This window comes from Nomascus leucogenys, chromosome 23, assembly GCF_006542625.1.
Source record: "Nomascus leucogenys isolate Asia chromosome 23, Asia_NLE_v1, whole genome shotgun sequence".
Taxonomy (NCBI): domain Eukaryota; kingdom Metazoa; phylum Chordata; class Mammalia; order Primates; family Hylobatidae; genus Nomascus; species Nomascus leucogenys.
The window spans coordinates 9,164,471-9,452,828 of NC_044403.1; the positions used below are offsets into that span (position 1 = coordinate 9,164,471).

The 288,358-nt window shown below is 39.5% G+C and overlaps 1 protein-coding gene and 1 pseudogene across 3 annotated transcripts; both read left to right on the forward strand.

The window, feature by feature from the left end:
- The first annotated feature begins 878 nt into the window (after nt 1-878).
- BCAT1 (branched chain amino acid transaminase 1) lies at nt 879-133,861 on the forward strand. Of its 3 annotated transcripts, none has more exons than XM_012502471.2 (11): nt 879-1,408; nt 46,522-46,593; nt 54,977-55,177; nt 68,528-68,638; nt 71,273-71,392; nt 99,204-99,367; nt 107,218-107,360; nt 112,699-112,784; nt 116,415-116,555; nt 119,682-119,756; nt 130,642-133,861. In XM_012502471.2, exons 1-11 carry the CDS (start codon nt 1,403-1,405, stop codon nt 130,681-130,683), a joined length of 1,161 nt encoding a protein of 386 aa, XP_012357925.1. In that variant the 5' UTR covers nt 879-1,402; the 3' UTR covers nt 130,684-133,861. The 3 variants fall into 3 exon arrangements, with proteins under 3 accessions (XP_012357925.1, XP_003265648.2, XP_030660473.1); XM_003265600.4 differs by lacking the exon at nt 879-1,408 and adding an exon at nt 45,165-45,462; XM_030804613.1 differs by lacking the exon at nt 879-1,408 and adding an exon at nt 46,111-46,444.
- LOC115832897 lies at nt 30,691-31,031 on the forward strand (annotated as a pseudogene).
- Nucleotides 133,862-288,358: the final 154,497 nt, after the last annotated feature.

Sequence of the window (288,358 nt, forward strand, 5' to 3'; positions counted from 1 at the left end):
TCAGTACATTTACTGAACACGTAATTTAACCATTCATTCACCTGACCAACAGTCATTAAGCACTGACACATTTGTTTTCAACACTCCCTCTCTTCCAAGGCAGGCCACTTGGTATGGGAGATAAATATGACAAAGGATCTGCCCTTAAGAATCTCATAATCCACTGAAGTGACAACTGTGCAAACAAACAAAGTAAAATTAAGAAGCTGGGCACAGTGGCTCACATCTGTAATCCCAGCAATTTGGGAGGCGGAGGCGAGGGGATTGCTGAGGCCAGGAGTTCAAGAGCAGCTTGGCCAATTTAGTGAGACCCCCATCTCCATTAAAAAATAATAAAATAAAATAATTGATTTTGAGAAAGGATATGGACAAAGTGCAGCACATACACCAAGGGCCCAATTCTGTTTGAGGGCATTGGAGGCAACTTCCACAGCAAAGACTTGGGTTGAAATTTACAAAAATAGGAGTTTGCCAGCTTGACAGAGAGGGAGCGGAGGTCAACCAGCAGCACACTTAAGCAGTCATGGAGGCTGGCCTAGGAGCTGGACATGGAAAAGTGGCATTCCTGGAGCTTTGTATAGCTGTGGGGAGGGAACTTACAGGGGACCAACTAGGCTACTGGGCAATTTCACATTATAAAGAATTTTATATGCTCAAATTAAAGGATTAAAAATTTCCCCCCATGTACATAATAAATTGGCAAAAATGGTTATATTTGAGGGTGGACTAAGGAACTCCGGGAAAGAGATTGGCAAACCAGGCACATGTTCTTGACTATTGCAAAAGTACATTTAAAGTAGCCGCGGGGGATGCACGTATACTTTTGGGCAGGATTGTGCCGCGGTCCTCTCAGCATGCAGCAAAGTTACTTTGGGGACAGTAGGGAGGCGGGCAGGAGCCAGTGATGAGGGAATGGCAATCACATTTGACCTCTGATCTGTTTCTTTCCTCCTCCTTGACGTCCCCATATAAATGTTACACGGGCATCCCCACACTCGGGTACGCACCCACAGTGACTGATTCGGGGGTAACCGTGTCACTTGCTTGCAACACTGGCACCTCCGCCCTGCACCCCAGAAATGAGCAGTGAGTGAGGCCCGGGTCTGGGCGCTGGCTCCGAATCTTCGGGCTGGAGAGACTCCACCATCTGGGGCGGCCTGGGGGAGCAGCCTTAGTGTCTTCCTGCTGATGCAATCCGCTAGGTCGCGAGTCTCCGCCGCGAGAGGGCGGGTTGCAATCCAGCCCGCCACGTGTACTCGCTGCCGCCTCGGGCAGTGCCCCAGGTCTTGCCGCAGCCGGGACCGCGCTCTGCAGCCGCAGACCCGGCCCACAGGGTCAGGGGCTGCGACCCTTGGGATCTGCCCTCCGCTCAGCTCGAGCTTCCCTCGTGGCCGACGGAACAATGAAGGTAACTATTTATGGTTTTGTCTGTGTTTTACAAAAATGTGTGCTTGAATTGAACCGGCGATTTCTCCAAGAAACACAGTTGGCAGGGAGGGGAGGAAGGCGGGACAACCATGGCTTTTATCCCCCGCAAACGTCTGCAGTATCTTCTTTATCAATCGTAGTTTGCGGGGACCGTGCGTTCTGTTCAGATTTCGGTTTAACCTCCACTCGCAGGACGTGCCTTCTCGGACTTTTTCACATTCGCTTTTGGGAACGGAGGTGAAAGGCTGCTACAGCTCCCTCCCCTGCTTGTGAAGTTTGGAAAGGAAGTGAGGGCTTCTCTCAGTTTCTTCTATGCACAGGAGGTGGGGAATTTTGGAGAGGAGGTCTGGGGATGTCCCGGGCTGTAAATGCGCTTTCCTGCAGCGTGTGTGTGATGCGGGAGGGAGCGGCTGGAAGAGTTGACCCGGGTGGAGAGGGGAGGGAGAATGATCTTTTCTCTGTTAAAAGCAGAAGGCCCCTCTTATTTTGTTTCTTGTGGAAATTAAAGCTTCTAGGAGTTACAAATGATAGACGCCTAAGGGCATTCATTTGTTAAACCAGTGAGCACCCTAATGGCTCTGATCTTGCTAATCAAGGATAATTAGCCTAGCTGCCTATTATTTCTGACGATTTAGGTGTAGGGATGTACACCGTTGAGTGTTTTGTTTTCCTGGTTTCATACGCTGGAAAACTGCAATCGCATATAAAACCCGAAGAGCAACTTTTTCCAAGGAAAGTGAAGGATGGGCAGATATTCTTGACATCTAACATTTTGGAATTGAGATGACCACAATGCAGCCTGAACTTCTGGTAGGAATAAAGCCACGTTTCAGAGTTTCGAAGGAGGGAGATGAAGCGTGGTTCTCAACTGCTCTTATCTACAACCCATCCCAGACCATAGTTTCACTTAGAAGAAATAATATGTAAATAGCGCCTTTGATGCCAAACAAAAACTTTCACTACAATTAAACAGTAACCGAGTGGAAACTATGCGTTTTTGTATTTAACAGAGATCACACAACCTTTCTTCTATAGTTAGAGGTTCTATTTCTGGCTTCCTCATGCTCGTTTCATTTTAGATGAAAAACACACTTTAGTTGATTATAGCTTTAGTAAGTAAAAGGAGAAAACTGTAAGAATGAACAGTCTTGCTTTTCCAGCTTTTTCCTGTCCATGTGGAGTTGTGGTTGTTACACATTTTTGTAGATCCAAAAACCCCTGTCCCTTCCACAAGGTACTTTTATAACATGGGAAACTAGGTAAGATATCTACAAGTAGTCTCTTTTCTGTTTCCTGATATTTCCTAAGATTAAGAAAGAAATGATTGTATTCTTGGTGTGATCGAAGAAGTATGGGAGGTTCCATTAAGTTAGTTTTATCACAATAGTTCAAACATCTTTCCACTTATCTCTTAAATATGTATTGCTATCACAAGCTTGAGTTTTTAAAAAAATGTTATTTGCACATGGCATCTTGATTGCCTTTGTCCTCAGCAAATTCTCCAGGCTTAAGACATGCATGAGCTTGTATTTTAAGATGGACACATGCAGAATGGGCAACCGGATAAGAAACATAGTATATACAATATACACTGAGTAGCATGTGTACAAAAATGGTAAGTGCGTATTATGACTTAATAGATTTATGGAGATTTAAAAATGATACACATGTGAATGGGATGGAGGCAAGGGAAGTCCGTGTGTGTGTGTGTGTGTGTGTGTGTGTGTGTGTGTGTGTGTGTAGGGAAGACCGGAGGCCTAGTGGGGAGAGAGGTTTTACATTCCAGACACAGGATGTGGCCCCTCAGGCTAGGCTCAGAGATGTAAAGCTAGTTAAGCTGGCCTAACAAAAGGGTGGTGGTTAGAAAAAGGAAAAAAAAGATGGGGGTTGGGAAGGAAAAGAATGTAATGCTGGCCAATATTTTCATCTGATAAGTTTCAGTAATGAGTAATTTCACTTGATTTCAGAACTACAGAGAGAAAAGGGGAAAAATATTTTTCCTTTTGTACGCAAGAATTTCTCTTGCTTTTCAGCCCATTAGAACCAGATCTTATTATTTGAAATCAGTTTAAAACCTTATTATGAAAGGAAGTTGAAAACATTTGATCACAACTGAGGTTTGTACTATGGACTAAAACCAAGATGTGCTTTCTGTCAGTAGCTGTGCAACTCCCTGAAAAAAGAAAAATAGCTCAGAGCTATCTGAGCTTTGTGAAGGCTACACAATTTATCAGGTCCAGAGAGATAGGAGTGTGAGACTTCAGCCACGCCCCCCGTACCCATGCGCAGGAGTAGTTATTTTTTTATTTTTTTATTTTTATTTTTATTTTTTTTTTGAGACAGAGTCTCGCTCTGTCACCCAGGCTGGAGTGCAGTGGCGCGATCTCGGCTCACTGCAAGCTCCGCCTCCCGGGTTCACGCCATTCTCCTGCCTCAGCCTCTCCGAGTAGCTGGGACTACAGGCGCCCGCCACCACGCCCGGCTAATTAGGAGTAGTTATTTAAAGACATTTTGTTCCTGACTAACTGCCTCACTCATTATGTTCCTGGAATTTGTGATACAAAAAAAACAATGTTTAGCCTATCAATAGTTTATATAGTTTATGTTATTTTAATATAAATTCTTCTCAAACAACTTAGAAACTGCCTCTTTTTTCTTTTAAAAACCCACTTGTAACTGCTGTATATATTCAGGGCAACTTGATTTGGTGTTTCCTTGGTTGAAGTCCTCAAATTTGACCTCAATATACTCTCTACTTATATAAATCTTGTCTCAGTTTTGTCCATAGGCTGACATTTCAATTGTTTTCCTAATTATATATTTTGTTCCTTTTTTCTCATGTCTAGAAATAAAGCAAGGGAAGTGAACAGCTGGAAAGCTGATAGTGGTGTTATTAACCTAACCGAGAGGGCTGGGCTTATGAGTAAATTATTTCTGTGCATAAATGAAAGATTGTTTCTAAATGGTGGCTATCTTGAGCCTTTGGATTGGTTATATCTTTTGGGGTTTCAGGTTGCCGGCTTCTTTACATGGCCTCTTCTCAATTGGTATAGGAAGTTGGAAGATAAAGAACTTTCTCTATTTCCTTTTAGTGTTGGTAACCACAGTTTCTTTAAATAACAGTCACCCCAGGGAAACCCAGTGGCATGATCAGCTTTATGCTCAGGAAGGTTTGATTACTGTATTGGAGAGTGAGAATCCGGGACCTTCCATGATATACATAATTGTCCCAGGTATCCTCTACTTTCTATATGATGCTATCATTCTTTTTTCTTTTCTTTTCTTTTTTTTCTTTCTTTTTTTTTTTTTTTTGACAGAATCTCACTGTGTTGTTCAGGCTGGAGTGCCGCAGAGTGATCTCTACTCACCGCAACCTGTACCTCCTAGGTTCAAGCAATTCTTGGGCCTCAGCCTCCTGAGAAGCTGGGATTACCACCACGCCCAGCTAATTTTCGTATTTTTTTTTTGTAAAGATGGAGTTTTGCCATGTTGGCCAGGCTGGTCTGGAACTCCTGGCCTCAAGCAATCCGCCCATCTCGGCCTCCCAAAGTGCTGGGATTACAGGCATGTGCTATCATTCTTTTTGAGCACAGGAGGAAACTATGGCTGATCTGCTCATTTTACGGTCAAAAATATAGGCAGCTTTTGTATTGTAACATTATCCCCTTAACAGCTGTCCAAATGGTCTATACATTTCACCTAACATATGGTAAATGTTCCTCCTGATGGCCTTTCCTGAGCCTCTGTCCATTCAACTAAGGCCACTGCAATGGGATTGTATGCAGTTCAGCCAAGACATAAATGTGAGGTGCAACTCACATTTTTTAAATGTTTCAAAATTAAGCATTTAGGTGCTTTTATTCATAAACACGACTTTGCAAATATTGGTAAACAGTTTCATCATAAGACCTTGTCAGTGACTCACAATGTCAATGGTGAAGGCAAAGGAGAATCTATCTTTTCTGGAACATCAGGTTCAGGTATCAGTTTCAACTATGCTTATAATTTGTGCTCTGAAGTCCACAAAGCTAAATTATCTTTCCCCTAAAAATTGAGTACTCATATCCTTAAAATAGCTTGGAAATCAGATTACCTTATGAATACAGCATAGCATGTCACATAAACATTTTTCTACTGTCATATTATACCTTTTTGGTGGGAAAGACTATTTTGCAAAACATTTTTCTTGTGTTCAGTAATTAATGGGAAAAAGAAAATCTAAAAGAAAGAGACAGTTATGTCCCAAAAATACAGGAAAATGGAGGAATGGAAACAGGGAAGACCAATAAAGAAAAAAATAGAGGAAATTACATTACAAGGAATAAACTGAAGTCATACTGAAAAACATGTGGCTCTTTCTTATTGAAAGTTGTGAAATACTTGTAAAACTCCGCTAGTTCCATTAAGAATAGTCTTTAATCTAAAAAGAACCAATTCATTTGTCAGTTCTTTATTCTGATGTGTAGATTTGAATGTTTCATCAATTGCATTTACAGTTTATCCCTCAGTGCGAGAACTGTTTTTGCTGTTTTGACTATAAATGGATATCTGCTTTAGGAAGACTTAGGAAGCCTGGGACATAGGATTACAGATCAAATTCTATTTGACTCCATAGAAATCGAGACGGAAGGAGCACCTGTTGGGATATTCTAGACCAAACATTCCACAGCTGTCTCTTAACGTGACTGACAAAGAGACACAGTTGAGACGAAGTTTGGGTATATCCTGGGATGAAGCCAAGGGTGGACTTGCACAGGATGGTCCCAGGGCAGTTGTTAGCATTCCACCACTACATAAAAGGGTGATTTTGCCAAGTGCATTTCATTTCATTTCAGTTGATTTAGGTACCAAGTTATATTGTTTTGACTTTAGGACTAGATGTGAGTTCAGGAATTTGAAATCATAATAAATGTTTCCTTGAACTTTGAAGATAAAAGGTAGAGTTAAAAGACAGCTGCAAAGTCTACATGGGGAAGCATAATACATGACTCAGGGTTCCATGGTTTTCAGTGTCAGTGAGTGCTCTGTATACTTATAAGAATAGTGCTGGTGTTTATAGAAGAAACACATGCGGGTTTGAGGCAGGACTTCCTTGCTTAATTGGTGCTTTTGCTTTCCATTTTCTAAATGCCATGCAAACTACCTTTTTTTTTTTTTTTGAGACGGAGTCTTGCTCTGTCACCCAGGCTGGAGTACAGTGGTGCGATCTCGGGTCACTGCAAGCTCTGCCTCCTGGGTTCACACCATTCTCCTGCTTCAGCTTCCCGAGTAGCTGGGACTACAGGCACCCACCACCACGCCCGGCTAATTTTTTGTAATTTTAGTAGAGACGGGGTTTCACCGTGTTAGCCAGGATGGTCTCGATCTCCTGACCTAGTGATCCGCCCGCCTCAGCCTCCCAAAGTGCTGGGATTATAGGCATCAGCCACCGCGCCCGGCCTCAAACTGCTTTAACTGAAAACATTCTTCTAAGGAAAGCATCAGAAAACTTACTAGAATTGCTTAATAATAAATAAATAATACAAATAAAAGAGCAAAATGAGAAAGTAGACAGACTCCTAGTCTATTGTGCTATTGATCTCTCCAGGTTCTAGGCTTTCTTGGGTCTGACACCAGTTTGTAAATATATATATATATATTTTTTCCAGATAGGGTCTCATTCTGTCACCTAGGCTGGAGTGCAGTGGTACAACCATGGCTCACTTCAGCTTCAACCTCCTGGGCTCAAGTGATCTTCCTGCCTCAGTCCCCTGAGTAGCTGGGACCACAGGCACATGCCACCACACCCGGCGAACTTTTGTATTTTTTGTAGAGATGGGGTTTCTCCATGTTGCACTGGCTGGTCTTGAACTCCTGGGCTCCAGTGATCCACCCACCTTGGCCTCCAAAGTGCTGGGATTACAGGTATCCATCACTGCACCGGGCCAGTTTGCAAATCTTATGAAAAGTATGGCCAATCTTTTGCAAAATGTGCAAACACATATAGACACAAAGTTTTATATCTAAGTTATTGGTTATTAAAGCCAGGACAATAGAGTGCATATAGCATGGAAGACAGGTAGAAAAGACTGAAATGGTTTAGTTATTCAGAGCAGTGGAGAGCTATTGGCTCTTGCCTTTGCAATCAGCTGAGATATGAACCTATATAAGCAGAAGCTTCACGCTGCCATTTGAATATTGAAAATCTCTACTTGCCTTTTAGTTCAAGAGATAAACAACCAATGGTTTGTTTGTTCACAGCACATAAGTTATCACTTTCTTCTTTGTTTCATCTCATCAAGATCTAAGGTGTATAGTTACAGAATAGAACTCGGTTCATACCATCTGCACCCCAATTTCTTTGATCTTCAACTAGTTTGGAAGTGTGCGTGGGTGTTTTCTTAGCCAAGGTTAATATGCAATTTCTCAGTGGAGTGTAGGAGTTTGGGGTGCCTAGCTTTCCTACTTCCCACTTAGATAATTTCCCCTACCTGTTGTACCTGTCAAAGGAGAAGGCCAGTATGGCCATGTTCTTTACAGGTGACCCCACCTTAACCACAGCTGATTGTAGCAAGGGTGTATATTTGGCCCAAGTCCAGCCATCTTTTTTTTTTTTTTTTTTTTGAGGTGGAGTCTTGCTCTGTCACCCAGGCTGGAGTGCAGTGGTGTGATTTTGGCTCACTGCAACCTCCGCCTCCCGGGTTCAAGCAATTCTCCTGCCTCAGCCTCCTGAGTAGCTGGGATTACAGGCGCCCATGACCACACTTGGCTTTGTATTTTTGTATTTTTAGTAGAGACGGGGTTTCACCATGTTGGCCAGGCTGGTCTAGAATTCTTGACCTCAAGTCATCCGCCCGCCTTGGCCTCCCAAACTGCTGGGATTACATGCCCAGCCAGCCATCTTTTACTTCCTTCTTATTCTCTTATTCCACATATTCAATCAGGTACCATGTCCTGTGGACTCTGTCTTCTCTGAATCTGTAGGTTCTGTCTTTCCCATTACCCTGCATACTGGTTTATGCCCTCGTTACTTCTCACTTGAATTATTCCAAAAGTCTCCCAACTGGTCTGAAGCTTAATTTTCATTACATGCTGTTCGATGTCATTCCACCACTCAAAATCTATGGCTTCCCTATTGTCTCCTAAGTTGAGTTTAGTGCATGAGACCTTTTAAAATCTACCTATACCTCTTCTATGTGCATGCATTTCTCTGGTCATAAGAGAGGATTTGATCTATCTCAAAATGAGTTCTTATGTTTGCACTTACTGGTTTTTAACTCCCTCCATCCTATCTATAATTTGCACCACGTTGCTCACCATGCAGCCCACTCCCCAGAAAACTTGTGAGAACAGTGATCATGTTTTTGCAGTGGAATGAACATGGGCGAAAGGTGGGAAGGTATGCATAGATTTACATTTTGAAGTCAGGAAATAAGATACTGATCAATGCTTTAATTCGACTGTGCTTATTACCTTTTCCTCTGTTGTAGCATGAACCTTGCCCCAATAAGATATTGATCATATGCTGCAACTCCTCTGCACTTACCTTTTCTTCTACCATGGCATGAACCTTGCACCATTGTTGGTGCTTTACAGATATTAGTTGAGTTAAATCGAGCGCCTATTTCTGGATTTTCAAGATTCAGATTAATTGATTCTGTTTTATACTTCTCTGTTTTTGAACGGTACATACATCTGTCCACGCTTGGATTTCTTTGGAATTAAAGCTTTAATTGACTTCCAAAAGACAGAGGATTGTAAAAACACAGAGAACAGTAAAGTATTTACATGGTCTTAATGACTATTGCCAAACTCATATAGCTGCTATTAATGCCTATTGCCAAACTAACATAGCTGCAAACTCATGTAGCTTAATGCCTATTGCCAAACTCATATAGCTGCTATATATGTCTACTGGCAAACTCACATAGCTGGTTAATTTTAAATTGATTGCAGGAAAAGTCATGCAAAATGATGCTACATAGGAATATAAACTGAACACCACAAAAATCGTAATGAATAAACTCAGTAATGCCAGCCTGTTAAATCACTAGTTTTCAGATTAAGGCAGTATGTAAAGGGAAACATCCTTGGAATGGTCTTAGAATATAGAACAAAGTCATGTGTTTGGGAATCTTAACCAATTCCGATACTGTTCAACATGTTTTTCTTTGTTGCAAACAATGCAGTTTTTAAGCAAACTAATGAATGCATACCCTGACAAACAAATCCAACAAAAGAGGCACTTAGAGCAGTGTTCATTGAATCCTAGAATTTTGAAAGAAAAAATCTATTAGGTCATTTTGGGCTTTTACTTCTGCTGAAGAAGGATTGTTCTTTTGAGTTTATTTTTCTAGCTTTCAGTTCTATTCCATTTAAATGCCTCGAGAAATAGGACTTCTCAAATTCCCTGTGGAGAGTTCTGGCACCTACTGTATTCACTTTCGAAGGTCTCCTGATAACTGATTTCCTTTTTCTTTTGGTTATACACATCAACTATTCATGGTTGGCTCTGCTGATAGTTTTCCATGAGTCTTTTTATTTTTATTTTTATTTTTATTTTTTGAGACGGAGTCTTGCTCTGTCGCCCAGGCTGGAGTGCAGTGGCGCAATCTCGGCTCACTGCAAGCTCCGCCTCCCGGGTTCACGCCATTCTCCTGTCTCAGCCTCTCCGAGTAGCTGGGACTACAGGCGCCCGCCACCACGCCCGGCTAATTTTTTGTATTTTTAGTAGAGACGGGGTTTCACCGTGGTCTCGATCTCCTGACTTCGTGATCCGCCCGCCTCGGCCTCCCAAAGTGCTGGGATTACAAGCGTGAGCCACCGCGCCCGGCCCAATAGTTTTCCATGAGTCTTTATGCTTATTTAAAAGAAATCATATAACATTAATCATATAACATGTAATCATTACTTGGTTATAAAGCATGATATTAACTAAACTGGCTTTTAAAAATTCAATAACATTAGAGCAAATATTTTATTAATATTGTCAGTAGTTCCATGAATATATAGATGTAGGATGTCAATAAAGTTTATGCCCCTTAATAACTGAGTGTGTTAATGTTGCATTTGCTGGTTAACTGGCACCTTCCCACCTCTTGATCAACGTTCTTAGAACAGTATGTGAGGGAGTACTTTAGTCTACCACTTGATATTCAAGGACAACACTTTGAAGCTTGAAATGAGGGATTGTTTTAACCATATTAATGTAACTGCCTAGTTTACAATAGATTTAATGATTCAACATCATTGTTAATATTTAGTTTAATTAAAAGTGCCTTATATTAACTCGTACACATGTGAAATGACTTATCAACAAGATTATTTATTGCAGCATTCTTTGTGATTACAAAGATTGGAAGTCATTTGCATAGTCATTAGGTGTAAAAAATAATGACATTAAAAGAAAACAATTGAGGAAAGAACCAGTAAGCTCTCAGGTAGAGACAAAAAGAAAGTTACCGTGAGCCTTTTCACTGTATATATTTATATATTTGATGTTTGACACGTGAGTTTATTATAATCAAAATTGAATTAAAAAAAATTGAAGCCTTATAATGAAATTAGCTTGACACCAGAGTCATTATCAAGAAAATCTGAAATACTGGTACCTATGCACATTTTATTTTATTATTTTTAGTTTTATTATTTTTTTGAGTCAGAGTCTTGCTCTGTCGCCCAGGCTGGAGTGCAGTGGTGTGATCTCAGCTCACTGCAATCTCCAGCCTCCCAGGTTCAAGCGATTCTCCTCAGCCTCCCTAGTAGCTGGGATTACAGATGCCTGCCACCATGCTTGGCTAATTTTTGTATTTTTAGTAGTGACAGAGTTTTGCCATGCTGGCCAGGCTGATCTCAAACTCCTGACCTCAGGTGGTCCACCTGCGTCAGCCTCCCAGAGTGTTGGGATTACAGGCATGAGCCACTGCACCCGGCCACCTTTGCTTTTTATATATATCTCCCTAAATAGAATTGGCCGAGGCAGGCAGATCACTTGAGGCCAGGAGTTCGAGACTAGCCTGACCAACATGGCGAAACCCTGTTTCTACTAAACATACAAAAATTAGCTGGGTGTGGTGGCATGCACCTGCAATCGCAGCTACTCGGCAGGCTGAGGCAGAGAATTGCTTGAACCTGGGAGGTGGAGGCTGCAGTAAGCCGAGATTGCACCACTGTACTCCAGCCTGGGTGACAGAGCAAGACTCCATCTCAATAAATAAATAAATAAATAACAAAGGCCATAAAGTGCATATAGTAGGTGCTACAGTAGAAGTCTGCACAAGGTTCTGTGTATGTGGAAAAGACAAGTCAGAAAAATTAGGAAAGGCTTTATTGGGAGGCGACATTTAAGCAGAACCATGAAAGAAGACCAGATGAACACAGTCGTAAGAGCACTTGTACACAACCCCATACTCCTGGGCCCAGACTCACTTGCTCATTCCCTAATCGTAGAAGACCTTGAGGAAAAGCATACTGGGCTTCCCTTCCAGCCCACTAGTAAATACAGAGAGGCCTAAGCACCCAGCATCACCCAGGGAATGCACCATTGGGACTTAAAGCATTGGCAACCCAGCACCCAGTTAAATTCCCCATGTCACTGTTTCCACATTGTCCCCATCACCTTCACTCTCTTGATGCTCTGCATTTTCTCTCTTAACTTGACCCGCAGTAGGCCCTCCCACTCAAATCTGCCCACAATACCCTTTGCAACCAATATTACCACACTCCACTTCATCTTCCCTAAGGGTTTCCTGCTCCTCCTGGTCTTAGGTGAGGTCATTTCTCTGCCAACCTTTAAAGTGGAGGCTGCTCATTTTCTCTGCCCCTCATCCAGGGCTGGAGTGGGGCTGATGCCCTTCACCCTGCCCAGTACTGTTTCCACATGAGACTCCTTGCATAGCATCTGCTCTCTGCTACTCAGATCAGCAGTCTGTGCTCTCTCTTCCTCTAACCATCACTGGAAGACATCCCAGTCCCTCTGGCCCCATTATCCACTGTAGATTTTAGCACTTACCTCTTCTCTTCCCTCCCATATGCTGTTTTCCCATTTATTTTAAGGTGCATGTGGATGGCCCATTCCCCTTCCTGGCATCTTAGTCCCTTTAATTTCTCATTTCCATTAGTTTGCTACATTCCTCATATGCAAGCTATGCCTATGGCCATATCGCAGACCTTTGAATCACACACCAAATTCCATCAAGTCCTATGAGTCACTTTTTCTCATCCCCATTTGTTTCTCAGACACAATTTGTTCTGCAGAGCAGAGTGATCACATCAGTCACCTGCTTGAAAAACTCCTCAACCCGGTGGGGCATGGTGACTCACAGCCCCAGCACTGTAATCCCAGAACTTTGGGAGGCTGAGGTGGGAGGATCACTTGAGCCCAGGAGGAGCTGAAGTGATCTGTGATCACATCACTGCACTCCAGCCTGGGCTACAGAGTGACACCCTATCTCAAAAACAAGCAAACAAACAAACAAAAAATTTTTATTAAGCAAAAAACCTCTTCAACCTCTTCCTGTTATGTTTTGAATAAAACCCAAAGTCCCCACCAGAAGTTCCCAAGGGATCTGGTCCTTCTCATCTTTACAGCCTCATCTTGTTTTGCCGTTTCCACCTCCCTCATCCCCCACACTCTTTTTCTTCAGGGCCTTTGCACTTGCTGATGCCTCTGCCTGGAAGGTCTACTTCCGATTCCCCATCCAGCGGTGCCTTATCACCCTGCCCTTTCAACCTCAGATTGGATGCTACTTCCTCAAAGAGACCCTTGGGACTCCCGTGTTTCCCAGGCTTTCAGCGCCCTCATCTCAACTTGCAATGATTGTATTGGGGTGATTATTTGTATGATTTTGGGATTGATATCTAACTCTTCCACTAGACCATACATTTCTTGAGAGCAGAGAGCATATCCAGTTTTTTACCACTGTGCAACCATATGTCGTCCAATGCTTGGCCCATAATAGGGGGTTGGTGAATGTGGTAGGCTGAATCATAGCCACCAAGGATGCCCATAGCCTAATCCCCAGAAGCTTTCACGGTAAAAGGGATTTTGCAGATCGTGATTAAGTTATGGATCTTGAGATGGAGAGATTATCCTCGATTATCTAAATGGGTCCAGTATAATCAGTAGGGTCTTTATAAGAGGGAGGCAGAGGGTCAAAAGCAGAATCAGAGAAGGAGATGCCACAGTGGAAGCAAAGGGGTGTGTGTGTGTGTGTGTGTGTGTGTGTGTGTGAGAGAGACAGAGAGTGAGATTGAGATTTAAAGAGCTCCATTACTTGATCTGAGGATGAGGATGAGCCAAAGAATGCAGGTGGCTTGTAGAAGCTGGAAAAGCCAAGAAAACAGATTCTCACTCTAGAGCCTCCAGAAGGAATGCAGCTCTGCTGACACCTTGATTTGGAACTTCCAGAACCATAAGATAATAATTTTATGTAGTTTCAAGGCTGGGCGCAGTGGCTCATGCCTGTAATTCCAGCGGTTTGGGAGGCCGAGGTGGGTGGATCACTTGAGGTCAGGAGTTTGAGACTAGCCTGGCCAACATGGTGAAACCCTGTCTGTACTAAATATACAAAAATTAGCCAGGTGTGGTGGTGCACGCCTATAGACCCAGCTACTTGGGAAGCTGGGGCAGGAGAATCACTTCAACCCGGGAGGTAGAGATTGCAGTAAGCTGAGATTGTGCCACTGCACTTGAGCCTGGGCTACAGAGTGAGACTTCGTCAAAGAAAAAAAAAAAAAAGAATAATTTTGTGTAATTTCAGGCCACAAAGTCTGCAGTCGTATGTTACAACAGCAGTAGTAAATGAATACAGATTTCGGTACCTGGAAATGGTGTGCTACTGTAACAAATACCTAAACAATGTGGAAGTGGCTTTTGAATTGGGTGTTGGGCAGCATACGGAAGAATTTTGAGGAGCATGATAGGAAAAGCCTAGCTTGCCTTAGAAAGACTGTTAGTAGAAGTAGCGATGTTAAAGGCGCTGCTGGTCAGGACTTGGAAGTGAGGAGCGTGGTAAAGAAAATGTGTTTCATTTTAGTGAATATCAAAGTCATTGTAGAAGGTTGGCAGAAGTGTAGATTTTCATAATGTGTTGTTGGTGAGGGCTGAGAAAGAAATGAGGACCATGTTTAGGGAAACTGGAGGAAAAAGGATCCTTGTTATACAGTGGAATGAAACTGTGGAATTGTGTCTTACAGTTATATGGAAAACAGAATTTGTTTGAACTTGGATATTTGGCTTAGCTTTCCAAGTAAAGTATTGAAGGTGTAGCCTGGTTTCCTCTTGCTGTTTTATAGGAAAATACCAGAGAAAAAGGGATAAATTGAGGTAGGAACTGTTAAGAAAAAGGAACAAAGACATGATGACTTGGGAAATTCTCAGGATACCTGGTTTGTAAAAGATGCTAAAATTAGAAGATTCACTGTCAGGAAAGTGTGCTCCGGAGAGGAAGCCAAGGGTGAGTTCCTTGTGGCGTAGGTTAGGGGCTGTGGCAGGGATGCAGGGAACAGATGATGGTGACTTGGACTGGGGGTCTGACAGGGTATGGGAAAATAGAGAGGAATGAGTTCATTCTGTTGGGACTTTGTATTGAGTTCCTTGATTCTATGAGTGGAAACACATGTAGAGCTCTCTTTCCTGGCCACCTAAGCTCTCTGACCATATCCCTGACTCTCTCCAGAATGCCCTGCCTTCATGTCCACTTGAGGACAAGTCATCTTTTTCTGCATTTTGTCTGCTGGATTCCTCTCTGGACTAAAGATCCAATGAGGGGTGGTTTCTAGCTTTCTGCTCCTTCCCACAACACTCCGTCAGTGAGTCTTCCGGATGTCCTATAGGCAACTCACTGGATCCACTTGGTCCATGGAAGAATCACTACCACATCCATTTCACCTTGGGCACAGACCAGAGGGTGAGGCAGTCATGTCCTGCAGTCACCGGGTAGCTTACAAGTGCTAATACAGCAATAGCTTAATTAGAGAGAGAGAGAAGAAGAAGAATGTTATGGAGCCTGTTTCTATAGAGGAAACCACAATATCTTGATCAACAGACCCTAAAACGGGAAGAACCAGAGCAGCTGGTGCCAAAATGTAGAAAAAACTGAGATGTGGCAAGTGGTACAACTGATAGCCAAGGACCAAAAATTTGTATCCCCCTGTAATCCCAGCACTTTGGGAGGCCGAGACAGGTGGATCACCTGAGGTCAGGAGTTTGAGACCAGCCTGGCCAATATGGTGAAACCCTGTCTCTACTAAAAATACAAAAATTAGCTGGGCGTGGTGGTGTGCACCTATAGTCTCAGCTACTTGGGAGGCTGAGGCAGGAAAATTGCTTGAACCTGGGAGGCAGAGGTTGCAGTGAGCCAAGATCGCACCACTGCACTCCAGCCTGGGTGACAAGAGTTAAACTCTGTCTCAAAAAAATAAAAGGAAAAATTTGTACCCTCTTCTTTTCTCTTGCCTCAGGATAACTGAGATTCTTATAATGCATTTATTGAACAAATATTTGAGGAGTACCCATTATGTAAGCATCAGACACTGCTCAAGGTCTTGAGGCTGTGAGGGTGTATTAGTCCATTTTCACACTGCTATAAAGAACTTCCTGAGACTGGGTGATTTATAAAGAAAAGAGGTTTAATTGAATTACAGTTCATCATGGCTAGAAAGGCCTCAGGAAACTTACAATCATGGCGGAAGCTGAAGGGGAAGCAAGGCACATCTTACATGGTGGCAGGAGACAGACAGAGAGAAGGGGGAAGTGCCACACTTTTAAACCATCAGATCTTGTGATGATACAGAAGTTAAGAAGAAATCACTTAGGCAGATAGGGTATAGGAGTCCTTGGTAAGGCTTTTCTTTTTAATGAAAAGCAGTTCCAAATTATTTTCTAACAAAGAGCAGCCTGTAAAGTCGCGCTGCAGACATAGACAAGCAAGCTGGGAGCTTGCACAGGTGAATGCCGGCAGAAACTAGGAACCAGACATGTTCAAGGTGGCGGCTCCATCTTCCCTTCTCTGCCAGCCAAGTGTACAGTAAGGAGCAGACAAGCTGGTGCCGGCCAAGAGGAGAATTCATGTGCATAATAAGATTAGGGTGGGGCGACCAGCCTTCCCAGTGTGCTATGTAAACATCATACCTGATTGAACCAATCTGTGAGCCCTATGTAAATCAGACACCACCTCCTCAAGCCTGACTATAAAATCAGGCACATTCACCACCTGCCAGTCTTTCCTCTCAGAAGTCCCCTCTCTCTCACTAGAGAGAGAGCTGTTTTCCTTTCTCCTTCTGCCTATTAACCTGTGCTCCTAAACTCGCTGTGTGTGTCCGTGTCCTGAATTTTTCTGGCGTGAGAGGATGAACCCCAGGTATACACCCCAGAAAACACAGCCATTTCAGTGAGAACTCACTCACTATTGACCCCCATGATCCAATCACCTTCAACCAGGTTCCTCCCCTGACACCAGGGGATTAAAATTCCACATGAGGTTTGAGTAGGGACACAGAGCCAAACCATATCAGAGGGTGAAGAGTAGGTAAAGTTGCTGTTCTTCTGCACCCTGCAGGGAAAGGCCATATAACACATGGTTATGAGCACAAACTGGGACTGGACTGCGGGTGTGTGAGCCCCAGCTTTGCTATTGAGTGACTCCCAGCAAGTTATTAAACTGTGCCTAAGTTTTTTTATTTATGAAATGGTGGTAATAGTATAACCCACTTCTCATGGATGATGTGAGGATTAAATAAAATAACAAACGTTGCCGGGTACAGTGGTGCACACCTGTAATCCCAACACATTAGGAGGCTGAGGCCCAAGGATTACTTGAGGTTAGAAGCTTGAGACCAGCCTGGCCAACATAGTGAAACCCCATCTCTGCTAAAAATACAACAACAACAAAAAAGGCCAGGCTTGGTGGCTCACACTTGTAATCCCAGCACTTTGGGAGGCCGAGGCGGGCAGATCACAAGGTCAGGAGTTTGAGACCAGACTGGCCAATATCGTGAATCTCCGTGTCTACTAAAAATATAAAAATTAGTCGAGTGTGGTGGTGGGCACCTGTAGTCCCAGCTACTCGGGAGGCTGAGGCAGGAGAATCACTTGAACCTGGGAGGCAGAAGTTGCAGTGAGCCGAGGTTGCGCCACTGCACTCCAGCCTGGGCGATGGAGCGAGACTGCATCTCAAAACAAAACAAAACAAACAAACAAAAAAATTAAGCAGGCGTGGTGGCATACACTTGTAATCCCAGCTACTCAGGAGGCTGAGGCACAAGAATCACTTGAACCCAGGAGGTGGAGGTTGCAGTGAGCCAAGATTGTGCCACTGCACTCCAGTCTGTGGGATAGAAGGAGACTCTGTCTGCAACAAAGAACCAAAAACAAATATAAAGCACTTGTAACAGGGTCTAGTCTGAAAAAGTACTATGTAAGTACTGTAAGTATTAACTAATATTATTATAATTTATCCTTATATAGTAACATATCAAATATTTTCAATCAGTGGTACAATATGAATAAAATGAAATGATGCAGTAGTGACAGAACTGAGAGAAAGCTGGTATGAATTTATACTGACTGGTCAGGGAAAGCTTCACAGAAAAGGTGAACTTTCAGCTGACACCTGAGTACCATGATCTGGAGGTAAGAGTGTCCCATGCATATGGAACAGCAAATGAAACTTCCCAGAGCATAATCTGAGAGGGGGGATTTCAGGAGTGGAGCCACATCACTGAAGTTCCTTAGTCCTGGTAAGTGTGGATTTTATTCTAAGTGTGGTGAAATGCCCCTGAGAGGTTTTGAGTAGTAGATGGAATTCCATTTTTAAAAGTCACTGGTGAGTCAAGTAGTGTACTATGGTTACATTTTTTTCCCCTTATACCTCATTTTGTTTTTCCTGCAGTTAATTCCTGTGTTATTTCCTTTTATTTACTTACCTTACTGTATATTTGTTATGAATTCTTTCCAGTTCCCAACTTCCTGACAGCCTCTCAACGTAATTTTGCTTAGGTTAAATGTATCTGACAGTTCATTTTCTTTTTTTTCTCTGTACTCTTTCTGCTACCATTCTCATTCTTGCACTAATTTGTGCTGGTTTCTCTCTGAGCCAGCTGCACAGCTGCCTGCCTAAGACTTCCTCTTGGCATCTTTTACCGTCTCTCTGTGTTACATCCCCGGTTTTCTGAATCTTGTGGCATTCTCCTTTTTACTTTACTTCCTCATTTGTGTTGCACATATGCTCCAGTTGTTTTTAGATAAAGAGTGCATCAAAGGTAGATGTTTTGATTCCTTACATGCCTGACTTTTTGTTCTACTTTTGCTCTAGGTTAATACTTGATTTTGAATAATATCCTGGGTTAGAAATGATTTTTCATCAGAATTTTAAGGGAATTGCTTTATTGTTTTCTAGTTTCCTGTGTTACTGAAAAGAAGTCCAAAGGGGCTTGTATTTCAGGTCCTTTTTATGTGTAACCTATTTTTGTTCCTTGAAGTATTCAGGGTCTCTTTTTATTGCTAATTTGGGGAGCTTTATCATAACATGGGTCCTTAGTCATTCATCCTAGAAAATTTTCTTGTCCTATGTCTTTGGTGATTTCTTCTCCTCTGCTTTCCCTCTTTCCTCATTCTTAAACTTCTATTTGTTTGATATTAGACCTCCTTGTTTGATCTTCTAATTTAATTTTTCTCTCCTAGTGTCCAATTTTTGAGGTGGGAGAAAGACTTCATCAATGTTATCTTTCAACCTTTCCCTTGAATTTTAAAATTTTACACTTCATATTTCTTCTGATTAATCCTTTAAAAAAATAGCATCCTGGGCCGGGCGCAGTGGCTCACACCTGTAATCTCAACGCTTTGGGAGGCTGAGGGGGGAGCGGATCACCTGAGGTCAGGAGCTCAAGACCAGTCTGGCCAACATGATGAAACCCTGTCTCTACTAAAAATACAAAAACTTAGCCAGGTGTGGTGGTGGGCTCCTGTAGTCCCAGCTACTTGGGAGGCTGAGGCAGGAGAATCATCAGAACCTGGGAGGAGGAGATTGTAGTGAGCTGAGATTGTGCCATTGTACTCCAACCTGGGTGACAGAGCAAGACTCCATCTCAAAAAAAAAAAAAAAGGGCCCTGTTCCACTGAGGCTTCAGTGCTGAGCACAGAGGGATACTACCTCCAAATTCCAAACACATTTGACACATCTAAAGAACTTTCTAAAGGATGACTAAACTAATTCTGCAAGCTTTAGCCTACAACTTTTCTCCAATTTATATTTAATAGAAGGCTGGAGATTGAACAGAAAGGAAATAAGATTATTTGGAAATAAAAAATTGTCAGCCAAGCAAGGAGAGCTTGGCATTTCTGGAAACTTCTTTACCCTGGAAGAGGTAGAAAAGTGATTCTCCCATTTCCCCAACATAGCAGTCACTAAAAATTAAGCGAGAAATGCTTTGCCTAGAGGAACTGTAGCTTGTGAACACTTGACTTGTGCCTCTGGTGTATGGGACATAGCAGTGTCAGCTCTGCCCCGGGACAGTCAAGGCTGGCTGGTGCTGCCTGTGGTTAGAGTCAAGAGAGGGGTCTTTGGTGGGCGCAGTTTGCAGTTCCAGAATTTAGTAGAGCAAAGATTTCATGAACTATGTGAACTCTGAGGAAAGGTGTCATAGAAACACCTCAAAAGGACGCTGTCTAAGAAGGCTACTTGCTGGGGCAAGGAGACCCCAGGGTTCAGGCTGTGTAGGGAATAATGCCAGAGCTGGGGTTGAAGGAGAATCCTTAGAGGTGAGACAGAATGTGCATCATTGCAGTGGGGCTGTGCAAGGCAGCGGTCTCCGCTGGAGGTGAGGACAAGGGGGAGGGGAGGTTGTGAACAATCCGTAAATGACCATGATGCAATAGAAAGCCAGAATTTGGGCATTTGCCATAGGAGAGGGCCCCCAGTGCCAGATTGTAATGGTCACAGACAAACGAGATTTTAAACCATTTCCTCTAATTCATGGTCCACACTTAACCCCGTGGGTCCTGGAAACAGCAGCTGGAGAGTGGAGAGGAAAGTGATGTGGGAGAGAGAAAACTTTCTTTACCCTTTTCATAACTGAGTTTATGAAGTAAACTGACAGTAGAAAGATAAATAGGAGAAACGACATAAATTTATTTTGTGCATACACATGGGAGTCCCGTAAAATATGAGACTCAAAGAAAGGCCAGATGATTGAAGTTTATGTAGTATTCCTGAGCTACAAAAAAGGAATCAGGGCTTGAGGCTTATTGAGGGGAGGTGGTGACAGGTTGTAGGAGGGTGAGGAGAGGAAGTGTATAGCGAGCATAGTTTGTCTTGTTATGCAGATAAAAAGTCTCTCAGGTGATAAAAGTTGTCTCAGAGTCCCCTATCAGAAGAATAGGTAATAGCCTGTGACAAGGTCTACCTGGGCAAGGTGTCCAGTCTTCTCCCTGGTGATAAAATCTTCCCAGGTTGATGAGATTTTTATCAAAGTTTTTTCTTTATAGATACAAATTTTGTTTACAAAAAGACAGTTTTTCAGAGCTACTCCTGTGTCTACAGTGTCTCAGAATAACTAACTGGAAATACATCAAATAAGCATGTCCTGATGTGACATATTCTGGTCATATTTTGGGATGAGCTCCAATGCTGAAAAAACAGGAACTCCATTTCTGTTGGATGTGCCAACCTAAAATAATCAAAAGGGTCAGAATCTAGTGTAAAGAGAGTTTATTCAAGTGCAAAATTTAAGGACAGTGCTAGGGAAACATGGATCCCAAAGAATGGAAGTCAGTGTTCTGAACTGTAGAAGTTTGGGAATGTTTATATAGAGAGAGTTTAGGGAAGCTTAACAGAATTTCAGCATCTTTCTGTGTGAGGCTTAATGCCTAGTTACAATGATCTGATTAGTCAAGGTGGTCTCTTTCATTTGGGAAAGGCATATTTAACATTTCACAGGCTGGGAGCAGTGGCTCATGCCTGTAATCTCAGCAGTTTGGGAGGCCAAGGCGGGTAGACCATCTGAGGTCAGGAGTTCGAGACCAGCCTGGCCAATATGGTGAAATCCCTTCTCTACTAAAAATACAAAAAATAGAAAATAAAAAAATAAAAAAAAATTTGCCGGGCATGGTGGCGCATGCCTGTAATCCCAGCTACTCGGGAAGCTGAGGCAGGAGAATTGCTTGAACCTGGGAGGCAGAGGTTGTGGTGAGCCAAGATGGCACCATTGCACTCCAGTCTGGGCAATAAGAGTGAAACTCCATCTCAAACAACAACAACAACAACAACAAAACATTTCACACTGAAGGTGTAACAGTCATGGGTTTGTATTTTCGTTTTTTCTTTTTCTTTTTTTTTTTTTTGAGACTGTATCGCTCTGTGTTGCAGGCTGGCATGGCACAATCACAGCTCGCTGCAGCTTCAATCTTGTGGGCTCAAGCGATCCTACCACCTCAGTCTCCCAACTAGCTGGGACCACAGTCATGTGCCACCACGCCCGGCTAATTTATTTTTTATTTTTTGTAGAGACCGGATCCACCTTTTGCCCAGGCTGGTCTGAAACTCCTGGACTCAAACAGTTCTCCTGCCTCAGCCTCCCAAAGTGCCTGGATTACAGGCATGGGCTACTGTGCTCATCCCATGGGGTCTTTTGTGAGTTTTGTGTGGGGTCTCTGGTGTGAGTTAGGTACAGGACAATAAAGGAGGCAGTTAATCCATTAATCTATAACAAAGATCAGTGAAGGAGGAAGGTCTGGTCTCTGGTCTCTCCCAGTCATTTTCAGAACTAGAACGATGAGAAGAGAGTGAATCTATAACCTAAGAAGCAGAATTGCAAACATGCTATGTGACTCAGTTTCCAGGACTTAACTTCTCCCTTGGCATAATAAATAATTTTAGAGAGTTTTGAAATTTTGTTTTCTTTTACAGATGTTACCAGCCTCAGCTTGCTGGGTGGTGGTGGCTGCTCAGACAATAAAGCATTGAATGCAATGTGAGGTCAAAGTTTTATTACAGATCATACTGGTCTTTTAAGTACTTGCAGCAAGATTTTCCTAATACTTAAAAGTGGCTGGAAACTCAATAGGATCGTGTGATCATCTCCAGATGGGGATGGTAGATTTTTGAAAGTGGGTGTGAAGGGCAGTAATGAGAGAAAAATAAAACTATTCCTGGTTGTACTCTCCCAAGTCAAGGTCATTCAATGAATGGTTATATAGATTTGCAGCAAAAGTCCCTCTTTTCAGCCTCATCTTTGGAAGCACCTGGATTCTCTATTCCGAGCCTTTCTGAGATGAGGGAAAGGTGGCTTCTCACCAGTATCTCCTTTGTGCAATACAGTTTCAGTTCTTTCTAATCTACAGAGTTAGTTCCTTCTCTACTATCAGCTTTCTACCTTCCAAAATGTGTTAATGTCACTCATTATCATGTTTCCCATTCTCTTTCCCTTATGGATTAAACTTTAAAAGACAACGGTATTTGTTTAAGTGAATATCTAAAAAGATGTGGAGAAAGGTTCATGTGTTCAGTCTACCATGTTTAATTGGAGTCACTGGTAGATTTTTAAGGAAAAATAACATTCTAGGTTTTTCCAGTATTGCTATGTAGCTTGTCTATTTAGATCACCTTGCATTCTTCTCTTTCTCTCTTGTAACTTGATTTGTTTCTTCCCTTTTTTTTTTTTTCGAGACAGTCTCACTTTGTTGCCCAGGCTGGAGTACAGTGGCACGACCTCGTCTCATTGCTACCTCCGTCTCCCGGGTTCAAGTGATTCTCCCACTTCACCTTCCCAAGTAGCCGGGATTACAGGCGTCTTATAACTTGATTTTTACTCATTTCATTATCATCCAAGAGATGGAATTTAGCTCAAAGCAAATGACTATTGTTTCAAATACAAATCTTAATCAGGGAGAAAATATTATAACTTAGAGTTGAACTGGGGTTTGGAGATTATATATGTTTTTTCAAATTATTCTGTCCCACATTTAACAGACAAGTGAAGATTTTTAAAATAATTTCTCTGCAATTTTTTATTTAGCAATTTCCAAACCTATTGTGTTAGGCAGGGTTCTCCAGGGAAACAGAACCAACAGGGCATATCTATATCTACATTTATATCTTTATCTATATCTATGTCTATAATCTTTCTATCTCTCTATCAAGAGATCGAGAGAGAGAGAGAGATTTATTTTAAGGAATTGGTTCACGTGATTGTGGGAGCCGGCAAGATTGAAATCCATAGGGCAAGTTGGTCAGCTGGAAATTCTGGTAAGAGTTGATGTTGCAGTCGTGAGTCTGAAATTTGCAGGGCAGGTCAGGTACAGTATCTATTGCAATTGCAGTCCTGAGGCCAAATGCCTTCTTCAGGAAACCTCCATCTTTTTTGCTCTTAAGGCCTTCAACTAATTGGATGAGGCCCTCCCACATTGAGGGCAATCTCCTTTCTCAAAGTCTGCTGATTTAAATGGTAATCACATCTAAAAAATACTTTCACAGCAACATTTGAACTTGTGTTGTCTAAGCAATTGGGCACCATAGCTTAGCCAAGTAGACACGTGAAATTAACCATCACATTGTAGAGATGAAAGAACTACTGTTTCAAAAAACAACTATTTTTGAATCCGTCATTTATCAACGGATTCACCAATGGTTAACCTTTCTATATGCTTTCTCTTTCTCCCAAGTACTGAATCATATGAAAATAAATTATGGTTGTGATATTTCCGATCTAAATACTTCATATGGGACATTCTCCTACATAACACACCTAAGAAGATTAATATTAATTCAGTGAGATCACGTCATAATCTGGTTCATATATAACTTTCCCTAGTTGACCTCAAAATATGTTTGTTTTGTTTACACATTACTCTTTATAGTTATGTCTCTTTTAATATGGATCAATATGTGTGTGTTTTTGCTGCTATTGTTTTTTAATGGCATTGTCTGTTTTGAATAATTCAGGCTCATGGGCTATTTCGCATCCTGAATTTCTCTAATTTTATCTTTATGATTAGAGCCAGGCTCTAATTCTTGGCAAGAATACCACTGAAGTGAGGTTGTGTACTCCTAATTGCCTTGCATCAGGAGACGCATGATATGCATTGGTTCCTGCATTAGTCATGTTAAGTTTGACCACTTGGTGAAGGTGGTGGCCACCATTTTTCGCCCTTGTAAAGGGACATATTCTCCTTTTAAATTAATATGTAATTTGTGGCACAAGACTTTGAGACTGTGTAAATAGCCCATTCTCTGACAACCTTTCTTCTGATGACTTTAGCATTAATGGATCTAATTATATCATTCTTGGCACTGAGTAGCATTCTTGTGTAAAGAAGGGGTTCCCTTTCTCTCCCTCCTCTCATTATAATTTGTTACTGTTATTTTCTTACAAGTTACTAAGAATTTCTCAAAGGCAGTATTTTTCAATAAATCATTGGTAATTTATGGTCTTCTCACTCTAGAAAAGGGAGGATGGGTCAGAAAGCTGAGGGGAAAAAAAGGGAGGAAATGAGAATGTATATTATCGACATAATTGGTTGAAAATGTCTAGTGCTGTAATTATGCCATCATGCAGATTAAAAAGCCACCTGTGAAAAATCAACTTGTATTGTTTTGTTTTGTTTGATTTTTAGTAAATCCTTATAGTGTATGAATAAAAATTAAATTAATTGATCAGTATCTTCACTAATGGCAGAGAAGGGGATGGACTGAGCAGATTCTCCTTTTACTCTGATATTTGTTAAGTGCCCCGTGTGGTCTGAAGACCTGGGTTCTAGTACCAGCTCTCTCTCTGTAGGTGTGTTACTTTGGTCAAGGCAATCAATTTTCTTGATACACAGTTTGGTTCTCTCTGATATGAACATAAGAAATATACTTCAAGGCCAGGTGTGGTGGCTTATGCCTGTAATTCCAGCATTATGGGAAGCCGAGGTGGGAGGATCGCTTGGGCTCAGGAGTTTGAGACCAGGCTGGGCAACATGGCAAAACCCCAACTCTACAAAAAAACAAACAAAAAAATTAGCCAGGCATGGTGGTGCACGCCTGTAGTCCCAGCTACTCAGGAGGCTGAGGCAGGAGAATCGCTTGAACCCGGGAAGTGGAGGTTGCAGTGATCTGAGATTGCGCCACTGCACTCCAGCCTGGGTGACAGAGAGAGACCCTGTCTAAAAAAAAAAAAAAATATATATATATATATATATATATATATACACACACACACACACACACACACACACTTGAATGCTTCATGTCCCTTGCTCAGTGACAGCCCCATCCTCTGCTTCTGCACAGTTGACCAATGCTTCTCAGTCTACTCCTGTGTAGAAAAGAATTAAAGTAGGCCTGAGGCTGCTAGTCTTAGAAAGGCTTGCGAAGTTGGCCCTTGTCTGGTGTCTGGGAACTTGAATTTCTGGAGGGTTCTCACCATTCCCTGAAAAGAATGACTCATGATGGCTAAAATATTTGTACAAACAATGAAGTTTCTGCTGAACATCTGCTTCCTTCTGAGAGTCTGGAATTTTAGGATGTGCTAGGTAGGGGTGTTTACATGACAGCCCCACATAAAAACCTTGGGCACTGAGTGTCTAATGAGATTCCCTAGTAAGTAATATTTTACACATATTATCACAACTCGTTGCTGGAGGAGTTAAGTGCATCCTGTGTGACTCCACTGGGAGAGGACTCTGGGAAGCCCATGTCTGATTTCCTTTGTCTCATGTACCTTTTCCTTTTGCTGATTTTTGCCTTGTAAATTTTTTTTTTTTTTTGATAGATGGAGTCTTACTCTGTCGCCCAGACTGGAGTGCAGTGGTCTCATGTCGGCTCACTGCAGCCTCTGCCTCCTGGGTTCAAGCAATTCTCCTGTCTCAGCCTCCCGAGTAGCTGGGACTACAGGTGCGCGCTGCCACACCCTGCCAATTTTTGTATTTTTAGTAGAGACGGGGTTTCACCATGTTGGCCAGGATGGTCTTGATCTCCTGACCTCGTGATCGGCCTGCCTCAGCCTCCCAAAGTGCTGGAATTACCAGCGTGGGCCACCGTGCCTGGCCATAATTTTTATCCTGTAATAAATTATAGTCGAACGTATTGAGTCCTGTGAATCAACTTAGAGAATCACCAAACTGCTTCCAATTTTCTCATCTGTAAAATGGGTTGCTATAATAATAATGATATCTACCTTATAGGGTTGTTTCAAGTATGAAAAATATGGCGAAATATGTGTGAAACTAAGGGCCTGATGTCGGATGAGTCATACAGAGGGTGGTTGTTATTATTATGGATCATATTAACTCTTCAGGTGAAAAACGTCTTGTAGCTGGGCAAGGTGGCACATGCCTATAGTCCCAGCTACTTGGGGGACTGAGGCAGGTGGATCGCTTGGGCCTAGGAGTTCAAGGCTGTAGTATGCTATGATCATGTCTATCATAGCCGCTGGACTCCAGCTTGGACAATGTAATGAGATTCTGTCTCAAAAAAAAGGAAAAATCTTGTGTTTGCCTGTGTGCTCATGTCTTTGTTGGAATAATACTGACACTTTCACTCAAATTAACTCTCAAATCTTTGATTATTCATTTGATGGGAACAACAGGTTTATGTGCCAGCTTATCAGGACCCCTAGTTCTTTCATTAAAGTGTGTATGTGTGTGTGTATGTGTGCACACGTGTGCTAGTTTTCTTATCTAACAAGGAAGTCCTTTGGGAGGTTTACTTTTTCTTTACTATTTTTTTCATGCTTTCCTTTGATGTGCACCTGGCAATTTATAGAGCCAATATGTACTACATATTCTGCTGCAGAAAATTACAGAGGTGAGGAAGGAGCAGGAAGCAGATTTAGAAAGGAATGTTACAGTTTATCAAGTTGTGACTAATGGAAGCTATTAAAACAAAAGGTACCAACCCATCTTAAATATTCACTGCCTCTACAACTATTTTTCTGTAACTGTTGTTCTTTGTCAGCTCTGGGGTGGAGGGAATATTCCTGAATGTTTTATTAAGTAATTCAAAGATCTTCCTAGGTATGTGTATCAAAGATCCTATGATGTGTCTGTCTTGTAAATTGAGACTGGCATATATTGGGCTTACATTATTGGGAAAAATGTATGTCATCATCATTGGTGAAAAAGAGTTTCCACACCAGTTTTTTCTAAGTAGAGAGATAAGTGAATCAGACTTTTGGAGGAGGTACGTTTTAACTCACTGGAGGATCACACCAAGTCTGAATATCTAAGGAACCCTAGTGGAAAATTGGTTTTCCTGTATGCTGTTCTAGCGATCTGAGAAAAGGCCTAAAAAAAAGCCAGTGTCCCTGTGATATTGTGAAATACATGTATTTGGTCTTTGTTCCTGTTTCCTGGCATGCAATTACTAAAAATCCTTGGAATCTCCAAAGTGCTGTCTTTTTGTATAGTAGTGTTGACTGATAGCTTCAGAGTGGGGCTGGTCAAGTTGATCACCAATGGCCAGTGGTTTAATCAGTCATGCCTATGTAATGAAGCCTCCATGAAAACCCAAAGGGAATGGACTGGGGAGCTTCTAAGAAGTGTTTTTTACCTTCCCATGAGCCTCCTGTGCTAAACACGTGGAGGCTCACGGGAAGGTAAGCAAAAACTCATTCACATGCTGGGAGGGTGGCACATCCCAACTCCACGAGGACAAAAGCTCCTGTGCTCAGGACCCTTCCAGACTTGGACCTTGTATCTCTTCATTGGCTTTTATTTGTATTTTAAAAAATATCCTGAGTGATAAACTGGTAAATGTAAGTGTCTTCCTCAGTTCTGTGAACCACGCTAGCAAATTAATCAAACCCGAAGAGGGGGTCATGGCAACCCCTACTTGAAGCCTGTTGGTCAGCAGTTCCAGAGACCTGAACTTATGACTGGTTGGAAGGACGGGGTGCTCTTGTGGGACTGAGCCCTCAACTTGTGGGATCTGATGCTATCTCTGGTAGACAGTGTTGGAGCTGAATTGGAGGACACCTAGCTTGTGTCCACTGCAGAATTGATTGCTTGCTTCCTACTGGGGAGAAATCCCTATATATTTTGGGGTCCAGAAGTCTTCTGTGTTGATTGTTTTTGTGCGAGAGCAGAGGAAAAATGGTTTGAGAGTTTTTCTGGAAACAGCCTCTCTTAGTATAGTGGTAGAAGCACTCCAAAAAAAAATACGCTACTCCAAAAATAAAAAATGAAAATAAAAATAAAAATCTGGAGTGGTCACTTTGCCAAGAGGATTTATGGAGCATCTAAGGCCAAGCATTACTTCCCAGCCCTGCAGCAGGCCTCTAATTAAGCCATGCCACAGAGTGCAGTTTATAGAGAGGTGGAGTTCCTGTGGATTCATTCTTCTTTCTAAAATTATAAATAACTCAGCTTCCAAACATGCCATATTGCCTCACAAGGCCTAAAGACTCAGTATGAATCTTCAACTTTACAATTATAACCGACATAGATTGAGATCTTCCTGGATGCTAAAATAGGCTTTACATGATTTATCTCATTAGTCCTATTTAGTCTATTATTAATATTATTTTACAGATAGAGAAATGGAAGCACAGAGAGGGTATTAGTCCATTTTCATGCTGCTAATAAAGACATACCCAAGACAGGGTAATTTATAAAGAAAAAGAGATTTAATGGACTCACATTTCCACATGGCTGGGAGGCCTCATGATCATGGCAGAAGGCAAAATGCACTTCTTACCTGGTGGTGGCAAGACAGAACATGAGAACCAAGCGAAAGGGGTTTCCCCTTATAAAACCATCAGATAACGTGAGACTTATTCACTACCACAGAAACTATATGGGGGAAACTGCCCCCATGATTCAATTATCTTCCACTGGGTCCCTCCCACAACACATGGAGCTACAATTCAAGATGAGATTTGTGTGGAGACATAGCTAACCCATATCAGTAAGTAATTAGACAAACCTTGCAAAGCTAGTAAGTGGTATTGCTGGAATTAAATCTGCCAGTGTCATTCCAGAGTCTATGTGATTTACTGGTGTGTTATAGGGTCCACCTATAAGCTTGATAACCTTATGTTAGAACAAATAACCACGACATATTCTGTTCAGCAGTTTGCACTTCATTTTGACTTCTATAGGGGAGGAAGCTGAGGTTCGGGGACATTAAAGTGGGGTTTAGAGACATTAGGTGGTTTACCCAAGCTTTATCTACTAGATACTAGATAATTGTCTATCTTATAATAAAGCTAGAACTTAAACCCAGCTGGACGATGGAGCTAGAGCTTAAAACAAAATCTTCTAATGAGCTCAGAACTCATGGCTTAATAAGATTTGGGAAAAGTCCTGGGAACATTTCACTGTCTGTCCAGAAATGTGAGGAAGTTAGGAGAAAAGGCAAAGTATCTCATAAATAGACAAAGGCAGTTCAGTAAGTAGCTTGAATAAATAGCCATATTTAAAATCTAATTTGGTTCTTTTGTGCCTAACACAATTGACTTTATGCTGGTATCTATTTTCTGCTCTGTCTCTCTTTCTGTCTCTCCACATGTGTGTATGCATGTGTTATAAAATATATCAGCCCATTGATCAATTTTTAATTTAAGCAAAAACATGGTAGATTAATATATTCAATCAATATATTGAGTAGACATTTATCGAGGCTCACACATTTATCTGACTGTCTACTAATACTGGAAACCCAAAGAGAAAGAAATCACCGCCTAGACAGGTGGAGGCTGATACATAAACGAGCAGGGTAATAATCAAGTGTCATAACTAGTCTATTACATGCAATGTTAAACCATCATCTCTACCATGCAAAACTCATACTCTTGGGGATACAGGAAGACTTTCCGGAGAAGTACACAGGACAGGAAGGTGTTAGGAAACCAGTCAGTTCCCAGGTCCTCGATCAGGTCACAGTGACTTGTGATTCTATTTTGAACATGGATCTTCAATCTTTATTTTGATAGCAAGGGTTTTAAACTTTTGATATTTGATATACTTCTGAAAATCAAATTTCATATTCTAAAATTAAGTATTTTTGCCCTTAACTAACTTGAACATAATATTATAATACATTAACATATATTATTAATAATAAATAGGACCCCTGGAAGTCCAAGAGAGACATGAGGCTTATTTGGTATGTTAAAATCAGACAGGAAGTGTTGTTAAATAAGAAATGGTGTTACACTTTCTTTGAGTTATATTTGTATGGATATGTTGTTAATATGTGTTCCAAGATGGTATAAGATTCCTAAAAATCTGATATGGATATCAGTGTGGTTGTTGGCTCCTCTATGAGCCTAGGGAGCACTGGCCGGTGTACCTTGCATCCATTCATGTCAGCGCTGGTAGTGTCAGGCGCCTGATGGTTCTTTTAAGAGTACTTGAGCTCTACTCTGCAGTGTCTGAAGTTGCTGGGTATATACCTGCTGTATATACTGCTGACTAGGGCACTGCAATTCACTTACTGTCTTCTCATGGAGACCTTCCCCTTCAACTCTTTCCTCTTGGGTTTCACATCTTGGGTGGGGAGTTTCATCCTAGTAGTTTGCCTGAGAATACAGGTGAACCCACAGAACGAAGGGGACTTCGAAGTCATCTCCTTGGAGTGAGACTTTGCTTCTTTCTCTTTGCTAGCACCATCTTGCACCTTATCGTCATGAACTTTGTTGGCTGAATCATTCCCATTTACTTAATTGAAGAGTAAGAGACTGGAACAATGTTCACTTTGATTTTCCTGGATAAGAGTTCTTGAGATGGCAGCTTGTTTGACACATGGATTTTCTTCAGATTTGTACTTACTACCAACTGTGATTTGGTGTGCAGGAGGAGAGCCCAGAGAAGTTCCCTCTTTCTGTGTCAGAACAACTTTGTAACGAACATTTATTAACCTGACCTCTGCCTTCCATTAAGTGTAACCTTTTGCCTTCCAAATTTAAAAGTTCCACATTACTCCAAAAATAAAAAATGAAAATAAAAATAAAAGGCTGATATGTCAGGGTATATGCAGTACATTGCTTTATTCTGATTTTTTTTTTTCTAAAAGCCTTTTGCAAATGCCAAAATGCTGTGTCTTCAAGGAAATTCATGAAAAGGACCTTGACAGGTATTCTTAAACACAGGTTTCTGATAACTTTGGAGATCACACCTGTGGACTAGGTAAAAGTGTCCAAAGCTCTGATGAAAAATTGATGCATTCATGCAGATTGCTAACCCAACACCAAGGAGCACGAGAATTAATTACATGGGACTGAGTGGATGAAGGACTGAAATTACTTTTTAAATGGCTTTTTGTTTGAAACATTAATTTTTTAATGTTTTGTTTTCCAGACTCAAGGACATTTTTTTTTTCTTTTGAGCTATTTATAGCTTACAGCATTGGGGTAAAGTATATTTCTGTGAGCAAAATGGAAACCTTTACTTTTCTTTCTACCTGAATTCTTCAGAATTTGGAAACTATTCATCAGTGTTCTTATTTTCTGGCAATATAGTTATTTGCATAAGTTCAATAAGAACCTATTTTTGGCCAGGTGGCTCACGCCTGTAATCCCAGCACCTTGGGAGGCCGAGGCCGGTGGATCACAAGGTCAGGAGTTTGAGACCAGCCTGGCCAAGATGGTGAAACACTGTCTCTACTAAAACTACAAAAATTAGCCAGGCACGGTGGCAGGCGCCTGTAATCCCAGCTACTCGGGAGGCTGAGGCAGGAGAATCGTTTGAACCTTGGGTGGCAGAGGTTGCAGTGAGCCGAGATCACACCACTGCTCCAGCCTGGGGGACAAAAGCCAGACTCTATCTCAAAACAAGCAAACAAACAAACAAACAAACAAAAAACCAAAAAGCAAACAAATATAAAAAAGAGCTTATTTTCTTTTGTAACTGGACACATTGGAAACAGTGGTTATTTTACCACGGCTTTCACTGGAATGTCATTTTTTGAATGCAACCAGACTGCTTCGAGGCATTGATGTTGACTTTTTAAAGCCAATATATTGACTTGGAAAAAGACACACCTGGTACCTTACCCACACAATTCCTTTATAGGGTTTCTAACTTTGCAGTAAGTAAAGAATGTCACTTTCTGACAGGCCCAGGAACCTCAAGATACTTTGGAGACGTTGAAAAGAGAGAAATTCACACAATTCATACAGGTTTTACAGGCACAGTCTGATGGCGAATCCTTGGCTTGGCTTCATTGCCTCAAGAGTTTATTTTTTTGACACAGAATCTCACTATGTCACCCATTCTGGAGTGCGGTGGTACCATCTTGGCTCACTGAAACCTCTGCTTCCTGGATTCAAGTGATTCTCCTGCTTCAGCCTCCCAAGTAGCTGGGATTACAGGCACGTGTTGCTGCACCCAGCTAATTTTTTGTATTTTTTGTAGAGATGAGGTTTCACCATGTTGCCCAGGCTGGTCTTGAACTCCTGACCTCAGGTGATCCACCCACCTCGGCCTCTCAAAGTGCTGGGATTACAGGCGTGAGCCACTGCGCCCAGCCCTTGAGAGGTTTCAAAAGTCTTAATCTGAGATTCCTTATGAAAAAGTTCCAACAAAGACAACTTAAGAGCCATCCCTGTAGAAAATATATCTATTTAAATATCATCTGTTTGATCCCACACTGTTTGTTTTGCGTTGCAAGCCATTATCTCCCAGGCATGGGTAATCCACTTTGAGAGGAAAATCCACACATCATTTTGCCTAATTTGCTGCCACCTGTGTTTGTGCTGGATCTTGCCAGGGTTAGCTTTATTTTCTTTCGACTGGCAAAATTCTGAAAAGGCATGTAGCTTCACAGTAAAGCAAAAAGAGTAACTTAATTGAAAGTCATGACTTTCAGGAGTCTAATGATGCTAATATTATATTTTCTTCTAGAGAGGTGTCTTTATTATATGTAATTCCCTGAAGAAATGTAAAGATTTATCTAATTCCTATTTCTCTGACAGTTGTGCTTAATAGAAGCATTGAAGTAAAATAAAAATAACCTTTTTAATCAATCTGTGTATTTCTGTTGCCCACCAAGATATTTAATTTTTTTCTTGATCTTTGCTTTTGTTTATGTGAAAATATTTATGTCTATATCATTTCTGTATATAGCACAGAAAAGTTTTCACTTGCTTGACATTTTATTCTACAATGATTTTTAGTTTAAGTTTAAAGAATGGCTACATTCAGATTTATTTTCACAGCTATAGTCCTGCTAAACTGCCTTTGTTGAAAACTCAGTTTTTATAATAAATAAAAAATATCAAAGCAATAAAAAAAAAGAGCCTTTATGATGAATCACCATTCTTACTGCACTTTAAGCAGATAATCACGCCAGAGACTAAACTGACTTTGCAAATAAATTAGTTTTATTATTATTATCTTTGTGGTAAGAATTGGGATAACTGTAGAAGAGAAAATCATATTTCAGAAGAAAATTATACCGTACTTGTTATTAGATTCTAGTCTTGACCATTGTTTTTTTTTGAGTTTTGATTATTTGCCTACAATTTGGGCTGAATCCTGAATTCCTTCCTGGGTACAAGTGTCCAAACTAATGTTTCCCAATTTTTCTACCATGTTTCTGACTTGGAATCACCAAGCCCTGCAGGCTTTAGCTAGACAACTTGATATAAACTTTGGAAGAAGTAATGACAGCAACTTAATATATGAGCAGCGTTCATGTCAGCTGATGTATGGATTACTCAGAAGGTTTACTTGAACACCTGATTCAAACTATAATCCAGAAACATCTGTAAGATTGCCACTGCAATCTGAAGCTACGTCAGAGACTCTAGGAAAACTAGTTTATAGACAACTCCAGATGCTAATCTTTTTCTTTTGTTTTCATAGAAATGCCTTTTATTAAATATCTGATTGCTCGATTCATAGAGAGGCCTGACTTTGGTGGAAGCAACACCACTGCCTGAAATGAGATATAACTGTTAACCATTTAATTGGACTGGCCTATTCTCACGATTGCAAGACTAGTTCAATGGCTTATAAAATAATCCACCCGCTGGGTGCAGTAGTTCACACCAGTAATCTCAGCACTTTGGGAGGCTGAGGTGGGCAAATTGCTTGAGCTCAGGAGTTCGAGACCAGCCAGAGCAACATGGTGAAACCCTGTCTCTACCAAAAATACAAAAAATTAGCCGGGCATAGTAGCGTGTGCCTGTGGTCCCAGCTCCTCTGGAGGTGGATGTGGGAGGATTGCCTGAGCCTGGGAGGCAGAGCTTGCAGTGAGCTGAGATTATGACACTGCACTGTAGCCTGGGCAATACAGTGAGACGCCGTCTCAAAAAAAAAAAAAAAAGATAATCTAACAACCCAATGAACAAATCTTCCCATCTGTCACATAAATGCCCCCAAGCAATGTTGAAGCACATGCCAGGATCGGCCCTGCTAGGTCCTGCTTGGTAGATAAGCAAATGGCTTCCTTGTGATGTTTTTATTCTGTTTTGTCTCATTAACACTACAGCTTTGTGTTATCTACTTGATAATCTGTAATTGTAAATACATACAGGATTATGTAATTTGTGTAAATACATAATAACAGACTTCTGAAAACTGGTATTTTTTACTTGGTGTCCATTTGAAGCTGCTTTAGGTTCTGTGGCACATGAACCAATGGCATTTAAAAAGCATACTCTCCTTGCTCTTAAAAAAACAAACAAAACAAAACAAAAACTGTCCATAAAAATTTTTGTATTTTTAGTAAAGACAGGGTTTCACCATAAAAATGGACAGTTTCCCCTGTATCTTTGGGTCTTCGTTCTGAAGGCTCTCATGTCACATAAAATTATGATCAAATAAATTTGTATGACTTTTCTCCTATGAATCCGCCCCTTGTCAATGATTTTGAGCAACCTTCTGAAGAAGGTGATAGGGAAGTATTCCCTTTGCTGCCACAAAGGATATATCGGATAAGTCAGTATTTTCTTGAACATATGTCAAATTCATAGGAAAAACACTTTTTCCAAAAGATTACTGTCTTCCCAAATACCCACGTTCTCCTTTTTTTTTTTTTTTTTTAGAGATGAGGTCTCACTATGTTGCCCAGGCTAGTCTCAAGCTTCTGGACTCAAGCAATGCTCTCACCTCAGCCTCCCAAAGTATTGTGATTACAGACATAAGCCATCATGCCTGGCCCCATTTTCTCCTTTTGGTGTATGTATATGGCTCATTGTCAGTCATCAACCATTTCTCTTCTCTCTCTTTTTTTTTTTTTTTTTTTTGAGACAGAGTCTCGCTCTGTCGCCCAGGCTGGAGTGCAGCAGCGCGATCTTGGCTCACTGCAAGCTCTGCCTCCTGGGTTCATGCCATTCTCCTGCCTCAGCCTCCTGAGTAGCTAGGACAACAGGTGCCCACCACCAAGCCCGGCTAATTTTTTTGTATTACTTTTTTAGTAGAGACGGGGTTTCACCGTGTTAGCCAGGATAGTCTCGATCTCCTGACCACGTGAGCCACCCACCTTGGCCTCCAAAGTGCTGGGGTTACAGGTATGGGCCACTGCGCCTGGCTCTCTTCTCATTTTTTATATTTACCATGTGTTTACTAGAATTGGTTTATTTTCATGGGCATATGTTGTGGATTCTACTATAAATAATGCACTTAATAATCATTAATAAAACTTAAATCCTTTCTGTCTTGATTGTGGCCTTTTCTTTTTGCTATTAATTTCCTCAGCATGGATTAACCTGAACTCTTAAAAGCTACTTAGGTATTGGTATAAAACAAAATGTTTTCCAAAGCAATCCAGTATATAATATCTGGATTTTAAAAAACCAGTCTCATTTAATTAGGATTAATTTCTCCTTTCAGAAGTTAAGTGATTCTGTTTTTGTAAAATGCAAAATTATAAGCTTAATTGTTTTCCACACAGGAAATGAAATTCCTAATGTTTTTATCCAGAATCTTCAGGTGTTCCTCTCTCTGTCCATCTGTCACTCCTTTTTAAAGTACCTGGAGATGACCTAGAGGCTTGCCACGCTTAGGGTTTCCTCCCTGTGCAGAAGAAAATGGGAAGTGCAAATGAGGACGAGGGGTGGGGAGGGAGGGAGGAGTCAGGTGATTCAGAAAGTGCAGGAGCCCACAGACTAAGCTCAGGAATTTGCACTTTGTCTGCTCGCAGCGTGGGTTTCATCGTGGTGTGTATATATTGAGATATGCAACAGACTCCACTGGAATGTCAGAAGAACTTATGTTTATTTTTCCTCTAACATGTGGGAAAAATTAAATTGTATTTGTATTTAACTCACATAGATTGGCATGTGCTCATTCTGCGTGTCACCCTGCCACACTGTCACAAACTTCGAGCAGGGTTCTGAGGGGAGAGGAGGGCACAGCTCCTGCTCCCAGGGGGTTGCCTGTGCAGCCCTGCGCATTCATTCTCTTCCAGAGGGTTGTGATTTGTGGTGGTTTGTGTAAGCCTGGTTAAGGAGAGTTACAGATTATGTCATCTAGTGTTAATTGATAATCTTTGCAAAAGGAACATTTGGCTTTAAGAGATTTCTGCAAAAAAACCTCTAAACAAACATAAATAAAAATTTAAAAGGATAAAGCCAGAATAATAATGAAAGTATTAGTAATGTAAAACGAGGAAATGTGTCATGTTTTTCATGATAACTAACATTTTTTCAGTTTTTTTTTTTTTTTTTTTTTTTTTTAAGACAGTCTCACTCTGTCACCAGGCTGGAGTGCAGTAGTGTGATCTCGGCTCACTGCAACCTCCACCTCCCGGTTCACGCAATTCTCATGCCTCAGCCTCCTGAGTAGCTGGGTTTACAGGCACTTGCCACCACGCCCAGCTAATTTTTGTATTTTTAGTAAAGACAGGGTTTTACCATGTTGGCCAGGCTGGTCTCAAACTCCTGACCTCAGGTGATCGGCCGCCTTGGCCTCCCAAAGTGCTGGGATTACAGGCATGTGCCACTGTGCCTGGCCCCAGTTCTTATTATAAGTTCTCCATTAACCGTATCATGAGATAAAAAAAAAACAATGATTTAATTAGAACTGACAAACCATGGGTGACACAATTTTGATCATCAAGAAGACTTTAAAACAAGGATTTGTATCACTGTCATTACTGATTACTTGGCTCTTGTGTATACTGGGCCTTTGGCTAGAGCTAGTACAATAAAATAACCATAGTTAGAAAGATATTTTAAAGGACTACTTATTTCATGTTTATCTCACCTTTTTATCCCTGTTTTTGGGCGTGATTTATTATTATTAGGTTTTTAAATAAATAATAAAATAAGCATGTTAGGTTTGCATGCTGCTTTGGTTAACATTGCAATAAAACCAACCACCCCAAACAATTATTTATTTATTTATTTATTTTTGAGACAGAGTCTCGCTATGTCACCTAGGCTGGAGTGCAGTGGCATGATCTTGGCTCACTGCAACCTCCACCTGCTGGGTTCAAGTCATCTCCTGCCTCAGCCTCCCGGAGAGCTGGGATTACAGGCACTTGCCATCAAGCCTGGCTAATTTTTTCTTTATTTTTAGTAGAGACGGGGTTTCACCATGTTGGCCAGGTTGGTCTCGAACTCCTGACCTCAGGTGATATGCCTGCTTTGGCCTCCCAAAGTGCTGGGATTACAGGCGTGAGCCACTGCGCATGGCCAACAATAATTTATTTTTATCTCTCATGGTCTCTAGATTGCCTGGGCCCAGCTGGGCCATCTGAGTAAGCCTTATGGTCTCTCATGTGTTTTTAATCAGTCATGAGGGGCTGGCACCATCTGAAGGCTTGGCTGGGCTGGATGTTTAAGACAGCCACTCACAGGGCTGACAGTGATGCTGGATGTTGGACTGTTGACTAATGAGCCTGTACATGGCTTCTCCATGTGATTTGGGCTATTTATAGCTGGGGTGACTGGGTTCTAGGTGGGGTAGTTCTAAGAGCCTTCCAGGAGGAAGAAAGCAGAAACTGCCTGGCCAGTTAGTGTATATGCTTAGTCTTAGAACAGCGTCACTTCCATATTTCTCCATAGTCCATTAATCAAAGCAGTTACAGGAAGCAGACAGACAGGAAGGGAAAACACAATGCAACAGAAGGAGAGATTGAAGTGTTGGCAGCTGCAAGCCAAGAAACAGCTGGGTTACCAGAAGCTGGAAGAAGAAAGGTAGGATTCTCCTCTACAGGTTCCAAAGGAAGCCTGGGCCTGTCCGCATCTCACCTCTGGAACTATGAGACAATCACTTTCTGTGGGTTTAAACTACCCAGTTTGTGGCACTTTGTTACGACCGTCCTAGGCAAATGATACAGTAACTACATACACAGTACATAGAATTGCTCATTTTACTTCGTTGAATGGGACTTGGCATTGAATAAGCCCAAATGAGAATTTTTTTGTCAAGATTTCTTTACGGTTCACTTTTCCAGAGACATGACATTGCAGGAGTGGGGGGAGGGTTTGGCAGGTAGGAATTATACTCATCTGTCGTTGTCTTCCCAATAGCAACCAGGAAGCATGTAAATAATAGCTGTGCGGTTTGTTTTCTGAACCAAACTGGGCCTTATTTTTTTTAAACAAACTTTATTAAACAAACAAAAACCTAGAAATACTAGATGTATATTTTCAAGGTTTCTCTCACATAATATCCTAATCATCAATATACCGTAATCCAAGGGCTACATATAACTGAAAAATAATTGGGTCTTAAAAAAATTAAAACATGGTATATAACACTAGCTAACATGTACTGAGCAGTTACTAAGTGCTAAGTACTGCTAAGTCCTTTATAGATATCTTCATGTTGAGTGTCGTCACTGCCCATGACTTACTCTGCGTTTAAATGTGAGACTCAAAAGAGGTTAGTAATTTGCCAAAAGTCATAGGGCTTAAAGTGATAGAACCAGGATACCGAATCTCAACCAAGTGATCTCAGCGCCCAAACTTGTGCTCAGACTGTAGCCCCATGTAGCTAGCTGTTTACATTTTTAAAAATTTTTAATGTTTATTTTTTTTTAAGACAGGGTCTTGCTCTGTCACCTAGGCTGGAGTGGAGTGGTGTGATCTTGGCTCACTACAACCTCCACCTCCCAGGCTCAAGTGATCCTCTCATCTCAGCCTCCCAAGTAGCTGGGACCACAGGTGTATGTCACCATACCCAACTAATCTGTTGTATTCTTGGTAGAGGTGGGTTTCACCAGGTTGCCCAGGCTGGTCTTGAACTCCTGAGCTCAAGTGACCTGCCCACTCGCCTCACTCTCCTAAAGTGGGGGGATTACAGGTGTGTGCGACCATGCCTGGCCTAGCTATTTACATTTAAATGTAAATTAAAATGAGGCAAGATTAAAAATTCAGTCCCTCAATCACACTAACCACATTTGAAGGGCTCAATAGCTACGTGTGGCTTAGTGGCTACCTGGCAGATATACAACATTTCCATCAGCACAGAAAGTTCTACTGGAAAGCATTGATCCAATCTCTTTGAACAGTCACAATGCATATAAAGTCCTTATTATGACTGTACAAGGGAAGACAATGAGTACAGGAAGGCAGAAAATAGAAAAAAAGGAAGGAGAAAGATTTAGGGTGAGGGAGAGCAGTTCGATGAAGGAAAGAAGCTCATATCTAGGAGTGGAGTGGACCCTGAGAACATGTTAGTCTATTATATTCTAAACTTTGGCAGTTAAAATTCCTAAGTATATTAAGTACATACTTTCTAAAATATTAGAGAGCTGCAGTTCAACAGATTTTTAACTCTCCACAGCATGTCTGGCATTGGGTGAGGCGGGATGGCTAGGTGAATAATATAGGTATTGTCATGCGCGTCCATGTGAAGAGACCACCAAACATGCTTTGTGTGAGCAATAAAGCTTTTTAATCACCTGGGTGCAGGCGGGCTGAGTCTGAAAAGAGTCAGCAAAGGGTGGTAGGATTATCATTAGTTCTTAGAGGTTTGGGATAGGTGGTGGAGTAGGAGCAATTTTTTGTGGGCAGGGGATGGATCTTACAAAATGCATTCTCAAGGGCGGGGGAGAATATTACAAAGTACCTTCTTAAGGGCGGGGAAGGATGTTACAAAGTACCTTCTCAAGGGTGGGGAGGATGTATCGTACAAAGTACATTCACAAGGGTGGGGAAATATCACAAAGTACATTATCGCAAGGGCAGGGAGGGTGTATTGTCACAAAGTCAATTGATCGGTTAGGGTGGGGCAGGAACAAATCACAATGGTGGAATGTCATCAGTTAAGGCAGGAAGGGGCTATTTTCACTTTCTTTGTGGATCTTCAGTTGCTTCAGGCCATCTGGATGTATACGTGCAGGTCACAGGGGATATGATGGATTAGCTTGGGCTCAGAGGCCTGACAGACATGAATTTCCCATCATAAAATTAGAAGAGCATTAATCAAATGATTAGAATAAAATATTACCATTATTTTGAAATGGCAAGCATTGGCCGGGCGCGGTGGCTCAAGACTGTAATCCCAGCACTTTGGGAGGCCGAGGCGGGCGGATCACGAGGTCAGGAGATCGAGACCATCCTGGCTAACATAGTGAAAACCCGTCTCTACTAAAAATACAAAAAATTAGCCGGGTGTGTTGGCGGGCGCCTGTAGTCCCAGCTACTCGGGAGGCTGAGGCAGGAGAATGGCGTGAACCCGGGAGGCGGAGCTTGCAGTGAGCCGAGATCGCGCCACTGCACTCCAGCCTGGGGCACAGAGCAAGACTCCGTCTCAAAAAAAAAAAAAAAAAAAAAGAATAAAATATTACCATTATTTTGAAATGGCAAGCATTGCATGTAAATAAACAGCAGAGGGACCCACTGCAGCCTAGACAGGTTTCGGAGATATTCCTGCCAAGGACATGGCACAGGAACTGAACAAGGAAGGATGACAGTGCCCGGCAAAGGCAGGGGAATGTTACAGGTATTTGGGCATCTGTGAGAAGGCCTGATGTCTGAAAGGACTGAAATAAATTAAATGTGTGGGGAGAAGAGAGAGAGAGAGCATAGCAAAAGGTGAGCTGGGGAGTCAGAGGCAGAAGGCAAAATCTGGGATGGGTTGGGAGCTTGCCAATTATTTTGTCAAATGGGTGATGTGAAATCTTGAAGGTTTTTTGACCAAGAGGAGATGTCTTCAGATTTGCATTTTGAGACATTTTCACCGATTGTCATGCTAAGAATGGCTTAAAGAGAAGCAAGGCTGGAGTCAGAGGAGCTACTTGGAAGCTGTTTGGTACTAGGATGGGGATAATGTGGTTGGAGAAATGGCAACTGTCAGGGTATTTGGAGCAAGAATGGATAAACATTGGTGATCATCACTTGGACGCATTTGAGGGACAACCCCTATGTTTCTACTAGAGCAACTACCTAGAGCGGGAGTAAGCAACTTACAGCCCACAGACCGCATTTGCTCTGTCCCCTGTTTTTCAAATACAGTTTAACGGAAACAGAGCCATGCCCATTCTTTCACCTACTCTCCATGGCTGACATCAGGCATGGTTCTAAGCAATATACATATGTTTCATATATTAATGCTCATCTATCCCAGTTGACAAACATGAAGTGTTGCTATTGTCTCATTTTACAGAGGAGAGAACTGACATACAGACATTCTCATTCGCACCCATAGCTTCAGTTACCACCTCTATGCCAATGATTCAATAATACCTCTAATCCAGACCTCTTCTCTGAGCTTCAGACAGGCAGATCTCTCACAGCCCGTCTTGGAGACACTTCAGAACTCATAGGTCCCAAACCAGACTCCTCCTCATCCCCTCAAACCACATTCTCTTTCAACATTCATTTTTTCTTAGTGAATATCACCAAATAGATGAGCAAGTCAGATCCAAGGAGGCCTCCTTGGTACTTCTCTCATCCTTGTCCCACCTTATATCATCTATTTTTCTTTTTCTTTTTTTTTGGGATGGTGTCTCACTGTGTCACCCAGGCAAGTGCAGTGGTGTGATCCTGGCCTACTGCAGCCTCAACCTCACCAAGTTCAGGTAATCCTCTCACCTTAATCCCACGAGTAGCTGGGACTACAGGCACACACCACCATGCCCGGCTAATTTTTGTATTTTTACCAGAGACAGGGTTTTGTCATGTTGCCCAGGCTGCCACCTTATCTCCATTCTTGTTGAAATCTGGTTGTTTCTCTCCACTTCTACTACCAACCACCAGCCAAGTCTGACTTATTAAAAGGATCATCTCGTATGTGGGTTCTGTAATAGCTTCTTCAAAATCCATTCCTCTCCACCCAGACCCTCTTCCAATCTGCAAACTGCAGCCAATACCTTCAATTCTGTCACCGCTCCCGCGTGCTCCACCTAATCCTTAACCTTTCAATGGTTTCTCTTGCCCCTAGGTTAAGCTAAATTGAAAACTGCTAAAGCTACAGCTTCTTAACGAAACTAGTAAGTACAGTGACTACTATGTCTGGTTTACTTCAGCTGTTGCTGACTAATAGCACTTCTTGAATGAAGAAATTATATTACCCTACTGTAGGGAAAAATTTGTACTTCAATGGAAAACTGAATTGTTTAGAGCAAACCTTTAAGGTTATCTGATTCTGATTCCATGCGCCCTTTCATTGGGTCTTACATTGTTTCATTGTTTTTAAGTTATTTTACAGAGGACTGATAGAAATGCAAAATAATTATTGCATGTAGTCATGCAAGTAAATTCTGAAGGTCAGGGTTCAATTAACTTCTCTCCCCTACTGTGGAAGAAGCCAATTTCATTTGTATATTCATTTCAATATTTCTGACCTATAAACATGCCTGTTCTTTGAACCAGTTTTTGTATCTGCCTGGTAACTTCATTAAATGATTTAAATAAACTCTATAATTTAGTTTATTGTATACCTGTATGACAGTCAGGCTTTTACCTTATTTTTGCTTTTCAAAATTATTCTTTAGCTCTCCCTAAGGCACTACTTGGCTGACCCTTTGGCTACTCACTAGCCCAAGCTCCATCCTCTTCTGTCTACCGCAGCCCCAGCCTCTCTTTTGGCCCTTTGTTCCAGCCCTCCTCAGAGAAGTTCTTGTGTCCTGGAACTCACTATCATACCAGGTGCTCTTCGTCCCTTCTTCCTTTAGTGAATTTCTTTAATCTTTCAGATTTCTGCTCAGGGATCTCTTGCTGAAAGCCCTTCCAGGCTTTTCTGAGTCAATACAATCCATTATTAGAGGCTCTTAGAGCACAGGCAGCACTTGTTATAATTTTACATCTGTCTGTGGGATTCCTTAACACTTTCTAACACAATTAACATTTTTCTCTCTGGCTGGGGGCAATGCATGATAACAGGAGGATGGTATGCTCTCAACCCTCCCCCAGCAACTAGCCCAGTGCTTCGAACATGGTGGATAGATACACCGTTTTTATTTTAGACAGATTTTTGAGTAGCAAGTACCTACTGCTCAGGAGACAGGTGGACTGAAAAAATATATTTGGGAATCATCAGCACACAGGTGCAGCCATGAAAATGCACAAGCAGCAAAACCATTGGCAGGAACAAAATGAAGGCTATTAGAGACCTTATTTGGGTAGAATAATTGGACGGAAGCCCTTGATGGGGAGGAAATAGAAGCAATTAATACAGATGGAGGCCGGGCGCCGTGGCTCACGCCTGTAATCCTAGCACTTTGGGAGGCTGAGATGGGTGGGTGGCTTGAGTCCACGAGTTTGAGACCAGCCTGGGCAACATAGCAAAACTCGGTCTCTACAAAAAATACAAAAATTAGCCCGGCGTGGTGGCGCGCCTGTAGTCCCAGCTACTCGGGAGGCTGAGGTGGGAGAATTGCTTGAACCGGGGAGGCGGACGTTGCAGTGAGCCGAGATCGCGCCACTGCACTCCAGCCTGGGCGACAGAGCGAGACTCCGTCTCAAAACAACAACGACAAAATTTATTTTATAAGCGACCCTGGACTTCCAGGGACACTCGCCACTCTATCGTGTCACGTGACCTCCCTGGACTGTGTGGTCTTTGGAGCTTGGGACCCCAACCCAGCGTAAGAGGCCTTTCTGTGCATTGTATAAAGGAGAGGAAAAGTGTAGGTTTTCTGAGTTGATAAGATTAGAGCTACAGTATATTGTCAGTAGTGTTGTATGAAACCATTTCAAAAACCAGACCGGATTTAACCGCTTTCACCCAGAATAAACTGCCCTCCCCCTCTTTCCAAGATCGAGTCAGCCCCAGTTACCACTTCCTATTCATTTAAAAACCAGGAAGCCTCGTAATTTAGGCTGACGTTGCCCCAGGAGAACACTGCATATTAGACAATAGCTATTCCAATCCTCCTTTCCCTCTCTAAACCGAGTAGTATTTCTAACATCACTTTTCCAGTCCTCTTTCTAAGTACTGCGATCACGAGCCTACATCGGAAAACTATGAAAACAGTATGATTGGAGCAGTTGATGGTCTGCTTTGCCTGAAAACGATGAAAGGCATTGAGACCTTTGGGCAGAAATGGCCCTTAGGGAATGCGAGCCTGGTAGCCCCGTAACACTCCGAGTTACAAATTCGGTTTGGGTAGGTGGCGCAGGGAAATCTAAAAACTGGATTCACGTTCTCCCCCTTCAGTTTGCATATAGGGGTCAGTGGCAGACAAGAGCAGACGCACAAATGTCAATCCCCGCCCGCAAACTCTCGAGGGCAGAAACTGCTTTTTGTCAGTTGGATTTGGAGTCGATGGAAAAGCTGCCCTAATGTAGTTTCTCCGAGGTTTCCTTAGCCTTGACCAAGGGGCGCTTCCCGGCCATTCACCTAGAGGTTGTTTAATAAACAAGGATGCTCGCGAAGTACCTGCGCTTGGAAAGGCGCTCGTTCGCGGCGCGCAATCTCGGGCCACCGCAAGCGACCCCGGTGACAGGGACAACCGCTTTGGTTTTCGCGACTGCAGACAGACTGGGACGAGACGGTTGAAGGCTCCTCCCCAAGGGATGCTGGAGGGGTTGCGTCGTACCTTGCGCCTGGCCCTGGCGCGCGGCCCCGGGTCGTGGTACCCAGCGCCCTACGGGCCGTGCGCCGGAGCTTGGCCACACCGCCTGCTTTCGCTTCCAGCCGCGAGCTCCGTGCCACCGCCGCTCTCTGCAGCCCCGCGTCCCCGCAGCCTCCCTATGGCCAGCCCGCTTCGCTCCGCTGCGGCCCTTGCCCGCCAGGTACCTCGAACCCGGGCGTTTGCGGAAGGGGGGAGGATTGGAACCCGGGTCTCGGTAGCTTGCGGGCCTGGCCGGGCGCCTTGTCGCCGTTTCCTGCACCATCCTCCTTCGCCTTGCCCTCCATTCCGCCTCCAGCGAGGCGTCTCCTCTTCCCCCCATCCCTGCCCGAAATCTGGAGTCCCAGCCTGCAATCTCCGCCTCTTGGAGGTTCCCGCTGTTCAGGTCTAACACCCCTGTGGGTGACCCGCTCCGGAGCGCGGCGAGGACCGCCAGGGGGGACGTGAGGGTAGCCATGGACTCGCTCTGAGGGAGGAGGCGAGAGCTGAATCTCTGGGCTGCCAGAACCCAGAGCCACATCCTACGTGCCTTTGCCACCCCAAAATATTTTGACCGCAGCCTTCTGCCGCCTTGGATCTTTCTTCCCCACCCCCACCCCCGTAGTTATTTAGCAGATTAGGCATTAAAACAAATGTCGGCAGGTTTTCCCAATTAGTCCCGCTTCCTTGTGTCTTTATCTTTTAAATTGCCCCCTAATACCATGAGGTTTAAGGTGTGGGGTGGATGCTGAGGCATCGGAGGACCCTGCTGGTGGAGAAAATGGTTCACGCCCGTCCCCGTCCCCTGTGCAGGCTTGCTATTGTGCGTCTGTGATTGACAAGACCACGAGGCTGAGCGCGCCCTGGAGATTTTTCTATAAATGGCTTAACACCCCAGTCTAGACTATTTGCTCGGATATAAGGGAGACAATTGTTTTTTTGTTCTTTGCCGGCGAACCCTGGCTCTGTAGGGCTGACCTGGAATTTAACCAGTCTTCCCTGAGCCGACAGAGGAGGACAAAAACGGCCGCGATCCCGGCAGGGTGGGAAGTGCAGGGCAGCGCTCCCAAGACGCGCTCGTTGGAGGTTCGGGCCTGGGTGCTTGGTTGTCTGAGCCCCTTTTTTTGTGTTTGCCTGGGTCCTGGAGAGGAGCGCACGGTATCATGGTGAGTGTCATGTAGGTTACCCCGGGCCCCGCTCACCCACCTGCATTTACTTAATGGTGGTTTAATTCTTCTTTAAGGATTGCAGTAACGGATGCTCCGCTGAATGTACGGGAGAAGGAGAATCAAAAGAGGTGGTGGGGACTTTTAAGGTAAGTTGCTTGCCAGGGGCTAAGTGTCTAAAGCAACATTCAACTGAATAAATCCATTTCTTGTGGAGATTCGGGTAAATTTTCACTGTGTGGGTTATCCAGTTCCTAGGTTGTGTTGCCAGACGTTTAAAATTCTACTCTTAGAGGAAAAAAAGCCATTTAGAGAGTGACAGTACATTCATCACAACAAAAATTATCTAGCAGCTAATTGCTGATTTTATTTTGAGTCATACATTTTTCTTGAAAAATAGTCAATTCGTAAATATTAACCTAGTTGTTTATCTGATTCCATAATAAGTACAAACCTTCACTCTACTTGTAGAAAAAGTTAAACTGTGATTTTTCTCTTTCAGCAGCACATAACACTCTACAGTGAAAGTGTTGCATTTTCTTCTTTTCTATCTGAATTGTGGGGTTTATATAGTAATTAGCTCATACTTCAAATAGTGACAAACAAATAAAGCACGTTGAAAATTGTACAAATACAAATGTAAGATGTAATTTTTTTTTTCTATAAGTCATTATCTCCTACCCTCTCTCCTCGTGGAGGTTTTAGCTTCTTCTTTTTATGCCTAGTGCTGCTCTTCTGCCTGTTTGAGTCACTGTCAATTGTCATCCATAGCACAGAGTGTCCTAATGATCTCACATCCTGGTGGTTCAGAGAGGGAAGGAAACTTGACTCATCAATTTCTCACACATTCAGCTCTCATAGTGTGCTAGAGACTGTGCCATGCATTGGACATCCAAAGGTGAATTCAAGATTAGGTCTCTACTTGCAAGGAATTTTTATTTTATTTTTCTTTTTCCTTCTCTTGCTGTCACCTTAGCAAGGATTTTTTAAAAAGCAAAATTAGAATATTGCAATTTCTTTTCTGTTTTTTGAGACAGGGTCTCGCTCTGTCACCCAGGCTGGAGTGCAGTGGCACGATCTCTGCTCTCTGCAATCTCTGCCTCCCAGGTTCAAGTGATTCTCCTGCCTCAGCCTCCTGAGTAGCTGAGATTACAGGTGTGTGCCACCATGCCCAGCTAATTTTGTATTTTTAGTAGAGATGGAGTTTCACCATGTTAGCCAGGCTGGTCTCGAACTCCTGGCCTAATGCAATCCACCTACCTCAGCCTCCCAAAGTGCTGGGATTACAGGCATGAGCCACCAAGCCCAGCCTGAAGAATTCTTTGCAAAGAAAAATATCAACTCAAATTTAAATAATCTTTTTCTTTCTTTTTCTTTTTTTTTGAGACACAGTCTTGTTCTGTTGCCCAGACTGGAGTGCAGTGGCACCATCAATTAGGGATCACTTTCGCCCTTGATCTCTCAGACTCAAGTGATCCTCTTAGCCTCTCAAGTACCTGAGACTATCGGCTTGCATGCCACCAGGCCCAACTAATTTTGTCATTTTTTCTAGAGATGGGATCTCCCTGTGTTGCTTAGAGTGGTCTCCAACTTCTGGGCTTATGCAGCCCTCCCGCCTTGGCCTCCCAAAATGCTGGGTCACAGGCATAAGCCACCATGCCTGGCCATAAATAATCTTTTTATTTGTTAATTTAGATGTCTGTATATTAGGTTTTAGTTAGGGGAATTGCCTGTTGACACTCATGTATTTACACATCAAAACATGAGTTGTGGATGTATTCACAGCACATATGTAATAAGGCATGTGTAAAAATGATACTGATAATTTAGGGAAGAAAAATCATAGATTTTATAGACCATCTTGGCTTTTGATACACTTTTCTCTTTTTTTTTAATTGATACATAATATGTGTACATACTTATGGGTTGCATGTGATATTTTGTTATATGCATAGACTGTGTAATGATCAACTCAGGGTCTTTGTGGTGTCCATCACCTTGAGTATTTAGCATTTCTATGTGTTGGGAACATTTCAAATTCTCTCTTCCAGCTATTTAAAAATATGTAAGTACAGGCGCGGTGGCACGCGCCTGTAATCCCAGCACTTTGGGAGGCCAAGGCGGGTGTATCACTTGACGTCAGGAGTTTGCGACCAGCCTGACTAACATGGCGAAACCCCATCTCTACTAAAAATGCAAAATTAGCCAGGTGTGGTGGTGTGCATCTGTCATCCCAGCTACTCAGGAGGCTGAGGCAGGAGAATCACTTGATTCTGGGAGGCAGAGTTTGCGGTGAGCCAAGATCGCGCCACTGCCTCCAGCCTGGGTGACAGAGCGAGACTCTGTCTCAAAAAACAAAACAAAAACAAAAACAAACAAACAAAATATATATATATAGCCTACATTGTTGTTAACTATAGTCACCCTATTCTGTTATGAACAGTAGAATTTATTGCTTCTATCTAACTGTATGTTGGTACTCATTAACCAACCTCTCTTCCTCCACCTACACCCTCCCCACCCCCTGCCATCTTCTGATATCTATCATTCTATTAATACTCTCTTCTTCCATGAGATCAACTTTTTTTTAGCTCTCACACATGAGTGAGAACATGCAATATTTGTTTTTCTGGGTTTTTTTTTGTGTGTTTGGCTTATTTCTCTATTTCTGTTTCTGTAATAAAACAACAGGCCGGGCGTGGTGACTCACCCCTGTAATCCCAGCACTTTGGGAGGCCGAGGCGGGTGGATCATTTGAGGTCAGGAGTTTGAGACTAGCCTGGCCAACATGGTGAAACCCTGTCTCTATTAAAAATACAAAAATTAGCCAGGTGTGATGACACATGCCTGTAATCCCAGCTACTTGGGAGGCTGAGGCATGAGAATTGCTTGAACCGGGGAGGTGGAGGTTGCAGTGAGCCGAGATTGTGCCACTGCACTCCAGCCTGGGCAACAGAGCAAAAAAAAAAGGTGTTGACTGAACCCTGGCTGAAACAGTTTTCAGGTGCTTTCAACAAATTTACACTTCCCTGCCCTGAGCCTCCCTATTTCAGAACAAATAATTACCCAACTGCAAACTTTGAATTAGGAAGTTGTTTTTAATATGCCCTGTTTTTGTCAATATTTCTTGCCATTTCACAATCAGTTATTGTGGCATTCCAAATTCTTCCACAAACATATGGTGTGAAACATCCTGACTTCGATGTCATCAGGGAATGTGGAGCATTGGAAAGAGACAGATTAATTATGCAGAAGAAAGTATCATTTGACAAAATATTATTTTTATTTATCTTTGGAAAGGAAATCTAGAAAAAGAAAATACTTTTTAAAGAACACTGATAAAAATTGTTTATAAAATTTGTTTCCTATAGGAAAGGAATTCTGGCCTGGCGCGGTGGCTCATGCCTGTAATTCCAGCACTATGGGAGGCTGAGGCAGGCGGATCATGAGGTCAGGAGATCGAGACCATCCTGGCCAACATAGTGAAACCCCATCCCTACTAAAAAAATACAAAAATTAGTTGGGCGTGGTGGCGCATGCCTGTAATTCCAGTTACTCAGGAGGCAGAGGCAGGAGAATCCCTTGAAGGTGGGAGTTGGAGGTTGCAGTGAGCCGAGATTGTGCGACAGCACTCTAGCCTGGAGATAGAGCGAGACTGTCTCAAAAAAAAAAAAAAAGGAAAGGAATTGTTCCCTTAAAACTGCATTTCATATCTGCCCCAAACGAGTCACACGTCTTCAGCTAATATTGCTTGTTTACGTTTGAACTTTATTCAACTCTATCACCTAATTTCAACTCTATTACCTAATTTAGTATTCTTAGGTAATTTCTCTTTGAGCTCAGGTTAAAAGTTGTTATTTTTGGTTTTCAGAGTTGCAGAATTTTTTTTTCAAATAGAGGAAAGTTCATGATGAGATTCTGAAGCCATCTAATCGTATATTACTTTGAAAAACTTGATATAGGCCGGGTGCGGTAGCTCACACCTGTAATCCCAGCACTTTCGGAGGCCGAGGTGGGTGGGTCACCTGAGGTCAGGAGTTCGAGACCAGCCTGGTCAACATGGTGAAACTGCATCTCTACCAAAAATACAAAACTTAGCTGGGTGTTGTGGCACATGCCTGTAGTCCCAGCTACTCGAGAGGCGGAAGCAGGAGAATCACTTGAACCTGGGAGGCAGAGGTTGCAGTGAGCCCAGATCACATCACTGCCCTTCAGCCTGGGTGACAGAGTGAGACTCCATCTAAAAGAAAAACAAAACAAAACAAAACTGGATATAGGGCACTGCTTAGGTACAAATCAGAAAGTTAGAGGTTGCTATTCATATCATTAAGAAATAACGTGTCTTACAAAAGAATGTAGCAGTTTACTGAAATAGAAGTCATACCTAGAAATGTAATAATTTATCTTTAATTGTTGGAAATTTAACTGATATTATGAAGTTCTAATTATAAGAACACTTATTTGAGGTTAAAAATGATCTTATTTTATCCCTGCTTTGCCACTAATTTGATCTCTCTGGAATAGTGGGTTATTGTGGGTCCTATGGGTATTTTAAGGAGAGGTCTCAGAAAACTAAAAATTATATATACTGGACCATAATCATTCTTGTCATTCACTCTCATCTTTCTGTTTTTGTTTTGTGTTTTACTACCTGCCCCCCTTTTACTAAGTAGTCTTAGTAAAAGAAAATTTGCATTAAGTTTGTCTTACTGTATTAATATGGCTCCAAATGTTTCTTAGCCCAGGGTCCTCCCCATTCACTGATAAAAGCTAACCCAAGGCAAATCACAGGTGTTATTGTGCAAGAATACTGTGAAACTATTCATGTAATAAAAAGTTTGTGTTAGAATTTCACTCTCTTTAAATCCTGGACATCTTCTATGAGTGTATCTGAAAGCAGCCAGACATCTTCAGTATTTAAGAAACCCTTTACTATTCTGTGTGCTAGGCACTGTGTTAGCTTTGGAATTCAACTGTAAATCTCTAGCCAGACTTCTTGTCTAAATAGTCCAGAATAGGGGTTGCTAAACTTTCTTTCTTTTTTTTTTTGAGATGGAGTTTCACTCTTATTGCCCAGGCTGGAGTGCATCGGTGTGTCTCTGCTGACTGCAACTTCTGCCTCCCAGGTTCAAGCAATTCTCCTGCCTCAGCCTCCCAAGTAGCTGGGATTACAGGCGTCCACCACCACACTCAGTTAATTTTTGTATTTTTAGTAGAGACAGGGTTTTGCTGTGTTTGCCAGGCTGATCTCAAACTCCTGACCTTTGGTGATCCACCTGCCTCTGCCTCCCAAAGTGTTGGGATTACAGGGTGAGCCACTGTGCCCGGCCTGCTAAACTTTCTTAAATGGCTAGATGATAAATATTTTAGGCTTGAGGGCCATCAGGTTTCTGTTACAACTAGTTGGCTGTGCTGCCACCGAAGATACAAGAATGGTGTGACTATGTTCCAATAACATTTTAATTCCAAAACAGGCCAGCTGGCTGCATTTGGTCTGCAAGTAAAGTCTGCCTGACCCCCTACCTAGTCCAGAGGATAACGGGAGAGAAAAGGGATTCAAAGCTAAAAATAATTTAGCTGGAATATATTTCTTTAAATAAACTTATTATACTTAGTAAAAAGTCTTTAATTAACATTTTTACTTGAATTAAATAGTGGTAAAACAGGCTGGGCGCAGTGACTCATGCCTGTAATCTTAGCACTTTGGGAGGTTGAGGCAGGCAGATTGCTTAAGCCCAGGAGTTCAAGACCAGCCTGGGCAACATAGTGAGTCCCTGTCTCTAAAAAAAATACAAAATAATAATAATAATGGTAGAACAAAGTCAATTTTTTTATCGAAACTTGGCATTTTATTGGCATATTACAAAGTAGCATTACTAGACTAGCCTGAACATTACAGTAATAGTCTATCCTTAATGCCTTTTGTGTCATTGTGATATGAGCTTTCTGATTGTTTTAGAATATGTTTTCAGCCTGAATATTATTCTAAAAATATAATTTACTATCATTCATAAGATATTAAATGACTCAGGTAGCTGCAAGGTAGTGAATTAAACAGAATTAGATCATTAAATCATTTTAAAATTAATGATAAGAGCAGATGATATAAAGTGAAGGTCTGTATTCAATTTGGGAGGGAAATGACTATTTTTGTATATTCAGAGAGATGGAGTTTGACATCCCTTCACAACCTGTTACAGGTTGAACTTGCCCCTGTTTTTTTAACTGATCAAAAAGTTCCTTCCCTTGTGTTTCTTTTTTCCTTTTTTCTTTTCTTTTCTCTTTTCTTTGCTTTCTTTTTTTTTTCTTCTGAGACAGAGTCTTGCTTTGTCACCCAGGCTGGAGTGCAGTGGTGCGATCTTGACTCACTGCAACCTCCGCCTCCTGGGTTCAAGCGATTCTCCTGCCTCAGCCTCCTGAGTAGCTGGGACTACAGGTGCATGCCACCACGCCTGGCTAATTTTTTGTATTTTTAGTAGAGACGAGGTTTCACCATGTTAGCCAGGATGGTCTCAATCTCCTGACCTTGTGATCCACGTGCCTCGACTTCCCAAAGTGCTAGTCTCCTGTGTTTTTGCCAGCATTCCACAGCTGCTATAAAGTTAGTGGTGGTATCACATGCAATTTGTATGCTTAATGTTTGGCCATTTGCAGTGGGCAAACTGGTTATGTCAGGAGCTGGTGAGATGCTGCTTGTGGGGAGTTGTTTCCTATTACTCTGATTTATCTTTGTTTAAATAACAGTTCCTTTGTTCACTGTTTCCTCCACACAGAACAGAGGATTTATATCTTAGTGTTCATTCTCAACTTTCCTGTTTTCAAAGAGGAAAACATTTGCTTCACTTTGCTCACTTCTTCTCCAGTGCACCCAGAGGATTTTGAAGGCTTATGCCAACAATTCTTCGGGGCAGTTGGAGTGTAACCATTGCTAAATAGCAGTTCAGTACTTAATGACATTCATTTTAGTTTAACAAATCGTTGTGAGTGTTGACATTTTTTATTAGGGAAAACATCTCTTTCCTCTTTCCCAATACTCAACATGAGTCCTATGATGAGAGTGAAAAAGGGTTGTATTCTTTTTTTGCATCATTTTACCCCATCTGCTATTTTGTCCCTCTTCTATATATCACTGAGATTTGGTTCTGATATTCTATTAGGCAGTGTACCTTGCAGAGATTATGAATAACTGGCCGAATTCTGAATGCAGGCATGATTTGTTCAGCTCAGAGTGTTAAATTTCTGTGTCAGCTGCCAACCTTTAAAAGTCATTTGATTTCCCTTTTTGCCCTCTGTATCATCCAGCCAGCGAATGCTCAGTAACTTTTCTTTTTTTTTTTTATTAATTTTTTTTTTGCACACAAAAACAATAAACATTTTCTAAAAATACATACAAACAAAAAGATGCGTATCAAACATATTAGGAAGGTTACACATGGGAAGTCGGGGAATAGAAATGGGGGGTGGGAGTTAAAATAAGGTAGAGAGGGACTTTATGTGGATCAGTGATAATAACTCAATCTTCTATTTGACAAAGAAGAGGGAGAAGGAAGAGGAAGAAAAAGAAAGTGGGATAAAGGATCAGAAAGGGAGGAAAACAGAAAAAATTAGAGTATGACTCCAGGGTAGACCTGTTTTGTTGTCACTGAGTTGGTTGGTTGGTTTGTCTGTTGTATTTTTCATGTTTCGCCAAGTTGGCCAGACTGGTCTCGAACTCCTAGCCCGAAGTGATCAACCCGCCTCGCCCCCCAGAGTGCCGGGACCACAGGCGTGAGCCACCACGTCCAGCCCCCACATTGCTTCTGGCCTCCATGGTAGACCTCCCAGACGGAGCGGCCGGGCAGAGGCGCTCCTCACTTCTTCCCAGACAATGGGTGGCCGGGCAGAGGCGCTCCTCACTTCCCAGACTGGGCGGCCAGGCAGAGACGCTCCTCACTTCTTCCCAGACGATAGGTGGCCGGGCAGAGGCGCCCCTCACTTCCCAGACAATGGGTGGCCGGGCAGAGGCGCCCCTCACTTACCAGACGATGGGTGGCCGGGCAGAGGTGCTCCTCACTTCCCAGACGGGGCGGCCGGGCCGAGGCGCTCCTCACTTCCCAGATGGGGCGGCCGGGCCGAGGCGCTCCTCACTTCTTCCCGGACGGGGCGGCCGGGCAGAGGCGCTCCCCACCTCCCAGACGGGGCGGTGGCCGGGCAGGGGCTCGGGAGGCTGAGGCGGGCAGAGCACTCGGCGTCAGGAGCTGGTGAGCAGCGTGGCCAACATGGCGACCGCGCGCCTGCAGCCAAACGAGAAAAAGCAGGCAGCGGTGGCGCGCGGCGGCAGTCCCAGGCAGTCCGCGGCGCGGGCAGCAGCGCGCTGAGTAGATTGCAGCCTGGGCCACAGAGGGAAAGAAGAAAGAAAGAAAGAGAGAGAGAGAAAGAGAGAGAGAGAGGGAGGGAGGAAGGAAGGAAGGAAGGAAGGAAGGAAGGAGAGAGAGAGAGAGAGGCGAATGCTCAGTAACTTTTCTATAAATAGTGATGATTTTTCTTCCCCAGGCTAAAGACTTAATAGTCACACCAGCTACCATTTTAAAGGAAAAACCAGACCCCAATAATCTGGTTTTTGGAACTGTGTTCACGGATCACATGCTGACGGTGGAGTGGTCCTCAGAGTTTGGATGGGAGAAACCTCATATCAAGCCTCTTCAGAACCTGTCATTGCACCCTGGCTCATCGGCTTTGCACTATGCAGTGGAAGTAAGTACATGGGAATTAAAGAGAGTGACATGCTTGCACTTCACTGTGGGTACTAAGTAGCTCCTCCTGCTAAAATACCTCTTGGGCAGTACGGGCTTTATCATATTTACCAGAGGAAGCCGAAAATGTCTTTAAAAATTTTCCTGTAGACAGTTGGATTGAAGATAAATCTTAGCAGCTAATTTTTCAGATAATCTTATATTTTCTGTGATGTCAATAAAAAATCATTTAGAGCAAATAGAAAGGATAGCTGGTGGGAAAATTGGCAATTAAAAAGCCAGCCCTGTTGATATTTTAATAAGTCACCTTTCTTCTTAGATCTTCTAATAATTGAGAAAGGGTCATTGAGAACAATATTATGATTCAATTTTAATGCTAACTCCATGTTTTTATGACCAGTAATAATGTCTAGTTATGCATGTTAAGGGACATGTAATTAAATGTCCTCCTTCAGCCATGAGTTGAAATAATTATAAGCATAAAATGTTTAGAGAATTCTTTCCCTGGTCCTTTTCAGGGTACACAATTAACCAGATGCACAATATACTTCCCATTGTCTTGATTCTCATTGCACTTTACTTTTGAATGATTTGGACATCTTTCCCAGAATAATAGGGGTGCTGGAAATAATAATAGTCTTCCTATTAAGTGCTAAAATATGGCAATAGTAAAATATTAATAGATATAATGATAAAATAACAACTTTTGTTTATTGAATTCCTGCAATACATTCTGTATTATGTTCCATATATGAATCATCTCATTTAATTACCTTAAGTGAGAAGGCACGTGATTAAGCATTCAGGTTCTGAAGTCAGACTTCCTGGGCTCAAATTCGATCTTAGGAACCTTTATGACTTGGAGAATTTAATCATTTGTGCTTTAATTTCTTTATCTATAAAATTGGGATAGTTATAATACCTATCTTATAGTGATCTCATAAGTATAAAACGAAGTAATTTCTCTAAGCATATAGAGTCATGTCTGGCGCATAGTGAGAGCCCAGTTGTTAGCAATAATAATTAACCTTTGAAGCAGTGGTCTCATCCATTATAAAAGGAGGCTCAGAAGAGTTGTTTCTTAACTAATATTACACAGCAGTAAGGGTGGAGCTAAGGTTCCAATGAGAAGCTTCTTTCTGTTACATAACCCCTAAATGTATACACCAAAATTACTAGGATGCTTTTGCAATTAACTCCTTCAAAATTATAAATTCATATAATTTTGGAAGGATATTCACTGTCCATATGTATCCACAAAATGTTGAATTTAGGAATCTAAGTTTCTGTCCCCAGCTCTTCCTCTTATGTCAATTTGAATGAGTTCTTTCATTATTTGCCACAAGCCCTCACCATGTCATAAGGTATAATAAAGAACACATGAAATGAAGTGCTTTTATTTATTTATTTTTTTTTCAGACAGAGTCTTGCTCTGTCATCCAGGCTGGAGTGCAGTGGCACGATCATGGCTCACTGCAGCCTCAATCTCCTGGGCTCAAGCAATCCTCATACCTCAGCCTCCTGAGTAGCTGGGACCACAGACACACGTCACCATGTCTGGCTAATTTTTACATATTTTGTTGAGACTGGGTTTTGCCATGTTGCCCAGGCTGGTCTCAAACTCCTGGGCTCAAGCGATCCTCTTGCCTTGGCTTCTTCAAGTGCTGGGATTACAGCCATGAGCCACTGCGCCTGGCGATGTGCTTTTAAATTTGAAAGAAATAATATGCCCAAGCCCAGGTCACTGGTTCTCAAACTTAATGTGCATCAGAATCAGCTGGCTACACCTCCAGAGTTTCCCATTTCTAACAAGTGTCCAGATCATGTTAATTTTGTTGCTCCAGGGACCACATTTTGGGAATTGCTGGCCTATGGGAAATAAATGAGAAATGATTTAATGTCATTTTTGGAAGTTAAAAAAGATTTTGGTGGTCACTGGTTTTTGAAAACTCTTTGAAGACTGGGTGGGGTGGTACACACCTGTAATTTCAGCAGTTTCGGGGAGGTGGGGTTCTTGGGAAATGAGCTCTCCACCCATGGGATCTGATGCTATTTCCACGTAGGTAATATCAGAGTTGTTCAAACTAGAGTGACTCCATCCTGAATAGGGGCTGGGTAAAATAAGGCTGAGACCTACTGGGCTGCAACATGATGAGACCCTGACTCTATTAAAAAAAAAAACAAAAAACAAAAAATGGCCGGGCGAGGTGGCTCACGCCTGTAATCCCAGCACTTTGGGAGGCCAAGGCGGGTGGATCACGAGGTCAGGAGATCGAGACCATCCTGGCTAACATAGTGAAACCCTGTCTCTACTAAAAATACAAAAAAAAAAAAAAAAAATTAGCTGGGCATGGTGGCAGGCGCCTACAGTCCAAGCTACTCGGGAGGCTGAGGCAGGAGAATGGCGTGAACCCAGGAGGCAGAGCTTGCAGTCAGCCGAGATCACGCCACTGCACTGCACACTGGGCGACAGAACGAGACTCTGTCTCAAAAAAAGAAAAAAAAAACAGCAACAACTCTTTGGCCATCTATTTAGATGAGTTGGAATGCTACTTTGATTAGTTTTGCCTATTTAGAATTTTGTAATTAGGGTAGTTTAAAAAAAAAACTCTCAAATTACTGTTATCCTTTGTTAAAAACCAAAATCTTTTATTATTAGTCTTCTGCTTACAATATAAGTAAAATAAATGTTCTGTATTAATAACTGGATTGTATATTGCATGGTTACCACTATGTAACAAAATCAATAGCTTAAAATTACAAGCATCGTTTTAAAATTATTTTTCATGTTTCTGGGGTTGACTAGGATGGCTAAGTGGTTTTTGCTTGGGATCTGTCACACGGTTGCTGTCAGTGGCTGGGGTTAGAGTCAGCTCACAGGCTTCCTAACTTGTATGGTGATGGTGGGAGTGTCCCTTAGCATGCTAATGCTTCACAGTTTGTGTATAATGAACAGTGAGGATGACCAGAGGTCACTTTCATTGCCATCTGGGCTGCAAAACTCAAGGAGTTGAAGGCTCTTCCGGCATTATTTGTTCTCCATGTGGTCTCCACAGGATGGCGGTCACAGAGTAGGCAGCCTTCTTATGTGCTAACCTAGGGCCCAAGATCTGTATGTCTCAGCTGACTGAGCCCAGATGGAAGCTCTATTGCTGTTTATGCCCTAGCCTCAAAACTACTCTTTCAGGAAAAATTCTCCAACCGAGTTTTTCCTCTACTCTCACACCACCACCACAATAGTCAACATAGGAGACTTCTGTGATCAAAGGTTTGGGGATTTCTCCCCACCACCAAGCAGTGAACCCCAGCTAGGTGTCCTCCAATTCAATTGCCACACTGTTATTACGGGAAAGGGGTCCCAATCCAGACCCGAAGAGAACGTTCCTGGATGTTGCACGAGAAAGAATTCGGGGCGAGTCCATAAAGTAAAAGAAAATTTATTAAGAAAGTAAAGGAAAAAAAGAATGGCTACTCCATAGACAGAGTAGCTCTGAGGGCTGCTGGTTGGCTATTTTAATGGTTATTTCTTGATCATTTGCTAAAGAAGGGGTAGATTATTCATAAATTTTCCGGAAAAGGGATGGGCAATTCCTGGAACTGAGGGTTCCTCCCCTTTTTAGACCTTGTAGGGTAACTTCTCATCATTGCCATGGCCTCTGTAAATTGTCATGACACTGGTAGGAGTGTCTGTTAGCATGCTAATGCATTATAATTAGCTTATAATGAGCAGCAAAGACGGCCAGACATCACTTTCATTGCCATATGGGATTTGGCCGCTTTTGGCTGGCTTCTTTACCACATCCTGTTTTACCAGTGGGGTCTTTGTGACCTGTATCTTGTGCCGACCTCCTATCTCATCCTGTGACCTGGAATACTAATCTCCTGAGAATGTGGCCCAGTAGGTTTCAGCCTTATTTTACCCAGCCCCTAATCAGGATGGAGTCGCTCTGGTCCAAACACCTCTGACATTATCCACCTGGAAATAGTGTCAGATCCCATGGGTTAAGGGTTCATTCCCCAAGACCCTAACCACCCCACCTGGCCCAGACACTTGGACAGGCCTTTGTAACCACCGTCATGACTCATAAGAGTAAGGCAGAAATAATACTGTGTGATTTACGGTTCCTGGCTGGTAACTTCCATAGCCCTGTTACAGTCTTTTGTTATAATACTGGGTGTGTTAGGCCTCAGGGGCAGGAAGCAGAATCTCTCTGACCTGGCCTCTGGAATGTCTAACTGAGTGGCATCAAGTTGGAGTTCTCATGACCCCCTCTTCTGGTTTGATTAATTTACTGGAGCAGCTCACAAAACTCAGGGAAACACTTAGGTTTAGTGGTTTATTATAAAGGACATTGCAAAGTGTATAGATGAAGCGATGTGTAGGGTGAGGTATCGGGGGACAGAGTGCAGGGCTTCCATGCCCTCCCTGGGTGTGCCACCCTTTAGGAACCTCCATATGTTCTGCTATCCGGAAGCTCACTGAACTCATTCTTTTGGGTTTTTATGGAAGCTTCACGTCACTATTCCTTCCCCTGGGGTATGAGGCAGGACCCTCACTGGAGAGGGCCTTTTGTTTTATTTCATTATTTTTAAAATATAAGACGGGGTCTTGCTATGTTGCCTAGGGTGGTATTGAATTCCTGGGCCCAAGTGAGCCTCCCGCCTCTGCCTCCCAAAGTGCTGGGACCATAGGCATGAGCCACCCAGTGCCTTTGGAGAGGATCTTAAGACTCACAGTCAGAAAGGACGGCAGGAGAAGGTCAGAGAGATTCTGCTTCCTGCCCCTGAGGCCTAACACACCCAGTATTATAACAAAAGACTGTAACAGGGCTATGGAAGTTACCAGCCAGGAACCGTAAATCACACAGTATTATTTCTGCCTTACTCTTATGAGTCATGACGGTGGTTACAAAGGCCTGTCCAAGTTCAAAAGGAGAAAAAAAGCACTCCACTTCTTGATGAGGAAGGTCAGGGTTCTGGAAGAGCATGGGGGACTGGAAATATTGTTTGGCCATTTCATGGAACATACAGTCTGCGATAGACATCAGTGATAAATGGGGAGATATGGTGGATGTGTTGTTTTCCTCTGAGTGCCAGATCGGTTCTAGGATTTCACAGGCCAGATATTATTGAAGTGGCTACGTTGTCTGCAGTATATACCCTGGGGTTCGTCATTTCGTGCCAGGAAAATTTAGGACAAGGACTCACAAGAGGAGTTTAGGAGTGCAGGTTTAATAGGCAGAAGAGAAAGAGAAACAGCTCATTCTGTAGAGAGAGAGGGATCTTCGAGTGGAAAAGACTATCCAGCAGCGGATGAGCTGGAATTTTTTTTTTTTTTTTTTTTTTTTTTTTTTTTTTTTTTTTTTGAGACGGAGTCTCGCTGTCGCCCAGGCTGGAGTGCAGTGGCGCGATCTCAGCTCACTGCAAGCTCCGCCTCCCGGGTTCACGCCATTCTCCTGCCTCAGCCTCTCCGAGTAGCTGGGACTACAGGCGCCCGCTACTGTGCCCAGCTAATTTTTTGTATTTTTAGTAGAGATGGGGTTTCACCGTGGTCTCGATCTGCTGACCTCGTGATACACCCGCCTCGGCCTCCCAAAGTGCTGGGATTACAGGCCCGAGCCACTGCGCCCCGCCTGGATTTTATAGTCAGGTTTAAGGAGGAAGTGTCTGATTTACTTAGGGCTAACAGATTGGTTTGATCAGGTATGACGTTTACATAGCACACCGTAAGTCTGGTTTCCCCACCCTAATCCTTTTATGCAAATAGGCTTTCCTAGTTGATTGGAGCCATCTTGTCTGCTCCTTACTGTACAGGTGGCTGACAAAGAGAAGGGAAGATGGAGCCGCCATCTTGAACATGATTGACACAGCTGCGGGTATTATGTCTGCAGCTCGATTTTACAGGCTTTCGTTAGAAAGGGGCTGCTTTTCATTAAAACGAAAACCTTACTGAGGACTCTCCTATTCTCACTATCTGCAGGTGATTTCTTCTTAACTCGTATATCATTATTATAGTGTCATAGAAATCTAGGAAGTGTGATTGCCTTGTGGAGAGAACTTAAGGGTCCCTGTATTTTCTCACTAATCATATTCATTTCATTCCCTGTTTACTTGTTTAATAAATGTTGAGTTTATCTGTTTAATAAATATATATATATATACTATGTGCTGAGGACTCTGCAAGGTGCCTGGAATAGGATATAGGATGGCAAGCAAACCAGCCATGACCTTGCTCTCAAAGAATTGCTTTCTTTCTTTTTTTTCTGAGACAAGGTCTTGCTCTGTCGCCCAGGCTGGAGTGCAGTGGCTCGATCTCAGCTCACTGCAATTTCCACCTCCTGGCTTCAAGAGATTTTCCTCCCTTAGCCTCCCAAGTAGCTGGGACTACAGGTGCCCACCACCACACCCGGCTAATTTTTGTATTTTTAGTAGAGACAGGGTTTCATCATGTTGGCCAGGCTAACTTCTGACCTCAGGTGATCCGCCTGCCTCAGTGCTGAGATTACAGGCGTGAGCCACCGCACCTGGCCTGTTTTCTTTCTATCTGTTTTTTAACCCCCACATGGAAAGTTAGGCAGGGATTTTATTTCAAAGAGTTTCTTCCTAAATATTGTGGTGAAACGTCTAGTCCATTTATGTTTCAGGCTTTTTCATAGATATTACTGTTTCTCTTAGACTGATAGACTTAGGACATCACATGATTGAATGTCAACCTGACTTTTAAGTTCAATAATAGTTTCATTTTTTAAATGTAAAATTAAATAGGAGTAATATCGTTGATCATGTTTCTTCTCCACTCATCGGATCTATTGAGTCCAGAACCCATTTTATTTTGAGAGCTGCAACTACATGTGGTTTCTGTTAATATCTGAAAGTAATTTTTAATACCTGAAGGTTTCAAATAGTGATAATATGTGACGGTTTCAAATAGTGGAGGAGAGATGCGAACTGTGAGTAGGGAACATGGATTAAAGGAAATGAAAAGTTGATAATAGGCACTTCATTTTCAGGTTGAAATAAATATTTAGTGAAATAAAGTATAATTTTAAAAAATGGATAAGACATGTATGTACTATTTAATGTGTACTAATAAATGAATGCTTATAGTTGCCATACAGATAAAGAAATAGAACAGTTGAACATCACAGAAGCCCTCGCGTGTCCCATTCAGATCACAAACTCTGTATCTTTCTACTGGTAACCATTATCCTTACTTTTGTGATAATCTTTCTTTGCTTTCCTTTATGGAGTGTGTGGATTTTTAACACTATAGTTTTGCCTCTTTTTGAACTTAATGTAAATGAAAATATATATATATATATATTGTGTGTGTGCGTGTGTGTGTGTGCTTGCGCATATGTGAATACCCCTTATTGTTTGAGCTTAGTATTATGTAAGATCTAACCAGGAAGGACCAACCTAACATTTGTGGATCCTGGGACCTAAGTATAGACAGAGACGACATGGTCCACTCCATATCTGTTCCTATCCCAGTTCTGCCCTGTGCTACAAGGGGTCTTCCAGACACTGCATAGGCACCCTTACCACCTGCAGGCATATGACCTTTGCCTGTCCTTTGGACTTAGGCCTACTAGTGGTGTCTGCTCTTGGGATGATAAACCTGAGGGGTCCATCAGCTTTATATATATATTTATTTTTATTTTTTTTTGAGCTAGAGTCTCTCTCGTTCACCCAGGCTGGAGAGCAGTGGTGTGATCTTGGCTCACTGTAATCTCCACCTCCTGGGTTCAAGTGATTCTCCTGCCTCAGCCTCCCCAGTAGCTGAGATTACAGGCACATGCCACCATGCCTGGCTAATTTTTGTATTTTTAGTAGAGACTGGGTTTCACCATGTTGGCATGTGAGCCATTATGCCCGGCCTCTTTTTTTTTTTTTTTTTTTTTAAGAGACAGAGTCTCACTACGTTTCCCAGGCTGGTCTTGAACTCCTGGCCTTAATAGATCCTCCGTCCTTGGTCTCCCAAAGTGCTGGCTCAGTCATTATGTTCTTTACTGCCATCCATTGCAGTATAAAAAGAATAACAGTTTTCCCTCAGAATGTTCTTGGTGAAACAGTAACAATTATTAATTTTATTAAATCTTGGCTCTTGAGCAAATGTCATCTTAATATTCTGTGTGATAAAATAGCAATGTCACATAAAGTACTTTTACATACTTAAGTACTATGGTTGTCTCAAGAAAAAGCAGTTGTGTGATTGTCTTGAGTTTGTAAGTGGAACTACTTTTTTCATCAAGCACTGTTTTTACTTGAAATAACAAAGTATGAATATGAATGCAGATTTGGCCATTTGGCAGATTTTTATTTATTTATTTATTTATTTGAGACAAGGTCTTGCTGTGTCACCCAGACTGGGGTGCAGCTCACTGCAGCCTTTACCTCCTGGGCTCAAGTGATCCTCCTGCCTCAGCCTCCTTAGTTGCTGGGACCACAGGTGTGCACCACCATGCCCAGCTAATTTTTAAATTTTTTGTGAAGACGAGGTCTCACCATGTTGCCCAGGCTGGTCTCGAACTCCTGGGCTCCAGCAATCCTCTCGCTTCAGCCTCTCAAAGTGCTGGAATTACAGGCGTGAGCCACAGTTCCCAGCTCGCCTTTTCATATGTTTATTGGGTTGCTAAATATGTTCTTATTTGAAGCGCCCACTTGTTCAAGTTTTTTGTTCGCTTTTTTATTGCCGTCTTTATAAGTTTTTGATGACAAGAAACACGTTTAAATTAAAGGCAGTTTTGTCAATCTGCCTTATGTTTGGAATTTGTTGTGTCTTTAAAGACTCTTTTCCTGCCCTTATGTTATAAAGACACCCTATAGTATTGATTTGGTCATTCACAGTTAGGTCTTTAATCCTAGAAGTTGATTTTTGTATGAAGTAGGGGCCCAATTTATTTTTTTCCATCTATGTATACCCAGCTTTCCCAGCACCATTTAAAAAGACGGTTCTTTCCCCTCCGATATGTCATGATGACACCTTTGTCATGTACATGAGTTTGCTTCTGGATCTCTATTTGTGTTCAGTTGTTTTACTTGTCTGCATAAATACCACAGTCTTGGTCTCTCAGTCATTATAATGAGCCTTGCCTGCTAGGAAAGGTCCTTCTACTTTGCTCTCCAAGAGTGCCTTAGATATTCTTGGTCATTTTCTTTCCATATAATTTTTAGATTTGGTTTATCAAGTTGATGAACTTTTGTCATGCAGTTTGTTAAAAGAAAAGAAAATGCCCTAATATGACTTTTTTTTCATTTGGATTACATTGAATACATAAATCAATTTGGGGAAAATCAACATCTTTATAATATTGCGGCTTTTTATCCATGAGCATGAAATTGCTTTCTACATTAATAACTTGGTAAAGTTTTATATTTTCCTTATGGATCTTTCACCTCTTTTGTTAGATTTTTCTCCACCTAAGTATTCTATCTTTTAATTCTACTGTAAATAGTGTTTTTATTTTCTAACTGCTGCTATTACATAGGAATATAATTAATTTTGCATCTGGCCAGCTTGCCTAAACAGATGATTTCAAAATAGTATCTGTCAGATTTTCTGGGTTCTCTATCTCTATAATCATATCATCTATGTTTTATGATCTATGACAGTTATATTTTTTCATCTCCAAGCTGATATTTTAAATTTTATTATTCTTGCTTTATACTGGTTGTACATATTCAGTTAAAGTGGTTGCAGCAGGCAATTTGCGATGTTCTCAATTTGATAAGGAAATCTTTTACATTTTACCATTAAGTGTAACGTTTGTTGCGAGCTTATTATAGCTATCCTTTGTCACTTAGGGAAGTTATCTTTGTTTTTTAGTTATCTAGGAAACTTTAAAAAATCAGAAAAGTTAGTTTAATTTTATCAGATGCATTTGCTACATCTAATGAGATGATCATATAGTTTTTTTTCTCCCATAAACTGTTAATATAATGAATCACGTTAATTGATTTTTTTAAATGTTAAACCAATCTCCATTTCTGGGATAAATTCAACTTAGCCATGTTGTATTAGCTTTTTGTATATCTTATATCTATATTACTGAATGAGATTATCATAATCTTTACATGTATTTGAAGCCATATCATTAAGTGAATACAATTTTTATTAAATTTTTAATTGACAAATAATTGTATTTATTTATGGAGTAAGACGTAGTGTTTTGATATATGTTTACATTGTAGAGTGACTAAATTAAGCTAATTAACATACTCATCACCGCACATATCATTTCTTGTGGTGAGAACAATTGAAATTTAATCTCTTAGCAATTTTGAAATATATGATACATTATTATTAACTATAGTCACCATGCTGTCCAATAGGTCTCAAAAACTTATTCCTCCTGTCTAATTGAAATTTTGTTCCCTTTGACAAACATCTCTGAATTCCCCAACCCCTAGCCTCCTCTGGTAACCACCATTCTACTCTCTACTTCCATTAGTTTGACTTTTTCAGTCCGCATATAAGAGAGATCGTGCAGTATTTGTCTTTCCGTACTTGTCTTGTTTCACTTCGTGTAATGTCCAACAGTTTCCCCGTGTTATTGTAAATGAAAGAATTTTCTTTTTTGTAGCTAAATAACATTCCATCGTGTATACATACCACATTTTCTTTATCGATTCATCTGTTGATGGACAGTTAGGTCGCTTCTGTATCTTGGCTATTGTGAATAATGCTACAATAAACATGAGGGCACAGATACCTCATACTGATTTCAATTCCTCTGGATAAGGGTCCCCAAACCCCGGGCTATGGACCAGCAGTGGTATGTGTGGCCTGTTAGGAACTGGACCGCACTGTAGGAGGTGAGCAGCTGCGAGTGAGCATTACCACCTGCGCTCCATCTCATCGCAGATCAGTGGCAGCATTAGGTTCTCATAGGAGTGTGAAGCCTATTGTGAACTGTGCATTGCAGGGATCTAGGCTGTGCAGTTTTTATGAGAATCTAATGCTTGATGATCTGAGGTAGAATGATTTCACTCTGCAAGCCTCCCCACGCTCATCCCTGTGGAAAAATTATCTTCCACAAAACTAGTCCCTGGTGCCAAAAAGGTTGGGGACTGCTGATTTTGGATATATACCCAGAAGTGGGATCGCTGAAGCATATGGTAGTTTAATTTTAATTTTAATTTAATTTAGTTTGATTAATTTATTTTTTGCGCCTAGGCTGGGGTGCAGTAGTGCAATCATAGCTCACTGCAGCTTCCAATTCCTGACCTCAAGCCATCCTCCCAACTCAGCCTCCCAAAGTTCTGGAATTACAGGAATAAGCCATCTCACCCAGCCCTATTTTTAGTATTGGGAAGAATCTCAAAAAGTTTTCCATGACTGTACTAATTTACACCACTACCCTCGGTGCACAAGGGTTCCCATATCCTCACTAATACTTATCTTTTATCTTTTTGATAATAGCCATTCTAAGTATGTATAGTTTTAAAATTATGAAGTTTAAATTGAACCCTAGGAAGTTGCCACTCTGTCACCAGGCTGGAGTGCAGTAGCGTGATCTTGGCTCACCGCAATCTCTGCCTGCCGGGTTCAAGCAATTCTCCTAGCTCAGCCTCCCAAGTAGCTGGGGCTACAGGCACATGCTACCATGCCTAGCTAATTTTTATATTTTTGGTAGAGATGGGTTTCACCATGTTGGCCAGGCTGGTCTCGAACTCCTGACCTCAAGTGATCCAACAGCCTTGGCCTTCCAAAGTGTCGGGATTACAGATGTGAGCCATCGCACCTAGCCTTGAAGTTGCCTTTTTTTATCTTCAGTAGTGCTTCTTGGCTTAAAGTCTTTTGTTTTATAAATAGTAATGGAACCTTGCCAGTTTTATTTTAGAAAGTATTTGCAGGCCAGGTGCAGTGGCTCATGCCTGTAATCCCAGCACTTTAGGAGGCCGAGGCAGGCAGATCACTTGAGCCCAGGAGTTCGAGACCAGCCAGCCTAGGCAACATGGCAAAACCTCGTCTCTACAAAAAATTAACTTGGGCGTGGTGTTGCCTGCCTGTAGTCCCAGCTACTCTGGAGGCTGAGGTGGGAGGATTGCTTGAACCCAGGGGGTAGAGGTTGCAGTGAGCCAAGATCTTGCCACTGAATTTCATTCAGCCTGGGTGACAGAGAAAAACTCTCTCTCTCAAGAAAAAATAAATAAATAATACATAAAAAATAAAGTATTTGCATGATATATCTTTTTCTGTCTTTTTGATTCAGATTTTGTCAGCTGAGTCCAATCTAACAAACTTGTCTTTTAACTGAAGCTTTAGTCCTGTTATATTTAATAAACTAATAATATATTTGCACTTAAATACAACATCTAATTTTGTCCTTTTTAATTATACATGATTTGTATTTCTTTTTTTCCTCATGTAAGTTTTTAGGGTATACATCTTTAAAGGCCTTACTTTTCATTATCGTTCAGTTTAACTTATTTTCTAATTTCCATTTTTCTTCTGTGACCTATGGTTTAGTTAGTGGTGGATTTATTTTCCAAAATATGGATGGTGTCCAGTCAAATTTTTGGTATTGATTTCTGGCTTATCTTGTGGTTGGAAAATACGTGAATTCTACAGGTGGTCTGTGTAAGAGTTCTCTGTGTCAGTTAGGGAAGTTAGTTGTTCCTGTTGTTCATATCTTGCATATCTTTACTAAGGTTTAGCCTGTTTGTTCTATAAATTACTTAGAGAACCTGTGTTAAATTTTCCCAGTAAAATTATTGATTTTTCTCTTTTCTCTGTATTTATCAGTACGTATCTACTGAAGCCTTTCCAAATCCCTGCACAGTGGTTTGCTTGGGACAGCACTTTGTTTGAGGGAGGTGACATGGCCTAGCATAGTATGGTCTTGAGCTGCCTGGTTTCTGTGATTTAGGGACTGAACCAGCTCTGGTCACATCTGGATTATCTACTATCCAGCATTCAAATGAACCAGATTACATGAAAGGATATGGGGGTACTCTTTGGGGGCCACGGTGCCACAAGGCCTTTGGTTTCAATCCCCATTGCCTAGGGAATTAACCTGTGCTGTGTGATTCTAGATGTTTTCTTCCTGCTCCCTTAAATAACACCTAAATGTGTTATTCAGCAGTGTGGCTCCTGCTAAACAGAGGAGAACTCGGACTTCCTACCAAATTCTGATAATAAAATAACTTTCCCCCACCTCAACCATTGTTTTTACCAGCCCTGTCAACTGTTAGCTTTCCTGGATTTAATGATCTCAAGTTGAGGTCAATGTCAACAGCTTTATGGGATGAATAAGATGAACGCCCATAGGACGGTCAGTCTCTTGAACACAGGGGTTGTTTTCTTTTAGTTACCCTCTTAAGATTTTTTCTCTTTTATCTCCAGTTATTTGAAGGATTGAAGGCATTTCGAGGAGTAGATAATAAAATTCGACTATTTCGGCCAAACCTCAACATGGATAGAATGCATCGATCTGCTGTGAGGGCAACTCTGCCGGTATGTAAATGTGGGAGTTTCTTTTGTGTTTCTTTTAATGTAACGGGTCATGGTGTTGACCACCAAATAAATAATTTCTGAATAGTTAGATAAATGTTCAGTACAAACCGTGTGAACATTAACATTATTTCCGATCTACTTTAGTTAGGTAAAAATACAAGAAAATGGCTGGGCACGGTGGTTCACTCCTATAATCCCAGCACTCTGGGAGACTGAGGTGGGCGGATCACTTGAAACCAGGAGTTCGAGATGAGCCTGGCCAACATGGTGAAACCCCATCTCTGCAAAAAATACAAAAATTAGCCGGGTTTGGTGGCACATGCCTGTGTTTCCGTCTACTTGGGTGGCTGAGGCATGAGAATTGCTTGAACCTGGGAGGTGGAGGCTGCAGTGAGCCAATATAATCACGTCACTGCCCTCCAGCCTGAGCCGCAAAGCGAGACTATAAAAAACAAACAAACAAACAAAAAAACCCAAGAAAATAATATCATTTGACAATTCCACAATTTTTTTAAATCAGTGTCTGTGGGGGATTCACATGCAAGTGAAAGATGAAAGAGTAAGGAAATAAAATGTATCTCAAACTAAAATAGTATTTGAAGACTACATGAAATTAATATTAAAAATGGAAAATATGGTGTGCAGCACAGGTATTTAGGGGATATTTTGCTGAATTGCTTTAGATGCTAGCAAGATATAGTAACTTAATTATTTCGATATTTTATTTTAAGTATTGTTTTCAGATAAAAAGATATCAAAACTGGTTCTCATGGCCGTTGAATTGTGGCTGTCACAATGTTTGTTGTGGAGCAGAACCCTTTGTAAGATGGGTTAGATGCTTTTTTTTTTGAGGCAGTCTCACTCTGTCACCCAAACTGTAGTGCAGTGGCACAATCTCCACCTCCTGGGTTCAAGTGATTCTTGTGCCTCAGCCTCCTTAATATCTGGGATTACAAGTGCATGCAGCCATGCCCAGCTAATTTTTTTAAAAATTATTTTTAGTGGAGACATGATTTCACCATGTTAGCCAGGCTGGACTTGAACTTCTGGCCTCAAGTGATCTGCCTGCCTCAGCCTCCCAAAGTGCTGGGATTACAGGCATGAGACACTGTACCCAGCTTCAGGGATTTAGCCCAAGCTATGCATTCAGGAAGACTGAGGACAGCTAAATCCAAGTGCTCTTCATTCCTCTGCCTATTTTTGTAACCCACATTTCATCCACCTCCTTCGGAGGCCATAATATAGTAGCAGAGGGGAAATTAAGGTAAATTCTTTGGACTAGGTCATAGTTTCACTCTTCTACCCATTACAGCTAGATCACTGGGGAAAAATCTTTAAAATGGGGCCGGAAGGAAAGGGAAGTCATATTTGTTAGACATCAATTTTGCTACTAAACTGTTATGTGGTTTCACATTCCTTATCTGTGTAATCACAGCAGTAAGGCATTGCTAAGAAGATTATTTGTTGTACAGTTTATTAGTGCCTTTGTACAGAGAAGAAAACTTGAGTCCAGAGAGATTAAATGACTTGTCTGAAGTCACACAGAGCAAAAGGACAGGGCAAGAAATTAGATCCAGGTGTTTTTATTCCTGGTCAAGTTCTCTTCTCACTGAATTCTGTCTCTAGACAGCAATACCAGGGGCTGAGGCAGGTGCTACAGGGTTCACCTGTATGATTGGCAGTCCCAGTTTCTATAACATTACTACATTATTATTACTGTTACAGGTTAATATTTAAATAGACAAATTCTGACATCATGAGCTTTACTCAGATGCTTATAACTGACTCATTTCTACCTTAGGTAACCCATCACATCTCTGAAAGTATGTTTCTCTGCCATGCAAGTGAGCAGAGACTAAATTATTTTATAAAGTATCACCCATCTAGTAGATGTAATTTTTTGTTTTCTTTAGAAATAAAGTGCTCTTTGCTTTTGCCCATTTTCCTATTGGGTTGTCTCTCTCTTCACTGACTTTGGGGACATCCAAATATATATCCCAGTTAAAATCCTTTGTTGGTCATGCTACCAATAACTTCACCCAGTTTGTTGCTTTACATCTTTTGAAGAACAGAAGTCCTTAGGTTTCAAATAGTCACATTTTATCCATTTTTTTTCCTTTATGATTTGTGTTTTATATCTCCTACTTAAGAATCCTTTCCTACCTTAAGGTCACAGAGACATTTTGTACTTTTTAATAAAGTCTTAGTATTTTGTCACATTTGAGTATATCATCTAATTAGAATTGATTTGGGGGTATGGTAAGAGGTAGGGATCTAATCTTATCTTTCACATATGGATAGCTCATCATCCCATCACAATTTTAGGGGGGAAAATCAGAAAAAATTGTTTGGTTTTATTATTACTTTAATTTTTTTATTGGTACCATAAATTTTGCATATTTATGAGGTACATCGATGTTTTCATGCATGCATATAATGTGTAATGATCAGGATAAATAAGAAATAAATAAATAAAAATTAGGATAATTAGGATATCCATCACCTCAAACATTTCTTATTTCTTTGTGTTGGGATTATTACTTTTTTAACAGTTTAAATGCTTCAGTGAGGATCATTTATTATTGCCACATTGTGAGAAAATTCTGTCATTTATTATATTTTTCATTCTTTCAGGTATTTGACAAAGAAGAGCTCTTAGAGTGTATTCAACAGCTTGTGAAATTGGATCAAGAATGGGTCCCATATTCAACATCTGCTAGTCTGTATATTCGTCCTACATTCATTGGAACTGAGGTGCAAACTGACTTCTTATTTTGGAGTACTTTGCTGGACAAGTTATTATTGTTTATTGTTGTTTGAAACTTCTAGCATATAGTTTGCAGTAGCCCCCCAGTAGCATCATTAATGACTTTTTCCTTCTGATTGTCAAGATTAGAGGTAGCAAACATTTTCTGTAAAGCGCCAAACAGTAAATATTTTTTGGCTTTGTGGCCATATAGTTTCTAGTAGGAAATTAGATCCCTACCTCTTACCATACCCCAAAATCAATTATAATTCGATTATATACTTAAATGTGACAAAATACTAAGACATTTATTAAGAAATACAAAATATCTCTGTGACCTTAGGTAGAAAATGATTTCTTTTTTTTTTGAGGTCTCTGTTTTTTTATTTTTCTTTCCCCACGTTGTTGCTTAGGCTGGGGTGTAGTGATGCGATCACGGCTGATTACAGCCTTGACCTCCTGGGCTCAAGTGATCCTCCTGCCTCAGCTTCCCAAGTAGCTAGTACTACAGGCATGTGCTACCACGCCTAGCTAATTCGTAAGTTTTTTGTAGAGATGATGTCTCACTCTGTTGTCCTGGATGGTCTCAAACTCCTGGCCTCTAGCAATCCTCCCACCTTGGCCTCCCAAAGTGCTGGGATTACAGGCGTGAGCCACTTCACCTGACCAGAAAGGATTCTTAAACTCTGCCATTTTAGTACTAAAGCCGCCACAGACAGCACATAAATGAGTAAATGCAGTGCTGTTTGCCTTGCCCAATTAAGACTAGTCATTATTTTCTAAGTTTACAAGTGCAGTGCCTCCCATTGTGGCAGCACTTCTCTGAGGTAGAAATGGTTTTAAAATTTGGGGGAGGGAGAGCTGCTACTTTTCATTTTCCTGAGGTCTTGGGATTACTTGGCATGGAGTGAAAATGGAGGGACCCCTTCCCACATAGAAAAATGGTGAAAATAAAGTTCACAGTGGGAGTTAAGGAAGGAAATTGAAGAGCTGGGATGGTAAGTTTAAATAACATGACCTTACTATTTCCTGGTGGGTCACAGTCTCTTGGTTGGGTGCCCTTGTGAACAAAGGCATGGATTGGGCATGCCTGGAGGGGCCAAGGCCTTTTGAGCAGATGAGTGTGTTTATATGAAGACCCTGTCACTTGTCTCTGGTATCTGCTAGGCAGCTGTGGCTTGAGAGTGGGTGATATTGAGGGATAGTTGATGGAAGGAGATTGAATGTGGCTGGCAGGTGAAAAGATAGGGAACATATGGAGATATTTGGAATAAGAGAGTGAGATAGAGCGCTTTTGCTATAGCCTAGCCATTCTGTTCCCTACTAAGTGTTGTGGGGTTACCAGGTTTTCTACTAGGCTGTATGAATGCAAAAGGTAGAGAGATATATAGGGCCATGGAATAAATACTGAAGTGTTTTCTTTGGTATCCTTGATACCTTTCGAAAGCCTTTTAAGGATCTAGATAATGAATTTCGTGAATTACAGTCTCTCTGACAAGTTTTAAAGAATAGGAACAATTTAAAAAAGTCATCTACTTCCATAAGTTTTTTGACATTTTAAGATAATTGAATTTTTTTTCAACTTTTAAGTTCCAGGGTACATGTGCAGGTGTGTTATATAGGTAAATGTAAGCCATGGTGGTTTGCTGTACAAATCAACCCATCACCTAGGTATTAAGCCCAGCATCCATTAGCTGTTCTTCCTGATGCTCTCCCTCCTCCCACCCCTCCCGACAGACCCTAGTGTGTGCTGCTCCCTGCATGTGTCCATGTGTTCTCATTGTTCAGCTCCCACTTATAAGTGAGAACATGCAGTGTTTGGTTTTCTTTTAATATTATTTTTAACTTTTTGATAGAAAGAAGTACTTTTTAAAGTTGGTTGAAACATTGTTACTGATCTCAAAGCACTACCTTCCAGTTATTCTGAGATACTTTTTCAGTCTAAGATCTGATAACTCCTATTCCTGGTTTGTTGAGAGTTTTTGTGATGAATGGATGTTGGATTTTGTCAGTTGCTTTTTCTGAATCTCTTGACACGATTATGTGGTTTCATACTTTATTACATTATTAATGAATGAATTATATCAATTTATTTTTGGATGTTAAATCAACCTTATTTTCCTAAGCTAAATCCCACTTCATCATTATGAATAATCCATTTTTTTATCTTGCTGTATTCAGTTTGCTAATATTTTAAGAATTTTTGTGTCACTGTTCATGAAATATATTGATCTAGTTTTCATTTTTCTTTTCTTTTCTTTTTTTTTTTACATCTCCCTCCTCTTCCTCTTGATCTAGTTTTCTAATACAGCTGCACTCCAACTTACAATGGTCCTACTTAGGAGTTTTTGACTGTATGATGGTGTGAAAACAATGAGTTCAGTAGAACTTTGAGTACACATACCATTCTGTTTTTTTACTTTTAGTACAGTATTCAATAAATTATGTGAGATAATCAATACTTTATTATAAAATAATACACTTTTAGATGATTCTGCCCTACCATAGGCTAATGTAACTGTTCTGGGCACATTTAAGATAGGATAAGCTAAGCTATGATGGATGTTTGGTAGGTTAGGTATATTAAATGCATTTTCACCTTAAGGATATTTTCAACTTAGGATGAGTTTATTGAGTTGTAACCCCATCACAAGTTGAGGAACATCTATGTATCTAATTCTGTGATTTAGTAAATTCTTTAGACTGCCAAAATCCTATAATCTAGAGTTAGACAAGATCTTAAATCAGGTTTTGTGGTCCATCTTGTAGTCATGATCATTCTCACTATTAGGGAATTCTTAACTTTTTGCTTTTGAATCACCGAGGTGTTATTTAAAATACACATATGGAATCTAATCCCCAGAGACTCTGAGTAGATCTGGTGAGTGATTCTGATGCCTGCCCACATTCAAGAACCTTAGCACAAAAGCCCTGCCAAGTCGTTCTCTTTCACTATACACTCTATCAACTTATGTACTTGATCATACTTCGGACCTCAAAATCAATAATTTTTAAAAATCTACTTCCTAAGTTGTGAGGTAAGAATTGAAGGAAATAATGAATACCATTTGGGGAGTCAACATTATTTATTAACGAATACCATTTGGGGAGTCAACATTATTTATATTTGGTTGGTATATTTATATCAACTATCATTTTCTAATTAATGGTATAGGCAGAATAAACGATCACTTGTGATTCAGAAAGGAACATGATACAAATAACATCCAATAACGTATATGGATTTAAATAGTTCTGCCCCCCACAGATGTTACGCAATTCATGTTGGTAATGATCATTCATTAGGTTTTTGTGGTGGCTACATTTGATATGTGAAGTACTGGCTGGAAGACTGGTGCCAGTAGCTTCAGGTTTGCTGGGATTCTTTCATCAGAGATGACTAGCTTTTGCTTATCTTTTTATGTTGCTTGTTTCTATGATGGGCCTATCCTGTCATTGTCTTTATAGAATAATTGCAAGCTCAACTCTGTGTCAGTTACGTGATTTTTTTTTTTTTTTTGGTCCTGTCTTCCTTTTGGCTGACTTCTATATGTTTTTCTTTCATGTCCTTTTCATAGTTAGATTAACTGGGTCTTATGTCCGAAAGATATTTTGATTTCTTTGAATGAATAAATCTATGTTAGGCTACTGTATTAGGTTTTATAAACACCTAGTTGATCACTTGTGTCCGGTCTCTATTCCCTGGTATGGTAGTCGCTGTGTGTGTAGTACATTGAGGATTCTACAATGGACACATTTGTGTTGGGCCCCAGCCCAGATTCAAATCTAAATTTGTAGAGCCAGGATCAGAGACTCTGCCTCCAACAAACTCTCCAGAGGTTTCATAACCACTTTTAAAGGAATCACCATCCCAAACCTTGTTAAGGAATGAAATATGTATCTGCCAGTAATTTCAGTGCTTTAAGTCATTGAAAGCTGAACTTTTAATGGCACTAAAGTGGAAATATTTATATAATTGGAAGCTAAACTTCATCCTAATGGCAGTGTTGAGTTCACTTCCACAGGCCCTACGATAGTCTAACATCTATTTTCACATGAAATAGATTCAGTCACTGCCATATAATTAGGGAGTGGCTCTGCTACTGGACTTAAAATATTTCATTATGTTTGCCAAGCTCTGCCTCTTTACATGTTTTATAATTAACTGATCCTTCATTTTTATTTTGTTTTATGTTATTTTTGAGACAGAGTCTCGCTTGGTTGCCCAGGCTGGAGTGCAATGGTGCAATCTTGGCTCATTGCAACCTCTGCTTCCCAGGTTGAAGCGATTCTCCTGCCTCAGCCTCCTGAGTAGCTGGGACTACAGACGCGTGCCACCACGCCCAGCTAATTTTTGTACTTTTAGCAGAGATGGGGTTTCACCATGTTGGCCAGGCTGGTCCTGAACTCCTGACCTCAGGTGATCTGCCCACCTCGGCCTCCCAAAGTGCTGGATTACAGGCATGAGCCACCGTGCCCAGCCTCCTTCATTTTTAATACTCTTCATAGATACATACTTGTTGTACCAATGTTTTTGTGTGGCTCCTCATGATCAATAATTAAATCTATTACTAAAATCCTTATAGATTTATGATGATAATAAACGGAAGTGTGTATTATTGAAACATGTTTAATTAACTGTTCATATATAACTAGTGAGTAGGGATTGCCAATTAAAAATACCAGGCTACCAGTGCATGGAAATTTGAAGAAAAAAACAACCTGAAATTCAGAATACTCCAAAATCTGAAACTTTTTGAGCACTGACATGACTAAAAATGCTCATTGGAGCATTTCAGATTTCATTTTTTCAGATTAGGGATGCTGAATTGGTAAGCGTAATGCAGATTAATCCAAAATCTGAAACAATCCTAAATCAAAAAGAGTTTTGGTCAGAAGCTTTTTGGATAAGGGATAGTCCAAGCTTTTTGGACTGAAGCTTTTTGGATAAGGTATAGCCTACAATACATAAACACATAATACACGATAATAACTGACCTGAACGTATAGCATCAGTATGGTAGATAAATATTTAAATCCATGTACTTTCATGGATATTATGTTATATAAACTTCTTGTAAAAAGTTAGAGAGTAAAATCATTCACATTACCAAAAGATTTCTCATATTTATAAAGAGGATTATAGTAGCATTTTAATCAGTATCTCCTAAAGTATTTATTTATGGGTTGTTAAATCTAAAAGAGAAACTACAGGCTGGAGAGCTCCAAACTACTGCTGATTACATATCAGTTGGGAATTAAGAGAAAATCTCAGATCATAATATTTAAATAAAAACATTTACATGAATGATTTCTAAATTTTCACTTTACTAGACAAGAAACTAAAATTATATGACTGTCATGTTCAATATTGGATACTAACAACACTACATCCAAGGAAGCCAGGTTTTGCTGATTTTAACCTCGTCCTGTTTAGTAACTCCATGCAGGTACAGTGGTACGAACACATGTGGACACACAGACCCAGACCTTTATTTCCTTGGGGATTCTGGTAAGTGTAGAGGTGTCTTGACCATAGTCAATAGCAGAAATATGCACAACCACAAGCTCTGAAATTCCATTTGATCGTTGCTCTTAGCTTTCCACTTTTTAGGCATATGTCAGTCCCATTTCATCCCATTCTCTCCATTTGGGAGGTGGTAGAGTGAGACAATACTAAACTATACCAGGGCTGAGAATAAGTGTCTTTGAAAAGGGTAAAATCTGATGCTAGAGACAGCCCTGGAAACTGTCAGGAGTTAGCCCAACCAGGACCTGTGACCAGATCCCAGGCTGTCCACCACAGATTTGCAGGCTACCTGCAGATTTGACTTTTTCAAATGTACTCAAAGACAAGCTGACTTTGGCTATTGCAGAAGTTGATTAATTCCTCATATTCAATAAGCTTTATGCTTCTACACTTAGATTGTCCGTAAGTACATCTCTGGAGTTGAGCTCAACTAGAAAGAAGCTGTCTGCATTTAGTTAATACCAGCATTGGATGCACACAGTACAATTTAAATAATGTAGAGCAACATTTTAATCATCTCTCATAAGCAGTTTCCCCATTTGCAACTTCCTGGGAAATCTTTCATTATGAAATGTTCATTAGAACTCCCATTTTAAAATCCTGCTGCCATTTTGTGAGGGGGCAGAAGAAAGGCTGGAGATCAGATTTGTCAGTCTCAAATGGTTCACTCCTTCATTTCTGGTTCACTCCACAGGGAGCTTAAGGACATGTGCATTTCATAGACATGCCTTTCTTTTCCTTTTATCACCTTGTTTTAAATCTTAAGATTGCACATAAAATTCAGCCTGTGATTACCAATTCCCATGAAAAATATTTTCTTTATTCACTGCCTCTATTTGTGCTTATACATCTAATCATGTTTTTCCTTTAAAATTAGTTTCTGTGAACAGAAGAATCTGAAAGATTTAAAGACTAGTTAGCACAGCAGCAATTTATAAATCATTAATTTGGGTACTGTCCATACATTTAACGTGTTCTTTTTCATTGTCCTATTTGATATACATATACACACACATATATATATATATATTCCATTGTTTATAAACAATATTCAGTTTTATTTGCATAACTCAATGTATTTTATATTAACAGCTCTCTTGTTAGTGTCTTAAGACATCGAGTCTGTTTTTAGAGATACAGCCTATTTGCCTTGATTTTAGCCTGTTATAATCAGCTTATTATTATCTGGCCACTCTTACCAGTGAGTATCATCTTGAGGCTGTTCTTGCTCATTTCAACTTGTCATGGGGGATATTTTTTACTCTTTGGAGTTTTGGTACACCAGGTTATTAATTATGCTCCTCATTCATGGTACTTCCATCATGGGGCATATAATGTCCCTGTCTGTGTTTTATTCCCTCTATCTTCATTCACCACTCTCATTTCCTCTCTCTCCACTAGAAATCATTCTCATGTATCAAATTAATATTATTTTGGCTTATATGTGTTTTTAAAAATCTCATCTTTTTTTATATGTGTAATTTTAATTTATGTAAATGACTTTGTCCTGCAGATTTCATTGTGTTTCTTCTCTTTTTCGCCCAGCACTGCGTGTTCCATTTCTATCCAGTCTACTATGTGTACATCAAGTCCATCATTTCTAACTGCTGCAGAGTTCATGATGCCAGGCATCTTCCACATGGTATCCCAATTCCCTAACTGGAATCCCAATTCCCTGCTACCTCACACAATGCTCCAGTGAACAGCTGGAAAATCATACAACCCAAGGCATTATTGAAAGTGATTATATCCCAGCAAAAGGCCCAGGAACGCTACTTTTCAGGAATGGCCTGGTCTCCTTGGCGAAATTGGCATTCGGTCTGTTCTCATCACCGTCCTCTGGCATCAGAAGTGACCCCACTTGTCAGGCACTGTATTCAGTGCTTTCCATGCACTAAATCTGATAACAATCTTTTCTTTCTTTTTTTGAGACAGAGTCTTGCTTTGTTGCCCAGGCTGGAGTGCAGTTGCATGATCTCAGCTCACTGCAACCTCTGCCTCCCGAATTCAAGGGATTCTCCTGCCTCAGCCTCCCCAGTAGCTGGGACTACAAGTGCGCACCACCACCCCTGGCTAATTTTTGTATTTTTAGTAGAGATGGGGTTTCACCATGTTGGCCAGGCTGGTCTTGAACTCCTGACCTCAGGTGATCCACTTGACCTCCCAAAGTGCTGGAATTGCAGGCATGAGCCACTGAGCCCGGCCTGATAACAATCTTGTGAGCAGGTGCTGCTGCAGTATTTTAGGCATGTGAAAGTAGGTCCAAACAGGTGAAATAAGAGCCTGTATGCTCTTTTTTTTTTTGAGAAGGAGTCTCGCTGTTGCCCAGGCTGGAGTGCAGTGGTGCGATCTCGGCTCACTGCAGGCTCTGCCCCCCGGGGTTCACACCATTCTCCTGCCTCAGCCTCCCAAGTAGCTGGGACTACAGGCGCCCGCCACCTCGCCCGGCTAATTTTTTGTATTTTTAGTAGAGACGGGGTTTCACCGTGTTAGCCAGAATGGTCTCGATCTCCTGACCTTGTGATCTGCCTGCCTCGGCCTCCCAAAGTGCTGGGATTACAGGCGTAAGCCACCGCACCCGGTCGAGCCTGTATGCTCTTAACCTCCATCCTGCAACATCTTTTATGTGTCAGTCCCTGCACTAAGTCTAGGGATACTGTGCTGAGCAAAAGCTATCTTCTTGCTTTCACAGAGCTGGGTGTCTGGCAGGGGGTCAGATTTTCGTAATATAAACCCACTAAATGAGTGCATATTGATGGCGGTCACTGCTGTGAAGAAGTGGGAGTGGTTAGCATGGAAACATAGCCCCGATGGGGGCCACTAAGTTCTTTCCCATCTTATTCTACTCTATCTACTTTCATCTCTACTTTTTTCTTTTCTGAGCTGTCAGCTTTCTTGCTCTCAACTATTTTTGATGTATTTAACCAGATTTTATATATTGTATTATGTATTTTATAACATGTATATATATCATATAACATACACATATACATACATACACATAGCCAATTAAGTCTCAAGTTCAATTATAATGCTTCTAAGTTTAGGACTGTCCATTTTCATTTTGGCAGAGAAAATATCTGGTAAAAAATTCAAGTAGAACCAAAGGTATATAATAGATGGGAAGTTTCCTTTTCACTCTCACACTCTCATTTCAATCCAGGGTTCTAGAATTCACCTCCTTCCAAGAAATTCCTATTGCTAGCTTTTCTTATAACCTTTCAGAAATACACATACAGACACACACACACACACCCTTACATGTGTTTGTACATTATTATCTCTCTTTCTACAAAATTGGCAGTGATTTTTTGTCCTGTTTTTGCCACTACTCAAAAAGTTTAAAACAGATACACACCCATAAACATACAATTTAAAGAAAAGAATGAAAGTGAAAATCAATGGACCCAGCCCATGGTTAAGATGAGAGCATGATGGAAAGCCTTTGTGTACCTTCTGCTTTGCCTCCCTTCCCTCTCCAATAGAGTCAACCACTTTGGGGGTTATAGCAGTTCCTTCTTTATGTCCCCCCATCCCCCATCTGGTATGGCATACTCATTTATTACAGATGGACATTTTGGCAGACATATGTAGTGCTTCTCTTTGGTATTTACCTAGGAGTTGAATTGCTGGGTCACAGGGTGTATGTATGTTTCACTTTAGTAGATACTGCTGTTGTAGGACTTTCTCCTTAGTTTAGCTAAAGATGGGGTCCTTGTCCCACGGCCATGAAAAATTAGGCTTGCAGACAATTTGAAAGGTGAGAATAATGGAATTTATTGGGAAAAAAGGGAAACAGGGACTCTCCACAAAGCCAGGGTCCTGCTAGTGTGCTTCTTGCCTTGCAGATTGAATCCCAGGTACCACCCAGGAAGAGGAGGGGCCAGGCTCCTCCCCACTGCGAAAGGTGTGAACGTCTGTGGCTCCCCAGTGTGCACTCCTCCCAGTGTGCAGGCCGGTTGGAGTTTCTCTGGGGTCTCCTTCCCACTTGGCTGTCTCACTGCCAAACTCCCAAAGTGCTTATACATAACAGTTTACTCTCCCATCAGTGGTGTATGTATTTGCTTCATTTCTTTGCCAATACTGATACTTACTAACTTTCCTCATTCTAATGTATACAGTCTTGTGTTATTTGTGGTTTAATTTCCCTGAGAACCAATTATGTTGAGTACCTTTTCATAGGTTGACCAGCTACAGAAGTCCTCTTGTGAAGTGCCTTTGCAAGTCTTTTGTCTTTTTAATTTTTTGCATCTTTGTATATTCTAGATATAAATCCTTTGTCTGATATATGTATCACAAATAACTTCCTAGTCTGTGGCAAATCCTATGTTGGATAAACGTACTGCAAATAGTTTTCCAGTCTGTGGCTAGCTTCTGTGTCTGTGTCTTGCTTTGTCACTTTCTTACTGATATCTTTTGATGAACAGAAGTACTTAATTTTAATGTAGTTAAATTTTTCTTTATGTTTTATAATTTTTATGCATTTTAAAGAAATTTTTTGTTACTTCAAGGTCATACAGGTTAAAGAAATTCTTACTCCAAGAACATTCTTTTAAAGTTTGCTTTTTTTCATTTAAATGAAATCCATATGAAAGTGAACTTTGTATCAATTAACAGATTCGATTTCTTTTTTTTTTTCTACACGGAGACCAAGTTGTCCCATCACCATTTATTGAGTGGTCTATCCTTTCCTCACTGATTACAGTGCCACTTTTGATATGTCAAGTTTCCATAGATGAAGAATATTTCGGGGCTCTCTGTCTGTACCTTCGTTCTTAAAAAATATAAATAGTGGTGATACTATGAACAATTTTGTTTGCATTATTGTTTTTTGCACTTAAAATTTGTCTTGGAGATCTTTCCATTTTGGTACATATGGACATACCCCTATTTTTTTTTCCATTTTCCTAGATGTGGGGTATCCATTGGACATATGTACCATACTGAATTTAATATAGAATGTCATAAATTACAAGATGTAACATTATTATTATTATTATTTTTTTTTTTTTTTTTTTTTTTTTTTTTTTTTTTTTTTTTTTTTTTTTGAGACGGAGTCTCGCTCTGTCACCCAGGCTGGAGTGCAGTGGCGCAATCTCGGCTCACTGCAAGCTCCGCCTCCCGGGTTCACGCCATTCTCCTGCCTCAGCCTCTCCGAGTAGCTGGGACTACAGGCGCCCGCCACCACGCCCGGCTAATTTTTTTTTTTGTATTTTTAGTAGAGACGGGGTTTCACCGTGGTCTCGATCTCCTGACCTCATGATCCGCCCGCCTCGGCCTCCCAAAGTGCTGGGATTACAAGCGTGAGCCACCGCGCCCGGCCTAGGATGTAACATTATTTTATACACTGAGATGAGAATCAAACTGCAACACAGTACTTTCCTGATCATCCTGAGTGATTCATGAGTTAGTTATACTAGCCTTCTTATTTCTTTGAGGTGTACGTTTTCTGAGGGAATCTGCCATTTCTCCTGCCATGAGTTGCATTGCTTGGCTCATGATAGGCATTTTTATTTTTGCATGTAATTTTGTAACAAATGCTAACACGGCTTTATCTTCTTTTTGTTTTTGTTTTTCAAGACGGAGTCTTGCTCTGTTTCCCAGGCTGGAGTGCAGTGGTGCGATCTTGGCTCACTGCAACCTCTGTCTCCCAGGTTCAAGCAATTCTCCTGCCTCAGCCTCCTGAGTAGCTGGGATTACAGGCATGTGCCACCATGCTCGGCTACTTTTTGTATTTTTTTGTAGAGATGGGGTTTCACCATGTTGGTCAGGCTTGTCTTGAACTCCTGACCTCAAGTAATCTGCCCCACTCAGCCTCCCAAAGTGCTGGGATTACAGGCGTGAGCCACTTTCTTCCTATTGTGGGTTTCATTAGAGGGCTTGTTTGTTGCTTTGCAAGAAAACATTGACTTGCTTTTGTTTAACAGTCTTATAAATATTTGTTTCACTAATATCAAATACGTGCCATGCTCCTGCTTTTGTGATGTTCTGTGCAGTAACTTTTCTTCTCAGTGCCAAATCATAAGTTTTTAAAGACATTTAACATGGCACACTCAACATGTGTCACCAATGCCCATAGCCACTGGAAGTATCATCAGTATCAACAGCTATGACTACGTTTGGCAATGACAGCTTTGCCATAACTGCTGCTTAGCCAATAACAATTGTGGAATGCTGAGTCCAGATTTCAAACATGTTAAAGGTAAAAAAAAAAAAAAGATATTTTCGACTCTGTAAAACATGGTAGCATAATTTATATAACCAGTCTCTTGTTGATCAACCATTATATTATTGATACAACAAATACAAGAACTGTTACTAGTAAATTGAGTAAAGCAGGAAAATTAAATTTGGTCTCTTGTTGATCAACCATTAGATTGTTGATACAACCATTATAATGTTGATCAACCATTATGTTGTCGATACAATTATATTTGATGTATTTAACCAGATTTTATATATTATATTCTATTTTATAACATGTATATGTATCATATAACATACACATATACATACATACACACAGCCAATATAATTTCACTCTCAGTCTCTTGTTAATCAACTATTATATTGTTGATACAACAAATATAGTAACTGTTACTAGTAAATTGAGTAAAGCAGGAAAATTTAGAATTTGGGAGCCTTAAAGATGTAGGTTTTGTTATGTTATAGTTATATCCCCTGTTGCACATGAAGACATATATTCAAGGATACTTATTGCAGCTCACACAATTTGCTGATAGGTTGGATGTGGGTGTGAGAGGAGAGATACTGTTTTCCTTTTGGGTGATGGCAACTAGATTGTAATCAGTTACTAAGATGGAGAAGAATGAGGAAGAAGGCTTTTTTTGTTTGTTTGTTGGAGCGATATGGGTAGAATAAAGAGTTAAAACAGTCATGTCATGTAGGTACTATAGTTAGATGTGAAAGTCTATTATTCAGGGGAGAGTTTGGAATTTAAGGGATAGATTCTCGTCTTTAAGCAAAAAAATGCCTTTGAAGGTGAGAAACTAGATTAAGTCTTTAAGGGGGAGAACTGTAGATACAGATTAAAAGAAGTCAAGGACTAACCCCTGGGGCAGGTCAGCATTTAGAAGAAAGGGAGTTTGTAAAATGCCAAGCTGTCTGAGAAGTAGCAGCCTGCAAGGTAGAAAGAAAAACAAGAGAGGTTTAGTGGACTGGAAACCAAGTGAACCTGGAAACCACAAGCAACTGTGGCAAATCCTGCTCATAGGACCAGTGAGATGAGGCCTGAGAATTGAGTATTGGATTTGTCAGTGTGGAAGGTCTTGGTGATCTTGATAAGCATGTGTTAGTAGGGTGGTGGGGTTGCAGTGTTTGGGATTTGAGAGAGAATGAGAGGTTGGGTAGCTATGATGCTGAATATGTACAAATGTCAGGAGGAATTATGCTGCACAGTGGGACAGAGAACGGATGCCTCCCTGGAATGGGACATATGCTAAAGGAAGTATGTGTCTTAGATGGGAGATATTATGGCATATCTCTAAGCTAATAGTAATTAGCCAGAAGGAAGGGAAAACTGGTTGTTAAAATGTTCAAAAGATTTCTCACACTCCTATCATAGTTCTCCTTCTGAGGGTGACCATGTAAGCAGGCAGGGACATGTGACTAAGTAGAGCAGCATCCAACCCCCACCTTGCACAGTCACACATATACTGCTCCATGGACACCATAGTGTCTTGGTGCGAGCTCTTCATTACCTGACTCAATATCTTCTTCCTCATCTTCTCAGCTGGGGTTGTTGGGTACATCTTCATTGCAGATATTAGTATCCTTTGTGGTCTTATTTGTCTTTCTATTCTAGGGACAGCACAGTGGGAGGCCTAGTCAACTAAACCAAACTGGGTATAACCACAAGGTCAAAGTCAGGAGCCAGTGAGGAGATCTCGGTTTTGAGGTCATTCCTGGTGCAATAATAACCATCCTGTAGCATTTTCTTGTCACCTAGAGAAGGCATCAGCAAACTTTTTTTGTAATGGTCTTATAGTAAATATTTTTGACTTTGTAGGCCATATAGCTACTCACCTCTGCTTTTATAGTACAAAAGCAGCCATAGACAATTCATAAATAAATGAACATGTTCCAATAAAACCAATAAAAACAGGCAGCAGGCTGAAGTTTGCTGACTCCTGATTTGGAATCATTCCAGAAAGCGAAATAAAAGCATGGCTTTTTTTTTTTTTTTTTTTTTTTTTTTTGAGACAAGGTCCTGCTCTGTCACCCAGGCTGGAGTACAGTGGTATCGTCATAGCTCACTACAACTTTGACCTGCTGGGCTTTAGCAATCCTCTCAGCTCAGCCTCCTGAGTGTCTAGGATTACAGGCATGTGACATCACACCTGGCTAATTTTTAAATTTTTTGTATCGATGGGGTCTTGCTATGTTGCCAAGGCTCATCTCAAACTCCTGGCCTCAAGTGATCCTCCTATCTCAGGACTCCCAAAGGGCTGGAATTAAAGGTGTGAGCCACTGTGCCCGGCCAAAGCATGGCCTTTCTAAGGGTGACTCATTGTGACACCTCCTGAGTACTTTCATATCAAGTATGCTTGACCACTTTTTAAATAATTCATTCTAAAATCCATATTTAGGATTGATTCCAAATTTGCCAACCTGTATTTCCCAGATAACTGGCATGATAATTCTTGTCTTTTTCCCAAATGCTCATTTTCCACTCTTCAAACATTGAGTATTGACTGAAGTTCTGTGGTCATGTTTACAGTCATTTTTATGCTCTTTGTATTGTACATATGGAATTTATTTACCATTTCTGTTAGCAATGATTTCTTGCAAAAACAGTAACACTTGCTACTTTTACATGCTTAAAAAAATCAAGCCCTGGCACTCTCTACATATTGTCTAATGTAATCCTTATATTAACGCTGTGAGTAGTCATTATCACTTCTTTTACACAGGAGGAAGTTAGAGAAGAGTGTTAAGTGTTCTTTTAGTCTTTTCCACTTTGTCTTTAGTTTTCTCTTAGCTGTTCTTTTAAATTCTAAGGTCATTCTTATCTAAAAACTAAAAAGAATTGATCAGCCTTTTTATCAAGTGTTAAATTTATGCCATCTTTTTTCTTTGAACAGGGCTGGCAAATAAACCTGGATTTATCCCTTAGCCCTGTTATAACAAGTCTCAGAAAATTTGGACTTCGGCTTTCCCAGTGATACATTTTCAAATGCCTATGTATGGATTGCCTGTTAGTTTATTGGCTAGCACTAAAGGAAAACAGGCAAGAGACAAAGGACATTTTCTTTAGGGTGTCAGTCAATGCAACATGTTAGGACTGGCATCAGATTATTTTTTTTAAATGAAAATAATCGAAGTGTGGTAGAAGGTCCTCTAGGTTGTTCTAGCAGTCCTAAATATTGTTAACTGAAGAATGATGGGGCTCATAAATTTGGAAAGGAGAGAGAGGGGTAAAGAGAACAGGAATTTCTGCTGAGCAGGGTGGCTAAGTATATATATATTCAACAGGTTATAGGAGGAGCTGTTAGTATTCATGAAGGGGTGGCACACACATACATAGTAGGCTAACGTGCATGCAACATGCATCACAAGTCACTTTGGGGTGGAGTTTTACATTTAAATGTATTACAGTTAGGTCCTACACATCAAAAGGTGAAGCAGAGGACACAAAGGCCCTCTGTGTTCAGCCTCTGTAGACTGGCCAGAACCACTCTATGGTCAGAGGTCTCTTATCAGGAAAGAATTCTTGTTGTTGTGTTGAAACTGCAAAAGGGAGGGGCAGTGTCAGGCAGGTGGTTGATACCAGTCTTTCAGAAGCACTGATTTCTGTTTAACTTTTAGAGAAGAAAGCTTAATTGGAATGTTACTGGAAAGGGATCCCAGTCTAGACCCCAAGAGAGGATTCTTGAATCTCACACAAGAGAGAATTCAGGATGAGTCCACAGAGTAAGATAAAATCAAGTTTATTAGAGAAGTAAAGAAAGAAAAGAATGGCTACTCTATAAGCAGAGCAGCACTGAAGGCTTCTGGTTGGCTATTTTTACGGTTATTTTTTGATTATATGCTAAACAAGGGTGGATTATTCATGAGTTTTCCTGGAAAGTGGTGGGGAATTCCCAGAACTGAGGGCTTCTCTTTCTTTTAGACCATATAGGGTAGGTTCTGGATGTTGCCATGGCATTTGTAAACTGTCATGGCACTGGTGGGAATGTCTTTTAGCATGCTAATGCATTATAAATAGCCTAAGATAAGCTGTGAGGATGATGAGAGGTCACTTTCCTCACCATCTTGGTTTTGGGGGGTTTTGGCTGGCTTATTTACTGCTTCCTGTTTTTTCAGTGGGTTCTTTGTGACCTGTATCTATCTTGTGTTGTCCTGTCTCATCCTGTAACTACGAATGCCTGACCTCTTAGGAATGGAGCACAGGTGGTCTCAGCTCATTTTATCCATCCCGTATTCAAGATGGAGTTGCTCTGGTTTAAATAGTTCTGACATAGTTCCCCCAATACCCCCAAAGGGACCCTTAATCCTAAAATTTGCAGACGGATGAAGATCCATCTTCTGTAGCTTCTTCTGGCTGAATACAGGTGATGATATTTTTGCCTAACTATTCAGGATAGAGAGGAGCTCAGTCAGAAAGCATCAGTATGGTGAAGGCCCTTCCTAACTCTCGAGTTCTCACAAAAGGTGATATCTGCAAGATTAATAAGTGTTCAATTTAAGAAAATGTTGAGTAATCTTATCCTGCATTGCTGCACAAAGAGTACCACAGCAATATATTCTACAACAGTAAAGCAAAATAAGTATAATTATCCCAACTAAGCTAAATAATAAGCCTTTCCATGAACTAGGCAGTTGTTGGAACCAAGCTGATATGGGGTTGCTAGCCAATTCCAATACATGTTCAGAATTAAAATACTGATCCAGATATTTATGTTATCCTTCTGTTTCTTCTGAGCAGCAGCTAGAGATCACTGGTTGGCTCATAGGAACAAACAGGGTCAATGTAAATGGCAGAAAAAGCTCGAAACAATGAATGGGACTAGAATCGAATAACAAGTATACCACAGTTTCTGAAACATAATTTTTCTCTCTCCAGTCTCCCATTTCTATTGAAAACAAATCATGGTAGGACTGATTTGTTTGCACAGTAAGCTTTAGTCTTATTATGCTTTGCCTGGTTATTTGTATAAAGCATAGCAATAATAATTATTTGCCATATAGGCTTTTTAAAAATTGACTTGGATGTAACTTTGTTCCATAAGAAATCTCAGATTTTCTAAAGCCTTGAGCTGAGACACAGATTTATCTGTGCCTGCAGATACTTGTATGAGTTGTGTGAATTCTCCTCTTGAGATCCCAAGATAACTGGAGCTCCTAGGCCTGTCAGAAAGTGACATTCTTTACTTACTACAGGTCAGGAACCCTGTAAAGGAATTGAATAGGCAAGGTATGAGGCCAGCTTTCCCCAGAGGCTTTTGTCAGCTCTGTAAGTCAACTCTGATTCCTTAAAGCAATCTGTTTATATTTGAAAGAATGCCATTCCAGTCAAAGCCCTGGTAAAACAGACAGTGTCTCTAATTGTGTCCTGTTACAAAGGAAAACCGATTTTTATTGCGCATATGCAAACTACTATGCTGCCATAAGTTAAGAATACTCACAAATAGTTTTCAAATTCTTGAGAAATCAGGTAGAAAGAAATATGCTCCAAAGTTTGCTCATAGGAGTATAATCTACTCAATTTTTAAAAACTGTAAATAGCTCAAAAAAAGGTTTCTTGACTCTGAAAAATGAAACAAAGGATCAGCAACATTTTAAGCAAAAAGTCACTAGAAGGTTAGTTTGTTCTTTTATTAGTTTAGTCCATGCTCTTAATTCCTGTTTGCTCAATATTTATGAACATATTAGTTTCCCAAGGGAGACTCTTGGAAGTTTTTTTCCTCTCTATTTTAATGGCACACTTTCCGAAATTTTCAGAAACCTGCATTTAAGAGCCCTCTATCTGATTATAAACCATCTTTTAAAGAGGATCAAAACAAGACAACAATTTTTTGTGGATAACATAAAGTTTTAGGGAAGCCATAGTTAAAGACACAATTGACTAGAAATTTTGGTTACTTCTGTGGCATACAACAATTTTACATAACAATTACAATTATTACTGATAACATACACTAAGTCATATCAGAATTTAAGAGTTTCCCATAATTTTAGAGCACATACCAATAACATATTTATACAAATACAGCCCAAAGAAAGCTAAACACCATTTCATATTTGACAATGCTTCCTGTATGATTTTAATATACCAAGTAAGCCAAATATGTCATTTTTGGACTTTAGGGGACCTCATATCTAAAGTATTGACCGGATCAGAAAAAGGCATAATATAGAATTTGATTTAGAAAGTTTGTCAAATATCAAAGATTTAAAACACTTGATATTATAAAATCGAATCCCAGGTCACTGTAAAGTCATCTATTTAGCCAAAATGATAACACAAAGATTTTCCAAAAGCAAAGTCCTTTACTCATTGATAGAGGGAAGACAACTTTCCAAACAATGTCTCACTTTTTCTTCTTTATCTTGTTGTTTATTCAAAAGGCAAACAAAAATCTTCCATTATCTTTTAATATTACATGAAAATTTGGTTCGAGAGAAAGCCAAATTTCATCTTTGCATTAATAAATGTCAAATCCAATTCTTAAGAAATCTCGTAGACAAATCTATTCAATCTTAATCAATTTTACCATGAGATAAGATTCTCATAAACCTTTTGTAGTCCTTTACAATTTTTTGTTGTTGTTGTTAAAGAGCAGATTAATGCTCTAAGAAAACCCTGTTGTGCTTTTATTCCAATGTTCTATTTATGGAAAAACTGAATAATACCCTGTAACTTTAGCTAATAGTTTCACACACAGAATTTCTTTTACAAGATTAATTTTCACTGACCTCCCACAACTTGCTCAAACCTTTAGCTTTATCCTATGTAACTTAAAACAATCCTTTAACTCTGTAAACTAGGCAATAAGACCACATTCCCATGCCTTCTTATAATCTTTTACCAAAAACACATTCCATTTTCCTTACAGGCCTTGTAGGTAACACTGTTTCTCTGGTAGCCTCAATTACATAAGCTACAATGTTAACTCTTAGCAACTTTTATATTTGGTGAAAAGTCTGATAAGTAAGTGGTTTTAATTATGAACCAGGTGTGGAGCCTAGGACACCAGATAGAAGTGCAAATAAGGTCCGACTCTTTCCAGCATAGCTAGGGGGCATGGCCAACTCCACATGTCCCCAGGCCCTATGTAGAATCTAATGGCTCCAAAGCAGGTAAGTTGAACAATTATCAAGTTAAAGAAGCAGTTTATGGCATTGAAGCATTTAGCAAATCTAATTTAATCTGACCTAATTTAGACCAGATGTCTAAATTTTGAAGACATTTTTATTTTATCAATAATATTTGACTCTCTTTATTTCCCGAAGATTATTAAAGTCCCATGAATTAAAAGGTGTTAAGGTTTTTATTTTTCTGACAAAATTTTCAATTTAAATGCTTATATTTTAAGCCAATTAATTAGAGCTCTTTTATATACATATCACACATAGAACATATATAAATACACAGACAAACAGAAGACCTAGTAGTCGTTAATTTTTTCATTTGCCAGCTTTTAAGTATCTTAGTTGGATTTCTGGCTTCAGGGTGGAGCAACGTGGGGACAGAGCCAGGAAAACATGCAGTTCCTAGAGCCTAATAAACAGGCACAGTTAGAAGGCAAAACAGATTCCCCAAAATTACAGATCCCATTTTTATATTGGATTCTGGATCCCAAAAAGAGGGAATCAGCCCATCCCCTCTGGGAGTTTTGGAAAGTACAGAAGGACGTTTCCATACCTTCTAGGTGGCCAAGAGCATGCTTCTCTGATTCAAATGTGCACAGAGTGGGGTAGTCCCCTATAACTGCTATTAGCCTTCCCTTAAAGTGTATTTCCTACCTAGTTATTACACACCAAGCTTAAAAACTCTCCTATAATGCAAAGCAATTTCTGATACCCCTACAAGTAAAAAACATTAGGTAACACAATGCAAATCAGAGCAATGCCTTGGATTTTGAGAGGGATCTGTTCGCCTCCAATTCCTGGGGTTCCTTGAGGAAAACAGAGATTTTTCCCAAAAGAGAACGTGTGGTGCTTCCTCAGTTTTTTCTAAGGAGGCCCAGACTGTTAGAAATGATCTTAGGTCCTCTCAATGTGGGCATCAAGAGTGGCAAGAAAACAAAATGAGAAAAACAATTCAGTTGACTGAGAAGAAAAAAGTTATTTTTTCTAGAAAAAGATCCAAGAAGAGAAAAAAATATATAAAAGCCTGCCAGATAGATGATAGATAGATAGATAGATAGATAGATAGATAGATAGATAGATAGATAGATAAATCTTGGACATCACTTTTTTAATTAAGCTGACTTTTAACCAAATCTCTTATTACCAGACTCTAGCCGGGACAAACAGCTAATATTTCTGGCTTTTGAACTTTACCAGAAGGAACCTCCCAGGTGAAACCAATAAGCCTTAACTAAGGTTCTGATTTGACCACAGGTGTGGGAGGTATTTTCAAAGAGGTGGTAAGTAGTTTTTACAAGATCTAGAACCGCCAAACATAGCTCAGAGAAAGGAAAATTCAAGACAGGGAGTCAGAAGTTGTTCATGAAGGGAAGAGAATTAATAAATGGCAAAGGACACACAGATATCAAACCAGAAAGGACTCATTCCCGAAGCTAGGAATTGAACCCAGGCCACCACTAGGAAATAGCAAAGCCTTAGCTACTGAGCCGCAATACTGCACAGTCTCCATTTCTCCTCCGAGAAGGAGCCTAGAGCAGCCAATTTTGAGCTTGCAAAGGCTTTTAACTGCTCAACATAATTTTTAGGACTAACTGACAGGAACCCCAACATTCACACCCTCTGGATGGCAGAGATCAGGAGAAAGTACCACCATATGGTTACAAGGTCAAGCTTTCAAGGACATAAAACAAGACGAGAAGGAAACTTCATCCAGTTTTTGTTTCAGGGACCTGCAGAAAAGTTTGTAACTGACCAGTTTGCTGGCCAGCTTGAGGAGCAGATTTGTAGGATTCCTAGGCCCGCATTCTATCCTGTGGCTAATGCCGTAATAGAATATAATAGAATATTATAATAGAATAGAATATTACAGACTAGGCAGCTTCAACCACAGGTGTTTATTTTCTCACTGCTCCAGAGTCTAGAAGTCCAAGATGAGGGTGCCCGCAAAGCTGATTTCTGGTAAGAGCTCTCCTCCTGGCTTGTAGATGGCCACCTTCTCCCTATGTCCTCTCTGGGCCTTTCCTCTGTCTGGCCAAGGGAGCTATCTCTGGTGTCTTTTCCTCTTCTTTTTTTTTTTTTTTTTTTTTTTTGAGACGGAGTCTCGCTCTGTCACCCAGGCTGGAGTGCAGTGGCGCAAATCTTGGCTCACTGCAAGCTCCGCCTCCCGGGTTCACGCCATTCTCCTGCCTCAGCCTCTCCGAGTAGCTGGGACTACAGGTGCCCGCCACCACACCCGGCTAATTTTTTTTGTATTTTTATTAGAGACGGGGTTTCACCGTGGTCTCGATCTCCTGACCTCGTGATCCACCCGCCTCGGCCTCCCAAAGTGCTGGGATTACAAGCGTAAGCCACCGCGCCCGGCCTCCTTATAAGGACAGCAGGCCTATGGATTAAGGCCTCACTTTCATGACTTCATTTAAGTTTAATTACCTCTTTAAAGGCCCGATGTCCAAATACAGTCACATCGTGGGTTAGGATTTCAACATAGGAATTTTAGGGACACAATTCAACCCATAACAGGAGGGCATTGGAAGGAGAGCGTTCCAGGCAGAGGGAGTAGTGCAGTAGAGCATACGGAAGTAGGAAAGTGAGGAGCAATGGAAGGGGTTCATTATGGTTTGAGCGTGGGGTGTGTAGAGGGTGAAGGCTATTGTTTCACCCAGTGCAGTGAGGTCTGTCATCCACACCGGGGTTTTACAGTGGGAGAAAGGAGGATGTTTATTTGCAGGCCAACAAGCAAACAGAATCAGGGAGCTCATGCTTAAGACCTAAACTCCCCAGTGGCTTACATGTAAGGTGCAGAGGTTACAGGCAAAGGCATCAGTCAACACATGGAAGTCATATATTGGTTTGGCCTAAAAAGGTGGGATATCTTGAAGTAGGGACTTACAGGTTACAGGTAAATCCAAATATTTTCTGATTTGCATATTGATTAAGGAAGGGGATATTTGTCTAAAGATGGGATCAGCAGGCCAGGCATGGTGGCTCATGCCTGTAATCTCAGCACTTTGAAAGGCTGAAGAAGGAGGGTAACTTGAGGCCAGGATTTCAAGACCAGCCTAGTCAACATGGCAAGACTCTGTCTCTAAAAAAAATAAAAAAGAAAAAAAATAGAGATGAAATCAGCAGAAAGGAATATTAGGTCTGGCCCATGGGCGGACTTCCTCCAGGCCTCTCAGAAAGAAATTTAAGACAAAGAATGGTGCCAGGCATGGTAGTTCACGCCTGTAATCCCAGCACTTTGGGAGGCTGAGGCGGGCAGATCACTTGAGATCAGGGATTTGAGACCAGCCTGGCCAGCATGGGGAAACTCCATCTCTACTAAAAATACAAAAACTAGCCAAGTGTGGTGGTGCACGCCTGTAATCCCAGCTCCTCAGGAGGCTGAGGCAGGAGAATCGCCTGAACCTGGGAGGCGGAGGTTGCAGTGAGCCAAGATTGCACCACTGCACTCCAGCCTGCGCAAGAGAGCGAGACTCAAGACTCCATCTAAAAAAAACAAAATGAAAAACAAAGAATGGTGATAATTCAGTCCTCAATTCCTTTTCTTTTTCTTTCTTTCTTTTTTTTTTTTTTTGTTTTTTGTTTTTACTGCTCCCGCGGAGCAGGGCTACCTCATAGCCAGTGTGCCCAGAGTTGTCTCAGTTCCCTCGTATCTGGGGTCTGGAAGATCCATTTGATGGGGATCCAGGTTCTGAAAAACAACTCTGGGACATCAGTTAAGATGTTATCTTTAGTTTCTATAGGAAACCAAACATCTTCTGACTCTGACTTCCTTGGTGATTGTTTTAAGCTACTGTTTCCCTTTTTTGCTTATCAAGTTGCTCATTTACTTCTCAAGGCTAGCCATATGACTGGACTTTCTCTTGAAGGAACTCAGGGGCGGGAGGCACCCAGCAGGCCCCTAAGAGGTATCCCTGCTGTGTCTCACTATGGGTGAAGGCTCAGCTGGAAGAAAGCTAGACACCAGTTTGAACTCTCTTAAAGTAAGGAGATCTTGGGTACTTTATTAATATTTTTTTCAAGCTTTGGTAAAGTATGAAATAACTCTGGATTAAGAGGAGAAGAACTACAACTTAATAACCATGAAATTTGGGCAAATTGTTTGTTTGAAGCCTCAGTTTCCTCAACCTAAAAATAGGAATTATAACTTTTTGAATTGTTCTGTTATATGAGATAATGACAGTGAAGTATTTTGGAGCCAAAAAGCAATGCATACTATTGAGGGTTATTATTATTTTTTAATCTTTCAGCAAGCCAGTTATAGTAGCTTTTCCTATATAAACACAGTATGAATTCAGTGCCCTCGCTTTCCTGACCCTCACAGCATTCAAGCCCTGTATGGACTGCTGAGTTCTCTCCCTTGCAGCACCCCTTAGTCCAGTATTCTTTACTATTTTCCACTCTAACAATTAAACTTCTTTCAAAAGAACTGGCAGTAGTTTTTTAAAAAAGAAAACATGCTACTCTTCGAATTAAAAAAAATTGTGTTGCTTTAGGAAAAATGTTCTTCTGTCTTTTCCAATTATCTTATTTCTTCTGCCTCTCATCTGCCTTGCCTAGGCAGAATTATTCTCAAGCCTGCACATGCTGCTGTGCCTCTCTGCCTTCTAGGCCAAAACATAGGCTAACAGTACTCTTCTCAGCTCACTGAGCTCTTTCCTGCTGTCATTCAAATCACCTCTAAAATCCTGCCTTTCGATAAAGTAATTTCTGACTGACCCAGAGGAAAGTGATGATTTTCTCTGTGACATGTCTTTTTATTTTCCATCACACTCAGTGTCTTGTCCTTCTATGCAAAATATCCATGTATTTCAAAACCCTTGTATATGTATTTGCCATTTATTTGTGAGGTATAGCTCGTGAAGTAAAAAAAGTCTTTATTTTTTTAACACATCAGCATTTCGGCTTCAAAGTCAATGTGGTCTCTTGAGAAGTTAAATACGCTGCATTTGAAATTTTATATTTCTCATTTTTCATGTTTTTTTTTAAAGCCCCTTTTAATTCCTCATGTATTTGAATATTCCAGGAAGCTAGTAGAGTAAAAAGCCAAAGTGTTAAAGTGTTTATAAGGAAATATGACTCATTGAAACTGACTTAGACAATTCATCAGCTATTGTCATCCATATGTTCTCATTATTTATGTGGCTTTTGCTTTATTTAATCAGATGACTGAACTTATCATCGTGGAATTTTGCTTATAGTTGTTTAATATTATATAATAAAATACTCTTGTGTGAAACAAGTTAATTGACTTTTTTTAATTAAAAAAAATTTATGTGAGAGTCAGGAGTTACATATGCAAGTTTGTTACATGGGTATATGTTGTGATACTAAGGTTTTAGCTTCTAAGGATCTCATTGCCCAAGTAGTGAACCTAGTACACTATAGGTAGTTTTTCTAAACACTTTTCCCCTCCCCCTCTTTCGGAATCCCCAGTGTTTACTGTTTCCATCTTTGTGTCTATATGTACCTAATGCTTAGCTCTCACTTATAAGTGAGGACATGTGATATTTTGGTTTTCTGTGTCTGTGTTAATTCATTTAGGATAGAGAGACTCCAGCTGCATCTGTGTTGCTACAAATGACATGAGTTCATTCTTTTATGTGGCTGCATAGTATTCCATGGTTTATATGTATTACATTTTCTTTATTCAGTCCACCATCGATGGTCACCTGGGTTGATTCCATGTCTTTGTTATGGTGGACAGGGCTGTGAGAAACATATGAGTACAGTTATCTTTTTTTGTATAACAGTTCATAATGAAATACTCTTAACAGCAGCACAGAATTTAGATTGCTTTTCAGGCTAGAAAGGATAATTGAAACATAGAAACAAATAATGACTCCTAAGCATAGAAACAGACCTAATCATAAAGCTCTCTTCCTCTCTTTCTGCCTAGTGTTAGATCTTATTTATTCTGTCTTAAAGCACTGTGACCATTTTCAGTGAAATCACAGTTTTATGCATGACAAGACAGTGAATTGGTGTAAGTAATCATTTGAGGATGAAGATGACTAGTCTGTGATCACCACCAGTACTTGAAGTACTTGTAAAACATGAATTGACCTTGGTTAAATTGCAGAAAATAAAGTATTAGTACACATAAACACATTTTCTCTCAGCATTGAAAAGTTATAGTCTATAATTTACCTGCTTGCTAAGAATGAAAATATTACTTAGAGGTTTATCAAGACCTTTTTTCTAGAAATGGATTTAATGTACAGAATTATTCCATTTTCTATCTGTGCTCTGTGTACTACCACCAAGTGGAATAAAATGCAAATTTACCTGTTAAAATCAGGAGAAGAAAATGACCCAGGTGAAATTTATTTCAGGAAAAAATTTTCATAACACGTTGTTGTTACTTCTTTTAGTATAATGTAGTTTGCATAAAATACATTAGTTTGGAGTGAAAAAAGTCCCAGCCATTTTTGTGATAGCTATTAAAATGCTATTAGCTTGTCCACAAATAAGCTATTCTATTCAGAAACTTAGAAGCTAGGTAAATTATTGAGACGATGCCAGCATATTATATCTCTAAATTATGTTGAGAAGCTTCTCTTAATTCCTCATCACTAGGGTGTATTAGTCCATTTTCAAACTGCTATAAAGAACTACCTGAGACTGGGTAATTTATGAAGAAAAGAGGTTTAATTGACTCACAGTTCTGCAGGCTTAACAGGAAGCATGACTGGGAGACCTCAGGAAACTTACAGTGGTAGAAGGTGAAAGAGAAGCAAGGACCTTCTCATGGCAGCAGGAGAGAGAGAGAGAGCACAGGGGAAGTGCCACACACTTTTAAACCATCAGATCTCATGAGAACTCACTCACTCTCACAAGTACAGCAAGGAGGAAATTCACCCCCATGATCCTATCACCTCACACTGGGCCCCTCCTCCAATTTGACATGAGATTTGGGCAGGGACACAAATCCAAACCATATCATAGGATTCGTTAAAAAATCTAACATATTCTGCTTCAAGGCACCCACGAAATGAAGGTGTCATTTCTTAACTGAGAGGTTAAATAAAAGTGCAGAGATAAGATGGTTAAGTTTTATTGTAGCTGGGAAGAAAAGCAGGTGTGTGTATTATGCTTAGGTTTTTCCTCCCAGACAATGAAACCAAAAAAGGCAAATGAAGCTTTAAGGTGCTTTATCCTTTACTGGTAGGATGGTCCTCCTTTAATCTTCAGTCTCCGTTAAAGAACACACACAAGCTAACAATCAAAACCTGTTGTTGCTTGCTGACGGATTTCTCTAACATAGTCTTCCATCAACCATCATAGGTTTGTTGTGGCCACCCAGGCCCTTTGGTCGTCATGTTCCCATGGAATGCTAATGAAATTACCTTCCCATTTCCTATGGTGGCATGCCTTTCAGATGGCATTGGTGTGTGCTTGTGCAAACGCTTTTTTTTGTGCTCCTGAATATTTTACCTGCCTGACTTTGGTGATTTAAGTGTTGAGCAGTGGGTGAGGGATAGTGGGGCAATGGGTAGTAAGGGGAAGTTTAATTGAAGTTCAGATAAAAATATCCCTCAAAAAACATTACAAAGCCACAAAATCAGCTGAAGTTGAGTCTTTTCTATTGTAAAGATTCTCTTTATTTTCCTGACAGATCCCCATTCCTATCCAGGTAGACCAGGCTCTAGTGAAGATTGGACACAAGTGGTTTACTTAACCTAAACTCTTTACTTAACCGAAACTCTTAACCTAAATTAGTCCTGGCTTGTTTTTTTACTTCGTGTGGCCTTGAATTGCTGAGGATAGTCCAGTGATCATTTCTACCTTAATATGTAGCCTTCAAAACTTTGGGTCTCTCAGTTTTCTTCCTTAATAAACAATGAACCCTAATTATTTATAACTGCTCTTGTGCTGGAGGAATTGGCAGGATTTTGCACTGTGGGCTTCTGGCTTTACAGTGTGGGAAAGATGGCCTTCTATATTTGTTATTTATAAGTCATTCATTCCCTGTTTTTTTTTTTGATGATATTGTTAAATAAAAAAAACTTCAGCCGAATTAAATTTAAAAGGGTTTAACTGAGCAAAGAACCATTCTCAACTCGGTCAGCCTTCCCAGCCAGAGTAGTCCCTGTGACTTCAGCGCAGCCACATGGTGGAAGAGGATTTATGGACAGAGAAAGGAAAGTGACATACAGGAAACAGAAATGAGGTTCAGAAACAGCTGGCTTGGTTATAACTCAGCGTTTGCCTTATTTGAACATGGTTTGAACAGTTGGCCACGTTTGATTGGCCAAAACTCAGTAATTGGCACAAGAGTAGGCTACCGTCTGTTTATAATATCCATTTAAGTTATAGTTCATGATGTACAAAGAAATCTTTAGGCTGAGCTTAAAATGTAATGAGGCAGCTGTAGGCTAAACTTGATTTAACAGTACTTATCCCGCTATTGAAATTGCACTCTTGCTACCTGCTAGTTGATGTGGGCAGGCGTGCTAATGATACATTCCCCTGCACCTACCACCTGCTGAAGACCCTGCCATATCCTGAAGCAGTCACTTAGGCTACGAAACAGAAGGATAAGTTAGAGAAGTAAATATTATATTTTACCCCCCAAAGACTAAAACCATGTCTGGGTTCTCCCCTTTCTCAATTCCCAATCATGCAGCCTTGAAAGGTGTTATATAGATATTTGTTAGAAATATGTCTCTCCTCCAAAACCCTACTAACACACAGAAATGGACAAATCTAGCTTTTTTGCTAAAATCATAACAACTCAGAAAGAAAAGCAAAATGAAATGTATGTGCTCCATTCTCAGGATTTCCTTCTTAAAAACCATTAGACTTTGTGTAACTCAATTTTAAAAGTATGGTAATAGCTATTGTCATTCGATGGCTCCTTCTGGGAGACAGATATAAATCTATTCTAGACTTTAAGACTGGTGTCCACATTTTAAGTTATGGTTGTATGTACTTCTACTTTGTTGCAGCCTTCTCTTGGAGTCAAGAAGCCTACCAAAGCCCTGCTCTTTGTACTCTTGAGCCCAGTGGGACCTTATTTTTCAAGTGGAACCTTTAATCCAGTGTCCCTGTGGGCCAATCCCAAGTATGTAAGAGCCTGGAAAGGTGGAACTGGGGACTGCAAGATGGGAGGGTAAGTAAATCTGTATCTCTGTCTAAAGGAAAGAGCCCTTCATGACCATTTAGTTAGTGCCATTTCACTTCAGTATGAATACATACAATACTTTTCAAACTTTAATACTCATTGTGTTTCATGGTTAATTTTCAGTTTAATCTTTCAGCAAGCCAGCTATAGTAGCTTTTCCTATACAAACACAGTATGAATTCAGCGCCCTCGCTTTGAGATGTGCTAGTTTAAAGGATAGCCCATGGCCCTTCGTAAGGGAGAAACACTGGATATGATATCTAGGCAAGAACTGAAGTAAGAAACTAAAACAAGCATCACATCAGTGCTTTGGATAAACTTCCCCTGGGCGCTGGTCTCTGGCTGCAGGCTGATGGCTGGCATTAAAGAGCATCTGGTCCTGGGACCCAGGCTCTCAGTTGGCTCCAGGGAGTCCTGTCTGGGGAAGGTGCCCGCTTCACTGAAGTGCTGTCTTCATTGCCACAGATTGTGGCCACACCTGCTGCCAACTGGCTGTGGGACAGCCTTGCTTTGGCTCTGTCAGGCCAGTCTCATAGGCCATATGTAGCTGGCAGGAAATAAAAGAGCATTTGAAAAGCTTTGGACGATTTCGGGGGTGGACTTGGCCATGAGTTGGGAATGCCCCTATGGGTGAACGAGAATAACTGGATTAAGCAGCATGGGTTCTTGCTTTGCATGTATCAAATGGTGCTGTTCGTATACCCAGGGCAGCAGCTGTCCTAGAAGGTGACTGCATGGCAGTCTTGTGGGCCCTGGTAGGACATTTAGGTTCAGGAGGCAGGGGAGAGTCACATGATGTGCTGCTGGGGTATGAGAGGCAATGACCACTGGCTTTGACCCTTCTGTAGTCTTGCTGTATTTCCTTTTTCTTTTCTCTCCTCACCTACTCAAAGAAAAAAAGAATGGTTATAAAAGTCATCCCCACTGGCAACTTTAGCAACTGCAGTCCCTTAATGGGTAGAGAAATCCAAATAGAGTGCATTAAAACTAGGAAGTCTATTCTCCTTCTGGTTTAGAGCACACCTTCCTGTGTCCTAGGCTAGCCAGGTTGAAAACTCCTTTTGTTCACTCTTGATTTCTTTTTTTACTGGTTCATACTTCTTCGCAGAGCATGTGCCTATGTACCACTGCATACCATATATATATACCATATATAGAGAGTAAATAAACAGTCTTGATGAGAAGTAATAAGGAAAAAGTTTCCCTTTTTAAAATATTGCTTTCTAGCTCCCCCACCTGTCTAGGAAAAAGATAACATGGGGACACAGAAATTGCAGGGCAATCTTTATTAACCGGTATTTGGGCAGGTTGTAATTTATTTTGTAAATGGTGATTTAATGCATTATCGCAGAATACGTGATCACTGTAGGCCTGTTAAAAATTAATGTTTTCAGTACAACACAGAGTGAACCCTAATGTAAACTATGGTCTTGTGGACCACACTAATGTAAGATGATAATAAGAAAAACTGAGAGGGTAGTCGGGAAGGGGTATAATAGGGGAATTCTGTTACTTTTTGCTCAATTTCTCTGTGAATCTAAAAGTGCAAAAAAAAATAAAATCTATTATAAAAAATATTTGATTCATTAGTCTCAGGTGGATGTTGATCAATGGAAATTGACTTGAAATCTCTTAGGAAAGGAAGAGACCGGAGAAGAAAGTGTTGAACTCATAAATTAAAAATGGCAAGAGGGAAGGTGGTAACCAAATGGATGGCATTTAACCTATATGCCTATCACTTCCAAAAAGTTCTAGGGCTGTCTCCTCCTGTGCTTCCGACCTGGAGAAGTACAAGGGGAACAAAATATTCCGCATTTAGTATTATCCTGTTGAGTTGGTAAAGATATTTGGAGTCAACTTTAGCTTTGTGTATTATTACATCTGTAAACCTAATTAAGTCAACAGTTACCCTTGAGCATTTTTTATGACACCTGCAGTCAACTGGTATTATTAAATAACTATTGAGTCTCATAAGCTCAAGAACTTTCTGCTTTCTATCTAAGTGAATCTGATGAAAAGAGAGAAGCATTTTTTTTTTAAATTCTGAGATTATGCCACTATTTTGAAGGTTTGGAGGTAGCATTATCCTTCTATTTCTAAATATATTACAAATGAGAAAAGTAATACAGTTGCACACATCTAAAGGAGAGGCCCAGTATAGTGGGCCTCACCTTGGTTACAAATTAAGATCACCTGGGAGTGTTACCAAATACTGATGCCTGTTTCCTTCCTCCAGAGATTCTGGTTTATTTTTCTAGGGCAGAGACTGAGCGTCAGGATTCTTTAGCATGCAGCCAAACTTGAGAAGCACTGAGCTAGAGAAAGGTCTTGCACTGTGGAAGCATCTTTAGTTCCAGGTGATTCCTTAGTTAATTTGGGAGGAATAAGGCTTTCTGTTGCTCTCTCTCTCTTTCTCTCTTTTTCTCTCTCTCTTGCACATGCACACGTGCACACACACACACAAAAATTCTCTCTCTCTCTTAGTTTTTTCTTTTTTCCTTGCATTCTGATTCTGCATTTAAGAGTACAAGCTTTGAAGTCAGAAAGACCTGGCTTAAAAACCTAACTGTCATAATGGTGCGTAAATGTCATTATAGATTTGTCCAAACCCATAGCATGTACACCAGGAATGAACACTAATGGAAACTGTAGACTTCAGGTGATAATGGTATGTCAGTGTGGTTCATTAATTGCAGCAAATATACCACTCTGGTGTGAGGCATTGGTAATGGTAGAAACTACTCATTTGGATGGGGAGAAGGGGATATGGGAAATCTTTGTACTTTCCTTTCAGTTTTGATGGGAACCTAAAACTGCTCTGAAAAAACCTGAAGTCTTTAAAAACAAACCAACCTAATTGCCTTGGGCATGTTACTTAACTGCTCTATGTATCAGTTTCCTCATTTATAAAGTTGAGGCAATAATACCTTGCACAGATTAAGTGAGATAATAGAAAGGGCCTAGGACAGTACTTGGCATATAGAAAGCTCTCAGCAAATGCAGTATGATAACCTAATGGTTCAAAGCTTGGGTTTAGGAGCCAAGTGTCTGGGAGTTACACACTTAACTATCTGTGAGATCTTCTACAACTGAGTCCTCTCTCCAAGTCTTCCAAAGAACAATAAAGTCTAGGGTTGTTTTTAGATGACTCAATGAAATAATGTGGTTTACTACTTAGTACCCAGTCTGGCAGGTATGTGTTGCATATCTCTTATCTGAAATACTTGGGACCAGATGTGTTTTGGATTTCAGATTTTGGAGTATTTCTCTTTGAGCATCCCTAATCCGAAAAATTCGAAATCCAAATTGAGCATCATGTTGGCACCGAAAAAGTTTCAGATTTTAGAGCATTTCAAAGTTTTGAATTAGGGATCCTCAACCTGTGGATCCTCACAGTCACTGATGTTGTGAGGTTTTCTTACTTTCTCATTTCATTCCCTGGACTCTCTTTATCTTAGAAGAAATCAGTTAAATTTTACATAATAGAATTTATTCTTTTGGAGGGATGTATTTAATATGTCTATCCTCCCAGATATCTATTCTATTTAAAACTATCTTGAAATGTTTCTATGTCAACAGCTTTCTTACTTTTTCATTTTTCTGTTTCCTCCAAGAACATGTTTCTCTTATGAATATTGGCAGCACACTGGCGGGAACCCAACTATATTACCATGGTATCAGTTATCCTGTGGACATTAATAATATAGCTTACACCTGTGAGAGAACTTTGAGAAAATTAAAATTTGTTTGGGGGAATAAAGACCATCTACAGAATATAATAATACATCAATCAATCAATTCAAACTTAAACATAAAAAACCCTTTTCTTTTCAGTGCATTGAAATAGTCACTGTCTTTAATCTTCTTTCCTTCCCAGTGCTTCATGAAGCTAAGGAGCCATGGTTTTAATTCAGCTACACTTTCAGAAATGTGTATGCACTTGTATTTAGAAGCTTCTTTGAAAGGCTAAATAGTCATCCTGTAAGAATTCCCTATGTGTTTTTAAATACAGTCTAAAGGGCATTTTGTATATGAAAAAATAATGTATTTTCAGGTATGGTAAAACTTCACTACTTCACTACTTCGTAGTTGTGTCTACGAATGAGAAAAAATTCAAGTAAAATAGTTATTATTATTATTAGTTTTTAGAGAAGTAGTCTTGCTGTGTTGCCCAGGCTGGTCTGGAACTTCTGGCCTCAAGCTATCCTCCTGCCTCGGTTTCCTGAGTCACTGGGATTATAGGCATGAGCCATCACACCCCACCAAAATAGTTATTTTTTTTTAAACTTAATTTCATTAGGATGTAACAGTCTCTTGTAACTCATTTTTTGGCTTTTATTGTTATTATTTATTTTTTCCAAGCAACCCAATGAGATATATAAAGTAGATATTTTTATTTGCCAGATGAATTAAGTGAGGCAAAAATAAGGACTAACTTGCTTAAGTTCACATATACCAAATAGTAGAAATGCAAGAGCTGTCCCCAGGTCTGTTAACGACAAGCCCATGGTCTTTCTACCAGACGTCCCCTGCAATCTGGTTTATACTCATTATTAAAAAGCATTTATAATTTAACTCAGTTATCTATTTACTATCAGTTATGAATAAGGATTATTTGACTTTTTATGGTCATTAAACAATAGCTTCCTATCTGTTGTCTTTGTCATTTTAATTTTTATGTATTTTATTGTTTTTTTAATAGCTTCCTATCCGTATACCAGACTTGCTTCATCTCCACATTGACCAAGAATTTATATTTTGTCATCTGTATTTAGAAGTATATGTTTTAAGGGTCTTTTAATGGCTCTTTTTTTTTTTTTTGCTGGGAGGGGACAGAGTCTCACTCTGTCTCCTAGGCTGGAGTGCAGTGGCACCATCTCAGCTCACTGCAACCTCTGCCTCCTTGGTGCCAGTGGTGCTCCTGCCTCAGCCTCCCGAGTAGCTGGGATTACAGGCGTGGTCCACCAAACCCAGCAAATTTTTTATATTTTTGGTAGAGACAGGGTTTCACCATGTTGGCCAGGCTGGTCTCGAACTCCTGACCTCAAGTAATCCGCCTGCCTCGGCCTCCCAAAGTGCTGAGATTACAGGTATAAGCCACTGCGCCTGGCCCTTTTAAGGACTTTTTTTTTTTTTTTTTTTTTTTTTTTTTGAGATGGAGTCTCACTCTGTCGCTCAGACTGGAGTGCAGTGGTGCGATCTCGGCTCACTGCAAGCTCCACCTCCCGGGTTCACACCATTCTCCTGCCTCAGCCTCCCAAGTAGCTGGGACTACAGGCGCCTGCCACCATGCCTGGCTAATTTTTTGTATTTTTAGTAGAGACGAGGTTTCACCATGTTAGCCAGGGTGGTCTGGATCTCCTGACCTCATGATCCGGCTGTCTTGGCCTCCCAAAGTGCTGGGATTACAGGCGTGAGCCACTGCGCCCAGCCCTTTTAAGGACTCTTAACATTACCTTGGTGTGAGTCAACCTCATCATGCTCCAATTGCAATCACCATAGTATGATGTCTATTTTCCACAGCATACTGGAATATTTCAGCTATTAGTCAATATTCTTTCAGTTGCAAGTCAGAAAACTAACTCGAAATTATTATTTATTTGTTTATTTATTTATTTATTTGAGACGGAATTTCGCTTTTGTTGCCCAGGCTGGAGTGTGATGGCGCAATCTCGGCTCACTGCAACCTCCACCTCCCGAGTTCAAGCAATTCTCCTGCCTCAGCCTCCAGAGTAGCTGGGATTACAGGCATGGGCCACCACTCCCGGCTAATTTTTTTGGTATTTCTAGTAGAGACAGGGTTTCTCCATGTTGATCAGGATGGTCTCAAACTCCCAACTTCAGGTGATCTGCCCACCTCGGCCTCCCAAAGTGCTGGGATTACAGGCGTCAGCCACCGTGCCCGGCCTGGAAATGATCTTAAGCAGACATGGGCTTATGAAACTAGGATGCTAGCAGTGGACTTGCTAGGGGCTAAAGCAATTATTTCCAAGTTTCTTGTGTCTTTTGCACATCCCGCTTTTTCTTCCTTTCTTCCTCTACCTCTGGTCAGAGCTTCTGGCTCCATGTTGGCCTAGGGCTCTCCCACTTCAGATGCTTTCTTCTGTGAAGTGTGGTGATCATGGACACAGCCAACCCCAGGTTTACAGCGTACCTAGCAAGCAACCCCAGAAGGGGGAAAATGCCTGTATTTCACATTATAGACATTAAAATGAGTGAATGCACCCAAAGAAGGAATCATGTGACTATCTTAGGTTATATGCCCACCCTTTAATTCAGCTGCAGCAGGGCAAGATGCTATATTGTCATCAGTTGTGGTAGGGCAAGATGCTATATTATCAGTCTAAGCAGAATGACATAGCTCTATAGAAAGACTATGTTTTTATAAGAGTATGGAATATAGTGCAGATGAAAACAGTAGATATACACTAACATGTGGCTCTAATGTTTAATTTTTATTTTTTTTGAGACAGAGTCTCACTGTGTCACCTAGGCTGGAGTGCAGTGGTGCAATCTTGGCTCACTGCAACCTTTGCCTCCCGGGTTAAAATGATTCTCCTCCCTCAGCCTCCCTAGCAGCTGAGATTATAGGCACCTGCCACCACACCCAGCTAATTCTTGTATTTTCAGTAGAGACATGGTTTCACCATGTTGGCCAGGCTGGTCTCGAACTCCTGACCTCAGTGATCCGCCCATCTCGGGCTCCCAAAGTGCTGGGATTACAGACATGAGCCACTACGCCTGGCCTCATGCTCAACTTTTATTTAGACAACAGTACAAATTGTAATTTTACCCAGATGTAAAAGAGTCTAAGAGACCTAAACAGATATTTTGTGGTAGATTACATTAATGTAATGTAATGTAGGAGTTTTACATTACTACATTTGTAGTCGTTTTAGTTGTTTTTTATTGTTTCTGTGTATTTCTGGGGATTTCATGGTGCAACAGGAGGTCTAGAATTTATTCCCGACCCCTGACTGTCTTATGGCAGTACTTCTCAGACTTAGTGAGTTATACAACCAGGGGTGTAGGGAGGCAAGCAGTCATCACATTTATTTGAGGACTCTCATGTTTTGTCTAAAATATTCATCCCTATTTTATAATACACTCCATAATTTTTCCATGTAAGTTTAGATAAAAGATGATACCTTAAAAGTATTATAACACTAAATTGTCATTCCAGGAAAATGTGCTGTGTTCCTTTCATTTTAAATAATCTGAGATGAATGGTGCAGGCTGAGAAAAATAGGCTTTTGAAATACTTTTTGGTCAACATCGAGACTTTTAACATTTGTCCTATCTTTTAGGGGAATTTAGACATTGGGCATTATGTGTTCCTTGGATACATTAAAAGGTGTTAGATAAGAGTGCTCACACTTGCTGCTCTTCTACTGCAGCTTGACAGAAGTTACTTCTCTAAACCTTAGTTTCTCATCTGAACAGTGGAAATAATGATAGTGTCTACCTCATAGTATTGGTGTGAGATTTAAATGAAATAATTCATGTAAAATTGCTTTGTGTGTGGAAACATACTCAGTAATTTTAACTGTTCTCATTAACTTGGCTATTTACCTGTGTTCTTCTATCATTACATTTCAAGTTAAAATTTCAAGGTTTCACGTTGTTCTGTCTCCGATGAATGCAGTTAAATCACTTAGATTTTCTAATGAGTTTTCCTTTAATGTTATGCAGTTGACTTCAGAGTGTATGTATATTAAGAACATAATACCTTCACTACGACCACATGTGAATTAAGAGCTTGAGGCTATCAGAGGGTAGAAGATGAGGGAGTGGGGATGAAGTATGTTCGTAACCTGTGTATTTTCTCTTTCTTAAAGGAATTACGGCTCATCTCTTTTTGCCCAGTGTGAAGCAGTAGATAATGGGTGTCAGCAGGTCCTGTGGCTCTATGGAGAGGACCATCAGATCACTGAAGTGGGAACTATGAATCTTTTTCTTTACTGGATAAATGAAGATGGAGGTAATCCACTCAGATTTCACTCTGTGCATTTCTCAGTCATTTTCAACAGGACCAGAAAGAAAAGAGCCAGAAACTTAGTACAAGGGAGTAAGTAGCACAGTTCCAAAGGCTAAGTAAGGACTACTGTGCTTTTGCTGCCCAAATAGACGTGAGTTTCTTTTTTTTCTTCTTTCTTTCTTTCTTTTTTTTTTAAAGAGGTGGAGTCTCACTATGTCGCCCAGGCTGCAGTGCAATGGCGTGATCTCAGCTCACTGCACCCTGGTTCAAGCAATTCTCCTGCCTCAGCCTCCCGAGTAGCTGGGATTACAGGCACCTGCCACCACGCCCAGCTAATTTTTGTACTTTTTAGTAGAGATGGGGTTTCGCCATGTTGGTCAGGCTGTTCTTGAACTCCTGACCTCAGGTGATCCACCCACCTTGGCCTCCCAAAGTGCTGGGATTACAAGTGTGAGCCACTGCACCCGGCCGAGTTTCGATTTAAAGAAGCTCTGGAGGTTTTCTGTTTTTCGTTTTTTTGTTTTTTTGGCTCAGATGTACTGATTATTGAGATATTGAGATGTCACATTAAGGGATTTAAGTTATCATGATTGGAAGATTTGCTTCCTTATCCCTTCTGCAGTTCCCCGATGATCTTCCTATCTGAACACCTTGCATTGGGACATAGGTCTCAGATCAGGTCAATGGTCATTCACCATATACCGTATATAAAATGCTATAGTAATAAATGCAGTGTACTGCTTCTACTGGAAGGATTTTGTGTACTCTCTGGCTGTAATTCTTTTAACAATTGTTGCCCTTTCTACATATTTTGAAAATGTATCACAATCTCTCCAAATTTACTCTAGAACTCAATTTGATTAAAGAGCACCATTTTAAAAGACAAATCAATGTATCTTGGGACTGTATCTAGATCCTGGTTCATTCAAGACAATTTCATATATCCACTATAGATATCAATATTTCTCTATTATCTTTAATATCCTGACTACTCATTACTTTTCTTTGCTGTTTTTTTTAAATTAGTTGTCAGACCATAGGGGTTCAGTGAAGTGTTGGCAGTGTGTATGATATTGAATTAAATGGCCAATGGCATTTATTTCTATTAGAATTTTGATAATCATACCAAATTTAGAAACACATTTTTAGACTTGTTTACATTCTTAGGTTGTTCATTTCACAGTAGTAATTATAGAGACTAGAAATGTAAATGATGTTTCCAAATACTTATGAAGTCTCAGTGTTAGTAGTTTCAATTAAATTTTTTAAAATGCAACTTATATTTGAAAGTAGCTACAGTAGCCTCTCTTGCTCTAATGTTATTTGGCTACAAAAAGAGGAAAATGGTAATTTAGATGTGGCTGAATTCAGAGCTAAGTACTAATTTTAGTGTTAGTTGCAGAAACTAACAAAATGAGTCTTATATTGCAGTCAGAGGTAGAATAAACAGAAGGGATGATGAGTACGCCTTGTCCTGGGCTTGGCCATTGGTAATCCTTGGCATACGAAAAACAGATACAGATCATTCTCATCCTTCCATTCCTGCTGTTTGTACTTGGCACTGTTTGAAAATAAAATTTTTACTGGAATATTTATGATTTATAAATTTGAGTTGCTATATGTGACATATAACAAAAGCTATGCTTGGAAGATTGTAGCCAGTGTTGACCTCTGCAGTTAGAAGATAGTAGGCCGATTCTACTCTTCTTCCCATCTGCCCACTCTTACCCCCACCCCAAACTCCACCAAAAAACCACACAGCTCAAAACAAAAACAGTTAGGTCATTCAGAGGTGGTACCATCATTATTTTTATGGATGGGAGATGTCAGAATTTGAGTACACTCTGAATCAGAGCTACATGATTTAACCAGAAACACCAGAAATGTCCTGGTGGAAAATTGTTCTTTTTCCAAACAATAATCATGAAACATTTCCACCATGGCTTTTAAAGGTCAGAATAGAAATGAGTGAATTTGTCTTCTGCCTCTTGCAAAATATACAAGACCTTAAGAATGTTAGTTACTATTCAGATTATGGTTGCCTGGGATAACTTTAGTTTTAATATACTCCTTCACTTTGGGGATGTTCATCTAACAGAATAAATAAAATTCAGAATAAGGAGAAAGGAAATAGAATAAATATTTGAAGTAAATAGAATGTTAGGAAAAACCTTTGGGCTAAAAAAAAGACATGCAATTCTGAAGTAACTTTGATTTATATCATATGATTTTAGGAAAATACAATGAACAAACGAGTTGAAAATCAGCACGATATTGATTTTCACAAACGTTACCGATAGGAGGTATAAACAGAGTTCATTTGGTAATAGCCTGCCATCTTTTCATGAGCGCCCACACGCACTGCTCCTGTTGGTTGAGATGGCTGGTGCAGGAAGGTGGATGGGGTGGTGGGTAGTGTGTGTTCAAAGCACAGTGCTGCGCAGTCACTATGTGTGGCACTCAGCTTGTAACTCATGGGAGTTTTGATTTCAGTAACAGCACCCATGGTGGTAAGATCACACATCGTCACTCTGTTGATGAGTAATTTAACCCATACACTTGCTATTCACCATTCGAACAAAGCATTGTATCATATCCTGGACCCTGGAGATACCCTGAAAAATAAGACCCAGCCCTTGCGGTTGAGTTCACAGTCACTTTGGGAAAACAGGCACAGCAGTGAGTCTCGGTTTTGCTCAGGCCACATCACGAGTCTTCTCGGACACGTCAGGCGTGTATACGGACTCGACTTGGAGCACTCTTCCTGAGATGTCTGCACTGCCTGCTCTTTGACATCCTCCAAATCTTTGCTTACAAATCACGTTCTCAGTCTGGCTTTCCTTGAGATCTTAATCAAAATCATAAACTCCCTTTCCCATTTCTCCCCAGCATTCCAGCATTCTTCATTGCTTTTCCTTCTTTATTTCCCCCCGTGTAGTCTAACATACTATCAACACAATAAATGTTTACCTGTGTCTATTAGAAAGTAAGCAGGGAGATATGTCAGTTTTGTTCACTGCTGTATTCGTAGAGCTTAAAACAGTAAACAGCACTCAATATGTATTTGTAGAATAAATGGCTAATTGTGCTGATGGTGTTTAGGGCACTTATGCAGACCTACGTTCCTGGTTTCCATTAGTGTTTGACTTTGGGAAGTCACAGATGAATCCTGCTGTTATTGCTTCTAAATTCCTCATCTCCTAAAAATGATTTCTTTGTCAAAAACAAGCTGCATTTGTAGGTTCTGTTTTCCTCATGTTGGGCAATCTGGAGTGATTTCTGGCTCTTGTAAGTATGTTTGTGGTTGCAGAGGAAAATGAATATTTCTCACCCAAATGTTGTCGTGTCATCATCTCTGTCTGGCAACCAGAGAAGCAGATGTTCTGTTCCTTGACCTCAGGCTAGTGGTTACAGTTCTGGGTGTTAAATATGTTTCACAAAACAGCACTCGCACATGCGGGGCTGCTGTTTTCATTTAACTTCATGTAGTCTCAGCGCTCAGCAAGCTTTAGGAAAGGTCCGGTTTGGGGGCACTGGAAGTGTGTGTGTGTGCGTACATATATATACACACACAAATAGATCCATACATTTATGTATCTAGTTGGCTAGCTATTGCAAAACACATGTTTATTTTGAGATCATCAACACTTCTAAACATGACAAAGAGTAGCCCTAAGAACATTGCCAAGAACAAATTTTCTCCTTTCCAGAAAGCAATTTTCAGCAGATGATTTTCAGAAACAAAATTCAAAAAAGCCATACTGCTGTATCCTAGCAAAGATAACTTATTCATTTATTTTTTACTCAAAAACATTTATTATATACACTCTGAGCTAGGCACAATGCCCAGTTTTGAGGATAGAAGGATGAAGATAGAGTTTGGTATTCCAGATAGAGCTTGATTATTGGGCATGTCTGATGTAACCCCAGTGGAGTGGGCGAGCCTAGAACCACCGTGCATTGAGGGAGAGGGTGGTGGCCTCAGTGTCAAGACTCACTAGATTCAGACTCCTGAGTGTCAGAGGTGGGGAGGAAAGGGAGATGCTGAGTGCCAGAGGGTACTGTAAAGAGAGCTTGTGCAGCTGATGGATCACACATGATGCCTGTGAACAGTTGTCCTACTAGACCTCACAGTAGTTAGGGATGTCTGCAGTCATCTCACAGTAGACCAGTAGCTCAGCTTTGGAGTTTTGTTTCTTGAATGTCTTCTTTTTTAGCCATATACGTGCTTGAGCTCACTCTGATAAGCCCTTTACATTTGAATCTCAGAGGGTGAAGGCAGCATCTCCATACTTGTTGCTGATGCTCCACCAGGTTTGAAAATCACTAAAGATAGACTCTCAGGCTGGACACGGTGGCTCACGCCTGTAATCCCAGCACTTTGGGAGGCCAAGGTGGGCGGATCATCTGAGGTCAGGAGATCGAGACCAGCCTGACCAACATGGTAAAACCCCATCTCTACTAAAAATACAAAAACAAGCCGGACGTGGTGGCATGCACCTGTAGTCCCAGCTACTCAGGAGGTTGAGGCAGGAGAATCACTTGAACCCAGGAGGCAAAGGTTGCAGTGAGCTGAGATGCCACCACTGCACTCCAGCCTGGGTAATAAAAGCAAAACTCTGCCTCAAAAAAAAAGAAAAAAAAAGACTCTCCAACGGCAGCGTGGAAGCAGTGAGCAGCCTCAGTAGGCACACACCCTTCTTGGGGATAGCCTCCTCCATAGCATTCTTAGAAGGTTTGGTAATGACCAGTTTTTCTGAGTAGGATCCTGTCTACATTATTCTAATTACTAATCACCTTTCATCTACTAAGGTAAATTTTCACTTCAGAATGTTCCTCTTAAGACCATGCAATAACTCTGTTTGTTGGTGGAAAACCATCTCATTATTTTACCGGCTAAGGGTAAACTGAAGATGATTAGATAAGTTCCTTCCTTCCTTCCTTCCTTCCTTCCTTCCTTCCTTCCTTCCTTCCTTCCTTCCTTCCTTCCTCTCTTTCTTTCTCTTTCTCTCTTTCTTTCTTTCTTTTCCTTCTTTCTTTCTTTCTTTCCTCTTTCTTTCTTTCTTTCTTTTCCTTCCTTCCTTTCTTTCTTTCTTTCTTTTTCTTTTTCTCTCTTTCTTTCCCTTTCTTTCTTTCTTTTCTTTTCTTTTCTCTTTTTTTTAATAAGGGTCTACCTGAAGTGTGAACTGATTTGTGAAATTTGACCATGCAGAGCAGTAACATTTTCTTTATGTTTGTTAATAGCAACATTGTGATGGTTTATTTTAAAAAAATGGCTATTGATAATAAGGCATACCTAATGCACTGAAAGTTTGAAAACATCCCAATTTTTGATTGACAGAAGAAGAACTGGCAACTCCTCCGCTAGATGGCATCATTCTTCCAGGAGTGACAAGGCAGTGCATTCTGGACCTGGCACATCAGTGGGTGGGTGCATTTGATATGAACAACTTTTGTAAGCCTGAAATAAAAAATAATCAAAATAAGCCCAGCCTAGTGTTGAAATAATATCCTGTGGTTCCAACCAATGTTATCTAATCTTTAAATTCTAACATGAATGAAAAGTATTCTTCTAGAAGGGCTTTCTTGGCAAGACTATTAAAATAAGTATTGTTGATAGCAAGGGCAGAGACAAACCAGTTTAGCAAGATGTCGTAGTGGAGAAGTATTCTAGTAGTAGTCTCAATCTACCAGGTATCTCCCACCAACTTTTGTCCGGTTCATACTTGCGTGCTTCCATCCAGCCAGTCCTTAACTTCCCAAGTCTGTGTTGCTGCCAAATGGCAATGATACGTCTTCCTTTCCTTTATTTATACCAGTGTAACCATGCTTGTCATAGAAATGAAATAATTTCACTGACATATAAATGTTTACTAATATAACATTATTGGTTTGACTGCCTTCTTTTTCTCTCTGTCCTACCCCCATTCTCCAAAATTCATATACTTGCCTATTTTAAAATTAGAACATGCAAGCAAATGTAAAGTTGTTTTCAGTAGACTTTCAAATTTGTGTGACACAGGCAAGCATATTAAACAATTTGGTGGACTGGGTGCAGTGGTTCATGCGTATAGTTCTAGCACTTTGGGAGGCCAAGGCAGGAGGATCACTTGAGCCCAGGAATTGGAGACCAGCCTGGGCAACATAGTGAGACCCCGAATCTACAAAAAAAATAAAAAAAATTAGCTGAACATGGTGGTACATGCCTGTAGTCCCAGCTACTTGGAGGGGCTGAGGTGGGAAGATGGCATAAGATCAGGAGGTCAAGGTCACAGTGAGCTCTGATCAAGCCACTGCACTACAGCCTGAATACAGGGTGAGACTATGTCTCTAAAAATAAATAAATAAATAAAATAAAATTTAAAAAGGTTTGGTTTTTGAAATGACATAACGTATTCAAGACAAATTATTGAATGAATTGGGTGTCTGGTAAAGGTTCTTGGATGGAACTTTTGACCCAGGTGTTAAAATGGTCTCCAAAGAACGTGAAAAGGCTTTGAGCTTACTGTGGTCAAAGAGTACTACTAGTAATAGGACAAATGTTTAGAAACACACACGTTATCTAGGAGCATACTAGCATGGTTTCTCTGGAAAAGACTTTGAAAATAGATGAAATGTGCTATAAATAATTCTACAAAACCCTGAAGTAGACAAGACCCAACTGCTACATGCTGTCTGGCACATTGGGCATGACATTTACAAACTGTTGGTATAATTTCAAACAGCTTGCCCTGTCCTAAATATGTTTGCAATTGGAAAGATGTTTTTGAAGCTCAGTAATTTTTGTTTTATTAAAGAAAAATATCAACCAAGTACAGAAGATTTGATGACAAGTTGCAAGTGGAAATACTTTCCCCCACTAATGATTTGCTAGCATGAAAAATAGGTTATTAAGGAGGAAATTTTTTCTTGACTTCATAGCTGTAATTTATTTTAAAAGCTATTTTAAAACATGAGACATGAAATGCCAAGAGGCATGTAGGGGGTCACCACTGCTTGCCAGATAGGGGAAATTGTCCAAAGATAAGTAAGGGTGAGCAGAGTAAAAACAATTCTGCTTATTTACAAAAGAGTTTTCTTTTCTTTTCTTTTCTTTTTCAGGACACAAAACTCAGCTTGTTTTCAATTAATTTGGCTGATTTTCTGCAGTTTGTTTACCTTTGAACAACATAATTGCAATTGTAGACTGAGAGAAATTGAAACTTTCAAAGGGCCATATTTCTATTGTAGATGTATTTTCCTGCCCTTCCAAATTTACCTGCAGCATGATGAGTTCTTCTTTTAAATATTCAAATATTTTGAATATGTTCAAAATATTTTGAAAATTGCCAAGAGCTTTGATTTCCATTTTTATCTCTTGTGGGTTTATAAATTAAAAAAATACTTTTATCTTATTTTTTTTAAACCTCTCTATTTTTGTTGCCCTTTATTCAAATAACTTGTTGACAAACTTTGAACTTGAACCACTGATGTAAAAGAATGAGAATTAAACAGTTAGTTTAAACAAATAGCTTAAAAGGATCAAGATTTTTCTTTTTCCCATTTCCTATCCTTGAGCAAAGAATATATTCAAACACTTTGGCAGAAGTCAATGAGGTTATACCACTCATTCCATGATGAAAATCAACCGAATGTGATGCTGAAAGCGAAGGAAGAGAATTGTCACTGCAAAGTCAACTGTTAGTCATATTAGGAAAAAAATACATGCAATACAATTTCTCAAATAAAGTCCAAATATACATTCAATGTTTAAAAATAATGAGTATTTCAGATATTTGAATTCAGTCTGTTCTTTATTCCATAAAAGATATAGGTAAGCCGTGCACAGTGGCTCACAACTATAATCCCAGCACTTTGGGAGGCTGAGGTGGGAGGATCACATGAGCCCAGCCTGGGCAACATAGGGAGACCCCCATCTCTGCAAAATAAAATATAAAATATAAAACATAGTTGGGCATGGCAGCACACACCTGTAGTCCCAGTTGCTCAGGAGACTGAGACAGGAGGATCACTTGGGCCTGTGAGGTCGAGGCTGCAATGAGCCAAGATTATGCCACTGCATTCCAGCCTGGGTGACAGGGCAAGACCCTGTCTCAAAAAAAAAAAGACAAAGGTAGAAAGAGTACCAAATTTGGAGCCAATCAGATCTGACCTGGATTCAATTTGAGTTTCTGTCATTTACTTCCTTTGTGGCCATGGAGATGCCCTTCAACCTCCTTGAACCTTAGTTTCCTCATCCGTAAAATGGGGATGATAGTACTCACCCTTAAAATTACAGAACTTGGCATAATAACAGGTGCTTGATAAATGGTAGCTATAATTATTAATATTATATAATACATTGTTCTTTATGGTAAAGTAGGGTTTAAGACACTGATCTTTTTGTTTTGTTTTGTTTTTTGAGACAGAGTCTCGCTCTGTCACCCAGGCTGGAGTCCAGTGACGTGATCTTGGTTCACTGCAACCTCTGCCTCGTGGGTTCAAGCGATTCTCCTGCCTCAGCCTCCTGAGTAGCTGGGATTACAGGCACCCGCCACCACACCTGGCTAATTTTTGTATTTTTAGTAGAGACAGGTTTTTACCAGGTTGGCCAGGCTTGTCTCAAACTCGTGACCTCGAGTAATCTGCCTGCCTCAGCTTCCCCAAATGCAGAGATTACAGGCATGAGCCACCGCACCCGGCCTAAGACACTGTTACCATGGAGCACGTATCAAGCAGCATTTGGGATGCATCAATTTTGTGAGACTTTATACAAGTTAACAAATAAGAAGGCAAAAAAAGAAGGCATATGTTAAAGTATACCATGTGTCTTGTGGTGATCATCTTATATTTTATATTCTGATAATCTCATATATAAATCTGTGACCTTGAAGTAGGTTACTTAACACCTCAGTGTGTTCACCAATAAGATGGTGTGCCCCTTCCAGGTTTCCCTTGAAGGATGATTATGACCTTGTCTAAGTGCAATCAGAATGTTAAGCAGACCAATAAGTATTGCAATTGTTTTGCACGCCTTTTCCTTTAAAATACACTTGTTATTTTTTATATTCCATGCAGGGTGAATTTAAGGTGTCAGAGAGATACCTCACCATGGATGACTTGACAACAGCCCTGGAGGGGAACAGAGTGAGAGAGATATTTGGTTCTGGTACAGCCTGTGTTGTTTGCCCAGTTTCTGATATACTGTACAAAGGCGAGGTACGACAAGTATTTTCTCATTTCCTATCATTTCCAATCACATTAAATTACATTTAATTGAAGTGTATGAATAAAATTGTATTTGGACCCAGACCCAAGATGCAAAAGTTTTGTTGTTGTTGTTGTTGTTGTTTTTCTTTATTTTAAAGAGATGGAGTCTCGCTATGTTGCCCAGGCTGGAGTGCAGTGGTTATTCACTGGTGTGATCATAGTTCACTGCAGCCTCAAACTCCTGGGCTCAAGCAATCCTTCTGCTTCAGCCTCCTGAGTTGCTGGGATTACAGGAGTGCACCACTGCACCATGCTAGGTTTTTTTAATTGTTGTTGTTGTTTTAACTTGGCATTACAAAAAAAAACTGGGACAGTTTATCCAGATGAAACTGTATTAGCATATATCTACTATGTTTCCAGTGATTTCATGTAAGCTTAAACATGGTGGGAAGTTAGTTTTGTCCTTGGACACGTGTAAGATCTGTCTTACCTACATGTCAGGATTGGAGCTATGCTGATAGTCTTCTACTCTTCTCTCTTCCTTCCTACCAGCGCACTAAGGAAGGCTGTATAGGTAGTTACATTTCAGTTTCTGGTTAACAGAAGTACTTCCAAACTACTGGATTAGGAATGGCAAATAGTTATGGAAAATGCATTTGAATGGTCAATTCCTTGATTTTTTACTATTAATGCTGTTATTAATAGTAAGTGGACCACTTTACAAGAATTATTCATTGGCAAACCCGGTGCATTTACTAAAATCTTACAAAAGGAATTTGAGGATTTGGTTGGAAGAAATGTTCTCCTCTTAGTAAATTAGTCTGATTTTATATGTGCCATACTTTTGTTTTCTTGTCAAATTGTTTTGCTTTTCACTTTATAACAAAGCTCCAATACTTATTTTATTTTATTTTTTTTTTGAGGCAGAGTCTTGCTCTGTCACCCAGGCTAGAGTGCGGTGGTGCGATCTCGGCTCACTGCAAACTCCGCCTCCCAGGTTCAAGCAATTCTCCTGCCTCAGCCTCTCAAGTAGCTGGGATTATAGGCACCCACCACCACACCCAGCTAATTTTTGTATTTTTTAGTAGGGACTGGGTTTCACTGTCTTTGCCAGGCTGGTCTTGAACTCCTGACCTCATGATCCACCTGCCTCGGCCTCCCGAAGTGCTGGGATTACAGGTGTGAGCCACCGTGCCCGGCCCAAAGCTCCAATACTTATGATTAACGTTGGCATCTAACTTTATAACTTAAAGGCATGTAAGTATTATTCTTATAACGTGAACTGGCTCAAGTTATTCATATTACAGCAGATCGTTGAACAACACAGGGATTAGGGGTGTCAACCCCCATGCAGTTGAAAAATCCACATATAACTTTTTTTTTTTTTTTTTGAGATGGGGTCTTTCTCTGTCACCCATGCTCGAGTGCAGGGGCACAATCTTGGCTCACTGCAACCTCCACTTCCCAAGCTCAAGCGATCCTCCCACCTCAGCCTCCCAAGTAGCTGGGGCCACAGGTGTGCACCACCACACCCGGCTAATTTTAGTATTTTTTTAGAGACGGGGTTTCAAGATGTTGCACAGGCTGGTCTCAAACTCTTGAGTTCAAGTGATTCACCTGCCTTGACCTCCCAAAGTGCTGTCATTACAGGCATGAATCACCATGCCCTGCCCACATATAACTTTTGACTCCCCAAAAACTTTACTAGTAGCCCACTGTTGACCAGAAGCCTTATCAATAACAAAAACAGTCGATTGGCGCATATTTTGTATGTTATATATGATATGTATGTATTCTTACAATCAAGTAAGTTAAGAAAATCATGGGGAAGGAAAAATGTATCTACTATTCATTGCATGGAAGTAGATCATCATAAAGGTCTTCATCCTCATTGTCCATCATGTTGAGTAGGCTGAGGAGGAGGAGGAGGAGGAGGAGGGATTGGTCTTGCTGTTTTAGGAGTGACAGAGGCAGAAGAAAGTCCACGTGTAAGTGAACTTGTGTAGTTCAAACCCATGTTGTTCAAGGGTCAAACGTAAATGCAAATTCTACTGGTTTTCAAATTTTACTTTCCAGTTATTTTTCCTTAGCTGACTGGAATTTTGCTCAACTCCTCTGACTTTAATAGTGGCTGCTTCATTTGTTGAGGTTTTAGAACTTGTTTTTTAAGGGATTGCTCTTAACATAATTGCATCTACAGATTGACTGTTTCATGGGAGAAGAATTATTCTGTTTCATGTCAATACTTACATTGATAATAATGCATCAAGGTAATGTGATCAATCCACTGAAGTTGTCGTTAGGCCAGATTTTTTTTTAAGTTTAATTATTATTTCACTTCTAGAAGTAAGAAGCTTATAAAGTTTAGCATAATTTTAATGATCCTGGCTTAGGAAGCATTTACAGCCAAAAAGTATCTCTAATTACCCTATTATACTAAAGGGTATAATATGAAAAGTGTTTAAGAGCACAGACTATCTCCTAAAATCAAACTATCAAAACCTGCAAGCCAGCAAGGCATGAGTAGGCATGACTCAGATAAAAATTAAAAGCATGAAATCTCTTTCAGCCATGCATTTAATCATGCTATCCAATATTGTGGAGGTAGTGGCCCCTGGAAGTTTAGCTTGGGCCAGAGATAGGTATAGAAGCCCCTTTTATGAAGTCATAAACTTGCTTCAATGTATGCTCCCAGAATGACTTGCATTAAATTGTGGCAAAATATCTTTGAGTTCTCATTTCTGCCAGAGGGTTAATACGTAGAAGACAATCTTTCATCCTTACAGAGTCTCAGAATCTTGGAAGAGGTAGGGTTCTTTAAGTTTAGCCACTATTTTAGGTATCTGTAGCTTCTCCTTGGTTCTTCAAATGATTCTGAAGGCTGGTACACAAACCAGTTATGCCCTAAAACTAAGTGGTAGGCAATGTATAACCTATCATTGGCTAGTTTTTGTTCAAATTTTGAATATGAAAGTCTTTGGCATAAGCAGCTAGCACTCAGAGTCAGTAGGTTTTAGTGCTGTTCCTTAACTTCAGTGGAATTGCCTTAGTATAGCAGAATTGCTTGAGTGTCTTATCTGTTATCACCATATACATGAATACCCTCAAATTATCTTATTTCCCCTTCTTTTGTAGACAATACACATTCCAACTATGGAGAATGGTCCTAAGCTGGCAAGCCGCATCTTGAGCAAATTAACTGATATCCAGGTAAAGATTTTCTTTTCTTTTCTTTCCTTTTCTTTTCTTTTTTTTTCATGTCACCTTATTTCTGTCAGAGCTTACAACTAAATTGTATTTCAGTGAAGAGGAGTAAATAATACAATTTGAGATCAATAAGTTAAATTTAAGAGAGATATTCCCAACACAATGTGTGGGCATGAGCAAAGCAGAAATGGGAAACAAGATGTATGTTTTAAAAAAAGAAAGAAAATATTGTTCAGGACTCCACATTACTTAACATTAAAAAATAGATGTAATTTTTGGTAACATTTAAAAATCTCATTGAGAAGCATAACATAACTTTTGTGAAAAAAAAAAGGAAGAAAAAATTTGAAAGTAGAAGCAACTTCAGGAAGAAAATTACAGTGCATGTGATTCCAACACTGAGATATAATCACTGTTAATTTTTGATGTCTTTTTATTTTTGAGATGGAGTTTCACTCTTGTTGCCCAGGCTGGAGTACAATGGCACGATCTTGGCTCACTGCAACCTCTGCCTCCTGGGTTCAAGCAATTTTCCTGCCTCAGCCTCCTGAGTAGCTGAGATTATAGGTGTGCGCCACCATGCCCAGCTAATTTTTGTGTTTTTAGTAGAGACGGGATTTCACTACGTTGGCCAGGCTGGTCTCGAACTCCTGACCTAAGGTAATCCATCTGCCTTGGCCTCCTAAAGTGTTGGGATTACAGGCGTGAGCCACTGTGCCCTGCCAATTTTTGATGTCTTAACCTTCAATATTTTGTAACCATTTATATACTTTATGTATTTATGTATTTATTTATTTATTTATTTTTAAACTTGAGAGTTTAAAAGGCAGTTTTAAAAGAGACTTACTCAGCAAGTTTTCTGCCAAATTTACAGTATTAAAAAAAAGAATGATTGTGTGTTTTTGTTTCTGTTTGTTTTTTTGAGACAGAATCTTACTCTGTTACTCAGGCTGGGGTGCAATGGCGCAATCTCAGCTCACTGCAACCCCTGCCTCCTGGGTTCAAGTGATTCTCATGCCTCAGCCTCCCATGTAGCTGGGATTACAGGTGTGCACCATCATGCCTGGCTAATTTTTGTATTTTTAGTAGAGTCGAGGTTTCACCATGTTGGCCAGGCTGGTCTCAAAACTCCTAGCCTCAAGTGATTTGCCCACCTTGGCCTCCCAAAGTGCTGAGATTACAGGCATGAGCCACGCACCTGGCCTTGATTGTGGTTTTTTAATCAATGAGCTGCCATACTTCTGCTCTCCAGCAAAGGTTTTCTATGTGAATTTTCTGTAAGCTAAGTAAAGGAATATCTTAATATTGGAAGAAATAAAATTTAGTCAGAGTTGTTTTCTACCTTTTTACACAGCAACACTTAAAAGTAATTTGAAGAGTAGCTAATAAAAATTTCTGCATGGATGGCTTAGGCATTTTAATTTTTTTAAGGTTGCCTGAGTAAATCTGAAAATAATAAATTATTACAGTTTTGCTCAAATAAAGAACATGAATAGAACAAAAAATACATAACTGGCTAGATTACATGAAAGCCTTTTTCCAAATAGGAGTTTAGAGGCCAGGACAAATAGGCAGGAAAAATAAAGGGCATCCAAATTGGAAAAGAAGAAGTTAAATTAGCCTTCTTAGCAGATGACATTATCTTACACCTAGAAAAACCTAAAGACTCCCCCAAAAAACTTGTAGAACTGATAAATGAATTCAGTAAAATTGCAGGATATAAAATCAACATACAAAAATCAGTAGAATTTATGTATGCTAACAGTGAACAATCTGAAAAAGAAATCAAGAAAGCAATCCCATTTATAATAGCTACAAAAAGTATAAAATACCTAGGAATCAATCTAACCAAAGACATGAGAGATCTACACAAGGAAAAGTATAAAACTATGATTTAAAAAATTGAAGAAAACACACAAAAGTGGAAAGATATTCCATATTCATGGATTGGAGGAATTAATTTTGTTAAAATGACAATACTGCCCAAAGCAATTTACAGATTCAGTGCAATCCCTATTAAAATACTGATAACTTTCTTCACAGAAATAGAAAAAACAATCCTAAAATGTATACGGAACTACAAAAGACTCCAAATAGCCAAAGCAATCTTGAGCAAAAGGAACAAAGTTAGAATCACCACACTACCTTACTTCAAAATGTATTATAAAACTATAATAACCAAAACAGCATAGTACTGATATAAAAATAGACATAGTAGACCAATGGGACAGAATAGAGAACCAAGATACCTAAGTCCACATGTTTACAACCAACTCATCTTTGACAAAGTTGACAAGAACTGTATTGGGGAAGACAGTCTTTTCAATAAATGGTGCTGGGAAAATTGGATAATTATATGCAGAAGAATGAAACTAGATTCCCTTCTCTTACCATACACAGAAATCAAATGAAAGTATATTAACAACTTGAATCTTAGACCTGAAACTATGAAATTACTTGAAGAAAACATTAAGGAAATGCTTTAGGACATTGGTCTGAGCAAAGATCTCATTCTGTCACTCAGGCTGGGGTGTAGTGGCATGAACCTGGCTCATTGTGGCCTTGACCTCCTGGGCTCAAGCAATTCTCCCACCTTGGCTTTCCATGTAGCTAGAACCACAGGTGCATGCCACCACATTCCACTAATTTTTAAATTTTTTGTAGAGATGGAGTCTCACCATCTTGCCCAGGCTGGTCTCGAACTCCTGAACTCAAGGGATCCCCCCGTCTCAGCCTCCCAAAGTGCTGAGATTACTAGCATGAGCCACTCTCCCTGGCCAGCAAAGATTTCTTATGTAAGACCTGAAAAAGCATAGGCTATCAAAGCAAAAATAGGCAATTGGGATTATATCAAGCTGAAAAGCTTCTGCACAGCAAAGAAAACAATCAACAAAGGGAATAGACTACCCAAAGAATGGGTGCAAATATTTGCAAACTATCTATCTGACAAGGGATTAATAACCAGAATCTATAAGGAGCTCAAACAACTGTATAGGAAAAATCTAGTAATCTGGTTTTCAAGTGGGCATGAGACCTGAATAGACAACTCAATAGAAAAAAAAAATTGATTAAAAATGGATAAAAGATCTGAATGGACATTTCTCAAAAGAAGACATACAAATGGCCAGGAGGTACATGAAAAAATGCGCAACATCACTAATCATCAGAGAAATGCAAAGCAAAACCACAATGTAAAATCCACTTGCCCCAGTTAAAATGGCTTGTATTAAAAAAAAAACAGGCAATAACAGATGCTGGGAGGTTGTGGAGAAAGGGAACCGTCATATATTGTTGGTTGAAATGTAAATAGTACAGCCACTATGGAGAACAGTATGGAAGGTCCTCAAAAACTAAAAGTAGAACTAGAACTTCCATGTGATCCAGCAATTCTACCACTGGGTATATATCCAAAAGAAAAAAAAAATTAGTATATCAAAGAGATATCTGCACTCCCATGTTTATTGCAACAGTATTCACAATAGCCAAGATATGGAATTAACCTAAATGTCTATCAACAGATGAATGGATAAAGAGAATGTGGCATACACACACACACACACACACACACACACACACACACACACACAATGGAGTACTATTCAGCCATAAAAAGAATGAAATCCTGTCATTTGCAGCAACAGGTATGGAGCTGGAGGCCATTTTGTTAAGCGAAATAAGCCAGGGACCGAAAGACAAATATCACATGTTCTCATGCAGGTGCTAAAAAAGTAGATCCTATGAAGACAGAGAGTAGATTAGAGGTTACCAGAGGCCGAGAAGGGGAGTAGGAAGGAGAGGATAAAGGAACAAAACAAGAATATAAATGTATTTATTACCATTAAACTGAACATTTAAAAATTGTAAAGATGGTAAATTATATGTGTGTATTTTATCTTAATTAAAATTTTAAAAATTAGGAGTTTAGAAATTTTTAAGAGAAGTGTGCCCATAGTGATAAGAAAGAAAGACCCTTTTGGAAAGTTTTCTTGAACAAATTGTACAGTATTTTCTTAAACAAAATGTACATTCTGTAGCAGTTAATACACCAAATAAGATTTCAGGGTTACCTCTTGGAGATTTTATGAAATAAGAACATTTAGGTGGGCATGATGGCTCATTCCTGTAATCCCAAAATTTTGGGAGGCTGATGCAGGAACATTACTTGAGGCTAGTACTTCAAGACCAGCCTAGGCAACATATTAAGACCCAGTATCCACAAAAAAACCAAAAAAATTAGCAAGTGTGGTGGCACACACCTGTAGTTCCAGCTACTCGGGAGGCTGAGGCAGGAGGAACACTTGAGGCCAGGAATGTGAGGCTGCCATGAGCTATGATTGTGCCACAGCACTCCACTCCAGCCTTCACTGTAGAAAGAGACCCTGTCTTGAAAGGAAGGAGGGAGGGAGGGAAAGAAGGAAGGAAGGAAGGAAGGAAAGAAGGAAGGAAGGAAGGAAGGAAGGAAGGAAGGAAGGAAGGAAGGAAGGAAGGAAGGAAGGAAATGTAAACTTATTTGATTTGGCTGTAAAGGATTAATAAAAAAAGAAAATGTCACTAGGCTGAGAAAAATTGAACTCTACTGAATTACAATTGGAATAAAGATCTAAGTGGAGGTGTTTGGCAGACATAATCATGAAGCTTTCACTGAAGAAGGAAACTCTAGGAGGCAAAAGCAGAAATGCAACTCATCAAAATTGAAATGGTGACAAAGTATGTGCATTCAAACCTGAAAGTGACTGAAAGAGAAGCCCAAACACACAATTTTGGGGTAAGATGGGAAACTATTACCAAAGTTCTCAGAAAGAGCATTTTTAAATTAAGATTATAGAAGCCAAAAGGATGTGTATTAGTGTGTTCTCACATTGCTATAACGAACTACCTGAGACTGGGTAGTTTGTAAAGAAAAGAGGTTTTCTTGACGCTCAGTTCTGCAGGCCATACAGGAGACATGGCTGGGGAGGCCTCAGGAAACTTACAGTCATGGTGGAAGGCAAAGGGGAAGCCAGTACATATTGCATGGTGGGAACAGGCGGAGGAGAGTGAGGGTGGGAGGTGCCACTCACTTTTTAAAACAAGCAGATCTCCTTAGAACTCACTCACTATCATGAGAACAGCAAGGGAAGGTTTGCTCCCATAATCCGATTACCTGACACCAGGCCCTTCCTCCAACATGGGGGATTACAATTCCACATGAGATTTGGGTGGGGACACAAATTCAAATCATATCAGAATGTTAGTGACTAAAGTAAATGTTCTTGATTAACTCTTTAATGTATATATTGAGTGCAAGCCATATGCAGAGGCTATTCTAGGTACTGGTGGTTTACTCAAGAAAAAGGGGGCAAAAAAATGAAGAAGGCGGCCAGGTATGGTGGCTTATGCCTGTAATCCCAACATTTTGGGAGACTGAGACGTGAGAATTGCTTGAGCCCAGGAGTTTGAGATCAGCCTGGTAACATGGCAAATCCCTGTCTCTACAAAAAATGCAAAAAAAACCAAACAAGTTAATCGGGCATGGTGTCACATGTCTATAGTCCCAGCTACAGGCTGAGGTGGGAAGATACCTTGAGCCTAGGGGGGTTGAGGTTGCAGTTAGCCATGATGGCACCACTGCACTCCAGCCTGGGCAACAGAGTGAGACCCCACCTGAAAAAAAAAAGTCAAAACAAATATTCAGTGTAAATGTGAGACCACGTAAAAAAGTTTAAAAGTAAAATATATAATTTAAGCAGAGGATGGGAGACGGGGAAAAAAAAACTTTTCTCCCTAACTTTATATACTCCCTCTATAAATTAGTGCTTATGGCCAATAAGAAATGAGTAATTTCTCTTTTCACTGTTGGTAGTAAAGTATAATGGTAGTTAACACAGCAAACTAAATGGTCCTCATACTGAACAAAGAAACAAGGCATGCAATCACAGGACAGGTGGAAACAGTGGTTCTGAACTAACCACAAACCAGAACTACCAAATGTGCTACAAATTGTTTAGTAACAAAGGACCATCCCTTCAGAATCGAAGAGCACGTCTCAGTTATCTTATGCCTATGTGCATGGAACTTAAAGTCTCAAAATTACTCTCCAACAAGATGGCAAATTGAGGCTGTCAGCCAAGCTACTAGATTGTCTGTTTTTTCCGAGAAAAATAAATTTCAGTAATTATTAAGGAAAAAGCATAGAATTGCATCATGTTTTACATTTCATTACTTTTGGCATTACGTGGGAGCATGCATGTTTTCTACAAAGTACTCTGATAAATTGAAGAAGAGGCCAACAACAGCCACCAAAAAAACCTTCCAGATTCTTGCCAGTATGGCCCAGGGGAAAAAGTCCCTCATAACCACAGATTTGACTTTTCAACTTCTGTACTTCTGCATATGAGTAATAATCTCTGAGGTGAAGTATTCATCCCATTTAGCTAATTGTCCACATAGCTCCCTGGGTCTTAGATTGCTCTATAAATACCTCCTAAGAGAAGAATTTTTCAAATGAAAGTTTCGTTTTTCCTTTTTCTTCTTTTAAAGCAACAAAGAAAAGCACGTCTGTGTTTATATTTAACCAAACTTAAACTTGGAGAGCATTGGCCATGTTGTCGACATGTTTCTTTTCTCCACTGTTAAATTCCTTACTGTTCCAGTTACTCACCACCATACTCACCTTTGCCTCTGCCACTTGGGGTCCTCTGTTCTGCAGTTGTGTTCTGCTCTCTGATGCCTCCGGGTTTTGCTGCACCTTATAGAAATTGCTCACCTGGATAAGGCCTTGGCTATCCTTTATGACTCCTCTCCTTCAGGAGCCTTTTGAATCTCTCTTGAAGAATATTCCCTTCGCTCAGTCCAAATACACATTCGCTCACTTGAATGCTGCTTCTTCCTCCAGTTTCACAGTGCTGGGGATGATCCCGTAAGGCCTTTAAATTACATTATAATTAGTCATGCACTTGTCTCTGCTCCAGGGCTGTTTGAATTGTTCACTCTCTTTATACCTCCAGTGTTCAGCACAGAGCCTAGGGTATAATGCATACGCAGTAATGTTTCTTGAAGGAGTGAGTGGGCAAGTGAAACACCAAACAAATACTAAAGAGCAAAACAGGTATTGTTCTTGTATATTAACACATTCCGAGAAGAGATGGGAGGAAGGTCTTGAAGAATGTCAAATAATTCTTAAGAGATCTTGATTTAGATTTCTTTCAAAATGAGATACATGTTGACACTACTGTCAACAAATAATCAAATAAAAGCTAGAGCCTGGGTTTTAAGTATCAGGGGGAGCATGTGAATAACCAGCATTGCTGCTGTTGAAGCTCCATAAAGTGGGAAGCAGTGACTGCAAAGATCCAGAGATGGACATCTGAAGCATGGGAAAGGGGCAGCTTGAATGAGGTAGGGGCAGGATCTGTGTTGATTGCAGGTCACCAGATAGAATTAAAAAAATCTATGTTCTCACTAGTGGCTACAGTTTTCTAAGCACAAATGACTATTAGTGGTTATTGTATTTTTCTTGTTTTCAATGAAGCAGTTCCATGACTTAGTTACATAAGAAGTTAACGGCTCCACCCCCTTCCCTATCAATGTCCTAAGCTGTCCTCCATGTGCATACAAACTTTGTTTTCAGACTGCCCTGGTGTGACTCAGTCCCTGCACCAGCTTCCCAGCCCCTTCTGTTTCCAGCACATCCTCCTCCACGTGTTACAGGATTACAAAGCTTTGCACGGCCTTTCAATGGGGTTTAGAGCAAGAATGACAGATTGCTACCTGGTAGGCAGCACTGACTATATTTTTATTGGCGTTGCATAGAGTGACTGCATGACACGCAGTTGTGTTTTTGTTTTGCCAGGAATTTAAAGGCATTTAGCAAAGGCCATATGAAATTATCTGCCTTATGTACCTTGAATGTGAGGTAATGAACTTGTCATTAGTTGTGTTTTAGTTTAGCGCTCTTGCTGGAATTTGCAAAAGATTAAAATTCTGCACATTTCATTAAGTCTTCCACATGGTCTCAAAATACTATCCTGCAGGCTCGACCTGACGTGCCAAGTTGCTTTGACACCATCTCTGATTCCAGTGAACAAAACTAAGTGTGACTTACCTACCCTACCAAACATTGAGGGTGTGAGCCTGCGCTGTTGTTTCGTAATGACGATGACAAGAGTATAATGACATCCTAGTCCATGAAGACATGTTTTCCCTTTTCCCTCCCTCTGTATATACTTACTTACTCTTAAGGAAATAATATAATTTCTATTTCTGCTTAAATCTGCCATCTCTACTTAGAATTATTTTCCCTTGAAAAATTAAATTGCATTATCCATCAGCCAAATGGAAAATTTGATTCCTAAATGCCTCCTTCTAGACATTATGAATTACCTGTAATATCACATTTCTTGGGCACTTCTCAGAATGCTATGATTTTACATAAAAGCATAAATTACAGAATGAGAGGAGTAAAGCTTAGTGCGTATTTGCAGGTTCACAGAGTGATATGTGGCCTACGACTGTCATTGTAATCAAAATTGATTTTTGATCATTTATAAAACTAAAACAACTAATTGAAAGCAAATTTACTTTAACTGATGAAATTCAAGATGAAGTGACAGTAGTCATGAATCACAGTTCTGTAGATCTGCTAAAATGCCAATACACTGTTATTAATTGCGAAAGTGTTTAATATATTAATGGGAATCCAAGTAAGGAAAATAAAACACGTATTTTGCCCTTACCTTAAGTCATGTTGACATCATACATAAATCAGGTAGAATTTGAAGATGTTTCATCCAGCATTCATCATGAAGCAACAGAGTCAATAGTGGGCAGTTACAGTCTGTAGGCAATGCTTTCTGGTGTGGATTATTCAAGAAACTTACAGTCATTTGGCTTCCTTTATTCCCCTTTGCATGTAAACTACCAGGTGGCAGGTAGACCCATTCTTGGCTGCCACTATTTTTACCACTTGGATCGATTCTGCTCTCTGAGGTCTTTAAGAGAAACACAGCACATGTACATTGTGATATAGGAGAAAGAACATCAGACAGAGGCAGAGAACTGGGCTTGTCAAAATTAAGGGTGACCTAGAGCCTTAGTGTCCTTATATGTAAGATGAGAAGCTTGGATTAAAATTCATTGCTCTTTACACTTGATTTTTATGCAGCAGAACTTTCTTCAAAAGAGATCATTCCTGGAATCCCAGTATACAAAATGGATAAAAGTAGGATTGTTCTGAAGTAAAGAAGTAAAATCCAGACCCCACTTATTTGAGTCATCTCCTACCTTTTAGATGGTCATTAACATTGTTTATAGTTCAGAAATTCTGATGTTTTATATTAATTTAAACTAAAGTTAAATTAGGACTAGAAGAGCCATTTCATGTGAAAATAGGCATAGTCTGAGTGATTTAGGCAAACCCATAGTGACAGATTTAGTGGCCTGATATACTGGCTTGGAAAGATCTGTTCCAAGTCAGTCTCAATACACAAGGCTCGGTGAACATGTGGAGAGCAGTCTTGGTGGTGATCAAGAACGTGGAATTTGCTGTGAGAGAGACCTTGGTTAGGGTCTGGGCTCTTCCATTTGTTAACTGAAAACTTGAGCAAGTTATTCAGTCTCCCTAATATTCAGTTTTCTCATCCATAAAATGGATTGATAATGGTACCTGCGGTGTACAGTTACTATGAGTATTAAATGAGGTAATAGGCCTGTAAAACTCCTGGCATGATGACATTGGCCTTCAGTCACTGCTCATAGAGTGAGAGCTTATTATAAACACAGGCATTTTTGTTGAACGACTGACTGACTGATTGAATGAATGAATATAGAACTGGCTTTCTCAGCACTTTGGGAGGCCGAGGCGGGCGGATCACGAGGTCAGGAGATCGAGACCATGGTGAAACCCCGTCTCTACTAAAAATACAAAAAATTAGCCGGGCGTGGTGGCGGGCGCCTGTAGTCCCAGCTACTCGGAGAGGCTGAGGCAGGAGAATGGCGTGAACCCGGGAGGCGGAGCTTGCAGTGAGCCGAGATTGCGCCATTGCACTCCAGCCTGGGCGATAGAGCGAGACTCTGTCTCAAAAAAAAAAAAAAAAAAAAAAAAGAACTGGCTTTCTATTTGTGATGTATGGAATATCTCTATTTAATTTAATTTAATTTTAAATATTAAAATTCAGGCTTGCTTTTAAACCAAAGTATTTGCTGATGCAAAGAATCAAATTCTGACTATGATACAGTTACATAACTTTTGAAGGAATAAGAAAAATGCTAACATAGCATGAACAACTTTGATTTAGAGAGCAGAGTCTCTTAAAATCCATGGGACTTGTCGACTTCATATTTTTGTTTATGAACATAAAACAGTCTTTAGTGCACATCAGAATCATTTGATGCTGCTGAATCACAGGTTGCTGGAACCCATCCCCAGATTCTGATGCAGTCTGAGATGAGGTCTGGGAATTTGCATTTTTAACTTGTTGTCAGATGATGCTGATGCTAGTGGTCTGGGAATACACTTTGAGGATCACTTTTTCACGGTAAAAGTCACAGTCATTAAACAAGTTAACTCAATGAGAAATGACAATGAAAAGGCACGTACCTAAATAGATAAAGGACCTATACCAGCTATGAATTTGAGTTCCACAATAATTGTAAAATTTGTAATTCTTTTCAGGTATTTGGTTGTTTAAAAACTCCCTATGTATGCTTTTATCTTATGTTTTATATGTTGTCTCTCTTTTCCTCTCTTTCTCTCTAATCCAGTTTTTAATGTGAACATGTTTAATGTGAAAATGTTGTTCAAAGCAGAAGCGAACCTTTTGTGTAACCTTGGTGGTATTAAGTTTGTTTATAAGCTATTTCTGCACTGTTAGCTTTTGTACTGAAACATGTTTTTTTGCTTTTGTTGCAGTATGGAAGAGAAGAGAGCGACTGGACAATTGTGCTATCCTGAATGGAAAATAGAGGATACGATGGAAAATAGAGGGTTCCAACTGTATGCTACTGGGACAGACTGTTGCATTTGAATTGTGATAGATTTCTTTGGCTGCCTGTGCATAATGTAGTTTGTAGTATCAGTGTGTTACAAGAGTGATTGTTTCTTCATGCCAGAGAAAATGAATTGCAACCATCAAATGGTGTTTCGTAACTTGGTAGTAGTAGCTTACCTTACCTAGAAAAATATTAATATAAGCCACATAACCTGGGATTTTCCTCAGTGATTTTAGTGCCTCCCTTTGTACCTCACTCAGATACTAAATAGTAGTTTATTCTTTAATATAAGTTACATTCTGCTCCTCAACCAAATGCAAATTTTTTGGTGTATTTGAAAGCTAATTTGAGAAAATTTCGTAGGTTACATTTCCTGCAGCCTATCTTTATCCACAGAAAGTGTTTTCTTTTTTTTAAATCAAGACTTTTAAAACTGGATTTCCTCCCATCACTGTTTTTTGCAGGCCCTCCAAGTCCATCTTAAGGTAAATATCTCTCCTCTTCCTGATGTCACAGCCTGAGCATACCCTGTGCATTAGGAAGACCTGAGTGCATTTCCTACCATTATCCTTTCCACATTATATTGTAGCTGGCTGGCTGTCAGGTGACCACAAGACTGAGGGTCTTGTGCCTTATAGATCTTTGTATCCCCATTGGCTGACACATAGTAGGTACTCAGTAAATGGTTTTATAATGAATCAATGAACATTTTGCTTCTATAGAAGTGTACCTTCTTTGTTTCTATATTATGAAACCTCTTTATTAGAATTTGTGATTGATTCTGACACTGTATAGATTTACCTTATATTGTCTTTATTTTCCATGAGCTACGAAGTCATTAGAGATACTCTGAAGCATAGTTAGTTTAGGAAATCATTTCATATTGACTGTGTTGGAATTGTCTTGGAATTGAAGACATATCCTTAGAGCAGGGGACCCCAACCTCCAGGCTACAGGCCACACAGCAGGAGGAGGTGAGTGCTGGGCCATCAAGAAGCTTCATCTGTATTTATGGCTACTTCCCATCACTCGAATTACCACCTGAACTCCACCTCTTGCCAGGTCAGTGACAGCATTAGATTCTCATAGGAGCACAAATCCTATTGTGAACTCTGCATGCAAGGGATCTAGGCTATGCGCTCCTTATGAGAATCTAATGCCTGATGATCTGAGGTGGAACAGTTTCATCCTGAAACCACCCTCCACCCCGCAGTCTGTGGAAAAATTGTCTTCCACAAAACTGGTCCCTGGTGCCAAAAAGGTTGGGGACCACTGCTCTAGAGAGAGGTCATGATATCATACCAACCAAATGGAAATGACAAATGTTTTATGTTAAGTGTTAATTGCAGAAATAAATCTTTTTTTTTTTTTTTGGTAGAAAACAAAGAGGCATACTCTGATTTTTATACTCTGTTTTTGCAGGTGCTCTTTTCTTTGAATGGAGATTTGATGAGCAAGTGGTTAGGATACAGGGAGAGCTATTATGGGTGATATTTTCCTTGTTTAGGAGCTGTGAGTTAAAATTGTATCCTTTCTGGTTTATCTAAGGAAAGCCAAATCTTGACAGAAAACATTTTTCCCTGGAAGGTCAACTCTCAGACATTGTATTTTGGTTTCCCTCAGTCCTCATAACTTCCTTCTTGCTGAACATATTTTATTCTCTTTTCAGAGAAGGAAAGAAAAAAGGATTCTAAAAGTTTGATATGTTGGAAAAATTTCCTTGAGGCATTTAGCAACACATAGCAAATGGGCTTTGATTCTTTTCCAAAACTTTTAGCCATAGGGTCTTTTATAGACAGGGATAGTAAAATGAAAACTGAGAAATATAAGATGAAAAGGAATGGTAAAAATATCTTTTGGGGGTTTTTAATTGGTGATCTGAAATCTTGGGAGAAGCTGTTCTTTTCAGGCCTGAGGTGCTCTTGACTGTCTCCTGCACACTGTGTACCCCAAGCAGCATTCTAAGGGTGTGCTTTCGCCTTGGCTAACTCCTTTGACCTCATTCTTCATATAGTAGTCTAGGAAAAAGTTGCAGGTAATTTAAACCGTCTAGTGGTACATAGTAACTAAATTTCTATTCCTATGAGAAATGAGAATTATTTATTTGCCGTCAATACATTTTATACTTTGCATCTCTAAATTTATTGTGGCAAGATTTGTCCATTGTGAAAGTTAGAGAACATTATGTTTGTATCATTTCTTTCATAAAACCTTAAGAGCATTTTTAAGCCCTTTTCATCAGACCCAGTGAAAACTAAGGATAGATGTTTAAAAACTGGAGGTCTCCTGATAAGGAGAACACAATCCACCATTGTCATTTAAGTAATGAGACAGGAAATTGACCTTGACGCTTTCTTGTTAAATAAATTTAACAGGAACATCTGCACATCTTTTTCCTTGTGCACTATTTGTTTAATTGCAGTGGATTAATACAGCAAGAGTGCCACATTATAACTAGGCAATTATCCATTCTTCAAGACTTAGTTATTGTCACACTAATTGATCATTTAAGGCATAAGATGGTCTAGCATTAGGAACATGTGAAGCTAATCCGCTCAAAAAGATCAACAAATTAATATTGTTGCTGATATTTGCATAATTGGCTGCAATTATTTAATGTTTAATTGGGTTGATCAAATGAGATTCAGCAATTCACAAGTGCATTAATATAAACAGAACTGGTGGCACTTAAAATGATAATGATTAACTTATATTGCATGTTCTCTTCCTTTCACTTTTTTCAGTTTTTACATTTCAGACCGACTTTGTCAGCTTTTTTGAAAACACATCAGTAGAAACCAAGATTTTAAAATGAAGTTTCAAGACAAAGGCAAAACCTGAGCAGTTCCTAAAAAGATTTGCTGTTAGAAATTTTCTTTGTGGCAGTCATTTATTAAGGATTCAACTCGTGATACACCAAAAGGAGAGTTGACTTCAGAGATGTGTTCCATGCTCTCTAGTACAGGAATGAATAAATTTAAAACACCTGCTTTAGCCTTTGTTTTCAAAAGCACAAAGGAAAAGTAAAAGGGAAAGAGAAACAAGTGACTGAGAAGTCTTGTTAAGGAATCAGGTGTTTTTCTACCTGGTAAACATCCTCTATTCTTTTCTCAAAAGATTGTTGTAAGAAAAAATGTAAGGAAAAAAAAAACAGAGGCAGAGGCAGGCAGTAGCAAGAAGGCAGAGCGTAACATCAGCTAGATGGTGACATGCAATGTCAGCTCTCTTGAAGACATGGGAAACCTACGTTATACACCTTGGGTTAAAATTCTTCACCATATTAGTTTTGTTGCTTCATAAAATTGTACCTAAGCAAGTGGTCTTGCATGTCTCAAATCCAAGCAGTCTTGAACACTTGAAGGCAATTAATGAGTATATCTTAATCAAAAGAATTGTTGGAGCTTTTTATTAAAGCTGCAGTTTCAGTTCTGCTTTTGGGGAATTGTGCTATGAAAGCAGCTGCCAAAATAAGCTCATTTATTTTCTCCAGTCCCACTCAGTGCTCAGTCACTGTATTCTGTTTCCTTTTTTTTTTTTTTTTTCAGGTTGCATGTTTGGTTTCCCCTTATGATTGGGAAAGATGAATTTTCAGCAGAAAACAGTGTTTGTTCACTTTCAAAGAGTGATAGTTTCTAAAACATTTAGAGCAATAAATATTCATCAGAGGTACCAAGTAAGCCAGCAGAAGACTTAAGGGTTAGAGAAACCCCTTATTTCATGTCTTGATTCTAAAATGATCAAAATACTTTTCCTTGTAATGTGGATTTCTTCTTATAAGGATATGCAAAAACTTCAGTTATAAGTAGTAATGCTAGCAGGTAATTTTAGTGGACATTTTATAACAACTGTCACTTTGTTCTGCCACATATAGAGTTTGTTCAGCTATTTTCCAGATATTTCCCCCAAAAAGGAGGCAAAGGGTACCAGCTTTTCAATGAGCATTACCTATTCCTTGGCAAAGATGATGAAGACTCTATTAATAGTTCATCTGATAAATGTTGACATAACCAACAATAGAGATTAGGAAGTTAGTTTTTTTCTTTTTTCTTTTTTTTTTTTTTTTGAGGCTGAGTCTTGCTCTGTCGCCCAGGCTGGAGTGCAGTGGTGCAATCTTGGCTCACTGCAAGCTCTGCCTCCCGGGTTCACACCATTCTCCTACCTCAGCCTCCCGAGTAGCTGGGACTACAGGAGCCCACCACCGCGCCCGGCTAATTTTTTGTATTTTTAGTAGAGACAGGGTTTCACCGTATTAGCCAGGATGGTCTGGATCTCCTGACTTCATGATCTGCCCGCCTCGGCCTCCCAAAGTGCTGGGATTACAGGCATGAGCCACCGCGCCCGGCCAGGAAGTTAGTTTTAAGAAATCAATGGCATATAGACACTACCCTCATGGAGTTTGTATTCTACTACTCGAACTGATTGTAGCTATAAAAGCAATAGTTAGCTGAATCGTTAGATCATAAGCAAGGAAGGCCAGAGCACATCTCTTATCAAGAAATCAATGAATAGTTTATCTCATTTTTAAAGCAACTTTATCCTTCTTTAATTCCTTCCTTTCTTCTAGTGCAAAACTACTTAATAAGCTTGGTGTTTAGGTTAGGGTTCACACCACTCCTCATCTGGTGTGAATTACCTTCGCTTTCTTTACTGTTTACCACCAACCAAGTACATGTGTTGACTGCATTCTTTTCAGACAATGTTGAGTTATCATGGTGCATCTAATAAATTAACACTACAGATTACAGCATCCTTGCTGATTTTCTTAGCAAAGCCAGATTATATGGAAATAAACAAAGAAAATGATCCTAGAGTGAATTTTTCTAGAAAATATATATTATGAACTATTATGAACCGTGCTGTTTAAAGTATTAGCTTGAAAGTGATGGATCTAGCTATTCAGAAAATAACTTTCATATAACCATAATTTTGCACAGTATGAGGTCTTAAATGTGTTGAAAGAGATAAATTTTTATCATTACCACAAACTCCTTTTAAAGATTCAAAGGTGGAAGAGAGTGATTTATTTTTTCTCTTCAGCATACATATATAAAAGGCTTCTCAGGTGTTTAATTTGGGGAGGTTCATAATGAAACATATCAACAGAGTATAGTAGTTATAGTAGTGTTTGTGGGTAAATAATTTCTTGGGGTCAGACATATATAAACATATTTGCTTCAAAATGATAAAGTCATGAAATCAGTCTTAAAAATTGAAATGGGGGGTGATGGGGGAGAAAAAGAAGAACAAATTTGAAGTGCCCTTTCAAATCTGCTGGATACAAGTATTGAAGTTTTACGTCATCTTATTCTGTCTGAAATTGTATTTTTCATTCTACAATAGACCCAATCAACAAGACCTATAACTTGAGTTGCATGATGTTCAGTTTATATAATCTACTGTTGGGATGGTAAGAATTGATGTAGGCTGTGGTGTAGGAATGAATTAAAATACAGTTTCACTGGCTTTTCTTACATATCCACTGTCACAATGGCTAGGTTTCCTGTTGCTCACTATTGGATTCTGGAGAAAAATTTAATGAAAGGTGATATCAGAGGAAGAATGAGTGGAGGTAGAGAAGAAAGGAATGATAGAGGAGGGGAAAAAAAAACATATTTTTGTGTTATCCAAAGTAGCTTTTTCCTTATTCTGTCAAGCATTGAGATCTTCAGCTTTCAATGTAGTTGCTAAATACAAATAATGCTGCTAGGTAGTGACTAAATATAGTCAACACTTCATCAGATATTAGAATTAGGTCACACTATTGAGGTTATAATCTGAAGGTTGTGTTAGATAGAAACCACTTTAGATTATTATCAACTTGGACTAGACTTCATTTTATAATTGCATAGTCAGTAATATCTATTGTGTCATTTCTTCAACCATTTTATTCTAAGATCCATGAAGCTTCTTGAGGCCAAATAAAATAATAAGTTTAGGCAAGAAGTAGATTGTGACTTTTTTCCCTTAGAGATACCATTTACCACTATCCCCCATCCTGATAGGTGGAAGGTTTACTGAATTGGAAATTGGTTGACTATTAGTTTTTAACTAAAATGTGCAATAACACATTGCAGTTTCCTCAAACTAGTTTCCTATGATCATTAAAGTAATTCTCAGGGCTAAGAAAGGAATGTAAATATCTGCCTCAATTTGTACTTCACCAATAAGTTTTTGAAGAGTGCAGATTTTGAGTCAGGTCTTAAAAATAAACTCACAAATCTGGATGCATTTCTAAATTCTGCAAATGTTTCCTGGGGTGACTTAACAACAATGAATAATCCCACAATATACCTAGCTACCTAATACATGGAGCTGGGGCTCAACCCGCCGTTTTCAGGAATTTGTGCTTACTTGTGGCTGAGGAAAAATAAGTAGTTCGAGGAAGTAGTTTTTTAATTCGAGCTTATAGATAGAAACAGAATATCAACTTAATTATGAAATTGTTAGAACCTGTTCTTTTGTATCTGAATCTGATTGCAATTACTATTGTAATGATAAACTCCAGCCATTGCAAGTCTCAAATATCTTAGCTGTGTAGTGATTCTTGAAATTCTTTTTAAGAAAAATTGAGTAGAAGGAAATAAACCCTTTGTAAATGAGGCTTGGCTTTTATGAAAGATCATCCACAGGCTATGTTAAAGGATTTTAGCTCACTAAAAGTGTAATAATGGAAATGTGGAAAATATCGTAGGTAAAGGAAACTACCTCATTCTCTGAAGGTTTTGTAAAAGCACAATTAAACATTCTAAAATGGCTTTGTTACGCCAGAGCCATCTGGTGTGAAGACTCTATATTTGTATGTTGAGAGGGCATGGAATAATTGTATTTTCTGGCAATAGACACATTCTTTATTATTTGCAGGTTCCTCATCAAATCTGTAATTATGCACAGTTTCTGTTATCAATAAAACAAACGAATCCTGTTTGCGTGGTTTCATGAAATCAACATTGTTGAATGCATGAAGTAATAATGCTAAATTAACATTTTTATGATGTCCTAAGGTTTCTGGTCAAGGGAAGTAAATGTAGGATAGTATTTTTACACCAAAATGACACAGAGAGAATTGAGCACACCAGAAAGACCAGAAACCACACCACTGGATAGAGATTAAATATGTTTCTTTTTCAAACATTTGGACAAGAAAAAAAATGGGCATTTAAAAATTCTTCCTTCCCCTGATTATGGATTTATCTGTAGTAAAACTTAGCTTTGCTGTTTGAGATTTGCACAGAATGGGGGGAATAGATTACCTCTTCCCGTTCATTGTCATAATGGATCTACCTCACTGATAAACACCATATGTGTTTAACTAGCTTTAGAATAAAAGAAACTTTAAAAAGTAAAAGGCCTAGAGATCTTCAATGATGTGTCCCTTTTAGCCAAACTAGGCCTTGTAGAAATTGTCCTCAAAAGCACCAACGGAGAATAAAGCCAAGTGCAGAATTACCCAAGGGTAACACATTTTGTATTCATTTTCTTATAATTTGCCCAAATGATTTGAAGTGAAGCAAAACCTGAAGTTTTGCAAAGAGTTACTGTAAACTCAACTTAAAAATGTCAGAGTGCTCAGTGACCCTCTTCTCCAGACCCTGTCAACCTGTGAAAATATTGGCCTTTATTCAGATCTCTCAAGAAGTTACGTGCAGAGTTTGGAAGGTCTAGGCAAAGGTTATTAGTCAAGTGCTCTTACAGTGTCAACGCTCAACTCCCACAAGCGTGAGAAAGAGAGACCTGTCATTCCTCAGGGTGATGACATACATTTACTGGAGCTTATATAATTTATCAGATAAGACAGCAGTCTCCTTCAGGGTAGAAAGTATGTTTTCTACATTGATTTAGTACAAAACAAAAAGAAAAAGGGGGATATTTCAAATTTTATAATTATTTTTCTGCTAAGCTGATTCAGTGTGATTTAAGCATATTTTTCAAATCATGAATCTGATTCCATATACACCTGTGCCTTACACTGTGATAATTTATTTTTAAGTGAAATATGCTATCAGAGCCTGACTTTATGTATAGTGGTGACAACTTGCAGGATCGCATTTCTGTAAACGAACGGCCCACAGCTGAGATGTAGATGCTTCTTATGTCTGTCGAATAATCACTGGGCTTGTTCTCTAGCTATATCTGTATGCACTAGCGACAGTGTTGATCAAAACCCATGATCATTTTCTCCAAAGGTCTTTGTCACTAAGCCACTAGGGATTCTGATAAGTTCACGAGCTGAAACAAATAGAGTTGGAAGGTTCATGTTGATTGTTTGTATCCTAAATGCAGTACACCAGTTTTTGAAGCTGAACTGATTACATTAAAAAGAGATTAAGCTGCATTTGTTTTAAAGATCATTACATGACCAAAAGGTGCTCAACATCATTGATCATTAGATATGTGCAATCAAGTCTGCAATGAGATGTCATTTGACCCCAGTTAAAATGACTTATATCCAAAATACAGGCAATAACAAATGCTGGTGAGGGTGCAGAGAAAAGGGAACCCTCTTACACTGTTGGTAGGAATGTAAATTCATACAACCACTATGGAGAACAGTTTGGAGGTTCCTCAAAGAACTAAACATTGAGCTACGATATGATTCATCAATCCCACTGCTAGGTATGCATCCAAAAGAAAGGAACTCATTACATCAAAAAGATATCTGCAATTCTGTTTTTGTTACAGCACTGTTTACAATAGCTATGATTTGGAAGCAACCTGAGTGTCCATCAAAAGATGAATGGATGAAGAAAATGTGGTACATATACACAAGGGAGTACTATTCAGCCAGAAAAAAGAGTGAGATCCTGTCATTTGCAACAACTTGAATGGAACTGGAGGTCATTATGTTAAGTGAAATAAGCCAGGCACAGAAAGACAAACTTTGCATGTTCTCACTTATTTGTGGGATCCAAAAGAACAATTGAACTCATGGAGACAGAGAGTAGAAGAATGGTTACCAGAGGCTGGGAAGTGTAGTGGTGGTGGGGAGGACAGAGGAAGTGGGGATCGTTAATGAGTACAAAAAAATAGAAAGAATGAATAAAACCTCCTATTGATACCACAACAGAGTTACTATAGTCAATAATAACCTATTTGTACATTTTGAAATAACTTAGAGAATAATTGGATTATTTGTAACTCAAAGGATAAACACATGAGGGGATGCATACCCCATTCTCCATGATGTGCTTATTTCACATTTCGTGCCTGTGTCAAAACATCTCATGTACACCATAAATATGTACACCTACTATGTACCCACAGAAATTAAAAATATAAAAAGATAGTTACATAATCTAGTAAACACTTCTTATGAAAAATTTATTTGTGATAATGATAAGCAAAGGTGATGCATACTTTAATCTCTGGCTTCTTCCAAGCCATTGTAGGATGTCACAAAACGGCTTTCTTAACATGCAAGTAGCCTAATAATTAACAGGATGGTTAAGGGCCATTGGCTGATCCTGTGATCTTGAGTAAGTTTCTTACACTGGCAAAAAAAAAAAAAAGGAGATCGTAATAGTACCAGTCTTGGCCGGGCGTGGTGGCTCATGCCTGTAATCCCAGCACTTTGGGAGGCCGAGGTGGGCGGATCACCTGAGGTCTGGAGTTCAAGACCAGCCTGACCAACATGGAGAAACCCCGTCTCTACTAAAAATACAAAGTTAGCTGGATGTGGTGGCACATGCCTGTAATGCCAGCTACTAGGGAGGCTGTGGCAGAAGAATCACTTAAACCCGGGAGGCGGAGGTTGTGGTGAGCCAAGATCACGGCATTGCACTCCAGCTTGGGCAACAAGAGCGAAACTCCGTCTCAAAAAAAAAAAAAAAAAAAAAGTAGTACCAATCTTACGGTTATAAGGATTAGTGAGAATATAAATACCTCACAACAGTTCAAGTGTAAAATGTTTGTAAAATGTAAACTGATGGAATTTTATTAAAAATAAATGAATGAACCCAAAGACAGAAAGGGGCTAATAGCTCACAAAAGTTCTGTGTGAAGAAGCTGTGGTGACAACTTGCAGGATCGCATTTCTGTAACCGAACAGCCCACAGCCGAGATGTAGATGCTTCTTATGTCTATAGAACAATCACTGGGCTTGTTCTCTAGCTATGTATGTATGCAACAGGGACAGTGTTGATCGAAACCCGTGATCATTCCTCTCCACCCAGTGGAGGTGGTAAATGTTCCTAGGTTCAGAGCACAGCTACTTGGGACGGGGATAATCTAGCATTCCCAGACTGCTTAGAGTGAGTTAAAAATGTGTGATTTACTCAAGCCTGGAAGTAAAAACCAGGGCTGGATTAAACAATGATGATTGATTATTGAAAAATAGACATTTTTCGTTTTTACAAATATGAGTTCTATGTTCCCCAGGAATACAACAGTGATGATTCATTTCATTTGTCAACTAGGCTATGGGGCCCTCTTGATTGGTAAAACACTAACCTAGATGTTGCTGCGAAGTTATCTTTTAGATGTGATTAATATTTAAATCAGTAGACTGAGAAAAGCAGATCACCCTCCATAATGTGAGTGGGCCTCATCCGATCCACTGAAGGCCTTAAGAGCAAAGACAGGTTTTCCAAAGAAGAAGGAATTTGGCCTTAAAACTGCGACATGGAAATTCTGCCTGAATTTCCAACCTGCTTGGCCTGCCCTGCAGATTTCAGACTCAAGATCACAACGTTAACTCTTACCTGCATTTCCAACCGGTTGCCTTGCTGTACAGAATGTGGACTCGCCAGCCTCCACAATTTTATGAGACAGTTGAATTCCTTAGAAAAAATTAATCTCTCTCTTCATGTATATATGTAGATAGATAGATATAGATAGTGGTATAGTTCCTATTTATTCTTTATAGAATCCTGACAAATACAACAACAAACAGCATTTTTACTTACAGTTTCCTCTACTAAGTAAAAAAATCATGTACTGTATTGTTCTCTTTTGACTCAGGCAAGCCTATTCGTTCAGAAAATTGTTCATCACATAAGGCACTAGCGATAGTGTACCCTAATCATAAACATAGTACCTAAGAAAAAAATAAGAATTCCAGGACTGGCAACATTGCACAACCCAAAGTAACTAAATGAGGGCAGATACCAAAAGTGTATTTTCAGGCTTCAATGGGAGAAATAGTTCTGAGGGTTAGGCCATGAAATGCCTTAAATTATTGTTATTATTATTGTGTTTAGGGCCTGAATCTATGCTCCGAGAATGCAACATGGCCAAAAGTAGACAGAAAAACTTTTGTGGTATAATTGAGGGATGGGATGATTTTTGTCAAGTAAGAGCCGCTCTAGTGAAAAAAGTCAGCTTCATAGTTTTACTAAAACGTGTGGCTGCAGTGATCGTCATGGGTGTCACCCACCGAGACCTCCTGTCTACACAGTATGACAACCAGGTTCAACCCCAGACTTACTGGTGCTCCCACTACCAGGTTCAAGTTAGGAAACAGCTTTGTAGTCATTTCGACTTTTATATCTCTGTATTCCACATGTATTAAAGTTATCTTTTGCAAGTCAGTTTTTGTAAAGTCCTGAATAAAGAGAACAAATTGATCTGTATCTGCAGTGAGATTTGACAAGGCTACTTAAAAGGCAGTAAGCAGCCAAACAAAGTTAAGTGATGGAGACAGGGATTATCCACAGCAGCTCCTCACCAGTTTGGTTCTCACAAAAGGAGAAAATGATCTCATATTTTGCATGAAGGAAAGGAAGAGAATTTTCTTTGGATTTGCTTGTTTCATAGTCACGTGGTTAGTGGTTGCATTTTCTGCAAGAGCATTTTCCACCCAGTTTAATGCAAACTTTCTTTAACAGCAATCATCCTCCTCCTGATACTATTCAATAATTATTATTCTTGCTAATCATCGATTTGAATGGCTAGATTTCACAGTCAAGTGTACAAAGTCTGGTAGCTAATTTTGTTTTTATATTTCCCTTTTATTCATAATCATTCAATTTCCCCATAGCTATCTAGGAGACTATGAGAACTTGTAATTATTTATGTCAATGTTTGCCTCTCCCACTAGACTAGTAATTCTTCGAGAGATTACATCTAACACATTTTCCTATATTCTCAGAACAAAATTCTTTAATCACATATGAATAGTGTGCATTGAGCCTCCAGCCTAGTGTCTGACATCTAGTAATCGCAAAATATTTGGCAGACCTATCTGGGCACCATTTAGCTCCAAGGATTGAAGACTTCCGGTTTCCAGGCTCAATCTCATCCAATGCATGAGTTAATTGGCAATAGGCCTGATAGTGCATTAACAGCTGAGTTTCAGGGGCATGAGCTTAGCTTTGCTGCCCTAATCCCAGCATCTGGTGTCTCTTGGATGAGTCCATGGGTTTCACCAAGCTAGAGCTTTCTCCCTAACCCACAAGATGTGTGTCTATCCATCCTGATTGACTGGATTTCTGCCCTAATATAGTTCTCTGTAACAGGCAGTGTGCTCAGAGTCTCAGCCTGCTTGATCAGGGCCCAACCACCTTCTCAAGCCTGGACTTCATCTCTTCCCACCCAGATATAGATGGGTCCAGTTTCCATCTAGATGGACATGTTTGAAACATAACCATGACCTCTTGCTCAATTATGGTTATTGCTAAACCCCTTCAACCAGTCTGTAACTCTTCAATACTAAGAATGGCTTTCATTAGACCCGAGTTTGCCATAACCCCTTGGATATGGTAATTTGAACTGATCCCTACCTCCTTCAGCTTGCCTGGCTCTGGTCTGTAATGCTTTGTCTGCCAGTTTGCTCTCTAGGTCTCAACTTATAAGAACGCCCTCTTGGTCCAAAGAGACAACCATTTAACTTGGAAAATCATGTTAGCTTCTTGCTTTCTGGATTTTCTCTCATTTAATTAATTTTTTTTCTTTAGAGAGTAATGTCTTTTAAAACCCAACACTGCATCTACTGGATGAGTTTTGAATGCTTTGCACTCAAAGGATTGTTACCATACCAGCGGTATCAGCAACTGCTGGTCTGGGTGCTTTTTAGAAATGCAGAATCTCAAGCCCTCCCCCAAACTACTGAATCAGAATCTGCATTTTAACAAGATGATTTATCTGCACATTCACTTTTTTTTTGAGACAGGGATCTTGCTATGTTGCCCAGGATGGAGTGCAGTGGCTATTCACAGGTGTGTTCATAGCATGTGATATGGTTTGGCTGTGTCCTCACCCAAATCTCATCTTGAATTGTAGCACCCATAATCCCCACATGTCATGGGAGGGACCCAGTGGGAGATAATTGAATCATAGGGGCAGGTTTTTCTTATGGTGTTCTTATGATAGTGAATACGTCTCATGAGATCTGATGGTTTTATAAAGGGCAGTTTCCCTGCACATGCTCTCTTGCCTGCCACCTTGTAAGACATGCCATTGCTCCTCCTTTGCCTTCTGCCATGATTGTGAGGCCTCCCCAGTCATGTGGAACTGTGTGTCCATTAAAACTCTTTTTCTTTATAAATTACCAAGTCTCCAGTATTTCTTCAAAGCAGTATAAAAATGGACTAATACAGTATGCTACACCCTGAAATTCCTGGCATCAAGTGATCCTCCTGCCTCAGCCTCCTGAGTAGCTGTGACTGCACTTAAGCACATTCAAATTTGAAAGTGCTGATCTAAAAAATCTCTCAGCATCACATCAGATACAGGGGCTAAGGAGAAATTATTGTGAAGTTAGAAATAAGATTCATTTGGCTGGGTGCAGTGGCTCACGCCTGTAATCCCAACACTTTGGGAGGCCAAGACAGGTGGATCACGAGGTCAGGAGTTCAAGACCAGCCTGACCAACATGGTGAAACTGCATCTCTACTAAAAATATAAAAATTAGCCAGGCGTGGTGGTGCATGCCTGTAATCCCAGCTACTCAGGAGGCCGAGGCGGGAGAACTGCTTGAACCCAGGAGGTGGAGGTTGCAGTGAGCTGAGATCATGCCACTGCACTCCAGCCTGAGTGACAGAGCGAGACTCTGTCTCAAAAAAAAAAAAAAAGAAAAAAAGAAAGAAAGAAATAAGATCCAGTTGAAAAACAGCATTAATTTTATAAATAAAAGAATTCAGTCTGAAGCTGAAGTGATTTTACATCATCATACTCATGTAGCCTTGTGTTTGCTCGGAACCCAACATATGCAGGTTTGATTCTGAAATATTCCTAACCTGCCAATGCCTTCTTGAGCTTTCTCCTGGAACTTCCTTTCTGTCTTGAGTTTCGTGTAAGTAAATTATCATGGTGGTCTTTGAAAATTACCACACAGGAAATAACAGGAAACTGTTAATTACTGAATTCCTGCACACTATTTATTCTTTATATTTAGAGCTACTGTAGAGCCTCTGGGCATATATGCACAATTAAAAAGATGAGAGTCTCAGCCAAGTTGCAGCTGTTCTGAAGTTTCTTGGAACACTAACCTAAATAAGTGCTTCCTTTTGTGTTAACCTATGTTCTCTGCCAATGACAGCTGGTTGGCTGATAACCTGAGGGATGTGAGCCCGTTAATGAGGTATCACAGGTGCAGCTCTCAGCCCAAGTGATTCCAATGAGTTATCCTTCCCTAGTTATGAGTGTAGTAGTGACATATGATTCTTTTGGTGCCACTTTGCCAGCCGGAAACCTCTGTGGCCAGCAGTACCTCTGCCCAGGCTTTGCGTGGGCAGGCTGCACTTGGCTCACTCCCTGGCCCAGATCCCACAACCACTGTGTGTGTATCCTCAGCCCAGGGAGGGACCATGTGTGCTGCAAGCAGCTTCCATAAATGGGTGCCCACATTCTGATGAGGGGGATGCAGTGGCGCTCAAAAACTCAGAGATGCTAGCAACTGTGGAGCTCCAAGAGGGCATCACAGCTTCTGCTCAGGAAGTCCCAAGGTTGGGGCCCCCAAGAAGCACTACAGCTCTCTCTTGTTCCTGCCTTTGCAGCCCAGTGAACAGGGACGCGTCACAACTCATTCAGTCCCAACGCCTGCAGCTTGGCGAAGCATGTTACAGCCCTTTTTGCTCCCACTGTTTGGAGGGTTCCCAGTTTCCAGTTCTTGTCCCACAACAAAGAAGAATGAGGTATACAGACACCAGAGAGTGAGCAAGGCAGAGAAGAATTTTATTGAGCAACAGAAAAGCTCTTGACAACAAGAGGGGACCCGAAATGGGTAGCCCTATGTGTGAGAGGGGGCCCAAAAGTGGATAGCTGTCTGTGAGGCTGAGTCCGGGGTTTTTATGGGTTCAGAATGGGGGAGTGTGTGTTGAGTGGTCCATAGGTGGTCCTGGAAAAAGCACCATTTGATTGGTCAAAAGGCATCATGGAAGTTCTCACTCTGATCATAGATTCTATATCGAACTGGCAGCACAGTTTTCAGGCTTTAAACTGTCTTTAGTTTGAAGGTCGGGTCTCACCAGGACTCATCCCTGTCTGCCTAGGAATTTGTCTCCTGCTGTTATCAGTAGGTTTCCTAGAACCTGAAATTAAGGTGCTGAGAGTCAAGTCAGTTGGGTTTAGCTCCTACCAGAATCATAGTTCCTTGTTCTATTGTAGACCAGAAGTAATTCTTACATCGGGCTGGACTGTGTCTAAACCAGCACATATATGAGGAATTTTTTCTGTTTTAACTATCCCCAGAGGAGAAACTGTAACTAACCCTTTCAGGAGATCTTTTCTCTCAAGTCTAAATTCTTTTTGCTCTTAAGGAAAAATATTTTCAGACAAGACTCTGGGGCTCATGCCTATAATCCCAGCACTTTGAAAGGCTTGAGGCCAGGAGTTTGAGGCTAGACTGCGTAACATGATGAGACACTGTCTCTACAAAAAATAAAAAAAACTAGCTATGCAGGGTGGCATGTGCCTGTGATCCCAGCTATTTGGGAGGCTGAGGTGGGAGGATCATTCAAGCACAGGAGTTCAAGGCTGCAGTGAGCTATGATTGTGCCACTACACTCCAGCCTGGATGATAGAACAAGACCCTGTTTCTAAACAAACAAACAAACAAACAAAAAAACAAAATTATATTGTATCTATAGACAGGCTTGAAGAAAATCTGATTTCCATACAATAAAATGTTATTATTTTGTTGTCGATAATTTTGCTTCTCTAGGTGTAATTGCAAGGTTTCCTCTCTGTGTCCCATTTTTTCTTGTCAACCTTTGTACCTATCTGAAGACTCTCAGGCTCTGGGCTTTTCTCACCCTTCAGTCTGTGGACCTGGACAATGTGCCTTGGTAGCATCCTAGTCAGTAGAGAGGCCACAGTCCTTTCAGTTGGTACTGCTGTGATACTTCTGGGTATGAAGCTCATTCTGCTCATTTGCTTTACTCCTCCTGGATAATCAATTCCAGTGATTTCTTCAGTGTCCTCTTCTTTTCAGCCATGATGGTTCTCTCTATGACCTCTCATTAGCTTGTTTAAGATACTTTCTCCAGGCCAGGCATGGTGGCTCATGGCACTCACTTTGGGAGGCCTAGGCAGCTGGGTCACAAAGTCAGGAGATCAAGACCATCTTGGCCAACATGGTGAAACCCCGTTTCTAGTAAAAATATAAAAATTAGCTGGGCATGGTGGCGTGTGCCTGTAGTCCCAGCTACCCCGGAGGCTGAGGCAGGAGAATCGCTTGGACCTGGGAGGCGGAGGTTGCAGTGAGCCAAGATTGCACCACTGTACTCCAGCCTGGGCAACAGAGAGAGACTCTTTCTCAAAAAAAAAAAAAAGTTTCTCCAGTTTACCAATAAATATTTTGAAGTCTACTTCTTTTTTTTAACTTTTTTGTTTTTTTAATAGGGTATTGTTCTGTTGTTCAGGTTGGAGCGCAATTTTGTATCATGGCTCACTGCAGTCTTAACCTCCCAGGCTCAAGTGATCCTCCCTCCTCAGCCTCCCAAGTGGCTGGGACTACAGGAGTGTGCCACCATGCCTGGATAATTTTTTTAAGGTTTTTTGTAGAGACAGGGTCTCACTATATTATCCAGGCTACTTGAGGTCTACTTCTAATTCCCAGGTGTTCCCTTAGTCACAAAAGTAAAATTCGGTGTTACCAGTGACTAAACGAAAAGGAGATTCAAGGCAGTTGTATTACAATGCTGAGCATCAGACTGGAGTCAGGAGTTGAGACTGTTCCCTTCTCTGTTCCTGCCAACTTTACTCACTGGCTGCATAGCTTTGACAGATTGACTGCTGTAAAAAGAAAGGTTTCAATTAGTGACCTCTGAAGTCCCTTCCAATTCTAAGCTTTCTCAACTCTAGAAATCTATCATTAATGGACTCAGATGGTCTTCTCCATCCCTCTCTTCCTCCGTGATTCCCGGTTCTAAGAGGTGGCTTGCTTAACAATTACTCTTAGGAAAGAGTTATTAGCAAAGTTAAGAAGTGAGTAATCTACTTCTTAAAAAGAAACTATTAGGAAATATATACAAAATCCAAAACACTGTAAAGATCAATACCTTCATCATCCAGGCAGACCCACCTAACAATTTTAATAAATGTTGCCATTAAAGTTTAATCCTCTGGGTATCCTGTCATCTATTGCAATCCCCCCTCTACTCTTAGCAGATAACCTCTCTCCAGGATAGTTATTTAATCTTTAATGTAAATTTAAGTCATAGTGTTACCCCTGCAAGGACTATTGTACTCAAGCCTCATCTCTATTAATAAAATAAATAGGTTTTATATACCTTTAGTAGAATTTTTGGCAGATGGAGAAGACGTGGGGAGCAGAGAGTCCTTCCCAGTGGTAATAGCTGGCTGTGAGAATCATAATATACTTACATTCCATCCCATGTATCTCAACCAAATGCATTTCCCCTGTTGCTGATGCTTTGTTTACTTTTGTACGGCTCTAACAACAGGCTTTAATTCGGACTTTTGTTTCCAATTTTTTATCTGCTTAATCTTGTTCATCAGCTTTCTCACTAGAAACTGAATTTGGAAGGATATGGGAACAGTAATGACATATAAGGCAGAGAGAACTACTCTAAATTCCATTAGTTCGATAATGAATTTGTTCAATTTAGAACAAATATTAGTAATCATGTCAACCTTAGCTGCCATTCACCTGTAACAAAACGTGGAGTTACTGTGCTGCACTTCTGCCCACAATGTTTCCAATGTCCTCTCTTGCCTTTCCTTGCTAACCACTTACCAGCCATACTGGCCAACTTCCAGCTTCTCAAATATACTCAGATCCACCTCCTCCAAATCCATTTGCATATTCTTCCTTCTGCTTGGAATGATCCCAACCTGATTTTTAGGACACTAGTCATTTCTCCTACTCCATTTCCTCAGAGAGCTCTTCTTGACCACCTTGGCTAGAGTGGCTCCTCACCTACGTCATTCTCATCTTAGCAGTCTCTTAGTTTTCATCATGGCGTGCAATTGCAATTGTTTTATTGATTTACTTGTTTACCCTCTCCTCCATTAAAATATAAGCGCTATGCAGACAGACACCTTTTCTGTTTTATTTATCAATTGCCTACCATAGTCTTTAGCAATAGGAGATGTTTAGTGAATTTTTTTTTTCAAAAAAAAAGAAGGAAGGAAGGAAAAAAGAAAGAAAAAGGGAAGCAACTAGCTTTCTTTTTTAAAAAAATTTATATTTATTTAGAGATGGGGTTTGGCCATGTTGCCCACGCTGGTCTTGAACTCCTGAGCTCAAGTGATCCACCAGCCTTGGTTTCCCAAAATGCTGACATTACAGGCATAAGCCACCACCATGTCAACCTAGCTTTCTTTACATATTAATCTTGTGCCTTTTTTTTTTTTTTTGCTAATCCATAAAAATATCTATTGACTATAGTTCCAAGTGTTTTTTTTTTCCCAATGATTTCTATTGCCTGGTAAATTGAAATTTTCTTCATTAGGTAATTGGCTTGAAAGAGAATCTTGGAATTTTTTAAATATTTTGAAGAGACTTCTATCTCCTGTAGTAGTAGTTAACCCTCTTTGGAGGGTTATTGTAGATTAAAAAACACACATACACCTTTTTATCTTGAGATAATTAGATTCACATGCATTGTAAGAAATAATTCATAACGATTCCATGTATCCTTCCCTCAGTTTCCCCAAGTGGTACTATCTTGCATTACTATAGCATATCACAACTAGGAAAACTATTGTCTTTAATAAAGTGAGGTTGTTTTTTTTTTTCAATTCTAATTCTTTATCACTTTCCACTTCTTTCACTAAAGGGCTTGAAGTCATTTATAAAAAGGACAAATATAATTCATAAAATTAATGTAATTAATTTTAAAATTAATTATAAAGGAGAAATCAAGGTGAAAAAGTAAAATAAATACGTTAACACTTGGGGCTAATTCAAAGTTTATAACTTGGTTCTCTGCAAAGTCAATGGATTATAATTAATTTAGACGTGGAAATATGCCAACTCTTCAGAGAGAGAGAGAGAGACAAAGACTTTCTTACTTCCTAAAACAATAAAAAGTTTTAATAAGAGACAACAAATTATGTTTCTTAAAAAAATACTTTCCTTGAGTTGCAGTGAATGTGACAAGTAGAGAACCACAACGCTACATATCTACCTCCAACATGACATTAGACTTTATTATAGATCTTCCAGGCCCTATGAAACACTCAATGCTAAATTATCAAACTTCACTAAATGACATTATATTATTAAACTACTACCACAGGAAGCAGGCAATTATTGAGTCATTTACAAATATTCTCATTCTCCTCCTTCTGGGCCCTTGTTAAGATTGTGATTTCCTGGCCCCTTGAAGATAGGCCCGGCCAGTGACTTGCTCTGACCAATAAGATATAAGCAGGGGTGACATGTGCCACTTCTAAGTGGAAGCATTTGATTGCTGGTGCTCAACTGCAAACTTCCTTTTCCCTACTTCAGTGGTCACAGAATCACAAGTTTCGTGAAACATCTGTCATCTTGGGTCTGCGAGTGACTAAATTAGGCAGAGATCTCTGCTGATCTATGTTAGACATGTTGCATAAATAAGAAAAAGAACCTGGCTGGAATCATTGAAGTTTGAGGGTTGCTCATATTACAAATGTTAAAATGGCCTATCTTATTTGGTATTGAAAAGAAATCCCTTAAAATGTATTTATTTGACTATTCTATCAAATCAGGTTCTGATTCTTGGGGCTAAGTATTGCCCATTTCTTCCCCTTACTGAGTATGGAAAAGACTGGTCCCAGTATCTATAAATGGATCTCTCTGCCAATTTAGTCATAAGTAAGATTTACTCTTTGTGCTAAAAAGTAATCCACTCATGACAATCCACATGCAAATGACTCTAGTAACACGTTGAAACTTTGGGAACATGACTAGCCCAATAACAACTCATTAACTAGTTAAAGGAGAATAGCAGATTATTAAAACCCAAACCTAGAAGGTCAAGTTACAAAGTGATTGAGACTTAGTGAAATGGAAGGTAGGCTGCGTTTGTTTTTGATACTCCTGAGACCTGCCATTGACGTGGCCTGCATCTAGCACTTCATCCTTAAAGCACTGTGCTATCTTTGGTGATGAAAGGGAGAAAAGGTACTCATAGGCAGCATTTTTAATTATCTGTTAATTGGATGAAATGGCAACTAAAGTGCCTAAAGGCCATATGCATATTCATAGATTGTCTTCAAAGGGTACAATTACCAAAGCCAATGAAAAAGATTGAGTTAATATTGTATTATGATTTGGGGCAGAGCAGGGCGAGGCATATTTAGATATCTTTCTCCAAATAGTTACTAGGATTAATTTGTCTCCCTGGTTTTATATGAGGATGGTGGTGCTACAATTTGCCTGGAAGCACAGCATGTTTGTCAAAGTAGCAAGTCCCACAGCGGGTAGCTGTTGGCAATTTTCCTGATTGCTCTGGGTGTACGATACTCTTGAGGTGCAGGATGAATTTTTTACCCAAAATAAAAGTTTAGACAATATTTTTCACGATATTCATGTCTAATATGATTTCCATCAGAAACAATTATTTCTGCTTGTGGTAGAAAGCAAATACAATATTCTCTTTGTGAATTTCCATGGGAACATGAAAATAATTTTTTTTTAAGCAGTAGCAATTTTTTTTATTTTGACAGAGCTTCCAAGAAGAGTATGGAAAAGAGATTTTGGGATACCATGTTGAAATTCTTTCTCTGCTTTGCAGAATATTTTGACATTTAAGATTTAATGTTCAAGTGACAATGCAGTAAGCATAAGTTCCAATTCCACAGGGCCCAGAATGGATGAGAATTACACACACTTTACTCTGTCCTGGTTCTGCCCCGCTGCTGAGGTCACTGCAGGGGAAGATGTGGAAGGAGAAAAAGCCACACACATCCCCAGGGCACCCTCTAAGTGCCTGAGTTTTTTTTGTCACTATTTTCCTGACACTTCAGATAATGCAAGGCAGCTGGCAAAATACAAATGCTCAGTGACCAAAGTTTGGAGATTTCCAAGACGAAAATATTTTCACCTTGTTAATTTCATCTTTGTTAGTTGGGTCTATCTGAATGAGTTATTGACTTAAAAGAACTTTTTTTTTTAAATTAATAGACTTTCTTTTTTAGAGCTGTTTTACATTTATAGAAAAATTGAGCAGAAGGTACAGAGCCTCCCTATCTATTCTGCTTTCACCCCAACCTTCTTGCCAGATTCCTTAATTATTAATGTATCACAATGGCATAGTACATTTGTTACCATTGATAAACTAATATTGATACATGATTATTAACTAAAGTCCACTATAACTTAATTTACATGAGGGCTCACTTTTTTTTTTTTTTGGTGACAGAGTCTCACTCTGTCGCCCAGGCTGGAGTGCAATGGCGCGATCTTGGCTCACTGCAAGCTCCGCCTCCGGGATTCATGCCATTCTCCTGCCTCAGCCTCCCTAGTAGCTGGGACTGCAGGTGCCCGCCACCACGCCTGGCTAATTTTTTGTATTTTTAGTAGAGACGGGGTTTCACCTTGTTAGCCAGCAGTGGGTTCACTTTTTGTGCCGTATGGTTGTATGGGTTTTGAGAAATGTGTAATGTCCTATCTCCATCATTACAGTATCATGCAGAATAATTTCACCACACTAAAAATACCCTATAAAAGACATTGAATTTTATAGCTATTTTAGAAGTGTGTTACCAGTCTCATTCCCCTGAGGATACAGTCTAGCTCCACAAGGCTGTGTCATGTACCATCAGGTGCTCTGAAATAATGAGCAATGTGTGGCATGGTGGTGGCAGTTCCAGGAATTGGCTCTGCAGCAGGAATGCTCTGCCACTCCCAAGTCATTTAGCCTCTCTCATCTGTAAAATAACGATAGGAATATCACTTAATACATGAGATGTTAAATGAGATACTGCATAAAAGGGACTTAGGGCAATGCAAGGCAGAGAGCAGATAATCAATACATTTTAGCTGTCATTGTTATTAGCTGCAATTGTTATTAATCAAAATGAATATATAGATATAGAACTAAACACACACACACACATGCACACACAAGTGAAAGTGAAACTAGAAAAATCTGAATATGATGGGTCGGTTGTAGCAGTTGTCAATGTACTCCTTGTGATAGTATGTAAAAATGTGAACCCTGGGGGAAACTAAGTACATGTAGGATCTCTGTATTATTTCTTCCTTTTTTGTTTTTTCAGAGATAGGATGTCATTCTGTTGCCTAGGCTGGAGAGCAGTAGTGCAATCGTAGCCCACTGCAGCCTTGAACTCCTGGGTTTAAGTGATCCTGTGCTTCAACCTCCCAAGTAGCTGGGACTACAGGCATGCGCCACCACACCCTCCTCACTTTTACTTTTTTATTTTCGTACAGACAAGGTCTAACTATGTTGTCCAGGCTTCTCTGTATTATTTCTTCCAATTGCATGTGAATCTATGTTATCTCAATAAACATTTCCATTTAAAATGATTAAAGTTGTCGTGTGGGCAAGGTGCTGGAGGAATTGCCTAAGATTTACAGGAAAGTTAGTGATGAGCAATGGTCATGTGGAATCATCCATCAGTCCTAGCTAGGAACCAAAGCAGGCTGTGAACAGCCTTTAGGAAAAGTTGGAGAAAATTGAATATGGAATGGGGATTGATAGGAAAGTTCTCAGGAAATTTTCTTCTTCGTTTTTTTTGGGGAGTGATCCAGGTATTATGGTTACAAAAGGGGGAAAGTGAATTTAGTGCCTCAACTCTCCCTGCAACCCCATGACAAGCTGATTATTAGAAAATCTCTTTATACAACGCATCACTTTAGATTTATAATCACCCCCAGACTCTCAACGTCCACTCGAAATTTCTAGAAGTGAGACTCAATAACCCAAAGCAGGCCATTATTTTGCCCAAGATCTAAGCCTTTAGACACAGCAAAGAAAAAAAAATCTCTCTATAAGAGGGTCAGCAGCACCATGGGACACATTGTCAACAAGGAATTAATTAATCATACATAATGTGCAGTCTTTCTCCCAAAATGGACTACCCAGATGTAAAATGGAGCAACAGGCTCTACTGAGGATTTGGTTTCCTTGAATTTAAGTGCTACAGAGGTAGTTCCAGCAAGAAAAATGAATGAGTAATTATCACTCAGCCCAGTGATGGCCTGTATGTTTTAGATGCTTCCTTTTCATTTACTTTGACAGAGGTATTTAATGTCCTGGTTTGTTAAACACTTTGTTCACATAAACCGCTGTATCTTGGGAATTTTCTTATTGTCCACTTTCTAGTTCTCGCAAATGATGACTGCATTTCTTAGTAGGAACGTTTGTGGGGAATGCCTTTTCACCTACGAAGATATTCAGATTGCTTAGATGTTTTATATAAGAACTGCTCTATTTTGGCTTCAAAGAGTTGTAATAACATATGCATTTTTTTTTTGTTTTCTCTCAAGAGCTTTTGTCAACCCAGCTTCTCTCTCCTTGATCATTTCTGACAGAAACGTTACCAGCATGAACATGCTTGTGGTATTCCTGGAACTGTCCTGTTAAACCAAATTTTTAAAGGTATTTTGAATTCAAATAGCATGAGAATAAGCTCCTGTGGGGAATTTTCACTGAATATAAATATATGTTATTTCTAGTCCTATTCTTAAAGTTATAGAATTTGTTTAAAAATGTGTACTTCACAGATCAGATATTTATGACATATATTATCCACACCTCCCCACAGTAGTGGCTCCGAACTTTTGTGAAGTGTTTCCAATAGGCTAAACAGTTACAATCACATACAAGTTGCCAAGGCCGTTGAATTTAGTTTTTTTCTGGCTTAGGATTATTTCTTTCAACAACTTTATTCATATATTCTGGATTACTTCTCATTTGTTCTCAAAGAAAATATTGTCTTGCAAATCAAAGGGTTTTGTTGTTTGTTTGTTTGTTTTGCCTGAGAATGGAAAGATGTTTGTTTAGCTGATGATTTAGCCATCACAATATCCCCAGTTGTGAAGAAAAAAAAAAAGGGAGAGGCAGGGAAGTCTTGTTAACAATTAATCTCTGGGTCTCCTTCAGATTCCATATTCTGTGGATCAACTCATTGTTAGTTCAGAAGAACACCCAGGGGACTAATGGCATCCAAACATCTAACATCTGTTTTTAAATGATAATTTCTATCTCTCCAGCTACTCTTCTCAACTTGAAATGTCCCATTTGGTTTAGCTTTCCCCAGATTTAAACTTTCCCTGGCACAAAATTAAAGCTATTTTGGTAAATATTAGCTTGCTTGAAACCCACTGAAGCTTGAAGGCAGTTATTTTCAGATAAGTAAAATTTATCATTTTATCTGTGAGTAAACAGACATGAAATATTACTCTGAGAGATGAAAAAGGAGGACCTTATAAGTACATTAAGTCAAGCCTTTTTGATACATTTTCAAACAATTTTACCGGCATTAGTTATGCCAAGAAAAATATGGGTCTTTAAGGTAGATCTCTTATCTTTGAAAGTTGAAAGTAAGGAGGATAACTCTATAACTTTCTCTCATTTAGGGCATTCAATTTGAATGCCTCCTCTACACACACACACACACACACACACGCACCTTCCTGAGTATTAATTTGAAATTAAATACCTGGATTAAAGTGTATTTCTAGATAGACAGATAAAACCTAGTAGAGTGTCATTTATAGTTTTTAACATGTGGAACAGTTTTTCTCTCTGTGTTCAATATTGACCCTTCTATGGCTTTAATTGAACTGTTTGGTCGCATTCAGCCCTTGTTTGTTATAACTATATGACAGTCATAGATGAGCGTTATTAGGTAAGTTGCCTGTCCCCATTAAGTGTCACTTGTGCTTGATTAGTTTAGTTTGATTTTGGATGTAAGCACCTAAAAGCTGAAGTCCCTGTTTAGTACTACTGTAGTTTATCTCACAGCTCAATATTTGGGAGTTTTTAAAGGTGAAAGAGTTATTTTGATCTCTTCAAAGAGCAAAACCTGTTCTCAGACAAAATCAGTCTTTAGTGGAGTACTGCCTACTTTAATGTCTGATGAACACTTTTCTGGAATATAATTTTTGTACCTTCCTCCGTAAGAGTTTAAGTTAATATTTTATTCTTTAGCCTTTCCAAGCAACTCCTGTTATTTTCACTTTGATCTTGTCCTTATTTTAGCTTTTCTAAAATACTCGAATTTTCATTGCTTGAGTTGAGTAGCAGGAGCATACATTCCCAGATAACATGAGCTTTCCAACCCTTCCTCATTTATACTAAACATCTCAAAGTTGTCTTGTCTTCAGTAATTAGAGATGTCTTCATTGATTTTGGCTGCCAGAATCAATCCAGGCTATTTTTTGCATCAGACTTTGCTTGGGTTTTGTTTTTTGAGGTAGACACAATTACTTTTTACCTTTAAAAAGCCATGTAGGCCTTTCCTTCCGATCTTAAATTAGCTTTGAGTCTGCCTTGTTTCCACTCAATACAAAGGAGTGTTGTTCCTGCTGTGTTTTCATGCCTTCTGATCGGCGACTTCCCTCAATGTCCTTTTTCTGTCTTTACAGTTCTAGTGCTTGACAGCCAGTCTCTAGGAATCCTTACAGTCTACTAAGCAGAAAATGGTATTCTTTCCTCAAGGAAGTTATAATTTTGTGCAGGAAAGAAGGGTAGGATAAAGCCAAATATTGCCATAGTTAGTTATGAATGGCTAGGATTAATTTGGAAATGCTTCCTAGATTATGTGGATTTACAGCTGTAATTTAGGAGTACAACTGTACGGAAAATCTTCAGAGATTTCTGACTTCCTCGGTAACACTAGAAGACTTGTTGAGTAGATTTCCTATATTTATCAATACTCACTTTACAACCCTAATAGAGGACTGCAGGTGGCAGATATGATGGTATTCGGTGGGTTGAATATGGGTAACTTCTAGTTTAATGTAAATGCATACTTTTTTCCTCCTTTGGGAAATGCAGATAAGTTCAGAAGATCCTCTTATTAACGGGATTATGAAAGGTCATGTTAGTTGAAATTAATTCCATTCATTTTGGGTTTGAATGAGAGGCGATTAAGACAGAAAGGAATGGAACATCTGACTAACAATTGTTGTTCCATGTGAAATTCTCAGCAGTAAACCAGGGAGCACAGGAAGCTGCCACATGCAACCCATGTAGGTGATGTGAAGGAAATGGGTGTCGGTGTGGGCAGAGGAAAAAATGAAAGCCTTGGCAATGAAGAGGTGGGTCAAGAGTGTGAAAGAACAGTCCAGAAGAGGGGTTGATGGGTTTTGAAGAGAAGAGACTTTCATTTCTTCTTAGTTCAGGCTATGTTTAGGTGTTAACCTAATTACTATTTACTTCCCTGCAAAATGAGAGAGTAAGTCCTTGCACAGAATGTTTGGCTAATGCCTGTGGCCAAAAGTTTTATAAAGTTTTGTAGTAATACTTCAAAAAGAAAGTATTTTCTCTAGCTCTACGGCAGTGTTTGAGATATATGGGAATCTAGTTTTAGAAATTAAAATATTCTCTTTTTGGCATTCTTCTCTCTCTGCATCTTGTAAGGCTCATACTATTTTCTTAACTCACTTTTGAGTAGCCTTTGCATACCACGTATTGAACAAGCTCCAGGCTCAGAAATACATGATCTCTGTCCTCAAACAAACTTACTTTTGCTTAATGTTTAAAAATGAGTAATTAGGTCATGAAAGAGTTTTATGAATATTTCAACTAAAACCCAGCAGCATTGATTAATTTCTAGAGGCAGCTAAATAAGACCCATTTGATTTTTGTTAAGGAAAAATCAGGGATTCTTCTTTGGTTATACCTGGAAGTGTTCATTTTTTTCATTGCTATATAATAGTTATTGCCCCAATTAATGTGGAAACAAGTGAAGATTTGCTTAGAATTAAAATGCTGTGTCATGTAAGTGATTCTACTGATGAGTCAATATTTGATTGTTTTTGAACTGAATTTTTAATAATTTTTGAATTTTTTTCAAAATTTTTATTATTTCAATAATTTTATTTTATTTATTTACTTATTTATTTTTTTGAGACGGAGTCTCGCTCTGTCGCCCAGGCTGGAGTGCAGTGGCGCGATCTCGGCTCACTGCAAGCTCCGCCTCCCGGGTTCACGCCATTCTCCTGCCTCAGCCTCTCCGAGTAGCTGGGACTACAGGCGCCCGCCACCACGCCCGGCTAATTTTTTTGTATTTTTAGTAGAGACGGGGTTTCACCGTGGTCTCTATCTCCTGACCTCGTGATCTGCCCGCCTCGGCCTCCCAAAGTGCTGGGACTACAAGCGTGAGCCACCGTGCCTGGCCAATAATTTTATTATTTTTGAACTGAATCGTATAGATACTAACTTCTATGACATCTACTTCACTTGTAGAAAAAGAAGGGGGAAGAAAGCAAGTTCTAAAAGTGTCTAATCATAGCTCAACTGATTTAATAATGCTTAACCTTTTAGGATGGAAACAAGCAAGACTTAACCAAAGAAAATGCCATTACTAAAATGCATTATCAATCTCCTGTGTAGCAAACAGTGATGAAATGCAAAGGAGCAGTATTTTTTATGTTTGATGGAAAGATGCTGCAATGTTTCTTGTTGTAAGAAGCGAAATATTTAAAAATGAACATACACTCTCTGTTGCTCAATAGATAAGAATTATATTCTTTGAATGCCCCTCACTGCAGCTGGTTTACCAGACAGGTGTGTTCTCTCCTATTGTTTAGCCATGCAGCATGTAAGACATTTTAAAGTTGTTATTGGCTGGGCACGGTGGCTCATGCCTGTAATCCCAGCATTTTGGGAGGCTGAGGTGGGCGGATCACCAGAGATTAGGAGTTCAAGACCAGCCTGGCCAACACGGTGAAACCCCATCTCTACTAAAAAAATACAAAAATTAGCCGGGCATGGTGGCAGGCGCCTCTAATCCCAGCTACTAGGGAGGCTGAGGCAGGAGAATCTCTTGAACCCAGGAGGCGGAGGTTGCAGTGATCTGAGATCGCACCATTGCAATACAGCCTGGACAACAAGAGTGAAACTCAGTCTCAAAAAAAAAATAAAAAGTTGTTATTAAATCTTTTTAATTAGATGTAGTAATTTGAAACATCACATAGAACATTGCAGTTTTTGGTGGTGGTTTTAGTTTCCATGCTTCATGTGTACATGTTTTTAGAAGTGCCTTCTATTTTTGAAGTATTTAGGGAAAAAAGTTGAGAAAGCAATACATCTTGCAAATTTTTTATATAGACACTGTACATTTAGGTTCATAAGTATATTTGAAATTGTTTTAAATACTAAAATTGTTTACCTTAATACTGAAATGATTTACTGTCTTTTACGGTTTCATTATTTATGTTTATACTGTAAAATATCTGTAGGAAATCTGACATTTCCTAAGAGGATTTTTTGGCCAAGTACCCACCTAAGTAGAAATTTATCTTGGCTTTGTGAAGTCCTGGATATATTTCTAAAATGAGCATAGTACTATGTGTCAGTTAGTACAGAAGTCTTCTTCCAGAAGGACGTGGGATATCAGCTTGATCCTAACTCATTTTGTTTTAGAAAATGAAGCCAAGGCTGGATAAAGTTCTAGACTTGCTTTAAAAACCTTAAAGTAGGTGGACATGGTGGCACCTGTCTATAGTCCCAGCTACTCTGGAGGCTGAGCTAGGAGGATCACTTAAGGCCAAGAGTTCCAGGCTGTAGTGTGATATGATAGCTGCTGTGAATAGCCCCTGCACTTCATTCAGCCTGGGCAACATAGCAAGACCCTGTCCCACAAACAAACGAACAAACAAACACGTATGGAATAATAATGTCTCTCTCATTTCCAAAAAGACTGTGTTGGTGCATATTTGTGCAATGATGGGAAGGATGGGTAGGGAATAGAGTGAGTTCTGTTAGCAGGAATTACACGTGGTCAAGGAACTATCAACTCATATCTCCAAGGGCCCAAGGCAATGTTGCTACAACATTTTTTTGAATGGACTTCTCTTTACGTGAGAAGAGTAAAATCATATCGTGTACATTAGCTGAGGAAATTATTATTTGCCTATGAGCCCTGAGAGTAATCAGGTAATTATCACAGAAATCAGATAGTAAGCCCTTATGAAACAACACATTTTTTGCTTTCCCATTATATTCTTGCCAGACCTTTGTGGCATTCAGATTTGAGGTAGGCAAAGTGCAAACATTTGGCTATGGCAAAATGTTGGATTCTTAACAGCCTGGCAAGAACCAGTAGCAGGAGAGAATACAGTGAGTGAGGGAGCAGAGTCAGAAGATGTGGGCAACAGATACTGGTACCCTGGATTGCCTGTTAGCAGCCCAGCATCCCTCCTGCCCCTGCTACATTTACCTCCTGCATGGGAAAACTCTGGAAATACACTTCTCAAAATCTCTTTCCAATATGTTTGTGGGCTAGAGCCTGCCCAGTTACAGACCTTTGATTGATGCCCAGTGCAGAATGGAGGAGCCATTACTCTCCAGCGGCCACTGAGATCATTGATAGCGACTTCCTTTGGCTTCTGGGGTCCTCCTGGGAGTTGCCCACTGTGGTGCCACAGGTGGCTGATGATTACTGGAGCATCCTTTCCTGTAATCTTTGTCCTTCCTTGTGTGCTGAAAGCTGGAGTCCTGACCTTTACTTCTCAGCCCTTCCAGGGGTTTTTGTAAGCCTCCAACGGACTGTATCAGCTATCTTTCTGTTTGAAACAACAGGGAGTGGCTTCCATTTTCTTAACTAAATCCTGACTTACCTCAACTGGTAGACCAACTTTTGTATCTACATAATGTGTTCCTTCCACCGTCATGTGGCTATTTTTGTAGGTTCAAGGAAGCTGCTGATATTTGTGACCAAATCCATCCCCAGATAATTTGTACGAATCAGTGGTTGAAATGGAGAGATGGACCTTGCTATCATAAATTTTACTTTGTATCTACAGACACAAATTGGGCATCTCCTATCCTGAATTTACAACAGATTTCAGAGCACTGATTTATGTGCCAATTGTAGAATCTGAGAAGTAAGAAATGATCTGTAAGGCAATCACTTACATTCAAACGTCGAGGAAGGTAAATGATCACATTGAATTGGTTTATTTCACTTATAAGTACCTAATTTGATCAGTAGCTCCAGTCCTAATTTCTGTCTGTTAATAAAGAAGACTGCAAAATGATCTACATGGGTCTTCCAGGAAACAGATGCTGAGATGGATTTAGGAATATGAGTAGTTTATGGAGAATAGTGCCTGTGAAAAGAGGAGGGATAGAAATTGGACAAGCAGAGCTTCAGAGCATTATGTTGTCTTACAGAGCCTTGGCCAGCACAATGGGGTGCGCTGGCGCCAAGATCTCCCATGAGAAGAGCCTTATATTGGGCGGAAATGGTCAAGCCCTAGTACCCCAGCTGTGCTCAGTCTTTTCTTGGGGGTTGTCCAGGAAGAGAATGGCTTGGACTCAAAAGCTGAATGTGACCCTGAAGGTGCTGGAGCTGAAGGCAGTCAGCTAAATGTGCTGTTTGCAGCTGAATGGCAAATTCTTGAATGGAGAGCCAAGCAGTACACCTTCATGACTGTCATGGTTCTCAAAAGCATTTTAAGCCTTCAGCTATGCAGCAGTTTTTCCCTCTTTATTCCCATATGTTATTTTAATTTATTATAGGCCCTTAAAGATTTGGGGTGAGAGTCCCTACTCACTTAGCACCTGCAGCAACGTGGAACTGACATGATAAAATTTTCAACCAGAACATTCCCTGTCACCTTATCATGACCCATGTTGTTTTTGATTGACAACACCAACAGCTACTCAAATTTAACACAATGAAGACAAATCTCAACTTCTAGAATCATGATACTACTCCCTATCTACTTCTTAAGCAAGACGCTGAGAATCATCTTTAGTTTCCCACAATTTATATTCTGCAAAAATAAGCAGAGTAGATATCAGACATTTACTGAGGGCAGATTGTGTGCTAGGTACTTTTGGGGGTACTTTTATAGTTTATTATGTATCCTTATTTTACAGATGAAGAAACTGAAACACTGAAACATTATAACTTATTCACAGTTTTTACAGCCTATAAGTAAAGTTGCTGAGATTCAAATTCAGACATTTTGACTCTGACCAGGTAGGAATAGTCAGTTGAGAGTTTGTTGAGAGCTATTTATGTGCCTGGTAACAGTTTAACTCAAAACAATCTAACAAAGCAAGTACTATTATTTACCTCCTTTTATAGAGGAGGAAAGTACACTAAATGATTGAAGAACCTAGCCAAGGTCAAACAGCTACATGGAAGAGCATGAATTCAAGCTTAGGACTCTAACCTGGGAGCCCTTGCTCTTTTAGGCATTTTTTTTGTAGTGACAGCTGTGCAGTGGAGAGCTGATGCCAGCCTGCTATCTTCAGGTACACTTGTATTTTTTTTTTTAGCGCCAAATTCTCAGGCTAAGCTTTGGTCACCTTTTAATTGTATAACTTGAACGTTTTCCACTGCCTCCATTACTCTGTTAAGGCTAGAACAATAAATCCATCTTTTTTGTTACCCACATCAACCTATAACATGGCTGTGCCTTGTTAAATACCCGGAGAGGCACATTATCTGTAGGATTCATTCAACTGCCTTAGCTTAACAGGTTGTACTAGGTTGTCTTATGAGCACTGCCCAAACCTCATTGTACATTGTACATCCCAATCTCTAGGAGGGCATTTCAGTAATAAACATCTCCATACCCCACATCAGAGCTACTGAACTGAAATCTTTGGAGTTGGAACCCAGGCATCCACATTTTTATCACACATCTCCAGTTGGTTATTATGTATTCAAGTAGGCACTGATCTCCAAACTGTGTTCTGAAGAGGCTCAGATGTTAGCAGAAAGGAGATTTATTAGAGGAGATCCGACATACCCTACCTCAAGCAGAATAACTCCACTTTCAGCTTATTTATACATTGGGGTTCCACTAGATATTATTTGATAAAAGTGTTCCATTGCTTTTTTTTTTTAACCACTACCGTTCTGTAATCGGAAAGATTAGAGAAATATGTAGAGATCAACTCTATGTATTGTCTTGTCTAATACCTCAGCAGCATCACAATGCTCCTAATGCTTTTTTTTCCTAGTTGGCCAGGATACTTCTTTTCATTGTGAACAACTATTGCATCCTGTCTCTTCTTGATTGTCATAGACAACTGGAATTGAGCTGGAAATACCCCCAATATACCATTTTTTAATTTTTTTCTCAGCATGAAATAATTGCATGTATATAATTACAAAATGGAAACACTGAAAAAAAAAACCTCAGTTTTTCTCTTTTTTTTTTTTTTTGTGTGAGACAAGGTCTGGTTCTGTCACCCAAGCTGGAGTGCAGTGGCACGATCAGGGCTCACCGCAACCTCTGCCTCCTGAGTTCAAGCGATCCTCCCACCTCAGCCTCTCAAGCAGCTGAGACTACAGGCACCCACCACCATCATACCTAGCTAACTTTTGTATAAAAAAAAACTTAGTTTTTCATTGAATATATTTTTATATATCTATATTACCTTGTTTATGTATGCCCATTTATATATCAACATGTTTTGGGAAAAAGGAGTACTTAATTTGCTTACTATAATATTCAAAATCTGAGTCAGGTGTATTTGGAAGCTGCAATCACTATGCTAAAATAATGTTTCTGCCACTTAATGGAATATCAGGTATTTGTTTGCTGTATTGTAATGATTATAGACTATAATCATTCACTGAATTATTATAATTATATTATAATTTTATTATAATTATAATTATTCACTGAAGTTTATTTGGGTAATTTCTCTATCATTGGACATTTAAATTTTGTATTAGGGTTTACTTTATTTGCTGTACTTGGTAAAGACCACAATCTCAGTGTTTTAAAACAGTATAAGTTTATCTCTTGTTCACACAAAGCATAATGTGTATGTTTCTGGTCAGAGATTATCTTCCATGTGGTCATTCCAGGGAAGGACCCAGGGTCCTTTGATCTAGTTTTGTCATCATCTAGAGCTCTAGGTTTCTTTACTGTGTTCTTTCTTTACTGTATTTCACCAACCTGAAGAGAGCAAGGAGGATCACTCAGGAGATATTTATGGACTAGTACATGAAGTTGTATCACTTCTGCTCACATTCTGTCACCCAGAATACAGCCCCATGAGCATCTCTAACAGCAGAAGAGGCTGGAAAATGTAGCCCAGTGGTGTGTCCAGGAGGAAGGGGAAACAGACTTTGCTGAATACCAGCAGTTTCTGCCATAGGTTATTTTTTGCTATTATAAAGAGTGCTGAGATGAACACCATTTTATACATTTCTTTCTTTTTTTAATTTAAATTCTGGGATACATGTGCAGAACGTGCAGGTTTGTTACACAGGTATACCTGTGCCATGGTGGTTTGCTGCACCTATTGACCTGTCCTCTAGGTTCCCTCCCCTCACCCCCCACCACCCCCCAATAGGCCTTGGCGTGTGATGTTCCCCTCCCTGTGTCCATGTGTTCTCCATGTTCGGCTCCCACTTATGAGTGATAACATGCAGTGCTGCTTTTCTGTTCCTGTGTTAGTTTGCTGAGGATGATGGCTTCCAGCTTCATCCATAGTTCCTGCAAAGGACATGATCTTATTTCTTTTTATGGCTGTATGGTATTCCATGGAACACCATTTTATTTCAATCTTTGCTCACATTATTAAACTTTTACTTATTTAAAGTGAGAAATTTGGTTCCAAGACTTACTTTAAGACATATGTTAGCATTTTAATACTGCCCTTCCGAAAACTTGGATTAATTTTTTTCTGCCACCAACATTATGTAATAGTGACTACTTCCACATATCCTTATCAACAAGCATGTTCTTGCAGAATCCTAGTCAATTCGATATGAACATTAGTTTCTTCAGCTGCAAAGTAATATCTATGTCACAGGGATAGTGTTGTTATCAAGTTACATGGTTGCGAATGTGACTTATACATTACATTTGTGTACATTTTTGTTTTGATTTTGAGAGGGAAGTTTGGATAGACCAGGAAGAGCTGATATTCATCTTCAAGTCCTTTCAAAAACTCAGTACCTTTATTTTGTTACCAAATTTGAAAAATTATGAAAAGGGGCTTTTATTTTCCAAAATGTCCTCTCTTCTCTTTCCTCAGTGAGAAACATCAAACACATCACAAAGTGACAAACTATTCTCTAGAGATTTCTTCTCCTCCAGAAAATTTAAGGTGATGGGCATAGGTTACAGATAATTGAAGACTAAGAGCAATATTGTCAACCAAGGGCTGCCTCTATTTTCAGTTGTCACGAGCATCTCCTGGTCAGAAGACGAAATGATTTTAACATGGGGCAAGTCGTTGGGCATTTCTTTAGCAGCTATCCTTTTCCTCTTCTAGATTAGTCAGGAAATGCTAATGGCATCCCCAGAGCCCAGCAGCTCATGTATCTCTGTTACTGTTACAAACGCAATAAAACTGGACGCTGAGATCAGGACTTACCATCAAAGTTGTCTATCACTAACATACAAACGGCATTACTGTAGAAAAAAATAGGAATAATCACAGAGTATTTCAGTGCTGAAAGGAAGGTGAGAAGGTTATCTATATGTTCCTAAAGACATTCAAAGCTGAACCCCTCAGTAAAACAGAAATTAAATGTTAGAAAATAATAACATTTATTGAATGTATAAATATGTATAGATGTCTGTATGGGCACGTGTGTGTGTGTGTGTGTGTGTGTGTGAACATGCACACTGCTGACCAGGTTGAAGGGTGGGGCAGGGTGAGGGGCAGAGGTTGAGTGTTGGAAGAAAGAAGGACTGACTCATCGCCTAAGGAATATTGAATTTAGTAGGGAGATTCTTAAGAAATGGTCATTTTAAGAATACTTACCTAATATGTATTAGCGAGAGAAAATTAACAAATGGTAGCGTAAGTTCATAAGCACTAAAATAGCAAATCTTCTCTGTCTCCAACATAATGATAATCTACCATAGCCAACATACTGACTCCACCAAAAGTCAAGAGATTAACTTTTGGATATTTAGATATGGTTTTTAATTAGTGCTCTCTCGTATCCTTTGGTAGGCAGAAAAATGGCCTCCCAAAAGATGTCTGTGTCTTAATCTCTGGAACCTGTGAATATGTCACATGATGTGGACAAAGGGACTTTGCAGATATCATTAAGATTAAGGACCTCGAGATGAGGAAATTAATCTGCATAGGTTGTATGGATGGACTCAACCTAATCACTCGAGTCTTCTCCTTAAGAGCAGAGACACTTTCCCAGCTGAGGTCAGAATCAGTGGGCAATGTGACTATGGATGAATGGTTCAAGAGATGCAATATGGCTGGCTTTGAAGATGAAGGAAGATGGCTATAAGCCAAGGAATATTGGTGGCCTCTCAAACTGTGTCTTCTATAGACTAAAAACGGCAAGGAAACAGATTCTCCCCTAAGTGCCCGGCTGACACCTTAATTTTAGCACAGTGAGACCCATTGCAAACTTCTAACCTATAAGCAATATTGAGAACCCAAAGATAATAAATTTGCATTGTTTAAGTTCGTGATACTTCGTTACAGCCGCAGTAGAAAACTAATGCAAACCCTCTCTGAAAGTCCTACCTGGGTAAGGACTTTCCCCTTTATTTACCATACAGTTGTTTAGTTCATGAACAATAGATGGTGCTAGGCATCCATGTTTCTACTGTTGTCCGCCAGATCCTCTAATTTAACATAATTAAGACCATATGACAACAGTTGAAACGTTTATTCATGAGTCTATAAATCACATTGTTACAGATTCTGAAAAACTGCATCAGAATAGTGATGAATGCAAGAAGTTGGAGATTTGCTTGCTGTAATTTAACAGTAACTACTTATTTAAAACAGAAGAACAATGAAACCTATTTTCTCTTTGCTACATTGAATCATTTACCTCTCTTAAAAATATTAAAATGTAAACTACAACTCTCCTTCAAAACACTGAACGCCCTGAAGCAGCACAGAGTATGAAAGTGAATTGGAGATTAGAAACTATGAGGAAAAAAATGTCTGCAACAGAAGTAATGCTGCTGTTGTTTGTTTTTTCATCTGTTGTGCGATGCAACTCTTAAGCAGCAAAAGATGACATTCTTTTTTTATTGCAAATTATTCACTATATGTTTTCTTTAATTAATGTCGACTTTCAAAAAATGCAACGTTATTTATGTTTTGTTCCTAGTGGACAAGGTGATATCTATTTGACTATTTTCTGAATAGTATAAAGTATGTGTATATGTAGATTTTTTATATTTGGTTGTTATAACTCTTAAAAGCATGATCTGTGCTGTGGTATTATGATGATTATTTAGAGACAGGGTCTCGCTCTGTCACCCGGGCTGGAATACAGAGGTGCAATCAATCATAGCTCACTGAAACCCCAAACTCCTGGGCTCAAGTCATCCTCCAGCCTCAACCTCCCGAGTAGCTGAGGTGTATACCAACATAATGGGTTAATTTAATTTTTTTTTTTTTTTTGTAGAGACAGGATTTCACTATATTGCCCAGGCCTGTGATGAACACCCGGCCTCAAGAGATCCTCCTGCCTCAGCTTCCAAAAGCTCTGGGATTACAGGTGTGAGCCACCACGCCCAGCATTAATGTTTTTTTTTGTTGTTGTTTTTTGTTTTTTTTGCCTCTGTTCTGTACTAAATTCTCTTACTCTAATTTAATAAAACACGTGATTGAAATCTTTGGTGTGATGATTCGTGTTGTATAATGCAGCATTTTGATACTCAAGCAAACCGATCATATTAAGAGGAAAAGATGGTGCCTTCTGGGCATGTAGGGAGCAATGTGTTTGGAGAGATTTAGAAACACTTGATGATCTCAATATCAGCTCAACCACTGTTTTCATTCCTTTTTCGAAAACAGTACATTAAATATACTTATTTTCTGAATAAAAGCAAACACAGACCTGAAGGATGAATATCTTTCAACTGAAAGTGAAGGCAGGCAAATACATATCCACTCAGAAAAACCACAAACTCATGGGAACTGAACATTTAATGCTCTGAAATTCTAAGACCACAGACTGGAAATATAGATAATGACAGGACTATCAAGGGGACGAAATGTAATGTCAAGGAGACATCTCACTTCCGTCTAGGTAAGTGACTTCTTAATCTCTTCTAAGCACAATTCAAGACTTTTCCAGAAAGCCTCCTCCACCACTCAAGGGCCAGTCCAGGAAGACATTGCTCCTCTACAGGTAAAAAGAAGGAATCACGGGAAAGACAATATATTTGCACAGTGACTATCCCAAATCACTTTATTCTGAGCACAACTGTTTTCTACTTGGGCTCTTAAATTAGTGAAATTAAGGAAATGTTCAAAGAGACTAAATCCTGTGACTAAAAAGAAATACAAGTCATTAAGGGCCACACACACATATGAAGAAAGATATGCTTTAAAAATTACAATTAATTTGTAAAATCTACTTAAGGAAAGGAGAAACCAAAGCTATGATTTCCTATTGAAGAATCAGGGAACTGGCAATAGTTTTAATATTCAGCAGCGTCATAAAACAGGAGACCATTTTATTGTAAATCCAATGTTGTGGGCAAAATGTTCCCACAAGCAAATATTAGAAATTTATAGAAATTATTTACATTGTATTTGTGCGCTTCATAGGAGCAGGGTGAGGAATTGTGTGTGACGAGTGGTAAAAGTGAAGAATGGTGGGAGGGGGTAGGGGTGCAGAGATAAGATGGCCAATGGATGAGGCTGGTGTCTAAGGGCTTATAGGAAATCGGTTTCATTTAAAACTGACTCAAATGACCACCAGAGGGACTCCAAAGTTCACTCATTGATTCTATACTTCAGGCAAGAACTGTTTTAGAAGATTCATACATGGCGTTCTCATACACCATGCTAAATAGTTAAAATATAGATAAAATACAGCAATAGGTGTTAACCATCAATTCAGAGAAAGAAACTCAGTTGCTTAAAATTGAGAGCTTTCAAAGATCAACAATGAGGGTAAGAAAAAACCTTAATAATCAACAATGAGAGATGTGTTAAATAGCTAAATTTGGTCTGTGTTCCCTGCTAACGATCTAAGACACTGTTAGGCAGGCAGGGTTTTATTTCTCTGGATTTTCAGTGTCTCTGTTCTGCCAGAAGATGTTGCTCCAATATAGCTAGGCTTTGGAGGACAAAAGTAATGTGGCATGAAACGTGGGCAGACTGGGTAAAAATGTAAACTGTGCAAGTGTGTAGAATTAAGGCACAAAGAGATCCATTATATGGGGAAAAGAGGGCCTTACTGTAGTATGTGTCCTCACTATAAATAGTTTAGCAAAATGTAAACATGAAATATTTCCCCAGTGATATTTGCAGCCACACAAACAGTAGCCCTACTTTTCTTTTCATTAAATCTCATTTCTTAATAAAGGGACTTCTGTAGGGTAAAATCTGGGCAAAACCAAATGATCTGTAACTTTTTTATAACCAAGTATAGTATACATAGAATAAAAACTGGAATTTAAAATCAGCAGTTTTCTTTTTTCTTTTCTTTCTTTCCTTTTTTACAAACACAGCTTTGCTTTAATGTATAAAATCCCATATGTTATAGAAACAACCACAGTGGGTACATTAAGGAAGACAAACTAACAAAGGATTAAAGAAAATGGAATACAGTTCTCTTTTCCATAGAAGTAGGGTTTCTTCTGATATTAGTAAGCAAAATTCAAACTGAATACTTCTTTTAAAAATCTCACATATAGTCATTCAAAATTTTAAACCTGATTATTAAAAAGAACGTCTTTTAACTGGGTTAAAATGAGATTTGACTCAGACTTAATCCAGAATATATTAATTTTACTTTCAAAATTCAGACCAGGGCAACTATTTTTTTAATGATGTTTACACCACAGCAAGCAAAATAAATCAAGCATTTTCAATATGGCACTGCAGCTTACCCAGAGTGAGCCCAGCAAAGGTAAACGAACCAAGATATACTAAGACTTAGAGATAATCCAGTCTCCTTTTAGATACTGGGTTTCAACCTTCCTCCTCTTCATTTAAAAAAAAAAAAAATTGGTAAAAACGAATCAATGGAATTTGTGAATGTCCTTTCCAGTTAGTTTTGCCCAGTTTACACTTACTTTGAAATTTTGGCCCAGGCATGATTTTGTCTAGGAAGTTTTCTCTGACTCCTAGGAAAAGAGACACTGAAAACACAACAGAAACCCTAAAAATCTATAGAAATAGGTGGAGCCAAGATGGCCGAATAGGAACAGCTCCGGTATCCAGCTCCCAGCCTGAGCGACACAGAAGACGGGTGATTTCTGCATTTCTGCTTGAGGTACCGGTTTCATCTCACTAGGGAGTGCCTAACAGTGGGTGCAGGACAGTCGGTGAAGTGCACCGTGCGCGAGCCGAAGCAGGGCGAGGCATTGCCTCACTCGGGAAGCGCAAGGGGTCAGGGAGTTCCCTTTCCTAGTCAAAGAAAGGGGTAACAGACGGCACCTGGAATATCGGGTCAGTCCCACCCTAATGTTGCGCTTTTCCAACGGGCCTGGAAAACGGCACACTAGGAGATTGTGTCCTGCACCTGGCTCGGAGGGTCCTATGCCCACGGAGTCTCGCTGATTGCTAGCACAGCAGTCTGAGATCAAGCTGCGAGGCGGCAGCGAGGCTGGGGGAGGGGCGCCCGCCATTGCCCAGGCTTGCTTAGGTAAACAAAGCAGCCAGGAAGCTCGAACTGGGTGGAGCCCACCACAGCTCAAGGAGGCCTGCCTGCCTCTGTAGGCTCCACCTCTGGGGGCAGGGCACAGACAGACAAAAAGTCAGCAGGAATTTCCTCAGAATTAAATGTCCCTGTCTGACTGACAGCTTTGAAGAGAGTAGTGGTTCTCCCAGCACGCAGCTGGAGATCTGAGAACGGTCAGACTGCCTCCTAAAGTGGGTCCCTCACCCCTGAGCAGCCTAACTGGGAGGCACCCCCCAGTAGGGGCAGACTGACACCTCACTCGGCCGGGAACTCCTCTGAGACAAAACTTCCAGAGGAACTATCAGACAGCTGAATTTGTGGTCTCACGAAAATCCGCTGTTCTGCAGCCACCGCTGCTGACACCCAGCCAAACAGGGTCTGGAGTGGACCTTTGGTAAACTCCAACAGACCTGCAGCTGAGGGTCCTGTCTGGTAGAAGGAAAACTAACAAACAGAAAGGACATCCACACCAAAAACCCATCTGTACATCACCATCATCAAAGACCAAAAGTAGATAAAACCACAAAGATGGGGAAAAAACAGAGCAGAAAAACTGGAAACTCTAAAAAGCAGAGCACCTCTCCTCCTCCAAAGGAAAGCAGTTCCTCACCAGCAACGGAACAAAGCTGGATGGAGGATGACTTTGACGAGTTGAGAGAAGAAGGCTTCAGACGATCAAACTACTCTGAGCTACGGGAGGAAATTCAAAACAATAACAAAGAAGTTAAAAACTTTGAAAAAAAATTAGAAGAATGGATAACTAGAATAACCAATGGAGAGAAGGGCTTAAAGGAGCTGATGGAGCTGAAAGCCAAGTTTCGAGAACTATGCGAAGATTGCAGAAGCCTCAGTAGCAGACGCGATCAACTGGAAGAAAGGGTATCGCTGATGGAAGATGAAATGAATGAAATGAAGCGAGAAGGGAAGTTTAGAGAAAAAAGAATAAAAAGAAATGAACAAAGCCTCCAATAAATTTGGGACTATGTGAAAAGACCAAACCTACGTCTGATTGGTGTACCTGAAAATGACGGGGAGAATGGAACCAAGTTGGAAAACACTCTGCAAGATATTATCCAGGAGAACTTCCCCAATCTAGCAAGGCAGGCCAACATTCAGATTCAGGAAATACAGAGAACGCCACAAAGATACTCCTCGAGAAGAGCAACTCCAAGACACATAATTGTCAGATTCACCAAAGTTGAAATGAAGGAAAAAATGTTAAGGGCAGCCAGAGAGAAAGGTCGGGTTACCCACAAAGGGAAGCCCATCAGACTAACAGCTGATCTCTCGGCAGAAACTCTACAAGCCAGGAGAGAGTGGGGGGCGATATTCAACATTCTTAAAGAAAAGAATTTTCAACCCAGAATTTCATATCCAGCCAAACTAAGCTTCATAAGTGAAGGAGAAATAAAATACTTTACAGACAAGCAAACGCTGAGTGATTTTGTCACCACCAGGCCTGCCCTAAAAGAGCTCCTGAAGGAAGCACTAAACATGGAAAGGAACAACTGGTACCAGCCACTGCAAAAACAGGCCAAATTGTAAAGACCATCAAGGCTAGGAGGAAACTGCATCAACTAATGAGCAAAATAACCAAGTAACATCATAATGACAGGATCAGATTCACACATAACAATATTAACGTTAAATGTAAATGGGCTAAATGCTCCAATTAAAAGACACAGACTGGCAAACTGGATAAGGAGTCAGGACCCATCAGTGTGCTGTATTCAGGAAACCCATCTCATGTGCAGAGACACACATAGACTCAAAATAAAGGGATGGAGGAAGATCTATCAAGCAAATGGAAAACAAAAAAGGCAGGGGTTGCAATCCTAGTCTCTGATAAAATAGACTTTAAACCAACAAAGATCAAAAGAGACAAAGAAGGCCATTACATATTGGAAAAGGGATCAATTCAACAAGAAGAGCTAACTGTCCTAAATATATATGCACCCAACACAGGAGCACCCAGATTCATAAAGCAAGTCCTGAGTGACCTACAAAGGGACTTAAACTCCCACACAATAATAATGGGAGATTTTAACACCCCACTGTCAACATTAGACAGATCAACGAGACAGAAAGTTAACAAGGATATCCAGGACTTGAACTCAGCTCTACACAAAGTGGACCTAATAGACATGTACAGAACTCTCCACCCCAAATCAACAGAATATACATTTTTTTCAGCACCACACCACACCTATTCCAAAATTGACCACATAGTTGGAAGTAAAGCTCTCCTCAGCAAATGTAAAAGAACAGAAATTATAACAAACTGTCTCTCAGACCACAGTGCAATCAAACTAGAACTCAGGATTAAGAAACTCACTCAAAACCGCTCAACTACATGGAAACGGAACAACCTGCTCCTGAATGACTATTGGGTACATAATGAAATGAAGGCAGAAATAAAGATGTTCTTTGAAACCAACGAGAACAAAGACACAACATACCAGAATCTCTGGGACACGTTCAAAGCAGTGTGTAGAGGGAAATTTATAGCACTAAATGCCCACAAGAGAAAGCAGGAAAGATCCAAAATTGACACCCTAACATCACAATTAAAAGAACTAGAAAAGCAAGAGCAAACACATTCAAAAGCTAGCAGAAGGCTAGAAATAACTAAAATCAGAGCAGAACTGAAGGAAATAGAGACACAAAAAACCCTTCAAAAAATTAATGAATCCAGGAGCTGGTTTTTTTAAAAGATCAACAAAATTGATAGACCACTAGCAAGACTAATAAAGAAGAAAAGAGAGAAGAATCAAATAGTTGCAATAAAAAATGAAAAAGGGGATATCACCACCGATCCCACAGAAATACAATCTACCATCAGAGAATACTACAAACACCTCTATGCAAATAAACTAGAAAATCTAGAAGAAATGGATAAATTCCTCGACAAATACACCCTCCCAAGACTAAATCAGGAAGAAGTTGAATCTCTGAATAGACCAATAACAGGTTCTGAAATTGTGGCAATAATCAATAGCTTACCAACCAAAAAGAGTCCAGGACCTGATGGATTCACAGCCGAATTCTACCAGAGGTACAAGGAGGAACTGGTACTATTCCTTCTGAAACTATTCCAATCGATAGAAAAAGAGGGAATCCTCCCTAACACATTTTATGAAGCCAGCATTGTCCTGATACCAAAGCCTGGCAGAGACATAACCAAAAAAGAGAATTTCAGACCAATATCCTTGATGAACATTGATGCAAAAATCCTCAATAAAATACTGGCAAACCGAATCCAGCAGCACATCAAAAAGCTTATCCACCATAATCAAGTGGGCTTCATCCCTGGGATGCAAGGCTGGTTCAACATACGCAAATCAATAAATGTAATCCAGCATATAAACAGAACCAAAGACAAAAACCACATGATTATCTCAATAGATGCAGAAAAGGCCTTTGACAAAATTCAACAACTCTTCATGCTAAAAACTCTCAATAAATTAGGTATTGATGGGACGTATCTCAAAATAAGAAGAGCTATCTATGACAAACCCACAGCCAATATCATACTGAATGGGCAAAAACTGGAAGCATTCCCTCTGAAAACTGGCACAAGACAGGGATGCCCTCTCTCACCGCTCCTATTCAACATAGTGCTGGAAGTTCTGGCCAGAGCAATCAGGTAGGAGAAGGAAATAAAGGGTATTCAATTAGGAAAAGAGGAAGTCAAACTGTCCCTGTTTGCAGATGACATGATTTTATATCTAGAAAACCCCATTGTCTCAGCCCAAAATCTCCTTAAGCTGATTAGCAACTTCAGCAAAGTCTCAGATACAAAATCAATGTACAAAAATCACAAGCATTCTTGTACACCAATAACAGACAAACAGAGAGCCAAATCATGAGTGAACTCCCATTCACAATTGCTTCAAAGAGAATAAAATGCCTAGGAATCCAACTTACAAGGGATGTGAATGACCTCTTCAAGGAGAACTACAAACCACTGCTCAATGAAATAAAAGAGGATACAAACAAGTGGAAGAACATTCCAAGCTCATGGGTTGGAAGAATCAACATTGTGAAAATGGCCATACTGCCCGAGGTAATTTATAGATTCAATGCCATCCCCATGAAGCTACCAATGACTTTCTTCACAGAATTGGAAAAAACTACTTTAAAGTTCATATGGAACCAAAAAAGAGCCCACATCGCCAAGTCAATCCTAAGCCAAAAGAACAAAGCTGGAGGCATCACGCCACCTGACTTCAAACTATACTACAAGGCTACAGTAACCAAAACAGCATGGTACTGGTACCACAACAGAGACATAGATCAATGGAACAGAACAGAGCCCTCAGAAGTGATGCCACATATCTACAACTATCTGATCTTTGACAAACCTGACAAAAACAAGAAATGGGGAAAGGATTCCCTATTTAATAAATGGTGCTGGGAAAACTGGCTAGCCATATGTAGAAAGCTGAAACTGGATCCCTTCCTTACACCTTATACAAAAATTAATTCAAGATGGATTAAAGACTTACATGTTAGACCTAAAACCATTAAAATCCTACAAGAAAACCTAGGCAATACCACTCAGGACATAGGCGTGGGCAAGGACTTCATGTCTAAAACACCAAAAGCAATGGCAACAAAAGCCAAAATTGACACATGGGATCTAATTCAACTAAAGAGCTTCTGCACAGCAAAAGAAACTACCATCAGAGTGAACAGGCAACCTACAGAATGGGAGAAAATTTTTGCAACCTACTCATCTGACAAAGGGCTAATATCCAGAATCTACAATGAACTCAAACAAATTTACAAGAAAAAAACAAAGAACCCCATCAAAAAGTGGGCAAAGGACATGAACAGACACTTCTCAAAAGAAGACATTTATGCAGCCAAAAAACACATGAAAAAATGCTCATCATCACTGGCCGTCAGAGAAATGCAAATCAAAACCACAGTGAGATACCATCTCACACCAGTTAGAATGGCCATCATTAAAAAGTCAGGAAACAACAGGTGCTGGAGAGGATGTGGAGAAATAGGAACACTTTTACACTGTTGGTGGGACTGTAAACTAGTTCAACCATTGTGGAAGTCAGTATGGCGATTCCTCAGGGATCTAGAACTAGAAATACCATTTGACCCAGCCATCCCATTACTGGGTATATACCCAAAGGACTATAAATCATGCTGCTATAAAGACACATGCACATGTATGTTTATTGCGGCACTATTCACAATAGCAAAGAGTTGGAACCAACCCAAATGTCCAACAACGACAGACTGGACTAAGAAAATGTGGCACATATACACCATGGAATACTATGCAGCCATAAAAAATGATGAGTTCATGTCCTTTGTAGGGACATGGACGAAACTGGAAAACATCACTCTCAGTAAACTATCGCAAGGACAAAAAACCAAACTCTGCATGTTCTCACTCATAGGTGGGAATTGAACAGTGAGAACTCATGGACACAGGCAGGGGAACATCACACTCCGGGGACTGTTGTGGGGTTGGGGGAGGGAGGAGGGACAGCATTAGGAGATATACCTAATGCTAAATGACGAGTTAATGGGTGCAGGAAATCAACATGGCACATGGATACATATGTAACAAACCTGCACATTGTGCACATGTACCCTAAAACCTAAAGTATAATAAAAAAAATCTATAGAAATAAAACAATGCCTGCCTAACAGTGTGACACCCCATTGGTATTATAGAGTACCCTGTACCTGTTTCCGCCATAGCATTTATTCTATGATAAAGAAGGCCATGTCTTATTTGTCTAGTGCTTGGCACCAGGCCTGCAAGGTAGACAGATGTTGACTAAATGTTTGTATGACTGAGCTAAAATGAAATTAATGAAGACTCCAAAAATAGGTCAATTAGTTCTTTGGCAATCAGTTTTCGGTTTCTTTCAGTCGCAGATTGTAACAACCTTTGCAGAGCTTTGTAGAAAATCAAGACTCCTACTTGTTAAAACAAAGCAAACCAAACTCTGCAGGGACAGATCTGATTAAGGAAGGCTGCCCCTAGTTGTGTTTGAATATTGTGTTGGGAATCAAAATAGCTGCAGAAGAGGTCAGTGGGATTGTGCCTAGGGTTTGGAAGATGAAAAGGGAGAAAGTATCAGCACTAATAGCCAGATTTAAAAGCACTGAGAATTCCATGGAAAAAAAAACAAAAATCTTTGGAAGAGTGTGAAACACAGTCTGAGAATACATTTATTTTATTCTATCTGAGATATGTGACTGGCAGGAGATATGGGGAAATACTTAATACTTGAACTCAGTTCAAGAATGTTAGGCAAGAAAAAAAAAAGGAAGAAAAAAGAAAAACCACATAAAATTGCTCTAATAGGTTTTGATTGTAGAACTGAAAAAAGTAATTACAAGACTTCAGTACAGTAACTTTTCAGGTCCAACTCAGAGATGTTATTTATTGTTTTAAATGTTTTTTTTGTCTCATTTTTTTTTCATTTTTCTAAGGTGAATTATTTTTTCCTCTATTGAAGCTCTATACAATCACCCTTACCTCTGTCATCAACTCTGATATGTGTAGAAAAATTCTTGATTAATCCAGAGAAAATTCTGGTCCAATGATTAAGCCACAAAGCATTTTAAAAAGAAATGTTTGTGTTTATTTTGTAAGTAACCATTTTCTATTTTATACGAAGGAGTTAAAAACGTATATAATCTCATGACAGCTTTCATTGATCCAAAAAGAAACTCAATAACAGATTTGATTCTGTTTGGGAAGGAGTAAATTGCTTATTTTAAGGTTATTTCCTAACTATTTCTAGGCCCTTAAATTGTAGTGAACCAATAATCTGAACGATAAGCAAGCAATATTTCCTCAACATGGAGACTGGATCCTTAAACTAAGATAGCAGCCAGTGGAGTTGCCTTTTCCGTAGGGGAGAGATGTTAATAAATGGCTAAGTCTATGCAATACGTCGTGAAAGGGAGTTTTACACTTCATATCTTTATTTAAGGGAAAACTATTTTTAGTAATTAAGATTGTGATGTGATCTGGTAGAAAATTTTACACACTAATTAGATTAAGTGAAAAGCATGCAAATCTGTGTTAACTTTATGTTAAGTAGGCACAGACTATTCATTCAACAAATACATATTGAATGCCTGCTATGCGCTATGCATGTTCCAGGTACACTTGTCCCTCGGTGATATGGTTTGGCTGTGTCCTCACACAAATCTGATGTTGAATTGTAGCCCCCATAATTCCCACGTGTTGTGGGAGGGACCCAGTGGGAGATAATTGAATCATGGAGCTGGTTTACCCCATACTGTTCTCATGATAGTGAATCAGTCTCGTGAGATCTGATGTTTTTATAAGGGGCTTCCCCGTTCCCTTGGGTCTCATTCTCTCTCTTACCTGCCACCATGTAAGATGTTCCTTTCATCTTCTGCCGTGATTGTGAGGCCTCCCCAGCCATGTGGAACTGTGAGTCGGTTAAACCTCTTTTTCTTTATAAATCACCCAGTCTTGGGTATGTCTTTATCAGGGGCATGAAAACGGACTAATACGCTTGGTATCTGTTGATCAGTTCCAGAACCTCCTTTGGATACCAACATTCAAAGATGTTCAAGTCCCTGACATAAAATGTGGTAGTATTTGCATATAAGTTATATAATCCTCTCCTTTACTTTAATCATTGCTATATTACTTATAATACCTAACACAATGCAATGCTTTGTAAATAATTGCTATACTGTATTGTTAAGGGAGTAAGGACAAGAAAAGTCTGTATATATCCAGTACAGATGCAATATAAATTTTTTTTAATTTTATTTTTAATTTAAATTCAGATGGTACATGTATAGATTTGTTACATGGGTATATTCTGTGATGCTGAGGTTTGGGCTTCTAATGAGCCCATTGCTCAAGTGGTAAACATGGTACCCAATAGGTAGTTATTCAACCCTTGCCTTCCTTCTCAGATGCATTTTTTCTTCCAAATATTTTCAGTCCACCGTTCCATCTCCACGGATGTGGAACCATGGATACTGAGGACTAACTGTACTTGGGATACATGAGTGAACCAGACAGACAAAGGTCCCTGTCTTTGTGAAGCTTGCATTCCAGCAAAGGGGTCACAGGATAAAAGCCATGTAGCTGGAGCTGAGTGAGTGAGGGGGAGGGAAGTAGAAAACAGGTCAAAGGAGTCTGAGGGGTCAGAACATGTGGGCTTCACAGGACACTGTTAAGGACTTTGATTAAACTCTCAGCAAGATGAGGGCTGCAACCTCGCTTACTTTGGAAAAGGATCCTTCTGGCTGCTGTTTTGAGCACAGACTGTACCAGCAGATAGGCCTGTTAGTCGGTAATTGAGTTATCCAGATGAGAGATGACGGTAGCTTGGACCAGGGTGGTAGACACAGAGATGGTAAGAAGTATTGAACTCCGGCTATATTTTGAAGGTAGAGTCAACAGGATTTTCTGCCAGATTAGATAGGGGCTGTGTGTGAGAGAGGTAAGGATAATTGGAAATACTGACAATATGCAGAATTGGAAGAAATGGGTTGGTGCAATAGGTATAGACAACTCTTCTGGGAAGAATTCACAGAGAGAAGAGCAAAGAAATGGCATTTTAATCATAGGAAATATGGGATCAGGAGAAAGTAATTTTATTTTTAATTAATTATTTATTTATTTTGAGACAGTGTCTTGCTCTGTCGCCAAGCTGGAGTGCAGCACACCCAGCTAATTTTTGTATTTTTAGTAGAGATGGGGTTTTGCCATGTTGGCCAGGCTGGTCTCGAACTCCTAGCCTCAAGTGATCTGCCCGCCTTGGCCTCCCAAAGTGATAGGATTACAGGCATGAGCCACAGTGCCCAGTCAATTTTAGATGGGAGAAATAACAGCATGTGAATATGTGAATGAGATGATCCAGGAGAGAGGCAAAATTTAATGATGCTGTAGAAAGGGGAGAATTATTGCACTGATGTCCCTGTGTGGTCTAGAGGGGTCCAAGTGCCAAAAGTCCAAGTGGAGAGTTCAGCTCTAACAGGAAACTGAGTCTGGATGATTCATCTATGAGAACTGGCAGGGAGAGAGCATATGTAACTGTGGTGGGACTGGAATTCTAATAAAGATCTGCTGGACACAGAGCTCAAGCTTTATGCACTTTGCTATGCTGCAGGAAGAGAAAATGGAGCTAATCATGACATTAAACCACCCACTTTGATGACTGATACACTTGTCATAGTCCATGGAATGTAGAGAAGCATCATATTGTCTTGGAAAGCAGGGGCATCAGAAGACTTCCCGGGTCTTCCACGGGGTGTGTGAGTTATCATTTGTAAAGTGAGAATGTGGCTACCTGTAGTGCCCTGATTCCAGGATTGCTGTGAGGATCAAAAGAAACAATATACATGGAAGTGCTTTAAGTTCTGAAAAGATGTCCGAAACATGCTCTAATACTCAAGGGTAAACTGCCCCAGTCCTTTGTACTTCTTATTTCCTGTGTAGACTACTTCTCCCCTAGTTCTTTGCACATCTCCCTCCTTTTTATCATTCCTGCCTCAGCTCAGCGAGGTCCTCTTTGACCACACTGAAGTGATCCCCAATCCCCACTGCCGCAATCATTCTCTATCCCATTACTGTATCTTATTATCTTTTTAGCACTTATACATATTTAAAATGATCTTGCATGATTATTTTCCTGTTTATAAATTGATTGTCTCTCTTCCCCTGCTGAAATGTACACATATAGGAGGGCAGGAATTTTGTTTTTTCTTCCCAGAGTCTAGAATAGTGCCTCGCGCATAATAAGTCTTCAAGAAATATCTATTGAAAGAATGACTGAATACTAGTATTATCCAAATTAGAGATTACTTTCCAAAATAAAATAACAATTTAAAGAAAATACTAAGAAACTGTTAGTTTCATTACTTAACTCTGCACAGCAATAACGAATGACTTTAATTCAGTGTAAGCTTCCAAAATAGTTCACCAACCATTCTCCTCTTCTGTGATTTCCCTCCAGGAGAAAAATCTTATTTGATGTGCTTAACAACTGTATTAATTCATCACCGTGACAAACATGAGAGAGTTGTAGCAAATTGCATATGTTTAGAAACATTCAATAAATATTAAGTAAAGAAAGGAGACCTCTCTCTTATTTTAATAGAGTTAGTGTCTCCCTTCTTAGAAAATGTTAATGTTCCTTTCTTATTTTGCTTGATTACAATAAAGAAATACTGTGACTTAAGAGAATGTCTAGGAAGGGAAGTGTACTCACAGTCTGGGCCCAAGGCCCAGCAGGCTGTTCTCCCTTCTAAAAAGGCTTTCAAGAGACAGTCTTTGCTCCTCTTTAATCCTCACCAAGAGTTCATATGATTGTGCATGACTCCTTTCACGTCATATGAACTGAGCTCTCAAAAATGCAAAAATCATATGTGGTGGTCATTAGGCCTCTGCTTCCAAAAATCCAGTTATTTTCCAATGAGGTTACCAGGTTTCACACACCAGAACCTGTCACAGAAAAATTAACACACAGCTTTTGCTAATGGGTAGACAGGGAAGCAAAGTGAGAATTGACCCACTACATTTAATAATAGATGACTATAAAGTGATAAAATAGATTTATGGAAGGACTGTGGGCTAACTTTCCCCCTATGCCCCCATAACATTTCTTTACTTCCTATGTTAATAGATGTGGTGTGACTTGCAGGATTTTTTTGCAGCAGAAAATAAAATTTCTCTTATTTCAAATACTATAGCTATCTTGCATTCCTTCTTTCTTTTCTTCCTTTTCCCTTCCTTTCTCATTTCCTTCCTTCTTTCCTTTCTTCATCTTTCTGTCCTTCATTCCCTTCCTTCTATTCTTTCTCAGATGCTGCCTTTCTACATAAAGAGACCTCTCAAGGAGACTGTAGTCCATCCTTCTTAGAACTTGCCAAGAAAGTAGAATAATTCTAAAGTAATAGAAAGTCTATCTTCCTTGCATTTCTGTTAGAAAGAGATTTCCATCATCTGTTTGCTTCCCTGTGTGAGCATTCAGAGTCCTGTGTGCAGCTGCAGAGATAAGAACTGTGAGTTATGCCGTAGACTTGACTCTGACCATGATGATGGCCCAACAAGCAACAATGGGAAAGAAAGTCTATAATTTTCCTTTTCTTCCCTATACTGGGGCACCAAAGTCTAAAACGGTAGAAATTCTTATTGAATTCTCTTAATTACTGAGAAGATGTTTCCAAGGAAGGCCACGTGGATTAGAAGCAATGAAAATCAAGTTCATTTTCTCATGGAACTGTAAAATGCAGCTGCTCATCATTTATTATCCATATTTCTAGCCTTTTGTACAGGCTATATCAGCCCTTATCTCTTTGATTATAACTGTTTACCTGCCTTCCTCACTAGACTATGAGTCCTACAGAGTAAGTTGTCTTAGTTACTTTGAATTCCCAGGGCTTACATAGTATGGATCACATAATAGATGGTGAGTAAATGTTTTGGCAATGAATGAATCAATAAATGAGTTACATTCAAGCATATTTCTTACTGAATTCTGTGTGAAATTTATGCCACACAATCTGTCACGGTGCCCCAGGACTGCCCATCCTCGGTCCTCACTCAGTGGATTGTCCTGGAAAACTCCGTACTGCCTTTAGCAGATGGTGATATGTGAAAGGTACGAACTACAGACTAATTCACATCAAGTAGGTTTGCAAGAAACTTCAGTGCATGACCACCAACAGGCAGAGAAAAATTCCAGAAACAAAATTGCAAATACATTTATGTGGAACATTACCGTTTTCAAACTGCTTTCACTCCCAAAGAAGTGATTCTGTCCAGATGTTTTTCAATATGAATGACATATTTCTGCAGAAGTATCAATATTTTGATCTCTTCTCCTTCATTAAAAAAAGTAAAGCCAAAATTATTTATATAATTCTTCTTGGACCAGTCAGTTGTAGTTGATACCAAGGACACATAGTTTCTGATGATGGAGTCCAACTAGTAGAACATAGGACAGGTGTGGTTCAGTAGAACTTACCCTGTCAACATTTCAATTACATCCTCCAGGTTGGAAAAGAGTCATTATTTGGACACCTTATGAAATCAGGGCATGATGGAAGAAACGGATGGATGAGTAGCAATAGTATGGCTGTGCTTTTTCTTGTCCTCAAACAGCAGTGTTTGGGTCCAGACTCTATTTTAAAAAAAGGAGGGGACAAAAACAATCTAGCAGTAATTTACAACAAACTCACAGAGCACACACGATATGCTCATAAACTGGCCTGTTAGTTTGTTGCTTGACCTCAGCAACAGGAGGTCAATGTGATTTCATCACCCAGACCTCCACATTCAGAAGATCCGGGGGTGGATACATTGCTGGCCATATAAGGAATAAAAGTAATGATGTTAAGTTTTTAAAAGCGAATCTATTGTAAACTGTTATTTCCTCATTGCTTTTGATAGAGGTTTTTGTTTATTTGTCACCCCTCTCCAAACAAAACAAAATCCAAGCCATTGAGGATGAGGATGGAAATCTTGTACAAACAGTACAGCTTTTCTTGAACTTCAATAGAGCCGAAGCAACCTAGATCTTCATGCAAAAATCTGTGCTCATATCTGTCTCATAAAGTTTAGAGAAGACTGTAACTTATGCAATGTAGATTATAAGATGAATTGAAGAATGATGAATCAGACAATCTGGCACAGGGCATCCTGGGGAACAGGTTAATAGGTATACACTGAAATTCTATCACGTGACTGAAAGCTAAAAATTCCAGTTAGATAGGAGAAATAAGGTCAAGAAATGTATTGTACAACATGGCGACTGTAGTGAGTAATATACTGTGTTCTTGAAAAATGCTAAGAGAGCGGATGTAGTGTTCTCACCATACAAATGATAACTACATGAAGTAGCGCATATGTTAATTGGATAGATTTAGTCATTCCACAATTTATATATACTTCAGAGCATCATGTTGCACACAGTAAATACATATTATTTTATCTGTCAATTCTTTTTTTAGGAAAGTTAAAAATCAGCCATTAATTTCCTTTGATTTACCTCTTTTCTTCAGTTTCAGTTTGAAATAGCAGCAACAATGTATAAACTCGTCTTTCCCAAGGACAAATGGTCAGTAAGGGAGGGTCCACATACATACATTTATCCAATTTGGATGGCAATTCATTTTTTTTTTTATTGTTAGGAAGAATCTTCATTGTGAAGGTGGTTTTTAAAGCAATGGCTCCTGAAATCCTCCAGAATAAAGCAGTAACATACTGTTACATATATAGATTTTTAAAAATCAGATTTGCAGGGTCAAATGATCCTTTGAAAAAAAGTTAATTTTAGGTTAATATGATTCATGTAGTCACAGTTATCCAGGTTACTGAATCAGGCTTCCATTTTCCTTTGCCTGAGAAGTAGGGTGGCCTCTTTTTATGATAAATTTCCCCTTGAGCCTCCTAGTAGGTGAGTTATCAAAGTGAACAAACACTTAAACCTTTTCCAAGCCTCACCTGCTGAAATGGAGTTTTGTTGAACTTGGCATTGGCATTCAGTTATAGTCAATTCCTGATTGGTAAAGTGGGTGGATAATATCGATTATTAAGATTAAGCTGGGCTGGGTGTGGTGGCTCACACTTGTAATCCCAGCACTTTGGGAGGCTGAGGCTGGAGGATCACTTGAGCCCAGGAGTTTGAGATCAGCCTGGGCAATACAGTGAGACCCCTGACCCCCAACCCTACACACATAAAAAAAAATTAGCCAGGCATGGTGGTGCACACCTGTAGTACCAGCTACTTAGGAGGCTGAGGTGGGAGGATCACTTGAGCCTAGGAGGTTGAGGCTGCCATGAGCTGTAATTGCACCACTGCACTCCAGCCTGGGTAGCAGAGTGAAATCCTTTCAAAAAAAAGAAAAAAAAAAGAAAAAGAAGAAAAAAGAAATAAAAAGAAAAAAAAGATTAGAGTGATATTTTTTCACTCAGGAACCTTAATCACAGAGAATAGACTGGAGGTTAGACATTGGCCAACATAACACCAAGAGAGAAGTTTCTTGATATCTTTTTATTCTTTTTTTTTTGAGACGGAGTCTCGCTCTGTCGCCCAGGCTGGAGTGCAGTGGCGCAATCTTGGCTCACTGCGAGCTCTGCCTCCCGGGTTCACGCCATTCTCCTGCCTCAGCCTCTCCGAGTAGCTGGGACTACAGGCGCCCACCACCACGCCTGGCTAATTTTTTGTATTTTTAGTAGAGACAGGGTTTCACTGTGGTCTCGATCTTCTGACCTCGTGATCCACCCGCCTCGGCCTCCTAAAGTGCTGGGATTACAAGCGTGAGCCACCGCGCCCGGCCGATATCTTTTTATTCTTAACGCACGAGAATTGTGCTTTCAAGTTTGTCGTGTATCTGTGAGCAGTTTGGTGTGTCTTTAAACAGACAATTGGATTTCTTTAATTTTTTTTTTTTTTTTATGGAGTCTTGCTCTGTCCCCCCGGCTGGAGTGCAGTGGCATGATCTCGGCTCACTGTAACCTCTGCCTCCCAGGTCCAAGTGATTCTCCTGCCCCAGCCTCCCGATAGCTGGGATTACAGGTGCATGCCACCATGCCTGGCTAATTTTTGTATTTTTAGTAGAGACAGGGTTTCACCATGGATTTCTTTAATCTCATGTAAAGTGCTGTGCAAATGCAGCTCAAGTCCATTTTTCTAACCAAATAGCTCCTTCTAATTCCAAAAGCAGAACCTGAGACAAGGACTTGGGTACAGGTAGCATTTTGGAAGTTGAGAGATTAGGGAGAGTGAGACAAGAAAGACAGAAATTCAGTAAAGTATGTGTCTCTGAGCTGCTTGCTGTTGTGGACAATAGGGGCTTAAGCTTTTCAAGAACCATGTACATTGCTTCTCAGAATTGTTCCTCCGAAGGACATGGAGGTGAGGCCCTTAGCTCACATTACTATGAATTCTCCCCGTGGACATTCTTTCCTGCACTTCTGGGTTTGCCCTCTGGGCAGCTTGAGCAAGCTCCAGAGGCCTTGGGAAAGAGCTTGAGACTAGAAAGCTGAGAGACAGTGGGCACTCAGGCTGGGAGGCTCTTGGTTTACATGAGAACTGCACTGCCCTCCCTGTTGCAGGTACAACCCAAGGTGAATTGAGAGGAGATACTAAGGAACACCAAAAGCATGCACTTCATCCTCCTGTGTAGACTTTTTAAGCCATAGCTGAATAAATTTTATTTTAGTATATGTTTTCCTTAATGAATGTTCTAGTAAAACGGATGCTCCAGGAAACATGTTGATCCTGGGGTGTTGAGTAGGCCTGGCATACCCATTTAGAAGGCCAGAAATAAACTTGGATTTGGAAATCATAGTGGGATATGCAACTTGCCCAGGAGTTCTCCAGGGATGGTGGGCACAAGCAGTACTCAATGGTGCCAGGAGGGAAGGTAGCTTCAAATTTGTTTTTCATCTGTCCCCTTAAGCCTTCCCTTAGCTTCTCCAGATTATATTCATCTCTCTCTTTTAGTTTTTAACCATAGAACTTAGAGTTTTCTTACATTTTATTTTATTGCTGAGAACTCCTCGGGGCTTGAGACATGACTGTGGATCACACAACTCATAAGATCAGAAGCCTGACCCAGCCTCTCTAATTCCAAGCCCAGTGCAATTTCTGTTAACCAAGGTTACCCCAGAGAAACAAAAACTGGCTGAAAGATGCAAAATATGTCCAGATGAAGGTCTGTTTGATCAAATAGTGTGTTACACACATTACAATGTATTCACAGGCTGGGGGGCTTTCTCAAGCATAAAGAGTCCAGAAAATTAGTCTGCAGAAGGCAGTTTGGGGTTTGGTCTCTATCACTTCAGGGAAGAGGTAAAAACATTTGTTGAGTGCTTGCTCTAAGGATGGTGTTAGCCTAAGCCATTTCTGTATAGTTGATTATTGTTACTTACAGTAGTTAAATTTTATAAAGTTGCTGCGAACCCTGAAATAGCAAATACTGAACCACTGCTCCTAGGGGAAATACAGGGTTAGGTTCCTGCAAGCCTCTGGTCACAGTATTGTTGTTAATTGGTCAATACATAACCATGTTTTATGTATGTTTCTGTTTAAGGACAGAAATCAACCTATATTGTTGATTCATTACATTGAATTCTTCGCCAACAGCACTACAGCTTCATGCCTGAACATAGCTTATCTAACATGCACATTTTCTCTAGAAGGCATGTCGCAGCCTTCTTGCACTTAGGAACACTAGATAGCACTTCAGCACTATGTTCGTGGAGGCATTACGAGCAAAGAAATTACAACAAAACCCACAAAATGCAAAAAACGTGGCACTAAATAGACCATGAAAAGGACACTTGTTTACAGTATGAGAGCTGAAACAAGAGGCTCACCTGGTTCAACCTCAGCTGAACGTGGGTTCCAGGTGACTCAATGTTTTTTGCCACTCTGTGCATGTCTGAGAATGACCACAAAGGCCCCACAAGCATTGCTTTTGAGATTACAAATAAATGTTAGCAAGTAGGGGAATTTGCAAATAGGGAATACGCAAATCATGTAGATTGACTATATGTATCTCATTTAATCTCCATAAAAACCTCTGAGCAATATATTGCATTTCCCTCCATTTATAGGAGAAAAAAGTGAGATAACTGGCCCAAAGTCACAAAGCTAATGTGAGGGCAACAGGAATTTCATAGTTATTGTTGTTTTCTTTTTTCAATTTAACTGTAAATAATTCAATATGTATCTTAAAGATAATGTCTCTTTTAAAGACATAAACACAATGCCATTATCACACCTAAAATAGCAGCTTCTTAATATGAAAAAGTCACTGTTAAGAGTTCTCCAATTTCTTCCTAAGTCATTGTTTTACAGTTGGTTTGGGGGATATGTCTCTTAATTCTCTTTTAACCGATAAGTTCTACTGCTTTCTCCCTTCCCCCACCCCTTGGAATTTATTCATTGAACAACAAGGCATATTGGGAGGCCAAGGTAGGAGGATTGCTTGGCCTGAGGAGTCTGAGACCAGCTTAGGCAACATGGCAAGACCCCATCTCTACAAAAAAATTTAAAAATGAAAAATTAGCCAGGCATAGTGGTGAGCACTTGTAGTCCCAGCTACTCAGGAGGCTGAGGTGGGAGGATCACTGGAGCCCAGGCTGCAGTGAGCTATCATTGAGCCACTGCACTCCAGCCTGGGTGGGAAGGCATGCAGGAAGGAAGGAAGGAAGGAAGGAAGGAAGGAAGGAAGGAAGGAAGGAAGGAAGGAAGGAAAGAAAGAAGGAAGGAAGGGAGAAAGAGAGATAAAGGAAGGAAGGAAGGAAGGATGGAAGGAAGGAAGCAAGGAAGGAAGGAAGGAAGGAAGGAAGTAAGGAAGGAAAACACAATCATTATCTTTTCTGTGTTTCCGTTTTCTCCCCAATAGCAACAAAGCTCATAAAAAACTTAAGGCTCAACTTTAGTAATCATGAAAGATCTTGTACATAGCTAACACAATACCTGTTTTCTTATTTGCTGTCTGTTCTCATCTTTCCATTCTACTCCTATTGTCTCATCATTAAGTTTCTTTCAATCCATTTATATTTTTTCCATGATTCTATTGCATGCATTATTATAAGCCATCTCAAAAAATTTTTCTTTTCATATGCAAGAATATTCCTATAGACACATATATGGAAACAAACTCGAGTCCACTTGGCTCTAAAGCCGAGTTTTTTCTATTCTCCTTGTTGTCAACCTCTGGGCTTTATTTTCTCACCAACCTCATCTGGTAAATGGGTATGCTAACAATATTTACTCTCTTGCTAGAGTTGCATTTGGAAGAAAGAAGGTGGTCTAGAGCCTGACACACATACTTAAATACTAAATATTTGCTGAATGAGAGACTAAATGAATGATTAAATGGAAATGCATCCTAAACCATAATAATGCTATATAAATGTTGTTAAAAATTACAAATGATTGAATAAAACAGTCTGAACAGAGAAAACAGAATTCTCTCTCAGGATAAAATTGTTATTGCTCACTTGTAAAGCTAACTTCATTAAGGAAGCAGATGATTTAAGGCTATGGGTTCTTCCTTTTCTCCTCTTTCTCTGGTCATTTTCTTGCCCATGAACACTACCAGGATAGAGGAGTAGAGAAAGGAGGTAAAAGGTCAGCTGATCTTGCCTTTCTGTTGAGGATCTGGAAGGCAGTTTTTGCCAGGGAAAATGTATAAAGTTATTGAGATTGTTGTTGTTTTCTGTGAATTTCAATTATCTGTCTTTTTTTCTGTCCTTCACACTAAAATGTAAATTTCATGAGGGTAGGAGTTTGTCATTTTGTTTGTTGTCTATTTCCTTTCCTAAAACGGATCCTGATTAATAGGTGCTCAATAAATATTTGTTGAATTGATTCCTAGATGTTACTGATGCCTTGATTATAGTTAGACCTGGTTTATGAATGCAATGGACAGGCTAGTCACGGTGCTGGCCAAAGTTGACTCTTCCTTCTAAGAGAAGTTGTCATGCTCCTAGTTTTCTCTACTAAGAAAGATGTCTTAAGCTTTTTCCTAAGCAGGGGTGGCCATTTTTATAAATCTCCTCCATCTTCCCTCTAAATATATGCACCTGAACCAAAATTAGTCAAATCCATAGTACTGCCAGTGACATATGAGCAGTACTCAAAACCTCACCTGAAGCAGCTCGATGATGGGAAAACCATGAAGGGCCAAGAGAAAACTAAAGCTGTGAGTAAGCCAAAGTTATGGTATGCAGAAGCTATAAAAATAGAAGCCAGGAGATAGTAAAGAAAAGGCATTTGGTCAAGGGTGACAAATTTGGTTGATAATGACAAGAATGGGTAAACCAAAGACAGAGACGGGTTGAGTGACTTATGGCAAAGCTTTGATAAGTTTCTATGACTTAGGAGGTGTCTTAGGTCAGGTTTTCTGGAAACAGATTTGAGGTGGGAGACTTGTGTGCAGAAAGAGAAAGGGAAACAGAATTAGGCAAAGGGAGAGACTGAGTTCTGATGCAACAGAGCTATACCTGATCTAATGGGAGTTCTTGAGCTGGGATGGCCATCAAAGTTGTGTCTGAGTGAAGCAAGGGGCATAGACCAGTCCTTGTACATGGGCTGCTTCCTATGGAGGCTCATAACCTTGGGAACTGGTGGCTCGCTTTGGCCAAGGGTGATTTGTGGAGAGAGTCTCCACAATTAGGCATCACTCACAGTAGTGGGGAGGGGAGGTAAGAACCTTAGTCTTGAAAGGGAGATCCGAGCATTGGACCCTGGTATCCACAATATGAAAGTGTCAAAATAACCCAATTTCCAGCACTGTCTTAGATCCCTCTTGTTTTTTTTTTTTGTTTTTTTTTTTTCATGGAGTCTCACTCTGTCACCCAGGCTGGAGTGCAATGGTGCAATCTCGGCTCACTGCAACCTCCATCTCCCAGGTTCAAGTGATTCTCCTGCCTCAGCCTCCTGAGTAGCTGGGATTACAGGGGCCTGCCATCACACCCAACTAATTTTTGTATTTTTAGTAAAGATGGGGTTTCACCATGTTTGTCAGGCTGGTCTCGAACTCCTGACCGCAGGTGATCCACCCGCCTTGGCCTCTCAAAGTGCTGTGGTTACAGGCATGAGCCACCACGCTTGGCCCCCTCTTGGTTTTAAACTATACTTTTATCTCTGTGAAGCCCAGATGCATTGCTGTTCTTAGCTCCCCCAAATATTCCTGTCTCCGTGTTGTGTATATACATATCTGCATATAATTACCTCTCCTCCCATTTCTTCAAGTTGCTTACCTAACATAAGAAGCGAATCCTTTCTATCAAGCACTAAGGAGACAGGCATGAACATTAAAGGATGAATGATGGCTGGAAGAACACAATTAATATAATCAGCTTTAATATTAATAGACCCACTAACATTAAATCAATAGTGAACCTTCCTATTTATGAATGAATTCACTGAAATCTATGAATCCTGTACCTACATAATGGATATTGATTCTTTCTTTATGAGAATTTCAGACTGTGGAATAGCCATAAGGGCTAGGTTTGGATTGATTTCTATAAGTAAGGGAGACAATTCTAAGAAAGTTGCTAAGGCCCTGAAATACACAGGCTGAGAGATGACAGAACAGTTTTAGGGAAAGTCTGTCTGCATGGCCTATTGGCTTCAGGATGACCTTTGGGGCCAGAAAGGCCCAGACATGATGCCACCACTGTATTACCTTGGGCAAGTCCCTAAACCACTCTGAATTTCTGCCCTTCATTTCTAAAATCAAGATTGCAATACTTTACCCAAAGGGTTGTTGTGAGAACTAAGTGAAGCAATGCATGTCTCCCATGATAGTGCTTGGTATGTAGTAGCCATCCTTTTACCATTATCGCAGCAAGTTCTACTGACTGCCTGGACTCCTGATTCATCTTGCCCTGCAATTGAATGTAATGAATACCCCTGGGTGTGGTTCTTCCTTATCCTTCAGCCAGATTCCAGGGGCTAGAGTTGCTCTGGGAATATACAGGCGGAAAAGAATCCAAGGACCTAAATAGAACCCTTAACTTAGCCAAGCCTTCCTAGTAAATTAAAATGGGCCCAAGAATTTCCTTGCCTGCCTCAACCCCTTACATATGGCTCAGGGCCTCCGCCAATGGCTCAGCTCTGTGAGGATCTGGTTAATTCAGCAACACTCCTGGGTTATAGTATGCTGGGTCTCCTTTTCCTCCTTTGGTCTAGGTGCATCTCTTGAACTCTTCAGAATACCAGGAAGATTCCTTGAACTGTTACTGAACTTGCTGGAGTTTGTCAAATCACCGTATCCATGACGGGTGGAAGTTCCATAAACTGTCGGCTTCTAGTTTCCTTGCTGGACCCTTCAGGTGCTAAATTGTTACAGTTCCATAGCCAGGGCTGGATCTCTAGGACGGTGAACTTCGGTCAGAACGTTAGCTCCAGGGAATAATACTTCTGGTTTTAGGCCAGTCCTGTGACAAAAACTGTAAAACCCCCAGGAGAATCAGGTGGTGAACACCGACGCTCTGGGGGACCATTCCAACGGCCTGCATTCAGTTCCGTGGTCTCCAGGCACAGACAGTAATCCTGATACGATGCGTTCTTGTAATCTAGGGAAGCCCTTTAAAAAATGTTGGAACAAATAGTGTCCCAAATTGGTTCCGTAATTAAGGTATGCAGAGCTCGGCTTCAAAGATCCCTTCTGCCTGTTTTAAGGGATGCTGTTAGTGAGTACATAATTGCATATAGTAGCTGTAGAGCCATTACAGGAGCTTAATCTATACAGAAAGCTTTAGATATTAGGTGCTTCTGGGACACTGCTTCTACGGTAATGTCTCATCTGCAGATATTACCCCAAATGTGCACTTTTCCCCATTATATTTTATTTTTTGAAAGCCAGAGAGTTTGCATTTGGGTACAGTTTTGTAACAGGATGAATAGGTACCCAAAAGATACTTTGATAGCTATGAAAGGTAAAAACATAATGAGAAAACTAATAAAGATTTCAAGGATACAATTCTCATGACCTGTTACAGTTGCGTGTGGGGTAGAAAAAGAGCACTAGGATGGCCCCGGAGAGGGAACATTCTATTTTGTTTAGAGTGAGCCCCATGCCAGACGCTGTTTTAGGCGCTTTATCTTATCCTGACCAGGTCAGGATAGTAGAAGACTGGAAATTCAAAACAAGCTGGGGAGTTTTGTTTTCCCTAAAGGTTTTGGTGGAAAACAGATTAAACATGGGACCATGATTAAGAGAAAACCGTTGAGGACAATGATTCGATTCCTTCTGGACAGTCGCTGTCCAGCCCATATTAGTTGAAAATCTTTCTTCCTGTTTTGTAACGAATATGCTCTTAATATGTAAAAATTCTTAAACGGTCGAAGAGTAAAACCAAATAACCCCAAGCAGTGGCAGGGTTAATGAGAAAAATAATCCAAATTCCTTGCTTAGCCATTTTAAGTAGTAAAGGGATTATTATTATTATTCTTATTTTAGTGTCTACTCATGTTCAAGTCCCCCACCCCCAGCCCCCTAACACACACACTTTTAACTTTTATAGTCTAATCTCTTGCGTAACGGACCACATACAAAGACTTGGTTAAGAAAAGCCCCTCCCAGCCTGTTGCAATATTTATAAAGCCCTTGCTTTTTAACACACTGTGAGAAGGGCTTAATAAAACAAAGGGCATCATAATTTATTGTTTTAAGATTATTGATTCAATAAATTAACAATAATTTCCATGAAGGGTAGGAACCCTGGTGCCATAAAAGTTTATTTATTCCTCCTTTAACTAGCATTGATTAGAGTATTCAAATTGTCCCAGTACTCTGCAATCACTCTTTAGAGGTGAAATGCCCTCCGCTGTGCAGGAGATAGTAAAATAAACATTCAGCCAGAAGTGACAATGGTGCCTTTAAAAACAAGAAAAACTTGATTTTTTTTTTTTTTCCTTCAAAAGGGAAGGAATAGTTCAGATAGTGCTTTTAATACAGGCTGTGTGCCTATTGGATGCTGCTCCCTGATATATTGCAATCACAAATTTTAAGAGGCTATTGCAATTGTTAGCAAACAGGTAGGATCTAAATGGTGATATTTATACCCCATAACTCCAACTAAGAGATCTTTTTGCTGTTGTGGTTTGGGTTTAAAGTATCACTCCACGTTGCATTTAAGAACTAGGTGGATTTTTTCCCCCACACATACATTGTTTCAGTGCTTTTGTTTCTCAAGTGGTGACTGAACCTTCAAGGTGAGGTGGTGAGGGCATTGTAAAGCTGTTAATAACTTGAACAAACAGGTGCTGCTTTTTATTCCACAGCCACAGTGCGGATTCACTGGAAGTAACTATCTGAAGGAATGAGAACAATGGACACTGAAGGCCTGCACCTGGGTTTCCCCTGTCCTCAGGATCAATACTTACTTCATAGCATACTAATATGATAGGGTCATCTTTTGCTTTCACATATTCACCCACGCTGTGTCTCTTCTCTCTTTGGCATCTGGATACCGTGTTTTTATTTTTGAGCTTCGATGCTGTATTTTTCAGTGTGATTTCTTTTCTTTTCCAACCAACAAGAAGTCTGTGTCCTGAAATACGACTTAGAACCAGGCATTTGCGGTAATTAATAAAGTGAAATGAAATAAAATACAATAAACCTCTTAAGTAACCAAAGGCTTATGATTTACATAGGCTTTAAATGATTGTTGGTGTTAAATTGTTTCTCAGAATGCAACTCAGGAATTTGAAGTTGTCAGATTAACTGCTGTATTTACTGGTCTGTTTGATTAGGTGAGCATAGTTTATATTCCCTCTTGGAGACCTAAATAGCAACCATTTCCTACCAAAACAGCGCTGAGAACAAAAGCCCCATTCACAGGGCAGTGGGCATTGCTCTGTAGGTCTTTGTATCTGAAACAACATGGTTACTAAGTACCTCTAAAAGGAAAAGGTGCAACTAATTTTTAAAATGTACACGTTAACAGGCAGAAAAGAATCACGTTGCATACCAAACAAATGCCAAACAAATGTATTCCATCAAAAATCAATGGAGTGTTTTTTCTACTGCAGGCCTTCTTTCCAAGGCTGTAATTAAAAAAAAAAAAAATGATGGTCATTTTTGAAGGACAAAGGACAACAGAAAACCAACATTGGCAGGCATACTCTGGTCTCCTCATTTTCACTATTTGCAAACACCCTCAGGATGGATTCACATATTTTTAGTCAATAACCGTCCTTTTGAGAACTTCCTTAGGCTGGGGTCCGTACTAGGCATTGGAGGCATAAAGGCCAATAAGCCCTCTCCTTCCTTTTCTCCTTAGTCTTATTACTTACGTTTCAGAGTTCGAATGATGCCATGGCATTGGTTGTTTCAATGACAAAGATAGAGTACAGGGGAGGGACAGCTTCTTGGAGAAGATGACTGCTAAGCTGAGTCCTAGAGGCAAAGGCTGGGGCAGGAATACCTGGTAGAGGGAATCACACCGGCAAAGGTTGGGAAATGCTAGGGTCTGTACAGGAAGCGACAAAAAGCTTTTTCTTCTTCTTCTTCTTCTTTTTTTTTTTTTCTTTTTTTTATATGGAGTCTTGCTCTGTCACCCAGGCTGGAGTGCAGCATGATCTCAGCTCACGGCAACCTCCGCCTCCCGGGTTCAAGAGATTCTCTTGCTTCAGCCTCCTGAGCAGCTGGGAGTACAGGCACACACCAACCTGCTGGGCTAATTTTTGTATTTTTAGAAGAGATGGGGTTTCGCCATGTTGGCCAGACTGGTCTGGAACTCCTGACCTCAAGTGATCCTCCCACCTTGGCCTCCCAAAGCGCTGGGATTATAGGCATGAGTCACCACACCCAGCTGAGGAAGCTATAAGAGGCTTCTGTTGCTGAATCATGAAGCGGACTGCAAGCAGATAAGGAGGAAGGAGATAGCTGGATCCAGAGTCCCTCTTGTACCATGGTAAGTAATTTGGACTTGATCCTGTAGGAGACTCTGTGATACTTGGAAGGGTTTTGAGGGGTACAGAGACAGATAAAGCCGGCCAGTCTGCACAGTCCAAACTCCCAAGAGATGAATTGGTCAGCTGTTCATTTAGGGTCCCAAAGCAAATCTCATCACACTGCTCATATGTATTTTCTGGACCTTTCTTTTCTCACTTCATTGTCTACACTGTTTGAATTCACCAGAGAGCCACTCAATATTCCACTTTTCTTGGAAAGTTACTGCATCAATCATTAAGAGAAGTCATTTGTCACCTACGAAGACACACAGCCATCATATTATTGAGGGATTTCTGAAAGGATAATATGTGATAACTCCAGATCCTTAGTGTCCTTAGAGCCTTAGGAGTTTAAAGGAAACTCAAAAGCATTCTCCTGAGGAATAGGGGTAATGAAAAATTATGCACGGAAAGTTTTTGAAACTAAATAAACACAACCTGGCCTCTCTCACCTTAGCTGCCATATCCTGACAGTTATTCTCCCTTTACAATGCAATAACAGTAAGGGGATATTTCATTGAATCAAATGCTCTTTCAGTTACATATATTGGAAAAACACACTCTGTTAACATAACTGGTATGTCATTCAGAATTAAAATATTTAATTTCTGATCCCAAACTGATCACTTCAGCTAGGCATGTGGGTTGGCAAGACAGCTGTGTATATTTGCCAAGATTCCAACTTTTTAACCTCTGCAGTGGAATCATCATTCTACGATGAGAACTACATATAGGGTAGAACAGGAAATTGGCATATCAATTGAGTCTGGACTCGATTTTCCTCTACCCCATTGTTTTCACCACTTCTATGAGGATAAATATCATCTTGTGTGCTTGCTAGGTATGCAGATTACCAGACTTGTCCCCTGTAAATTTTGGTGCAGTGAGTCTTTTTCGCGGCCCAGGAATCCACTTTTACTAAGCACTCCAGGTGTTCATGATCTTTAGGGAACTTTGGGAAACATTGCAAAAATGATTAAGTAAATTGAGTAAAACAGCATTCTTCGACTCACCATATGTTATTAAGCTTGAAGTGGAACACTGTAATATAGGGCTTACTGAGCATCAAAATAATGAGGAAATGGTTGGGGTTATACATTTTATAATTTTGCAAGCCATTTTAGTAGAAGGAATGATGGCAATATAAAAGCAACTATGCCAAATTTTTTTATTGGGTCTCCAGGTTATTTTACTAAAGTAAGTCCTGCCAATTAGGTTGGATTAAAAAAATGTGGATCAGGCTATAGTATTTTCCTTTCATTACAAAGTGAAATAGATTTATTGGCACTTTGGTTAAGAAAAATAAATTATTTGTTTATTCCAAAGACACCTACTGCCTGCTTATGACAATAAAAGTCTTCGTTTGGGTCTATGGCACCTGCTATGTAATCTTTCTCATTGACACTATGTCTCCATATAAGCCATTAAAAATTGAAACTCATTTAAGGTACAAAAATATGCTTTCCAGCAATAGTTTTTAAGCTTTTTTTTTGTAGCAGCTGAACACTTTTTTTCCAAAACCTGATATAGTTTCCAATATAGAAACAAGTTAGGAGCAGCTATGTTTTCAGCAGCGGCTGCGGAGTAGGGGGAGGGTTGTCTACCGGGTTTTCCCACCTCTGACCAGATCCATCAGCTAAATCAGCACCTTCCTAATTTATCAGCATCTCTGTGGTAGAAGAGGAGAGTTCAAGGCCTTAGGATAACAAAAAAGTTGACGTTATATGACAAACGATGTTATAGTAACTCCTGCGACACCTCCAGTAAATGAGCAGGACAGAGTTTGAAAACCTTTGCTTGAGTTTTTCTTCAGAGATGATAGCCTTGGTTCATTCAGCAAGCACGGTGCCTACCACATGCTAGATACCAATGAAAGTTTTACTGCAAGTATTTTAACAGTATGTTAACACAGTGTCATAGATTTTTCAGAGTTTCTGTTCTTTCACAGAGAACTATTATTATCTTAATAAAGCACAGAGGACCTGTGGAGGAAATTGAAGAAAATGTTTCTGCCCAACTGATAAACATGTGCATGCACTTTCAGAATAACATCCCACCAGTAACAGTGATATCCTAACTTTGTGTGTGGGCAGCCTCTGGTGTGCAGCAAGATGGACTGGGATTAGAAGGCACGACTGTTTCTGTTTAACTTGCTTTGCACAGTGCCGTCTGCAGGTGGGCACTCAACAAAAGCTGCCAGTCTTAGCATCCAGAGATGTGGTTGTGATCAGTCATCATATTATTAAATTATTCATCTCATATTAAGTGACCACAATTTCAACACTGGCTTCTCTTGACAGATGTACAATTCATGTAGACGATTGGAACTATATTCGGTGCGTGCTGTGATTTCATTTGCAATGCCACTCATAGTGGAAGAAATATGCCACACTTTTTTAAGCAAACAGGCTTCTTTTCACAGTGGACAGAGAATACTGTTAAACAGAAGAAACACAATATCTCTTTTCATAGCAAGAGATCAAATGTCTGCAGAAGAGTTTAATTTATACTTCTCCGTGTGCCAGAGCCCGGTCTGAGACATAGCAGCATTTAAGTCCTTTCAATCAGGGCATAGTTTCCACCCTGGATGACTTCATCTCTTTAAAAATAGAATAAATGGAATTCCACATTATACTATGGGTAGGGATTATAGGAAATTAGAAGACATATAGTGCTCAACACACTAAATAATTGTGACATTGAGCTGGGAAAATAGTACTTCTACAGAAAGTCTTTTTTGGGTATTATTTGTTAAAAAGGTTTTCTCTAGCTTTCTGGGAGAGTAGGAGAAAAGTATTGCAGTGTGGACCAGGAAGTAACTTTTATACTATGTGTGCTCAAAGTTTTTCCTTTTGAAAATATATGTAAGCATTAAGTTAGATCAGAGGGGCAACTTGAGTTCATGGTCCACCAGTCCTGCTGTCCGAGTCTTTCTGGATTCTCTGGTTTTGAAAGATTGTATTGGAGAATCTTTGTTTTTGCTGTGTTGATGATGATATGCTGAAAGTCAGCAGCCTGCAGACTGTGCTCATCTGAAGTTTGTTTAGATACAGTTAGAGAGGTTAGGAGGAATCCCGTTTGGCTCAAAGAAGGCTCTGAGGCTAAAATATGACAGCATACTCTATGAACATTCTGAAATGTAAGCATGCAACATGCCCTGAGTTGTTTTTATAAAAACCAGAGTTTGTTTGTTGGTTTACATAGAAATTACCAAGAAGAGGCAAAGCTATGATGGTGAAAAGTAAAAGGGAAGCAAATTGTTCTCTGGAGGATCTTTTCATCACAGCTTACTTGCTGGCTGACTTTTGACATGATTTAAATGGTTATGTATGTGAGGTAATGTGATGTGTGATCCTAATAAATGAATATACACACCAGACCCGCCTGCAATGGGTATATTACACATAAGTCTTCTGTTGATGAATGATGGAAATACAATATCTTCATTTTGTTGTGCTCTCTTTACAATCATGTCTGTGGCATTAAATGGTTGCAGTGTTGAGATTTGCTCGCCTTTTAACAAGAGCCCAGTGAGTAGGCTTTCCCGTTAGGAAGATTACTGCGGGAAAAATGGGGGCTCTGAGAGAGAGCAAGTACAAATCCATTGCAGGTGAGCCAGCACAATTTAATCACATAGTATATATTATAATACATCCCTAGGAATTCATGTTTGCTTTGAATCTGCCTGCCCAATTGGCCATAAGGAGATAGAAATGGCTTACAGTGGTTTCTAGTGCCTAGAGCTGAGTGTATGCTACTTTTCTGTTCACACATACTCAACAAAGGAGGCGGCAGCAGCTGCACAAAAGAGTTCTAGGGAGAGAGATGTACAGGTGGGAGTTTTTAAATCTTGACATCCTGATAAGATTTCAGCATGGCTTCAAAGCTCGTTCCAAAAAAAAAAAAATGACCTATATTGCCAGTTTTTCTTTTGAAAATCCTAATCTGTTGCTAAAACAGAGCAAACCAAGTTCTCTTTTGTGAACTTGAGTAAACACATTCTTCATCACCATCAAAGATTGTGGCAAGACGAGGGAAGGACTTGCCTTTGTGATTCAAGAGTCCTTGATGAGTATTCTGTGCATATTTGTGGCTACAGTCATATCTTTCAAAGAACAACCCAAACCAAATACTTCTGGTAATCTGCAGGCTTTTAATGTGTGACAAAGCAGGGTAACGGGTTCAGGCATGTGAACTGGAGCCTTCCTGCGCATGTAGCACCAGATCAATAGCCCCACTTGCTCTTCTGAGGCACCTGCTTATGGAAGGAGTTCAAAATATCAGAGAAATAAGCATTACACAAACAGATGGGGAAAGTAAAGCAATGAAAAGCTCTTGACCTGGCCAAAGTCAATAAGACTGGTCAATAAAGGAGTGGAGGGCAGAGAACTTAAATTGCCAAGCTCTTTGTTACAATATCATTTACAGAATCTGATGCCTTTGAGTTGGTGCAAAGGGTGACTAGGGTGAGGCCTGAGGTCATAGAGACTAATGTGTTCCACCACAGAGAACGGAGTCCTTCCATTTACCCAAATTACAGTTATTCTTATTCTTTGTGAATGTTTCAAGGAGGAAAAATGAGACTCCGTCTTGTTGGTGGCTTCTATGGTACTCTTAAAATGGGAAGCAAATTGAAAATGGGTTGGTGATGGAAATGGTATTAGTCAGAGTTCCCCAGAGAAACAGAACCAATAGGATACACACACACACACACACACACACACACACACACACACACACACACACACGTATATGGAGAGAGAGAGAGAGAGACAGAAACGTATTTTAAGAAATTGGCTCACACTATTGTGGAGGCTTGGCAAGTCCAAAATCTGCAGTGTAGATCATCAAGCTGGAGACCTAGGGAAGAACTGATGCAGTTTAAGTGATGAAGGGAGGCAGCTGGCTGAATTTCCTCTTCTTTAGGGGAGGTCAGTCTTTTTCTATTAAGGCCCCCAATGGATTGAATGAGGCCAACTCACATTATGGAGGGTGATCTGCTTTACTGAAAGTCTACTGATTTAAATATTAATCTCATGTAAACAACACTTTCACAGAAACATGTAGAATAATGTTTGGCCAAATACCTGAGTACCATGAATCAGTCAAATTGATACATAAAATTAACTGTCACAGAACTCTAACAGGGTAAGTATTGAGATGGGAGACCCTCTGGGGATGCTGGGTGCTGGAGACCTGGCCATGCAGGACATAAGAAAATATGTTTTCTGGTGGCAACAGATAATTTTCTTTTTCACTGGTTACGGTGAGAAGTGGTCTGAAAGTCATTTAGAATAAATTTCATACTCACAAGAAACTAGCATCATGGAGAAAAAGATGCGCTGGGAAATTTTATCATCAGAGAATGATCACATACTCTCATACAGCACACAAACGCAATACGGAAACCTCTAAGCACTGGCCCAAAACTTGAAGTAAGCCATTTTCAAATGAAAAAAGAAAATTCAAATGAACATTCAAAACAAGATCCATAAAGATCTATTAACAAATATATAATTCGCTTGTACTGTAATATGGCACATTATCAGTTCCTGATTAATTATTCCCTTTGATAAGGTTGGCAAGGTTTTAAACACTTCTTCAGTCTTATAGATACAAAGGTCAACTTTGGAGATCGTCCCTTAACAAATCCCATAGGTAGATAAGTGAGCGTATCTCTGTATATATGTTATCTCTGTATTATTTTTACATGAAAATTACTTCTGCCAAGCCACTAACTCATTGGGTGTGAGTGTAGATAATTACATGTTAATGTACTTTCCTCTTTTGCCCTTACAGGCACATATACATATACATGTACAAAGGCATGAGGATAAAAACTCTACTTCTATTGTGATAATATTAGTCAATCAATATTTACTTTTGGGTACCTACTATGCGCTGGGCCCTGTGCTAAACTTCAGGAATATAATGAGAAACATGACGTTCACAGTTTATCTTCTATACAACTTGGAACTTATATTCTGGTGAAGGAGAGAGATACCAAAAATTAACAGACAAACAAATAAAATAGTTATAATCAGTGTAAGTGTTATGAAGTTAAGGGATAGAAGCTTAATAAAGAAAATAAAGAGGCCTACTTTAAATAGAGAGATAGGCAAGGAAATCGCTAAGTAGTTAATATTTAGCCTGAAGCTCAGAGGATGAGAGCATTCTAGGCAGAGGAAGCAGTCATTTGACAAATTCGCAGGAAGAGGAAAAAACTGGGATACTAGAGTGGTTGGTGCAGAGCCCAGGGGTCGTATGAGTTGAAACTGGGAAGGTAAACAGGACCTCACAGATCATTATAAGGGCTTTAGATTTTATTCTCAGAGCTACAGGAAGACACCAAAGTGGCAGAGTGACATTAGACAAAATTTACATTTTAATAAGATAATTATTGCTGCTATATTGAACATGTCTTGGTGAGAGGTAAAAATGGAAGCTGTGAGATCAACTGAACTTAAAATAGTCCGTGTAATGAGATGAAGGTGAACTAGTGTAAGGTAGTGATGGCAGAAGAGATGAAGGAAAACAATCTCATTCAGATATATCTGGAGGCCAGGCATGATGCCTCATATCTGTAATCCCAGCACTTTTGGAGGCCGAGGCAGGCAGATTGCTTGTACTCAGGAGTCTGAGACCAGTCTGGGCAAGATATCAAAACCATGTCTCTACAAAAAAAAAAAAAAAAAAAAAGAAAAAGAAAAATTAGCTGGACATGGTGGCACACACCTGTGGTCCCTGCTACTCAGGAGTCTGAGGTGAGAGGATTACTTGAACCCAGCAGGTTGAGGCTGCAGTGAGCCAAGATCAGACCACTGCACTCTAGCCTGGGTGACAAGAGTGAGACCCTGTTCTCAAAAACAAGACAAAACAAAACAAGCAAAAGATATATTTGGAGCTAGATTTGACAATACTTTCTATCGTATGGATATGGGGCAGGAGGAAACAAACAAACAAAAAACCGGAATGACACCTCTATTTCTCATTTGAGCAACTGAGTGGTTGGTGGTGCCATTTACTGAGAAGAAGTCTGAGCTTCTGATGGGGAAACAGTTTTGAGGAAAAAAATCAGGAATTTCATGTTGAATTTGTTAAGTTGCAAATGTCTGCAAGATATCTGATTTAAATAAGCAATATTGTGTGTGAGTATGGAGCTTGGAAGTAAGGTCTAGAATGGGGAGAAACATTTAGGGTTATCAGAATTCAAATGGTATTTAAACCCATGGGAATGGTGAGATATCTGAGTAGGTGATGCAGAGAAGGTAAGAGCCTTTTCATTTCAGCCCTGAGTTAGATTTCAGCTCTAATCTGAATAGATTTGGAGATTCATTACAGGAGAAGCAACTGGCAAAAGAGAATGGGAAGGAGCAGCTAGTAAAGTTCAAGGAAAATCAAAGTGATGTCTCAAATGCCAAGAAAAGAGGTAATGCCAAGATAATATACAACAAATACTGAGGATAGAGAAATGTCCATTGAATTGACATGGACATCATCACAGGAATAGTGCCCTTCCGTTGAAAGTGCTTAGAGCAGAAATCAGATTGCCGAAAATTAAAGTATAAATGGGAGGTGAGCAAATGGAGAGAAATGTACGTAAATCATTCTTTTGAGAGATATAGGTATGGAGGAGAGTAGAAAAATGGAGTGATTGCAGAAAAGAAATGTGATTTCATTTTTAATGGTAAGTCTCAAGTATGTATGTTTTCTGATAACATTGACTTCTGATGCATAAGAAAGTACAACTGAAGGAACCAAGAAGCAACTCTCGAGGTTGAAGTGGAGATAGAATAAGAGCACACATGGATAAATTGAATGGCAGTTTTAGTATGACTCATACGGAAAATATCTATAAAAAACATTCTAATATACTTTTCCCTTTCTAACTCAAATCTATTCTAAACAGATTATTCAAGGTTTAATAGAATACCTTAACCTGTGAAATAACTTGCTGTCATTGTGGCATAACCTTTCAGAGAAGGAGAGATCATTATTGAGAAAGTAATTCAAACTACAGTATTTCTTTAAAAGAAAATGTAAATGTCTCTTTAATTTCCTGATTCTTTCCCACTAAATCTGCAATGTCCAGTTGATCTGCCTCAAGAGGCTCAGATGGCAGAAAAATCTCTCTCACTCTTTGTAAAAATCATCCCAGTAAAGCTTGTGGCATTCGGGATCTGAGGTTCTCATGATTTCCTGTGCTGATTTTAAAATAACTCTATATTAGACAAAATTTCAATCTCTAAACTCAGCCTCAATTAATGTAACTTTCTTCATTTATTTAAAATTGAATTTGAGTCTTCATTTGGACAAAAGGCAAAAGCATATTTTCAGTCAATTCAGGGTCACTTTTACTTGCCTTGGACAGTTGTTATGATCTGGAGGAATCGTGTGGTGCCAGGATGTGTGGATGAAAGTGGCACGTGCTCGTCTTCTTTGCAGTTTATTCATGTCGTCATCTGCTGAGGTGCCCTTATTATCTGGTCTCCAGTCATTGGTCCACATAGATTGCTCTATCAGTTTTTCATCCCTTCCAGTCTCTGGGCTTTTGTGTCATGCCTGACCTCCTCTTGGATACCCAGGAAACACTCCACGGATAGCCTACAACTCTGGGCTGCAACAAACTCTGTGAGGCTGCTTCAGGCACAGCTTCCTGGACACCTGCATGGGCCCTTTCTGCTCGGGACTCTTGAGCTACAGAAAAGCAGAAGGCAGATTTCTCTCTGTTCTCACATTCCACAAATCTATCCAGGAATTTCTACCCACCCACTCCTAAGAGTTGGCCTGTGGTCAGGAAGATGTACAAACCAGGGAGCCCGTTTCTTTAGCGCTCTGCCATCAAAAGCCCTCGACCTTGAACTCCTCTCTTTCCTGAAGCAGAAGAATATTTATTTAGTTTGAGAGCAGGGTCACCTGGTACTATATATTCCAAATCTGCAATTTGTGGCCTGACCTAAACTTTATAACTTTTAAAAAACAACTTTATTGAGGTATAATTCTGATATCATACAGCTCACCCATTTTCACTGTACAATTCAAAGGTTTTTGTGATTCATAGTTATACAGTCATTACCGCAATTTCTAACCTAAACTTTTTTGAAACTTTACAAAGCCAAGGGTTTGATTTTTTTTTTTTTTTTTTTTTTTTTTGCGCATTACCTTTCCAGGAGCACTGAAAAGGTACCTGAAGGGAAGGAATGGACAAACATAAAGGAAAAAGCATACAGGGAAATCTTGACGAGATATGAAAACATTAGCCTGCCACAGTGCACAGTTCCCAGTGGCCCCCAGCCAGACCTTGTGGCGCTCTTGAGTGCAGTGTTAAGTACCTGTGCCATGTGGATCTGGCCTACTGCATAAAGCATGGTTGAGTTTGTTTGCGGAAGGTCTTCATCTATCTCTACTGTTCCTCATTTCATCTCGTTTAAACTTATAAACTTCTCTTTTACATGATTCATCTAAATTCTGAGAATGAAGCTGCCAAGGAGCCTGCTATTAGGTTGTTTATTCCATCTGCATATTTATGTCGTGTTAGCCTGAGCTTTGTTTCATGTGGAACTTGTTCCAAATTCAAATTTTAACCTGTGTCTTCTTGTACATCCAAGTATTGCCATCATACTGGAAGAGAATTTCGGCTTAGGACATGCTTCATTTCTGTGGTCAGGATTTGTGGGGTCTCCACTGGATCAAGGCACTCCCCATAGGGCTGTGATAGCAATGGTCACTGCCATTTGTTGGGAGCTTACAAACTGTCAGGCACTGTCAAGTTCCTAACATACATTATCTTGCTCACAGTGAGACTGCAGAAGCCCATGAGCCACAAACTCATCACTTGCATGTAAAAGGTATGCCTGAAGATGCAACATGGTGTTGTTCAGCTAAGTAATTTCATGCGATGGCTCAATTATGTTGAGTCATAACAGGAAATCTTGACCCTTCCCCTACAATTTGTTAATTTTCACAGATCTGGGCAAATCTGAGTATAGATCCAAATTATCTTAATTTCTTAATGACCTAAAGCCAATGAACCAAAATCTTGTCACAATACCTCCCTTACCTGGTCTCACGTTTCTCTAATTTCCATCAATATGTGGCAAAAAAAAAGAAGAAAATAAAAAGAAACAAAGAAAGCAAAGAGATTTCTTTTTATAGAGTTCTGGCATTTATGTTTTTTATTTGCTTGAGAAAGGGAAATGGACAAAGAAGTAAAAAGAACTATGGGAAAAACTGCCAGCCTAGCGATTAGCATTTTCTTGGATCCTAAGGCAACCCCTGGCCATATTCAGTGTTTTGTTTTTGTTTGTTTTGCTTTTGCCAAAGGTGAAGGCCAGTGTTGCAGGTAAAATATTTTACTCTTTGTTTTGCCAATATTTATTCCTTATGGCTGTTGTGCCTCTCTGTCATATCTCAGGGCAGAAATTCCCTTATGAGCTACATGATTAGGAATGCGATGAGGACTATTAAATATATTTGAATACAGGCAGCAAAACTGCCATGCGACCCATCTCAGGAGACCATCCAAAAGTATTATGTGTGCGCACGAATGAATCCTGCCGATACAGTCCCCTCATTTAGTCCTCGATTTCATTCTTCCTTTCACGACGATCTCCTTTAGTTTAAGTTCAGCCTCTTAGTCCCCCAGCAACCAGACTCCTAAACTTATGCTAATATCAGGAAGCAATCACAGATGTGAAAAACGAAGGGGTGAGGGGGGAGAGTGGAAGAGACCAAAAAGAGCAAAATCAGAAACAAAGGGAGAGCTGAGGTTTGCAAGGCTTCTTTGCTGTGGTCTTTTTGGAGACAGGCCTTCTACACACATCGCTGTTCTGTCACAATGGTTCTGTGCCTGAGTGTTCAACTTTCAGCCATGAAAATAATTGCCAGAGTACCTGTGGTTATTTCAAGATTAGACATAATGTTTGGTGACTTTCAAATGCGGGCAGCCAGGATTCCATTTATATAAGCCCTATGCGATGGAAAAATCTAGATAAGAAGTTGAAAACATTTCAAGAGCAATAATATAATAGCAATAATAGCTAATGTTTATTGCATGTTTGGTGTGCTTTGTGCCAGAAGATAATGACCTGCGGACTCTACTATTATCTCATTTAATCCTTATACCAGTCACATGAGGAATGCTCCCAGCTAAGAAGCTAAGGTTCTTGGAGATGCAGGATGATGCCTGAGGTCACACAGTCACTTAGGGAAAGAGGCTCTAGTGATGCCACTCTTTCCTCACTATTTCCTCACTGCCTTGTCCTCATAGCTAGCTCTTCTTCTGAAGAATTTTTTTAAATAACGAAAATAAAAAGATTGGTCTTCTCAGTCAAAAGCCTTACAGAATGAGCAGTACAAAGTCCTGGAATGGAATGTTGTTAAAAGTTCCCACTTAATTTTTTTACTTATCTGACACTTGAGTGCCACATGGAAACCCCGGAAAATGACAGACCAAAGCCTTCTGCCGGGGGATTCAGGGAACCCATTGTCCTGCCTCCACCTGGCAATGTCTCAGAGCCCCAGCCCGGTCCCATTAGCGCCTGTGGGCGCTGCAGGCAGCCTTTTTGAAATGGAAGCACTCTCTCCTGCCTGCCTTCCACTCTCTTGTGAGGTGTTAACACAAACACCACGTAGTCCAGGATCGGTTCAATATTTATTTTAAAATTGCTTTTCTTTCTTTTCCAGCAAGGTCCCAGACTTTGGTGGCTTTGGGGCAGCTGAACAACTGAATATGTGCCTCCAAAGATGCCATAAAAATGTAAGTAACTGGGAGTGAAGTGTGCATGCATACACACGTGCATTTGCCTTATGAAAGTGATCTCTTAGGAGTGTCAAATGTTCACTGGCCAAGAGAAACAGAAATGAGGAGATATTTAGGACGGATAAAGCTGAGCTGATTACAATGGAAACATTTATATATATTTATTGAAAAACAGAGCACCTCAACGTTGTATTTTTTCCTTTTTATTAAAGTATGATATACATGCAAAAAAGTGCGTAAATCATGAAGGTACAGTTTGAGAAGTTTTTGCAAAGTGAACACATTACTGTAACCAGTACCCAGATTAAAAAAGAAAATACGGGCCCCAGAAACCTCTGTTTTTCCCCTCCCAGCTGCTACCTTCCCTCCAGGCAATCACTCTATTGACTTCTAACCCATAGATCAGTTTTGCGCATTTTTGAGTTCTACGTAAATAGAATCATATAGTTAAGTTCTCCTCCATGTGCCTGCTTTCTTTGGTTCAATACTATGTCTGTGTATCTGCATATAGCAATAGTTTATTCATGCTTGTTTTATGGTATTTCGTTCATAAATATACCGCAAAATATCTAATCTGTTGGTAAACTTTCAATAGTTTCCAGTTTGAGGCTATTATGAATAGGACTGCTACGAACATTCCTCGTGCATGTTTTTTAGTGAAGATATGTTTCTATTTCTGTTAGGATAGTCATAAATGTTAAAAACAGAATTCTGACCTGTTTTATACTGTCTTACATGTAACATTTATTTCATGAATTTTTGACTCTATTATTAAAGCGTTACTGTTGTATTCTTTTCTTTTTAATCTTGCCTCCTTCTGAACTTTGTTTTCGTTCTTCCTGAACTTTCTTGCTTCCTAAAACAAAACTGACCTCAGACACTGGGAAAAATATAAAATGCGTAGCTCCAAGCTCATCATCTGAGGATGTAATAATGAGTGTGTTGTTGTAAATTACTTTTCATCATGGTCCGTGCTGCCTTCAAAGGTCAGGCCTTCATCCCTTGTGTGTTCTGTGGGAGTACACGGTGCATGTGACCAAAAGCAGAGCTGTTTCCAGCAAAATTCAGTAAGGTTTTTGCCCTTCTCACAAAAGTTGTGCTTTTTTAAGGTAAAAGAATCTACATTTGATTCTCTGAATCTAGCTCATTTTAATATGAGCCATTTTTGTATGCAAAGGAGTGCTGACACCAGCAAGTTTTATAGTACTGATTACTATGGAAACATTTATCTATAAATATAAAATCCTTTAAAGCTTAGCCTTTTATCTTTATAGAAAAAGGCCTGTTTATGTCATTTCTAAGATTCCAGCTTTAATGTAGACATGAGCTATTCTAATGCCAAACAAGATAACCTTAGTGTTGGAGCTGTGTGAGTTTTGAAAAGTGGAATTTGTGCCAGAACTATTATTTTTTGATAAAATATTAATAATGAAACAAATTTTATTTTATTTTATTTTTTTTGAGACGGAGTTTTGCTCTTGTTGCCCGGGCTGGAGTGCAATGGCGCGATCTCGGCTCACCACAACCTCTGTCTCCCGGGTTCAAGAGATTCTCCTGAAACAAAAATATTTTTAAAAGCTCCCTTAAGCCGAAAGCTCTGGTTTGTTGAATTCCTTTCATAGAATTTATATTGTGAATATGTCTCACATTTGCTTCCTCTCTAACTCATTGTTTCCTCCATTCTTTGTGCATGTGTATGTGGGTTTGTGCGTGTGTTTGTAAGCTGTGATGGTGGCCAAAGTGGAGATGATTGGTTTGTTAACATTTTCCGTTGGCACATTTATGGATTTTTCTTCTTTAAAGTTCACGTAAAATCAGAAATGATGTTGTAATATGTGTGTTATTATCACTTCTTTTTCCTCTTTTATTAAAACATAGCACTTTAGTTATTTTTTAGGCTATTTATTTTTTATATAAAAAATTAGATGTATATATTTTGGGGGTACCTGTGATAATCTGATACATTCATATAATCAGATCAGAGTAATTGGGATGTCCATCACCTTAAATATTTATCTTTTCTTTATGCTACAGACATTCGAATTATTCTCTTCCAGCTATTTTGAAATGTACGATCGACTGATGTTAACTATAGTCACCCTACTGATCTATCAAACACCAGGTCTTAAATAACTAGAGGTTTATAAGAGAAAAATACTGCAAAATAAAAGGGGAGAGGATGCCAGTTGGCTCACAGCAGAGCATCTGTTGCTTCCTGCTTCTCAGTGGTGATGGGCGAATGAATTTAGATTAAACGATGGGAATTTAATCCTGCCTTCAAAGGTCAGGTCTTCATCCCTTGTGTGTTCTGTGGGAGTACACGGAGCATGTGACCAAAAGCAGAGCTGTTTCCAACAAAATTCGTGGGAAAGGCTCTCTTTCCTTCCAGGCACATCTTCACCTGAACAAGGTAACTTTTATCCTCATTTTTTTTCCATCCAAATTGGAGTTGTATGTTGCCCAAAGAGAACATCTCTCTCTACTTCCACGCAAACATAAAAGTTTACCATTATTTTTCTTCAAATGTCTTCATACCTCAACTCTGTCTCTAACTGAACACCTGCAAGTTACACCAAACTAACTACAGTCCCCTTAGTCAAAACCCTCTGAGACTCTTCTAAATATCAAGAGGAGGATAACTAGCAGCATCCTCTTCTTAAAAAATTACACTACAACAAAATATATAATTGGCAGCTTTAAAGCAGCACCTTATCAATGCAGTTTTACAGAACCCTACAAATGACTAACAAGGAGAAAGGGAGGAGAGTGATGCCTTGGCATGGGAGGAAGGCGTATTCTGCAATCTTCTGTGCATACCAGTTGTCGTGGAAGAGCTGAAGTGCTACATGACGAATTCCAGAGGAGCTGCTTCCCATCATTGCTTCAAGAATGGGAATGAGACGTCAAAAAACAGTAGCTGTCACAATGGTGGAAATTAACTTTCTGATTGCCGAATTCCTACATATTTGTCTTGACGGTATATAAATAGGGGTTAGAAAAATCTTTGAGACACCATCAGTTTAGGCATTTTAAAATGTTGTCAGGACCAACTTCAGTTGCCAGATAAATCCTGTCTGAAGGGAAGTGAGAGCACATTGACAGAATATAGTGGAAATTATTATGGCAACATAGAATTATAGAATCACAGGATTGGAAGAGGGCCAGAGGCTTATCTATTCTGGCCACCCATATCTTAGCTCCAGTGTTATAGACACAGAAGAAAAAAAACAAATTTAAAAGATGTTAAACAATAAAGGCCACAGAGTCAAATCTCTTTTCAGCATTCTCCTTTGATCTGCTATTTTCTCTTTCCTTTGAGCACCAGGAAAAGGGATTCAACTATGGAATATATGTTTAATGCTGCAGACAGCAGCAACACATATGGTATATGCATTGCTCTTAAGTGGTATAGACGGGGCTGACTGGGGGGATTATGACATAAGGAATGTTCGTTGGCACACTCCTACCTTCACCGTCTCCATGCTCCTCACCAACCCTTCTTTCTCTCTTCCACGCCAAGCGGTACTTCCCCTCTAGGCTTAATCCAGCCTTGATTTCTTCACTTGAAGCACAGCAATAATTTTACACACTTCACAGTGTTGAGAAAATTCCATGAAATAATGTCAATGATGTCTTTTTTTTTTTTTTTTTGAGACGGAATCTTTCTCTGTCACCCAGGCTGGAATGTAGTGGCATGATCTCGGCTCTCTGCAAACTTCCCCTCCAGGTTCAAGCATTTCTCCTGCCTCAGCCTCCCAGGTAGCTGGAATTACAGGCACCCGCCACCATACCTGACTATGTTTTGTATTTTTAGAAGAGTCAGGGTTTCACTGTGTTGGCCAGGCTGGTCTTGAACTCCTGGCCTCATGTGATCTGCCCACCTCAGCCTCCCAGAGTGCTGGGATTACAGGTCAATGATGTCTTTAGTTCCATGTTCAGCACATGTTAAGGCCTCAGTAAGTGATAGTTTTAATTATTTCTGCTAATTGTTAAAGGTGTAATACATCCAAGGCTATTTAGAGTATAAAATGGGACTTGAATATGGGAAAACCAATCAAAAGATGGGGCTGATATTTGAGAGCAGAGAGCTGCCTATTCCACAATTATTTATCGGACATCTACTATATGCCAAACCCTCTGCTTGGGGGCTGGGAATAGAAGTTTAAAAAATACTTATTTTTTTTAGCCTCATAGAATGAATAGTCTAGTGAAGGAAACCAACTGTGAGCCATAACCACACAAGGGTCTGTGTAGCTACAAATTTTTGTTTTTAAAGACAGGGTCTCCCTCTATCACCCAGGCTGGAGTGCAGTGGCAGGATCACCACTCACTGCAGCCCCAACCTCCCAGGCTCAGGCAATCCTCCCACCCTAGCCACCCGACTAGCCAGGACTACCCGCTCAGGCTACTGCACCCGGCTAATTTTTGTATTTTTTGTAGAGATGAGGTTTTGCCATGTTGCCCAGGCTGGTCTCAAACTCCTGGACTCAAGTGATCTGCCCATCTTGGCCTCCCAAAGTGATGGGATTGCAGGTGTGAGCCACCAAGCCCAGTTCCTACAATTCTTAATAAGAGCAATAAAGGAAAAATACAGGCAGACATGAACCTATATTATATGAACATCAAATTTCAAAAGAGAGGGTCAAGGAAGCCTATCTGAGAAGTGACATTTAAGTTGAGTTAGTTCAGGAAGAAGTGGGAGACACCTCTTCCTGACAGCACAGATGGGTGTATGGGTGCACGTCTTGGGAGACTGGCCTTGGGTAAAGTGGGAGGAGCTGTAAAGAGAAGAAATTGGCCTGCATGAGGAGACTGACTGTCTTTGCTCTTCCCCTACCCAGCCCCCACGGTCTATTGGTTCCACTGCCAGGAACTCAAGTTTCAGGGGAAGCCACACTGCAGTGACTTCTCAGATTGAATTGCAGGGGACTGGGGCACTTCCTTCATTTCTCACAAAGCAGATGGCTGCTTCCCTTTTCATTCCTTACTTAAGAGGTACTGCATAAAACTCAGCCTGTTGTCTCAGTATTTGTCCGCCCAAGTGAACCTCCTGGGTCTCTGAAGCCAAGATTGAGCCTGAAAACACCTTTCAGTCCCAAACCTTAAGAACTGTAGGATTTGATAAACGTAATATGACCCTGACTTTCTTGTTACTTTTTAACTCAACTGTGAACTGAACTTAAAATCTTGCAAAGAAAACCTAGGGAACTTGTTTCAGCTAGACCTAAACTCATAGGTTTTTTTTGTTTTTTTAAACTAATAGACCAGAATTAAAATAGAACATTGAACAGGCTGAACCTAAATAGTTATTTCATTTTGTTTATCTGTCCTGAAGAAGGAAGATTAATTGTGGGGCCATTGAAAGATTTTTATGTTTGGTTTCATTGCAATCAGAATTCATTGCAATCAATATTAATAGATATTTGGGAAATTTCAGAATGTTGGTTTTCATTTTTCTGAAGAAATTTTTGTCCTGTTGTCAGCCTAGGACTTCTACATTCCCCCTACGATTTTCAAGTGCCTCTAATTCCTGTAGGAACCAGAAAATTGAGATTTATGTCAAAATTAAAAAATAAAAGTTAAAGATTTGGTTCTTTCTTGGTGCTGTCTCTTGCTTTCCATTATAATTGTGTTTTATTTTAGTGCTGGTAAAGGAAAGAGGAATTTGAGAGTGTTTTCTTTCTAGTGAAAAGTTTCTTTTTTGTGAAGAGACATGGAAAAGCCAGATGAGATGGGGCAGTGTAGTGACATGCAAAAACCATTTTGACTCAAGAGATAGAGTCCGTTTGAGAAAACCGTTTTGGGTCTGTGTACTGCAGTGAGTTGTATTTTGTCCCTTGCTACCAACAAGAGCAGGTTCTACAGAGGCAGTGAGTTCCTCTTAATGCTTCATTGTTTGCAAAGCATTTCGTAAGTTGACTTTGGGTTCTAGACGCCGAGTCCTGGGTAATTGCTCAAAATTTCCCCTTCGTTTGAGCTCCAGTTGAACGGAGCCATGGTGCTTAATGATAACCTCTCAATTAGTAGCAATGCTAACAAAGAAAGTTTCAAGTTGAGTTGCTAATGACCTAGTTTTTGACTTTCGAAAATAACTGGAGCTCTAGTAGGATCTTTCACAGATAAATTTGAATTCGGTTGCAAACAGCATATCTATACAAACACAAACCTTCAACTCCTACCCACCCCACCCCCACCACCCTACGCACAGAAAGATCTATTTTGGAAAGAAAAACAACATTTCTGAGTCCATTAAGTTCTAAGGGACTCAGAACTTATATTCTAATGGAATGTAAGTTCTAGTTTTGTATTTTACCATTTAATTCTCATAATAATGCAGTGACATAGGTTTTATTATCGCGGTTCTTCAGATAAAAGAATTGAACCTGCTTTATGTGCAGTGACACCGTATCACACAGTTAGTAGGGGGCAGAGCCAAGATTTGGCGTTTTTTTTGACTCTGCAGTTTATTTTTCATGATGCACAAATAAGTGTAGCGCAAAAAAAATAATATAGAAAGTCTTTTTACAAAAGCTGGCCATCATTACAATTGGCTCCTTTGTCTCTGCAGGATGGGTGGTTACACAGCACTGTGTCGGATTGGCTGAGAGTGCTGGTAAGATTGGAATTGGATTTCCTCTGTTATCCTCTGTGCTAGAAAGGACCAGAACTGTTAAGACTAGTTCTCTTTACACTCTTACTCCAGAATGAACTCTTGAACCTGTGGGAGCAGGAAACTCTGTGGCTTCTCTCCCTTTGGTCCCAAGCATCTTTGAAATATGCCATCTGCTTATTGTTGGACCTGATGACTCATCACTTCCTGGTTTTCTTTTTCTGCTTTTTTTTTTTGAGACATAATCTTGCTCTGTTGCCCAGGCTGGAGTGAGTGGCACCATCTCAGCTCACAGCAACTTCCGGGTTCAAGCGATTCTCCTGCCTCAGCTTCCTGATTAGCTGGGATTACAGGCACGCACCACCATGCCCTGTAATTTTTGTATTTTTTGTACAGATGGGATTTCACCATGTTGGCCAGGCTGGTCTCGAACCCCTGACCTCAGGTGATCAGCCCACCTCGGCCTCCCAAACTGCTGGGATTATAGGCGTGAGCCACCTTGCCCAGCCCTCTGCATCTTTTAATTGTGGACTATACTTCCTAGGGCTTCTTGCACTTCAGTAATGGGCTGAGTTTTAATTAGCTAATATCTGTAAAGTCTTTGAATGTCTTGGTAAATTTAGTAAATACCAAGTAAATTTAACACTTTACACAAATATCAATACTTCTCTAGGGAGTTAACAATTAAATGCAAAACTCTAATACAATAACTCATGGAAATCTTTGCTCACCTGTGTTAATAAATACAAAATTTCTATAGACTGTTAGCATCAATTTTGCAAACTCAGAACGAAAAGAAATTTAATATTTGCATTTCTGGTCTTTTTGTTTATATTTGTAAATCCAAAGTTACAGTGACTGGAATGTAAAGTTCTCAGTTGTAGTAACGTCAGGGTTAAAACTTCAGAGACTTTGAAGTTACCACTTGCTTGAGAGGAGTAAACTGGGAAGACAGTTGATGTTTCTGCTATTATAAAGGTGGGGCCCTTTTCAATAAACCCTTTGGAAGGATTGCTCTGGATAGATTAATATGAAGTTATTGTAGTATTTCTTGTTTAAATAATTTGGATGTAGCTTTGGAACTATAGCTCTGAGGCAACCAAGAGAATGGGGCACCCCCTACCCCCACCTACACGTATACATAATTTCACTGGAATATTGAGGACGTGGGGCTCATTAACTAAGTAAAGTGTGAGTAATGTAATGCAAGTAATAGCACTGACTTACATTTGGTGTTGCCAAATATTTCTCCAACGTGACATCCCCGTTAGAATCTAGCCAGTCAGGAAAGTGGAGTTTAGTTTTTAAGGGCCAAATATTATCCTAAACTGTAATCTACACGCCCTGCCACCTCTCATTTGACTAACTTCTGAAGTTCAGAGATACACAGTCATGAGACAGGAAAATACAAAAGATAGTGCATTACACATATCACATACTCAATAAAAGTTTGTTGAGTTAAATTGAATTGAATTAAACAGTGACTAAACTAAACCAGATTAAGACATTCCATCCTTTAGCAGTTCCATTTTTGTTGTTGTTGATTTTGGACTCACTTCAGAGAAAAAGAACAAAGTATCCTTTTAGAAACTTATTTTTTTAAAAGTCCATTTTGGTTTCTTTCAAATCAAATGTGAAGCCTAGGGGAGTCTGAAATTATCCTTCTATTGCCTACAGCTCAACAAATGACAAATCACCTGATGAAAAATTTATCAAAACCACCAAAAAAAAAAATCCCCTCTTTTTATTATGTTTCCTCTTTCCACATCTTTTATCCTCACTGCAACATATCATTTCTAATCTTTATGGAAAAGATGTTTCTCTTTTGAGAAAATGTTGGTAGTTTTGGCTCCAATCTTAAGTAGCACTTAATATTTCCAGCATGGAGCACTTAATATTTTCTAAGAAAATTATCTTAAAGGGATCAAAATGTAGTAGCCATCATTGCTGGAATTCATGCTATACTACAGGATAAGAAATGAGGCTATGAGCCTCAGTTTCCCCATCTGTAAAAAGAAACACTTAGACCAAGATCAGTTTAAGCCTTAGCATTGAATGAGGTTCATTCAAGATCATGAAACCTCAAAATGTTGATGTTCAAAGGCCTCCCCCAGGAAAAGAATCCACAGGAAATGCCACTTGGTATCCAGGGCCACTGCGCTCCTAGAAGGGAATTTGTTGGGGTATTGTTTATTATTGGAAAGAAGACTGTGGGACTTGAGAAATCTCAGAAATCTTAGGTCATATCTACATACACAGTTTTTTGTGTGTGTGTTGGTCTTTTTAAAAATTGCAGAATAGGGCCTTTTGTTAGTATGATTCTCGTGTACTGCCGTTGGTCCACTATGTAATAACAAATCTATGGTTTGGCTGAAATACTCACTTTTCAACTGATTAGGTGACATTATGTGGACATAACCTTAGACCTGGCTAATTTAGATCGCTTTATACATACAACTGAACTTTTTAGCTTATCCTTTCACTTTATCAAGTAAATATCTTAGACTGCAGGAGTTGGAATGCACCACAGAGATTTACACCAATCTCATCATTTCCTAGTTGAGGAAACTGTCAAGAAAGAGAAATAGAACTTAGGTTTTCTTTCGCACTAGTTTTATACTTGATTTTGTAGATGATTCTGGCAACATGCCTTAGGTTTATGTGGCTATAATAGTGGGAAATTCTTATATCCTCAAAACTGTCATTTAAAAAAAATAAACATCCTGGCTTTGAAAAAAATTAAACCCACTACAGTGAGCTATTTTAGTTGAAACTTACTAACGTTTAATTCTAATAATTGAGTCTATCTATCCATCTGTCTGTCCACCTATTGATCTAACTATCTAAACCACACTTTGAAGATTAAATGAGATCACATATGTAAGGCATCTAGCTGGTAAATAGTAGGTACTCAATACGTGTGAGTTTGCTCTTTCCTGCAGCCCACCCCTGCTTGCCCTGCCATGCACAAATGAGTGTGTTCCTTCACAACCCCCAGTTGAAAACACAGAGATCTTCTAGTTCTGAGCATTATCACAAAGACAGCAGAAAATGTTTAGAAGAACGCTTCAATGGCAGCAGGCAGAGAAATGCACTTGTAAATGGATCCTATTTCTCAGATATCTCGGGCCTTCATTTTATCTTTTGTTAATGTGCAGTGATTGTGGTTTGAATAAAATTTAGCATATGATTTTTGATTCATGTGAAGCATAATAGTCTTAAAATTATTGAGGTATATTATATAAAATAATTTTATTTGCTCAAACACTGACTTTTTTTTGTAATTATTATTATACTTTCGGTTTTAGGGTACATGTGCACAACGTGCAGGTTTGTTACATATGTATCCATGTGCCATGTTGATTTCCTGCACCCATTAACTCGTCATTTAGCATTAGGTATATCTCCTAATGCTGTCCCTCCTCCCTCCCCCAACCCCACAACAGTCCCCAGAGTGTGATGTTCCCCTTCCTGTGTCCATGAGTTCTCATTGTTCAATTCCCACCTATGAGTGAGAACATGCGGTGTTTGGTTTTTTGTCCTTGCGATAGTTTACTGAGAATGATGTTTTCCAGTTGCATCCATGTCCCTACAAAGGACATGAACTCATCATTTTTTATGGCTGCATAGTATTCCATGGTGTATGTGTGCCACATTTTCTTAATCCAGTCTATCGTTGTTGGACATTTGAGTTGGTTCCAAGTCTTTGCTATTGTGAATAGTGCCGCAATAAACATACGTGTGCATGTGTCTTTATAGCAGCATGATTTATAGTCCTTTGGGTATATATCCAGTAATGGGATGGCTGGGTCAAATGGTATTTCTAGTTCTGGATCCCTGAGGAGTCGCCACACTGACTTCCACAATGGTTGAACTAGTTTACAGTCCCACCAACAGTGTAAAAGTGTTCCTATTTCTCCACATCCTCTCCAGCACTTGTTGTTTCCTGATTTTTTAATGATGGCCATTCTAACTGGTGTGAGATGGTATCTCACTGTGGTTTTGATTTGCATTTCTCTGATGGCCAGTGATGATGAACATTTTTTCATGTGTTTTTTGGCTGCATAAATGTCTTCTTTTGAGAAGTGTCTGTTCATGTCCTTTGCCCACTTTTTGATGGGGTTGTTTGTTTTTTTCTTGTAAATTTGTCAAACACTGACTTTTACTATACTATAGCAATTCCTGCTTTCTTATTTGTAATGGCATCTTGGGCATATTTTATCATTTACCAATCACCAGTAGTTAAACCGTTGTCCAGACCTGTTTAAAATTTCAATCTTATATCCAGTTTAAAACTTTTTTCCTTCCTCATTATAGGGTAGATTTGTGAATTAAGGAGTTTGAAGCAGGGAAGGAGGCAAGCTGCGGCACTGGGCAACATCTCCCTCTCCCTCTTCAAAGTTTAGCTCCTTCAATTTGCATACAGGAAGGAGGAAGCAAGAAGGGAAGGAAATAACTACATTATAGTGTTCTATGAGGTTGACGGTCCATATCCTCCCATCATCTTCTGTCGTTTTTTAAATACTGACTGTGGGGTAGGAGTTACGGTAGTGGTTGTTGGTAATGGGGTCGGTTATGTATTTTCTAATACAGCCGATTACAATTGTCAGAAGCTCATTGGTGGCCATCTCTGGACTGGGCACTTTGCACTATTACCCTGAGCTTTGAAGCATAACTGCAATTCTGGAGAACAGAAAAGTCCCTTCTGCTCAACATCTGTTATAGCAGCCTAGTAATTCCTGAGTCAAATTTATATTTATAAGTATACCTTGTGTGTTTGTAGTGAATTGTCTGTAGGATAAAACGATGTAACTGAGAACCTTTGATGAGACTGTCACTGAGGACCACACTGCATAAGGAGGTAAAGTACAAGATTTGGATGTTCGTTAGGTTTCCTCAACAGAGCATTTCTTACAGTTCTTAACCTTTGATTCTCAATCTCTCTCTCTGTCTCTCTCTCTCTCTCTCTCACACACACACACACACAAACACACACACACACACACACACACACTCCAATACTGTTCTTTCCTAGCTTTTCTCTTCTCAGGAAATGATGACACTATGCATCGTGAACTGCCACAGCCACAGGCTTTCAGAGACATAGGATAACAACACGGTCATGGAACTGAAAGATTCTTGGGACCATATTTGACAACTGCCCACTCTTTCTCCAATTTTGGTTGCTTAAACTAAGTCACTTTACTATCATAGACAAGAAAGTCCTAACATGTGGAATAATTTATGACATCTCTTATCTTTGAATACTTATTTGCACAACGAAGTCCTAATATATGGAATCATATATGACATCTCTTATCTTTGAATAGGTATTTACATTTTATAGTCAAAAAAATAGAGTAGAGGCATCAAATCCAGATCAGTGCTAAGTGATCCTGTGATGGCAAAATGTTACATATAGGCTCAAAGCAGCTACTGATTAAGGAAATTTTATGTTGATTTATTTTGGTAGAGCAAAACATTGAAAGAAAGTGTGTATTTGAGCGAGTTTGAACCTAGAACTCAAACTAATGTATCCTTCTCTCTAGAATCAGCATTGAATTCAATTCGAATCAGCATCTATTTACTAATTCCTACTGCGTGCAAGGCATCGTTCTTATATCTAGGGGAAAAAGTTAATGGATTTAAAGGATCACTTTGTAGACCGTCTTTTTTGATTTTCTGAAGGAAATATATTTTTGTTACAACTCAGTTACAGAAAGATAAGATTTGTATGACAGATCTATAAACCTATTTCTTCTAGCAATATTTTCCAAAGTCTCAAGGCAATAATGTTTTATTTCTACCCAGCTGGAAAAAAGTTAAATTACTCACTTAGCAATTGTAATAATAGACTTAATTTCACAAAGTTTGAGCTATCTTAACTTTGTCAAGGCTTGGATTCTCAATATGAGTCTTTCAAATGAAAGCAACAAATGTTTGTGCCATTTTTCTTAAAATTAGACCTCTAGATTATGTCAATTCTTAAAAAGTGGAGTTGAAGGTGATAAAAGATGTTCGAACTGTCCAAACTTACTATACAACTTGTCTTTAAAACCTGGTCCAGAGTGCACAGTTGAGATGTGGCAGATCAGTCTCAATGACTCTTCCAGTCACTTTATATCCATGGTCGCTGGATGATCTCTAGGGATGTGGAAACAGCTTGTCTTTGGTGACTACCCACTATCATCTTTGTTATGCCTTTTCTGGATAGGTGTCTCTGGGATGTCTTACAGTTGTACTGCATTCTGACTGCTAAAATCAGGTGCGATAATGCAGGCTAAATATTATCTCAGTGTTACTCTTTTTTCCCCTTTTTGTTCTACCTCCCCTCACTTATCCCTCTACAAGCACGTCAAACATCTTACTCTTTCTTGTTGATAATTCCAATTAGATAGAGGGAGGGGCTTGGTTCAATTATCTTGAGTTTTGAATGACCACTAGCTGGCCTAGTGTATTCTACTCCCAGGAGCATGTATATTTACAAGTCGATTTTTCTTTAATCTAAGAAGTGGAAGCTCAATGGTGGGGTCTCAGGCAATAGAACAAGAAAAGCTTTAAACTTAGTTCTGAGGGAAGAGCTATATTTCATTGTCATTTACCCATTGCCATTTTACTTACCTTCGTGAAGTGTTTCTATCTTATATATTTTCCTAAACAACAACTTTAGAACACACACACACAGTATGCATGTATTCAAATTCTTAAATTCTTACAGAGGTCATAAATTTGTCTGGTGTCAAGAACTGTTAAGGGGCTGAAATTTTACCCTACCTGCAAGCTAAGTTAGCCTGCCACCATTTCCTAAATGTGAACAGAGGACACAAGACTCTTGGATAAGAGACAGAGGACAGTTTATTACCAACAGCAACAACACAGCCATCAGCTCCCTAAGCCCTAATTCCCACAGGATGAGCCAAAGAGGGCTAGATGGCACCCAAATATGTAGTAGGTTGTGTTTCAGGAGAAGAACCTGTACATAGGACACCTGAATCTTTCATAGTAAGAAGTCTACATAAATGCCCTTTGCTCTGGAAGGAAACATTGTCTTTTACACTAAGCTCATGGCTCAACCAAACAAATTCCCCTCTCCCATCTTTTTCTTTTTTCTCCACCAAAAGCTCTATATCAAGTGGCAGGAGCATCATTTCTTCTATTTCAAACTTCAGGGACCCCTTGACTCTGCAGCCACAGATACATTGCATTCTTGCCACGGCTGCAAAGTTTGCACTCTCTGGGTGATTCAGACATTAACTTTCTTTGAGGATCCATCTTACTCAGGGGAACCTGGTGGTCATTATCAAGAAAATGTCTTAAGGTTTTGTCCAGTTTGTTACCTTCAACAGCATGGTAAGTCCAACCAGGGCAATAAGAACCCAGGTACTCATCAACACCTCATCTATGGTTTCACCTGGGAGTTTGTCCTGGAGAAATCTCCCTGAGAATGCTAAAGTTTCGTGTTTCATTCAGTACCTATTACAAGAAACCGTAAGACCTTTTCTGTCATCTCCAAGTAGATTTAGAATGGGTGTGATAGGTGGGTGTGAGCCATAAGATGGGTTGACTCTTACCATTCTTCCTTAAGAAGTATTATGAAGCCTGCCCTTCATCTCCTAAACATATCAGGTCAAAGTTTTATTGATGTACCTGGTTTCTACCCATATGGTCAAAATTTCATTCCTTTTATACTCAATGTAAGTTGTGCCTCTGTAACTCTTGTCTAAAAGGGGATATACCCAGGATGAATCTTGATGCCATTTGTTCCCACTTGGAGGGCCTGATGCTGATTGGCAGAATGGAAAGGAAGTCTCCTCCACCTCAGGGAGTGCTAGCAAAAACAGGATAGCATTTGGGCAGCTTTCTTTGAATCTACTTTCTGGTATTTAGCTTTCAACCACCTTCCAAATGCCTCCTCATTAGTAGGCAATAAAGAGGAGAAACATTTATTGCCTGGCACACTATCCTATGTGGACAAAATATTCACCACTGATTTTTATGAACTTCCTTTATATCCCTTTAACTGGCCTTTGAGGCCTCCATTCTTTCTCTCCCGTAAAGCCATGTCTCTGTCAGCATCATCTCATCCTCATCTATAAAGCTGTCAAACACTGTGAATAGTCTGAGATTTTACCCTACTTGCAAGCTAACAAGTTAGGCCACTACAGTTTCATAGATGCTGGTAGAAGACACAAGACTCCTAAATCAGAGACAAAGAACAACTTATTGTTTTCAGCAAGAAGTAGGCAGAGAGTCCACATTTTTTGTATCAGTTCCTTGAGATCCAATTTGCATTGGATGATATGAAGAGGGTGATATGAAGAGGGCCAGTTGATACCTGCACACATAGTGGTTTGTGTTATAGGAGAGACATTCTGAGCTTACTGGAATAGAATATTTTATAATGGTCAGTAAGTATACCTGTTCTTTGATCCAGGGGGATATGCCATTTTCAGCTTCCAAAGCTATAAGCAAACCTACTTTTTGCTCTGGAGAGAGATACTATCTCTATATTCAAAGGCTGTTTCTGACAGAAACTTCCTTGAAAAGATGATCTAGAACAAAGGTCAACGATTCTCTTTCAAGATGTGCAGAAATATAATACACCCATGGAGAACTGTTTCCCTACATCCAGGATAACAGGCAGCCCTTATTTCATGATTATAAGTGACCCATTGAAAATAATAACACAAGAAAGCCAGCTTGGGAAATATTAATGAGAGTTTTGGTTTCTTTTCTGAGAGTTGGAAAGTACATTTCAATGAACAATATATTTAGCAGTATATCAAATGTTATATGAAGATATGTCAAATGTTGTATTAAGATTACATGTTTATAGAAGATACACACAGATTTCTTCTGCAAGTTTTCACATGACACATTCCCATGACCTGTCACTCTTCCTAATGAGGGAGACAAGATCATGATATTTTAGTGAATGAGCCTGGACTCAACTCATTTCATTGTATTCCTTAGATTGCAAAAAGCCATTGAACTTTATAGCAAGAGTGGATTCAGTAGATATTTTGCATTGCAACTATTGAACTGTGTCTGCAAGGCAGTGATGCCAATCTGAAAACTTTGTTTTTCTGTTTAGGAACATGATAGGATTTTATCTTACTAATAAAAGGAAGCATCACATTTCTTTTCATCCTGAGACCTCTAATATGTTCATGTTTTCATTCAAATGCATCTTCCCAATAGCTAAAATAAAGGCACAAGATTTGAATAATGGCTAAGTGTGAAACAATCATTTGTTTGACAAATAGGTAGATTTCATGCCCACTGTAGTTACATTGATTACAGGGAATTTTCCACTACTGGGGTAAACTGAGTTAGTCTGAAATACTAATTATCTTTGGATCATTCATACTTTGGCACTCCTAGTTACTGTGTAAATTTGGGCAGAGTATGTAACCCCTGAATCTTAGGTTTTTTTTTTGTTTTTTTTTGAGACGGAGTCTCGCTCTGTCACCCAGGCTGGAGTGCAGTGGCGCAATCTCGGCTCACTGCAAGCTCCGCCTCACGGGTTCACGCCATTCTCCTGCCTCAGCCTCTCCAAGTAGCTGGGACTACAGGTGCCCGCCACCATGCCCGGCTAATTTTTTTTTTGTATTTTCAGTAGAGACGGGGTTTCACCATGGTCTCGATCTCCTGACTTTGTGATCCGCCCGCCTCGGCCTCCCAAAGTGCTGGGATTACAAGCGTGAGCCACTGTGCCCAGCCCTTAGTTTTTTACTCTATAGAATTGGGGGATAGAAAATTCTCTTATCAGCAAACTTATAAGGACTACTGGGATAAAATCAAAGCGTCTAAAAAAACTTTGTACAATGCATAGTACATGATAAGGTCTCAATAAAAGTCTGTCCCTTCCCTTTTACATGGTTTGACTATATATGGATAGAAAGCCCTCATTCTTTATTGTCATGTTTTTCATTGGTGCACAGATTCCTCACTAATCCAGGAAGAGAAATTAATCCTCCCTGAAGGACTTTGCCTTCTTACACCAGAGAACCAACTCCTCTGCCCACTTATTTGATATTCCATTGTTTATCATGACCTCTAGGATTGCAGCCATGTTGAATAATGAAGACTCACTATATAAACACAGACAAGTCCTGAGATGTGATTCCATGTGAGAGCTTCTGACAGAGGGGAGTGTGTTAAAAAGCTAAAGAACAGATTTGCAAAGCCTAAAATCCTTAGAATCTCAGCTTCAAATCCTGGCAGGATTGAATTAGCTTTTTTTTTTTTTCCTCTGGAGTAGTTAAACTTAGTTTCATGTGTTTTGTCTGAGTACTGCGTGTGGGAGTGGGAATCTATATCATTCAGATGGAAGCTTTCATCTGTTTCAAGCCTGTATGTATATTAAAACAGCCATGAAATTTTATATGTGCTAAAATCCTAAAAATATCAGCAGAGACCTTAAGAGAATCAGACAGTGGGTTGAAGAAAGATTTAATATTCAGTATTTCTCTTTTCTATTTTTTTGTTGCATTCTTTTTATAAAAAGTTGAGTTGACAGGAGCTTGAAAAATGTACTTTGAAAGCCAAGCAATTGTCTAGTTAATGCATTCTATTAAGATGACAATTGCAAACAGTTTAAAATAAAACAAAACCACCACCTATTTTTCAACAACAGGGTTTTAGGACCCAGGTTGTTCAAATGAGAGTCTTAAATTTTCTTTTTATTTAGCTTAAAAAAAAAAAAACAAAACAGCTCCAGTAGTGTTGCCAACATAATCTTAAATTCCCTTAGTTTGAGCATACAGAGAATAAGAGGAAGTACAGATGCCTCAGAGGGACAAATTGCATCAGTGGATGGCAGTCTATCCTGAAAATGGGTATTCCTGGCTCTTAAATTGAGGTCATAGTTTCTTGTTCTCAGAGTTCTGTATCATTTCTTTTTAAAATAATTTATCAAGTTCAGCATGACTTGTTTGCTAGACAGCAATGTGTCTGTCCATCTCCTAAAGCAATCAAGATTGCTTTATTCAGTAGAACCTAATGCATATCTGCACCAGAATAGGATTCCAGGAGGCTGGAGAGTACATTCTGGAGCCATCTGCAGACCAGCCTTGGGCTTCCAAGCCAATGTCCCAATGGCTAAGGAACTGTAGATATGTTACTGAGTTCACTTACACCTTCACTCCGTGACCCAGAGGACAACACACCTTCATTGCACTCAACCCTAGACCCCATATCCTTCTACCCACTCCTCCACATGAAAGTCAGAGGTAGACACATGAGTGCCTGTTTTTGGTAAATGTCATGGTTTTTCACATCACTGAGTAAGCATGAAAATTTCTCTCTAAATATTTGAATCACTTCATTTATAGTCAAAAACACTTTCTCAAAATGAACATTGTGAAGCCAACCAATTTGACTACACATCTGGGTTTGAACCCCAAAGAGGCAGAAACACTATAGTTAATCAAACTAATTTGTATTGCTATTCTTATCTGGTGGTCTCACTTTGAGGAAACCACAAAGATGTCATTTGGGAAGTGTCAGCATTAGGGGTGGGGCTGAGTTGGGGGTGTTGGTCCTTTGGTGGTAATGATTGTATAAAACACAACATAAAATTGTGAAAAAACATTTGTAGTGAACTTTTTTAAGACACATTTACTTTTTAGAGCAGTAGTTCTGGATTATGACAATTTGGAAAGAATGATGCAGTATGACATGATGCAAAGACAAATCCTCGACTTTAAGGAAAACTGATTCCCAGTCCTGCCTCTGCTATTATTCAGTTTTGTTGGGTTGGGCAAGTCACATAACAACGTGGTGTCAATCCCTTCTTTATAAAATAAGAAATTGGTTTAGCTCAGAGTTCCCCAAATTTGTACTTCAGACCTGTGAAGTTGTCTGCAAAAGTAAAAGTAATTTTGTGATAAAATAAATTGAGAAATACTGCATACTATGCTGTTCAAATGTACACTGACATATTGATGTCTATGAAATGTTCTGCAGTTAAAGACATGGCTTATTCTTTTCTTTTCCCTTTTTTTTTCTTGTTTTTGTAGGGACATGGTCTCACCTTTGTTGCTATGTTGCTCAGGCTGGTGTCAAACTCCTGAGCTCAAGCGACCTTGCTGCCTCTGTGTCCAAAAGTGCTGGGATTACAGGTGTGAGCCACTATGCCTGACTTAACTTTAGTACATTATTTTCCAAAATTTTTTTTCTAGTGACATATCTTAATATCTCTTAAGAATAGAGTATCACAGATATCTTTTGGAAACCCTGGGTTCAATGATCTCTAAGATCCTTTCCAGTTAACATTCAATTATACTAGTAACTCTGTTTTTGTTATTTATTGTATAAGAAAGTTTTTTTGTTGATTTTTGGTAATTTCTCAGATGAAATAATTTAGCTGCCTAGGGATTCATTAGAATGAGTCATTGGTCCTTCTGCCTCGTGTAAGGTACTTTCCAGTTTTAAAGTTTACGATTCTAAGATTCTAATTTGAGATCAGAGACAATTCTTCTTATAAGAAAAATTAATTGTATTTTTTTTTTTTTTTGAGACGTAATCTCACTCTGTCGCCCAGCCTGGAGTGCAGTGGTGTGATCTCAGCTCACTGTAAGCTCCACCTCCCGGGTTCAAGCGATTCTCCTGCCTCAGCCTCCCTAGCAGCTGGGACTACAGGCACCCGCCACCACGCCCGGCTGATTTTTTGTATTTTTAGTGGAGAGGGAGTTTCACCGTGTTAGCCAGGATGGTCTCGATCTCCTGACTTCATGATCCGCCCGCCTCGGCCTCCCAAAGTGCTGGGATTACAGGCGTGAGCCACTGTGCCCAGCCAATTAATTGTAACTTTTGCCTTCTAGAAAACCTTATGTTGCTTCATATTCTCGTTAACCTGCAAAATTTTTTTTCCAAATTCTCATTTTAAAACAATAATAGATTTATCTATAAGCAACAGAGATATTTTGTACCCTCATGGCTAGTAGTTTTAATTTTTCAGAAAAATCATGTTACTCATTATGTAATATCTGTAACTAAATTTTAAGCTATGGATTGGTACAAGTTTACACAGGCATTAAAATTTCTGATTATTCCTTAGGACATTACATAGGAGTATATGTGTTGTTGATTGTGTTATTAAAATACTTTCTTTCATTAACAATCTACATCTTCTGTTCAGAAAAATGAAAAGGAAAGAGTGTATGACCACATCTTTAAATAGATGTTCAAGTTCATTTATAAAGATTATTTTTTATTTAAAACATTACAACCTCATCACCTGCAGACTATTTCTTTCATCAAAGTGGCTCAAGGTGTATTTTGATAAAAAACTGCTTCCAATGGCTGCAACTTCAAAAAGTAAATACTGTGTATTTTATTTACCATGAAAAAGGTAGTGAAAGTTTCCCCAGTTTCTTACTCTGTAATTGGTCACTCTTTCTGTAGAGAGATATGAGGATGGTAAAATACTCCCAGTACCCACAAGGTGGCATGGCCTTCTTGTTCAATCCAGTTTCATTTATTATTTCTGCTTTATCTACTACTATATTTTAGATTCTGCTCTTTTATTAAAGTTTTGAATTTCACTTTATGGTTTTATTTTTCTTCACTTGCAGCCAATGGACAGTACTGGAATTTCTAGAAAGAAATATATTTTTTAAGGAAATATTAAAGTAAAACTCTTCTACATCTTCTATTCTTTCAGTCCACTTTGGAGCTGACTTTAAATTATTTGACTGTGTATGAAGCCTAGTGATTATATACTGCCTAATAAACACTAGATACTCAATAAATATTTGCTGTGGAATTTCATGATTTGTCCTACTGAAAAAAAAGTATTAAAATACTCATTTTTTACCAGAACAATTTATGGATACTTTATATCCTTCCACTTGCTGGTGAAAAAGCTCTGCCTCTTTTGCTCAGGAAGTACTGCTATTTTACGGTATTATAAAAGTATGTCATAAATTAAGGTGAAATCTCCATCCTATCTCAATTATAAAAAAGGCACGGTGAATTCAGTTCAGTCCTTTACTCAGTAAACATTTGTGGACCCTCTCTCTGTACCCAGCACTGTGCCAAGTGCTGAAGAAAACATAAGGATGAGTAGAACATGGATAAGGGAATAAGCGTGTAATTGCAAGAGCATAATCATCACTCACCCATTCACTCATTCATTCAACAAATATTTATTGTTTACTGTGTATCAGGTGTTATAAGAAGGTAAATAGTAAATAAAATGGCCAAAAATCTTATACTAGAGTAGACAGACAATAATCTAGATAAATAAGATAAACACATAAAATGAGTGAACTCTATAATATGTTCAACAACGATACATGCTAAGGAGAAAACATAAAGCAGAGAGAGGAGAGAAGCCTCTGGGGCCAGGAGAGGATTAGGTTGGCTATATTTTTATTTTGGGTCATGAGAGAAGGTCTCTGTCTTTCTCTGCAAAAGGACCTGAAGAAGGTACAGAAGTGAACTGTGTGGTTGTCTGGAGGGAAGAACACTCTAGGCAACAGAGATACTAAGTAAAAAGGCTCCCAGTGGGACTGGGTCACTGTTTTGTACTCTGTTGGGGTTGCTAAAACAAAATGCCATCAAATGGGTGGCTTATAAACAACAGAAATATATTTCTCATAGTTCTAGAGGCTGGGAAGTCCAAGATCAAGGCAGAGTCTCTCTCTGGTGAGGGCCCCCTTTCTGGGTCACAGACTGTACCTTCTCACTGTGTCCTCACGTGGTGGAAGGGATGAGAGTCTCTCTGGGGTCTCTTTTATAAGGCACTAATTTCACTTATGAAGGCTCTGCCCTCATGGCCTAATCACCTCTCAAGGGCCCCATCTCTGAATACCATCACTTTAGGGGTTGGAATTTTGGCATATGAGTTATGAGGTGGGTACAAACATTCAGACCACAGCACTCATTTAATGTGTGCTACCCCAGAGTCCTACATAAAATGAGATAGGAGCAAAGGAGAGTGAGGGCCTCCTTGAGGAAAGCAAAAGAGGATTTAGCTGAGGAAGAGAAATTTACCCCACACCCAGTGGACAAAGGTGCTCCTGGTTGAGCAAAGCCATAGAGGCATGAAAGCCAAAGATGTGGTTGTGTGGGAAGTAAGAAGAAAAACGAGGCTGTAAATAGGACCAACATATAACAGTCTTGTAGGCACAACCCTATTTTATATCCACTTGGGAGGAAAAACAGTGACTTTATCAGATTAATTTTGAGGGAAAAAAATTTAGGTAAATCGTAAAATACAATGAACGGACAATATATGCGCAGGATAATATTAACTTACTCGAATCTGTTTTCCTCTCCAAAAAAATCTATATTCCTTCTCATTGGGATTACAAAATTTTGACTTCAGGATGCATAAGCGGACAGATAGTAAAAGTTTTGAGCATCCTGTATTTTCTAGATATCAGTTCTGCTTTTGTGATAAGGCCCCGGATGCAGTGTCTACCTTGCAATGCACTAAATTTTAGATATCCGAGATCTCTACAGTGGATAGCATAAGTGTCTTCTATGAGAGGTTTCACCAGAGGAAGATCTCAAGTGATTCTATCTGATGGCTTTTTCTAGGCTTTAAACCTTTAGTGGGGGTCAGATAGGGGGATGGGAAAATATCCCTTGATTGTTTTGGAGAAAACTTAATCTGACACTTTAAATGTTAACTACTTAGGGGCTAAATGAATGTATACATCTGCTGCTGCAGTTATGGTTCTTAGTTTTTGGGTTTTGTTTTTTTAAGGCAATTCGGTGGATTTAAATTTCAGGCTCCCACTTCAGGTGTGCAAACTACCATTTATTCTTCTAAAATTCAACTTAATTTCTATTTTCAGATATCATTCCCCTGGCATGATAGGAAACTTAGTTCCAGGACTATTACTGGGAGCCTTCCTTCACTGAGGTTGTGGCGCTTCATAGTTGTAAATTAAGGCCGAGATATTAGGTGAGGTGGGGTCTGCTCCACACAGACTGACACAGGGAAACTGTCAACCCTCTGTCCACAGGGCACCTCCAGGCCTGTGGCCCCCCTGCCAGTACTGTGACAACTTTGGGAGCAGGAACTTGCTGTTTCCTGGCATGCTAGGGCCAAGGAAATCCTTGCAAGGCCGTGCTTCGTCCCATACAAATGAATACTAATTCCCTAACTGGGTTCATGTTCTCACTTCTGGCATTAGCCATTATTTCTACAGGGTCCACTTGTCTTCTTTGCTCTCCTCCCCAGAAGCCAGAAGAAAGTGTTTTGAGGTCTAGAAGGGAAATCCCTCTGCCTTTGTGTCTTCCCTACTAGCTGAACTGTAACCTAATGATTATCATTCTCCTAAGTGTTGGGCTCTTGAAAACCAAGTATATGAAGATCAGAGGATATTTTCTGGCCCCACATAGACCTGTTCTGATTTTCTGTTCTAAGCAGGAAAGGGAAGAAGAGAAACACTGAAAAGAAGGAAAAAAGTATTATTTTACAAATATCATCCTACCCTATTTATATAATTTCATACACATACAGGCTGTGTACATATATATATATAAAAAATGTATATATTCGTATGTGTGTGTCACTGTAACTAAGGCATTTATTCATATGTGCGTTCACGAGTTTTTGTGGGAAGGCAAAGTTACTGATCTCTGCTGGGCAATCTTAGGCAACTCCTTTAACATCTTACAGTGTTCATTTTCTAATATATAAATGGTGAACACTAAGGCCTTCAACTCCTAACTGGAAGCTTGTTGTAATGATTAAATGAGGTAATTGTGGGGACGTGGTCGATCACTGGGCATTTGATATGGTTTGGCTGTGTCTCCACCCAAATCTCATCTTGAATTGTTCCCGTAATCCCCATGTGTCATGGGAGGGACATGGTGGGAGGTAATTTAATCATGGAGACAGTTACCCTCATGCTGTTTTCATGATAGTGAGTGAGATCTGATGGTTTTATAAAGGGTTTTTCCCTCTTTTGCTCGGCACTTTTCATTCCTTCCACCATGTGAAGAAGGACGTGTTTGCTTCCCCTTCAGCCGTGATTCTAAGTTTCCTGTGGCCTCCCCAGCCCTGTGGAACTGTGAGTCAGTTAAATCTCTTTCCTTTATAAATTACCCAGTCTCAGTCAGTCATTTATAACAACATGAGAATGGACTAATACAGCATGTATACACACACATACAGCTCCAAGAACACACTTCTGTTTTTAGTTCAAACACTGTGTTTTGAATTTCAAGTGACCGTATGTTTTCAAGAGCACTAAATTTAGTGACAAAACAAAATTAGTAGACTTCTTAGATAGAATATTAGTTTATATTTTCTTTCCTAGGATGGGTAGGAAATTTCACTATCCTTGTAGATCCTCCTCTTTGTCCCAAACTGTAAATCTCTTCCATTCTGTTTCCTTCTTAACATGAGTAGCAACTTCACAAAGACGTTGTGTTGTCCACATCTCAGAATGCTGTGGCATGTTCAGGGCTGAAGTATGGGATGATGTATGGAGTAGAGGAGAAGTAGAAGCCAGAGGTTTGCATCTACCTTTGGACAGCATAGCCCTAAGTTCCAAGCCAGCTTTCATTTCTGTTCCTCAAATGATGGGACTGTGGGAGGCAACGCCCGGGACATCTGAATGGATGACCTCGCATGGGGCAACAGGAGAGGATGTGGCATTCCAGGCATGCCAGCTGCTGCTCCCCTTCCTGGCCCTTCCCCTGTCTACACTGCACTCACCCCCCAACAGGTTTGCACATACACACACATCAGCTGAGTCCTGTGACCTGGAACAAACAGATGAGGGTTTTCAGATTGTATTATCCCCCACACTTACGAACATGGCACATTTTAATTGCCGTCTTCTTTCTTTCTTTTCTTTTTTTTTCTGATTCCACTTAGCTATTTCTTCCTCACCCCATTTCTCTAAGAAAGATGAGTGTGAGGTATAGTTTGGGGTTTCTTTGGGTTCTTCGTTCCATAGAAAAATAATAACTATCACTTACTGAACACTTACTATTTGCCTGGCATTATGCTGAGCACCTTACATTCATTATGTCACTTAATCCCCCAACAAACCTATGAGGTAAGAAGTACTATTTCCTTATTACACTCACAGACAAGCAAACTGAAGTTTAGCAAGGCTAAGTGGCTTGCCCCTAGGTCACATAGTAAGTGGCAAAACCAAGATATGAACCAGGCAGTCTGGCTCTAGAGCTTATGCCTTAAGCATGACATGTGGATAAGGAAACTGAGGTACAGAAGGATACTCATCTCATCCTTAGAATGATACTCCAGGTACTCATTCTAAGTTCTAAAGTGAAGAAGTATTTTTGTCCTGACAGTCAATCCAGTATTCCATTCCATTGTCTTTGATCAAATTCAAATGCCAAGTGGAAGAAAGAACTTCATTTGGGAGCATTGCTTGCCCAAGCCCTGTCCATCAGATTTCAGAGCCCTGATTTCTTGAGGATGAAGCAGAACCTGTTGCAAGCTTTCTCTGATCAGGTGCCTCAACTCCTTTTCTACATGTTGGCAGAGGCGGCTCCAGGACCCCAAACTGAAGCATTTGGGAGGAATAACTTTAAGAAATATATAGTTATAAATACAAAATTAGATGTATTTATTTATTTAGAATGAGACATGAAATCGTATCAGGCAACAAATGTCAGAAAGCTAACAAGTACACAAACATCCTGAAATCTATAGGAATCATATTTTTTTAATGAGTATAACTTTGTTAATACTTTTTTCCTCAAATTTTTTTCCCATTTAATTTTCAATGCTTTTTTCTATAACAATAAAAAAAGTCAGCCCTTTCCTTAGGATGGTTGACTGATTTTTATTTAATTGATAGTTGAGATGTACAAAACATTGGCAACTTTATACACAGACACACTTGCTTTGGGCAGTGTTACTACAGGTTTTTGCCATGTCAGCACCAGAATTCTGACAATTTCTATTTCACAAAATTTATATTCAAGAAAGAAAAAATGTACAGTGTATTTGTAGTTGTATATACAACATTATCAAGTATTGTATTAGTCTGTTTTCATGCTGCTGATAAAGGCATACCTGAGACTGGGAAGAAAAAGAGGTTTTATGGACTTACAGTTCCACATGGCTGGGGAGGCCTCACAATCACGGTGGAAGACAAGGAGGGGCAAGTCACATATTACATGGATGGCAGCAGGCAAAGAGAGAGAGAACTTGTGCAGGGAAACTCCACCTTGTAAAGTCATCAGATCTTGTGAGACTTATTCACTATCATGAGAATGGCACAGAAAAGACCTGCCCCCAGGATTCAATTACCTCCCACTGGGTTCCTCCTACAACACATAGGAATTCAAGATGGGATTTGGGTGGGGACACAGCCAAACCACATCAAGGATATTCCTGACAGAAGAGAACTTCTATTATGACTAAGAATTAAGGAAAACTCAATTCTTTACTTATACATTTACATGTTACAGAAGATTTATTCTCAGACTAACTTGTGATTCCATCAGTTTCAAACCTGGGCTGTTCTCTCTTACCCACACACTTTCATTGCTGAGTGTCATGGCACCTGTTCCTATCACAATAGAACCTCTGACCTGTACCTCATGGCATAACACCAGGTGAGTCAGCACAGTGGGCAGGAACTGAAACTCAACACTACACTGAAATGGCTAGCAATGTCCCAACTACACATGAATGTGGCTTCAAACCACATCAACATGTCCCACTGAACCAAAAAGATGTGCACCTCAACCCAACCTCCCCTTGGAAGATTCAAGAAACACCCATGGCCACACCAATATCATTGGAATGGGGAAAAGTGGAACAGAAAGTTGGAGTAAAGAGGGATAACTTTCTTTTTTCTTTCTTTTCTTTCTTTTTTTTTTTTTTTTTTTTGACAAGATGTGACTCTGTTGCCTGGGCTGGAGTGCAGTGGCACAATCTCTGCTCACTGCAAACTCCAGGCTCAAGCAATTCTACCATTTCAGCCTCCCAAGTAGCTGGGACTACAGGCATTCACCATCACACACAGCTAGTTTTTGTAATTTTGTATTTTTTTTTTGGCAGAGGTGGGATTTTGCCATATTGCTCAGGCTGGTCTCAAACTTCCGGCCTCCAGCAATCTTCCTGTCTTGGCCTCCCAAAGTGTTGGGATTACAGGTGTCAGCCACCATGCCCTGCCAAGATAGCTTTCTAAACCAAAATATATATGCTTAATATCTTATTTTTTAAAAAACCCCTCATGGCATATATTTCTGGACCCACTCTCAGAGTTTTGGATAGAAAGAAACTATGTGAGTGAAGAACCCTGGAGCTTAAACTTCATGAGCTTTGTTGGGCAAAGGAAGTCTTTCTAACCATTGTGATATTTTTTTCTTCATGTGAAAAGGGAATGAGTATACTTCCCTTTTGTCCATATTTAAGGAGTGTTTTTCTCAAACTTCTTTGTAATAAAACCTTGACTGCTTAAGATTTATTTGTACTTGGTTCATCATTAGCTGTAGAGGCATTTTTTGCATACCCATCTTTTTTGGACATAGGGTCATGAGAATTCAATTTAAAAAATCACAAGACCTTGAATATTCTCAATTTATCTCTGTGACACTAGGCTTTAAAGAAAGCAGGGGCAGAGTTTGAACTTGACTAGCAAATGACCACAGTTATGATTGTAATACTAGTCAATTATGACATAAAAATAACAATGAGTCACAGTGGGACACCAACCTAACTTATTGAAAGCAAAAAAAAAAATGTTAATCAGTTGTTTTGTTTTCCTATATAAACAACTGGTTTAATTTTCACATTAGATAAATTCATAGATTTCCTCATCTGTAAAATGAACAAAGTCCTGCCTCCTCCTAAATTGAACAGAAACCATGTTTATTTTGCTTAATCTCATGTCCCCAGTTTCCAGAATGTTAGCAACTACGTGGTAGTTAATATATAAATATTTGGTGAAGGAATGAAATCAAAAGACATCAGTTATTCAGCTTGAGTTATTTCTATGCCACATACAAATACACATTTCCTATGGTTGCCATACAAATTATCACAATTAATGACTTAAAACGTTATACATTTATTATCTTACAATTCTGAAGGTCAGAAGTCTGAAATGAGTTTTATGAAGCTAAAACAAAGCCATCAGCAGGGTTTATTCCTTGTGGAGGCTCCAAGGGAAAATCTATTTCCTTGACTTTGCCAGCTTTTAGAGGCTTCCTGCTTGTCTTGGCTCATGGCCCCCTCCTCTATCTTCAAAGCACATGGTTCCAACCCCAGATTCTTTTATCCCATCTTTTTTCCGACTTTTGATAGGGAGATGGGACAAGAGATCTTGCCTCCCTCTTGTAATAAGGACCCTTGTGATGACACTGGGCCCACCCCGATAATCCAGAGTATTCTCCCCATCTCAAAGCATTTAGCTTAATTCCATCTGCAGAGTCTCTTTAGCTACATAAAGTAAGATTTTCACAGCTCTGGAGCTGTGGATGTAGACATCTCTGGGGGCCATTATTCTGTCCACACAGTGTGAGAAATCACTCCCAGAATATTTGTTTTTAGGGACAGTTACTGGAATTCATTGAATTTAGACCTTCTGGTTTCTGGGCTAGTATTTTGTCATTGAGACAATACTTTTACTAAAGTAGAAAATCTTAAAAAGCATTTTAATGTCAAGAGAGATTTACTGGACACAAAGACCACAAAGAGGTCTATATTCATACTGAGAAGCAATATAGATTTGGGGGAAATTTGCTCTCTTTATTTTAGCAATTTATAATCTGGATGAATGATATATCACAGATATTTGATTCTCACCACCCCTCCCCTATCAGTTTTTTCCTTATTGCCTATACAGTTCTGGGAGATACTCAATATGCTGTATGAGTAAGGACTTGCTTTTCTCCGTTGCCTCTCTTCTCCTCTGTACGAGTTACACTAAAGCTAACTTGGCTGAAGTGACAAGATGAAGATATTTGTTTAATGGTGTTTCTCAGAGAGCAGACAACAACTTAATTAAAGAGGGCATATGATAATAAATGAAAATATTTTCAGGAGAATATGAGTTGCAAATTGCCTCAGTACAAATTAATAAGCAGCAGAACTCCTGACACAGTCTAGGTGCTCAATAAATATTTGTTGAGCACAAATTACACATTTTTAAGTGTAATCAGTGTAGTATGAGGATTACTTCACCTCCATACAGCAGCTCACTTCTATAGATACCTTGGCTGGGATGTAACAGTGACTCTAAAGGCACAAACTCCACAGTTAAATGATGAAAAGACAAAAACAGGAAGGAAGAGGTCCTGGGATCTAATGAGGACCTTGTGGACAATGAGCATGAAGAAATTCTTTTGAGAGCTGGGGTCTCCCATTGCACATTGGAACATCATAGTGCCAGTGCCCAGGTCTGACTCAACAAAGCACCACCACTGAGTCATCTGACCACTTCCTGGGTTTTCCCCCTTGAAGCCTTCACACCCAGGGTCTGCATGCACCCCACCCTGCAGGGGATGATCTCAACTGGGTTCATTAGCTAAAGCCTTGACAGACCCTTCTGATGTAATGGTCCCTGTGAAACCCAGAGTCCCATCTCTGGAGACTGTGAGGGAAGAGGGTTTAAGCAATGACAATTAGTTGGGAATTTTTTCCTTCATGTCATCTGTGAGAACCATCTGATCTCACAAGCAAGACTCTCTGTGGTGAGAAAGGGTGGTGTGTGCCTTACAGGAAATTCGAAAATGACTTCAGGGCATTACATACATGATTAGCAAGAGGGTAAAATATAGGATTGGAATCGTGCTTCTGATTTTTAGAGTAGAAAGAAAATTGGGCCAGGGCGGGGGAAGAGAGGTCACTGAGGAAGGGTGTATTTGATGATACAGCCTGCGGGAAAAAGAGCTCTCCACAGCCTTCCTCATTTCTTCTGCAAATATTTGTCGAGCACTTGGGATGGAGCAAGTCACTGTTCTAGCCCTTCCTCCTCCTCATCCCTGTTTTCTCCTCCTGCCAACTTTCTTTTTGTTGTTCCGAGTTTGAATATTTTTCACACTCAGAGCTGTATAAACTTCTCTTCATCACCAGATTCTTTGATCTATGAACAATAGCAGCTCTTTGAATAGCAGAATAGGAATATCTGTTTCATAATTTCACTTTTTCTACAGACTTTGAACATCACCATGTCAGGAAAAATGTAAAGTTAAAGGGTTCCCATGGTTTGACCACACCCTGACCTCCTTTTGGCTTTCTTATTCCCTTTCTATAGTGTTTTTATTTTTTACCCAATTTGGTCACACTCTTTTGAGGCTAATTATATACTGGCCTTGCAATCTTCACAAGATTTGCACATGACAAGTTCTGATTTGCTTGTTAGTCAGTGAAGGCAATCTTCAAAATGAAGCTTCATAAATAACCAAAAGGAAGATTTTATACTCAACAGTAAAGCTAATTTATACTTACAAGGATTTTTCCATGATGCATTATACAGTGTTAGGCATAATATTTTAATCTCCTACACTTTAACACACATTTCAGCCATCCTGACTTTGATTGACCTATGGCGTCTGGATGCTTCATAATGTATTGTGGAACATACAGCACTACATCATATTATGGGCTGTAATGTGTTATTATGCAATTTCTTCAGATTCTCTCTCCTTCACTTTCTTTTTTTTCTTTTTCTTTTTTTTTTGAGACAGAGTCTCACTCTGTTGCCCAGGCTGGAGGGCAGTGGCAAGATCATGGCTTACAGCAGCCTCAACCCCCTGAGCCCAAGCAGTCCTCCCACTTCAGCCTCCTGAATAGCTGGAACTACAGGCACACACCACCACACCTGGCTATTTTTTTTTTTGTATGTTTTGTAAAGATAGGGTTTCACCATGTTGCCCAGGCTGAACTCATGAGATCTGCCCATCTTGGCCTCCCAAAGTGTTGGGATTACAGGTATGAGCCACCGCGCCAGGCTTCTCCTTCACTTTCTTACTCATATGTACACACACACACACACACGCACGCATACACAAGCGTCTACACACACACACAGTTAGATGCTTATATTGAGTGGTCCCTACTCAATATAAGCTGAACAAAAGCAATTCTGTTCATTTCTGAGGGACTCTAAAGACGTGTTTACATAGATAGCAACTCATGCCAACAACCTAAGCATAGAATCATTCTTCCTAGGTTTCCCTCAGCACTCACGACATAGTACCATCAATGATCTGACCAAAAAATAACCTATTCAGAGAAAATGCGTTGTCATAAACAAGGTGCACAGAGATCTGGGTTCTAGAAATTGCTCAACTGTTAATTAGCATTGTGACCTTCAGGAACTCATTTAACCTTTCAGAACCTTTTAAACCTGTCCTATCTACTTCCTGGGTTAGGAGGATACAATAGGGTAATGTCTGTGAAAGGAGCCTAAGCAATTGAATCATTCACATGAGCAACTTTTAAAGTCAACCCTATCCAACTTTGCAGAGCTGTTTTAGAATAAAAAAATATTTCTCTGTGCTCAAGCATATCAGTTGTGAAACTATTTTAGAAGTGGGGATTGATTAACCTTTAAGGCAACCAACCACATTTATTCAAAGAAATTGTATGAGCACACTATATTAGGCACTACGAAATTCTAATTTGTTTACATTCCAAGATTCAAATTCAGGCCCCTTCTGTGACACTCAAATTCCGCACCTCTATACCTAAATCAGACTCAGACACTTTACAAAATACTGACAACTTGTGACAGCTGTAAGTATAGCTAGCCTTCAAAAATCCAGGTGGACAGAGACTTCGCTTTTCAAGGATTTCCCACATACACAACCAATTAAGAGATTAAAAGGACAGACCAGTTTTAAAATGTGTTATTCACTGACACAGGCAGTGTGCTGGCACTGTGTTTTGACTGCACTGACAGGAGCATATTTATAGGGAAGAATTCCACCTAGATTCTTTTGTTCAGCTCATTACAATTGATTTGTTACTGGTGTAAACTCAGGGTTATTATAATAATTAGTGCAGACATTAATGTAATGAAATAGTGTTTTCCAGCTAAAGTAATATTCAAACGCAAGCCTGGTTTTCCTCCGCTGTTAACCGGAGTCCTCCGAACACTCCGAGACCGAGGCGGTTCTTGATGCTCCATATTAAGCCGAGGTTCCTTTACTTTTATTCTTTTTTTGGTTTCACTGTTGCACCTTTCTAGGTCGCAATTACACTTTGTATAATGCAGTGCCAATGAAGTGACAAACACTATCGCATAAGTCAAAGGCAGGATGTGGAGAGTGCAGGTGTTCAGAAGTTTGCACACCATGCAATGTTTGACTGTGGGATTCATTATGGCTTATGGGAAGATAGCAGCACTTGAAGGGCTCCAGTGACAGAAACACATTTGCAGCTTGCTGCCAAGCCATACAGATGTGGAGGGAATGTTTAAAATCATCTAATAGAGACAGGTTCAAGATCACCTGAGCCACCTTTGTGGCTCTTGGGCCTGGTTTGTTAGAGCCACAGGCTCACACACCTGCCAAGAAGTGTGAACACCCTTCCGGGTCTTTGTAAAATGCATCTGTGTGTAACTTTTGATAGCTTTTACAAAACATGCAATTACTGTTCAGAGTGAGTTTCCTTCAGCTGCTTTCTAGTCATGGGAAGTAGGTGGAAACATTTCTCAGTGGGCTGGAATTCCAAATGCCACTTGGATCCTGGGCTGTGGGCCTTTTTATATTGTCTGTGCATGTATTTCAGGCATGTTCGAGCTGAGAGGCTCAGGGTTCAAAGGGCATGTAGTCTGGAAAAATCACAGGTTTATGTTAAAAATTCACCTTTGTAATAAATGTGGGAATGGTGATTTGAAGTAAATAATAAGAAATCATTAAGTTGTGGTGAACAAAATGTGCCAATTTGCTCTGACATTTCACAGTATCAATTGCCTTCTTATGTGTCAAAATCATGAATAAGATTTTTTTGGGAGGGGGGTGTTGGAATGATCTGTTGAGTTGCAAACTCGTTAACAGCAGTCATTGGAAATGGAAGAAACTGGTGTTGAAGTAGTTGCTGCAGCCTTGGTGGTGGAGATAATGAGGAGGCTTACCACAGCTTTCTCCTGTTGCCTGAAGCCTGAGACCCTGTAACAATCTCCAGGACAGTCACCTGAGAGGGAGACCCACCTGCATCTGAGCTGGGGGACTCTGGGGTTTCATAGCTTTAGAGATTTGGGAGTTGCAACTCAAATTCTTCATACTTGGCCACATGAGAAACATTCAGCCTCAGAAGACTTGACTGGAGGCAAGGGTGACCATTTTACATTAATTTATTTTGGTCTGCAGTTAATTCTCTAGCAGCTTCAGTTAGCACTGGAGTCTTTCAAAACCACGGATCCCTTCTTCTATCGCATGAGCCTTCTTTTCTCCTTCACCCTTCAGGTCCAGCTCTTTGCCTTTCCTCAGAAGTCCCCTTGCGGGCCCTTCTTTCCATAGGAACTGCCCCGTTGTGGCACAAGAATTATATTTGCTCTCAGGCCAGAGGGTGTGAAATTCTTTCCTAAGGTTATGACCTTCCAGAGGAGACTCTGGCCCTCATTCTAGGAAGTCACAGCTTACAACATCCTCTCAGGGAAGTTTTTGACAAATCACACTATCAGAGATGGTAAAGAATAGTAAAAGTTCAAGTCAACCCCATGCTCTTGCTGAAGGCCTGGTCTTGTCAAGGCTTCCGGTGCAACCTGCAACCTGCTGCCTCAACCCCACCCCCATGCCTCCACAGACTCTTCCTTGCTAGCAATGAATCACGTGCCTCTGCTTTCCCAGTTAAACCCTGCTGAGTCTCTTTGGCCTCTGGGCTTCTCAGCCTGGGTCTTTGCTGTGGAGAAGGCTTCGCAGGACTGACGCTGTTTCTCCAGGTATGTTTTATGCTCTTAACAACACTTTTTAACAGCTATATAGAAGCCTCGCACAAGAGAGCACCGACTATACGATTCCATTTGTATGAAATTCAAGAATAGGCCAACTAATCTATGGTGACAGAGATCAGATCCGCTACGAGGGTCAGGATGTTTTTAAAAGAGGGCAATTTCTGGGTGATAGAAATATTTTATATGTTGGCTGGGCTGTTGGTTATACAAGTAAATTCATTTGTCAAAACTCGTCGAACTGAATTCTTAATATCTGTGCATCTCACAGCTTATAAATTTTACCTTAGTAAAAATAAAAACTGTGTCATTGGGGAAAAAAGAATAATGAAAGTTCCAATTACACACAGTTAATAATGACAAGGATCAAAATGTGTAGCGAGTCCAGCTCAGGAAACACCTTAGTTAGAGATATTATTCTCCTTCCTCCTTCCTTCCTTCCTTCCTTCCTTCCTTCCTTACTTCCTTCCTTCCTTCCTTCCCTCCCTCCCTCCCTCTTATTACATTACTTCTGTGTGCTTGTATATCAAAAAACAAATGGTACATTTGAATGAAGGGATTTGCATGGGGTTTAATAAAGGGGCTATTGGCAAAGGTTTGCATGGGCTGGGGTAAGGAAATGAACAAGGTGTAGTGCACAACTGTGGGTCTTAGTAACAGCGGGGAGCCACTGCCACCCCTAGGCCTGAAGGGGTAACAGTCAGAAGAGTTCCTGCAACCCAGAAAGGAACACACTCTATGGAGCAGGCGTCCTGAGAGGAGCCACGGCCTTAAAGAAAGGGAGACAGCCAATTCCCAGCTACTGGGCTCATTCTCAGACCTTATTGTCTTCTTACCTCTCAGTGCCCAGCCGGGGCTTCCCAAAGACCTACATAACCAGAAGTAACTAGAAGGGAGCTTGCAGTCCGGCCTTCCAAGGTACAGAGCTAGGAGAGGCGTGAAAATTGGATGTGGGGGACAAGCCAAGGATGTATGGCCCCACTGGTAACTGGAGTACACCCAGTGCTATGAATACAGCAAAGGCAAAAAACCCTGCTACTCAGGAATCACACATCCTTGATGGAGGCACTAGAAAAAAAATGGAGGATTAAAATATGTAATCAATATGTGGGCACAGAGAAGAGAGGGCATCTAAACCAGATGCAAAACTGAAACAGCGGGGGTGTTGGAGACGAGGCTGGGGAGCACTTTCATCAAAGGCTTCCTCCAAGAGGCATGGCCTCTGCTCAGTCTTCAATAGGGTGCAGGTAGAGATGGAAGAGAGCACATGACAGCAGCTGGGACAGCTTGTACAAACGCCAAGCAGTGAGAGGCTGGTTCCATGTTGCAAAGACTGGACCATATGGTAAAAGGACAAGAGGCTGGAGGTGAAGCTGGAAGAGAGGACGAGGGCCAGGTCACAGACAGTGGTGGTTGGGTATGAACTTCATTCTGTGGACAATAGATAGCCACTGAGATAGTCTCAGTAGGCAAGAGACACAGCCAAATGTCACTTTCAAAGATTGTGCAGTAATGAGGCAGTGTCTGTGCTGGTTTGAAGTGAGGTGAGATTGGAGTCTGGAGACGAGTTAGGAGCTAACAGTGAGAGAGTCAGTGGGAGGCAAAGAGAGAGACACACAGAGCACTCCTCTCCAAAGCCAGGCACACACATACCTCACTTTCCCTCTTTGTTTCCACACAATGTACACATTCCCTGCCCACGTAAGCTGCTCCTACTCCTAAGCCATGTCAAGAAGGAATGTGTCTTTCCATCAGTGGACTCCTCAAACTAAATTGTGTTTGAGATCCCCTCCCTGGTGTCTCTTCTCTGCTAGGGCTGGGCTGAATGTTCTTCTCTAGGCTCCCAAAAGACTCCCAGGTTCAAGCTGTTCTCCAGGCTCCCAAAGGACTCCCAGGTTCAAGCTGTTCTCCAGGCTCCCAACGGACTCCCAGGTTCAAGCAATTCTCCTTGAGAATAAGCCCTTATATCCTAACATTTACAGCATTACAATGAAAGGAACTGCTTGTGTCTCTATTCCACCCACTGAGAAGTGAGGTTCTTGGAGGCTGGGGTCTCATCTTTTGTACCACTGTATCTGCAGATCTTGGTCCACAGTATATATATTTTTTTTATAAGTTCCCTGCCTTAAATTGAACTGAACTTCTGACCTTTTCTCTGCCTAAGCTCCCAGCTTTTGGAAAGATGGAGTTGGAGAGAGAAAGAGCATCCTCTTGACTGGCCAGATTGACTGAATCGACCCTGAGGCTCCAAAGGGTGACAGATAGTACAGTCAGAACACATCACATCTGAATTCCCACCCAGATGTCTTGGTTCTCTAAAGTTCCCTTTACCCCAGAGTTATTTCTTACCTTCTGAAGATCCAATAGCAACATCAAGTGAAATAGTGTTTTGGAGAAATTTGTGAACTATAAAAAGACACATAACATTGACTTCTTGTATACCAGGTATATTAATTAATAATTAATTTCTTTGTTTTTTTTTTTGAGATGGAGCCTCACTCTGTTGCCCAGGCTAGTGCAGGGGCACTATCTCAGCTCACTGCAACCTTCACCTCCCAGGTTCAAGCAATTCTTCTGCCTCAGCCTCCCAAGTAGCTGAGACTACAGGTGCCTGCCACCATGCCTAGCTAATTTTTGTATTTTTAGTAGAAACTGGGTTTCACCATGTTGACCTGGCTGGTCTCAAACTCCTGACCTCAAGTGATCCACCCGCCTCGGTCTCCCAAGGTGTTGGGATTACAGGCGTGAGCCACGGTGCCTGGCCAACAATTAATTTCTTAGATACCTGGATATAGTCAGTTTACATATGAACACAGGGAACACTGAAAAATATACCAATGAGATCAGGCAGTCTCCAATAAAGCCCAAAGCATAAGGGTTCAAATCTGCTATATGTGCTCTTCTATCCTAAATTTCCTCAAGGGAAGATGAAATAATCCAAACAGTGAGGCAATGCTGCTGGTCTGGCTATCCCAAAGTGCGTAGCAGTGGAAGGATGTATCACAAGGAGACAGTGGCTAGGAGGGTAAAGGAAAATTAGAAAGTTACAATTTACTGGCATGTACTTTTGGGGCCAGACAGCTTATCTTTAATGCTCATTACAGTCAGGTAGAGTAGATGTAATTTTTGTACTCATTTTACAGATAGGTTCTCTGAAGTTAAAAATTAGTTTTTTTCATTCACCATACACTTACTGGGCCCCTATTAGATGCCAGGCACTGTGTTAGTTCAGCACCTTTTCGAAAGCCACTCAGCAGAGCTGGGTTCTGAACCCTCATTGGTCCATAGTCGAAAGACGTCGAAAGACTGTGATCTTTTCACTATACAGTTTTCCTTTTTCAGCCCACTCAGTTGTAGCTTTGAAGCAAGATTTCCATTGTATTAGCAAAACAGTGACTTTTTGGGACACTGTGTTAGTGCAATATTTTCAAACTTACAGGGTTCAGATAGCATCTCACCTAAAGCTCCCAGCATTTTAACACCAAGTCTGCTCAAGCTGCAGGCAGAGTCTAATTCAGTCTTGGGCACAGTTCTCCATGTGGGCAGCATGCATCTGTAGAAGCTTTCAGTGGGCGGGATTTAATTCCCCACACTTTTAGTTATGTTGTTACTGGGACTTTAATATGTCCTGAGTTTTGATAGAGTGATTATAAAACACATGTTAGTTATTTCTGTGACAAATACAGGCTCCACGGATGCCTTGAATAAACTTTTCTTTCCTTCGTACTATACTACACCCAACTCTCCCCTTCGTGGCTCCCTGTGGCCTACTTCAGGGCAATTAATAAGAAAAATATCTTCCCTTCTCACACCTCTCAGATACTTTAACTTGAATGGGACTCTTATGGCTGGTGGCCACCAGCTTCAATATTGCCCCATGCTATTTTCAAAGATTGTTGTGAAATGTGTGGGAACAAAGTCACAAGGCCACCACTGTGTGCTCAATGGTATAATGGCCATGCCAGTTGCAAACCATACTGCAAAGACCAGGTGAAAAGCAAGCTCCCAGAGAGTGAAACACTGGGTTTGATGACATCAAGGGTAGATGCTTCTCCTTCCATGGGTCTCTGTTCTCCTCTACGCATTTCCCACCATCAAAGTACCTCTCTTTGAGTGAAGTCAAATCTTTCTTGAAGCCACAAGTGAATAATTCAACTAATAATTAATTTTTGTTTATTTAGAAAGCTATGGGAGATTAGGGGAAAAAATCTAATTATAAAAATAAGAGCTAAAATATATTTAGTTCCTATTGAGTATTTTTGAGTACTTACTATGAGCTAGACAGTATGCTAAGCAATTTACGTACATCTCATTTAACCCTTACAAAAACTCCTATACCATAACAAAATTCAGCCATTCATTCATCCACTCAATCAGTCATTCAGTCATTCAACAAACATGCCCTTAGCATTTACTACATGTGAGGTATTATTCTAGGTCTTGGGAATACAGTTTTGAATAAGACACAGGTCTGGGCCGGGTGTGGTGGCTCATGCCTGTAATCCCAGCACTTCGGGAGGTCAAGGCGGGCAGATCACAAGGCCAGGACTTCAAGACCAGCCTGATCACCCCATCTCTACTAAAAATACAAAAATTAGCTGGGAGTAGTGGCACATGCCTGTAGTCCCAGCTACTCGGGAGGTTGAGGCAGGAGAATCGCTTGAACCTGGGAGGTGGAGGTTACAGTGAGCTGAGATTGTGCCACTGCACTCCAGCCTGGGTGATAGAGCGAGACTCCATCTAAAAAAAAAAAAAAAAAAAAAGAAAAGACACAGGTCTGCTTGAGATAAAATCTAGCCGTGAAAGCAGATAGCAAACAAGAAGGTAAAGATCATTTCAGGTAGTAATGAGTGGCATAAAGAAAATAAAATGGGATGGTGCAATAAAGATTGACATTACATAGCGTAATCAGGAAAGAACTCTTTGAGGCTATGCCAGACCTAAGTGATAGGATAAAGTCAGATGTACTTTTATCTAAGAGAAGAACACTCAAAAAAAAGCATAAGCACAGAGATCCTGGAATTTTAAATAAATTAACAGAAACAGAAAGAAACCTAGTCTGGCCGGACCATAGTTAGCAAATGAGAGAATATTAGATTAGGGATAAGATCATAGATTAGTGCCAGTACTTACAAGGCTTTGTAGGCTATGGAAGGAATTAGATTGTATTCTGAGGATCAGAACAGGAGAGCAGCGTGGATTTATAATTTTAAAAGATCACCATGGAAAATGAATTGTAGGCATCTGAGATTATAAACAGAGAGATAAGTTACAGGACTATTGAATAGTTCAGGAGAAAGATAAGGGTGGTTTAGACTCTGGTGGTAGACGTGAAAATGATTGCATATTCAGGACAGAGGCAGGAGAAGTTTTGGAAGTGGAGCTGTTAGGCATTAAGATAAATGTGGGTGAAGATGATGGGAAGAAAATGAAGGATGACTCATAGTTTTCAGCTTGAGCAGTTAGAGTGTGTCATAATTGAGAGGGGAATGAGTAGGGGAAGAGTGGGGTTTTTTGTGTGTTCTTTTTGGTGGGGATGGGTTGAGGGAAATCCAGTTTTGTTTGACATGGATTTTAGGCATTCAATAAAGATGCCAAGTTGGACAGATGGGTCTAGCACCTGGGAGAGCAGTCAGGGCTGGACATATAAATTTGGGAGTTATTAGCATTTTAACTTTTGGATAAAGGATTGGGACTGACTGTGATATCCTAGCAATAAGGCAGAAAAGGAAGAAAAGAGTTCAGGCCTGAGTTCTAAGTCACTTCAAGACTTAAAACTTAGGTAGAGACGGAGGATCTGGCAGAGGAGGTTAAAAGGGAGAGGCCAGTAAAGTAGGTAGAAAACCAGGAGAGAGTGGAGTCACCAGAAGCCAAGAGATGACAGTGAAGGAAAAAGTGATCTCTCATGTTAGTTGATGTTGACAGGTTGAACAAGATAACAGCAGAGAGTGACCATGGAATGACATGGAAGCCAAGGAAAGTGAAGCTTGAACAGAGAGAATGAGAATCGAGGAAGCAGGACTAGACAGAGGCATAGACAGATAGTCACTTGCTCAGAGTTTGAACCATATTCAAGATTTGAACCCAGGGAGTCTGATTTCAAAGCTAGACTAATAAACTTAACTCTGTGTCTGGGAAAAGGATAAAGTCATCCCTATCCCTTCTTTTATGAGTAACCAGTGCTCAGTGACATTAGAAAGCCAATGAACTGTGGATGTTCTCTGATCTAGAGAAGGGCTGTGTAACTCTGACCAGATAGGCAGTGTGGGGCAGATTGTGCCAGGAAAGGCAATATGGTAGGAGATATTTTGAGAGAGCATCTTTCAAATTACATAGTTTAATTATTTACATATGTATAGCTCTTTACATTTCATAAAGCATTATATTATACATTCTCTCATTTGATTTCAACAGCAACCCAGTAAGTTAGAAATAGTTCCAACAAGAAGGCATATACCTGAAGGGCAATTCATGAGAAAGGCAGGGCAAAGATTCCAGTTACATGTGAATCATTTGAGAGATTAAATCATTTTTGTTTGGTTTTCAGTCAGCATAGCTAGTTTGACCTCTGTCTTGATATGAATGCTGAAAACTCTCTACTATTGTACTATGCATCATCAATTCATCCACTCATTCATCCACCCATCCACCTATCCATCCGTTCGTGAGAACTGCACTGCACACCTGGCTTTAGCCTTGTCATAAGGTCTTCATCGTCAAATCCTGGTTCTTATCCTTGAGAAGTGTATGTTTGTTGAGAAGAAAAAGTAACGAAAGTACATAAAGACAGCATTGGCTATGATCAACATACAGACGTGTATGGTGCCTTACGTGCCAGGCACTTAACTCTCTTTTCTTCCTTTCTGCATTATTGCTAGGATATCACATTCAGTCCCAAGTCTTTACCACCTACAAATTAACATGCTAATAACTCCCAAATTTATATGTCCAGCCCTGACTGCTGTCCCGCGTGCTAGACCCATCTGTTAATCTGTTATCTGCCAGGGTTAATACATATCGAAAATTGCTGGTCAGAAGAAGCATGATAAAACCCAAAGAAGGAATTGGTCAGTTTGCTCTGAATGAGGCAAAATGACTTCATAGAAGTGTTGCCAGATAGGATTGATGGATTTTAAGGTACAGGGGTAGATGCAAGGAAGGGAAGGTGTTGCAAAAGATTTACAACCAATTCTTCAGGCAGAAGGAGTAACATGAGTGAGGGCACGGAGGGGTGAAACAATGTCGGTGTGTTTGTGCAACTGCAGTTAGCTTAGCATGGCTAAGCACAAGCTAGAGATAGAGGGTGGGTAAAGTGATAAATAAGATTACATCAGTGTTAGTAATAGCTAATGACAACACAAGAATTATTTCATTGAAACTTCAGACAAACCCAATGAGATGAATACTACAATTTCTTCCATTTTACATATGTGAAAACTGAGGCATTAAGAATTTAAGTAATTTGCTCTAGATCACAAAGCTAGGCAGCTGAAATGAGATTTGAACCTAGGCAAACTGGTTCCAGAGTTCTATTCCTCAAGCACCAAACTGAAGATCTATTTTGCAACTCTAAAGCTTGTTTTTTTCTCTGCACGAAATGGGAATCCAGTGAAATTTCATATGCAGTCACTTTAGTGGAATCTCATGTTTCCTTGGGTAGAATTCAGGCTTTTCTGAATAGAATTCAGGGTATCTATGAGCTTGGATAGAAAAAAAATTTAATTTATTTTTAAAAAATAGGGTCTTGCTATGTTGCCCAGGCTGGAGTGCGGTGGCTATTCACAGGTGATCCAACTACTGATCAGCACCAGAGTTATGACCTATTCTGCTTCCTACTTGGGTCTATTCACCCCTCCTTTGCCAGCCCCATAGGCCCCGCTAACAGGAGGTTACCATATTGATGCTGAACTTAGTGCAGACACTCAAGCCCAGAACTTTTGGGCTCAAGCGTTCCTCCTGCTTCAGCCTCCCAAGTAGCTGGGACTAGAGGCACATGCTATCATGCCCAGCTACATGTTTATACAAATGTCTAACTGTACCATAGACTTTTCTTAAACTATGAATTTAGGTAAAAAATGTCAGTAGTATTCATGGCACCTGTGACTGGAATATTTTCACATCTCATCAGATTTGTTTCAGGTATCTTGAAATGACATTTATACTCCGTGCTACTAAAAATTACAATAGTTATTAGACGTGATACTAGATCTTATTATTTAATGCATTAATGAGGATGCGCATACATTATTATATCATGAATTTATTTTTAAAATTTAGATAGCTGTATTTCAGTGTAACTTTTTTTGTAATTATCTACATTTAAAATCATTATTAGGAGAAGAGATCCACAGGCTTCTCCAGTCTGCCGAAAGAATCAAGGTACACACACATTTGATATAGTTCAAATTCCCATGCTATATAAAAATCCCCTTGATTCCATTATTTAGAGGCAACTGTGTAGAATTAGTTTATTTCCAGTGACTGGGGAGTTCACTAATAAATAAATACCTATTGTTTCTTTAAAGCTCAAAAATTTTAAAGAATTCTTTTTTATACTGAAAGTTATAACTGCTTTGTTAGACTTTCTCTTCTCTCCTCACTTTTAGAATTGCCCTTCCCTCTTGAGCTACATTCCTTTTAAAAAAATGTGAAAAATTTCTGTCTGGTTTCTTTGAAATCTGTTTTCCTGAAGGTTGAAGTAGCTTTCTGACTCTTCCCAGAATTCCCACCCCTCACTCTTACAAATGTCCAAAATATAGGGGTAAATATCTCACAAATTTCCTGTCCCTGACGCATCATCATCTAGCCCTTCCCTGAAATTCATAGTTAAGTTGCAGTTCCCCTTATCGCTTCCTCAAACATCTGAGAGATGAAACTATTAGTAAAGCAAGTCAAGAATTTACCAGATACATGCTTTTAGCAGAATGAAACTTTCAGCAGCTGTCTAGATAAAGCCTCGGCCCTACCCCCATCACTTCTGGATCCTGTTCTCTGTCAGTATTATTGGCTGTATTCAGAAAATACTATGCATCTCCTCTCTGGCCATTTAGTGTAAAGCTGACTTCCATGACAATATCAATTCTATTTCTCTCTCCTTTTATCATCACCCAACTCATCATCGTATTTCTACACGTTGCTTCATGAATTTTCATACAGGTGCATGCTTTCCTGACAAGTTAGATCTATTTCTTTTTGTAAAAGTTTATCTTTCCACTGCCATCTTCCAGTTGGCAATCATCTCCTTCTTCCCATCAAGTCACAGAGATTTCTGTTTTCCTTGGCTGCCACTGTAAATTTGCTGCAAGGAAAGGATTAACAGTTCCTGGAGACTATCTGTGCTGCACTGGGTATAACCACAGAGTTAGAAAGGACTGCTACCGGCACCCCTCAAAGGAAACTTGGCAAAGGAAATCCACTTCCCATCACCTTGCCACAGCTGCAAATGCCATTGTCAGGTAATTTATATTGAACTTTTGAAAAGTGTTTCAAGACAGAAAACTAGTGGGAGTTGGTAGAGGCAGTGCTGTTTTTACACTTCTCATTTGTTCCTTGCTGTCTGAGATATAAGTTCACTCAAAAAAGAATGTTAGGAACTAGTTTTACTCCAAATGCCAAAAGAACAGTACTCTTAGCTATTTTCTGACTAAAGGGGACTAGAATAATATACAGAAGAAATTAATCAATACTACTTCTTTCTTTTCCCAAGGTGTTTTGTTTCCATTTATAAGTCTGGGATAAAATCTTTCAGGAAAAAGAAAAATGAAGGGTGAAAAAGCAAAGTACCCAGTTCTGGAGTTCCTGAACCTAAATACATAGACTTTTTTCATAGTATTTTTGAAGTTATATTTACAGAGAACAAATCTATTCATAACACATGAGCCAGTTTCTTTGGCTCATGCATTTATTTTGGTAGAGATTGGGATAAAACCAGTACAACCTTTAGAAGGTAGTGACTCAAAACAGTAAGAGGCTCTATGGCTGAGAATGCCCAGATGGCTGGGTTGTTTGAGCATGGAAGATAAGTAAAGATGCTGCAATGCTCACTGTTACTACTGGACAAAATCTTGTGATGGCCTATTTGAAAGGCAGTAGGAAGCTGAAGTCCAATAAGGATCCTAAAATGAATATTGAATAAGCTGTTTACTCCGGTGTAGTGAAAGACATCTACGTTTAAACCTGAAGATTTAGAGATCTCACATATCTTCTCGTCTAAGAATTCAGAGGATGAGAACTGGTAGGCCACAGAACTAGATGGTTATGAAGTGAGCCAAGAGCACGAGCCTCCTAACTGCCAGTCTCTTGCCCAGCCTATTGCCTTGAAGAAATTGCTGGACACATTGATCCCTCTCCTTTTCTCCTCTAGCTTCCACGACATCACCCCTTGGTTTTCCTCTTGTCATCTGACCATTCCCTCTAAATTTAAAGTTCTTCAATCATAGGCTCCTGCTTTTTAAGATGTTCACTTCACCTAAGTTTGCACCTTTGGGTTTCTTCTCTTTTCAATCAACGTTCTCCTTGGGCAAACTTTTCCTCTGCTGTTACCTCACTTACCAAGGGAGAAGGGAAGAGGGGGCAACAAGCATCAAGCACAACACAATGATTCACTAAGGATAGGAAATATCCAAAAAGACTATAAGAAGGGGAATAATTTATGGCCAAATTTTCAGCAAAGTGGTGGGTCAGAAGATCCAGCGATTAAAGAGAGTGGTTTGGGGGAGAAACACAAACTACTTTTAATTTACAGAAATTTGGAAGAGAGAATATGGCAGCCAACTGAAAGATTTTTGGTTTTAGTTTTAGGATGGGAGATAATTTGAACATATTTATTAGCTGAATGCAGGGCCAATGATGAGGAGGGCTAAAAATGAGAGGGTGAGAGAACTGATGGAGTGAAATCCCAGAAGAGTTACGGGCAGCAGGGTCAAGGGGACAGATTGAGGGGCAGGCCTTGAACAGCAGGGCACCTCATCCTCTGAGAGTGGACAGAAGAGGTAAGGATGGGTGAATGTAGATCTGTTGATACATAGGGGGGACATTTGGGACAATTTATGACAGATTCTTTCCCTTTTATAAGTAAGTAACAAGGCAAGATATTCTGCAGAAAGTGAGAGAAATCTCGCAAATATCAGCCGTCATATTTGAAATGAAAGGAATGAAAGCAAATGTTTTCATTCGCTCAATAAGTGAGGTGAAGAGACCATAGCTAAGAACACATCAAGAATTCACGCACAGCACTGAGGAACCAGTTGAAGCTGGAAAAATATATTTGTAGTGGTTCATATCTGCATGCTGATTTTTTCTTCAGTTATGCTTATTTGACTAGATATAGGAGAATAAAATTCACATTATTGATCTAGCATTTTCCTGAGAAGAATTTGGTACATGGAAGGTACACTAAAAGAGACAGAAATTTAAAAGATTGTGCTAGACCATTCTTGTATTGCTATGAACAAATAGTAGAGATTAGGTATTTCAATTAAGAAAAGAGGCTTTATTGGCTCACAGTTCTGCAGGCTACACAGCCATGGTGCCAGCATCTGCTCAGTTTCTCGGGAGGCCCCAGGAAGCTTTTACTCATGGTGGAAGGCAAGGTAGGAGCAGGTACATCACATGACAAGAGCAGGAGCAAGAGATGGGGGAAGATGCCACAGAATGTTAAACAAACAGATGCCTCAAGAACTCACTATTGCATTGTGAGGACAGCACCAAGCCATGAGGGATCTACCCCTATGACCCAAACACCTCCTAACAGGCCCACCTCCAACACTGGGGATTCTATTTTAGCATGAGATTTGGGCAGGACAAATATCAACACCATATCAAAGATCAATCACACATCCAAGGAGTAAAGACACTAGAGGATTTGAAAAGCACTTACATCCAATGGAATACAGGCATTTAAGCACCTACTTGACAGTTTGGTGAGTTTTACCATTTTTTTTTTTTTTTTTTTTTTGAGATGGAGTCTCACTCTGTCACCCAGGCTGAAGTGCAGTGGTGCGATCTCTGCTCACTGCAAGCTGCGCCCCCTGGGATTCATGCTATTCTCCTGCCTCAGCCTCCTGAGTAGCTGGGACTACAGGCGCCCGCCACCACGCCCAGCTAGTTTTTTTGTATTTTTAGTAGAGACAGGGTTTCACAGTGTTTGCCAGGATGGTCTCAATCTCCTGACCTTGTGATCCGCCCACCTTGGCCTCCCAAAGTGCTGGGATTACAGGCGTGAACCACCACGCCCAGCCCCAAATATTTACATTAATATAACCTTCACCACAATCAAGGTATGAAACAATTCTATTACTACAAAAAGGTTTTTTTCTTTACATTTAAACACCTATTTATTACTGATAGCCCTCTTCATTCCTTTGTGTAGATTTGTTTCCACATGGTATTATTTTCCTTACACTTAAAAAACTATCTTCAACACTTATTTTTATTTTTATCTTTTTTTATTTTTGAGATGGAGTCCCACTCTGTCACCCAGGCTGGAGTGCAGTGGCACGATCTCGCCTCACTGCAACCTCCACCTCCCGGGCTCAAGCAATTCTCCTGCCTCAGACTCCCAAGTAGCTGGGATTACAGGCACGTACCACCACGCCCAGCTAATTTTTGTATATTTAGTAGAGATGGGGTTTCACTACATTGGCCAGGCTAGTCTTGAACTCCCAACCTCAGGTGATCTGCCCACCTTGGCCTCCCAAATTGCTGGGATTACGGGCGTGAGCCTCCATGCCTGGCTGAAGAAGCTATTTTGACACAGCTCTTTCAATATGATAAAAAATCATCAAAGTTATAGATTATGATCATTTTTTTAAAATTACCAACAAGGAGAAATAGACATCCTTTCCTCATCCTAGACCTCTTCCTCCCATAATCCTTTTCTGCTAAACAGTAAGATGCCAATGGCTTGAAAACAGGATGGAGATCAGAGACAATGAGGACAATGGTGTAGGACTTAAGGAACATCTGACTGACAAGTGATTATTTGCAAAAAATCAGTTATTTGTCAATTTTTCTCATTTAAGAAAAGGTCATCAGTTTCTCTAAGCACTTTTTGTTAACTGAGGTATAACTAATATATGATAAAATTCACATTTTTAAAGTGTACAACTAGGTAGTTTTTAGTATTTTCACAAAGTTGTATAACCACCACCTATAGTTTCTTAATTATAGACAATTTTTATCACTCCAAAAGGAAACACTAAACCCATTAGTATTCATGTTTCATTTCCCCTCCCCATCCCAGCCCCTGGAAACTACCAATCTACTTTCTGTTTCTATGGGTTTGTCTAGTCTGGGTTTTTCAGTTAAATAGAATCATATCACATGTGGCCTTTTGCGTCTGTCTTCTTTCATTTGGCATAACATTTTCAAGGTTCATCCATGTTATAATACATATCAGTACTTCATTCCTTTTTATGGCTGAAAAATATTCTATTGTATGGATAAACCACATTTTGTTTATTCACTCGATAGACATTTGGGCTGTTTTTACTTTTAAAATTATGAATAATGGTGCTATAAACCTTAATGTACAACTTTCTGTGTGGACATATTTTTATTTATCTTGGGTAGACACTTAGGAGTGGAATTGCTGAGTTATATGGTAACTATACTTAACTTTTTTGAGAAACTGCCAAACTGTTTTCCAAAGTGGCTACATCATTTTATATTCCCACCAGCAATGTATGAGAGTTCCAGTTTCTCCACATCCCTGTCAACACTTGTCATTGTCTGTCTCTCTGATTATAGCCATGCTAATGGGTATGAACCTCATTGAGGTTTTCATTTGCATTTCACTAATGAATAATGATGTTGAGCATCTTTTTATTTATTGGTTGTTTGTACATCTTCTTTGGAGAAATGTCCATTGAATTCCTTTGTTCCTTTTTAAATTTTTTTTAAATTGTTGAGTTGTGAAAGTACTTTATGTATTCTGGATACTAGTTTCTTATCAGATATATGATTTATAAATACTTTCCCCCATTCTGTGGGTTGTTTTTTTGCTTTCTTGATGGTTTATTTTGAAGCATGGAAGTTTTTAATTTTGATGAAGTCTAATTTATCTTTTTCTCTTGTTACCTGTGTTTTTGGTCTCATGTCTAAGAAACAATCGCCTAATCCAAGGTCATAAAGATTTACGCCTATGCTTTCTTCTAAAAGTTGTACTCTAAAATGTAAAAACTTTTAGCTCTTACATTTTGGCCTTTGATTCATTTTGAGTTCTTTTTTTTATATGGTGCGATGTATTCTCAAACCATTTTGATTGATCTACCTTGCTGTATTTTGAATGGTCTTCATCTTAAACACTGATTTCTCTCATAAAATTATGAATGTTATATTACTTTACTGTCAGTTAACACATGTGTTTTTCTATCTAATAATCAATATATTGTCCTCTGTCCTTAAAAATATAGAGGACAAGCAACTCTGTATTTTTTAAGCTTTCTCTTTTTCCATTTTTCTTTTAGGGCTATATACTAGATAGTAAGTCTGGCCTTGATATGTTTCTTAGTTCGATTAGGGGAAATGTTCATTTAAATTTTAAATAGCTCTCTTAGTACTCAATTGTAAGACAGATGTGATAATATTTTTAGAACCCAGCTTCAGAAGACTATTATACACATTTTATTTTCTGGATACAGAGGTTATTTGTATACCTATACAAGTCAAATAATTAAAGTCAAAACTTCTTTAATAGTGGTAGATGAGAAGTATGGATAAACAGGGTCATTAGTGTCTGATTTAGGCAATCCTTGAAGATATTTAAATGAGTTATTTTAAATTAGCTATTTTACCATAGCTACATAAAAATGGCTTTGTGGAAATATCTTCCTTTAGCAAAAATACTTTTTTCCAAATTTTTTAATAAAGATCTTTTTAAATGACTATTATATTCAATCAAGTGGATGGATATACCATACTATTAATTTTGTTTGTTTCAAAATCCTATCCTTTAAGTGGATTCTAAATGGACTTATCATATCCTGTACAAGTATACCTAACATTTGGGTTAGCTCTAGCCAAGCCTATTGACTAGAGCTCTGAAAGGGTTAGTTTTCTCTTTCTCTTGTGGCCAATTTTTAATGCTCCTTATAAAAAGTAACTATTAAATACCCAAAGGATATTCAGTTGTGTTAAAAGAACCATTTATAAACATTTATTTCTCTAAATGTAAGTTTCTATGTAGTTTCATTTAAATCATTTATATTCTTACTTTCCAGAGTGAATTAATCAAATGAAAAAATTCTATTAAAATTGGATTTTAGCCTAAAAGAACAAAAAATGATTTGTGTACTTGGTAAAGGGACATAGAGATACTGTTTATCTGGACAAGGCAGCAACCAGTGAATGTAAAATAATGATTTTTTTTGAAAATTGCCTCAACATACCATTGAGTATTCTCACACACTTTCTGGTGGGCTCTTCTGTGGCACTGGCCTTCACACTGGCCTTTGATCCACAATGCAAATCAAAGGTGTTGGGACAGGACAGGTTGCTATGTGAAACTATTCCCATAGAAAGAAAGCAATACAGCTTCCTAATACAAGGGAAAAAAAAGGGCAAAGAAATACTTAAGCTCTCAACTTAAAATATGCAAGACATTTGCTTATTTGCTTTGTCAATATTAGAGAATTTCTTGTTACAGGATATTAGCTGAGGTTGAGAGGCCTTAAAAGCCCCAAGTAAGATATTAAAAACAGTTAACATTTAAGAATCATTGAGAGTCCTTCTCCCTATTTTTTGAGGCATATGCTAATCATCAGTTGAAATCAGGTATTTCCTCTCATGGAGTACTATTCCATAGTTAAGTAAAAGATAGGGTTTCCTTTGAAGTATCTGATCACTGCTTGTTGTAGGGGAACTGACAAGGAAGGGCATTCATTATGTTTTTTTAACCATATAGAAACTTGATTTAATAGTTTATAAGGATGACATTTATTTTAAGCTTTTGTATTGAATATAATATTCCCTAGGACTGTATTTTCATTTACTCTTAGTATATTACCCATTATTTTATTTATCATGCAACTCACTTATTTAATTCAAATGCTTTCATTTGCCCAATAAGTTTGCTCAGTGAGAATTAATTGAGTAGTAACCAGCACCAGGTACTGGGATCCATAATACTCTCTGGGAGAGAGACCAGTGGGTTATTTTTGGGCTTAATATGCTAATGGGATGGGGGTACAAGGAGCCACTGTATTCAAAACAGAATTGTGTGTTGCTTCTTGAGGCAGGGAGGTTACTGCGTTTATCTCTGTATCTCCAGTTATATTTTAGGCACCCAAATATATATTTTTTGAATTGAATTGAGTAGAATCATATAGTGTTTGTCTTAGAAATGTGTATCAAAGATCATTTAGTCTAGTGTCTAGTCTAAGAGGTTCATAGAAGTGCCCAGAGATTGCCAAAATGCGGGATGAGAAGGCAGATTTCTGAGAGTCCCCAACTTATGTTTTAATTAGTATAGCGTCCATTTTATTTACTAGGCACCTGTATAACATTTTGGTTTTTATTAAGATGTATCTACTACTAAAGAAATTTAGAAAACTACTGATAATTCAGTTGCCTCATTTTGCATTAAAATTTCTGTAATTTTATAAATAAGGCAAATCTATTTTTCAGCAATCTATATCAGTTACACATTATTTAATCTTTTAAACAACAGATATAGTTCAGATCACGTCCTCTGCCCTTAATTCCTTTTTTTTTTTTTTGGTAGCTGTTTAAAAAAGAAATGGGGGAGTGTGACAGTCTAAAAATAATTTTCTCAAGAAATGATGAAGCAATAGAGTACAAAAGCCTTTGAAGATCTCTAGCAAGCTATGTCAGTGTCTGTAATGTGAAACTGCTTGAGGTCTCTTCAATGCTGTGTGCCCTCACACTGTGAATGAATTCATTAAAACAATGCAGAATTCATCTGGGGCAAGAAAATAAGGAAACTAATTTTTAAATGGCTAAGGAGTGAGGATAAGATTCTCTCTTAATTTCCTTGGCCTAATGGAGAACACATACATATGCTATCAGCTCATCTCTATGATTAAAAATAAGTTAGAAATGAGAATATGCACAATCATATCAAGGCTTGTCAATTTAAAAAATCAACCCAAGAAAGATGTTTTGGAGATTACTGAGACTCTCAGCTCCCATCAAAGGTGAAAGGAGATTCAGAGGGCAAAGCATCAGTTAATGTTGATATCTTTACTATAAAGCAAAGCAAAAGTGCCTCCTCCAGGTAACTTGGTGTTGATACCTGTAGAAAGAGAGTGCTTCCAGTATCACACACTTAACCCTGGGTAGTCCAGGCTTAAGTCAACAAGACTGACTGAAAACTTTGAGGGCCATGAAATGATGACACTGTCATGAAAGGTGTGTCTCTTTCCAAGCAGAAAATTACAGAAAGCACTAAAAATATGCATTTTTTCCTACAACTGAGATTGTGGAATTTTTTTAACTTCAGAGAATGGAATGCAACTCTCTGGTGGACTTTTGTCTTCTATTTTCAAAAGTGTTTCATACAGCTGAAAATTTCAAAGGCACAGTTGAGACTAAATGTTATTCACAAATTCCAGAAGTCTATGAACTTCCTTTTCTTCATAAAATGGTCATATCAACCCCAGCTGAATATTTTGAGTTCATGTGTCTATCAAAAATGTGAACTAAATGCCTACGAAGTCAGCTGAGGCCACATGATTATTGAAAAACACAATACAAAAAGTGAAGAAATGAAGGCAGTCCTCATGATCCCTTGTGCAGTGGCAGGCCTACCACACCATTTTAGTGTTTAAATGCCAACATGATGAAGCAGCTAAAAGCAAAGGTCGTTAGTCTTCCGTGGATATGAGGAAAATGGCTATAAAAGTAGCAAGGAAGGAGTAGACAGGCAGTGAGCGAAAGCACAGCAGGTTGCAAAAGTAGAGTTAGAGAATAGTTAAGGCAAGATGGGGAAAGGTTGAGAGGGTGGAGAATGGATGCCTGGCCAACGACAGAGAAGTAGAGTCATGAAATAAGGGATCAGCATATAGAAGCCACCAAACGTTTACTGAGATGGAATTGAGTAACATTAGTAATAGGTAATAGGAGACAGAGATGAGTTGGTGTAGATCCTTTCTTTCCTTTTTCTGCATTCCATCACAGTAAAAAGTAAAATATATGATTAAATTGTTTTTCTAATGAAAAAGAAATGACCACCCATGACAGCTCTTTTGTTTGCTGAGTATCTAAAATACGTGCTACGCGTGTCTTGGTAACAAAGTATGTTTTGTACTTATCCCTTAAATATGTTATAATTCTAGTAGCACTTATTACATAAATTCCCTAAGGGACAATTCACCTTTGGTTGCAGAGATGTAATCTTTGTATTTCTTATAACAATTTGTCTGAATTTTATTTTGTGACCTTTTCTCAGATGACCATTTTGAAAAATAAATTTTTGATTTTTTGTCAATGTGAAATACTCGGTGTACCCTAAAAAGACACATAGGCTTATACCAAAGCTTAAATAAAACCAAGCAAAATGTTACTACTATGCTCTTTCAGACTCTGCTCTCTACAAAGGCAACCACTTTAAACAGAGGCTTTATCTCTCTATTTCCAGATACTGTGCCTGTATGACAGTGCACTTCTGTTACACCCACACACACACACACACGTTTCCCTAGAATGGTAATGGGCAGTTTTTCTAATATGAACTGTAGACTTTAAAGCTCTTGTTAAGTGTGTTCTGCTGAACAACTACAATGCTTTTCTCATTTCTGCAAGAGTGCCCATGATTTGTGGCACTGGCCCGAGCAAATCCAAAAATCAGCTTTAGCAGAATATAAAGCTCACAAACCTGGACCTACACTCAGTCTCCAGCTTTTCTGGGAGAAATTTTACATACTCCTCGCTAATTTGGATGGCGTTATTGTTATTCAGAGTTCATTCTTCTAATTTGAGTCACATCTGTGACTGCTTAGCTGAACTGGGAGCCTCAGCATTAAGCTCTATCTTCATTTGCTCAGGGGACACATGGTGTGTGTAGGAGCCATCATGCTTTGTTTTTACAAATCAAACTCTTAATTAATTACTGAACATACTGCAATTCACTAATCAAGCTGTATTTTTTTCAGACATTTCTGACTGGTAAATATCTAGTCATCTGGCATTGCAATATATCCTCTTGTCCTTGCTTTAGACAAAAATGGTGGGAGTCATTGGAAATGTTTCTTTGTATATGTGATTTGTTCATTGTCATGCATGAGCTTGGATGAAAACAATTTCTCATTGAACTTTGTATTCCTGTAGGCTACGTTGAGACACAGTGTTTTTGAGTCAGAAGAAGTACTAAATGCAAAATTGTAAAGACTTGGGTTCAAATTCTGGCTTTGTCATTTCTAATTGATTGAACTTTAAAGTTTCCGATTTGTAAAATGTGTTTTGAAAATTAAATGAGAAAAACCACATACAGCACTCACTACTGTGCTTGGCATCTAGCCAGGAGTGAAGTTGCTAATCATTCATTCCTTCACACCAACGAATGCTTATGGAGCACCAACAATTTCCTAGACCCTTGGGCATGGAGGAAATAATGGTGGGCCAGGTAGACATAGCATCTCATCACATGAGGCTTACACTCTGGAGGGGAGGGATCCTAATAAACCAGAAATACATAAATAAGCTAAATATTTGCATGTATATTATAATCTCTCTCTATTTCGTTTTCTGGATCATTGTGTACCTATCTCATTTTTGCCTGTAGATGGAAAGATGGGAAGTATCTTATACTCTCTTCTGTGTCAATATCACTATTGCATATATTAGGAAACATATATCTGTTGAATAAATAAAGGAACAAATGTAAGAAAATCTCTAGGCTGTCTATACATTTAGAATGGTTTGTTCTTTATAGGAATATTTTATTAAGCACATGATTTACAAAATTTAAAAACTTCTTGAGATTTAAAGAGGCAGTGTAGTGCAAAGGTTAAGAACAATGAATGCCCTGCACCCAGACGTCCTGAGTTCAAATTGAAGTAAAACTGGTTACTAGCAGTATGACTTACCCTCTCTGTGCCTCAGTTCCCCCACAAGTAAATATGAATAGCAAATATCTATGTAACATAGTTCTCATGCAGATCAAAACAGTTATTTCATGCAGACCACTTGGAACAATGTCTAGTTCGTGGCAAGCACTTAATATGTAAACGTTAGTTATTTTTCTTTAACTGGGAACTATTTTTCAAATAGGGGTCTATAACCAAACAAGAGTTCTTGGGAATATACTCAGGAATCTTCTATTCTGTATACAAATTTTATACTTTACATTTTCATTTTGATGAAAAATTTTTAAATATTAAAATTAGCTTATTTTGGAATATCTACTAAGCAATTTCAGTGACCATATTTGTACTTGCACTTAAAGTTGCTTTAGGTGATCACCTGACATGACGATGTTTAACTTTTAGTTTCTCAATCTGGGATTCCATATATTCTTGGGAGTTTATAAATTTTCAAGACTGAAAAATATTATTTTAGAACATTCAGCATTTATGCGTTATAGGTCATAATAGAAATGTTCATGATGCAAAGTTATCTGTTATTCAACACATATTTACTGTGGTCATCATTAGTGCTTTCTCGCAATTCTTTTGAACTCTCTGTCTTCAGGTCACATGGTAGGATGTCACTTCTTAGCCTTGTTTGAGTTTAGATGGTAAGGGTATCAGGGGGCTGGCCAATGAGTGGTGAGCAAAATGGACATTATTTCTGTACTAAAGTGTTTAAATGCTGACGTAAGACCTTCTAGAACCTATGTTTCAAGTTTTAGCTGTTCATTGGCTGCAACCTTGAGCCTCCCTGCCAACTTAAGTTGGGTATGCAGCATTCGTGAGAAGTAATCCCTCTGCTGATTTAACCTATCACGGTTTACATGTTGTTTTTCACCATTACATCCTGACTGGTATGTACCTTTATTTCACCTACTGTGTTCAAAACATGTTGATTTGTCGCATAAATCAGAAGTAATCCAGTTTCCTAGTGCAGCCTTCTCCTCTCACTGTATGCCCTGCCAAATAATATTTTAAGGACTAAGTTAATGTGAGCCCTCTATTGTCTGAAACTACCACTAGTAATTCCATCAAGTTCATGTTATTCTCTCTGATAAATGAGGAGAATAATAAAACACCTACAATCTCTATACTTCTCACCAGATGGTAAGTAAACAATAAGAATTTATACCTTTATTCCTACAAGAGAAATGGAGAGCTGACCCAGAAAAAAATAAATACTACTTGGCAAGATGTTCAAACTCCACCCAACACTCCATATGCTTAATCCCAGCTTGGATCTCTATAGAGTTGCCCAGTAGTGGTTCCTGGAGGTAGCTTGAGGCAGATGCAGAGGGCAGTGGTTACCGTTAACAGTGGTTCCTTGATGCCCCGTTTCCTGGTCATGATTCTCAGCAAAGTCTCAGCAGCAATCCTTTAGAAATCATATTGCCTTTTTTACTCACAGTCAGTCACAAGACCCAGCTGAGCCCACTGGAGGCAATGTGACAGTCTTTAAAAGAATATATCTTTTGGACAACTGCGTATAGTGTTGCCCTGGCTGCAAGTTTAGGTCTAGTTGAGCTAATGGAAAAAGCAAATTGTCTTCTTGCTTTTATTACCGTGCAATCTAATAATATCTCTGCTCTGCCCTAAAATGAAACATAGGCCCAATGTCCTACAGGTTCTTTCTCATCCCCGAGCTCACTGTCCAAATCTTTCTGAGATATTCTTCCAGGGGACTGGAGTTTATATCCCAACATTTTCTCATGGCAGGACCTGAACTCAAAGAAAGAGGCCTGATCTCAACCAGAAAATCTACTTCATAAACTACCCATCCCATATGTTCAGTCTGGATTAGGTGCTTGGAAAAATTACCCCAAAGACATAAAAAGACATCGCAGCTCACATCTAAAGCTCTAAAGCAGGAACATTGAAGTGAGATACTTCATCTTTTAGCAACATTTAGACCTTTTGCAACATTAATGAGTACATTGGAGACATTTTTTCTCTGGAAGCACCAGAAAAGAAATTAATAAGTGCTTAATATAAGCGACTAAGCCACCATATTGCACGAAAGAGGGAAGAAATAAGGCCAGAAGTTTTATGGGGACATGACCACGAAGGATTTTAAAGATATATTAGAAAGTTTGGCTTTATCATGAGGACAATGGAAAGTCATTAAAAGATCTGGGTAACATGGTAAGATTTGCATTTTACATGATCGCTCCGCTTATAGTGCAAGACGGTGGGGTCAAGACTTGGAGTAAAGATAGAAGTAAGGAAGTTGCTTCAGACATTCAGGTGAGAGAGTGGAGGCGTTGACCTGATCAGGTGGGAGATTTAGTATGCAGGTACAAACTTGGGAGTCAACATAGAGGTGTTTCGCAGCGACCTGAGGAATTGAGAGAGCACAGGGAACGTATGGAGAGAACAGGCTCAAGGATAGACCCAAGAGGAACATCAGTCTTCAGAGGCCTGCCCGAAAAAAGAGCTGGCAAAGGAAATTGAGGAGTATCAGGAAATAGGTATACCAGGCAAGAGTAGGGTCACAAAGCCTAGAGGCGACATGATTTTTAAAAGTAGTGTTGTTGTCTGGGTGTGATGGCTCATGCCTGTAATCCCAGCACTTGAGAGGCCGAGGCAGGTGGATCACGAGATCAGGAGATCGAGACCATCCTGGCTAACACGATGAAACCCCATCTCTACTAAAAATATAAAAAATTAGCTGGGTGTGGTGGCGGGCACCTGTAGTCCCAGCTACTCGGGAGGCTGAGGCAGGAGAATCGCTTGAACCCAGGAGGTGGAGATTGCAGTGAGCCAAGATTGTGCCACTGCACTCCAGCATGGGCAACAGAGTGAAACTCCCTCTCAATTAAAAAAAAAAAAAGAATGTAAAAAAAAGTCGTGTTGTTAAGAGTTATATACATTAGGAACAAAAACCTTTTTGTTTTTATTCAACAATTTTTAAAATTTTTAATTTAATTTAATTTTTTCCTTACACATAATTTTCTTTAGCAATCTTTAACTGAATTTTATTTTATTTTTTATAATGTCAGTTTTTATTATAGATATGGTTGGAATGTTTTGTCTCCTCCATATGTCATGCTGAGATGTAATCTCCAGTGTTCAAGGTGGGGCCTGGTGAGAGGTATGGGGCCATGGCAGCAGATCCCTCATGAATGGCTTTGTGCTCTCCCCACAGTAATGAATGTTAATGAGCTCATGTGAGATCTGGTTGTTTAAAAGTGTGTGGCACCTCCCCCTCTTCCTTGCTCTCTCTTTTGCCATGTGATATACTGGCACCCCCTTCACTTTAGACCATGATTGTAAGCTTCCTGAAGCCCTCACCAGAAGCAGATGCCAATATCATGCTTCCTGTACAGCCCATAGGACCATAAGCCAAATAAAACTCTTGTCGTAAATTACCTAGCCTCGGGTATTCCCTTACAGCAATACAAAATGGACTGATACAAGGAGGTACACATGCAGGTTTGTTACATGGGTGTATTGCATGATGCTGAGGTTTGGGGCACAAACGATCCTGTCACCTAGGTAGTAAGCATTGTACCCAATAGGTAGTTTTTCTACCCTCCCCTTTCTCCTCCCAAGTAGTTCCCCGGGTCTATTGTTTCTATCCTTATGTCCATGTGTACCCAGTGCTTAGCTTCTGCTTATAAGTGAGAACAAGCAGTATTTAGTAACCAAAACCTTTCCATTGAATTTAATAACCAGGAGATTCCCGTTGGAGCAAGCACTGTCAATGGACCACAGTGGGAAAAATTATACTGTGGTAAGTTCATGAGTACAAGAAAAGTGAAAAAATGAAGAGAACAAATATAAGTAGCTCTTTCAAGAAACTAGGATTTGAAAGGAAGGAGAGAAAGGAGAAAAGCTGGAAAGAGACATAGGCTCAAGGAAAGTTTCTTTGGTTTTACTGATAGTTTTAAGGAGAAAGGGAGAAGATCTGGAGAAATGGAAAGAAGGACTTGCTCCAAGGAACAAACTGGAATGGAATTCAGTGTATAGGTGGGGAGATTAACTTTACACTTTAAGGACAATACCTCTCCTATCGCACCTGGAGGGAAGCAGAGAGGATGGCTGTGGCTACAGCTACATTTCCAAGTTTGGTCAGAGTCAGTTAAGGGAGTTCTTATCTCCTGGCTATTTTCCTTTTGGAGTAGGAGGTGAGAGCATCTGTTAGATTGAGGTTGAGGTTGGAAGTTTGAGGAGAGTGGAGATTCTTTGAAATGATTGCTGTAAAGAATTGGAGAGAGAGCTGAAGATGGAAACACAAAAGTCTTCCTTCCAATTTGGGGAAGATTATATCTTGCTCACAAATGAGATGTTAAATGAGATGACATATGGTAAGTCATACATGGTTGGTACAAAATAACTCAGTAAATAGTAGTTATTATTATTATCAACATCCTTTTCTTTTCCTTCTCCTATTTTGTACCACAACACTAATTCTAGCTTTTATCTATAGCTCCACCTCTTTCCTTCACTTTGATCTGTTTCGTGTCTTTTAGTTTCTTTCCAGCCTCCCTCTGCAGTTTGGTGGTTTTACATAACACATTCTTGACACTGTCCAAACTAGTATAGCCTGGATCCCAGGGTACCTCCTGATTCTCCCAGAAAGACAGTTCCTCGTGTCTCTCTGGAGCTCATCTTCAGACCCCAAACAATATTGAGTTCAGGAGACTCTGTGAGCTTTCTGTAGCTCCCCAAAGCTTATTTGCAAGTTTAATATAATAATGGCCCCGAGTTCCAATAACACAATTCCATGAAAATAAATAGGTTAGAGGATCGTATTTCATTGTTTATAATATGATAAAGCTGAAAGTATGACTTGAGGTTCTTGCATGGAAAAGGAGGTAGCTATTGTGTCTTTTATATTTGCAATTGCCAACCCACATATCACAGGTCAATGTATCTTAAAAAAAAAACCCTCACTTTTATAATAAAACAAAACTGATATCCACAATGTTGCTTCTTCCACTGTTTGAGCTGCTGTCAAAGACACTTTGGCCCATTTATCCAGTGCTTTCTCCCTTCCTGGAGCTCTCAGCTTCAGCTTCAGCTTAGGACCTTCTCTCCATGCTGCATGACTGGAGTCTTGCAGGGATCTTGGCTCTGATGATTTGTCTACATTTCATAGTCGGAGAACATGGGACAGCCATCCTGCCTTTTCCCAACTCCTTGTCCTCATTTATTATCCTAGGCAGGCTTTTCCCACCTCCCACTCCCTGGACCCAGCCATGTCCTGCTCCTCTCACCCATTGCCACTTCCAGGTGAATAATACCAAACTGAATGCTTTATAAGTGGGTGAAAGAGTTAAAGGCTCACAATAGATGATTACTGAACACTATGGAGAAATTAAGCCTCCTTTTTAATAAATGATAAGCCCTTCTCATGTCTGGTGATCCAAAACTGTATTTCATGAGGCTGACCATGCATATATCAAATCTTAAAACTCTTACAACTCATACCCTGACTGCATTTTCAGGGGTATCTTGTATACATTTCAATCTTATTATTAAGGCAGTGGAGCTTCATCACTGCTCACTACATAAGAAATCATATGAAAGTCTATTATAACTTTAAAAGTACACAAGGAATGTGGCTTTTGATGCCTGGCAGAGGGGGGCATGTAGACATACCAGAAACATCATCAGCTCTCTATCCCAGTGAAGTTTGTTTGAAAGAAACTGAGGATGCAGGTACAAAATGGCTCAGTGATTTTTTTTTCTGACCAACAGAGCTGCTCGTTAGCAACTTGAAAGGATGCCTAGATCCAAAATAGTATTAAACAAGTGTTTCTTCAATATGAGATCATTATGTTTCTCTTCTAAATCCAAATACTAATTGCAACCTTGCTGTGAGCATACAATATTAAGGCCATCATAGCCATGGCAACAGAATGCAACATGAAGTGGAATCCTATCATCTGCACAGCGTTGTTAGTGGTTTGGGTGGCAGACGAGCACTTTCTTACAACACCGCTAATGTCCAATTCCAAAGAGGGGATTGCATTGCATACCTTTAGGCAATTTTGCCACACAGGTTCTGTTATCTTTGAACATTTTGTGTATCTCTATAATTAATTTCAATACAGGATGGCTTGTTAATCCATAGACAAAAATACAAGCACAAATTAAAATTTCAACAGGCACTTTACAATGGTCATTTACATTTCAAAATTAAACCCGTAATAAAAACTTTTGTGTACTTATAATTGGACTGATTTTTAACACCCAATGATAAACATCTATGTAAATAGCCTCCCAGAGATTTTACACTTAAGAAAAAAAAGCACTTTAAATGAGCTGCTTAAAGTCACCTTCTCTGCTTTGCATGATAATTGTAATGCAAAATAATAAACAGCACAGGGCACCGAGTACAACACTTTTAGGATGATAGGGTGCCATTTATATGAAGATAATTAGGCATTTAAAACCTACCAATACCAGTTTAAAAACCTACCAATTAAAAAAAAAACAGTGTGCTTACAGTAAACTCATTGAAATAAATTTCCATTCGCCTTTGCTGTGCTTTCATTGCAAATATGTCCACAGCTTGTACAGACCCAAGGACTCTGTTTTTGTGTGTAGGAAGTGAGGTGTAGATTAAGAGTTCGTAACCCAACCTATGTTTCTCTAAAAAGAAAAAGTATTTTGTGGAAATTTGCTGTAAACATATGAACCATATGCCATTGTTAAAAAGAAAAGAAACAGTTGTGTTGGCGGAAAGACTTGTTACTATTAGGAAGATTGAGGCGTGAACAGAACTCCATGCTCATTTTCTCCTAGATTTTGTTGGAAAGAGCAAAAGAGACAATGGGATCTGCCATCAACATTCAGAGGCAAATGCATTGGGCTTTGCTTTCAGAGTTGTTGAAACAAAATTCACCTTCTCAAGAATTTACCTGAAAACACACCATGAAATTCATGCAAAAGCAAGAAATAAAAAGGCCATGGAGTTTTCTCAGATATGTAAAACATGCCATGTCATTTAGAGTGCAAGAAATGGGTAACATTTGAGCAGTAAATTTCTAACAGATAGATCAGCTGATTTTTTCAAACCATTATTAGTGTTATCTTTATTCATTAATTCACTCATTCATTTATCAAACATTTATTAGTCTCTTACTTTGTGTTAGTATACTAGAAGCTGGCAATTCAAATATGAATTCAACTCAAAGAAATGAAACATACATGTGAACATACAAGTAATTTTGGTAAAAAAAGGGGAAACTTATTAATGAGTTCTATACAAAGTGCAATGGAGGCAGAAAGAACAAAATGACTTAATTTCCTGTTAGAAAAGATTTCATGACAACAGGTAACATTTGAAGTAAGTGTTGAAGGGTAATCAGGTGTTCGATGGAGGATGAAGAAAGGAGAAAATTAGGTGGAGAAGTCTGGAAGGGACTTTAGAAGCTGTAGACATCAAAGCAAGGGGCTTTGGTACCTGCAGGTACATAGGTACATAGGTCTAGATCACAGGATGTTTGTCTACTCAGTCTATTCAGTGCTTCCCTATTTACCATTCTATTAAATCTTATTGCTTCAGCCTGATCTACAAAGCATTTCATACAAGTTTAGGGGGAATATTGTTGACATAAATAATTGTAAAGCCCAGGAAATTATTATAGGCAGAGCTGAATTTAAGTGTTCAAAAGAATCGTTCTCTGTCTCTAGAATTTGCTTTCCTTAGTATTGGCTCCATCCTTAGTGCTACACCCTATAAGCCTAGCAAACGCAGCAGAAATTTGGATTTGTATAAGGAAGGATTTTTTTCCAAAGGAAAAACTGGATTGTTGTTCCTGAATTGTTCACCAATTTCCCAGAATCATTTATTGACTAATCAGTTATTTTATGTATACAAAAAAACTGGGACAGCCAGTATTCTTCACTGTATATTTAGTTAAATCATGAGTTAATTCATTCAGTAAACGTCTATTGGATGCTTAGTATATGTCAGGCACTGTTACAGTGATCTGTGTATATATCTTTGACATATTTTTATTTTTAAAATCTTTGCAATTTGTTTTATTGTCTGTTGAGTCAATGTTTTAAAAAACGTAGACTACATAGTTCAGAAGATACTGAGGCTATTTTAGACCCAGAAATAAAAGATGTGGAATCAAGCGGTGTGAATGTTATTTCCCTTTCAGTTCTCTTTCCATCTTTCTAATTATGTCAGCAGAAAGTCTGTCCGGTTCCTGCTTGTCTCTAATATCCTTTTAACGAAAAAGAACGAGACTTTGGTTCAGAAATTTTGATAGGCTCGTAGATAGACAAAATTTAATGACAATGTTTTATTTGAAAAATTTTATAACTTTTATATAATTTTAACATGATTAAGGTTCTAAAAGTTTTTAATATAAAATAATTTTATTTTAATTTATATAATTATATCCTATTAAAGACAAAAAGTGCTGGTTTTCTAGTTATGCTGCTTCTTATGTAAAGTTATTTATGTAATATATAGAAACTGTTTTAAACAAAGATTTGAAGTAATTAATTTGTTGGTAATATGTGAATGGAATAAAAATTGTGAGGACAATATGCAAACAACTGAAATGTGCAATATCCCATAATAAGGAATGACTCTCCTGCCATTCTAAAATTTCTAAAGGGAGCAACTCTTCTTTCTCACTACTAAGTACCATATTCGATATTGGTTTAAGAGTTACTGTTTTCGTCACTTGGGAAGTGTCCTTCCATTTCTTTATAGAAACATATAACTTTCTACTTTTATAATGCAACTTAATTTTAGGCTTTACTATATGTTTGAAGTGTTGTATTTGTGAAGAATACTGGCCAGAACTCCAGGGCACTCAGGCAGGAGAAAGAAATAAAGCATATTCAAATAGGAAGAGAGGAAGTCAAATTGTCTCTGTTTGCGGATGACGTGATTGTATATTTAGAAAACCCCTTCGTCTTGGCACAAAATCTTCTTAAGCTGATAAACAACTTCCGCAAAGTCTCAGGATACAAAATCAATGTGCAAAAATCACAAGCACTCCTATACACCGATAACAGACAAACAGAGCCAAATCATGAGTGAACTCCCATTCACAATTGCTATAAAGAGAATAAAATATCTAGGAATAAAACTGACAAGGGATGTGAAGGACCTCTTCAAGGAGAACTACAAACCACTGCTCAAGGAAATAAGAGAGGACACAAACAAATGGGAAAACATGCCATGTTCATGGATAGGAAGAATCAATATTGTGATAATGGCCATACTGCCCAAGGTAATTTATAGATTCAATGCTATCCCCATCAAGCTACCATTGACTTTCTTCACAGAATTAGAAAAACTACTTTAATTTCATATGGAACCAAAAGAGAGCCCGTATAGCCAAGACAATCCTTAGCAAAAAGAACAAATTTGGAGGCATCGTGCTACCTGATTTCAAACTACACTACAAGCCTACGGTAACCAAAACAGCATGGTACTGGTGCTAAAACAGATATATAGACCAATGGAACAGAACAGAGGCCTCAGAAATAACGCCACACATCTACAACCATCTGATCTTTAACAAACCTGACAAAAACAAGCAATGGGGAAAGGATTCCCTATTTAATAAATGGTGTTGGGAAAAGTGGCTAGCCATATGCAGAAAACTGAAACTGGACCCCTTCCTTACACCTTATACAAAAATTAACTCAAGATGGATTAAAGACTTAAACGTAAGACTTAAAACCATAAAACACCTAGAAGAAAACCTAGACAATACCATTCAGGCATAGGCATGGGCAAAGACTTCATGTCTAAAACACCAAAAGCAATGGCAACAGAAGCCAAAATTGACAAATGGGACCTAATTAAACTAAAGAGCTTCTGCACAGCAAAAGAAACTATCATCAGACTGAACAGGCAACCTACAGAATGGCAGAAAAATTTTGCAATCTATCCATCTGACAAAGGACTAATATCCAGAATCTACAAGGAACTTAAACAAATTTACAAGAAAAAAGCAAACAACCCCATCAAAAAGTGGGCAAAGGATATGAACAGACACTTCTCAAAAGAAGACATTTATGCAGCCAACAAACATGAAAAAAAGCTTATCATCACTGGTCGTTAGAGAAATGGAAATCAAAACCACAATGAGATAGTATCTCATGCCAGTTAGAATGGCGATCATTAAAAAGTCAGGAAACAACAGATGCTGGAGAAGATGTGGAGAAATAGGAAGGCTTTTACACTGTTGGTGGGAGTGCAAATTAGTTCAACCATTGTGGAAGACAGTGTGGCAATTCCTCAGGAATCTAGAACCAGAAATACCATTTGACCCAGCAATCCCATTACTGGGTATATACCCAAAGGATTATAAATCATTCTACTATAAAGACACATGCACGCATACATTTATTGCAGCACTACTCACAATAGCAAAGACTTGGAACCCACCCAAATGCCCATCAATGATAGACTGGACAAAGAAAATGTGGCACATATACACCATGGGATACTATGCAGCCATGAAAAAGGATGAGTTCATGTCCTTTGTAGGGACATGGATGAAGCAGGAAACCATCATTCTCAGCAAACTAACACAGGAACAGAAAACCAAACGCGGCATGTTCTCACTCATAAGTGGGAGTTGAACAATGAGAACACATGGACACAGGGAGGGCAACATCACATACCAGGGCCTGTTGAGGGGTGGGGGGCTAGGGGAGGGATAGCTTTAGGAGAAATACCTAATGTAGATGACAGGTTGATGTGTGCAGCAAACCACCATGGCACATAGATACCTATGTAACAAACCTGCACGTTCTACACATGTATCCCAGAACTTAAAGTATAATTTAAAAAATATATGTTTAAGGCAAAATAAATAAATAAAATACTGGCCAGAACCAAGACTCTGATAGAATTTAAATTGGTGGTAGTAATCATTGTTTTCAAAGTAGCCAATTTGTTTGCATTCAGCTGTCTTCTTCTTGACCACCCCAAGCTAGACTTTACATATGGCAAAGCCAAACTTACCTGACAAATATTTGTGAAATAAAATTTTTGCCAGATAGCCACTCTGAAAGATTCTATAGCAAGAAGATAAAGTTCTTCCATTCTGAAAGATCAGAATTTTGAAAACTAGACTAGAATTTGTACATTATCTAATGCACTTATATTTTATAGATAACCAAGAGTCCCTTTTCTAAGGGCCTACTAAATAACTTTGAACAATATTGTATGGTTGACTGATTTTAAACATTCATTTGCATAAATTATCACTGTTTATTCATATTAAGGCAGGGCAAATTCCTTATTCTTCATTATATTTAAAGTAATATATATAAGGTTCAATCAGAATTTATGTTTCCTAATTTTTATTTTTCTGTTCAGTTATTAATAGTGGAATAAAGCAAGGCATTTTGTCCTTGTTATACTAGCTTAAGATATTTGTAGGCTATTTGCTTACAGATAATATGAGTTTATCAGAAGCTCATGGGCTTGAATAATAAAAAAAATTTGAAGTTTGGAAGAATAAATATAGGAAACAGAAGAAACAGGAAAAGTTAATAAGTTTCCTCAAAATAAGAGGGAGATGGAAAACAGCTTCAAAGAGTGTATCAGAATCAAATAAATGGCTAGAAATTAATTGGGAAACTTGTATAATGTAAATAAATAGAAAAATATAGAAAGTCATAAACAGGAGAGTGATCATTTATTTTCTTTTTTTTTTTTTCACTTTTAAATACAAAAACATGTAGGTAGGCCTTTAACTGACTGTAAAGAAATCACTGTCAGGCATGAAGGTGAGAGAAATTCACTTTTCTTTCATTGTGCATCTCAATGTCACATGCTTTGCTTTGTCCCCTTTTGTTATCTCCAAAATACATGCATATCAAGTGAAAAATAATATATCAGAAATATAGAGAAATCTTTACATACCAAAAAAACTGAACTATTTCTACTCCCCAAAATATTTGTGTACTAACAGTGCTGTAAATAATAAATTAGCAGAAATAATAAATTAAATTGATTCTACCATGATTTGCTTAAATTATTTTGCATATCTTCATAATTATACCACAAAAGAAGAAAATAAAGGATAAATTATAAGTGGACGTTTTATTACAATGTTAATAATAGTTGATATTTAATTGAGATCACAACTTTAATCTTATCTTTTTCCCACCAGTAGCTCATCTTTCTTCTTATTATCTTGTTTTCAGTACAGAATTATCACCCACTGGTTTTCAATTACAGAGATGCCCGTATTGATTCTACTCTTGATTTTAGCTCACAACTGAAAAATTACTCATTTAAGCCTATAAAGCTGTATTCTGTAGCTAGTTTAAGCTCTTTTAAAAAATTATGTCGACTCAAAATACAGAAAGATAAAACTCATAAACAGTACTGTTCAGTTATATGAAGCTATTGGGAAACAGACTTTAAATTATTTTAACTCAATTCACTATTAAAATGTAAGAAGACAAATAGTAATCAAAAATGTCATCACCATATGGAGGAAAACTTGATGTCAGTCACAGCATTTATAAAGAACAGGTGGCGCTTAAGCAATCAAAAACCCCTTATGGAATTATACAAATGTAACCTAAATTCCATAGATCTGTGGTAAAGTGATGTACATAAATTAGACAAAAGATCTTTTATTAACACATACATTCTAAATTGTTTGACTATAATTTCCAAAGTTTCAGAAGGAATGAAAATATTCTCCCATACATCACATTGTTTACTTCTACATTTTCTAAGGAAATAATTGCATTCTTTGTTTTCCTGTCAAAGATTGTGCACATTATTTAAGAGGGAGCTCTGTCTCTGAAACTACTATAGGTGTTCTAATATACTTCATCTCAGGGAGCTGGCAGTGGGAGTGAGGGGAGGGGCAGATACTGGGGGTGGCCTGGTCTTGAAGACCGTCAGCCGGGCCATTAGTGTGTGACTGGTCCTAGCTCCACAAAGGGGCCTCGCTATTCAGCCACAGCACCTGCTGTCCAGAGAAGCTGTTTGGAATCCTCTCACTCTGAGAGCAGTGCTGGTTCTCCATAGTGTGCAAATCTTAAACCAAAGCCAAATTTTCTGAACTTAAATTTTACACAATTCGGAGGAAGCCATTTAGGGGATAAAGAAAGCTGGTTGGAGCAAGTGAAAATATTGAAGCAAAACCCTAACTTCAAAATGTTTTGAGGAAGAGCAGATTAGTATTTTGACCTGTGCTTTTGTAGTAATTTTTAAATTCTCACAATAAAAATCTCTTTATACTTTGATATTTCCAAATAATGTTAATAGTTATACCCATTGATAATTGGAATAGAACTCTCATTTTGAAAACACATTCTGGGCTTGTATTTCATTTGAGGTCTTCTATGTGAGTTGAGGAGAGCAATTAGCGGCTGCAGATTTTTCACTGTTAATAGGTGAGCCTTGTAGTTACCTCCGAAAAGGAAATTCCCCCTTCTGAGTTCTTCCATATTAATCTAATTTCTGGAATTCACTGAGTAGTGTGAAATCCCAGATGGTGGACTGGAGTGCTACTGACTCAGTTTGTTTCACATTTTTATTCGGAATTCACATAAATGTCAACTTTCCGCTGATTTTTTTCTTTAACAGGAGAAGAAAATTCAAGGTTAAATTTTTGAAGAAAATAAATTGAGTTCCTCTCAACTGCACAGATCTACTATGCAGAAGTCAGTCATTAAGATCAGGACTAAGCTGTTTCCATCATTTTATGTATTTTACTGCTTTTATGTTCACTTTCTTTTTAGAATATGTTAAAAATGCACTAGTTGCTTTTGACCTAGCTAATATCTTGATACTTACTCTGTGCTTAAATTATGATATACCCAATCATTGATTACAAGGCAGCTGGTAGCAATAAAAGTTGCAGATTCAAATTTACTTCTCATGTACGAAACTACCTTAATCTTAAGGCATAATTAAACTAATATTAACATTTCCATATACCGACTCCTACAGCACTTATTGTGTGCTTCTCTTAGAGCACTTGTCACTTTCTACCTGGCCCAGTATACATATACATACCTCCCCTGAACTGTAAGAAGGAATTGGGAACTTGCTTATGTATCTATCACTGATCTTGTGTCTCACAACACCTGGCATGAAATAAAATCAACAAATATCCGCAGAATGAATAAAACAAAAGATAAATGAATGCATGTTATATTAGCCTCCTGATATTTTCTTTAAGGTGCTATTTTAAAAATGTATCAAATCAGATCACAACTATTCCCCCAATAATGAATGGATTTGTTATACAGCTTCTGATTTGGGGATAGCATTGGATACCAGTATTTATGCTAACAAATCTTATGTCAGAAATATTTTCATTCATATTTTTAGATTTATTTAGGTGGATTCAGTGTTAGTGTCATTTTTGGTCTAAAAAATGAGTATACCGCCTTCTACCTATTATAGACTGAGTGTGTGAGGAGGTAAGGGGTTGTTTCTAAATTATATTAAGCATGTTTAAGTACCACTTAGGGTGAAGGGAAGAATTGCTTTCCTTTTTTTGTTTTCAGGATATTCTAGGGCACACTGTGAGTTGCCAAAATGTAAGTAAATAAATAACATACAAACATATATATACACACATACACATGCACACAAACAGGGAACATAGAAGACAGGAGTATGCATTTTCCTGTTGAGCATATAATAGCAAAAATAGTAATAATAGTTGTTAATATTTATTTACAACTGCCAATTGTTGACAATGCACTGTGCTAAGTGCTTTATATGCAGTTTCCAACTTAATTCCAACAATCCTCCTATGCTATAGGTACTACTGTTACCCCCTTTTTTCAGAGAAAAACACTCAAGTTTATGGAAATTCAGTAACGTGACCAAGGTGATGGGTGATAAGTAGCAGGATAAGGATTCATACCTAAGTATATCTCACCCTATGCCTTTATTCTTCATTTTGCTTTGTGGTCCCTGTGTTTGTGTGTGAAGTTGCTGGTCATTAGCATGACCAGCGGGGGTCCCATATCCAATCAAATATACCCATGTTTGTTTCTTATGTTAAATCTTTACCTCCTTCTTCACCCATAAACATAGGGCAGTCAATGCAATCCAATTGCCAGTGAAATTTCGAATAAAATTTCTTCTCTGGAAATGTGCACTGAGGTTAGAGATTTAAGTGTCACCCCCTCATCTAGAGGGTGTAGAGCTGGTGCCCTCTGGTAAGAAGCAGAAAGAATTTGAATCCATCTGCAAAGTAACCTCTTTCTGGTAATCAGGGGATCTTCCCCCACTGGGTTCAAAGGGCTTCCCTCTTCTTTGTTGTGCAATTTCTAAAGCATTGTGCAATACATAAAGAAAAGACCAAGAACATATCATTGCCTTGGAAACTGCTATGGAATTTGACAGACTGTAGGTTGTTCAGAGCAAATGTTCTGTTGCTGCACGGAGTCCATGCAGTAGCAATGACTGGCAAAGTGGCTGAATGCTCATCTGCTAATCTTGATGTCAACTTAACTTGTCATCCCTGCCCTAAGGATAGGGCGGGAAGTTTGTCTTGTTTGGCTTTCTTTAAATAAGGACATTTGAATTATTTCATTCCCAACTGTCAATGATGAAATACAAAGACAAGGGCTATAGACAAAACAGCAGCTTTCTGGGGGTAGCTATCCATAGCTGATGGAGATGACAGCATTTGAAACCTCTATGTTTTTATTAAATGAATTCTAACAGCATAATCTTGGGAAGCTATACTGCTTCTTTTAAAAATAATTGCAACTCTTATGCCACATTTATAACAGCAAAAGGTAAAGAAAAACCTTCTGGCTGCAGAGAATACTACTTACTGTGGTCCTTTCTAATGAAATGTAAAAACAAATAAAACTCAGTAAAAAATAGGAGGAAAAAAATTAAGTAAGAACTGAAGGTAAGGAGTCAGTCCTTGGGAGCTGTTTTCCAAGAACCAAATGTAACTCTGGCTAGTTGTAGCATTTTATTTATTTGTTTGTTGGTGGAAACACTGAGAATAAAAATAAAAGTGATCCTTTTGTGATCCTGTTTGGCCGTGACAGATTCCTTCAGCATTGCCATAGTAACTGAGAGAAGTGCATTTATGAATAGACTTAGATTTCTAAGGCTTGAGTTTCCTGCCAAGAAGAGAACACAGGGTGGGGAAAACAGGGGAAAGTCAAGGCAAAGGAAAAGAGAACAGATTAAGGTGTTGATTTCCAAATTCTCTCATTTGGAGGTGCAGGAATACAATGGTCCGAGACAATCTCACCTTCTTGGGCCGCCTAAGATTTTTAGACATTAAAATTCTTCCTTTTTCAGCAACTTTAGGCAATTTCTTCAGTTCGTTTCAATACCAAGAAGGGGAAAACAGCCCTCTGGATCATCAACATTTATGCATAGGACAAAGGAGAAAGCCCTCTGATATGGCTAGATAAGGACACAGAGCAGTGTCAGCAAAGGTGAATGTAAACTGGGCAAGGCAAGTAACAGTCACACTTCAGTCAAATGACCTCCAGTAAAGAAAAATCACTCAGCCACCTTGTCCTACTTTTCTTTTTGCTGAGTGTCTTGATAAATGTTTCTCTAAATAATAATAGAAAGAACAATGAAAGAGAGGTGATAAATGGTGACCCACACAGTTCTGTCAGAGAACACAGAGATGCACCATGGTGAGCAGGTGCATAAGATGGGCAACTACTGCACGATCCCAGCTAGTTTCTGGCAAGAAGGAACATGAGCTCACTGTTGCCTGATCTTCCTATTTTTCAAGAGAACCTGAAAGTCAGGGTTTATACATGAAATCTTTTGATGTTTTAGGCATGCTCAAAGATTTTAAAATAACATTAGGTCAAACCTAAAAATGGCTGGGCGCAGTGGGTCACACCTGTAATCCCAAAACTTTGGGAGGCCGAGGCAGGCGAATCACTTGAGGTCAGGAGTTCGAGACCAGCCTGGCCAACATGGTGAAACCCCATCTCTACTAAAAACACTAAAATTAGCCAGGCGTGGTGGGGGGGTGCCTGTAATCCCAGCTACTCGGGAGTCTGAGGCAGGAGAATCACTTGAACCTGGGGGGCAGAAGTTTCAGTGAGTCGAGACAGTACCACTGTACTCCAGCCTGGATGACAGAGTGAAACTCTGTCTCAAAAAAAAAACAAAAAAACCTAAAAATTATCTTTAGGTCATAGGTCACCAGTTCCTGACTTCCAGAGTGTGAGGCTAAACTCATACTTGTATCTCTGGAGCAAGAGCCAATAGTAACAAGGAAGTGACCAGAGATGACAGATTCTAGAAATGGAGATGGGCAGTGGAGGGAATGTATGAAACCTGGAAGAACTATGATCACCAGTCTCCAGGGCTTGAGGTAGAAAACAGATGCTTTGGGTTTCATATTTTAATATGCAATATTTGTTGAGTGCCTGTTCTATGTCAGAAAATATGCCAAACAAACTTTCCTAGGCCACTTCGTTCTCTAATTTTTTGGTTTTGTGATATAACTTTTCTAACAAATAACAAACAGATGTAGGATTATACATATTCACACATATAGGGCTATATGTAGTATGAACATAAAATTTAAACTACAGTAATAAAATGAACACCCATCTATCTACCTCCCGCTTTAAGAGACAGCCTATTATGTGGACTTTTGGGCTTGTTGTATGTTGTTTCCAAATTGCATCCTTCTTTCATGCCCAGATGCTGTGATTTGAATGTGTCTTCTCCAGAATTGAAACTTAATGGCCAATGTGATGGTATGAAGAGGTGGGGCCTTTAAGAGGTGATTAGGTCAGGAAGGCTTCTCCCATCATGAATGGGATTAAGTCTCTTACAAAAGAGGCTTCATACAGCCTTGAGCTCACTTGCCCTTCCTCCTTTCTCCATGTAAGGACACAGCATTTCATCCCTTTGGAGGATGTAGTGACCAGGTACCATCTTGCAAGCAGAAAGCAGCCCTCACTGGACGATTGAACCAGCTTGAGCCTTGATCTTGGACTTCCCAGCCTTTAGAACACTGGGAAATACATTTTTGTTTTGTAAGTTAGCTAGTCTCAGATATTCTGCTATAGCAGCACAAAATGGACTGACTATAATCACTATTTTCAATTTTGTATATATAGCTTCCTTGTTTTATTTTTTTTTAGTTTTTGTAGTTTAATCTAGTTGTTTTCATTTGTTTATACATGATCAATTCTACCATAGTTGTATATACGTATAAACCAGAATATATACATACCTATTATAAAGTATTCATATTTCAGATTGAGAATCCCTTGAGCAGAAATGTTTTGAATTTTTTTTTAATTTTTGAGTATTTGCACATACATAATGAGGTATCCTAGGTATAGGACTCAAGTCTAAACATGAAAGTCATTTATGTTTTTTATACATCTTATACACATAGCTTGAAAGTAATTTTATTCAATAGTCTAAATAATTTTGTGCACCTGTCACATGTAATCAGGTGTGAAATTTTCTACTTACAGTTCATGTTTGGATTTTGGATTCCAAATTTTTGAATGAGAGATGCTCAATGTGTGCATACTATAGTATTCTATGTATATGGTATATTTGTTAACATTGCTTTTTATAGGTGTTTAGTTTTTTCCATATTTGAATTCTATACTCTATACAAAGGGAATTACACTCCATAAATTTTTCTAACTTGCTGTTCCTTTGGTTCAACAATATTTTTAAGTTCATCCATATTGATATTTATAGATATACTTAACATATTCTCATTGCTATGTACTTATTTATTCCATTGTATTATGGAATGTGTATATCCATTCTACTATTAAATATTACTTGGGGTGTTTCTGTTTTTTTTGCTGTCTTGAACTATGTTGCTATCCACATTTTTATCCATGCCTCCTGGATTAATGAGGATTCTCTAGAGAAACAGAATCAGTAGGCTACATATTCATCTGACATATACCAAGAGGCTATACATATCTATCGTAAAGAATTGGTTCATGTAATTATGGAGGCTGAGAAGCCACCAGATTACAGCCAGTAAACTGGAGACCCAGAAGAACCAATGTTTAGTTCCAGTGAAGAAAAGTCAATATTTTAGTTCAAGTCCAAAGGTTATGAGACTTATGTCTCAGCTCAAAGCAGTCAAGCAGGAGGAGTTCCCTTCTACTCAAGGGAGGGTCATTCTTTTGTTCTATTTAGTGTTGATTAGATGAGCGCTACCCTCCTTAGGTAGGCCAATCTTTTTACACAGTCTACCATTTCAGATGTTAATCTGATCCAAATACACCCTCACAGACACACCCAGAATAATGTTTAACCAAATATCTGGTCACCCTGTGGCCTAGTCAAGTTGACACATAAAATTAGTCATCAGACATCTTGATGCATTTGTGCAAAAATTCCTTAGGAAATATTTTTTAAGGGCAATTGCAGATCGTAGAGTATGTACATGTTCAACATCAATTTGTTTTTCAAAGTGGTTGTACCAGTGTACTTTTTTTTTTTTTTTTGAGACGGAGTCTCGCCCTGTCACCCAGGATGGAGTGCAGTGGCTGGATCTCGGCTCACTGCAACCTCTGCTTCCCAGGTTCAAGCGATTCTCCTGTCTCAATCTCCTGAGTAGCTGGGGCTACAGGTGCCTGCCACTACGCCCAGCTAATTTTTGGTATTTTTAGTAGAGACGGGGTTTCACCATGTTGGTCAGACTGGACTCAAACTCCTGACCTCGTGATCCGCCCTCCTCAGCCTCCCAAAGTGCTGGGATTACAGGTGTGAGCCACCACACCCAGCAGCAATGTACATTTCTACTAGCAATCTATGAGATTTGCCAATGCTCCACATGCTTGGCAAAATTTTTGTCAGAATTTTTGACAATGTAATGACTATAAAGTAGAGTCTTATTTTGGTTTGAATATGTATGTCTCTGATTAATAATGAAGTTGGATGTCATTATATGTTTATGGCTCAGGCATATTTACTTTCCTGTGAAATTCTTCAGCTCATTGACAATTTTTCAAAGACGGCACATCTTTTTCTGATTGGGTTATAAGAGTTCTTTACATATTCTGGATACTAATCATTTGTCAGTTGCATGTGTTGCAAATATCCTTTCCTGGTCCACAGTTTGTCTTTTCGCTTTCTTTATGGTGTCTTTTGTTGAATGTAAATTCTGATTCTTAATATTTGCATTTATATTCATCAATCTTTTCTCTTATAGTTTTTGGTTTTCCCATCTTATTAAGAATTCCTTCTCAATCTTGAGATATTTTCCCTAATTTTCTTCTAAACATTTAAAAATGTTCCCTTTTTGGTGAGAGTGGTGGCTCATGCCTGTAATCCCAGCACTTTGGGAGGCCAAGGCAGGTGGATTGCTTGAGGCCTGGGAGTTGGAGACTAGCCTGGGCAATGTAGCAAAACCCCATCTCAACAAAAAAATATGAAAATCAGCTGGATGTGGTGGTGCATGCCTGTGGTCTCAGCTACTTAGGAGGCTGAGGTGGGAGGATCGCTTGAGCGTAGGAGACGGGAGTTGCAGTGAGCCAAGATTGCCCTGCTGCACCCAGCCTGGACAATAGAGTGAGAGAGTGAGACCCTGTCTCAAAAAAAAAAAAAAAAAAAAAAAGAGAGAGAAAAGAAAAGAAAAAGAAAAAAAGGAAAAAGAAATTCCCCTTTCATGAAAGATCTTAAATCACATGGACTTCATTTTTGCACATAATATAAGATAGGAATCATTTTGTTTTCCTATGCGGATAGCCAGTTCTTTCCACATTTTTTTTTAGTCTATTCTTTCCTCACATGTCAACAATCCAGCTTTGTCGTGTGTCAACTTTCCATGTATATGTAAGTCTGTTCTTCTGTTTTGTTTGGCTATCCTTTTGCTGATAATATGCTTTCTTCATGCTACAGATTTACAATAAGTTTTGATTTCTTATTGGTGGAGAAAGTCATTTCAAAAATGTTTTAGCTATCCTTGCCCTTTGCTTTTACATATCAATGTTAGAATCAGTTAATCAATGTTTATGAAAAACAGGATGTTTGGAATACCATTGAACCCATATAGCAATTAATATTAAAATACTAAATCTGGCTGGGCATGGTGGCTCACAGCTGTGATCCCAGCACTCTGCGTGGCAGAGGTGGGAGCATCACTCGAGGCTAGGAGTTTGGGACCAGCCTGGGCAATGCAGTGAGACCCCCATCTCCACAAAAATTTTAAAGATTAGCCAGGTATGGTAGTGCACACCTGTAGCCCCAGCTACTTGGGAAGCTGAAGTGGGAGGACTGCTTGAGCTGAGGAGTTTGAGATTATAGTAAGTGATGATGATGCCACTGTACTCCAGCCTGTGTGAATAATAAATAATTAACATAAAAGAAAATATTAAGTCTCCCTATTAAAGAACATCATGCATCTCTGCATTTATTTAGATCTTCTTTAATATTTTTAAATAAAATGTAAGTTTTATCTGCTTAAAATTCTTAGACATTTTACTTAGATTTATTACTTGATTACTTAATTTTGTTACTATTTTAAGTAGTCTCTTATATTGTTACGTTTTCTAGATATTTTTGAATAATTATAGCAAAGTAGTTGACTTCTGTATGTCAGTTTTACTTCTTGCAAATTTGCCAAGTTCTCTTATTAATTCTAATAAATTCTCCATGATGTCTTTTAGGCTTTCCATGCAGACAATCAAATCATATGTGAATAATAGTTATTTTCCTTGACAATTTTTTTTTCTTGTCTTATTTGCTAGTCAGGGACTCTTCGCTAGAAGATATTCTTAAACATCTTTTCTAAGAATCAACTTTTGTCTTGTATTCCCTCCTCTGTATTTTTAAAAATTATTTTATTGATTTCTGCTCCTCTACTATTTCCTTCATTTTGCTTTTCTTGGGCATATTCTGTTTTTGTTTTTCTACTTTCTTTGCAGGATGCTTAGCTTATTTATCATAGTGTTGCTCTTTTTGGATCTACACATCAAAGGCCATACACTTCTCTTTACTGCTTTTGCTACCTTTTACATTTTGATAAGTGAGTCTTAATTTGTTTCATTTTGTTTTTTTCCATTTAAGCATACCTTAAATTTTTTATTATTACATCTTGTACCCATTGGTTGATTAGAAATATGTGAGTATTTTTTTCAAATTATGCCTTAGCCTTGCAATGTTCTGCATCACAAACAATCTCACTTATGGGGTAGCCATCGCTGTTATGATCAGACCTGAGAATAGTGGCAGCAAAATCTTTAGAGAAACGAAAGAGGAATGGAAATGTAAGTGGATGGAGTAAAATATAATTATTTTAAAATGTGTCTGTACAGATTTTGTTTCTTGAGTAAGCAGGTTCTTTTTTATGTTGAATCTATGAAAAAGATCAGTCCCTAGTCACTCAATATTTTTGCACTTCTTTACTCTTAGTTTTTTCTTACTTATCCTGAGACTTGGACTATCTTTCTGAAGCTAAGATAATTTTACTATTCCCCAAATGAGGGATTTAGAAGAAATTTCTTCATTTAATGTATAATATTTGGTCTTACTGAGAAAATAGCCTAAGTCAGGAGATCTTTTATGTGCTCTCATTACCCATCTAGCAACTAACCTCCGTCATTGCCATATACCCCATCTTGCCCCTAATTATTACACAGACGATCTAAGGCCAACCCCTTCATTCATGCACTAAATCTCAGCCCCTCTAGTCTACCTACGCATATTGCTTCAGCAATTCTCTGCAGCTCTGTTACTTACTTCATCAATACTTTCTTTGTTATTAGATTATTCCCAACAGCCTACAAATGTGCAATAATGTGTATAATCGTTAAAAATGAAAACCTCCGGGTCCCACATAGCTCTCCAGCTACAACTCTAGTTCTCCCTCTTTTTCAGAAAATGTCCTTAAAGGAGTTGTTTACAGGCCCTGACTCCAATCCCCCTGCCCATTCTCTACCCACTAGCCAACTTTAGTATTTTGGAAAATTTGTAAGCATGTAGAAAAGTAAACAGAATAGTTTCCACTTTCAGTAATGGCCAAGTAGCTGTTATCAGACAAATGGCAGCTATACATTCTGAACAAAATATGAAAAACAACTACTTGAAAACTCTGAAGAGTGAAAAGAGTCATGCAGAGATTGAATGGGAGTTGATACATGTAAGAAAAGTGTGACACGAGGGAAGTTTTCTAATTTTTACAGCTTTTAACCTGCAAGTTGGCACCACATGGGGTAGCTAAAGCCCAGACAGAAACCTGGCTGGCTGTTTTACTGGCACAAAAAATTAGAGAACAGAGATCAGGATAATTGGTAAGGGAGGCAGGATGTAACAGAAAGGAGAGCCACAGACAGGAACCTCAAATCTGCATATAAACTGTGCCCAAATCTCTGGCTGAAATACACATGCATAGAATGGACACCAAGCAAACCCAACTAAGGCTAAAAGAATTGAGCTGATATTTCACTGCTTGAAGTTTCTGTTCAGCCAAGTTAACTACCTGCCAAAGCAAAGCAAAGCAAAACAAACAAACCAAAAAGACAAGTACACTTTGGAGGAACATTACAGAATACAGTCTCTTGATGTATTATTCACAATGTCCAGGATTAAAGAGAAAGGAGAAAATGTGACTCCTATGAAGAGAAAAAATCAATGGAGACCAACCCTGAGAAGACTTAGATGTGGGAGAAGCAGCTATTATAATAAAGCTCAAGGATAGAAATGAAAATATGCTCATAATTAATGAAAACATAGAAAACCTCAGTAGGGGAAAAGGAAACCATTAAAAAGAACCTAATAGAAATTCAAGAACTGATACATAGAAGAGTAAAATAAACCTCTATTACTGATCACCCAACTTTTACAATTATGAATTTGTTGCCAAATGACGTTTCCTCTTTATCCCCACCAAATTTCACTCCTATCACCACAGTGTAACTTTGAAGCAAAATCTCAGACACCACAGCATTTCATATATAAACATTTCAGATGTTTTAGTCAAAGATAAAGACCCTTTTCAAAAATCAGTCCACAATACTATAAAAAACCTAAAGAAATATATCAATAATTTCTTAATGTCTAATATCTGGTGAGTGTTCAAATTTCCAATTATATGTAATTGGAAATATATACATACATACACTGTGATGAAATCACCTAATGATGCATTTCTCAGAACATGTCTCTTGTTGTTAAGTCACAGCCAGGTGTCACTTAATAACAGAGACATGTTCTGAGAAATGCATCACTGGGTGGTTTCATCACAGTGTGAACATCATAGAGTGTTCTTACAGAAACGTACATGGTACAGCCTACCGCACACCTTGGTTATATGGTAGAGCCTTGCTCCTAGGCTACAAACCTGTACAGCGTGGTCCTGTACGGAATACTGTAGGCAATTATAATTGGTATGGTAACTGTGTATTCAAACATATCTAAACTTAGAATAGGTACTGTAAAAATATAATGTAGAAGATTTAAAATGGCACACCTGTATAGGGCACTTACCATGAATGAAGCTTGTGGCTTGCAGGACTGGAAGTTGCTCTCAGTGAGTCAGCAAGTGAGTGCAGAGTGAATGTGAAGGCCCAGCACATCGCTGTACACTACTGCAGATTTTATAAATACTGTGACTTTGTTTACATTAGTTTTATTAATTCTTTTCTTCAGTAGTAAATTAACAGCTTACTGTAACTTTTTTACTTGCTAAACTTTTAAGTTTTTTTAACTGTTTGACATTTTTATAATAACACTTAGCTTAAAACGCACATTGTACAGCTGTTCAAAAATATTTTATATCCTTATTCTATAAGCTTTTTTCTGTTTTTAATTTTTAATATATTTTTGTTTACTTTTCAAACTTTTTTTAAAAAAACAAGACACAAACGCACACATTAGCCTAGGCCTATACAGGGTCAGGATCATCAGTATCCCTCCACATCTTGTCCCACTGAGAGACCTTCAGGAGCAATAACGTGCGTGGAGCTGTCACTTCCTATGATAACAATTCCTTCTTCTGGAATACCTCCTGAAAGATTTGCCTGAGGCTGTTTTCAATTAGCTTCTTTGATAAGGAGAAAGAATACGCACTAAACTAATGATAAAAAGTATACCACAGTAAATATGTAACCCAGTAACCTCATCATTTATTATCATTATCAAGTATTGGGTACTGTACATAATTGGATGTGCTACCCTATTATACGACTAACAGTGCAGTAGGTTTGCTTGCACCAGCATCACCACAAACATGTGAGTAATGCATTGTACTATGTTACAACAGCTACAACACCACTGCGTGATAAGAATGTTTCAGCTCCATTATAATCTATGAGACCACCACCATATATATGGTCCATCATTGACTGAAAAGTCACTATGCAGTACCTGACTATATTTATCAATCTAGCTATTTGAATAAGAACTATATTCAGTAAGGTTCGTGCATTGCAATTGGTTCATGTGTCTCTTGTCATCTACAGGCTCCCTCTTTATCTTTTTTTCTCTTCAATATATCTGTGAAAGAAATCGGATCTTTTGTTCTGCATTTTCTAAGAATCTGGGTATTTCCGATTGTATCCTTATGGTATCATTAATATGTTCTTCTTTCTTCTGTATTTGTCATACATTGGTACTTGTATTTAGAAGATTAATCAGATACAAGTTTATACATTTTTAGATTTTTGATAAAAATACTTCACAGATGGTGATATATTCCTCCATCAGCAGGCACATAATGTCTGATGGCTTCCTCTTTGTGACATTAGGAGTCATTAATGCTCAAAGTCCAGATCTTTTAGTTTGTTACAGTTTGTAAAACAGCAGCATTCTTATTCCTTCGTTTCCAGCTGGTGAGTTTTAGAAAGTGTAAACTTCCCAACATATACATTTTGGTATAGTTTGGATAGGAAATACCAGAAACATGCTAGATATTCTTTTATTTACCAGTTTTCTACTAATGTATGTCAGAAGTAGCATTTATTCTAGGATGAGATTTGTCCTATTTCTGAAGTATGGACATTTTGGGATCTGTACTGAATGGCTAGCATATTCTCCACTCTAGTTGGTCAAAACTCCAATGTCTCCTAGATGTGTTCAGACTGCCATCTCTCCAGGACTTGTTCATTTCCTTACCTCTCAGAATTGCCCTGGGCATCTGGACTTAATATTCAGTCATAGACTCAGGCACCCCTAGCCATATTTCTGAAGCTCTTTGTCTGCTCAACTCCTTCCCAGTACTCTGCCTGTCAAATTCCAGATTTTTCCATCTGTCTAACTCCAATCTCTGTCTTTTGAATTGAGAGCCTGGGACACTAACTTTATTTCTTCCCTCTCCAGGATCCTGTCCTGTATTGCAGGCTGTCCAGTGTTTAAAAATAGAGGTTCAAATATTTCACCCTGTTTTTTAGGCGTTTGTAGCAGGAGGTGTATTGTGGAACCAGTTAGTTCATCCTGGTGAAACTCTCACAAGTCCTTCTGGCATGGCCCTGGGAACCAGAAAGCTTCTCTGGTAGCTGATATGACACAATATCTCCAGTTAATCTTGTACATTTTGGCTGCAGATTTTGCATCAGTGTTTTTCTCTAAGGATCCCTTGTACCTTTTATGGGAAATAGTATTTGAAGACTACGACCTGGGTGCTAGAGAAATGCATTGCTACTGAGTTATTTTTTGTTTCTAGGTGTTTTTCAGTTGCCAGAGCTAGGATTTATCTAGGTTGATACCTGCACTGACAGCTATATGTAGATATACAAATCTTTTATATTATTTCTTCCTGAAGCCACTCCATCAGGTTTTTACACTATCTCTATACCAGAACTTTTATTATGAAGACCACCAATGTCCTTCTGTTTTCTAAATGCCTTGCTCAATTCTCAGTCTTTTATGTTTTTGACCTGTCAGTGGCCTTTGACACAGTTGATCCCTCTCCCTTTTCTGAATTAGTTTATTCCTTTATCAGCCAGGATATCATCATTTTCTATTCAGTATCTCCACTTCGACAGCCCAAAGGCATCTCATAGTTAACATGTCCACACACACACTCTTGATTTCCCTCCTGAAATTTTGTTTTTACATGGTATTTTTCATCACAATAAATAGTAACTCTACCCTTCCAGTTTCTCAGGGACAAATCTTGGAACAAGTCTTGACTCCTTTCTTTTTTCCAGACCTCAGATTCTGTCCATTGAATCTAATTCTCTTGGCTCCACCTTCAAACTATATCTAGGACTTGGCTTCTCACCACTTCCATCATTACAATCCTGTAATTAGCCACCATTATTTCTTGACTGGATTATTGCAATAGTCTCCTATCTCATCACCCTATTTCCAGACTTACCTATAAAGCCTCAGCCAGAATAATCTCATTAAAATGTAAGTCACGTCATATTATAGCACCACCCCAAATCCTTTGAAATCTCCTACCTTTGGAGTGAAAAAAACAGCATTATTAAAATGGCTCACAAGACTCTACGTGACATATACTATCACCTCCTCTGACTTTTCCTTCTTTTATTCTCCCCTCACTCCCTCTACACCAGCCAGACTGTCCTCCTGTTTATTTCCATTTTTTTTTTTTGTTGTTGTTGTTGGAGTCTAGCTCTCTCTCCCAGGCTGGAGTGCAGTGGCGAGATCTTGGCTCACTGCAAGCTCTGTCGTCTGGGTTCATGCTATTCTCCCGCCTCAGCCTCCCGAGTAGCTGGGACTACAGGCGTCCGCCACCACGCCCGGCTAATTTTTGTATTTTTAGTAGAGACGGTGTTTCACCGTGTTAACCAGGATGGTCTCGATCTCCTGACCTCTTGATTCACCTGCCTCAGCCTCCCAAA

Bases quoted from the DNA above. Each gene is read 5' to 3' on its own strand.
- BCAT1 (XM_003265600.4), top strand. From the start codon at position 45,244: ATGCTGGAGGGGTTGCGTCGTACCTTGCGCCTGGCCCTGGCGCGCGGC. The intron at 71,393-99,203 runs GTGCAAACTGAC...ACTTTGTTGCAG, and splicing joins CTACATTCATTGGAACTGAG to CCTTCTCTTGGAGTCAAGAA. The intron at 99,368-107,217 runs GTAAGTAAATCT...TCTTTCTTAAAG, and splicing joins GGGGACTGCAAGATGGGAGG to GAATTACGGCTCATCTCTTT.